The following is a 288,358-nucleotide window of genomic DNA, read 5'->3' on the forward strand; positions in this document are numbered from 1 at the left end:
GTGTAGACTATTTTCACGGCAAAAACGTCTCGGCCCGGCACTTCGGCAGGTGCCCAAGGCATAACATTGAAAGGAATAGGATGAACGTGCCCTTACAAACAGGTGCTGTGAATCTGCTAGTAGATAGGGCCAGAGACGGTAGATAAGGAGCTAACGGGAGAAACTATCAATTTCAGAAAATGTAACTTAATTGACAAGGACTACCGTTCAGCCAAGGTCATGCTAAATTCACGAACTTTGAGAAAAAGAATAAAGACTTGATAGAACTATCGTTTGCAAGAAGTGGTGGGTGTGTGTGTGTGTGTTAAGGGGGACGTGGTAGATGAATCGGCAAGTCTGCACCTTCCAAGCACCTCAGCCAATGGGGAAAGGAAGAGGGTGATGTAGCTGGGAAAATCAGGATAATACGGGGGCTGTGTCCTCCAACAATATGAGAGACCCCATGGGAAATGCCTCAGACCTCTCCCTTTGTTCATGAATAAAGTTACAGGACTCCTCTGTCTCCTTTTTGGATATAAACCTCTTGTCATGTGATTTTTTTCTACAGAACACTGTAATGGTCAACATTATTTTGCCCATTTAAAACCAATGGGGCATTTGTTTGCATATTGCTTATGAGATTGTATCAGGAAGGCAAGCTGTGTACAATTAATACATGCATTTAGCAGAGTCACAGAATCAGGTAAATAAACCAAGCTTTTCAGTTCACCTTTAAAGAGGAAGGAGGGCAAGCAGCTGCAAAATCTAACCTGATGAAAGTCTAATGGTACACTGGTAAAGGTGTTATACTTCAGCCATTGCACTTTGCTTCACACATGTCCCTTTGCATTTAGGCAGGCACACCTGTTTGCCTTTTTAGGTCTTCAGCAATCCATAAGAAGACAAAAAATTAGTCACTGTTTAGAATACATCTTCTACAACATAGTTTAGAAAGAGAACAGATACCTTATTTACCAAGGTTCCTGGAACTACTTAGAGCAACACAGCTAGTTTTATAAGAATAAATGTTCCTCCTTCTTATACCTGATTAGCAGGTATTTAGTGGCATTTGCTTTGACATGTTCTCTACCTGCTCACAAATCTACCTTTCATTCTCCACCTATGATAAAGAAAACATGATTTTGTGTTCCGTGTTGCAAACATGCAAAGGACAGCTTCAGAAACCAGCTGTCAAAAGGAATAAGCTTTTTGCTATCTAAACTGTTATCTACTCCCTTAATGTATTACTAGCACATATAATTCATTACCTTATTTACCCAGAGAATGTGGTATTTTAGATAATTTGTTTTGTAAAAATATACTTGCATTATTAATACACTATCTTTTCCTTCCTTTTCTCTATTTGCTTATTTAACAATTTACCTCATTTTGTACCAAACCCCCAAATCATTTGTGAGGGTGTGGTGCAAAGCAGTGCCAAATCCTACAACAGTTGTGTCCAGACACAGGTGTGCTGCAGTCCTAATGTCAATGCTGCCTTTATGTGCCACTCTTTATACTAACAACAGTGTAACTATGTCCTTTTTGGAAATCTTAGACCTCACAAACTATATATTACTGCTCTGGCAAGGTTAGCGTGACCTTCCTGTGTTTGAATTATGATATGGATGGGTCTACATCTCTGTTTACTAATTACTTTGAATTATAAATGTTATAATTCATTAAAAATGCAGGAGGCTGCTAGTAGTCTGTCAGTATACACGTGAACTAAAAATCTCAGTGTGCCTTCATAAATTACTGTGAAGCCTTGAGTTAGACCTCACTATTCCTGTCCTGTACTCATTTGTTATAAACTTCCCTCTACCTTCAGTTTCTGTGCCTTTGAAATTTTTTACTGAGAAATCTTCTTTAAGCAACACTTTGGATATGCATTTATAACTGGCTAATAAGATGCAATGCAATCATGACACAATCCTCTTCCCTACTGCCTTCCCATCACCATTTCCCTCTCCCAGTTAATAAACTAAAAGCTCAGGGCACTAATTTTGATGGAGTCAATGTAGATTTTGGCACATTTCCAGTCAAATAGAGATTTAGAACTAAGAGGAACAAATGAGCATTAAATATGGCTCAAGTAATGAATAAAATGTCTCTATTGGTTGGTGTTCTACTTGTGATAAAGCCAAAGCAAACATATAAATGATGTAGTCAAGCAGGAGGGCTGAAGATAAGACTAACAGAAATCTAACATACATTTAATTTTAGCTTATGTTCATAACAAGTAAGGAAAAAAAAAGACAAGACCATCACATATTTCCAGAAACTAATAACAAACTGACCCAGTGTGCAGGCACGTCCATGGGGACTGCCATTGACTGCATTAGATGTTATTTATTAAGGCAGCAGATACAGTTACTCAGCCATGCTGAGCTGTGGTGACCATTTACTTAATGCTCACTTCACAGACTAGCTCATTAACTTACAATGAGGTAGTGCATTAAGTGTTCCTAAAAAAAAAAAAAAAAAAAAAAAAAAAAAAATCTCAGGGCTGAAAAACTGTGATGAGCTTCCACTGCTCATGGACCTGCCTGCAAACAGGGTCCCTTATCTGCTTCATGCTTTTAGAGTATCTCTCTCCCAGGGCTCTCTTCATATGATATTTCACATGCTCAGGAACTGTGTACAACTGGAACAAGTTGTTCTAAGGGTTTTGGGGGGTGTTAATTGTTTCAGAGCAGTTTTACCTCCTATCAGCAGACCTTCTGTATTTTTGGCAAATGGATTATCTTTGCAAAGATTCTATAGAAGAACACAGCGCCTGAGTAACCTGTAATACTTAACACTAAGCAAGTGATTCAGTGGACTGGTTCTCCTTACCTGCAAGAGAGAGTTCCTAGGCTTGTCCTTGGCTTTGTAACTGAATGTCTCTTCTTGCTCAGATGATTGCTCCACATTTTTATACTGTTTTCTCACATCTGTGTGTAAGCAAGAGTAGAGATAAGAAACATTAGAATAAATATTTGACAAAATACAGGCTCCAGGCTGAGCCAAGCAGTGGATTATTGTGCATGTCCTCCATCTGCCAAGGTACATGAACAAAGAATACCTACCAGTAATAACATGTAATAGTTGCTGCCATGGAAAGTTTCTGACTAGAGAGAGATCCAACTGCTACTGCTGGTTGTTTGCCCTGCTGTCACCCAAGAAATGGGATTTTAAAAGGTAAACAGGTTGCAATCTTTACTTCAAGCAAAGCCTCTGTGAATGTAAGACTTGAAGGCAGAACAAGTTCCTCTACTGAACACGAGAGGAAGGTAGAATTTCTTTTCTACAGCATGGTATTTTTGACTTTCCTAATATAATTTATCAATTGACTGAACATGAGGATACAGAAGGACCTTGCAGGATTGGAGTGCTAACATTTGTACAAAACCAAACATGTTTGCTATATTTCAATTTACAAAAAGCTGTGGAAAAAATCAGTCAAAAAAGCATGCTATGATGTTTTTAAATAATTAATTTGTTACAGACTTTAAAATACAGATTTAAAGTGAAGAAAACATCATATGAGCAAAAATAAGTGTAAGATTAAACTTGCATCTTTTAAACTCACATTTCAGAAGTGCTTAACTTAAACCAAGACCTTAAAATGTGTCAAGCTTACCTCAACAAATCTAATTATATCACAGAGAAGTGTTGTGCAATGTCAACAGCAGATACTCTACACATCAGTCCTGGAGGATGGAAGCATAGAGAAGTGAGAGAACAATAATCGTGTACTGTGTGTATGTGTTGTTACAGTAAATCACAATAGGAAGTGGAACAAATTCCAGAACATGTAGTAAAAGTTACTTTGGTTCTTAACATTCCACACAGAATGTAATTTCTGTTTAAATATAAATATAATGAAAAAATATTCATATTGGTATGAAGCTATTTAATCCCTTAAAAGATGTCATGGAAAATAAAACCCTTGAAGCATCAGCAGTTGTATTTTGGTATTAAAAAAATCAACAGAAGTCTCATCAGCTAGAAATTTCCCTGTGTTATTTGTGCAGCCCCACGCTTTAAGGATGCACCTGCTGGACTTCATAAAATTCCTGTAGCTCATACTTTTAATGAACTACCTCAGTGCAATCCATGCGTGGGCATAAAGACTGTCAGGAAGAACCTGACCACCCTCACATTTCTTCACATTGTTGCAATTCTTCTGCCTTCTCAATTTGAAACTAACACCCTTCTGATGCTGGTGTAGCCAGGACTCCTCTGACAAGATTGCAGCCCAGCTATGTTTAAATATCACAGCAGCAGTACGCTGCCAAGCTGTCAGATGAGAGGTGCAGCACAATCTTTTTTTTCCCCTGAGTATTTGCTCAGAGTTGTTTCATATACAAGCTAGGTGGGAGCTGTAACTTACACCCAAGTCATCAATACAGACAAATTTCTTTCTTCCAGTTTCCTCAAGTTATTAGTTCTTAGGCACTGGATCTTTTTATTATTGTTTTGAATATATATATTTCCTGGAACAACTTTTATACAGGTAATGTGATAAAACCATCATGTCATCTTGTCATCAAGTAAGAATACTTTTAAATAGAGATAAATTTCAAGATTATTTTCACACAATGCTCCAATGCTTTGAAAGTCAGATTGCTCCCTAAGCAGCTACATTGTCCCTTAACTTGCAACATGCACCACCTCTCCACAGTTTTTCAGAGTAGGAAGTAGGAATAAGATATGCAAACAACTCAAGTTCACACATCAGTGGTTTCCCCACATGAAACTTTGCACTCCTTTGAGTGTCGGAACCTAGACAGAGGATGCCAAACAAGTTGGTCCATGCTCTGAAATCCTCTGTGGGACACAGGCCATCAGACCTGCTGTGTGGCTTTTGATTTTGTGTAAAAGTTACTTCAATTTCCACACATCAAAAAATATATCAGAATGCCGTCTAACAAGTCTGTCAGCTCCCTTTCAACACTCCAAATTTTGCATACAATGCTGTGTCCAACTGATGTTTACCGAAACAATCAATTATAATACAATGGAAGTAGTGACTGAAACTAAATGGAACACTCAGGCTGAACCTCCATTCAGCAAAGGCAAGTCAACACACTCCTTAAAATCATCTAGCTCCATTGTTGCAGGATGTGGAATATGTAAAAATTTCCTTAAGAAAGAATATCCTGTGGTGTTTCGATCTTTATCTACTTTCAAGTCTAATCAGCAAGAGAGGAGATTTAACTCATAAAGCAGAGAGCACCCAACAAGCTCTAGGTGATGTCCAGGTGTTAGGAAAACAGATTACTTCATGGTAGAATTGTCTCGTTAAGGTTGAGGCTGGACAGGCTTCAATGCTGTCAGATGCAGGGGAGGTTAAAAGCTTGGGAAGGAGGATGTACCACTGTGGGCACAGCAGCTGTGCACAGTGAACACAAAGGGTGCAGAATTTGGGGGCTGTGAAAAACGAGGTTCACTTTTTGGGAAATTTTAAGAAATATGTTTAATAAAACAATTAAGACAATTAGGAGATAAAAAAAGCCAAGTCCACACTTTGCTATCTCAGGGACGCTCGTTAAATACCCTTCCCGTTATATCAATATATGAATATTCAAAAAATTCCATAAACTAGTTTCCATATTCCAGGAACTGTTTTGCATGGCCCCTGCTTGGGTCCGCCTTTTTAGAGCATGTCTGTTTTGTGGCTGTGTTTTTTTTTATCGCTTCTAGCTTGGGCCTTGGTCTGTGCTTTCTGCAGGTGGTAGATGCTGATAGTTGGTGTATCAATAGCAGGGTCCTCTTTACATGTTCGCTGGATGTTATCCCGACCAAACAGACAGTTTAAGCACATTACATCAGTTATTACCACTATGCCTAATTTTCTAAAAGCAGAAATAAGAACTTATATTCTATATCCTCACCACAACATTATTAACCATATAGCACACATCTTGCGAAAAGCCAGCTTTATATAAAATATATATAACAGGGGCCACGAGGACAGCTGGCAGAACTCCCAGGACAAGGCAGAAATAAATGAAGATAACTCGGTAATTGTGCTGAAATCGGCTCCGGCTGGTGACAGGGAACTCGAGCAGGGCCTGGTCCCCACCGACACACAGAGCACCGACCCGAAATCCCACCGGGCCTAAAGAGAGACTGAGCACGGGATTAATTAGCATAAGGAGAGTCATTCACCAACAGAAGACAGAACACGATGAGTAAGAGAACTGTGTAACTCGCAACCAAAAATGAGCACTAATCCCTGTTTGCTAAATTATATAAAGAGGAAAAAGTTCTGGGAGCTGGGGCGCTTGATCTGGGGATTATCAGGGACCACCCAGGGTGGTGCAACCCTGAAACAGACACTGGATGAGTGTGTGTGTCACTATTGGCTTGTGGCGTGGCCCGGTTGTGTGGGCAGCGCTGCCCGGCCCGGCGGGGCAGGAGGCGGGAGAGGGAGCAGCAGAGCCCGAAGCCAAGAAGGGACACCGGGAAAGGGAAACCTCTTCCCAGGCGGCACTTCCGCCGCGTCCCGTGCCGCGATCACTTCCAGGTCGGGGCTTGTTTCCGGCGGGTGCGGGGGCGGCCCGGCCCCGCTGGGTGCCCGCCGTGCTCTGAGGGCGGCGCGGCCCGGCCCGGCCGCGAGGGGGCAGCGCCCGGGGCCGCGGGTTCGGGCCCCGCCGCCGCCCGCGGAAGATGTGGGCGCACGTCTGGGGCTTCCTGTACAGCAAATACTTTCGGTTCTGGCTGAAGTGGCTCCTTCGGCTGCTGACCGGCAAGTGCGAGCTGCAGCGCCTCCTGGGCGGCGCGGAGGCGGGGGCGCGCCGGACGCTGAGCGTAGGTAATGGAGGGGCCGGGCCGCGGGAGCGCCGTGTGGAGCTTTTCCCTTTTAACGTGGAAAAGACCTCGTGTTCCAGCCATTAACCCGGCACTGCCAAACCCACCGCTGAACCCTGTCTCCGAGTGCCACATCCACGCATTCTTGTAAATCTCTCCGGGAATGTGGTGACGAAACTGCTGCCCTGGGCCGCCTGTCCAGGGCTTGGCAACCTTTCGGTGGTGACATTTCCCCTCATGGCCAACCTAAACATCCCCTGGCACAACCTGAGGGCGTTTCCTCTCCTCCTGTCACTGGTGACCTGGGAGAAGGGATCCACTTCTAGTGGTTGTAGGGAGGGATCAATCCCCTCCAGCCTCCTGCTTCCCCCGGCTGGAAATCAGCACCGGGCCTGCACCCCCAGAATTGCATTTTTCACTCCTCCTTTCATCTCACCCATCCTGTGAGAGTTCTACATCAATACCAGAGCTGCCTTCCTTGCCTCCTTGCTAAGCACATTCCAGTGTCATCAGAAAGTGAATCAGAAATCATACCTTTTCCTCCAGAGTCTTCCCATCACTTTCTCTATATGCTTTTACCTTCTTTTACTTAAAAAAAAAATCACACTGAATAGACCTAAATGCATTTTTTTGGAGGTGAGGAAAGAGGAGTGATTTAACTTACAATTGTGCTTGATGCAGAATTTTGATCTGAAATAGCAGTTCACGAAACTACTGCACGTTTTTGTGGTTTTACAATAACTTGTGGAAGTGACTGTACTTCCTTATTCTTCAGTAATAAACGTGCAATAATGTCTGAGAGCAGGAAAATATCAATTGACGACATAGTTCTCTCCTGACACCTTTTTAAATTTCTTTGTTTTGTACATGTAATTGGTGCTTTAAAAAAATCCAGATCTATTTTCAGCATTGTACTGAAGAGTTATAAAAAATCTGTGTGAATGAAGACATTATGTTACCTGATAATATGTTGATTTTAAGATTGATTAATTTTTTTTGCATGTATAAAAGGGATGTAAAACTTTAGTATTTATATACTACAAGAACACTTATTGTCAATTATTTAAAACAGTTCATTTTAACTGTGACATCTACTTTTTTCCCATATTACAGAACATTCCCTGGAATCATCAAAAAATAAGGTAAGAGATACTGAAGATGAAACGGTAATAAAACCTTTTTTTCAGAGACAGCTCCCAGAAAAATAATACACGCATTTACTTTTTGAGAGAGGAAAACTGAAGAGGAGTAAAGGACAGAGAGAAGAAAACTTGGAACTTTGTGTTCTGTGTGCTAAGTTTATTTAAGGTTTCTCAAAAATAATCCCATGTCCCTTCAGATGTTTGTTTCATTGAAATCTCAGTTTTGTTAGCTGCCTGTCTCCTCATTCTGAAGCAGCATTTTCTTGGCTACACTTGTTTCACTTGTTGGATTAGAAAGAACAATTTCAATTCAGCAGCTGAAAGCAAGCAAGAACCTAGACCAAGCAACTGTCCAGCTTTGTATCTATTCTTTATGCAACTCCTATGTAAACATTGTTGTTTACAGCCCGACAAAATTACAAATCATGCTTTCATGATTTATTATTGCAGAGCTTTTATATGCAGTTTGCATTGTAAGCAATTGCCTTAAACTATTGCCTTAAATAATACACACAACAGATGTACAGAAGCTGAGCAATAATAATTAAGTAGATTATGTCTTCATTCCTCGTGAAGTCGTTTACTGTGTTAACTTTCTAGGTTTTAAGAAATGCTGTACATGTTGAAGAAGCTGAAGTGGAGAAGTGTGTCAGAGATGTGATGAAAGAAAAGAAGATTGAACAGAAGGATACAGGGTGTGTTTGGAAACCTCTCTCTGTTCTCACTTGTTTGCATAGTCTTCCAGTCGTTTAACCTAATGCAATATTTAGGCCATTCAACACAAGTATTCAGAATGAAATCTGAAAATAAGGTGTGGTTAGGTCCTCATCAGTTCTAGAAAACAATTTGCAAAGTTTTAATTCATGTGGATTTGGCATTACTGTATCCCTCTTTTCAAGCCCCTTCTGTTACTCCATATTTCCAACTAGTATGATCATTGCACAAGTTGATTACAAGAACTATATAATTCCTTGGATATATTTGAGAGAATATAGTGATGCCTGATTAATGTTTGCATTCATCTGCATAAGTAATTAGTGAGTGACAGGGAATGATCAAAATTTCAAAGTCTAATGAAATTCTTTGAAATTATAACTGTTTCTGACAAAGTTTGACTGTAAGACTTAGAAAAAGTTTGGGGGTAGGTGAAGGTACAGTGGTCAGGATGATACATGGAGTTTTCTTGTGTCATAACAGATTTTAGATGGGGGGTTTTTTGTTTGGTTTTTTTGGGTTTTGGGGTTTTTTTCCCCCCCATAATTTAAGGTAATAGAGTCTGACTGCAGCACTGGAATCAGCTAGAGATGTTTAAAGTATGGAAGATCCATGTAGCAGTGTACTTAACCAGTATGCTGTAGTTTGTAAAGATACACAGAAAGCTCTTCCTAATTCTGGCGTTTACATTGCATTAGCATAAGAAAGGTCTTATCTGGTAATTCAAGCTAGAATTTATGGCTATTTAAAAAACTTCTCTGTGATGTTTTGTTCTTATTTCAGGTTTAAGGCAAATTTGCATATATCCTTGCTACAGATATCAGGTTATAAAAAACTGTACTTAAATGTGGAAAACCTAAGGAAGGTCCCATACGATTCAGAAAATGAAGACCACGAGGAACGGTTAATTGAGGTGAAATAATTTTTAAAATACATTTGCTGTTTGTTTGGTTCTTTCCCCTCCCAGTCCAACACCTTGAAAGAACTTATTGGTAGCATTCTTACCAGCTGGCCTATTTAAAGCTCCTTTCTACTTACAAATTGCAAAGCCATGATAGAAATGACACATTAAAATAAAACCTTAAAGAAAAAAAAAAGTAAACTAAAAAAAAAAAAAGGTAATTATTTTGTGTGAAAGCAGACATAACAACAATATATAAATAGAAAAATAGATTTGTGATGCCTCACTGAAGAATCACTACTAAAATGATATATAATCATATACACATGTGTAACTTTGTAAACCACTAATTACTAAATTAAAAAAGACACCAAATTTTTCTTATTACTGCATCCCAGTCAACGTCGAGGAAGATAGTTTGATACTGAAAGATAAAAACTATTTTCTTAGCACTTCCTAATTATCTCAGTTTGCTATGGAAGACCCAACAGTGACATGTTAAATGAGTATTCACTGAGAATTTGTGTTTCAGTTTAGAGCTGTCCAATTACAAAATGATGCATAAATTAACTTCTGAGATGAAACAAGTCTTTGTTTCTTTGGTATTCATAAAGCATCTTTGTCTGTGAAGGGAAATTACCACATTTAATGTTAAATGTAATAACTTTCATAATTGCTGAAGGGAGGCATTGTAGCAGACTCCAGCTTGCCACTAACAGGAAAGAGCAGCATGCAGATTGCACCCTGTTCCTTGGTGAATGGATTCTGGTGTGCAGCAACCAGTGTTCTGAATGATGTGACTTGGAATACTTGAGCAGCATAACATGGGAGTGTATTTGTGCAGCTCTGGAATCTGCTGATGCCTCACGAGAACCTGAAGGCCAGAATCAGCAAGCAGTGGTGTGACATCGGCTTCCAGGGCGACGACCCTAAAACTGACTTCAGAGGAATGGGGCTGCTGGGCTTAGTCAATCTGGTGTAAGTGAAAAGAAGTACTTAAGTCCTTTTGTCACTAGTTTTCATTATCTTTATTTTCTTGTTTTTCTATTTAGTTAATGCTGTTTTTAATGAAAACTGATTAGAAGCAAATAGAAAGCTGTATGTTAAACATTTCTAGGGGCTGCACATTGTAAACATGTGATGGGGTTGGGTAAGAACAAGAAGTGAGGGAAGGAACAGAAATTTACCCAAGACACCTTATTTTTTTGTTGCCATGTGATAGAGTTGGTAGGTTGTTCCTAACTTGTCAAAAGCTTTTAAAATTCCTGAATGTAAAAAATTCTACTATGATGAAAAATAGACAAGTTTTTAGCTTTGCTAAGCTAACTTTTGGACTAGGTTGAACTTCATATTTGATGTTCAGATCACCATGGGTTTTTTAAAGTTTTTTTTTTACATGCTGAATATAATTTAATTTGCTACCTTTTCCTTGGTTTTCATTTTGTGCCATTTTTCCAGTTACAGGCTAGTTTTCACCTCTAGTTTAGAGCTACAGATTTTAATGTTGACATTAACACAGTATTTTATTTTTTTGTCAAAGAATTTAAAATAATCTATTTCACTGCCAGGTATTTCAGTAAGCATTACACCAATGAAGCTCGTCAGATCCTTTCTCGGTCAAATCACCCAAAATTGGGGTAAGTCACTCTAGAATTTTTTCTGGCTGCTTCTGTATAAGAACTTACATGAAGACTGCTAAACATGTGTCCAGAAAGCAAAAAGGAAAATATCTGTGGTTTTTTTTCCATTAAAGAATGGGAAAAAGGGTCAATATAGAAAGGTTTGAGAAACCAAACACAGAAAGCAATTTCTAGCTGGGAAGAAGTGAAGCTTTTTTTTTTTCTCCAGAATGGATTTGTTGGGGTAAAAATGTTGCAAAATATCATCTTTGTTTAACACAATAAACACCTTTAACATTTTAATTAGTTTGATTTGTAATAGACTTTGATTAGATTTAGAAATTCATACTTATTTTTCACCTTCTTACTGATTCTGTGTTGGGATAGCATAAATTACTTCTTAAGGTCCTTTTTTTCCCTCTAGGTTTCTGCTCTGTAATAAGTATTTACAAACAGGTGTTTTGTTGTTGTTCAACTTTAATTTTTTTTAACTTTGCATATTTAAACATATATCTAATTTTACAGGGAAATATACTCTCAAACCAATCAGATACAATAACCTGATCCATCTAGTCCCTAGTTAACTTGATGTCCTACCAAAAACCAGGAGCCCTTCATGACTTTGACTGTAAATAACATTATCCTGTGCAACTCTGTTATGAACAGGCTATGTGAGAGTTTTTGCTCAATTACATAATATACAATTGGCACAAATTAATTAATTTTTACTTTTCCTTCCACCACAAACACTTTAACTGTTGTTTAAGAATTTCTATTATAATGCTTTTTATACCATGCAACAGAAAACCAAGATTCTTTCAGCTTGATTAACAGGTTGAAATAGCTATTCCCTTTACACTGCAGCAATTTTTTTCACATCCAATTTTTAATATTCCAGCAGATCTAAGGATTTTAAAAGAAAGTTGAAGTCAATGTTGTTTAGCTTTGCCATCTCAATATTACAATGACTTCTACAGGGTTGGATATACACGGACCAGGGAATGGTCTGTAGATTGGAATCAGCTCATCAACAACTATTACAGGAAAAAAATTTGACTATCACAGCTATCCTAAAGCAGAGTGTGCCAGGGACGCTCCTAAATCTTTCAATCCGCAACATAAACCCATGATTTGTGTTACAGATACTCCTATGCCATAGTTGGGATCAATCTGACAGAGATGGCATACAGCTTGCTCAAGAATGGTGCTTTAAAGGCTCATCTCTACAACATGGTCCCTGGGTTGCCACAGATGGAACACTTCCATCAGTTTTACTGTAAGTATCTATTTGGGCTCTTTGGAGTGCATTTCCACTCTTTTCTCATTAGCCAGAGCAAGCTGTTTGTCTTCTGCATCAGGTATTGGAAATGCACCTGGCGCTTAAACATTGTGCTGCAGAAATGTACATTTAAGGATAATTCCTGTGGCTTTCTGTATTTCAGATACTCCAGTCTGAAAACTCAATATTTGCAGATTTATTTTTTTAAAATTCATTAATACAGCATCCAAAAACTTGCTGTAGACCAGGATGGGACAGTCCTTGTTTTAAGAGATTGAAGAGAGTCTAAAGGATCATTCTAGGACTGGCTAGATCAAGGCATGAAATTGTGGAGGCCATTTTTGCAGATCTATCTTTTATTTTCTTCACAGGTTATCTAGTTTATGAGTTCGACAAGTTCTGGTTTGAAGAGGAACCAGAAAGCATTATGCACTTCAACCAGTACAGAGAGAAATTCCATGAAAAAATAAAGGGACTTCTACTGGATTGCAATGTGGCACTGACCTTACAAGATACAAAGAAACCTTAATTTCTCTGCAGTACATGAGTTTCTGTATCAAAAATTGAATGATGCATTTGGATGGACGTTTTGTGTGTTTCACCAAAAACTGTCTACCAATAGAAATTTTTTTTTACATTAAAAAAAAAAAAAAAGAAAATTAGCAAAATTCAGTTAAGAAAGCTTGGACAATCAACCTCTGTTTACAGGTACTTTTATGCTATTCTCCAAAGGGCAGCTTTTTGAAAAGGAAGTGAAACAAAACTCAACCAACAAACCAACACAAAAAACAACCCACAAATCTCAAGAAACTCTGGATTGCTTACTTTTACCTTTTCTTTTATAGTTCTTGGTACAGGAACATGAAGCAGGTATTTATGCTGCATCATATTTTCTATGAATGGGTTTGACTGTTAATGGTCTTTTAAAAGACAGTTTAAGTTCAGCTTTTCAAATTTGAGTTTAAATTCCAACCTTTTAACGTAACGGTTGAAGTGAAGCCTTTAGTTGAAATTATTGTGGTTTTAGATTTTTGGAGTTCTTATTCCTTTATTTGCCATTGATCATTCACTCAACAATGTTCAATTTCTCTGTAATTAAGAGGTCCTCAAAGGAGACATATTATTTGTTTATAATTTTGGAGAAGAGGCTTAATCAATCAGCATATTGATGTACTTCCTAGGAATTACTTCTGTGTAAGGAAGTTTATCAATGGATTTGTACCAGCCAATTCCTATGCTTAGAAGAAGTTTAGTTTGCAAGCAAACAAAAAGAACCATGTGTCATCAGCATGAGGATAAGATCCTCAGACTAAAGCTACTCTTTCTAAAAGTATTCCTATTGTAAAAACTTTTGATTCTTTCTAATCTGACTTCAAATGCTGAGGATGATTGTCTCAGAATCTGTTGTCAGCCTTTCTTTTAGCAGCTAAGGGGGTATTCTTAGTGGGAGGTACAACAGATCTACTTTAGCCCCTTTATAAAGTTTAAAAAAAAACCAAACCTTTATTGCAGCTGCAGTCTTTATCTTGTAAGAATAAATCCACTTCTGAATATAAGTCAAAAAAAGATGTATTTTCCATGGAAGGGATGCAACTTTGATGTGTTCCTTAGTCTTGCTGTCCTCAGACAATCTAATAGATAGAACTTCTTGTCTGTATTGTGACTAATTATTGCTTAGAGCAACTTTAAATGGATTTGGTATGACCATCATTTTGTTTTCTAAGACTTTCTATTAAATAAGTGCCTTCTGCTGTTTTCAATCAGCTTTTTATTTTGATTCTTCTAACTGGATCACAGCCTTAGGAACTTGAGTAATTTGAGAAAGATTTTTTCACCATATACCTAAATAGCTCACAGTGGCACAAAATTTGTATGCTGATGCAAGCTTTCATAATTTTTTTTTAATCATCTCAGGTAAACTAGTTAATTTCTAGTCAATGACTACTCCAGAAGAGATCCCTGAAGAACATAAGCATTGAACAAAATGAATGCAAGCATGAGGGAAAAAAAGGAGGGAAAAAAAAAAAAACCCAACAAAAAAACAACCCCCTTTTCATAATGAGCATTATTACATTAGTATTACGTAAGTATGAAATATAATATGTAATACTGCATTTCTTGGAGATCATCAAAAGCCACCTGGACATGGAGATGGCCCTAAGCCCTTTGAGGGACCCTGCTTTAGGCAGGGGATTGGACTTGGTGATCCCCAGAGGTGCCTTTCCACCCCAGTAATTCTGTCAGTCTGATGGTGTAGTGACTTGTTGCACTACATCCACCCTTTGCTCTTGATCCCTGAAATGCTGGAGGTCTCTGGCTTGTGGAGAAGCTCCTGATCAGGGTACACAATACATGTGTATGGGGTAACACAGTTCTCTTTTCTTTTTATGATACCTTAGGTACAACAAGAGTCAGACAAGCTGAATGTGTTCAGAGTGGGGAAGGATTCAGTCTCACCTCTGTTGGCTTGATGCTGCTGTTCTACCAATATAAAATAAACCCCACAAAACAACAACAAAAATACCACTGTGAAGATGTGCATAGGGAGAGTATTTGTAGTTTGCCCTAAACAGCTGAACTGACCAGATTAGATGCAAAGTAACAATGGGAGGCCCAGTTCTTTTGCTATTCCCCCATACATGGATCCTGGAATAGTCATCACTGAAGAGCTGAGGTCCTGTGGGGAGCATTCGGGGATTCAGGTCTGTGGTAGGGCTCTGTTTCTCTAAGCCTTGCAGACACTGGACATGCCAAAAATCCAAGGAAGAAAGTGGAAAGTGGACTCCTTCCCAGTGGCCCAAGTGGTTACTTTCTGGCCTCATCTTCTGTCCAGTTTGTCTTCTAAACTTACTCTACTGCTTGTAGATCTCTGCAAGCAACACAAGACTGACTTTTTGAATTCCAGAAGTGACCCCAATTATGTTTGGCAGCAGCAGCAAAGGAGATCCTATTTGTTTTCCGGTACTGCCTACCAGCTAGTAACAAAATTGTTTCAGCCATGTCTAAAGGCTCCCCTGAGCTAAGTCTGCAAGCTTTTGCTTTTTTTAAATTTTTTGTTTGTTTGTTTGTTTTGTTTTGCAACAGTTGCAAAAGTAATCTACACCCTTGTCTTTCCAGCACTGAAACTGGGCTCTTTGTTCACTGGGAGACTGACATTTAACTATTACTGAGGCTTCTAAAGCCCAACCAGAGTGTCTCAGGGTTCCTGTCACACACCTGAGATGTTTTATTGTCAAATGTATTTCAAGCTTTTAATAGGATGCATCTTTGCTAGGTTTTTTTCTTCTTAAATCAGTGGTTGATCTGGAAGTAAACTGTGGCAGTGTACAAGGAAAAAAAGTAAACCCAACTGTCATCAGATGAGTGAGACACAAGGGAATACTTTAGTTTGCATGTAGTAATTAAGGTATATGTTTATGTTAGGCTCCAGTGCACCTTCCCAGGAAACAGTTAGAATTTGCATGTGGATTTTTTTTGTATGATCAACTAGCCCAGTAATTCTGTCTAGGAGTCACTCACTGTATGTAGACTAGTACTGGGTGTCCCTGTTTGCACCCCTAGTAGGTTAACTGTATTATGGTGGTAGCTAGAAAATGGTACTGAAATAGGTAAAATTGTGTTTAGAGAAGGCAAGAACAAGGCTTTACTAGTCAGAGGTATTTTATGCTAACTCTGTTGTAGGGTGACAATCCTAAGGTTATGGAACACTGGAAATGGAGGTAGGCCACTTTTCTGCAAGTTGATATAATCTTTAACATCAGAATTTGTTGCTCACATGTTATTCTAAGAGTCTTAAAAACTCAGTAAATTATTATTTATTAACCATCATGTTTTAAATACATATTATCTTACTTGAACTTGCAAGTTCTGTTAGTTCTCTAACTTCCTGCCTCTTTAAAACATTCACTATGTGAAAGCTTGTATGCAATAGTATTAAAAAATTTTAAAACTGGAGACAAGGTGGTTCTCTAAATTTGTTGTTCCTGTAGCAAAAGTTTAACAAACTACCTTCATTTTTGTTGTTTACTGTATGCTTGAAACATGGTGCCACTCTATGAACAAATTAATCTGAAGGTAAGCTGAAGTTTACTACAAGCAAATGTAAAATCTAGTCTTTCACTAAGCACATTGTTTCAGAAGTAACTAAGTTCACTGTAAAGCCATCTGAAGACAGTGCAACATAGGAAAGAAGAAACAATGTTTTTAAACTGGTTGTGCTTCTGTCACCTGATACAGCCATGTAAAGAATAGGGCAGTTTGTCCTAAAGGGCAATAGTGAAAGGGGCCAATTTAAACACCCCATGTAAAGAGTTTTGGACTTTCAGTCTTTGAAAAATGCAAACAAAAATTATACACATGCAGAGCCCCGTAAGTTTTTCAGATTTTCTGTCCTAGTTTAAATAAAATTTCACAAAAGAAATTGCTTAGCCTTGTTTTAGGAATTATGATGAAAAAGTTTGTGTTTAGTTAGGTGGGAGTTGAGCAGTCAGTATCCTTGGCAATACTGCTAGTGATGTGTGGTGAAGATGTAACCTGTGTTTCCTTCTGTCATTCTTGTTTGTGTTGCTGTAGTTCCATGGTGACCCATTGTTGGACTGATGTTTTTTGTGCCAGTCTAGATACCTTCTTTCTTTAGGGAATCAAGAACAACCCAGCCCAAGATAATTTGTGGGCAGTTTCTTCTTATGACACTGTGCTTAGATAGCTGCATACTAATAGGAATTCCTGTTTACCACAATATAAAAGCAATAATGTATACTGTGATGTCTGTGTACTAGAGATGTTTACAATGGTAGCAAATAAAGAACGGGTTATTCCAAAATATTGTCAGCACTCATGTCTTTGGCCAGCTAGAAAATGTAACAATTTTCAGTTTCATGCACTTACACTGGGATATGAGTGAAAGCTTTATCCTACTTTTTTCTTTCCCCCATCCTCCCAACTTACCTCCAGCTTGTTTAGAGGTCCTTGGTTCTTGATCCTGTACTGCACTCTGCTGCAAGTGGTAGAGGTTTATTACTGCTTCATTTCAGTTGCTTTTAAAATCCTCACTTGAAAAGAAGCTCTGTCTTAAGATTTTTAAAAAAACCAAACACGCACCAAAAAAAAAAAAAGTTATTAAAAAATTCCACAGCACAAAAAACCCCCCAACCAAACCTCCAAAAAACTCCACAGCAATGATTTTATCTGAAGGACCTGGAAATTAACTCTCAGAGGCAACTCCAAATGTGAGTGATTTTGTTCAGGAGAAACAAAATTTAAAAGCTGGAGAACAACTCTGGAGAAAAAAAAAAAAAAACCCTCATGCGTTTTTTGGGGATTTTTTCACTCTACACCTTCTGGCATGCCTTCATACAAGCTATGTTACATCATCTGCTTGGGGTTTTTTTAGTTTATTTGTAACTCTCAGGCAGCATTTGTTTCTCCTCCTGAATTCTGGAGAACAAATGCTTCTATTAATGTACCAAAGTGCCATCCATGAGAACTACAAGGCTTCACCTGTAGCAATTTTTTATTTCCACAGAAGCACAGAACAGGCCCTGCCACTACAGGAACATCCCAATCCTCCAAACTCCGAATGTCAGGTTGATCACTTATGGAAATATATTGTAGAAAACAGGACAAACAAGCAGCTACTCATGAAATTTCAACTGAGATCTTGAGCAGCACAGGAAGGAGGAGAATGAGAGCTTACTTTTCCTCTGAAGTGACACATTTTGAGATACCTACCACCATTGATCAAGAACATCTTGCCTGCTGTTAAGACTGACTAAGCTGTATTTCAAAGCTCTAAGCCACTCTTGCACAGCAATGCTGCTGCCATCAGCACGTTGCAATTTTGTGTTATTAACCGTTTTCCAGTGTAATTTTCACTGCCACATTTTTTGTTCTGTTATTATTTGCTGTCAGGCCAATTCCTGGCTTTGCTATTGAATAAATAAACATTTTAAATGTTGGTGGCAGTTTTGGCTGGAGTAGATTTAATTTTCTTCCCAGTGGCTGCTATGAGGCTGTGTTTTGTATTTGTGCTGAACACAGGGTTGACAACACAACCTTTTTTTGTTATTGCTGAGCAGGGCTTACACAGAGCCAAGGCCTTTTCTGCTTTTTGTGCTGCCACACTGGAGGAAGTTTGGGTACCTGGGATGGTGGGAGGGGACACAGCCTGGACAGGTGACCCCAACTGACCAAAGGGATAGTCCAGACCATGTGACATCATATGTAAGCCCATCCAGTCACAGCAGAAAGGCTACAGTGTTTTTTAATATGTTACCAGCAGACATATTAACATTTGTCTGTGTAATAAAGCACAACCACTTAATCTTCCCTCTAGCATGACTTTAATAGTTAAAAATCAAATCTGTGCAGAGTGTACTTTATTTGTTCACATTACCTATTTGTGGTTAAAAACCACTTCATCTGACAGTTTAAAAGCATTCTTTTAAAACAAAAGAATTAAACATAGCTTGTGCTAAAAAAATCTGCAAGTTACATGGATGCAGTATTATCCAGGAGTATAAAAAAATCAACAGTATTCTACAGAAAATATTCTCAAAACAGCAAATAAAGATTAGGCATGTAGGCATGATCCTGAAACAAACAAATATGAATTAAAAAACAGCTAACAAAACTTTAAAAAAAATCCCAAATATCTGTATAAAAAAAGCAAGGATTCAAAGTGCAGGTGCTCCAGTTTTCGTTTTAACTTTAACATATTATTCAGTAAGTCAATACAGGATACTATTCATTTCATATAAAGTGACAGTGTTCTCAGTAAGATTTAAACATTCAGTTACATTATCTTGCAGATTTTTTTTCATTACTGCTGCTTTACACTGTAGTAAATAAAGACCTATGCAATACAGGCTTTTATTTTCTTAATCTAACAAGGATATAATAGGTTGGTGGTAAAGGTTAGTTTTAAGAACTAAGCTATATTTGCTGTAGATCCAGCCTTAGATGTAGATATATAGATTTTTTTTTTTTTTGAGCTTTTAAAAACAGACTTAAAATTTTGAAAAGAGACTCTACCTTTTCTGTTCTGGGACCTGCATACACTGTCTTTGGAGAGCACTAGCAAAGCTTCCAAGTCCACTGGTTAGGAATACAGCCCTGGGCAGGGTCATGCTGGAAATCTTCCTTTGGTTTCTCTCTGCTGAACCCAGGGAAAGGCAAATGGACAGAAACTATCACATTTATCCACATTTGCCTAATGTGGCAGCTAAGTTGGGATGGACTTCTCACTTTCACTTGAGCATACCAGTCTCAGGCAGAGGAAGTTAGGAGCCAGGCAGGTGTCACTGAAGTGGTCTTTCATATATTCAGAAAAGTAAAATCAAAGCATACGTTCAAAGTCTCTTTGGAAAAAAATTATATGAAATAAAATTATGCTTCAAGGATGTTGCCTGGGACTTATTTTCACCTGAGGTCCTTTTCAGGTTGACAGTGTCCCTTTAAATTTTAGGTTCTTCCCATTTTGTGTTGTGTTTTTTTCCCCCCCAAGCATTAGATCTCTATATATGTCTATTTTAAAAATGCACATAAATATTGGCATTAAGTTTATATTTAGAAATTAAGAACTAATCTTTACCATTATACACTGACAGCAATATTAATAATACACACACTTCACTGACAAGCGTTATTTTTTTTTCTGTATTTTGAATAAAATTTGCATGTGTAACATTTCCCACAGAAAGAGTGATTATACTTGAAGATAGTTATGTTTGCACCCCAACATTTTCACATTAGTGAAAACAACTATGTTTCGAAAATACCAGGGCCTCTGCCAGGTACTAATAAATAGAGAATAAAAAGAAAAAGTGAAATAAAAAAACCCGATTGCCTTTTATCCCGACATAGTAGAGATTTCATAGTCACTGGCCGAGGTTATGGGTTTGCCCCTCATCCTGATGTTTTTAGCATTAGTAATCCGAGCCATCATGGACACGGGCTTGTCAAAGTACCTGACTAGCGCGGGCTCAGTCAACAGGGAGGCGAGAAACTGTTCAAAGGTGATGGCCCAGTCCCTGTCGATGCTGGTGCTCCTGCGGAGGGCGGGGGCGTGGCTGCTCCTCACCAGCACCGTGTCCTCCCCGATGTCCTCGCAGTGCAGCTTCTCCTCCTCGTGCGAGCCCGCGCTCAGCACCGAGTACGAGGACATGGAGCTGTCGTCCTTCGTGTCATCATCGGAGATGAGCATGGAAGAACAGGCTCCATTGTCCCTGGGAGAAGAGTCCTCCAGCTTAATGTCCTCCATCTGCATGCCCAGGGCGCTGTCGGTGCCAGCAGCCTCCTCCTCACTGCCCACCAGGCTGCCCCGGAAAGCCTTGTGCTGCTCCAGGGGGTACTGATGGTGCTCCTTCTTCTGGAACAGCTCGCTCTGAATGGCTTTGCTGCAGCTGTTGCTGCTGTCTGTGTCGTTGGGGGGCTGGATGCTGAAGAGCTTCCCGACTTCCCCGATCTCCAGGAGCAAGCTGGTCACGGCAGCCGTAGCGTGGTACAGGTCCTGCTCATTGGGGTCCTCGCTGAACATGTTGTACATCGTCTTGCACAGCTCAATGAACTGCCCCTAAACACAGCAGGAAGGAACATTAACAAGAGCAGGAAAAAATCATGTTGACACCTTCCAAATCAGTTTGAAAAGTCTGGGATTGAGGCAGGGTGCAAGAGTTTATGTGACTGAAGTGAAATTTGAAATAACCCAGGGGTATTCTAGGAAGTATTTTCTATGACAGACATGTTGTGTCTCTCAAAGGTATTTAGAATAAATTACTGGATGTTTTGTCCAACATATCACAAATATAACTCTCTGCAGCCACAGAGCAGCAGAGGGTAAGCAGTGAGACACTTTGGATTCACTTTGGTGGATTTTCTTGTAGGAATGATGCTAAGGATAATGAAGGGTGCTAAAACTGATGAAAAATAATGAAAAATGAAGACCTGCAGCACTTCTTAGCTGACAGGAGTAACTTAGTTGGATACAAGTCTTTTGAAATTCAAAACTGATGAACTAAATAGGAAGATTTGCTCAGGGCTACCTTCAGTAAGAATCAGTGCTCTATAGGAAATAAACCTTCCCTACATGCTCAGGAGGAAACAGCTATCACAGTGGGTCTCCTCCTCCTTAGCAGCTATGGATCTTAAGGGGATTAAGACTAGCAGTACAAATTACAAAACATAAAATACTACTTTCAGGTTATGTTTATTAGACATTAAGAGCTGGCTGGTGATATTCAGTGTCACATCTGTTGTCTCAACATCAAAAGAACATGTTTTACCATTGCTATATGTGTGTATCTCATTTTTGGGATGTTTTGGGAGTTGAATGCCAGTTAAAGTATTTTGTAAATAATAAACTTCTGCAATCAGCTGACTGCTACTCCAGTTAAAAAGCATCTGCTCAAAGTAAAACCTTTGTTCAATGTTTATACATTGAATATTTATAGACATATGAAGAAAGTTTAAATTTAATGAAAAATAAGTGTCAGCAGAAGTACCTGATTCAGCTTGGGCAAGTCCTTTGTGTTTTTTGCTTTGGATTTATTCTCTTGGCTCCACATTCTCAGGTAATTTCGATTCTCTTGTGAGCTCTTCTTGCCTATTGCCAACAAATTACCCAGAGATGGAGGAAAAAGTCCATGAAGAAACCTTAAATTATTACCTTTATTCCCCATTTTCAAAAGGAGCATCTTTACATGAAATGAAAGATGTAACTCACACGGAGACACCAAGCATACCTTTGTCTGTTTTCAGACTCACTGTAACAAACCCATCATCTACTCCATGTTTGTTCCTGCTGTCTAGGCCAACAACTAGGAAGTGGAGGGGCAGGGGGAGAGAGAGATCAGTGTGGATTTAGATACAGACATTGTTTTCACATGTACAGTGCAAAATAACAAAATGTTTACAAATATTTACAAACTCTGCAAAAAAAGCAGAGTAAAAATTACAGGAATAAAATATGTTTGCTTATTCTTAAACTTGCCGATAAATTCCATTTAATTTATAATATCACTACTGAGACTGGGACAATCTTAACAATTGTAGTTAATGATTAACTGTAGTGCAACGATTAACCTGTGCTAACAGAACACAGCTCCTTGCATGATATATTTGGTGATTATACTAGTGCTTCTTCTTTTGCCTCTCGGGACTTGAATTTGCCATTTCTAGATTATTGACTCTTACCTGTATTTTCAAACAACTTTCCTCCCACTTATAACTTGAAGGATGGGTTATAGTTTTCTTGAATCAGAAAGAAACTTCACATCAAGTATCACAAGAAAGAGAAAGCAATTTAAAGCAGCAGTGATGAGACTCTGTCTCTCATTAGGGCACACATGATTTCAAACCCCTGAACTACATTTTGATGTATCTTTTGCTCTCAGTTTTTTAGAATGTTTTAAGTCCTGATCCAAATATATATTGAAAGCCAATCTATTTATTGTTATTCTCCACAAAATTACTTCTGCTACAACACACTTATGGCATTATTCTGCAAGTACTTCTGCAATGCACAATTCAGGTGACACTTAGTGTACACACGTCTGCATCTCTAAAGATACCAACACATAAACAAATGCTTCGTATTTCTTTTTAAAGAGAATACTTTGCTAACAAAATTTAATCCAATTAAAAAGTAGCTCCCTAAAAAGACATGTTCATTGAAATGCATCAACTCATCTGTTCATCCCCAAGACAAAAGATGCCTACCATGTGTACAGTCTGGTGTGATGTCCTCAAAAAAGTACTGAGTAGCTTCAAAAGCAGAGTCTGGCTCTTCTTGCTCAGGGGATGGATCTATGCAACACAGTAAGATTCTTTCATTAAAAATTCCACCCTTGAATTAAAAACTGAAAGATATTTCCATTAATACATGAAAAATGTCAATTTCTAGAATTAAAAGTATGAGGGTGTGATGGGCTAGGAATCACCTCTTTTTAACTCACAGGAGATGAACAACTGGACCTGAATTGTCTCCTTCCCAACATTCAATACTGTCTCACAAGGAGCTGTTTGCTTTCAGAGGCTGCCTTACCCATCTTCCCATGCCTACTTCCATTACTTTCTTCAGTGTGTCCTAAGCAGGGTGTGATCCCTTTCCTACCTGCAAACAGTCTGTCATCATTTGGTATGAGGTTACCAGTCCCCAAATATGAGAAGCTGCACTCTTAAAAATGCGGTTTTTGTAATAGTTCAATTTCTTTTTTAATTTTAAGTATTTTTTTAAAGTATTTAAAGTTTTTTTCCCCATTAAATTACTGAATCACTCAGGCCTACCTCCAAGCAAAGCCAGCTGGGAGCAATCAGAGATGTTCAGAGCATACAAAGGTGAATGACCTCTCAAAGTTTTTAGATATGTTTACCACAGTATGTAAATGTGCACAAGAATTCAACTACCCAAGCAGTAGCAATGTTCTTAAAGTGCAGGTTCAGTGAGGACAGCAGTAGGTACTTTAGGCATGTGTGTGACAAGCCAGAGAGGACAGTTCCAGTATAGCATTTTCAGAACTGTTCTGAGGTGTTTTCATCCCCTCTCCACCCTTAACTGCTTCTCTCACTTAGCTGAGTCCAGGTTTGTACAGCCCCCTGAAAAACACATCTATGAAACCATCTGGGAGCTTCCCTCTGCAAACAGTTGTGTCAGCCCAGAGGGGAAACCAAGAAGAAAATCTGAGGACAGAAATGAGGAGCCAGGACATGTGGGAACATTTCAAACCAGCTTAATCTTGAAATCTTTAAATAGAGTGCATTATAGAAACATATGTTGAAGAACATTGGATTTATGCCTAAAGAATATCACCAACCCCAACTTAACAGGCAAGAGACATTTATATGTTCGTGGAAGGAGCAACTGAGGGCTGTGAGGGAGCTTTCAGACTTTCCAAAACTCTGTCTAGTTAGAGTAGGAGCTTCCTTATTTTACTGCTGCATAAACAGCTACAATATTGCCCACAAATTAATTTTTAATTGGGAAAGCCAGTCATAAACAACTCTGCTCCAAATTCCTCTTCTCATCAAAACAAGAGCTATTTTAATATCATTTACTTACCAGGCAAAACATGCATTTTATACAGTAGCTTGAGCTTCTCTGTAAGATCTCCATGGCACGCTGCACCTAAACAACATTACATGCAGTACATTACTAGTCAGCATTCTGTACCATTTTATTTGTTATTGCTGCAATATTTTGATTTAGAAGTTGCTACATTCACTCTGGGAAGTACTGTACCTCTTTACAGCTCAAGATCATAAGGCAGTCACTTCTAAGATTTTATAATAAAAACAACAAGAGAACACAGACAAATATACCCTGAATTTCACACTTCAATCTTGAGTCTTTTATTAAATTTCTATTTCATAACACTCCATCTATGGTTATGGCATTATCACTCAGAAAGGCCTCCAGCAGGAACTTAACAAGACCTTTCTTGTGTGGACTTCAAACTTTCTGATCTGAGGATCTAATAACATCACATGTCTTGGAGCAGTAAGATATCTACAAAAAACCCCCAAAAAACAGAGAAAAATCCAAGTAAACAGCATTTATCATAGCTTAGCCATGGGCTAAACTGATGTTCAGGCAATACTTTCTAGTGATTTTTCCACATCAACCCCTACTTGTTCCTGGACTACAGTAGAATTAGCTGTTTGAAATCCCAGAGGTCTATTGAAGCCCCTCCTTCCAATTAATTAAATGGACAGTAGTTCATTTTAAAGTAACAAAATAACTGCTAATCAGACTTTTTCATAAATCTCACTTCTTGCGACATGCCATCCATAAATAAATGAATTAACTTTCAATAACTACATTGTGCGGAGATTTATTTTACCTTATACATGACTGTCAATTTAACTCTGCTGTGCAAACTACAGAGTGTGGTGTGGCAAGTACTAACAATCACAGTCTCTTGTACAGCTTAACACTCCAATAAATACAGATGTTAAGTCAAAAAATTGAGCACATCTACATTAGCCATTTTGCTGGCAACATGGTCTTTTCCAAGTACAAAACCTCATTATGTTCCTATCTGGTGTATCACAACACGCAGAGAATGTGTTCTTTCCTGGTAAAGGCAACATGAAATAACCAAAGGACAGAATGGGCTGCACTTCTGCATCCTCCATCAACAGGGAACTGCAAAATAGGATTCAGGGCACAGGGTGACATGTGTAGGCTTGTTCCTCTCTCTGGCCTCAGATATGAAGAGAACTGAAAAAGCTCCATAGCTACTATTTGAGATAAATCTGTGTGTGCTTCTTGATGCACACTTTTCCTTCCTCCTAATGTGTCCCTTTTCCTTTTTACTCAAAATTAGCAAGAGCATTGCCAGCAGGTCAAGGAAGCTGATCCTGCCCCTGAAAGGCTTGGAGAAGTGGTGAGGTTACCACTCTGCTTTTTGAATATCCTCCTGCATTCTGTGGTTGGAAAAAACCCTGTTAGCAAAAATAAAAATTAAAAAAAACCCAAAACAACACTCAGGTACTCCTTGCAAGACACAGCTTTCACAGTGCTGACCTTGACAGGAGGATGTGACAAGTACTGCAGTCAGAGCAACCACTGGAGAAGTGGGAGAGCTGTGTGGTCTGAGAAGGGAGTATTGCAAAAACATGATGGGAGGCAGGAGGCCACTTTGAATCCATGCAGAGATCTCTGTAGCTTACTTGGATGTGCAGACAACTGTCATGCTACAATCCAGTGTGCTACAGGAGTGTAGGGGAGCTTTGTCAAGAGTGAATAACCCAAAGAGCTCCTAACCTAGGCTGAAAACCTCTTCTAAGCAGCACAACTCATGGGGCAAACCACTCCTGTATTTGGACTGTGTTATTGTAACAGGGCACACAGCAAACATAAAGAATGCACCAGGTTATTCCATCTTTGCTCAGCTGAGGCACCTGAAGCAAGATGTTCTTGAGCTATTTGTTGTAGAGACAATGAAAAAGAAATTGAATTATTGAAAGTCCTGGGGCATGGTGAAATATGCTCAATCAGGTCCATAGTTCTTTTGTTGACTGCATTGTCTTTTTCATGTGCTTCTCAACAAAAAAATGGGTCAGCAGGGTTGATTTACTTTTTAGGGGGAAAACCAGAAGTTTTTTAAATTACACCACATTGGGCTTAGCTTCTTAAAAATATGAGTTTTCAAAATGAGCATTTTTGATTGTTTTGCACATTGAAGATTTTAAGTTCACTCATGTTGGCTTATAGACACATTTGTGCATTTTACATTCATTGCTGTTCACAGTGCTCAAGACTATTACTCATTACTGGTTCCAAAACCAATGCTGTCTCAGTCAAAAGCTGGCTGGATGTTACTAACAGCATCCTGTAAACTGGAAGAGCAGTTAATTCCTGAGTCCTCAAAAGGCCATTGAGTATTACCTGGCAAACAGTACCTCAAATACAAATCACTGCATCACAGGAAGCACTGGGATTTTTTGGGTGCTGTGAAGGGGAGGTGTGCAGCCAGTTTTACTGTCACAGCTATTTTGCACTTACAAGAGAACAGGTGCTACTACTTCTGTACAGAGGTTTTAATGCTAGGCTGCATTTGGAGCCATAATGCTTAAACACACTGTTACAAAGAGTTGCTGAAAGCCAGACTGGGAAATATTTTCACTCTCAAAAAGAATCAAAATGTAGAGCTGGAGGAAATTCCAGGTTGCCACAAAATGACACATGGTAGATGCTGAGATGTTGCTCACTTACAGCAAACAACTCCTGCTATATTTAAAAAAGGAGTGGTCAGCTCCTGCCTCATCTTTGCTTCCTCATGTTAATCCTGAGGCTCATAATGTCAACTTCCATGTCCTGAAATATTGCTTCTTCAAGACTAAAAACTTACAGCCTCCCCTCTCTCACCTGCACCTTCACTTTCTCCTTTTCAGGGGATTTCCAAACTGCTTTCTGCAGCCTTGGTTACTGATTTCAGAAGCAACAGAGGTGGTACCTCACACCCTAACTATGCCTAGGGGAAATACACCATTAAGCTCTCGTGTTGCAGTAAATTTTTGTATTTAGAGTTAGCAGTCAGTGAAATCCTCAGATCCTAATGGATCTGTTCATGAGCTGTCCTTTTACACCACTGGCTAACGTAGATTCACCCACTAAGAGCAGCCTAAACCCCAGAGGGAACCACTGTCACAGGCATGATAAAATGAGCTGAACAAAAACAAACTGGTTTGTCACGTCAGTTTAAAAGCGCTGCGGATCCTCCTTACTCAGTCCAGAGACGAATTCCCGGAAATTGATGAGCAGATCTCCATTTTCATCCAGCAGCCTGAACAGGCGGGCAGCCAGGATATCTGAGTGGGTTCCACAGGCCCAGGGGAAGAGGAGGGCGAACATGCCCTTGAACTGCTCGAAGTCAATGCGATACTGCTCCAGGTAAGGCAGGCTGGGGTCGTGCCGCTCCGTGGCGTTGCTGTTTCCTCCCCAGTAGCAGCTGGTCAGGTGTTCTGCCTGAACACAAGGTCAACATGACGAGATTGTCAGCACCTCTGGGAACAATTCATCGTGCTCCGTGATTAAAAAACCTCTAAACAACTCCTCCACATGCATTCTTAAAACAGTGCAAGATAACAGATGCATTTCATTTTATTCAGCCCTTCTACTTCTGGAAGAGGTTTCTCCTCTGACTAGCATAAAAAAGCATCCCTCTATATATATATAAAAAAAAAATAAAGCAAAACTTTTTCTGCCTCCCAGGAAGATGAAACATGAAATACCTGTTTTAGCCAGAGCTGTGACTTTACAGGCTTATTGTGCTTAGTCACCCTCTGCACTCTCATCGTGCAGTCAAGTCAGAAGTTTCATAAAATTTCATTTCATCTTTAATCATATGAAAATAGCTGTTTATTCAAAATATTTTTTGTAGATTCTCAAAAATACTGAATAATGTATTATTCTTTCAGACTTACTAAAGTCAGTGGAGGTTCTGGGGCTGATTTTTACAGAATGTAATTAAAAACAATTCAGAAGCTTAGGGAAAAATATCCCAGCACTGCACAGCAATCAGTCAGGGTGGATTGTCTGACTTGGTCTCACTGATATCATGGAAGACTGAAAGAAGGCACTACAGGATCTGGACAACTTGGACTTGTCATTACAGATGGGAAATTAAAAGCAAATAAATTCTTCATAGTATTAAAAAAAAAAATCTCTTTTTATAACAAAACAGAGGAAGAAAGTAACTTCTTTTAACACATTGTGCCTGAAGGTGAAGCTAACACATTTCAATGCTCACCTTTACATTTGTGGATCTAATGCCACTGCTGTACAACCAACTTATGAAGGCACATAATGCCACTCTGTGGCATTAAATTTCCATGCAATCCATTCAAGCATTAACAATGGCAAAAATCAGCTATTGCGATAGAAAAGTATCAACTGTATGAGATAACAGAATAGCTGTGATAAATTCCAAAACTTGGGTCAGGTAGAAAGAGACATATGTTTAGTTTCTAATGATTGATCAAAAGCCTCTATCCAATTTTTCATTTTATTTTTTAATCAGTATATACTTTTTTTCCCATGGATGACTCAATTTGTGAATTAAACCCTTCCTGATGTTTAAAAAACTGCTCAAGTTTTTTTTGTGTATCAGTAATACAGCAGCTAATTCAAGTTTGTATCAAGATACCCAACAATAACTGACAGACTTGACCTGGTGCTTAGAAAAGAGAGTCTCACATCAAAAATGAACATTTACACTTCCTGGAGGCACATGAGCTTGTCTTCACTTAGCCTTACCTTGAAAAGTGCATATAGTTCCTCCAGTTCATCGATCGTAAAAGAAGTCTCTGTCACAATAGTTCGTACCTTTGGAAACACAACATTAACAGTTACAGATTTGAAATCCATGTCTCACTGAAAAGCTAAGTTAAACTTCAGAAACAGAACTTATTGTTTGCAAGGAACATGATTTCAGTACTGACCACATTGCGCTTTGTAGTGTCTTCGAGGGTTTGGATGACTTTCAGTCTTTGTTTGAATCTCATTTGTTCAATTAAATCTGCCCGGATACTTCCAAATTTCTTGAAAGAGAAAAAGTAGTACATGATTGTCTGTGTATTAATATTCAGAATATTTAGCTTGTCTTTACTGTATTAGAGAAATTAATTTAATTACATGATGCACCACAAATGAAACAGCTGTTAATGCATTTTTCTAACACATTACAAAATTACAAAGATTTATCACTAGATTTTATTTTTCCCAAGAACTTGTTTTTATTTTGAAAGGTCTTTATTCAATTTCAAACTGTAATCTCAGAAGTTAGAAACTTCTTGTTTGGAAAATCTCTGTGAATAGATTGTTTCCTAAGTCCTCCTGCAGAGTTTTATTTCAGCTTGAGCTGGAATGTCTCATAATTAGAAGAGAAAGAGGATATTAAACTAACTGGATCTCTAATGGCTGAGACAGTACAGCAGTCCTTACATTCTGAGGATCTGAAACCAAGTAGCAAGAATGCAATTTCCGCTAGGAAAATATTCTCTTTAATACCCAGGTCTTATTTTCAGAAGTTTTTTTCATAATGCACCTAACAGTGTCAGGGAGGTCCTGTACATACTACAAAAGCCTCATGGGGAAAAACATGGAATAATATTCCATGTTTCCATATGTAGACAAATGCCTAATCCCTAAGATTCATTTTTGTACAAGTATTATAAGCAGAAGTTTCTTGCCATCCAAAATCTAAACAGATGATCAGCAGGAATAACAATGCCAGACATCAGCTACACCACATGTAAAGCATAAAGGGGGGGTAGGACACACTTTCATACAAGATAGATTAATATTTCCAGTGCAAGTGCATCTAAATAAGCAGGTCATAAAAATGCTGGCACATTCTTGTAAAATGAAATTAATGCTAAAGCTGCCTTTATCTATAAAGGTGTTCACCTTTATAGATAAATGGTGTTTAAAGGTGTTTATATACCTTGGAAGTAAAAAGATGCTTCATGTACTTGTGAGCATGTTTCAAATTAAGAAGTCTTTTGACAAAAATGGAATGTAGATAAACAGTCACGAATATCAAGCATCACAGAGGTCACAAAACCTTGAGAAGGCAGATCTTTTCTGGCTCTGAGGCCACAGCTATTCCAGTAATCAGAGTTTATTCACTGATCTGGAGGCCAAATAAGGTCTGTTCACATACATAAAACTAAATCTCACGTTATCTACAAAAAATGAAGGTTTAGATGATTTCCTTCTGGGAATGGTCCTTTACCCATGCTAAGCATCAAATTGTACAAGTTGTTGGAAGGGTATCACCTGTTCAAGGTCAAAACAAATCAAATATTTCCACAGCACAGACCTTACAGTGTCAGCTCTTTAGTTAAAATGGCCAGGATCCAGATACCACTGTACACACAGCTGAAGTGTTGAAGGCCTATTTTTTTCCTAATTAGCTAACACACAAATTAAATTAGTTAAACACGTAACAGCTCTGATTATGAGTCTACACTCCAGAGAGAGCTAGTGAGTTATGCACATGCTTTTAAAAATGCAGTTATTACACATTATTTCAGTCACTTCTACTATAATTATTATGACACCAGGATCTATGGCTTCTGAATTAAATGCAAATTTGAATGAAAGAATAAGAGATTTCTTACTAAAAACTACTTTCAGTATATTAAGAAAGTACTGGCAGTGTAAAATGCACTTGTTATGTATATTCTCTTATTTGAAGATGTTTCTCCTTTGAAAGTAGAAAGTCCACTCAATATCATGGCCAAGAGGGCTGCTAATCACTTATTTACCAAGAAATTCTTCTTCATCCCTTCAACTTTCACTGGAGACTTCTCATACACATCTGACATTACCACCTAAGAGCTGGATAGTGGCAGAGCATGATGGAAAGCAGGTCTTCATAGAACAATTCAAATATTGTGCCTTTGCCAGTGCCATCAAGTTCTCAGACTCATCACATTTCCATGACAAATATTACAGGACAATCTGGAAGGGACAAGGTTTTCCCCTGTCCTTGGGGGCAATATGTGTATGCTTGAGGGAAGGCAAAGGTCTTCAAAAAAACCCCATATTTTCTTCAGCTGTAGGTCTTTCTATTATTTTTAAACTATTAATGTCTACAAGATTAGGAATACATGTTTATCTATCTGCAAGTACTCTTAGCAGTTTAAATTCTAAAAAACAACAAAAATATGCTCATTTAGTTGATATTTCATTCTTTGTAGCTGTACCAAAGCTAGAATTGAGTTCCCAGCCCTGACTGCACATAACTAATCAAGAAACATTAACAGATGCCCTAAAGCTTTTGAATCTTAATAGTTTACTAAAGAATTGTTGGGGTTTTTTTAATAAATGAATTAACAGCAACTCTCTTGAAACTAATTCTCTCTTTGCAATCAGCTCCTGCTTTCCTCATGGTTGCTCACTCTCCATGCTACTTGTTTTGCCTAATTATACTGAAGTGCAGTTGGTTATTTACTTAGAAGGAAGGACAGGGTTCTGTGCTGCAGAAGCCCCAAAAAGACAGACTAGCTCTGCACAGACTCAGGTTATTCATCCTAGAGCAGTTAAGCCAATGCAAGCAGTCTTCATGATGAGGAAAATGGAAAAATGCAAGGAAAACACATAACACCTCACATAAAAGCCTTCCTGGCCATTCTGACATCTACCAAACATCCATCTACCCTGATACACTTTTCCCTGCAGCACAGAATACATTAAGGATTGCATGCTTCCTTATTAAATGTGGTATGTTAAAGCAAGGGGAGCTCACAGGCATAAGAAGTGCCTTTGAGAAAGCTATGCTATTGTAAAGTGTAAATTGTCTTCCTGAACTAAAATTACTAATTTACTCCACATGTCAATGGAAAGGAATAATGGAAATTAAGGAGAAAAAAATCTTTACAGCTTTTCCTTTATCTTTATAAAATATGTAAATATTTATTAAAAATATAAATATTATTAAATTTTTATAATTTTAATAAATGTCAGTGTAGCCATCAGAGATATTTTACCTGATGTCTTTTTAAATTTAAGGACAATTAAACCAGTCTGCAGATTTTACTTGGTTTTGCAGGCTTTGTCCTGTACTTTAATAGATATTAGTTATTACCAGCTCCTTTCACTTGAATTTTTTTAGCTTTGGTGATAGTAGAGAATATAGTGGCCCATGGTCACAATCAGCACTTTTAAAGAAAATGAAAGGCAAAAGAAACAAAGTTTCACTGACAATAGAAACATCTTCTGAAATCATACATCATTTCACTACTATTTCAGTCTGGAAAAGCACAAAAGGCTTAAATGAGAATGAACTCATTTCAAGTTAAAAGTTCAGCCTTTTGTTTGTAAATCACTTTTGGGTTGTGGGCTGCTCTCCTTTGAGGCCTCAGACTTCTCTATGAAACAGCTCCAATTAAAAGTTCCAGTTAAAAGAAGAAGAAAGTCTAACTCCTCTTCCTTGCTCCATTTCAGCCTCCTCAGATGAGTCTGCATTTCTTTTATGTTTTTTCCATTTCAAGCAAAGCCAAACTACAGAGTATCAAATTCCTCTGTGAAGCAGAAATTGTGTGCCTTGGCAAGTTCTTATTAAGAAATCTTATCCTACCTCATAGGAAGACCTGATTAGCCTGAAGATATCCACCTCAGGATAAGGCTCTACATCATCACTGAGCAGGGAGTGAAGATGAGGAATGGGAGGAAGAGTGCTGTCCTTATTAGTTACGCTGTCCAAATATCTGGCAGGGAAAAAAAAAATAAAGAATTGAGAAACCCATAGCAAATTTGTAGGCTCTCTCTTCTGAGGGTTAACAGCATACAGGTCACATATTGATTATTATGTGTAAAAGTGATCGAGCCATTGTCTAGGAAGAGTTAAGGTCATACTACTGGAATTCATTATGAATAGATCCAAAGTTCCAGCAGCATTTTGAAAACTAAACACCACTACTAAGCACAAGAAAATCAGAGGTTACACTCAGCAGCATAAGTTCTGATTAAATGACTCAAGCCACTATCATCACCCTGTTTCACTGAAATCTATTAGTTCAAGATCCTACCTAATTCTTCTGAGTCCTACTTAGTCTATTCCCAAACCAGTTTTCCTTTACATCTAGGCTTTTTCTTAGTAACATTTAAAAGGTAGCAGGTTGAAGTAACAAAACTCATGTAATACACTAAAATAACGAATCAAGTTAAATTTTTATAGCCAGGTTTGGGAAGTTTATTTTAATGTCTTGAAAGAATTTGTATCCTGTTGGTCACTTAGCATTATTTTAAAATAAGGAGTACTTTATGTGGATGAAAGGGGACGACAAGCATGTAAAAGATTTACATAAATGGTATTGGTTTAAATTTAGTATTTCAACATAGAATACAAATCAGAAAAGCAAGCAAAAAAAAACCCCAAACACAAAGATACTTAATTTTCTGTAATAAATACCTTCCCAAGACTGTCATGGCTTCTCCATCATCTTTACAGTTAAGCAGCTTGTCTACATTAGCTTCGAGGACAGCGAGTGCTAACTGAAATATCACCTTTATTCCTTCACAGAAGAAACAATCCACAACTACCACTGCACTTTCAAAGGGCATTACACTGAGGAAAAGAGTGAGGAACCAGGATAGGGAGATGGTGGAGATCACACCCAAGTCCTGCATGCAGTCATAAAGCTGTGGAATGTAGTCACGAGCCAGCTCTTCAAAAACACCCTGATCCACCAATGCACCTGTTGAAGATAAATAAGGTTGAATTAATGCAGGAGAAACTGATGCATTGCCATTTAGGGGAGGAAAAAAAAATCTGTAAATAAATAAAAAACCCTAAGAATATTCTGCACGGTGCTTATGCATATCTTCTCACTTTCAAATGAGTAACAGATTCCATTACTGAGCTATACATACAAATTGTAATAAGTTTTGTTTTGTTTTGTTTTCTGTTTTAATTACACAATCCATAATAAATAAAAAAGGATTATTTTGGTCAAACAGGAGCAGAAGTTAAATAGCGGCTTGATATTACCATTATTAATTGGTGTTACACCTCAGCATCACCTGTTGAATAAGGACAGGGTGACTGTGAAGGTTTACATTTACTTCAAGAGAACCCCATATTATACATTCCCATACTATAACATCAGTGTTTTAACCAGGCCAGGAAGAATAATTTCTAAGGCTGAGTATCTCAAGTATTTGTGAGATATAGTAAAAACAGATTCCATGATAAACTGAAGTCACTCACTTCCACATACACAAGGAAGCTCATTTGACAACAGCTTTCTGATACTTGTGCCTTTTCACATTAGAGGTACAGGCACAAAGACTTCTGCTGCAAACTGCTAAAGCTCCTGTTTCCATTTTACCTTAATCAGCTAACTGGACAATCTAAAACTCAAATTTTAGCCTCCCATCTCTTAAAAATTTGCTTTGCTTAAGCCCACTTTAGAATGCCATCTGATCCTAAGTAAGTGATAAACTATTAACCATAACATTACCTCTTTAGGAAATTGCCTTTATTCTCCTGAGCAAGCTGTCTTATCACTAGCATGTATCTACCCATATATTTGTTTCAGTACAAATAACACCAGTTATTTGGGGTTTTTTTGGTAATATCAAAAACTTCAAAAAATGTCCCCATAGCATACCAACAACTCTCGTGTTGTAGTAGTCAGGCAGCATACGTTCACACAGAGCCACCAGCAGCCAGAAAGCTTCCTCCTCTTTTGCATAAAGGAGAAGCACTGAAGTGACAATATTCATAGCCTAAAAGAAAGGGAAATAAAATTATTCAATATCTAGCACTGTACCTGGGCAGATAAGTGGTTAGGAAATTAGCTGCATATTTCTCCTTGCAGATCCCAAACTGTTCAAGTACTTCCCTGTAAAAACAGCAGTGCTTGCCAGTGCTCAAAGAAAGGCATAAGAAAGCCTCAAATCACAAAAAAAATTTAAGGTTTTTCTTTAGCTTTGTTGTTGTTTTACTGGGGCTTTTTGGTGGGTTTTTGGGTTGGTTGGTTTTGTGTTGTAGATTTTTTTTAAGAAATCAATATTTTTCTTCCTAATCAAGGCTGACTCAGGCCAAGCACCCCTGTTACACTGATATTCTGCCATAGGTGGTCTTGGGGAATCTGGGTCTGGTGCAGCTAAAACACCTACCACAGCACTAATGATGTGCCTGAATTCTCACTTCAGCTGAACCAAATCTCAAGGTTATTAATTACTATGACAGCTTTAGGGACCAGAACTGAAATATCCTTCTACTGCTCCTCTGTTAAATAATCTTTACAAATGTTGTAGCTATTACTTAGTACTACACGTGTTATTAAATAAGTTATGATGGTATCTGTTAGAACTGCTTGCACTTACTCATGTTGCATCTAGAAGTCTTAACAGTCAGACACTATTCAGGCTTCTTAATACTGATGAATTTAAGTTTCCTCTTTGCAAAAGTATGTAGGAAGGCAAAAAAAGGCCCAAGTGATAAGCCAAAATCATATAGTAACAAAGAATGATTTAGGACCAGAAACTAAAGTGACTTGAATTATGGGCATAAGAACCTCATAACCATGCACTGGGGTCAGCATTAACTCCACAGATAGATGGTTGGGACTCACAGTGACATCTCCTAGGACATTTTATTTTTTTGCCAAGTATTTGGGGTTTTTTTGCTTGGTTTTTTGGTTGCTTTTGTTTCTTTTCATTGTTTTGAATGATGGAATGGTATCGCTGAAAGACGAAAGGAGGTTCTGGAGCGTTGTAACTAATACATTGAATAATAACTCATTATAAGATGGATAGCTAAAAATAGATAAAAATTTAAGGCTGAACACAGAGTGTTTTGGTTTTGAGGCGATTTTTTGTTAATAAGAAAATAACCTTTCTTCAAGGTCCATTGTCATTTTCTGTAGACAGATCTGTTATCACCTGTCCAGTTTTTAAATTTATGAGCAGAAAATACGCTTACAGAAAACATCTCTCAACATGTGCTGCTAATACTGCTGTTAGAGCAGGTCCTTGTGTGATGTCCCTCTGGCCTCAGCATTCCTGCCTCTCTGCAGCACTGAGGTGTGAGCTCACAGCACCATCCACACCTCATTGTGCTTCACACAGCCAAACACACACAGGACTGAAGAAACAGGACTGCAAGGAAAGAATTGGAATTCCAGCAACTGAAGGAGTCCAGGACATTTCAATTACCTGACAGTATCCTATGTTTGGATTTCTGAAAGCATAAGCTGTCAAGACTCTCCTTAAAGCAGCAATACCCATCTCATTCTGGAATGCAGGGTGCTCTGGAAGGGAGCGGTGCAGATCCCTCTCTATCTCTTCTGTAGCAAGATTGTATTTTCCCATGGATTTCTCCACTAGGTCCTCATAATAGCCAGGATGAGTGGCCATTTCATTAATGGCTCCTAGGAGCAGGAGAACAATATTAAAACCAGGAAAAACCAGAAGGTTTAGCAGGCAAAGTATTTCAAACATGATGATCTGCTCCCCTTCCATTCCAAATGACACCAACAACTTAAAAAAAAAAAAAATTATTTCTTTAAAGGTGATAAAAAAAATAAAAAGGATGTGCTTTGGTGATTATCACCCCTTCCTGTCTTCTCTACAGGCACTTTTATAATGAGGTTAAAACCTCTCTCAGGCAGAACAAAACGGGAGGCATGAAGAACAAACCAACTGTGCAGTCACATGGTATCATGAGCTCCCTCTGCAGCTGGCTGTGGGTTTGGTTATCCTAAATAACTCAAAACTTGTTTCTGAGAAAGCTACTTGCCCTGAGGACAGAGTAGATTAATGTCTGGTTGCAGAGAGTATGATATGTCAGCCAAAAGCAAGAGACAGAAACTCCTAAGTTCTATTCCTATTTCTGAAAATGACTCATCTTGGGCATGGCACTCAGCTTTAGGGATACCACTACATGCTCAGAGTTGCTATGAAATTTCACTACTGACTTTACAACTTCTCTGGAAATGAAAATCAAGTGTCAGTAGCACAAAGTACTCTATGTAGAAAATAAGTATTATAGATACACAGTGAAAATTAGTGCAAACTAGCTGTTAACAGGACACAAAACAGAGCTGTGCATTCCTGTGTGTATCTTCTGAAAACATTACCTTCAGTGCCCAGCAGCAAAGAGAAAATGTACATGACTGTATTACTAGAGAAGAAATGGAAAAAAACTTGAAAGCATCATTAGGTGATCAGATAAAGGCTTTCATATGCTCATATTGTAAGTGGTGTGGGTAACTGTCTTGGGGAGGGTAGAGCTAAAGAAGGCATATGGTGATAGCATATGAAGAAAGCCTGAAGTAGGATTGATTTCCATATAACTAGTAATAAAATTCTTCAACTTAAGTAGACACAGATCTAGAGAATCCTTTATGGCACAGAATCTCAAACAAATGTTTTCTCACCATTTTTCACATAATAGAAGCACCTAACAAACTGTTAGAGTAGCTTTTTTTTATTATCAATAAAAGAAAAGACAGTGGTTCCATGCCACACACCTAAACTTTGAAATTCTTTGCAACAATTGCTGTGAAGGCCATGAGCTTAACTGGATCCAGAAATTATTAAATAAATGGGAATTAGGTTTGCTGGTGGTTGCTGAACATCTAGAAGGTCCTTAAACTACTGGCTTCTGGTTACAGAGTGTGTGTTCTGCTTTTCATATGTTCTTCCTTAATTATGTTATGTTCCTTAATTATGTTCCTAAGCCTGCTTGAGAAAGGGTATTTGCCAGACTGAACAGAAATCTTGTCACAACTTGTCTGGTACCCACTAACAATCACAGCCTTACTCCAAATATTTTCAGACACTTATTATGTGCACCTTTAATCATCTTTGAAATCCTTTCTTCCCTCATGCTTTTGCTTATATCCCACAGACACATTCAAACAAAAAACTACCTGAAAAGAGCAGCCAGAGTTCCCCTCTCATGCTTTCTGGAATGCCCTTGAGCACAAGGTCTCTTGTCTTTTCTGTGCGATACATACAGACCCCTTGGCCATATTCAGCAAAGTGAATCTTCCAGGCCTGTTCCTTCAGGAACTCCTTGGCCTACAAGAAAAGAAAGGCAGGCATAAAGATGCAGTTTCTCTTTCTAACACTCTGACCCACTAAAATCTTGAGTGCTAAAAAGCCTGCAATACCCTAACCTTCCAAGTGAGCAATAAGTAACTTGGCTACAGTCCAGTTACCTTCTTAATGGGCTGTCTCCTCCCATTTCCTAGTTTCTATGCCAGTAGACCTTGCTGTTAAGAGCAGCAGTTATACTTAAGAGCAGGAATACAGCCTCTCCTTGAATTACATCCAACTTTGCCTTTACGTAGTGAAGTTATTTGTATTGGTAAAACAAGACCATGTTCAAGCCTTTATTGCTGTGAAAAATACCACCTCCTCTTAACTATCTAGCAGAATGAAACTCTTCTGGGTCAGAAACATGGGTTTTCAGACAAATATAATGTAACAGCCTTTTCAGCCAGGTGGGGCACTCAGAGGTGTATTTTACCAGCTTAGGGTTGAACTCCTCGGGTGACCTGCGCCGGTACATTGTCATTAAAGCTTGAGTTGCTGTTGGAATGCCGTTATCATTGAGGTTGAACTGGCGCTCTCCCTCCGACTCGGAGCTCAGGCTTTTGTGAGGGCTGGCAGAAATTAAACTACTTGACCTTGTGAACACCTGTAGAAAGCAGTCACAAGCAATATAAGCATAAAGATGAGCCAGTGTCTGGACTTCTTACTTCACTTTACTTAAAAAATTATACATGCTAACAGTTAACAAAAACTTGTGGCAGCAGAAATTAAACCAGTAGGGAATAATGAAATAGCTTCCAGTTTCTCAACAGCTCTCCTGAAACACAACCAAATTCCAGAACCAGAATTGCTAGGGTAATGCTAACCCTAAGTAGCCCAGGGCAATTTAACCAGCTCCCTCAATCTGTCAACATCATAAGACTGTTAGATTGTGATTTGGAAGAAAAGCACAATCAAAATCAAATTATTTTATTTTGATTATTTGAATCAAAATAATCTTCTGACTTCTCAAACAGCTTTGAAACTGCATCCCAGTAAAATCTCACGGAGCAGTTCACACCAAATGCCTGAAATTGCAAGTAGTAGTCATGCGTATCTAGATATGTAGTAATATTATAGATTGTAGTAAAGGCTTACAATTAATTTGTTTATAATTCAGAAGGTAGAATACTTAGATCCCTTTACAGCAAAAGTTCCAGCACCATACATGCCTATGTGCTCTGGTATACAACACCATGGTAATTATACCTCACCATCAACAAAGCAGGTAAAAAAAATTCTTTTAAGACACACATGGCAAACAGGGTAGGGCTACTCAGGACAGTACTAAGGTATGGCTTAGGACAGACTTGGAATGTGAGATCTACCTACATAATACCAAAATGATACACCACCCCTTCTACTTTGAGATCTGAATTACTATACTTTACTGGGTTTTAACAGAACTGATGAGGTTGTTATACAAAGCATCTGAATTTCATACATAAAAGCTGGAATTCAGCAGAAGGCTTGAAATCCAAAACACCTAAGAAAAGTGTATCGAATCATATCTTTTAAGAACCATTTACTTTGCACACACACGTATAAGGAGGCAGTTCAGAACAGGATCATTCAGTGCTCAGCACAGGGCTGTTGTTTTCCTGTTAAGTCAAATGTGCCAAAGCTCATGCAGTGCACAGGAAAACCTCAGCTCAGACATTGTTTTCAGAAGAATCAAAAGACAAGATTTAGCAGCTAAAGTCTTGAATAAAAGGAGTTTAATGCCAACTGATAATTTCTTCAAATTATTAAAATTCCAGAATTACATTTGAGTTGGACAAGTAAATAGATATTAAAAGCATTATTCAATTAAACAGTTAATTAACTATGACACTTTCCAATAAGATACATGGTAATTTCAGAATGTGGCAGCAAGAATTAGAGTAGCTCTTCCTCAGCAATGATGATTTCTCTCAGGTTTAACATGAAAATAGATATCCTACCTGACAAATTTTAACACTTCAGCTAAAAGGCATTAACATAAAAGAGGCCACATTTCTGTGCCTAAAGGTTTAGCTTCACAAAAACTTGAAGGTGTTTCCTCTCCCCACACCAGTTAAAATCCCCTTCTAGTAAACTATTCATGTTCCTTCACATACCTCATCATCTGAGCTGATATAGCTTCCAGAAATATTTTTATCCAAGTATATTTTTGAAGTGGTTTGTTGCAGAAAGTCTGAGATCCTCTGTACAAGGAAGTCTCTGTCTTTCAAGTTGGCAAAGAGGAACGTCATTCTGTTTTTCGTGCTGATTGACAGTGGGCTGGGCAGCACGCTGGAGCTGTCTGCCTTTTCCACTATTGTCACCTAGGAAGAAACAGTTGATAAAGCTTAAGATCTTTAGTTAATCAAGCTGCTTGGTCTAGCAAACCATCTTAATACAATAAAACACACTCTCCTTCCACCCTTATATCAAAACCCTATGGACACTCCTTTGCCAGAAAACATGGTTTGCTACAAGGGCTTACAAGCCTGGAAGATGAAGGCTGTAATCCCTCAAACAACTGGTTTCAGTACGTTTTCTATCAAAACTCCCCCGCACTACCTAGTTGATTTTTCCTCAGGCCCTATTTTAAAAGAATCAGTGAAACAAAATTTCATGTGTGGGATAAAAATCTATCAGCTTTTTTGTAGGACTTTCAAATCCCTCTCCTGCTTCCTAACATTGTCAGCACAGGCTGAATCCCCACAGAAACCTTGGTCTACCTTTTGCTGCCAATACATGTGAAGAAACCATTTTTTGAGATGATGCTCCTGTACAACTGTATTATAGTTACTGTGAAAACAGCTGCATAGTGTTATTTTAACTATGTGAAAATACTGCATATTTTCATACTACACAAGAACTTGGAACAAAGGGAAATTAGCCCCATGTCTTCCCTTACAAAGGAAAATATCTAACCCTGTGAGGTGGAGGCTTCTGTTTGGCTTTCAGTTGTTAGGGAAATGGTCACTAATCTAACTGAACTCTAATCTGTAAACAGCACTCATAACACAATCCACTGAGTACCGGGAACGAGTTCTATGAGATTTTGGTAAAGCAAATTAACACAAAGAAATCTCAGGAATAAGTCATATATACACTGCTGATGAATTCTTTAACAGCTGTGTGTCCTAAACATTACTAACTATTAGCCTTAAAAACATATCAATCCATCAAGTCTGTGCAGATCATACATTGAACAAAACACAAATCACAGTTGTAAATACTTTTAACCACTGCTTTTACGACTTCAGATGATTTCTTAGGTAATGAAAACTGACTTACTGCCTTCAGAATAGAAACTGGCACATTTAATTCTGCTAGGACTTTTACTTTTGCTCCTCTAACTCTTTTAAAAACAGAAATCAATGGTAAGACACGAGTACTATAATATTAATAGCTCTCTAGCTAAATGGATAGGGTAACAATTTTTCATGCATTCTCTTTGAAGACTTAAAGACTGCAGTGCACTGCTCAGGTGCTAAACCACTTCTCTGTTCTCTCCACTTCCTTTTATTTTGCTGTTAACTACAAATATACTAGTTATTTGTTAACTTAAAGGACTTCATTAATAGCATATTGAAGTTAGCTAGAAAGTGTTCCCTATGTTTTCTGTTCCACTTTAAAACTGCTCGAGTGCAATCAGCACAAAAGACAGACAAGTTCTAAAGGCACAGGACACACTTAATTATAGCTCTCCTGTAATGAGAGCTGATATCCACTTATTTCCTATTCAACAGAGACACACACAGATCTGAAGTGCTTTGTCTTGGAGAGGGCACCTGCTGAAGGTGCAGTGAGCACTGCAGTCAGCCACTGAAAAACATCTTTCCCCTTCATAATTTCTGAATCAATGCTTTGCTATTGTCTCATTTGTCAAAACACTTCCAGGATATTACAGAATACTGGAATTAACTTAGGGTTTAACCTAAAGCTTTAATTAAATAGAAGGCTTTCCTTGAATTACTAATGGTACTGATCAGTTGTTCTGAGGATTGGCACTACCCCCTGGTTTACTGTGCTCCTTGCTGGTGCTGAGACTTAAAGCTGTTCTCACGGAAGCAATTATTCCTTCAGCTACTTCTGTCTCTTAAAGCTTAAGAGCTGCTCTGAATCCTGTGCTGCTGTGACTGTGGATATCAAAAGCAATTGCTGAATCTGCATCCAGGAAAAGGGGCCCTGTTAAATGAAGACTTTGACTCCTCCTCCACCTCTTTACCTGCAGCACTGCCATTCCCATGGATTTTCAGACAAACAGTGCAACCATAATTGAATGTCTCATGTCCCAAATAACCAAAGTGGTTGCAACAAGCTGCTGAGAAGCTGTACTTTAAAGATTTTGAACCCATTTTACTCTAAATGATTTGGTGGGGAAAAAAGTGCCTTGAAATATTCCCTGGTTCTTCACTCAAGCCCAACTGTCCTTGGTTACACCAGCTTTGCCACTACTTCCAAAACTTACTTAACACAATCTTCTACTAACCCACAAATCAAGTCAACCACAAAAAACCTCCCCAAGATAATTATTTTTTATTGCATCAAACAAACTCCTCTAACTGATGATCTGCTTTAAGTAAGCAGCTTTAAAAAGGAAAACACAGCAATTTGAAAAATACTGGCAAAATATTTTTCACATACAAGAATAAACAATTGGAAGTCTATGTGAAGAGGCAATTCAAAACTTCAGGATTAAGAATCTTTTTACATCTGACAAAAGCCAACCTTATCTAACAGATTGCTTAACAGAATTTCCACTCATCAATCTAGGAAGTTTCACCCTCCACTCCTCCCTATGAGGCACAAAAAATGTAAAATTGGGCTGTAAATCAAACTACAAGTTACGAGAGAGGAAGAACTCACAAGGGTTATGAAAAACTGATGGAAAAAACTCCATGTGAACTTTAGTAGTAGGAACTGTGAACTAAGAGACACAGTCATTAAATATTACTTAGAACACACCAGAATGGCATGCTCACAAGAGATTAAAAGTATGAAAAGAGGCTTTTCTCCAAAATCAACCAACAAAAACAAACAATACAAACAAAAAAGTAAAAAAGCCCTACCAAAATTAAAAAAGAAAAAAAAAATCAAAGCTAGGCTGAAATATCTAATAAGACATTGCTTTATTACTTGCCCTATAAATTTAAAAAGATGAATATTTACCTCTCGAAGAGGGATAATAAGGCTGCACAAGTTCTCTTCTTTACTAGTAAAGCAAATGTAGTTTGTAGAAACAAACATCTGACCCAAAATATGCATTTTGTTGAATGGAGTCCAAAGAGTACAGTCTGTGTGCCCATCTAATTTCTCATCCTTGGGAAGCCGGAACAACGCACGGTATCTCTCGCTCTTTGCTCTGGCATCAAGATCCCTAAAAAAAAAAAACACAAAGATTTTCTTGGTTTAGGGAATATATAATATATTTTAAGATGTATTTCATATAATATATTTTAAGATGTATTTCATGCAAATCATTGCAAGTTACCTGCAATGTATAACTCAGCTAAGCAAGGACTGTACAGCAAGAAGCTGGAAATAATTTGCATATAGTAGAGATATAGTCTTCACTTTTAGAAGGTTCTAAAACTACATTGAAAGAAAAAAAGCCTGCCATGAATGACTCAGACATTCAGCCCTGCTTCTCAGAGAGGAAAGACTGAGTGAGCTTTTCATATTCAGCCCTACTTCCTGAGAATATGTACAGTGAATCCATTTTTTGCCAGTAGTAATAACAAATGCTTCTTTGAGGCTTATTTATTAACATTATGGAATCCTTAAGGTTTGAGTTTGTTAACAATTTCAAGACTTAGTCTTGATAATGCATTCAGTGCAAGCATGCAACAGTAGGGACAAACAGAAGCGATATAATGCATGTCAGATGTCACTAAGTAATGAGAAATATAAACAGGCACTGGCTATAATTCTGTATGGTACACTAACATGAACAACATACAAAGAAAAAATGAAAAAGAAACTAACAAGCTGAAGTATGATATAAAAGAGAAAGAAATATTTTCCAGATAGCTTTTCATCTCTTAGAATTTTGTCAATTTTTGTATCACTGTTACCTAAACTACATTTTAGATAGAATGAATAATCTAGACTAATTTCTCAATTCCAGTGATAAGACCAAGTATTAATGCTAGGCACAATTCTTAGTAACACATTAATCACTTTATTACCTTCCTCTACTGACATAAAATGGCCTTACAACGGATACCAAAATGCAACCAGTGTCAGAAGATACACTAAACATTTCTGAACAAATGAGCATTTGGCTCAAGTAAGTTTATTTTTGCAACATGTTTGTATTCAAGTGTTTTCCATTTCCTATTTCAACAAGATATCAAGTAATTATATTTAAATAATTATTCACATTTTGCCACTGCTGGATTCAATCATTCCTTTTGGGGTAACAGTAAATGCCTCAACATTAGAAAAGTTTTGCACAAAATCCTGCAAATAAAAGGACTAAGGAGGAACAAATGAGTAAGAGCCAGTGCTACCTACCGTTTTAGGGCAGATACTTTTTTGGGGGATTTCTTTTTCAGTTTGGGTAATGACCTGTCTTGTTCAAATCCTTCATTGTCCAAAAGCTGTCGCATAGCTATGTTGGCAAGCTGCTCCATTAGTTTAAATGTCTCACTGATATTAAGGAATACTGAGAAGAAATGTTCACTTGATCTTGTGCTCACTTTGATCATATCAGGGAAGAGCAGTGTAGCATTCTTCTCAAGCTGAGTGATATCAACCCAACGGATAACTAACTTTGCTGAACAGGAGCAAACAAAAAAAACAAGATTCAGTACAAAAATGTGCATATTCAGGAGGTTTTAGCTTCCTCTTCCTATAAAATGCATTTAGCTTTTTCTTGCACCTTGAAAAGTTGGGAGCACAGCATAAATAGACCAAGTTTGTACAAACAAACCACTATCACCTGACAAACAGCAGATGAAAGAGTTTAAATACCACTTCCTTTATTTACAGAACACCACACAAGCATTACAAAGCTAGGTGAGCTAACATGACTTATCATTGTCACTGCATTTGCTCAGACTCTGATGTCCTCTTTTCCTAAGGAAGCAAAGAAACACAGTCTAAACACATCAGACAGGCTTGTGTTATTTTCATACAGTATAAAGTTTCAAACACTACAGCCATGACAGAACCTTAGCTTTTCTCCCAACACCAATCCAGGTGATGTCCTTAAAGCACAGGGGCTAAATCCCAGGACTGATCCATTGCCCATAACCAAATACTGCTGAAGTGTTCACTTCCACCATGCTTTGAATTAACTCCCTGTGGAGCAGACTAGTTGCATCCATACTATGCAGTTCTTTATTCTGGGTCTCCTCTGAAACCTTTCTGATGTTCTGGTGTTGTACAAATGCAGATGTGTCATTTAAGGTTACAAAGTCTGCCAGAGTAGTACTTGAGGATTGTGTAAGAGCAGAAGAGAAAGCCAGAACTGGTGTAATCTTGTCCCTATTTTCCTTTTGGGCATAGCTCCTAAGGTGAACTATGTCCCTGGGCAATGCCAAGCACTGTTTTACAGAGAACTACTTTGAGAAGGACCAAACAAACGAGTGAATGAGCACACAGTTAAGCAGTGTGACAAATCAGGGAACTGCTCCCTGCTTCTCTTTTCCTCAGCAGTGTCTTTGTACCCTCAGAGATCGGCACGTGAAAAGTAAGAAGCTACAGGAGATTTCTAACCATTTTTAGATGCACAAATCTAAATCCACTGAAAACATACCTTCTCTGCCCATGAGAAAAGAGTAAAAGCAAAGGTGATTAATGCTGAGATACACCCAGCCCTGACGAGGAACCTTCCCCTTCCAGTAACTGCAGGAATAGTAGTTCACCAATTTCTCTTCTTCTGGCATCCCAAACAGCTTGTGAAATTTCACTATGGCTTCCTTGAACTTCTCTGTGTCGTCATCCTCTTTGATGCCATTGATTTTGTTGTACTCAGCAATGATGCCCTGGTAGGGAATGAAGAAAGGACATATCCTGTTAGTGGCCACAGGCTATCAGATATCCTAATTCCCATTGCTGTCCAGGCCACAGGCCACAATGGTTATTGCAATGCCAAGGAGGTCTTTCAGTGAGCACTTTTTGTTCTGCTCACTCTTTGGCTTATGGAGTTATTTACTTTATTCAAGGCTTTCCTTCTGATGGTCTCACTCCATACTGTGCCTATGTCAAAAGCAACCAAATACCAACCACTTGCCAGTACCTTGTTTTGAATTAACCAGCCTAACTCAAATACTCTTAACAGCCCTTATGATCTGTACTATTTTCCTCTTCCTTCCTGAGGAGACAGACATGGGATTTCACATGAAATTCTTCTTAAGGGAAGGGAAAAAGTAAAAAAGGAGAAAAGGAACTGTTGCTCTTTAGGGAAAATTTTAAATTACTTCTATGACCCCTCTTATTGGACCTTAAGCATAGAAGAAGAGCAACAGGTGGGGGGGGGGCGGGGAAAAAGAAAAAGAAGAAATCTTCAATTAGATTAACTAATAGGATGGAAAAAAATCCCACTTTCAGGTGCAGATGACCTTCATGAAATTTAAAGCGGTAACAAGTGAAAAGATGGGTTTTAATATTTTTAAAGACTATGGCTCCTTCTGTTCTATACTGAAGCTCTGTTTTATTCACTTATTTTCCCAATCTCCTTTACAATCATCTCTATTGTCTTTCGTATTAAAAAATTATTATAAAATTTTTGCCTCTTTTGTGACTTTTTGCCTTCAATTTGCTCCATATTTACACAAAGAGCAGAGTGTAAGACAGAGAACCATCATTCACATTTAGTATTCATCCAGCTCTAAGAAGTAACAATTTCCTGAAGGATTGTACTTCAAAACACAGATGTCTTCACATATAAGGTATTTCCATGCCCATCTATAGCCCTCATCCCTGATTCACTGGGAAAACACAAGCAACTGTGGGATTCATAAGAGAGCTGACTCATTATACGAAATGTTAAAAGAGGAATGAGACAAAGCTAACACTTTGAACACACACCAGTAAAGAGAGTAATTTTATTTACAATCTTTGAACAAAGTATTTATTTTTAGATAATTTTTAATACAAAAAAAGTACTTTTTGCCAGTATAGCTGTTATCTGTCCTATAAGGAGAAAACGAAATTCTGAGAAAACCAACACTCCCACCTCTCACCAAGCAAACAAATCAATGAACCAGCAAGACTTAACACCTATGTGAAGTGTAAATGACAATACTACAGGATTTGACTACACAAAAGAGGGGGAGGAGACATTATGAGTGCATTAAAAGAAATTAAAATTAAGCCTTGCAATGGAAAAACAGTTGCATAGACAACTGTCAAAGTTTAAGACAGTCAACAGCGCAATTAATTTTAGAACTTACAATGCCTTAAGCCCTGCCTATATATCTATATGGTTCTTTTAAAAATCACACTGCTGTTAGCTACATGCACTAACCCCCGTTTCCCTGATTTTTACACACATGTTGCTACTTAGCATCTGGTATTCCTCAAAAAGGCAGAGCAGCCTGGGGACTACCACCTCCAATTTGTTTTAAATTCACATCAGTTTTCCTTCCACAGTCATATTTATTATTAACAACATTTGTAGTAATTAATACACTACCTGGATTTTTCCTCTGACAAATGTATTTATGTCATTCTCATTTTCAAAAATTGAAAGAGTTTGCAACAAATTCTGTTCCAGCCATTCCCAGTGTTCAGTGATTTCCTTCCTTGAGCAACCTATATAAAAACAAACAAACCGAAAGTCACAAAATAAATAATTCACCGGTGTCAGTTCCCTTTAATCGTAAACAAAAAAACCTCTAAGGAAACTTGCCAGTAAATGGAGATGCAATATTTCACTAGATGCTGTCCTCCTGGAAATTCCAAAATGTTCTCCCATTGTATTTAATCTAACAACTCCAATGAAGACAACAGAATGGAACATTCTGTGCAACTTCCAAGGGACTGTCACAATTCTGACTGTAGTGCATACACATAAATCATGTTGCAGAACAGCCTACATATGTAATCAATATTTCAGAACCACAAATGATCACCACTGCTACTTCTCCTTAAAACTACTGGATGCAACCAGACCTTTCTGGAACTCAGGTGGTGGTCTGAACACTATTTTATTTCTTGTTGGCTTTAACACTGCTGTAAAAAGCAATGATGAAATGCATGAGCTATGTATATAAAACTAAACTGTCATCAGAAAAATTGCTTAGCTTGTAAGAGCAGTGACAAGCAGTGCAGACACACTATCATGATGAACTATTTCTCAAAGCTGTCTCTTTCTGGTTTGTGGTTCAGCAATTATTTTTCATCACTTCTTCTGAAACTGCTTTGGCTGATTATTCTCAATCTGTAACAGTACATCTCTTTTTGTCCCCATTATCTCACCTTAATCTCCCAGTCTCCCCTACAGCAGAGCACGCAATCAGCCCAAACCCTACACCTCAGTTCTCTACAATTCATCATCACAGCCTGGGTCCTTCTCTTTGCTTTGTTCAACCAGGATTCAAACACACATTTGCTGCAATGTTTTAAACTACAGGTGATTTTATCTCTGTTACTGGAAAGTTTTTGTCTGTCTTAGCATATTAAAAGTATTCACCATTTTGCCATCCTTGGCCTTTTAGCAATAACTGTGACTCTTGGGGAAGGGGAAGAAACTTCATTTAACAATTAAAACACTGCAGTTCAAAATACAGAGCCCTCATGACTGGTAGGAAAATGACAATAGCTACAACAGCAACTTGCATAAAAATGCATATAATTACCATTATCACAAAAACCCCACACCAGTTCTATACCTGAAAAACACACAAAGCCACTGTAAGAATGACTGATTTTACAGATGGAGAAGGATCTAAAAAAGTTGTTTATTTCCAAACAGAATTTTGATATAGCACCATTTTAGCCTTAAGTTGAGCACTAGCAACATTGCAGGGGACACTGGCATGGGACACAGCAGGGCTACTACAATAGGAAAGGCTAATTGTGTACTACATTTTGCATTCCTAAATCATCAATTGTCCCTGAAAAGTAACTAAATAACAATTCTCCTGTATAACTCAATAGACAGAACTCTAAGCTGTGACACTTCTAACCCAACACTGCACTGGAGAAAGGGCTGTTAACAAGACTTCTCTCCAGAGCTATAAGATAGCCCCAGAGATATCTTCAGATTCACCAGCCAGAATCCTCATACAGCTTAGATCAGTAGAGTTAATATCCAAGAAAATTCACATCTAAATCTGTCTAAACAGTCCTTTTAGAGCAGACAAACCCCCTGGATTACTTTCACCCTTTGAATACTCTTGCACTAAGCAAAACCAAAGGTCATAAACAAATCATGAAAAAATTGCATTTCTTTGAGTCACTCTGAACAGCTGCTTACTGAAGATGGAGATTATTTCTTTATTGAAGGCAGAGAAAAAGACAAAATTCTGTAAAAATAAGAGATTACAAGTACCAAATAACCAGCAGTCTACCCTTAGAGAACAGGGAGGGACAATGCAGGACAAATGAGAGTTGCACAGCTAAATGCAGCCAAAGGCCTTAGTAACCTGTATAATTTTAACAACCCTTGATCAGTTCAGAAGGAATTGCTTTAGTTGCAAATTCATAAAATAACCACAGTGCAGAGCCTTAGGGAACACTAGGCTGCTCAGCTTCAAGGCTGCATAGATAAATTATTTGCTCTTTGTAAAATTTTACCTCCCTGTAAGATCCACACTATTCCCCTCAAGTGACAAGAGGCTAATGCAGTCTTTTAATTTAACCAAAACAACAAAACCGTCAACCAGGTACTAGGAGGCAAAAAATTCAAGAAACACTCCACATTCCAAAATGGAATCACAGATATATACATTAACTACATCAGCAATTTCAATTAGGGCTAAGAGTCATAACTGAAGAGCATGCTTATTAATACTAGCTTAAATGTAGACAGTGTACTGTACTTCTGCATAAAATCTACAGTATCTTTCTCAGAAGAAAAACAAAATTCTCACAGTTCAGCAGCACCATAAATTTCTACATGTATGGTACATTTATTTATTCTGGGACCACAACTTGTAATTCTGCCTCCCATTTTATGTCCCTGCTTATCTTGAGGACACACTGTAGGTATAAAATTACAGTCATTATCTATAGGTGTCATGCAAAAAAATCTAAAGAGAAGTCACATGGCCTATTTCCAAAGTCTTAAAAATAATTTCTGAATCCATGCACAGCACGAGGGTCTTTGAAGATTTTGTTGGGAGCTTTGTAATACACTATTTTCTTTGAAAGGGAGTCTGCAAATAGCAAGAAAACTTGTGTCCTCAGCTGCCCCCTTTCAAGTTTATGGGATGGAGGTGGTTACTAATTGCTGTGCACTGACATCTGGATGAAAATAAATAAACATACAGGCAAGTACTTTTACCATTCTTTCTCTTGTGAGATCCGTGGAAAGCTGACCATGCATTACTCATGGTCACAGCAGAGTAGATGACAGTAAAAAGCACGCTGTTAAATGCAGATTTGGGAACAACCTTCACAATATTGACAACTTTGTAAATATCTGCTTTTAGTATAAGCTGTCGGGTAAATTATGTTATATGAATTTTAAATTAAAGGGAAATTATCTTATATGAATTGTAAAATCTTCAGGAAGTTGGTAGTGGGAGTGGGTGTAAAGGGGGAAAAGGTTGTTTGAAGTGATACCTTCTTTCAGGTCTGGTACTATCAAAAAGAGTAAGAAATACTTGTGCTAATAAGAGCTACTAGCAAAACTTCCTGTTAGATTCAGAGGTGATACAGCTTTGATATCACCTTTGCTAGACACAGAAATCATGCTGCTAAGAACAGAGCCTGGTTTGAACTAAAATTATTAGATCTATAGCAAATCTTCATCTGTTCTTCCTTCTCTTCCCTTCCCAAGAGGGTATTTGTCTGCAGAAGTCATCCGAACAATCTAAATGTCAAATTTCATTGGGAGAATGGGCACTAATGAAGTGGCACAGTTAGTGGAGAAGCCTAGAGCATCATTTCCCAGTATTTTTGAATGTCAGACAGCAGTGGGGGTGCTGGAGGTTACCAGGCCATCAAAGGGATGATAGGCATGTATGCACTTCTCATTTGTTTTCTCTTCTCAATTCTCTCTCAAATTAACAGAGTTTGGGCTGTTGCCAAAAACTTTGTTGCCGGCGAAACTTTTGAGCTGGAGGAGCTGCACTGAAAAGTTTGCATTTGCTAAGACTGAAAAGCAATACTATCAAACCAATGATCTGACCTGACAAGCTTGGCCAATCAAAGCTAAATGGCCTGGATCTTCTGCATTTAACTCTAGACACTATTTTCAGAGTCAGCAGACAAAATCAGAGACTAACTTCATTCCGTTTTATGTTACTTGTAATAGGTACTTGACCACAGAAATAAGCATTTAGTACAGGATCTGATATATGCAAAAATCCTATTTAATGTACAAAAATATCAACTCAATTGTTTTCATTACTATAATGACAAAAGGAGCAGTCTCACTGCTAGATCTCTAAGTTGGAGCATTAAAGACCAAAACTCTTAGAAGTTGTTGCATCTATGTAAGAATATACACTTCTGTAGTTAACTTTAACCTAGCTACCATCTTGCTGAATTCTATGTACATCATATTCAGAAAGACCATACAATGTCTGAAATAAGCATCCAGGAGGCAGGGCACCCCTAGGATAGATCCCAGAGTTATGTATCCTGTATCCTGGAGGAGACAGGAAATGGCTCACTATTTGCTGTTCAGCATTCATGTGACTGCTGGAGTTCCATTTTCTTCCTGGTTACCATTCCAAGGGAAGCCAGGTGCCCTGTCTGGGTAACTGGGGTGCTCCTCCCACCATCCTCTTCAGTGACACCCCATCACCCAGGAATGTTGCTCTTTAGAAGTGCTGCAGAAGTGAGCCCTGGGCATAGAGAAGTGCCTGCAAGAAGGAGGAATGGGACTGCTGCTCTGGGAACAGTTTTAGGAGAAGAAAAGTGGGAAATAACAGATACTATGTCCCTGCTCTATGGCCATTTCTGGTTTCATTCAGTCACTGTGCATAACACACCCTCCAATGCTGGCATTCAAGGTCTGACTATCAGAAACTCTTGTGCCACTGAATTTTACCACTACAGCAGGTTTTCATCCCGACCCATTTATTTGTCCTGAGATGACTGTACTCAGCAGGAAGGATGCTCCCTTATTATGTTATGTGACAGTATCCAGGGAGGATAAAAATCCACATGTCAGTGTATTCGTCCTTACCACAGGCAATGGTCCAGTAGACCAAGGAGTCTGGTGCTTGGTAGAGGATTCGATACGGTGCCACTCTGGCACTGGAGTCCAACACAACATCAAGAGTACCCACAAGGAGACCTACGGAAGAGGAAATTCTGATGAATACACAGTGGTGGAAAACTGAAGATCCCACAGGAGAGGGCTCTGCAGCCCCTCCCCATCCCATTTCACCCTCCACAGCAAAATGCAGATCTACATATTCATCCTCACACTTGTTGTCTTGCGTTGCACAGAGGAAGAGTGACTTAACAAGGAAACATATTCAGCTTAAACAAGACTTCAACTCTTTAACCTACATCAATGCTAGCATAAAGACAGGCAAATTGAAACAAAGCAGAAGGTAGTTGTGTTATGAAATCATGTCTAAAAGTTATTTAGTTATTTCCTGTGTTTCATATACTGCTGGAGCCTTGAGCAGTAAAAACCTACAAACAAAACAGCTACAAACCCTCCTCCAACAAGAAATCCCAGACAATACACCCTAAGTGGGTTCAAAACTTGAATGTCAGCTAGGTAAAACTCAAGACTTCCAGCAAAAATAATTGTGCTACTTAAGAGTCTGATTATCTAGGGTAGAAAGGATCAAAATGCCTTAAGAGTCAAGCTGTTTTTCAGGTGAAAGGATACTGAGGAAAGACAAAGCCATACTGTTTTCCAGAAGCAGCTTTAAAAATTCTCTGCTACTGAGAGAGCCACCAACAGTCACATATCAAAAACTACCAATAATTCCCAACTATATTTCCACAAATATCGGATCTTACGTTTACAATAAATTACACATAAAATAAAACTCTAACCCTCCCAAACTCTCTGCAAGAAGGACCTATTTATTTTTAAACTGTGTAAGTTTCCCCCTTGTCATCTCCACAAAGAATTTTCATCTCCCCTGCAGAGATGTCAATTTAAATTTTCATGCTGAAGTTCTCAGCAAATTGTTTCAATTGTTTAAAAAACCCCTGAAATATATAAACAACAAATGGATGAACTTTCAGAGATTTTTTTTGTGAAATATTTGTTGGGGTAGAAATTAGGGTTTTTTTTAAACTGATGGGCACCAAACTCATTTTTAAACTCTCCTGTTAAAAGTTCTCTTCTCCTTTCAAGCCTCATGTGTTTATCTTTTACTGTCAATGTTTTATTAGTTCCTCATTTTGCTCTGTCATTCCCTTGCTGTTCCTCTTTCAGATTCGTGCTGTACATCATAAAGATACAAAAGCAGTATCCCTTCTCCATCTCAGTAGAACTGAAACTGATACTTAGAAATACTCCACCTATCAGTGATTTTGTATTTCCCTCATTCTATCTCTTTTATTTGTATTTTGGTTTATACAGATCTTCTCAGGTTGGATTAACCACAATCTCTTTCTGCCCAATGAATTAACATGCACCAGTTCTTAATCTAAGAATTCTGCAACACATGAGGAACAAGTCTGGGCACGACATCAGGCCATTAGTAAGGTGTGCTACAAAGCTATCTGACAATTATAGGACACAAACACGAAATATGAATGTAAAATATCCCAATGTACATTAGTCTCACTAGCTTTAGCTGCCCCTCATTTCTCACATTTTGATTACTGGTTGTACACTGACAATTCTCCACCAGCCCTTCTGGTACACCCTGGCTCCTTTCAAACTCAGGAGAATGAAGTAGGTTAAAATGTACCTTTAATTATTTTTTTTCCTCTCCACCTGAGCTTCACAAATGCAGCAGAACAGCCCTGGCCCAGAAAGCACATGTCACTTCCACCAAGGGCAAAAGCCTCAAACACATAAAGCTGCCAGTACTGCTCAACTGGAGTGGGGACCAAGCCAGACACTACACTCTGTTCATCATCTGGGTTTCCTGCAAATACAGCAGGAATCTTTTCTCTGTGCTTTTCAGCTTCACATGACTACTGACAATAATAAATATGCAGTAGGCATGATGTAATATCTAAATAAAGTTGTATCCTGGCCAAATGCAATCTTCCCCGAGATACAGAAACACTGTTAATTCCCTGTATTCTTTAAAAGTATGCTTGTTTCTTTCCTCCTGCTGTATTTCCAAATTCACTGGCACAGGGGTGGTCCTGCCAAACAATTCTGCCCCTAGTTCTTGGAGTGCTGTAAAATCTGGGATATGCAGGTAACATCGAGAAGCCAAAACAAACCTACTGACTTGTAGGTTCAAAGGAACTTCCCATCCTACCTTCTTTTCCCCTGGATATGATAGACAGGAGAGGAACATCCCTCTGTGCCACCAAACACTTTAAGACAGAGCAATGTATTGAAGAAATGTGGAGAGCACAATGAAAAAAAAATCAACAAAAGAGAGAAGCCAGCAGTGAATGAAACAACAAATGGGAGGTAGGAAAGGAAAAGAAAACAAAGAATAATTTCCAATGGTGCAGTAAGTAGGAGTTCGTCAGGGGCTTTTCAGTAAACAGGTTGAAAAAATAACCATGTAGTGAGGTTAAAGGAGGAAAATTGACAGAATTCCAGAAGATGGCACAGAAGTTCAAATCCAAGCTTACCAAGATAATTGCAACTGACAGTTTATCAGTAACATTTTACTTGTGTCACGCAAGAGCTGTTTTGACAGACAGTATGTGTTATTAAAAAATAAAGTATGTGTTTTTTTAACATGAAAGCTCGTGCAATTGTGCAGCTGAGCCTGCTTACTCTCCTTCATGAACTGTTCCTTTTTGTGGTGTTAGGTCAGTGCTGGTTGTTTTGGGTTTGGGTATTTGTGTTTGGTTGGGGTTTTTTTTGCAAAGCACACATGTGATGCAACCAGAATGAAATCACAGCAGTTCTTACTGATAATCTGTTTGAGGATTTTCTACATGAAATAGAAATGAAAATTTAAAAAAAAAAAAAAAAATTAAGAGAATTTTAATACTGTTTATTAGTTCATTAATTCTTCATGTAGCAAGTACCTTTTCAGACAGGATTAAGTAACTGAGTTTCTATAGAAACAGAACAGGCAACAAAGAATCATATTCCTTAGATTAGACTGGCCCTTGGACAAGAGCCAGTGAATTACCCAGGCATCAAATCACATGACTATACTGATTGCAAATTTTTTCCCATTCTTTCATCAGGTTTCTGACTGCATAAGGAAATAAGGGGAGAAATTTCCACTGTAAGAATACAAAATCTGCAAGCCCTTATTGAAGCAAGAGGTTTTTATGAGAGAAGGTTTAAAGGACATGGTATAATTTGTAGGGTTAGCATCTGGCTAATTGATGGGAGCCCCAATCCTGAAGGCACTCAAGCAGGAGCAACCATTTACGTAAGAACAGTCCATCACACACACACCTAATTTCTAGAGCAACCACACCTATACATGGGGCAAGAGGGGAAAAGGGAGGGATAATGCCTTTGCTTTGCTTGATACAACTTTTTAACAAGGTCAGGTTCCTCTTTTGCAAACTTGAATTCTAAAGCAAAGGTCCAGAAGACTGATCAGTATTCTCTTTCTTTTCTGTCAAACATAGGCATTAGCAGAGGAAAAATAATGATATGTAATATCTGGAACCAGGGAATACAAAGCCACAATTGGCCGAGGGCCTGGGCAATTGCTCTTGCATCGTGTTACTGGAAGGATATACACTGCACTAGAGGGAATTACTGGAAAAGGGGCTCAGTGACCCAATGCACTTTGTGCTGAAGGAAGAAATCTCACTACATTTTACTTATCTGACCACATTCAGTAGTGGCTCACATTTACTCATAAGCTGGAGGAGGGAGTCTATAAGCCTTGCAGAAAGTACAGATTAGTAGTCATTATTCATTAATTTATTTATGCTGTCCTCTGCTTGTATCCTTACAACAGCAACCAATTTTCAACCTGTTTTTTTTGCTAGAAGGGATTATGATCACACAAAGCCTGACCTCCTCCATAACATGGACACTCTTCACAAATTATTCCTATCTCACCAAAGGGTATTTTTCAGAAAGGTAGGTCATCTTGGTTTGAAAACTAAGCCAAGAGCTTCAGCCAGCTGAGATTCTTCCAAGCACCACTGCAGTCCTTGCTCCTTGGAAACCAATATTCCAGATGGCTTACAGTCCAGCCTGATTACAAACTACCCACAAACAGTAATCAAATCCAGCAATGACCTGTAGAATCAGCCTGGTACATTTTAAGCACACACACCTCAGAGTACATAGACTCCAACACCCGTCATAACTCTGTGACTGTTTGGATATCCATGGCACAGATCTTTGCTGCAGGAATATTTCTCTTTCTTTCTTTTCTTTTATCTTTCATAATGATTTGCAAGTGTCTTTGTAAAACATCAATTACTGGTGTTTTTAAAGAAAAAACAAGTTTATGCACTGTACACATGAACAAACTCTTTATTAGCAAAGGATTTTCTTACGAGAAACACTAACCCTCTTCCACAGAAAGCCATGTTTTCATTTAAAAAACACAAAGACTGAGTAGTCCTTATCACCCTTATACAGTCCCCCTCACAGCAGTATTACATTTGAGAGCTTTTGTGTTTTACCTGTTCAAAGTAGATTGAATTACATATTCAAGAGTGAGGATCTGGATTATGTATTACCTCTAGTGCACCTTATTAAAACACTGAAGCCAATGAATTATAATAAGTAATGGCACTTCAAAGATTGAGAATTACCAGCAGCCACGGCTTTGTTGCACAGCAAGCACAAAAAAGCTTGGGCTGGTATCAGACAGTGATGCTTCCTAGTCATCTCTAACCTCAGAGCAGAGGTGCTTTCAGCACATACACACACACCAGGGACCTGTGACACATCCATTCTTCAGTGACACAGGCAACTCGTGTCACACCTTGCCTGGAGCTGAAGGATGTCTGCACCCTGCACTTGGTGCCACTGACTGCTGTGCCCTCCCTTCCCCCAGCCTGCCAGAGTACAAACATGTTATTCACATGGCTCCTGGGAGAAGAGCCCTGCCCTGTCTCACCCTCTTTCCAGGTCGACATGAATCCATACCTCAAAATATCTTCTGTTAGAAGAATTTTATCTAAAAATGTCTAAAAAAAGAGCATACATGTTTTTAGCACACAGATTAAATACAAAATATTACCCTGCAAAGGAGTTGAGATATAATACAGGTCAGACTGTGACTCCTGGAGTCAAGCTCATGAGCTGTCACTCAAACAGTCTCATGGATGTCAGCAGCCTGTTTGTGTAGGAGCTCAACACCACAACCAGGAAAACTTGGAATGTCACATGTCACAGGCAAGAACTTTTCAAAATAGGCACTGTGACACTGAATCAAAAACACACTGCTTAAAAGGCCCTCAGTATTTAAAGCACTCTGATGACTCCTCTTTCCACTGAAGTAAGACGGACACATCATGAGCACATTTCTGAGCTCTGGTCATAAACCTGAAACACCCCCGGCACCTATTTAGATTGCACATGTCAGCTGATCTTCAAGAAAGCTTCAATCAATAGGGTTGATTTAAGCCATATTTACACCCTGAGCATCCAGTTTTATATTGATTTAATGGACAACTAATAAACTCTTCCTAAAGTTTAAGTGTTGCTTCCTGAGCTGTAAAAACAATAATCCTAACAACACACAACTAAAGCATACAGCACAAGGTATTGTTTTTCATAGTAGCAATAATGAATCATCACTCTTCCATTCTTTCTCAGGGCACTTTATGTGATTAGCTCTCTCATTTGTTATTACAAGATGAGATCATCCCATTACTTGTCTGTCAAAACTCAACCCAGAGCAACAACCTGAACTCCACGGGGTAATACTACAGACAAATCCTTTTAAAAGGGAGGGCCAATTCCACTTGATTTAATTTTACAGGAAAGCCTATATAAATTTAAAAAATTATACACCACACAAAAATAACTGAGTTTAAAGCTTCCAATACTGGCATTAATACCCACAAAAGTAAGAACAAAACCTCTTCATTGTGAACCTTGCCCTTAAAACTTTATGAAGGGCTACACTTTTTAAACAGGTGTTCATTCATATACATGAAAGTAAAGTGACCTGTAAAGACTTATTTCCTGTCTTCCCATGTGGCTTATATGGGCATCTAATGTGGTATCAAGAAAACCAAATTCTTCCTCTGAACTTATGACAATAAATATTCTTTAATTAACTAAGAAATTAATAATTGTATCTTTTTCTTAAATAATTAAGAAATTAGGATTTGCTAAGTTTTCCCCAATGTCTGCCTTTTCTGCTCTCTCCTCCTACCCACACAGCTCTATAGAGCCCTGATTTGCCCAGCCACCCTTTCCCTTGCACAGGAGTTTTCAAACACGTTCAGTGAAACTGATTTTGAGAAAGAATTATCACTCTACTGACATTTGGTAAGAAAAGCAGCAAAACCAGTGTTTCCTTTCTCTGTCTCCAGGCTGATGAACACAAATGAGAGAAGACTGAAAAAGTAACCACTAATGCTTAAAGAAAAAGCCTGGGAAGGGCCAATGTGATATCTGGCTTGATTACCAAGGGATAAAGCAGCAACAACAGTAAAGCTTTCATCAGCCCTTCAAGTTTAACAATTGTGATTGAATGAGATTATCTTCCAAATATGTTAATTTAAAAGGGACCAGCTGTACTTGTTAAGGTGTCCAAACAACTCACTACCATCCCTGTAAAAAATCTGTATTTTAACTTGAACCTAAATCTGGTTGGGTTTAGACTTTCAGCTTCTATAACTTTTTGTAACTTCTGCTAAGCTGAAGCTCACAGAAAGAGATCAACACTAACAGGACATGCCACAGTTACAAGTATGAGAACACAGAGAAAACTGATATTTAGACAAAATCCCAAACAATTTATCTCACAATAGTGACTTTTTTTTTTTTTTTAACGTATCAATCACACCAGATTATGTTAAATTATGAAGAATCAGGGAAAAATATAGATGAAGTTATCAAATGCCTTCTAGGTGTGATATTACTCATAAGTTTGCAAAAAACACTTAGGAAAAGCACAATCAAGTATCCCAGACGAAAAGGGCAGAGAAGTCACTGAACTTCACTTATTTCCAAGTATCCCACTCTGTCAGAGTAACATAAGCAAATTTAACAGAGTTCATCCAACAGGAAAATTTAAAGCTGTGTCTGCACCAACATAGGATTCAGATAAACTGTTTAAGAGGAAAGAACAAATTAAGTAAGTATGAGCAAATTAAGGAAAAAAAAAACACCAACAAAACCCAACAAACCAGAAAAAAACTCCAAACATCACCACTGCTGACCTAAGAAAAATTAGTGTAAACTGAATCTAGTCAATGAAATTGTTTGAGGACTGAAGTGAGCACAGTAAACTCAGCTTGAATTCAGAAGGAACAGTCTTGAAGCGTGTTGAAATACAAGCTAAATCTGAAAAGAAGCAATAGCTTCAGAAATAGAGAATTTTAAATTCCAACAGCTCTGACTGAATACCTGCAGATAGATCAGATTTCAATAAACTATTAGAGGAGGCACTTTACCAGGGAAATGAACAATGCTGAACAGAAGATCACAATAACTCTGGCTGATGAAATACTGGAAAAAGCAGAGGGGAAGAACAAGACAATGAGGAAAGAACAGTAAAATCTGAAACATTAAAAATGCACTAGCTGAAACCAAGATCACTGCTGTGATAGAAATTCAAACACACCTATCTGGAAATTTCAGGAAAAAGAAAAAAATCACAAATCCAGCATAGAAAATACAACCTTTCCTTTGGAAAGAAAACAAATGGAAAAAATGGATTAAGTCCTCTAAAACCTAAGATCACCTAAGCACCAGATTTAAAGTCAAAATGCAAATATAATTTCTGAATATCAACATTGATCAGACAACAGAAGTCTGATTAGTGGTCAATGAGATAAAGAAAAGCAAGATTTCAGCCAAATGCCCACAGCTCTTTATAAACATTGGATCATCATAACTTAGCAAAAATCAATGGCAGAGACAACTCCTGTCTGCTAAAGGAAAAGCCACATCAAGTGTGATACTGTGAAGGATAAAAACAAGTAGATTCTGCCTATACCAAGTACTTACAAGAAGAAATACAGTACACACATGCTCAAATTCAGTTTCAAAGGCATTTAAGTATATGCTAAAATACTTTGTGGAACCTTTTTTAATTCTGCAGGAATCTAATTGAAACTCTCAAGGGCCCAAACCTCTGTGAAATATGATATATTCTTACAAGGATGAAGAAATATGGAAGCTGACGTGAAGAAGTGCTACTTTCCCTACACTTTTCAGTGTAGGAACAACAAACAATACAAACTCTGGTATAACACAGAAAATTAGTAAGTGGCCTAGACACTGACTGCATCCTATCCTGTGATCCTGTGCAACATTTCTAACAGGATTTCCTACAGACAGATCTCAGGAGAACTAGCAGGCCACCCTGGAATTCCAGGTGTCAAACAGTAACATTATTTCAAAGGCAAAAATGGCAAAGGGCAGCTCAGCTCAGCTGGATGGGCCACACTACTCACAGAGTAGGAGATAAAGTATCATTCAAGGAAAGTCTTTGACCAAGAAATATTAAGAGGAGAGAAGGCAAAGCTACACCAAGCAACATCTCAGGCACTGTGTCTCTAGAGCCAACAGTGCCCTGCTGCAAGAGCTGGAGATGGAGAGAAGCAGGAAGTGAGGAACTGGGAAAAGCATCTGGGAATTCAACAGCAAGACTGTGAGTCAGGAATCAAACACCAGTTCAGCCCCAGACATCTGCATGTTCCTTGAAGTAGAAATGCACTGGTGTGGAGAAGTAAACACACCCACAGCAGATCCGAAGGAGCAGCTCAGAGCATCAGAGGAGATTTGGTGTGCTGACAAATGAAAGCAGAGCAGAGGAGAGCAGCTTCCACTCTGTGTGCCAAAACAATCATGGAAAGCTGATGGATATCCATTATGCTAATTGCGTCCATTTTGATAAACATTGTATTTCAAGTATCAGAAAGCACATGCTTTCTACTCAAGTCTGACATGCAAAATCCCAACTACTTGAGTCAACAAGGGCAGAAAGTGTCAAGTTTGTTAAAACATGGACCATACTTTGTTCAGGCAGATGATCAACTGGCCAAAAGCTTTTCTAAATCTTAAGCATAAATAGGATTTCAAGTAATCTCTTCCTCAACTCTCTGAACTGAGAGGCTGCAAGACAGAATCTTAGCTCCAAATGTGAAATAGTAATTGTGTTGTCCAGCAAGGCTGCAGAAAAGTCTTTCAAGTTAGAACACTGTGGCAGTATTAAAAATTATAGTAGATCTGACATTGATATGTCACATCAGCCAGCTGAGCTCAGAACTTCTCCTTTTTGCCTTTCCAAGGTGGAAATTAAATGACAGCTCCTTTTGCAAAAATATCTGGGGAGAAGTAGTATTTCATCACATCCTTTTATCACCAGAAGTCAGCAAATTTCCATCTGCTGTCTTCTGCTTAAAGATTTGAATCATTCTTGGCAACATTGCATGGACTTACAACTCCTACTGCATCTCTCACACAGGCACTGTCCCAGCTGTAAGGCACATCTACCCTATTTGCAAAATAATTCACTTTTAAAAACAGTTCTTGCTAAGAACAACCTGTTTCCCTTGGGATTCAAAGATCTCACTATAACATTTTAAAAAAAGTCACTTAGAATTTCATCTCTACTTCACACATACAAATGCACACAGGCAAAAGGAGCACAGCAGCCATCAGCTATATGTTCCACAGCTTTAGTCTCTCTTCCTGAAAGCTCCAAGTGAATATATTGCTCTGCCATCCACTACCAGGCACAATAATTCCTTACTATAATGTCTTAAAGTAGAAGAGTTTGGCAAACATGATCACAATAAAGCAGAAAGTAGCTAAGAGATATTTTTAAACTATTTGTTGCATTTGAATGCAAGATACACTTAATAAGAGGAGTCTTTAGTTGTTTATAAAGTTTATGACATGTTCAAGATCTTTACATCCATAAAAGTCATACTGTCATGCAGGACACAGTGTCCAAGTGATGGTGGAGATCTGCCTTCATGTTCTGCCCAAATGCCTCTGTACAGCTGATGCAGGCTGCTGTGTAAATAAACACACCACATTCCTCTGGAGAAGGAATTATTTCATACAGGCCAAACTACCAGGCTGCCCAGGGAAGCAAGAAGAATATGAGGAAAGAAAGTACTTTTTTCCCCGTCAGTTGTAGGAGCATCCGTGGATGGCAGGGAGAGGGAACTCTGCAGACCTGAGATATTCTAGAAACACGTGGGTTTATTGCAAGGGTTGTGTGTAAAAAGGGCTTTGCCTTCAGCCACCAGCTTCAGCTGAAGGGAAGCCCCAAAGAGAGAGGGAGAGAGAGAGTATGAGGTAAGGGAGGTAAAAAAGCTAAGAGGGGTAAGAGAGAAGTAAGAGAGAGGTAAGAGCAAGAGGGAGAGGTAAGAGAGAGGGAGCGGTAAGAGAGGTAGAAGAGAGTGAGAGAGTGAGCACCTTGTTACAATACATTATATCTCCTTTTGTGTTGAATATTCTAATTTACAGTGACCAACCGGCGTGAGATACAAAACCTACACACTTTGCATGTAGCCTATGAGAACTACTATATCAACTTTTTCCCTGATGCCTTGGCAGGGTGGAGAGGGGCTGCATTCTTGAGTCCTTTTGTTTTCTGTCCTTCAACCTAACTACAACTAATCACCGTCTTCCTGCCTGCCATGCCTCCATCTCAAAGCTGCCCTTCATTTCTATTTCACTCACAGGTTTTACATCTCCAGTATTTCTTACCAGGCAATCACATCCACAAGCCCGTCCTGTCCTATCTTTCCCAACAGTCAGTGAAGAAAAGGAAGATGAAACACCTGACCAAGGGTCACACAGAAGCAAAATATGGGCATGGTATTATGTGCAAGGCATGAAACAATTTAATTACAGAGAAAGCTCATCAAACATCAAATACTTTTACAGCAGAAAAGTACATTTTTTGGTCTTGTCCTGGAAGATTAATGCAATGATGCAAGATAATGTGAGTTTGCAGAACAGCTATGAAAATCCAATTTAAAATCTAATTTACAATCCTTCCTATTTTCTTCTTGTTAAAAAGGAAAATAAAATCCAAACAACCCTTCAATTAAGGCATGCTTACAAAGAAAAGTCCCACTGATGTGACTAGTACTGACATTGACACAATAATTTAAACTAGTCCAGACCCTAATTCAGTATAAAAATGGATCCATACTACTTACTAGAAAAGCTTTAGCTCTGAAGTAAACTATTGATCTAATATACCTTCTTAGCAGAGATTACTTCTACTTGCTAAGCAGCACTGCCCTAACACATCATCAGTCTCCTAACTTGCTATAATACAACACAGTGGAAAAAAATGTCTCCAATGTCCAAACAAGTATTTAAATAAGAGTTTCTCTGTTCAGCTGCTACATAAACCAAGGTCAAGAGCAGAGAACCAGTGTAGAAAGGGCAGATTTTTCACCCCTTTCCCCAAAGTGACTGATACTCCTTTTCCTGCAAAGCACTGGGGCACTCAGAGTGGACCCAGGAGAACAGATGACTCAAGTACTGTTCTTGTGCTCCAACATAAACCCAACAAGAAGTATTTTCACCCACCCCCCAAGACTACATAAAATACTTTAGACTGAGATCTGCCAAAAGAAGTTTGCCACGATCACAGATGGAGAGAAGGGCATTACACTTCACCCTGATCAGTTTGCTGATGACAGTTTCACAGCAAACCTAGATTTGAGGGCAGTGCCAGAGAATCAATGCTTCTCATTGTCTAGCCACTGCTTAAGTTACGTGGTGAAGCCATCCAAAGTCATCTTACCCACAGCCTCATCAATCTGAAAGTCAATTCTCATTCTAGACAATTCAAGACAAATGACTTCAAGAGTCAATAATGAGGGAGTACAAGTCAGCAAAAGTTAGATCACCAAAAAAAAAAAAAAAAAAAAAAAGGGACAGCTGTATTTACATCCTCTCTTGCAAATATGAATTGAGATCATCCCTAGCACAGTTAAAAATCTTGTAAACAATATTTCTAGTCAACTTCAAGGACATATTCCCACAGAGCAACCAGGCCAAATTTTATACCATATTCATGGGTGGCTAACTTCTTAGATTATATCTGAGTAAATCTCAGTATTCTGTCACTACAGAAAGGGTAATTAAAGAGAGAAAAAAACCCAACCCAATCCACTTCACCAAAAGTTCTTTCTTTCCTTGTTTACTTTTGACCAAGTAACCTCCTCCTTTGTCACAAGATCAGTATCATCTAGAAAGTTTCCAAAGGGTCATCCTAAATGCTATAATTATTACAAATTATGTATCCTGTTTACCATTTAATCTGTCAGCAGATGTTTTTAATTTATTTTTTACCAATAAATCTGTCAGCAGATTTATTCTTTAACTCAGTATCAGCTACTTCAATACCTTGCTTTTAACCAGTCTTTCCTACCAAGAACAATCCACTGGCTTTCTCCACCTTCCCTGTCCCTCAACTGGCAGACCACAGCTGTTAAAAGAAACCGGAAGAAAATTCCAGTATTTCCATGAAAAAAAAAAACAAAAACCCAAACAAAACCAGCCTAAGTTCCACATATTACTGTGCCTGTCACACTGGGAGTGGCTTGGAGACTACATCCCTCCCTACCTCCCTTCCTCTCCCACCTTTTGGTGACCACTGTGTCATAAACCTTTGCCATTTTAGCACATGGTCTGGTAAGTTGCCATACACTCCTTTAAATACTGCCAACTCTAATAAATTAGTTAGTTACAGGGGGTTGATTAGCTATGGTTTTGGCAACATACTGAAAAAAGCTGCAACTTTTTTTACCAGCCCTTTTCTGTACAAACAAACAAAACCCCTGGAAATGGACTTGCTGCTACTACCTCAATGCCACATCAGCTGCAATTCCAGGCAAAGCAAAGGCGCTAGTAAGAGCTGCATGGAAAGCAGACTTCAAAATATGTGCAGAATTTCACCTTCTAAATAATACTCACTATACAGACTTCATTCACACACTAAAATAATGGATACAGCACACAGATATTTTCATTCCAAAAGGCAGGGGGGTAAGGCAGAAACAAAGAACTATTTCTCTGTTCCAAATGCTGCAGGTTTATCTGGCCTCCACAAAAAAAAGGAGCGCATATTTATGAATCCTACTTCCATTCAAGAACGAAATCTTCCAAAAGCATTTTCTCCATCTGTAAAGTGGTATCACCAATGAGACTTACACATACAACTGCAGGAAGACTTAGGTATGCATGCACTCTGCAAACAGAAGAACAGAACCCTAAACTCTCAACCTGTTTCCCCAATAACTGAGAAACGACTGGAAAAATGATGGCTACCTCAAACCATCTTTAATTCAAAGATAACAAAGTCAGAAAGCCAGAAGAATGCCTTGTCAGACCTTGAGAGGCCAGGGGGTAATCCATGAAAGGAGAGCCTGAGAAGGATTTTTCAGTAAGCAGAGCAGAAGTGAGCTTTTGAGGCAAAATACATTTTTTTATGGATTTGTCAATCCTGTCCACACTTCAAAAGGTTATTTTAAAAATTTTAAAATCTACAGCCAGTGTGGAGCGGCTGCTGGTCACTTCCCACACAGGAATGAGGCAGTTTATCAACACACAAGGCTGACTGAAGATCTCAGCAGTCTCCACCAAAACACACCTCACAGCAGTGCCTTAGCTTACATTATGATCTGTTTACAAGTCCACAGAGCATCGAAGGGCTGAAGAAACACTTAATCTCACAGTAAACAGGCACAGGACCTTGAACCAAACACAGATGCAGCCCGTATGTTTATTTTGCTGAGCCTGAAGGACTGATTGCCATGGAAGCGTGTACAGAAGAAAGCACAGGTTTCAGGAGAATGAGCTTGATTATTCAGGAAATACCAATGGAAACACCACAGGGCTCTGTATCCCCAATCTCATATAAATACGTTGCCCAGGAAAGGGTGGAAGACTATGATGAATGTATATGCAGGGTATTACTGAGACCCACATGAGCATGACCCAAACCTCCCCAAGAGCGTCTCCAGCTGCCAGCAGCGGCAAACAAAGCGTTCAGGGAACACACCTCGCAAGGACATCTGGAGAATACGGAGAAGCCGCACCAAACCTGTTTTCTTCGCAAATTTCTGAATTACAACACTGTGTTATTTTACGGAACGCGTGCTAAAGGCTCGGCGAGGCAATTCTCGCAGACCCCGGGGCAGGTCACACCCTGCCTGCCGCACGGAGCCATCGCTGCTCTCCCGTACCGGGCTCCGCGCGCCGATCCGCCTGGGAATGCTGGCGCATCCCGGGCAGGGGGCAGGCTCGGGGATGGCCGCAGGCTCGGGGATGGCCGCCCAGCCGCGCCCCGGCCCCGCGGGCACCCCGCACCCCGGGAACAGCCCGGCCCGGCCCCGGTGCCGCCCTTACCGGCCAGTCCCCCGCCGCCGCCATCGCCGCCGTGCCCCTTCCTCCGCTGCAGGATGAAGTAGGGGTTGGCCCGCTCGGTGACCCAGAGCGCGTTGGCCAGCAGCACCTCCTCGGGGTTCACCCACATGCTCCCGGCGCGGACAGGGGCGGGCCCGGCGGGCCGGGCCGCTCTCGCTCACAGCCGCTCGGGGCTCCGCCGTGCCCGGCCGCCGCGGCGGAGGGCGCAGCCCCGCGAGCTCCGGCGGGCAGCGGGCGGGGGCAGCAGCCGCATGGCCCCGCCGCCTACCCGCGCTCCGCCGGGCGCCCGGCGCCGGCTGCTGCGGCCCGCAGCGGTGACATCAACGCGGGCCCGGCCCGGCCCCTCCGCGCCGCCGCCCGCCCGCACAAAGCCCGCGGGACCCGCGCCGTGCGCGCCGCCGATGGCCCCGCCCGCCCCGCGGGGAGCGCGCCCCCGCACCTGTGCGCGGGCACGGCCGGGGCGGAGCCGAGCCCGGTGCCGCTCCGCACACACACCGCGGGCAGGAGCCCCGGGCACAGAGCCCCCAGCCCGGCGGGACCCGGCACACCGCAGGCTGGACCCGGGCCAAGGCGCGCTCCCACCCCGGAAAGCCAAACGTGCCCTGGGCTGCATCCACAGCACCGTGGGCAGCGGGGGAGGGAGGGGATGCTGCCCCTCTGCTCCGGCGAGAGCCCTCCTGGAGTGCTGCATTCAGCCCTGGGGCCCCAGCCTCCCCTGCAGACAGGCTGAGAGCTCTGGTTGCTCATCCTGCAGAAGAGAAGGCTCGGGGAGACCTTAGAGCACCTCTCAGTACCTGAGCGGGCTACAGCAGAGCTGGAGAGGGGCTTCTTGATAGGACAAGGAGTGATGGCTCCAAACTGCAAAAGGGCAGGCGTAGATTAGAAACCAGGAAGAAATTCTTCAGTAGGAGAACAATGGGCACAGGTTGCCCAGAGAAGCTGTAGATGCCTCATCCCTCGAAGCGTTTAAGGCCAGGGTGGGATGGGGCTGGTCTAGTGGGAGGTGTTCCTGCCCATGGCAGGAGGTTGGAATGACATGATCTTTAGGGTGCTGTCCAACCCAAACCGTTCTAAGATTCCCCTTTGAAGTGCCTGCCTTGAAACATTTGGCCTTCTCATCATGTGGCTCAGAGAATTTTGTATAACTGAGTGTTAGAAGGAAGAGCAGGCTCTGGTCTCAACCAGAAGGGAGCCATCCAGCAGAGGAGGTGGCACTGCCCTCTTGCCACAGCCCCTTTTCTCCACCTGTTCTCTGCCTCCCCCACACCGTGTTTGAAGTTCACCTCTGCTGCTGAATCCCACCTTGTGTCTACTGCTAAAGGTGGGGGTAATTTTTGAGGACCTGAAGAGCCCTAGAATAAAGCATACTCAAAGGGAACATTAGCATGTATAGATAACACATTTTCTACCCTTGGAGCTCTGAATGCTATGTGGTTTCCAAGTTGTCAGGAAAGTGGGTGCCTGGCATTTGGCCAGCGTCAAACCATGACAGGAACAAAATAATGAACTTCTGGTCAGTCCCTTGAATTATAATAGCGATTTAGAAAAAACTGAAATGGAAATAAAAGAATATTTGCCCCTGCATGTTTTATAATATTTTGTTGAAAAAACTGTACGAGAGTGGAACCTCAGTGTGGTTTTAACACTAAATGGGGCTGTTTAAAGTTCTCTGAGCCACTAGATTTAAAACTACAATGTATGTCATTCAATTTTGAAAAATAAAGAAATCAGGAACAGATATCAATACAAACTGATGAATTATTTCATATAACATATTATAAACCTCCCAGGGGAGAAAATAAATGTGATTCTAGAAGGACAACCATTCTGTGTAATATCATCATACTGATGGACATTAACATTACTTAAGCAGGAAAAAAAGATGAAATAAAGCAGACATTTTATAATTTATTCCCCAGATCTTAAAATAGCTCTCTTCGTTAGACACAGCCAACTAGCATTTGCTAGTGGTTCAAGACAGCCATTCAATTGATTAGGAGCAAGGTTAAAATATCAAAATTTTGAAAGATTATCTTTGAGAAATGCACACCTTACTTAGGTTGGAAAAACAGATGTATATATTCAGGAGAAACAAACACTGCAAGCTTTCAGTCTGGATGAGGAACCTACCTTTCCAAGAAAGGTTAAATAAAACAGTTTCATATTCTGAGATGCACTTATTTTTTAACTCTGTCTGATTATGACAGCTGTTCTTCAGTATGCCACTTACTACTTTTTCTCTCATTGTGAATGACAGCTTTCTTAGGCTTTTTTTTTTTTTTTTTTTTTTTTTTTTTTGTATGAAGTTCTGCTGTTCTTTCATGACGAATGGACAACTTGTTACTGATTGGTAAAAAGTGTCTCCTTATATTTAACTCCCTTTAGGTGTCTTATTGACCCCTTTACTCTTCCTAAAGCCCTGATGGTGTTCCAGGTTCTCCATGGGTCAGGCAGGTGCCAGCCCACACATCTTTTTGTGGACTACTCTGCTTCCTAAGATATACTGGATAAGACCCACAGTTTCCAGCTCTCCTTCATGTCTACACCATCCTGTGAACTCTTGATAATTCCTGGAGTGCAGGTGTCAGAGGTAGACTCTGTATGTTAACAGAGCTTTACCAGTTTTGGTTTTGTTTTGACAGAAGCAAAGCCTTTGCTAGTTTGGAGACATTATGGCTGAATCTTTTTTTCTTTTTTTTTTGGGACAGCGCTGCACTGGGAACACACTGAGCATTTTATCCAAAATCCTCATTCGGAAAAGTAGTGGTGCCTATTTTGGTTATAACTGACACCCTTTGCCTTATGTTTGGTTTATGGACATAAGCACTAGGCTATAGTAGAATGATCTGAGTCCTGATATAGCAGTGACCTTACATCATTATTTCTTGTCAATCCCTATGTCCTTCATAAAATTTGTCATAAAGTTTCTTTAGCACAAAATTGATCAAGTAGAATATTAAAATTATACAGGGACTCCTACCAGCTTTCCCATGCACAATTATCCCCTTATTCTCCGTTGGGGGTTAGGTCTGCTCCTTTTTTACTTTAAAGATTTTTTTCCCATGAGTTACCAAGGAGACTGAATATTGGATATTTAAGGATATTTAAGGGTACTTGACCAAAACAGAGAGCTAGCCGAAGGTTTTGTTTTTCTTATCTGTTGTAACTCCAGACGGGAGGGGGTAACTGCCTTCCCTGATAACAAGCCAGCTGTTAAAAACCGGGTGGGGTATTATCTCTTATCTCTGCTCAGTCTTTTACTATCCCCATGGGAACATCTTTTGTTAACACACCATCAAAGGTCACCAATGGCATGACACATTTCATCACCCTATTGTGAGACGCTCTACTAGAGAGCAGAAGAGCAACCATTTCCAGCTAGATAAAAAGGAGCCACAGGTATCACCAGCTCTCCGGTGTTTCCTACGGGACTCCCAAAGGAAGACTGGACCCATTTCGGGACCCCTGGCTCCACAGGGCCATCATCTCTGCTTCCAACAGGCCCACATCTGCCACTCCAGGAGGGCTGATTTTGGACTGTTTGCAACACCCTGATTAACAGGGCGTCAGGTTGTATTTTTCTGACTCTGTCAAAGGTTCTGTTTGTTTGTTTGTTTTCTGGGATTCCTTGTTTGTTTGTTTGCTTATCATTTTGTACTATAACATTTGTATTTTTAATATCTCTAGTAAAGAACTGCTATACCTATGTTATAAATGTGTATTATAAAATTGGCTTTTTGCAAGATGTGTGCTATATGATTAATAACATAGTAAGGATATAGGATATAAGTTTATTTCTGCTATTGGTAAAAGAAGATTAGATATAATGGGAGTAGTTGATGTAAGTATGCTTAAACTGTCTGTTTGGTTGGGATAACATCCAGTGAACATGTAAAGAAGACTCTGCTACTGATACACCAACTATCAGCATCTCCCACCTGCAGAAAGCACAGACCAAAGCCCAGGCTGAAAGTGATAATAAAGACACAGCCACGAAACACACATGCTCTAAAAAGGCGGACCCAAGGAGGGGCCATGCAAAACAGTCCCTGGAATATGGAAACTAGTTTATGGAATTCATAAACTACTGCAATAAGAAGGGTATTTAAAAAAATGTCTCTGAGATAGCAAAGTGTGGACTTGGCTAAATGCCAAGTCACCCGGCCAGCTGTACTTGGCTTTTTTATCTCCTAATTGTCTTAATTATTTTATTAAACATATTTCTTAAAATTTACCAAAAAGTGAACCTCGTTTTTCACACCTATTCCCAAAATCTTTGCCTGACAGCTTTTTAATTGCAAATTTATAATAATTTGGAAAGAGAAGGGGGGGGGCTTGCCAGATACCTGTCTATTCAAACCTAGACATTCTCCAATATCTCTGTGGGTTTGTTTTACACCCAGATGTTATGACCAAGTTAATTTTATATACGATCTGTCATTACAATTAAAATTTCTTCGGCAAAGTCCAGACATATGATACCAACCCTACTATTTCTATTGACCAAAGATTTCACCCTGCCAGAATAGAAACAAGCTTTGTTTGACAGGACCTACTTCCACAGGACTGTGCAAGAACAATTATATTCTCAGCCTGGAATTATTTGTTAACACCTTGGCAGATTAATTATTCTATTAATTGTAACAAAGTTCAGGGATAGACTAACCAGCCCATAGTTTGTTAAGTTTAACTAGCTAATTAATAGAGCTGCTTGCTTTTAAATGTGGAAACTGCATCACTAAACAGATAAATGTAGGAATTTCAATCATCTGCTATGTTCCAGCGGAACGAAAATAGAAAAGGTTTAAGAATGAAAACTCCAAAGAAGTTATTAAATTTTTCTATGATAACAAAGCTGACAATGATAAAGCTGAGAAGAAAAACAGCTGTTTGAATATGCCTTAGGAGACTACACACAGCTGAGCCAATATTACTAACATAAATGGAAAGCCAACAAACATTTGATGGCAGCTGATACTTTAATGTAACAATGCATGGTTACTATGTTTCAGTGTGATGCTAGGGCGGAAAACAAAAACACACACACACACACCAAAAAAAAAAAAAAACAAAAAAAAAAACAAAAAAAAAAAAAAACAAAAAAAAAAAAAAAAAAAACAAAAAAAAAAAAAACAAAAAAAAAAACCCAACCAAACAAAAAAAACCCAAACAAACAAACAAACAAACAAAAAGAAGTATACATCTTGGTAATAGCAGAATTCGCCCTTTTTCTGAAATTCAGTGATCCAAATCCATCTTGCACCTTCATTTTGGCACCTTCTGGAGCCACCAGGAACCAGGCAGATGAGAATCACCAAACCAGTTCAGCCAACAGCTTCCTTGGCACTGTTTCTTTAGCATGACATGAGTGAGAATGTTTAAAGACAAACACTGGCAAGAAATGAAGTTTCTTTCAAAGATTTTGATGGTTTCATTACATGCTCATGTAATTAACAGTTTCAACCAGTTGGAGAGGACAGATTTCTTGAGGAATAACATAAGTTATGTTGGACAACAGAGAAATGCTGGACTTAATTTGGCTTTAAGAGTGTTAACACTCAGTAATTACTTACCCTAAGACCTCTTCATGAACTAGTTATGCTAAGTACCTGAATTTAAATACTTTGATATGTGTCATAAGACTTAATTAACATTGCCCATTCATAAAGTAGTTATGTTTGTTTATCCTTAAATTCAGAATAAATTTTGTTTACCCTCTGATGATGTCCCTTGCTTTTCTATACACTGGTTCTGCTGTCTGTGTTATCCTGAAATAGAGTGCACATCTGAAGTGAAATAATTCAGAGAAGCAACACTCCATGAAAAAGGAGGAATAAACTTACCTGCTAAAACAAGTAAAAGCCAAGATACTGGTCTGTCCATTTACACATTTGTGTATTAAAGGATTTACAGAGTTAAGTCAATTTGCAGTTATTTATTGGGACAGATGGAGTCTAGTTGAATAATCATTACCTTAAGTATTTCACAAGTTATTGTGCTGTTTGTTTTTCTTTCATTTCACCCAGTTTATTTTTTCTTTCTTTTCAAGTGTCTGAGATGTTCTCTACTTGCTTCCAAAATAGATGACTATGTGCCATACGCCAAAGAATCTCATAATGCAACTTCAGTGCAATCCGTGAAGCAAGATTCCTCCTCAATGTTTCTTGCTGTGACTGAATACTTTAAAAATTATTATGTGGCAGCTGGTGTCTGAATTGACACTTAAAAACTTCTGTTACATGTTCATGAAGGAACTGGATGGTTGCTGAAATGTTGATAAATATTCTCAGTTTGACATCTAAATGATGGGTAATAAACTGTTTACCACTTACTTGCCTGCTTATTGGAAATAATATGACAGCACCAAGATTAGTTAAGATACTGAAATATGAAAAGCTGAATTCTTTTGAAAGTATTGCATCATTTGCAGTGGAATACATTAAAATCTCCCATAAATAATGTCACTGTACTTGGTCTAGTTTAGAAGAGGGTGGCATTGCAGTAGTTCCACACAGCCTTGCAAAAACTCAAGTAGATGAACTGGTTTCTGCTAATTTTCTAAACAAGCCATGTAAAACAACACTGACCTGGTTCCTCCACACCCACAAGTGTTGTTTCACTCACTCTTCTCTCTAGCTGCAATTGTGCAGTTGAGGCTTTTTCCCCCCATCTTAAACCTCTTATCCCAGAGGTGCTGCCACCATTGCTGATGTGCTTTACTTTGGCCAGCAGCACATCCATGTTAGAGGTGGCTGGCATTGCCTCCTTCAGACACAAGGAAGCTTCTGGCAGCTTCTCACTGAAGCCACTCTGCCAGACAAACCTAATACATGAGCTCTCTGAAACCCAAAAGAAGAAAGAATGCAAATTTTATTGTTGTTGTTATTGTTATTATTGGCTTAGTAGTTGAGGGGAAAATGAGTCAGAAAATGCCTGGTCTCAGGTGTATTGCTTCAAATGAGTGCTGGCTGGCTCCTGAGCTACCTAGAGTTGCAGAGGTCACTACAGGGGGACATTGCCATGACCTGGTGGATATTAAGGAGGGGACTTAGTCACAACTCACCTCTCAGCCTTTTTGTTAAATCTGATTGCTCTCATCTCTTGAATCCAAGCTGCAAAAATTTGGTATTTCTTCATTAGAATCCTCTTTACTTTCTTCCAACCCCCTCTTCTCCCCAGAAGCAGAAGAGAATGGTAGTTTATTTTGGTATTACAGTAGTGTGTCTACCCAAAAGAATGTAGAAACCAGTACTGTGGATGCAATTTCTGCAAAGCTCCTGGCTGAGTACCAGCACATATCATTGTGCAAGTTTCAGAAACATACAGAAGTTGGCTGTTTGAACATAAAAATGCAAAATTAGTGGTAAATTTCAGAGCAACTCACAGCCTCCTCTCTACTTGGAGGAAATTTCTGCTGTGGGCTCTGGGCAATTACTTCACATTTGCTTGTGATTGTGTTGTGGCTCCTGTGGAAGGAGTTGCTCTGTGCTACCTGTCCCAAGGGAAATGTATGGAAAGAAATTGGAGAGGGAATAAGGGACCAGTAGGTACTGGGAAGAATAAGGAATATTCCCCTCAGGATTATTTACAAATGATTTATCAGTCATTTGCAGTAATTTCCTTTCCATTCCACTACCTAGGAAAATCTATCTACAGTAAATCAGATTTACCAGCTGACTACATGTATAGGCAGTAGTTTTCTATGGAAAATTGTATTTTGGATCATTTCAAGTGGATATTCTAAGTGATGTAGAGCTAAAAAAACCAAGAGGAATTTTATAAAATTTCCCTCTTTCCTTAAAAACAGCCACTGAGAACAGTCATAGAAAATATCAGAAACCTGTTGAGAAAGTTACACAGCCAACAAGTCATGCACATGCAGAGCTATGGCAATGGGATTACACTATTTCAGTGGCAAATGACTACACAACTACCCAAGAGTTTCCAATACAATAAATATTTTCTTTTGCTCTTCATTTGATTGGCAATTCACATGGACTGTTACATCCAAGATGGTCTTGATAACAGCATTTCTAGGGATTTGTGTCATTTTGTTGAATGCCTTGTAGGAATTCTGACATAATTTTACTCTTCTCTGCTCACTTACCTCGATGTAGCAGAAAAGATAGGTAAACATTGACCTGTTCCAGAACAGAAACTTCTGTTAAATATGTGCTAGTTTCAGCTGGGGTGAAGTTAATTTTCTTCATATCAGACAGTATGGGGCTATGTTTTGGACAACATGTCAGACGTTTTAAAATAATTTTTGTTTTAAAAACCTGCTACATTTTTTCTCAGTTTCAAGATCAACGTATCACAGGTATGCCAGAAATCAATAGTCAGGAAGAAGTATGTCTGCATGAAGAGCTTTATTTCTAATATTAGGGGTGAAAACGTGTATTAGAGAAGGCCTTTAGAACACCATACAAATTAAATCTGCTGTATCAGAGAGGATCATAACTGTGCTTTACAGTGTATGTGCTCAGATCTGTTCCTAAACCTTCCAGAAACCTAGTATACTCGATAGATACACTCCCAGCTGAACTCCCATCCAGTTTACCACTGCACATGAAGCTATCTGTAGAACCTTATGTATTGATTTAAACTATAATTTTACACATTACACTTGAGGGGGTGTAGACACCCACAAACAACCTTTATGGTAAGGATTTTGAGCTTATGAAAATATTAATAAATCCCTTCAGTGTTACTTTTTAATTTGCATAACGTGAACTTTTGTAAATTACAGATACACATTTTATTTATCCATATGCATTTATTTATAGACAATGTAGAAGAAGCATTTGCCAGTACTGGTGTAACAGGCAGTATGCAGTGAATCATTTGCCAATTTTATTTTCAAACAAAAATGTCAGTATATGTACTGTGGTCACATTGCAGCGGCAGAATTTCCAACAGTCCTGAATTGCAACACTCTGGAGAAACTTGTAGTTTTAGAGGTTCCTGAAAACTGAGACAAACAGGGAAGTCAAGGTTCAGAGGTTCAGATGTAAGAAAAAAAGAAAGAGTTGAGAGATTTCTGAACTATGTACACTAATGCTGTAAGTGAGGTACATCTAAAGTAAATTAAAACTCTTATTTTGAGGTGAAATCCAATTAAAAGGTTAATACCTGTGTCTTGGTTTGAAAGACAGGTGTCTGCTAAGGAAGGCAGTAACCTCCCTTGGAACAGAAAATACAACCTGCTTCTCTCAAAATCATTATAACTTTGAAATTGAGGGGCTTTCAGGCAAAGATATGAGAAGAGGAATAACAGTTCTTTACTAGAATATATAAATGTATATCAAGACAAACAGCAGCAGCAGAGCCAAGCGCGCCCTTCTCCGGCTGCCAGCCCCTTTCCCCTGGGGTGCAGTTCCGGGCACGGCCGGCAGGGGCGCTGTTGGCTCCGGGCCGGGCGGGGCGGGTGCGATGATTCCCCCGCGCCTGCAGGGGGCGCTGTGGCCGAGCTCGGGCCCCTCTCCCTCACATGGACAATGGCAGCTCAGCCAGCACATAGGGGTGGAGAAGGGGTTTGCTTTACAAACTCACAGGCACAGCCAATCCCAGTGTTCCCTCTAGATAGCAAAGGGAGCTGTAGCAGGAACCTTGGAAGCAGCACGCTGGAACAGCAGGGATGAGAAAAACCCAGACAGTGTAGCAAAAGCCTGGAGCAGCAGCAAAGAAACAGTGAGAGTTGGGCACTGGTGATGGCTTGGGAAGGCTGGCCTGAAACAGAGACAGGGAAGAGCTAGTGAATAAAGTAGGTATTTGTTGAAAGGCCTCTAGGATACACCTTGGGCAGGACAGGAGCCGGACCAGGGCTACACCCAAGGTGGACTAAGAATGGTCACAAAATGGCTGAGCGGTCACAAAGTATTACATTTTTATAAGTTTTGGGCCATTTGCATATTGGAGTTTAATTGTTACAGCTTCAGCTTGTGAGGTCCCATCCTTGTTCCTCCCTTCAGTCCAGCCTTGTTTGTGCTGTTGGGCCTGAAAGTTGTCCTTGGTCCTCAGCAGGATAAGGATTTGTTCTGCCTACCTACTCTGTGAAGAGAGCCCACTGGCACTTAATGTGAGGCTCAGAATTACACCCCTAGGCAGCACAGGATCTGAAAAACAGGAAAGCTAAAGCTTAAGGCATCAGTGACAGCCCCACTCCTGATTGTGGCTGGGAGAGGCTCCCCAGTGTTTGTCGCAGGCACTGGCTGTCCCTGAGTCCGGCTGTGTGGAGGGGCTGGCCTCTGGCATGAGGGTGTTCCCTGGTGCTGGCAGGGCACGAGGGTGTTCCCTGGCGCTGGCAGGGCACGAGGGTGTTCCCTGGTGCTGGCAGGGCACGAGGGTGTTCCCTGGTGCTGGCAGGGCACGAGGGTGTTCCCTGGCGCTGGCAGGGCACGAGGGTGTTCCCTGGCGCTGGCAGGGCACGAGGGTGTTCCCTGGTGCTGGCAGGGCACGAGGGTGTTCCCTGGCGCTGGCAGGGTGTGCACTGGCTCTGGACTTCCCAACAGCAGAACACTAGAGAAACAAGCCGGCGAGCCCAGTCCCAGTGCTGAAGCAGCCACACCAGGCACAAACAAAACAATCCCCTCCCCAAATGATATGGGATAATAAACCATCCCCAAGACACATCTGTTATTTTGTTCTCCTTATAATCAGCACAGTTTTAGTCTTTGATACCTTGTTCTGCCTCCCCAGGAAAAAGCAGATCCCACTACTCTTTCTGATGATGGAGAAGTCCTGCTGATGCAACCCAGTGGTTGCACAGCCATAGCTACAGGGAGCTTGTCTTCATTTGGGTTTCTTTGTTACTTAAGCCACAGTAAATCACAATTTTAACAAGCGAACAAAACCATCTCTTTGGCAGGCTGTGAACTGCTGCTCTCTCTCCATCCCACTCCTCCTGGCTGCCCACCAAGCAGCTGCTGAGAGTCTGGGATCAGTGTTTCTGTCTCCACACAAAATGCCTACTTTTACTGGCAACTGTGGCAGTCTGGATGCTCAGACAGCTTCTCCACCAGTCTGCTTACCACCACACAGCCAGCCTCTGATAGAAGGGCTGTTTGGAGCTGGAGCTAGACCTAGCATAGGCTAAGTGGCTGTAAGCTGCACAGCTCCAGAGTAATTCAATTCAGTACTTGCCTGCTTTCCAGACATCCAAAAAAGGTCCTAATGTCTTCCCACAGCTCTGCTCTAAGGCAAAACCAGGCTGTCCCTTATTTATGGCACTGGACCAAAACATATTAGTATAAAGCCCCACCTACTCACACACATATGCAGAAATAGCAAAAGAACTTCAAAAAATGTTCCTGATGGAGGTTCATATCCTGTCTAGATATAAATATGCAAAATATTCGCTATTACTGGTGGTAAGTCATCACTTGTTAACATCAGAAGTCAGGGAAAAACATGTGCCTTGGAGCCATTCTGTAACCTGTGCCAGGAGTAAGGGAGGAAGATGAATCATTTCTTCAACCCATTCTTGGCTATTGTGAAATGAAAGTGAAAGAAAGGAATGAGAGAAGTGAAAGAAGAAGAACACAGAAAGAAACAGCTTAAGGTTGAAGGGAAAAGAAGAGAAAAGTATATGTAAATACAGAAATAGAGGCAGAAAAAGAGACAACTAATGGAAACACATGGAAGAAGGGATGGAGAAGAATAAGAGGGAAGAAATTAAAGGACTGAGACAGCACATGAAATTATCACAGCATTTTAATGTTGGCAGATTCTTTCAGTGCCTTGCTATCTGCTTTTTTTTTTGCATCACAGGAGAATTCAGTCAACAAAAACATGCTGGCAATTCATATGAAGGTATATGCAGTCAGCTCTGCCAGATCCTGGCAAGTGCAGGTGATGAGCAGATAGCAAGGCACTGGCACAAGGACACATCTCTCTCTCTCCTTTTTTAGCTCCTCTCTTCTGAAGCTATTCATGGGGGTTTTTTATGGTTTGTGTTTTGGAGTTTTTTTCTTACCTTGAAATTGCGCAGTGAAAGCAGACAACTTCATTCTGCAGTGGTGGAGCAAGCTTGACCCTGCTCACATCCCATTGTCATGGAGAAGAAGGAAAATAATGGAGTGGTAGAGAGGACAGTGGCAGTCCTTTGGTGCTGTGGGCTGATGTAATCCTAGCCAATGTACTGAGATTTGCCTCCAACTGAAGTGGAGAGAGACAGTCCTAACAAAACAACTGCATTATTTTCCTTCTTCTCCATCATGATGGGATGTGAGCAGGGTCAAGCTTGCTCCACCACTGCAGAATGAAGTTGTCTGCTTTCACTGCGCAATTTCAAGGTAAGAAAAAAACTCCAAAACACAAACCATAAAAAACCCCCATGAATAGCTTCAGAAGAGAGATCAGTTCACACAGAAAGCCTTCTCCCCACACCACACTGGATGCCTGGGGAAGTGAGGCTTTGGAAAAGCCCACTGCAGAGCCCCAAGGCTCCCCCCTCCCCTCAGACCCACCTAAAAGCTACAACAACCATCTTGGGCATAAGACAGATGATCAGGGAATAAACTAATCATCATAAAACCATCCCAAGATAGAAAGGAAAATAGATTGGGTGAGGGCTTAAGTATGACTGAACATGGTAGTGAGACACTAGAACAACAAAGAATTAAAGGAACCGTTCCAGAAAGGGTTTCATATCAGAAGGGTCAAAAATGCCTTTGGAAAGAAAAATCAGTTAACAAAGCAAAGATGGCAGAATAAATGAAAGATGACAGCAATGATAAATCAGAAAGGAAATAAAATATGCCTGTACCTATGATTGAAAGTGGAAGAATTTACTTAATAGATTCATGGAGAAAAGTCATTATCTCACAGCTAGTAAGCACACCATTACTGCCTTACTGAAATGAATTATTCTTGAAAACTCTATTTTTTCCTGAAAAGAAAAAAGTAGGATGTATTGAATGAATCTTTCAAAATAATTTGTCAAGCAACAAACATTTCAAGTAGTATTATATGCTCCACTAAAATACGAAAAAGCTGCTTTGTGGTTTGTTTTTTTTTTTTTTTTTTTTTCTGTGCAGCATCTAGAAGTAGATTTGTTAGTAGCACATAACCACAACAGGAAACCACTTTCAGCACTTTCATTAGTTTTTCTAGGTATGACTAACTATGAAATTGTTTCACAACAGGTAGGGCACCAGAGGCATTACTTAGTCTTTAGCTATGCTGGTAAGTTAAGCACACTTTTGAAAGTACAACACTATCCCATAAAATATCAGCTGTGAAGTATGCAGAAGCAGACCATAAACATAGCAACATGCAGAAAAAAAACCCCAAACTCCTTTCTAAGTAACTCATAGGGTATCTTAAACTGATTCCATGGTTGAAACAAGTTTTGGTACAAAACTCTAAAGTTTTCTATTAACAACAGCCAGTCTTTAAACAAGTGAACAATTTTACCAGTTGGAAGCTCTGAAATGATTCTCAGTACTGTTCTAAGAGTTCCCCATGGATAAACTTCATTAGTTTCTCTGTAGAATTAATTTATGATGTGTTTATATTGTATGCACATGCATTATCAACAGCTTTGTAAACCCATATTAGTGACTTTTGTTTGTCCCCTTCTAGAAGCAGTCAAATGCCAAAGAAGAACCCGATGACCCATGGGTTTTTTCTTCCCCATTCAGAAGCATTCATGGGTAACAACTGTCTCAAAAGGCCACAGCTCATAGCTCTTTACAAATCAGCAACTGCAAACAAGAGAAAATTAGGACTGAAAATAATGGCCATAAAATGTTGTACTTTGGGGTTTTTTTTTCCCTATAGAAGCACAGATGGCTTTCACATAAAGACCAAAGTCTGTGTCATTGCATATTTTGTGGTGTGGAATGGAGGCTTAAGCATTCAATCTCTAAAATTGTACAAGTAATTTGGGAGAAATAGCTATTTCGTATCTTAGAATTCAGCTTTTCTGGAGCCTATCTATGCATGGAAGTGATATTTCTGTAGCCATGAAAACGAGTTGTGGAAATTCAAGGCAGTTAATCAGGAAAGTTTAGGTTGAAAAGTTTTGAAAGTAATCTGGTACAACAACTTCAGAAAAGATTGGTGCCATTTCACATAAAATAATCACTACCCCTAACATATTTCAAAATGCATGTACATATATATATGTATGTATATAACAGAAAAACCTCAGAAATCAATTTGTTGACATCAGAGAGAAAAGCAGCCAGAAATACTTTTCATTCTCTGCACAGCTTCCTGACTTATTTCATTTGTGGCTTGCTCTGAAAAGATGAAGTGTAATTGCTCTCAAGGCAAGAAGAGACACAGAGCTTTTCAGAGATTGGAAAGTCATGTGTGTCTGGATCAGACTGATTTTTTTTTTTCTTTCCTATAAAAAGCAAGGAGGGGGAAGGAAGCAAGCTCTTGATACAGAAAGATATTGCTATAGAGATGAAGACAATCTCACACAAGCACAAACCTAGATATTAGAACTAGGTGATCCTTAAGGTCTGTTTCAACACAAACCATTCCACAATTCTATTATTTTGAGTAAGAAAAGGCCCAGCTGTTGCTTGTGTGCTTCAGCAAAGCAGTTACAGGCCTTCATGCCTATCTACATTTTTATAGCTTTTCTCTCATTGTAATTGATTTCTGGTGGCCCAATCACAGCTGGATAAGGTGCAAAAGACTTACACACCTGTTTCCACCACATTTCCCTGTTTCCACCACATTTCCCGTTAAAAACAAAATAAACCCCCAACCTAGATAATTTGTAGAGAGGCATTTACCTTCTGATCATCTTGATAATAAAGTGCTAGTACTGGTTCCAGAAAGCAAGAAAAAGCAGTGCTAAGGAAACATTGTTCTGAGCTTGTGAGGTTTCCATAGGCTGGCTGCCAGCTCTAAGTCAATCTCTCAGCATTTCCTGCCTGCTTTTTAGTAGCTGAGTATCAAAGTAATTGGAGGAGAAGGAAGAGAAAAAAGGTAAGGGGGGAAAATAAATCAGTGGAATCTGGTAATTTGTTCAAAGAATGAAACTCCAGTGTAATGGATAACCTATGTAATAATTCCAAAATAACTCCTCAAACACATTTAAGAACAATTTAAACTTCTTCAAGTTTAAGTCTGAAAGTGAATTATATTGATTTGGATTAAGTGACCACTTTTTTCCTCTCAGAATAAGATTATGCTCCAAGGAATCCTTCAGATACAAATATTGTAGTAGAAACCCACACCTCCCACAATCTACGTGTAGACCTGTGTTTTGAAGAAGGACAAATTTAAAAATTACTGCTACTAAAACGATTTTCAAATGATACTTTAGCAGCTGCATCTTAATTCATGAACATGGAAGCAGGAATAATTTCAAGTGATTTTCCTTTGATTACCAATCAGTAGACCCCAGACCAGGGTGAAAACAGAGTGACACCATGGGGAAGAAGACAGTGGCTTCCACCCGGTGCAAATCAGCAGAACAGATTTATGCTGGGGTATTTCAGATATGTCTCTAGCCTACCATGATCTGTATTTGAAATGTGGTATTTTGTGTCCACACGTGCTAATATGAACAGTTGCCCTTTCTGCTAATGGTGTTTGTAACCAGGGGTGTCCATATGTTTTTTTCCAGATGTTGACCCACATGTTCATATGGAAGATGGTCTGGTAATGGCCAGAATAGTATAAAAGATCTATTTTCATGGGGGAGATTTTCATTTGTGCCTCACTCTGCTTTATTGTCTGTGGCCCTGAAATATTTATTCAATAAAGCTGCACTGCCTGCTTAACAAATTACATCTTTCAAACTTATTTATGAGGGATGACAGATGGGGCTGCTGTGCAGAGGAACACTGATGAATGGTGGGAGCATATTATGACACCAACATGGCATGAAAAATTATTCTTTGATTATTGAGAAGGAAGAGGCCTCTCCTAGCATAGATAAACTGCTGCACTCCCCAGTCTCTGCTGCACCTCCATTGTCCTCAGTGCAAGAGGAAGGACTGACAAATCAGGGAAAGATTACTGCTAATTTACATTGAACCAGCTTATAAAAATGCATGTACTAAAGCTCAGAGGTCATGAAAGAATACTTACAAGTCACTTGGTAGAAATATTTTCTTTCTCATAGCATACATTTCAGTGGTAAGCAGCATCAGAGAAAGATTGAAACACTTCATCCCTTTGAATATTTAAACCTCTTTTTAACAACTATCTAAGTTCAAACAACAGCCAGGTCACTTCCATGGACTTTGCTGTGCTGCTTGATCCACAGTCTTGCCCTTGCTCCTTCAGATCTGGTTTTCAGAGTGAATTAAGTGATCTACCCACCCCCACCTGTATATCCTCTTTGTGAAGCACATCACTGTTCTCTCACCTCTCTTCAATCTCCAGTCACACCTAGGCCTGAGTAGGAGCTGGAAAAGGAGGCCACTCCACTTAGCATGAAAATATACCTTTCCATGGCACTGGGAACCAGGGATACCCAAAGACAGGGTCAACCAAGCTGTGCCCCCTTCCCTCACTGAGACACGTAAAGCTTTTTCCACTGCACAGTGAGGGAGGTGCATTTGGAGAGGAGTTATCCTTCCCCTGCAAGAAATGGAAACCTTTGCCTGGCCAAGGAGGGATCCAGGAGAGCACGTTGCACGTCCTGACTGTTCTGCACACCCAGGAGCTGAGTACCAACCTTGGAGGCAGCGCTCGCTCATCCGTGAGGCTCAGCAAGCTGACAAGGAGGTAGCTCCTCCATGGGTCAGTGACTTGAAATTTCAAAGGAGTGAGAAATGAGCTCAGGAGGAGCAGGAACCTGGGTGGGGGCAGAGAATGTATTCCTACAAAGACATCAGCCATCAGTCAGGACACCCCTGCAGCACCACTGTGTGACCCTTTTTCTGATGGGTGCCCCCCAGCCCTCCCACCCACTGACTCAGGCAATACCATGGGTCAAGTCTTAAAAGGATGAGCACAAGGAATGATGCCAGATATATCACAGCATCCCCATGAGCATCTACTCAGCTGGATGCACTGGCACATCCATACCATGGAGGCATCAGGACCAGGGGAACCCCACTCCAGCACTGTTTCTTTTATGTGATTTCACCTTCATGTGCCCACCAGAGCTGTGATGTGCAGGGGGAAGGTGATTACTTTTCAGATGGAAAAGCTATTTGGAGGATGTACCTGCAGAGAGCATCCTGCTGTGCTGCATCAAGCATGATGAAGTCTGTCAAAGAGTCACATTTCCTTCCTCTTCTAAAGGAAAGCACCTCAGAAATACCAGGCTAAAAACTTCCCCCTCTCTTCCTTGTCATTAATGGCAACTTTGTTTAGCTACTAGCCCTAGCAAGAGATCTTTTCATGTAACTTAACATACAAACATATATAGAAAAGCTTATTTACTTGAATGGATGAGTTAAGGACTCTGTGCTCATCCATGTTTTTGTTGTTTTGGTCCTGACTCCCAGTATTCTGGGCACTGGTGAGGAGCTCACAGAGGGTTGCAAAGGGACTGCCAAAGCTCCAGCAAAGCAACGTTCCCTGCCTGGCACACAAAGCAGACCAATTTACTGGACAGGGTGTTGGCATGCCCACCCTTGTTCTTGCTGTTTCCAACAGCTTGGCCACATCTGAGCATGCCTTTTCTTCTCCCCTTGCCCATATGGGTAGCAGCTTTTGGCTGAGTCCCATGTAAGAAATCAAAAACAAGGAGCAAAGACTTTTCCAGAATTAATTTATGGGAACAGGTAATTCTGCCAGCAAAACATTATCTGGAAGTAGCTGTCAGGCACCAGTGCCCAATCTGCTCACTGTCAATTCATTCCCTTGTTTCTCCAGATGAGGTATTTCAGGTCTGCCTCCACCACCTTTGGACCACACACCATTTGGTGTGCCTGGCCCAAGGGACACGTGGCCACCACAGGCTGCTGCCACAGTGGTTCAACACCTCTCTGGTACCACACTGGCTTTTAGAGAAACAAGAATAATTTTATTTATTTTCTAAGGCTCTTGATGGAGCTGTTGCCAGATGCTCTTTCAGGTAAACCCTCAGCATGTGCAGCAGACAGGTATTTCTGGCACCGGGGTGTTCTCCCCTGCCTTCATCAGCACCTCTGTCCCAGCTCCCCTGCTCAGAGATCAGCTGCTCATCCATTGCATTGGGTGACACTGCACAACTGGTGCTGGAGGGAGATTTTAACTGCATCAGTCCTGGTAAAGGAGATCTCTCCCTCTGGGCAAGTGAAACTCCTCCTAGCAAGGGGACTTCCACACTCCTCTGCCTGACAAGCTCCCATAGCTGGGCACAGGCACCGTGGCTGGTCCTCCACCATGTCCCTGGCTTATGGTTGTCCCCAGACCAGAATCACAGTATCACATTGCCCTCAAGGACAAAAGATTTTCTTCATCTTTAGCCCTGTCCAGTTTATAATTCCTCATTCCTCTTGCTAGAAGGGACACACTGCATTTCCAGCCAGACAGTCCCTCTAGCCCTTGGCTAATTACATACACTCCTGGGGAGGATAAAGAAATCTGTTTCTGCATTATCTCTAACAGTTAGGTTTTTTGGTTTTTCGTTGGTTTGTTTTTTTTTTTTTTTTAACTCACTACTCATAATTTATTATATATATATTTATTTTTAAAAAGCCCAGCTCCAGAGTTAAGATCAGGAGCATATCTGGAGGTAGGTAGAATCATGAAAGCTCCTCGTTAATCAGCCAATGACTTTGTCTGGGCTGACATTTTCCTGGCTATTTTTAGAGCATGACTCAGACACTGCACTATGGAGCCGGCAGAAGTCCCTGTGGGCTGATACCAGAGCCTCATTCAAAGCTGTGCTGAAGCATCACACGAGAGGGAAAGGGAGTCAAAATGGGTAAAGGATTTTGTTCCTTGGGAGAGCCTTTGGGGCTCTCTTTAGAAGAGAAAGTAAGCAGGGAAAAAAAGATATTATGGCAACATAAGGGGATATTAGGAACTGAAAGGATAATTGTCTTACCTGGCTCTGACAGGAATATTTCCTTCACACATTTTTAGGCTGCTGGATAAAACCACAGAGCCTTACGAATGCCTGCTCCTAGATGTGCAGCTGAAAACCAAGACAAATTTTAAGCCTTTTTTCCACAGGCACTCCTATGAGTACTTAACTGAAGCTCCTTTCCCTGTGAAAGAAAGTTCGTAGCACAAGTCTCAGCTCCCACCTGGCCTCCTGACCATTTGTTACTGTGAAGAGAAGACCCACAGATCTGATTAGTGACAGTTCCAAGGGTACAGATGGATATTGAGGTTGGGGGAAGAAAATGGGGATGCAGGAAGAAAGGCATCAGTCTTTTGTGGGCTGCCTTGTTGTCATTAATAAGTGTTATGCATCACTTCACAGAGGGCTGATGGAGTAACTTTGGGGGCTGGTTTTTAAATCTCTGTGTGGTTTCCAAGACCTACCTGTTGAGGCAGCATATCACTGGAGAAGAAGCTATTCCTGTGAGCCAGGTTTCTTTTATGAAAGATGATGCAACCTGAGTCCTCATCAATCAGCTTTAATGCAAGTTAAAGTAGTCAAACCTTCCCATGAAAAAAATCCCTGGTTCCTCCAGTCACTGGATTTTATTTTTAATTTTTTTTTTCTTTCTAATAGCAGAAAATATATTTGGCCTGAAGTATAACGGACACTTGGCTGCATCCTGAAAAGAAATAATCTAATTTTTTAACCTATTACTTCAAATAAGCAGCAAGACATCTCAACACTCAGTCTGGACTTGGGTATCTTGGAAGCTCTGTGAGGGTGGTGAGGCCAGGAGCCCACCCCCCCAACTACTGAAGAACTTGACCCTCTCTTTACCCTGAAAAAGGAAGCAATAAAAACAGAATGCTTAAAGTAAGCTGTTCTAGTGCACACAGCAATGGTGCTTAGGGAGAGTTGAGCCTTACTATCACCTGTCCCTCAGCTCTCACACAGAACCAATGTGTCACCTGGGTTTGCTGGGCTAGTGATTACAGCAATGTATTAACTAGGACTTGGAATTAAGGAAAATGCTTTCCACTACATCTCTGTAAAGCACCATAATTTAAATGAATAATTTCCTTATTGTCATGATGATACTGACCACACCACACCTTCCCTGTTACCTTGTGGTATCAGAATCTCAGCACCTTGTTCTCTGGCTTGCTGTGGGATGCCAGGCTGTTTATCCCCTTAGCAGAAGCTAGGAGGATAATTTCTTTCCCTCTTGGCTGGACATATTCTGATTTTATTCTATGTGTGAGCTCCCTACTGGTGCTGGGGTGGGAGGGAGCTGGCTGAGCCCCTGGCAGGGGCAGGCGGTTCCCAGAGTCAGCAGCACTACATCGATTTCTGTCAGCAAAGGACCTGGCACTCAGCCTGCTCAGGAAAATGCTACCAGTGGCTCCAGAGTGAGACACAAAACACTCACAGTACATATAACTGGGCATTGCAGTAATATACAGGAATGGCAGAAACCCCTGGACTCTATCAGCCAACAAGTGAGAAGCAGAAAGCTTTAAGCCCTAAGGAGTTTTTGTCATGCTTTGTTTCCATCCCATAATTATTTTAATTCTAGTTAGTACAACTACAAACATTACTTGTGGCGCCATCATTTTAAGCAGTAGAAAATCCCACAGATCAATAGGATATTACATTATGTTATTTCCTTTCATTGCTTTTAGGTCTCACATCTTCCATGCCTTTATCTCAGGCAGGAGTAAATAACTACATGACTGTTTTCTGCAATGGCATTTTACACATCCCTTAAGCTTTCTCTACAAAACAAACACCCATTTTCACATCCATCTTTAATGGGGGTAGAAAGTGCTTAGTATCCTACAGTATTTATGACTCTCTAGGTGCTTCTTCATGGAGATATTGGTTTTCTGAGGACTGACTAGAAGTGCTCAAAGCAGGCACAGAACACTAGCTAACATGAACCCCAGTGTGATTTCCAGCTCCATCCCAGGAGTCAGCTCCTCTGCCCAAGGCAGCTCCCAAAGACAAGTTGCAAAAAATTCCCAATCAAAAAACCCCACTGTACTTCAAATTCACTCATATATATCCTAGAGAACCATTTTTTTCTCCACCTTTTTTTTTGATAATCAAATACCAGGCCAGAGTTGCCTGAGCACAGCCAGCACAGAAAGTTGTTGCTGCAGAAAATAGCTCCTCCTGTGTGATCAGAATGTGAACAGCTGAGAACTTGCACTAAAAGGAGAGAAGAAAAAATGCTCTGCAAAATACAGCAAAGCAGCCAGGCTGCCTTTGACCAGCAATGTGCCACTGTAGTCTGAGCCATCACTGCCTGGCCTTCCTGTGCTTTTTCCTATCCAAGCCACTGCTCCTGACATTTAATTCAGCAGCCTCTTCTCCCTCCCCAGTCAGTTCTCCTGCAACAACCTCATCTCATTGCCATGTGTACATCCTGCCCCTTCTTTCCTCCCCTTTGCTTCTGCTTTGCAAGCTGAACTTCGCCATGTCAGGAATCATACATTAGATCAGGTTTTTCCAAACATCCTGCTCCATTGTAGCTATTTTTAAGGGGAAATTATTTAAAGCACATTTTGTTTGCAGCTGTTTTTGTGTGATGACTTGCCACATAACAAGCCAAAGTCAGGTAAACACAAGGAAACACAGCAGTAACGGAGAAAAGGCAGGAAAGGAGGGGAAATACTCATGAGCATCAAAGCTTCTGCAGAAATGAACAGTGAAGTAAATATAAGCATTACCCAAGGAACCGATGACCTGATTGCAACCTCTGAGTGGGAGTCAGGAATAATTCCTGTGGGGTTGGCACAGCAAACTGGGCCTGACCAAGAAGCTGGAGGCTGAAAACTCATAGAAAGGACAAGAAACTTAGAGGACACAATCTATATGTCCTACATACATGGGAAACAAAGATACCCAGCAGGTCTGCAAGCAGCTCACAGATCTGGCTCCTGCTCCTCATCCTCCACTGATCTTGAAATAACCTGTCCTGGGGGGTCTCTTCTGCTGAGATGCTGCCCCAGCCTGAGCTCCTGGTCTTCTGCTTTGACCACCAGCATTCCTCCAGCAAGAAAGTCCCAAACAGCACCTCCCACACAGCCCTGCTCAGCCTGTGCTCTCACAGCTCATAGCTGTGGTCCAGGACAATCAATTCCCAGTTTCAATGGCTTTCATTTAAAAAAAAAAAACCAAAAAAACATCAAACACCTCTTCCTTAACACACCCACTCACTGTGCTCAACACTGAATCGTCCCTTCAGCCAGCTTACCCCTGAAATCTTCATAGAAAAAGGAAGTATTTTAACATGTTGCTTTCAAAAGGTTTTTCTTTCTTCTTTTTTCTTTTCTTAGAGAGGTCAGCAGTGTCACCTCATTCTGAACAGTAAAAATGGAAGCACGGACTCTGTTTGAGCTTTACACACTAATAGAAGCTCTCCATCAGGTCCTGCAGCTCAATACATGCAGCTTCTCTACCTCCTGTTCAGTATCAGAGGGTCCTAGTTCTTTAAAAGGGGGTAACAAATGAAGTGAAAAAGCAGCAACAGGGGTGACAATATTTACAGTAAAGAATTAAAAGTAAAAATAAAAAAGGGAAAGAAAAGTTTTTGACTCTCTGGCTATCAGCAAGAACTACAAACAAAAAGGCAGAAGCAATCCCTGTTTCCATCCAAGTCTGAGGATAAACAAGACAGATGTTTCCTAACACCAGCAAGAATAGCCCTATTTGGGAATGTTTCTGGCATTACAACCAAGGGCAAACCAAAATGAGCTGACAATTCTTCTGCTAGAAAGTCAAAATCATGCTTTGCATGCAGTTTGTATTTAATGTGTCACTTGTGTGGAGTCAGACTTCACATCCCTGAGAGGGTCAAATGCATTTCTGAATTGCTCTGATTAATATCTCCAATGCCAGAGGAGCGAGACTCAGTACCATTGATCTGCCTTGCTCCTTTGCTGGTGAGGTTTCATCTCAGGGGACACAATCTCACTGCTGCACACAATTGCCATCTTTAACAGAGGAGAGGGAGAAATTCTCATGGTCAAAACAAAGCTGCTTAGCCACTGATGGAGCTTGGTGTCCAACAAAACACATATACAGCACTCAGAAAATAACCATCAGCCCCCAGCCATTCCTGTTTCCATGCCCTTGGTCGGTACATTGGACACTGTCAGTGATTTGCCCAAACTAAGCAGGACCCCAGATCAGAGTAATCCTTTCCCTTCACCTTGACAAGGAGCCAAACTCAAGAGAATCCCCCACCCCAAGTTATTTTGGGTAGAAGAAATATGGCCTTTTATTAAATAATAAGGAATGCAAACCAAACTCCAGGAAAGTGAAGGGCCCTGTGTAGCAATGCACTGATGCACTCAGGGAGCATTTCTTAGACTCTGAGCTGGTGGAATGGTTTAGCCCAGCTGTGAATTAAGTATAAGTATCACACAATTGTTTGCTCACTGCCTCTCATTGCCGGTGGGTGGGGGAACAGAATCAGGGAAAAAAACAAATTAACACCCCCGTCCTGCAAACCTTTGTGCGTTGAGATTAGAACAGTTTAATAACTGAAACTAATTAAAATAACTATGAAAATATTATGAAAAAATTAAGAAAAAGCTGATGCATAATACAATTGCTCACCACCCACTGACCAACACTTATCTAATCCCCAAAGAATGATGGGCTCATTCCTGGGTAACTCCTCACAGTTTATATTGTGGGATGATTTCCTATAGTAAGGAACACCCTTTTGACCAGTTTCGCTCTGTTTTGCTAGCCACACTCCCTTCAAGCTTTCTGTGCACCTCCTCAATGGCAGAGCATGGGGTACTGCAGAGTCCTTTATTTAGGGTAAGCACTACTTTTATCCTCATACTAAACCCGGAACACAGCACTGACCAACTAAAACAGGGACAGCTAGACTCTAGTAAGGAACAACCAGCTTCAGGGAAAAAGTACATTTTCCTACCTGTCAAAGCACAGGCAACTCCTTAACATCTTGAAGAACAGGGCCCTAGCATTGCTCTGAGTCTTTTTCTTCTGCCAAAAAGAAGCCAAAGCGCAGCAAGCAAAAGGTAAACAAGTAAGCAGTACTCCCCTTTTACAGGCTCAGTAGGTCCACACCGCCAGCCACTTCAAGCCTGGGAATTTGGGCAGCTGATTGTATTTAAGACTTTGCTAAGCTTAAGCAAAGAGAGAAATGGTTTGTGTTGCCTTTTTTTTTTTTTTTTTCTCCCTTGACAGTAATGATCCTCTTTAAAGCAGTTTTACAGCTGAAAGTCAGTCGGGTTCAATTTTCGTAGGAAAATCCCCTGCTCTATTATCCTTAAGGACAATTAATTTTAAGCCACCACCCTCACCAAAGCAACACTCTAGCCAACGCACTTTTGTGCAATTCTCCTGACCTGCTCATTGGCATTTTCTGACTCTTGCACTCAAGCCAGGCTGAAACCAAAACTCATCTCCAGCCTGCCTGGGTGTGAACAACCTCCCCTGCTCCAGGCAGCGCTGCTGGCAGGAGGGAGCTGGTGCCAAGCACCTTTCTGCTGATGAATGAATGAATGAATACACCCCAGGGCTGGGGGATGAAGTAATTCACACCCTGAAGCTGTACCAGCCTGTGTTGTTCCTCGGGGACATGAAACAGCCTGGAGAGGAGGGGGTGTTGGCTGAGCTGATGAATGGCACTGAATTAGATCTGGTGGAATTGAGTCCAGTGAAGGTGCCCACGTTCAGACAGAGGCCTCTCACGGCTGGGCAGAAATAGGATGTGGGATCCAGGACGCTTCAATGGGCATCATGCTCTAAATTGGGACTTAACCTGCCTCAAAATTCCACTCCCATCTGAGTGCAATTCCCAATGCAGGGTGACTCTGGTATTTCATGTCTGGACCTGTTCCTGCACAGTCTTATCCATAGCCCAAGACATGCAAAAATAACCTGCTTTTAAATGGTTTAAGTGCATGCAGAAACAGAAGTTAACCAATTTACTTTAACAACATATTTTAGTCAAAGTGTAGATGAAATGTGCCATTTCCTTCCAGCATGGGATCAGGCTGTGGTAGGGGGTGGAGTGGTGGTCTGCAGTCCCACTTTTGTCCCTTTTCTGCTCACCTCCTGCTGAAGGCACAGTCACCAGCTATCCCGGCTGGGTTTTGCTTCGTTTTCCCTGGCTGTGACCCGGGGTAGCAGTTCTGCTGCCCTCCAACAAATCTGCTGGGCAAGACAGCTTTCCTGGCCTTCCCTTCAAACACACCCTGGGCACCCGGGGAATCTCACCGGCTGCCTGACAAGGCCTAATTGCATCCTTTTAGTTAAATGACCTGCAGCCTATGCCGCAGGAGCCGTGCTGCCCCAAAACATGTAGCTATCCACACCCCAGGCCTGGAGGGGATGGATTGGTGGCTTCCTGTGCCTCCCCCCCCGGGGATGCGCACAAGGGGGAACGTTCCAGGGAGAGCAGAGAAACTCCCCACAGTGGGACCTTTCACTTGTTTAACACGGTAAATATTCATCGAGTTGGCTCAATAAATAAAGCCAGGCGCGGGCAGGCGGCCCCAGGCTGCGCCACGGATTAGTGAGGCGGGAGAGCCTCCTGCTGGAGAGACACGGCTGCGGGATGAGGGATGAGGGATGTAGGGAGCTGCCTCCGCCTGCTGTCCCCACGGAGCGACAAACGCCCTTCACCGCGCATTTTCGGAACGACTTTCTTAGGTCCTTGAGGCTGCGCCCCTGCCAGCCTTCCATCCCCTCCAGCCGTTATTCCTTTGCCTCCAGGAGCTGAGGCTTGGCACCCTTGGGCACCCCTGGAGGAGCCCCGGGATGTCCAGGAGGGGGGCAGTGCTGGTGCTCGGGGCTGGGGCATGCAAGTGACATCCAAACCCCATGGGAGTGGGGAGCGTTCCCTGGTGTGAGGCTGGGCAATGTGTTACAGCCACGGGGCTTGTCTCCATCCTCCTTTCCTGACATTGTGCTCTGCCTGGGACTCCATGCCATGCAGTTAAGGGAAGGGCAGTGAGGTCTGGACAACAGTAGCAAGGACATAGAATCACAGAGCTATGGAATTGTTAATTGTTAAGGCTCTTAAGGAAAAGATCATTAAGTCCAACCATTAACCAGTATTGCCAAGCCCACTTCTAAACCGGGCCCTTGAGTGCCACATCTACATCTTTCTGAACCCTTCCAGGGATGATAATTCACCATTTCCCCAGGCAGCCTATTCCAATGCCTGACCACCCCTTCCGCAAAGAAATTCCTCCTAACTTCCAATATAAATCCCTGCTGCAGCTTGAGGCCATTTCCTCTGTCCTGTCACTTGTTGCCTGGGAGAAAATATCAAATTCTACCCCAGGCTACACCCTCCTTCCAGGGAGTTGCAGTGTGTGGTAAGGTCTTCCCTGGGCCTCCTTTTACCCAGGGTAAAACCACCCACCTCCCTCAGCTGCTCCTCACAGGACTTGTGTTCCAGACCCTTCCCCAGCTTTGTTACCCTTCTCTGGTCACACTCCAGCACCTCTATGTCTTTCCTGTAGTGAGGAGCCCAGAACTTGAATCCATGCTAAGGCATGGAACAGCATCCCACAAAGATTGAGCTCATCCCCTGCAGGCAGGCAGCACTTACACCTGTTTTAGCAGGTGAAACTTGATGATCTTAGAGGTTTTTGAACCTCAAGAATTCTATTCCATTATATAGTAGACCTTTTTAAAACCAGGTGCAGCATGAAGGGAGGTGACTTGTCCTGGTGTTACACCTCTGTAGTGTCTGCTCCCAGCCCAGGCTGAGTCAGACTAACTGTGCTGCTGGTTGGAGCTAGCACAGCTGCCCCAAGCAGGGCCAGAGGAACAACTTTATTTGAGCTCTGGGCTCCAACAGATGAACACTGAGGCTCTGCCAACACATCTAAGGCATCCCCGCTCCCAGATGGCTGCTCTGTCCCTCTGCCAGGAGGGACATCTGCCTGGGCTTCAGTCACCAGGAGCTGCTGCTGGCCTCCCTGTGCAAGCTTGCCTTTGCTCTCAGGTGTGAGGATAGACTGTAAACCCAAGCCGCAGGTGCAGATGTCCAGGAGGATGTCCAGAGGAGCCATGCAGCAGCCTGCACCAAGGAGTGGCCCAGGCACGTGAGGGTGGTGACACTTTACCCACTTCCACTGCTGCCAGGACTTGCCAGCAACTTGTTTGCGCAGAGATCAAAGCTGAGGAATGAGCATTTTGCAAAATTATAGTCTCACCCATTAAGCACTGATTTCCTACAGCTGAATTCTGATACATGCACTGGCTTACTAGATTTCTTTTTGGATGTCCCCAAATCTCATCTCCCTGTGTTAGAGAATTACCTTCTCAGTGTTTTTTTCCAGAGTGGCTTCCTGAGACCCAGGACAGGTGGGTCTGGACGTGCTTCCTGAGACCCATCTCCTTTTTGAGCACCCTAAAAGTGCATTTTCTTTCTCAGCATGGTTTGGATATCCCAGGACCCTGCATTGTACATAGTGCTGTGCAGTGCAAGCCTGGATAAACTCCCTTTGAATCTCACATCCTCTCTGCGATGCATTTGAGTGTCATCTTCTTGAATCAGAGGAGCGAGTACAATTCACCTTATTGCTTCTAGAAAAAAAACCCCACAAATCAACAGAGCACAGAGCAGCACGGCTTCATTTCCACATTTTGACCAGAAATTAATTCCATACGGAGCAGAGAGCGGTGTAACGCGAGCCCCAGGTAGGCGCTCACATCCTGCAGGAATTGCCTGTTACTCAGAGCGCTGGTGGCGCTCCTGGCGCGCTGTCTCCGCCAGCTGTGCCGTGTGTGCACAGCTGCCTGCCAAGGAACAGCGGCCCCGCTCCCCCCGAGCCAGCTGGGAAACGCACACAGGGAACAAAGCAGCTGGCAACCAGGGAGATGCGTGGGGAACAGCGAGACTGGATTTCTCGGCTAGCAAGACATAAATTCTCTTTCCAAAGGCAACCCACCCAGGGTTTGTTTTGGTGTGGAGGGCTTCTGCCCGTGGAGCAGGGCTGGTGGGATGGGAGCTTCAGGCTGTGCTGCTGACGGGAATGGAGAGGAGAAAAGTAATTCCCGGTGTTGCTGATAAAACCACGTTAAATCCCACGCGGTTTTGCCCCTCTGCCGTGGGCAGAGCAAAGATGAAGGGGGTGGGTGCACAGGAGCAAGGAGGCAGCAGGGGCTGGGGAGCCGAGAGTGAACCGGCCCAGAGCTGCTGTCTTCCCGGCTCCTGGGCGGAATCCAATCCAGGGCTCCCGCCGACCTGGCACGTTGTCACCTCGATCGCGGCGCTGCGGCTGGAAAAGAGAGGAGTGTGTGCTGGCGGCAGCAGCCAGAAAGCTAAAGAGGTGGGCCAGGATGGGGGCAGGCTGGACCCGCGGCAGGGCTGTAGCTTGAGCCAGGAGTTGGCTCCTTCAGGGATTCCTCTCTGCCTTCTCTTGCATCTACTGGAAAACTTGTCTGTAAGTCTCTAAAATTACATTTAGGCAGGATTTTTACCGTGCCTCAAACCTCTTGCACGCAGCATACCAACACGCCCTGGGCTGTCCTCTCCCTGCTCCCAGGGATGCACAGTGATGTCCAGTAAGGCAAGGGAAGAGCAGCTGGCTGACTCCTCACAACAGTGGTGCAATTCCCACTGAGGCACGGCAGGACACTCATCTTCTAAAGCTGTTTGAACGCACCGTGCCAAGTGTCTGGGCTGAGGCTGCAGCTCTCCCTTGAGGTAGCAGAAGCATTTACCTCTCACACAGCTGCAGCTTTCTGTTTAGAACCAATGGAAGGGCAGAGGGGACCAGAGCAGTAGGGAGTTGGAGATGTGTCACAAAGACCAGGCTGTCACTTGGGTCCCTTTCCTCTGTACCTTCTGCCTCCTATGAACACCAAAGTTTACAGTGGCTGAGTTCAAGAAGAAATAATTCACAAGTTTCACACATCAGGAAATTCCAGGTTTACACAGGCTGTTAGAAAATACATACAACACAATAATCAGATTTGTTTTATTAAAAAACTTGCAATAAAATTCCTTGGAATTCACCATCTTAACTTTGAGAGTTGCAATATTTTACTAGTACGTAGTAACACAGTCTCACATATTTACATTATAATCCTCTATATAACAAAAATAGCCATGTTGGACTACTGAATAATGCTTCCAAGTATTAGCCACAACATTTCAGTATTTCCCCCAGCTGAGTCACTGTCTATGCTCTTTAGCATTTACAGTATCTAACAAAGCAAAAAGGACACAAAATAATAAAAAGTATGTGTCTCATGATTTCAGGCAAATCCCTTTAAGATGGTAGTTCTCCGACTCCCACATTTTTCAAGAGAGATAAAGTGCATTGGAGAGGAAGATGTATACATTATAAAATGTCAGCAAAGAGTTAAAAGTTTATTTGCAAGACATAAGGAAGGGAAAAAAGGCAAAAATAAAAAAAAATCTTCACAAACTGCTACCGCACAGTTTTGGCAGCACGTCACAGGTAGCGGGGAAAGGGAGGGAATGAAAAAAACAACTCCAAGGAAAAGGATCATGGCCCATGCCAATGCCACAGTGTGACTTTGCCATGGCCTTTTGCTAGGTGTTTCCCAAACCAAAGCTGCAGCATAGCCAGAGCCACAGTGCAGGAGTGTGACAACCCTGCATCCCCCCAGCTTGCTGAGGCTGGTGGGCGGCTCTGCCAGGCAGGGACAGAGAGCTGAAGGCTCCCAGTAAATCTGCTCCTGCTGTCCAGAGCAGGACTGATTACTTTGGAGAATTTCACTGGGACAGACCATTGTCTCCAAACTTAAAGTTATTTCGTTAAGCTGTGCACCAATCCATGTGGTATTTATTTCATTTGGGATTGTTATTCCTTTTATAACACTGGCATTTGCTGGTATGGCTCTGCTGCATGTGAGAAGAGACACGGCTAGAAAAAGCTTTGTTGCCATCACGGAAAACCAGGATACTGCTGCTCTGTTCAGGAACTGCATACAAGTGGGATGCCACTTTTTATTTTTTTTGGTTTGCTTATAAACTACTCTAAATAGAAATAATTCTCTTCTGGAAATGGATGGAATGTATATTTTGACAAGTACAAAACTGTTTTAAATGTTCACTAAATACAAGGAACATCTTGGTATAAAAATAACGGACCCTCCCACCCACTGTCCCCTCTTTACATATCTAATTATAAAATGGTACAGTCATTTCAGGTTCCTAACATGAAACAAGTATTGAGGATGGCATTACGTACATATACAAAACATTTAGATATTTGACATCTGAAATAACTGTATACATTCAGAGCAAACAAGCATCTTGATCTGGCTATTGTGTTTAATGCTACTCAGGACCGAAGAATCAAGAAATAAACAAGAAAGGGAAAACACTCTTTTTTTTTTTTTTTTTCCTCTCATTTCTTTTTCCATTCACTACAGAAAGAAGTAACTTCCACCAATTCACAATTAAAATACTTGAGAGAAACAAGATTAATTTCAGATGGAAAAATCATCCGTTGGCTTTTCATTCAAAAGCCACATCTTTCATTTATTTCTCCCTTTGAAATACAGCTTCTGCTTAGAAGGGTGCTTCCTTGAAAAAGAAGTGGGCAGATAAAGGGGCCAAGTGGATGTCCAGCTCAGTGGGGTAAGCGGTGTGGCAGAGGGGCAGCCCTCACCCTCACTCTCCGTCCCAACCCGCAGCTGCCATCTGCTTCACAAACAAACCCTCCCCAAACAGTCCAGCTAGCATTCCTCATTCTCTGAAACCATCAATTAGTTCAGGCAACAGCTTGGTAAAATGAAAGCAGTGCTTATTTTGGATCAATTTCCCCTATTTAAGGAGCCTGTGAAAGCAACACCTCCAGCCTCATTTTCCCTGAGCCCTAAAATTCCCCACACTGTGTTTCCTGCTTGTGCTAACCAAGCTGATTCACTGCCATCACGCTGCCTGCCCCAAATACACTCACACGTTTTTGCATCTACAAAACAAATGAGTCCACATGGGCTCAGTGTTCATCAGCAAAGTTCCAATCTCAGGGTCAGCACTAGGCATGACGAAGCTTGGCTGTCCCAAACCTGCTGAAAGCCCATGGCCTGCTCTTCACCAAGCCTTGGAGCTGAACTCAAGCAGCTCCTTTCCCTTCTCCAACCTGCTCCAAGAGATACTGGCAGCACAAAACACAGGAGAGGAAGCAGCACTGTGCACGTTTGATCCCATGACCTCCTTCCCCTGCAACAAAGCCTCACCCTTGGACAAGCACTTCTGAGATGGGCTGGGAAGGAGCAGGCTGGATTTCTCTGCCATTTTAGTCCTGCCAAATGCATGCACCCCAACATCAATGCCTTTCTTGCAATGACTGACTTGGGATTTGATCCAGGGGTCATTAGTGAGATCCAAGGGACCACTTACCATATGTGATTTCAATAATCTGTATTTCTAAATTGCCTTATAAAGCCTTTTTCTTTAGTGCCACAATCTCCCTCAAATAGAAGCCCTAAAAATGACATCTCCTTCTGATTTCACAACAGGACAGTTTCCATACTCACATCAATGCACTTTTATATGCATAGATGTCAATTTAATTCTATAGAGTGCTTAATGAATAAATTGCAGTGCTATGATAGTCCTGATCCTGGTTTAGAGGCTCTAAAGCAGTCAGAAAATAAAAAAAGCCAAACCCTCAGTAAGTGCCAGAACAGGTAAGCTATGGGGAGGGGATGTAGACCTGGTGCCTTGCACATCTGTGTGCACACATCAGGTCATTTGTGAGTGCCAAATTCTGCCTGTATAACTTTCTGTGTTATACTTTCTATGCTTCCTACCTATTGAACAGACCTTTGGGAAGGCAGCTTAGTGAAACCCAAGAAAGTCCAAGTGCAGTTTCTGTCTTACCAAGTTTTATCCTGCAACCCAGCCTGAATGATGATGAGCCTCACTAAGGGAAATGCTTCTCCCACCTACCACTTGCTCATGGAAAAGAAGAGAAAAGTGCTTCAGACGACAAGATAGGAATTTCTGGGAGGAGCACAGGATCAACTTAATGACAAGAGTGCCTTTTCCTAGGAGCCACATAATCCTCTGGCCACTGGCCCTGTGCAGAAGATGTCCCTGGGCCCAGCCTTCAGAATTACACTTGCTTGTTAGAGGGCTCTAGAGGATTTTGTTATTTCCTGGCTGCATGCTAAAGCCTGCTCTCCCTTCTGAACAGCCAGTGCTGCATCCCCAGCAGCTGAACCCCACCTACTTAGTGCCCAAACTTAGCGGGCAGCAGTACCATGGTGTGCATGGGCACACAGAGATACAGAATTAAGGCTTTCATACATGTTACAAACACACATCAGGGGGTCTTAACGTTTATAAAGCACCTCAAATTCCCAAGGTAGTTCACAGGTTATATATGCAAAGATTATTGTCTGTCAGGTCGAGCTTTAGCAAAACATTTCCTTTTGATATGGGGGCTTAATTATGCTCATAGAAGACCTGTTGAAAATAATACAATTTTGGTGCAAGTCCAAAATTAATCATAAGTGTTTTTTTGAAGAAGGACGGAATAAAACATTTACTTAAGTGCTTTTCTAAGTTCAAGCTTCAGTGATGTGTAACCTGGCTTTGCCCTCATCATCACTTAACAGTGCTCAGAGCTGCAGAACACCTGAGGACAGGGATGGAACAACATCTTCCCTGAGTAAACCTGCAGGTAGAACTGGGAAAACAAAAGCAGAAAGATTCCTGACCCAGATTTGCCAGGATGCCTCTTCCAAAAGGCATATCACTAACTGGTGATATGTCAAAACCACTAAGCCAGCCTGGCACCCTGCCTCTGCCAGTGGCCACCTGTGGACCCCAAGGGACCAGCTCTAATATGGGATATTTAGGGAAAGTGTGTGCACAGCATGAGACTTCTACAAAGTTCCTCATTAACTCTCAGAAATATGTGCAGGGTCTGAATTAACAAATCTGTGATACTTTTTTGAGCACAGCTCCCTTTAAGGATTTTGCTGGGCAAAGGATCCAGCTCAGTATTAGCTGAGAGTTTCCTCTCCTGCCTCACTTTTCCACAGGCTTTGCTCGTTCTGCTGTGCCATGGGTGGTTCTGCTACAGCAACAGCTAATTGGTCAATCTATCCATTGAGATCAACTTAATTCAGTTCATGAAACAAAATGAAGACTTGGTGACAGCTCCTCTGAAACCCAAACAGTTTGGCCAGGAGTTCTCTGCCTGTGTGCTGAGCTACAGTGTGCATATGTCAAAGAATCACGGACAACTTGGACATCGTGTTTGTGCTGTTCCTGTGAGATGTAGCACCCAGGCTCCAGGGGTGGAGAAGAAATTGTACTAGTGTGTGGATTTTCTATAAGGAGCCCTTACTGTATATAACCAGCCTCGCTCCTTCCCCTGCAGTCATTTGAAATGAATTTCATTCCTGGGTCAAAATTTGATGTAAGCACCACTTAAATCCCATTTCAGCATTATTTACAGAGCTTAAGTGGAGCTGATGCAGTACCTTGTGCAAACTCTTGTGTGTAGGGGTCAATTTCAACATTGATGTGTCAGGCCTTTCCTATAGCAGCAAGAAATAGAGCAGACATAAAAGAATACAGAAAACAAGATTACAAAACCACAAATATTGTCAGGACTGACATAGTGTACCCTCTGGAACAGTCTGTAACTTTCTTTTTTAACCAAGATTTCCAGCTGCCTCTATCTCTTTAATTGAAAAAAGATTTTCATTCCAACAGCTTCTAAAGAGGTAACAGCACATTTATGGGTCATTTTAACGGAATCACAGAATGGCCTGGATTGGAAGGGACCTTAAAGATCATCTAGTTCCAAACCCTCTGCCATGGCCAGGGGCATATTTCCCTACACCAGGTTGCTCAGAGCTCCCTCCAACCTGGCCTTGAACACTTTCAGGGATGAGGCATCCACAGCTGCTCTGGGCAACCTCTTCCAGTGCCTCACCACACTCACAGTAATAATTTATTTCTAATCTCTAATCTAAATCTGCCCACTTTCAGTTTAAAAGCTTTACCTCAAGATTACCCTGCAATTTAGGGACTAAGAAGAAAAAACAAAACTAAACTAAATGTTTAATTAGTTCTAAATGGAAAAAGAGAGTGGAGAATATTTTTTTTCTTCTTTCTATACTAAAGAAGCAAGTCAGACAAAATTTTAGGGATAGTTCTAAACACATTTGTTCCTGACTAAAATCTGACAAACACAAATTTTGTCTGGAAGCTGTTTTTCACATTTAACAAGTAAATCCACAAGGGATTAAATGCAGTGAGCCCCAGCAGTTGCATTTTGAGATGCTGCCATGAAACAGCCAAGTCAAAATGTTTGACCTCTGCATGAAATTTCAATGTAAGATGAATTGTTGATTCTGTGGACTGACTCAGGAGGCAGTAATGTGATTCAAATCATCTGACTCTCAACAGAAACTATGTACTCTTGTGTAACAGTAAGCTTCTTCACAGTTGAGTATTTCGACTGAAAAAACCAAATCATACACTGAAAAATTAACAATGGACTCTCACCTGGAAAACAGAGCTCAAGATGAAAAAATTATTATGTCAGGCCATTATTATTTAGGTGTTTTGATGTATGTTAGTTCTTATTTTCAAGTTCCCTCCCCAATATATTTTGGTGTATGTATCCATATACAAATTGCAAATATTCTGTTATGCTTCTGACAACATTGACAGGGACTTTTGGAGGGCAACAAACCATCTGAAGTCCAGTTAGATAACAAGCAGACAAAAACTGCTGTCAAAATATAAGGGAAAAGACCCAAAGCAAACCAGGAATCAAACATTTCAAACAGTTGCCTCTTGCTCCCTTAGCAATTTCTGATACTGATAGCAGCATCTCCAGACCCTTTGTAAGAATGCTGGCACTCACTTAATGCAGAATTGTTAATAAGCAGCTTCCTGAAACCTCTCAGATGCTCCTTTAGCCCACTGATCTGGTTTTGGTCTGTAAAATTAAGAAAAGAAATTATGTTATGCTAGATCTTTTTTCCAGCTACTGAATTGTCACTTGAAGGAAGGACATTAATGTACTGACACCTGTGAATAGCATAAAATACAGGTCAGGACTATATGGTGCTTTAAGCTTTTCTTTCTCTCCTTCACACCATACAATACTTGTCTAGAACAGAGCTCTAAGTAAAAGACAAACTAATGTCGTTTTAACCCAAATTTCTGCTAATTCAGAGCTCTCTTACAAATAAAAGCCTTCAGAATATACCATTTCCAAGCCTTCCACTTAATGAAAGCAGGCGTTACATTAATGCAGGGTGCTGGTGTATCATCCTTCTGAAGCCAGCCACATGTAATTCAAGCAGAAACAACAAGGCAATGATAAATCCTGGTCAGATCATGAAGTGACCAGTGAACAGGAATTCAGATTTCGGGACTGAACTCTTGAAAAAGCTGGGGTCAGTCAATAAAAACAGAGTGTCCATCCATAACAAACTATAAACAAACAAATAAAATAAACAAATGCCTTTTCAAAAAACCCAACAAAATTTTGATTGAACAAGTGTAGAAAACACTCAAGCTGTCATTTCAGTTGCATGTTTAGGAGCCCCTGGAGAGTTTTCCAGGATGGCTCTCAAGCACGTGGGTAAACTGGAAGCGTCCATCTCCCGTGTGAACCAAAGGAAGGTGTGCAGATGACGAAACCACGTCCAGGCAGACACAACAGTTGCTATTGCTTTTCATGACCGTCCCAGTATGGAGTGTACAGGAGTGACAGTGCTCTGGAGGCATGTGCATGACTGGTCCAAATCCTAGAAAGCTGACTCGGTCCCTACCTGTGACCCTCCCCTGGAGTTTAGTGTTGGATCTCTGTTTTTCAAGATTTCACCTCTTCGCAGTCTTGATCAGTGGAAAGCTCCACATCGGACAGTCCAACCTCCATTGCCATAATCAATGAAATATCTGAATCACTGCTGACTGCTGGCTCCTGTTCATCTGTCAAGGTAGAAAAGACAAGAAAAGGTCACGTCTTTCTGTTAATGTATTACTGAGTTTTAGTTCTGTAGGTAGAACCCAGAGGTCTCTCCATCAATGAGACTGTGATTAGATTACAAACTTCGCTCTTATTCAACATCTGTCTAAAACGCTTCAAAAATATCCCAAAATTCAAGCCATTCATAGTGGAAAACATGATGAAAGGGAGCCTGGATGGGCAACATTTTCTTCTCTTAATCCTTCTAGGGCTTTTCATCAGGTCCTTTATGAACTTCGTCCCACCACCTGAGAATTGCCCTCCCCATCTCCTTTCACTTCCCTAACCTGGCATCATCTCATCCTTTTCTAGTCTCTTTAAATTCACTTGTTCCTCTGATTTGAAGATACCTTGCAGGTTCTTGATCCAGGCCAAAGGGATCTACATTAACGCACCACAACCCCAAATATACGAAGAGCTGTATTGTTGATTTCTCCAAACTGCAAATCACATCATAGAAAGAACAACTTGTTTTTGTTTTGATCCCACAGGCACTTAACATGTGTATATTTAGCAGCAAATAAAGTCAACAGATTTTAAAGGACTAAAAGCTAATTTTCTTCCTAGAACAATCAGGGAAGCAAAGCACACTAGGGAGATTTTCAAAGGCAAAAAACCCTCATAGGTGGTTGAGTCCCTGAGAGAAAAAACTGATGGTTTGTATTTTCAAGTGGTTTAATTACAAAGATAGTATTTATACTATAACAATACAATGTATTTAAATCTGTGGCAGTTTTTCCATTACATATTTTGTTTTTTAGACAATAGAAGCAGAACCTGATTGATGCTAAAAAGTCTAGAAGTTGAATATCTAAGCATAAGTAAGAAATATGACAGAGGAGCCAGGAAAATAATAACTCCTCACAGTTTAATTATTTACTTGAAGCTAAGTGAGCACAATTAGTCACCTCTCAAGAGCAGCATGATTTTTAAATCTTTTATAGGAAAAACCCCCACATGTATTTACTTGTGCTGGGATTAGACCTCATGTTCTGCAGAGAAAGCTTGAATGGGGTCTGCATTATTCAAACTGAAAGAGTCAGTGTTTTCCTTCACAATTCTACCCACTTTTCACCATGGATTACTTTTATATTTTCTTGATTGCAAGATAAATAATTAACACACACAACATCTTTACATCTCTTTTTTTTTTGCCCTTCCAGTATGACATTAGTAAACATTTCAAGGCATTGCTTCTGACAATAAATGTTTCCAGTGGAGGTGGAGGAAGTATTTACAAGCTGAACGATACATCCTGCAGACTCCAGTGGCCTTCAATGACATTGAACCTTCAGGTGAGCTGCTAGATCCTAGAGTGCATCAGAGAATCTCATACACCTCCAACACCTAAAGCATCATCTTTAGTGGTAACAGCTCCCTGGGTCAGAACAATGTGGTTTCAGACCACTGGATTATTTATCATTCCTCTATAATTAATAAGATTCGTAAAAACAATGAAAATTATGCTTAAGAGCAAGTTTATATTTGCAAGACAGGGCTCCTGAGGCTTAGCCATGTTGAACAGCCACTTGGAGAATTCTTGAGAGCCAAGGTGTTTTCCATCAGAACTAGCTGGGCAGAAGAAAAGGACTGGCTGAATAGTGACAGCCAGATGCATGCTGAAGAGGCAGGCAGAGCTGCCAACACCAAATGTCAGAGCATCCAACGAGCAGTGTTTAATAATGCTGAAATGTTATTTCAAGAATTGTTGTTTCTTCCAGGGTTGCACAACAGAAAAAAATCTCAACTGAGTTCAAGACAGGCAGATAGAAAAGGACCAGATTTGCAGCTCACCCATCTAATATCTGATGGAGGTACACAGCACACACTCTCCAAACCAGCAAACTCGAGTTTTACTTTACAAATCCTATATAGCTATTCAAATTCTTGGATCTTAATCTTTGCAAAGTGTGGGCATTGTAGTTTGTCTTCTTTGGAACTGAAGCGCAGGTCGGCAGGAACAAGGAAGGATCCTAAAAAGGCCCATGCCTATGCTCTGCCATTGCTTTTCCAGCACTGTGATAGTGCCTAGAAACAGAAGCACTCCACCTCCTTGCTTGCTACCAGTGCAGCAGTTCAAAATCCTAAAGCTACAGCTTTGGCAGAGTGATGAGAACAACTTGGACATCACCATTCTTATACCTTCCCTTTCAGGGAAGCACTGACATTTCTTTGGAAGCTGTAGGCAATGTAAGGAAATTAATTCATCTCTCAGCATTACCTGCTGGCTCCTGTAAACAGGAGTTTTGCTCCTGACCTCACCACACACGGATGAAACTGTGGGAGGCTGCAGAGGTTACACCAGACACGGATCTGTAGGTAACTCTGGCTGCAAGGTCTACAAACTGCCTCACCGTGGCTCCCCCACACATCACAGGCTTGCCAGAGTGTGCTGGTTTGTTTTGTTGGGTTTTTTTGGCTGGCTGCTCAGTAACACAAGCCAGCACAGTTACTGTTATTTGTTAAAGGTAAGCAAACCTCAACTACACTGCAAGTGCCAGGAGCTTAGCCTGCGTTTTGCATCCCTGCATTTCAGGTCCTATTTACAATGACAAAGCTTAAACAACAATCACACAGCTTCTAGAGAAGATGCCCGACTCACTGTTAACAACCTTTATGACCCTTTTGCAAGTTTTTTGTAATTTGCTGTTTTTCTTAAAGCCCTGAAGTCAGATGAGGATCTCAACTTTCAGTGAAGATCTCAGCTTTCACTTAAAAATAAATGAAGCTTAAGAGGCAAAAAGGAAACTAAGTGTTTTAAAAATTAAATCTCTATTTTCTTGACAGATTTTATGTAGGAATATCTGACTTGCAATTTTAGATCCTTGAAATTGGCAATGCTGTCTAACCACACACACTATCATACTTCCACTGTGTTTTACAGCACTTCTTGCCAGTAGCAGAAAGCCTTTTGCTTAATGAAGCAAAAGGCACATCCCAAGCTGCTTTCCAGCCAGAGTGTTAGTGCCTACAGCAGGGAACTGTAGACCTCCCTGCCACATTCCTCTCATGTCAGTGAAACATAATACACCACAGCATGCTGCCTGTCCAGACAGACTTTTCCACTCACTTGTATTTCCTGACACACATTCTTTTGAGAGGTGAAATCAACCAAACTCCTTCTCTAGCCAATATTCTTCAAAATCAATTACACTAGCATAGGAAGAATATCACCACGCAGGTTTGGAAGTGGCCTACACAAAGGTGGTACAGCCCTTACTTCTTGAAAAGTGCCTCAAGTGATGCTTACATTTGAATATTACTGCAGTCAAACAAGGATAAAAGTAGCTAATCACTCTGGTGCTTTGACAACAGTAAGATTGCACACTAGTAATAGTTAACTACTGCTGCTGATATTCATAACCATTGGTGTAAGTCTGTAGCTGTTGTACACTAATAAATATTCCAAAAGAAGGAGGTCAGACAATGGGTTTCTAAGAATTTGATACTGCTTGCAAGAGGCTTGGGAGGGAGCTAAGCATTGAACAGTGAGTGAGAAGTGCATTTACAAATCCATTCCTCTGCCAAGCATACAGGCATGGGCACCAGCTGAGATATATTTGCAATGACCCACTCAAGGGTGAGAAACACGCTGATGAAACTCTGGTGGACTTTACACTCATGGAGGCCTCCCTCCTGCTCACCACTGTGCTCCTCCTTAGGAGGCCACATCCCACACTCTCCTTTGATGTCCTAGGACATGGACAGTGCCATGGGGCTTTCCTAAAATTGCTCTGGCTTGCCTCAGAGGCTGAGATTTCCCCCGAGCTGTAAAAGCCATAACTGGGCTCAAATGTCAATAAGCAATCTGCATCCAGGAAATCAGCAGAAAAATGAGACCACACTAAAACGTTAACAACAAAAGCTTCTCAGCATTAAATATATATCAGGTTTGTCTAAGATGGCACTTTTTTCCTTCTCTGGTTCTTTGGGTAGCTCTCTGCTATTACACCCATTTGAGGATAAGCAGAGGAGCACTACTACTCCTTTCCCATCCTCACTACAATGAAATATACTTTACTTCATAACTCTTCAGTTTGCAAAGATAGATTTAAACAAAAACATGAAATCCCTGGTGTTAGTTATGCTCCTAGATCTGGACAAGTATCTAAAATGCATGTATTACCATGAACCTTATTCCAGTCTAGGGCTCACTTCTTCTAAGAAAACATTCAGATGTGTCCAGAAGGATTTTGCTTCATAAGAAACCAGAAATGTCACCATCTCCTAGAGCTTTAAGGACCTGATCAGAAAATATATCCAGAGTCATTAGAGACATTGATATGAGATCTTTATCAAAATATTCTTGTCAGCTTGAAGCCACAGAAGAATGCCAATGCAAGCAGTGCTATTTAGATTTTGTTTCCAGTATAAGAACAATCAGGACACAATTAATCACATTTGATTTATGAGACATATTTATTTTTCTTTGTCTGCCTAAGAATGCACTTTACCATTGCAGAGTTTATTGTTACCTCCTACTGTGGCCTTGCCATTGCATCACTTTGCTGTTCATAGTCTTAGAGGAAGAACATCTTATGAAATTATTACCTCAAATGGCAACTCCTTCCACAACAGTACCAATTAAATTCATCACTAAGACCCCTTCTTTTAAAAATATTACTGATTGTTAAAATTATTCTCAAGTTAATAATCTCATACTTCTCCTTGGATCATTTTATAAGTCTCAAATTCCTTCCATATAATCTTGAGAATTGTAACAGTTTAGAATGGGCCATAACTGCAGTAACATAATATAAAATAAAAGTTAAAAATGCCTATAAAATCTCTAATGCAAAAGAAACAGTGGGGATATGTTTGAGGAGAAAGGGTTATAAAACTCCTTGTTACTAATGCAGTCCTTCTGTACACAAATGCTAATAAAACAGATGAAGAAGTTTGGCTGGCTGCAATTGAAAACAGAGCACTGGGGAAATATTTTATTGCTCTTCCCTAGAATCAGAGGGAGATTTATCTGAGCAGCAAGGGGAGCAAGTACTTGAGTGTGGGAACTGCTTTTGGAAGGAAAGGTTAGAGTGTCTTTTGTAAATAACAAGCCAGAGCTCTGTGAATGTACTAATGGCAACAGAGTTTTTTCCAGGAGGAAGTAGATGATGTCTAAAACATTTTGCAAAGAATACCCAGACAGCAGCACACAGGGAAAGAACCACATGCCATGACCTGGCAAGATTAATTCAAGAGGACCCTTAAGTGGTTGAGAGATGTGATAGATGGGTCTGGATATGATGTAAAACACTGGAGGCTCTCCCAAAGTAAACCTGTTTTTTTTTTTTTTTTTTTTTCCCTTACTACTGAATAAAAGTGCAGCAAAATTTCTTCCCTTAATCTTTTTGTAGGATATGGGGTTTGGGAGAATATACAGCATCTCTTAATGAAAAACAGCCAAACACATGGTTCCTTGTCTTTAAACATCCTGCAGCATCAAGGGCTAACATCATCATCATCATCCTCATCTGGAAATCACACCCCAGTATCTCAAGCCAAGCTTGGAGAATTTATTAGTAATATAACTAATTTTCTGAAGCCTAAATTTGGAGCATGTTGTACTTTAGCAATAAACACCAGTTACCTGAGAAGGCATTTTGTGCTTTGGCAAGACCAATAAATTCATTTTCAGAAAGAGTGCAGAAAGTATCAGGACTCAAATGCTTTCTCCAAAAGAAAAAAAAAATCCATCCAAATAAGAATATATAACACAGGGAGCAGACAGCAAAGACATTTGCAGAAAGCTGAGCAAAAATGGGCAGAACACATACCAGATGTTACTGCATGGAAGCAGTTGCATCCAACTGGCTGGAAAAGTAAAACTTGTTTCCCATTGTATACATACGCATATCTATCTTTAATGAGCACATACTAAATCCTTGGGATTTAACCCAGAAATCAGAACACAGCCTTTGAAATTCACAGCACATATTAACATTATTTTAGCAGTCAACACTTTGGAGATCAGTCTCCTCTCTGTGAGAGACTGGTTGACATTTTGGGAACTTTTGATCAGCTGTCTTAGTGGGGAGCTGCCAACCTTCTCTGTGATACAGCAAACATGCCTCTGCCATGGATGGCACAAGAAAATCTAATATTTTTGCTTTCAGTATAATTTCCTCTTTGTTCATACTCTAATGAGTCATGCTCATCATGTTCCTGCCCTCGGACCAGCAGGGAAACTCCTTCTCTGGCCTTGCAGAGTGAGAAACTTTCTCTCTGCAAAACCTTTTTCTTTTTACATGGCTAGTCTTTCCTCTTTCCTACTGGAAATTCAGTCAGAATTTGGTCACAAAGATTACCAGAACAGTCAATGGAGTCATCATGCTGTCTCTTGCACTTTATGCTCTTGGATCAGCTCACCCCCGCACTGAAGGTCCTTCACAGTTTATCTGCACATCTGGTCTTCACAGAATCATAGAGAGGCTTGGCTTGGAAGAGACCTTGAAGATCATCTAAGTCCCAACCCCATGCCATAGGCAGAGAACTCACCTATTGGATTTTATTCACTACAAAGTGTTTTATTCCATCTTTGACTCCATACCTCAGTCCCACACTCTTGTCTTGTTTCACCAACAGACAAGAACCACTCTACTTCCTTCACAACAGGGCATCCAGCCCCTTAAACCTTTGCACAGCTGTTTTTCCTTTTCTCCCTCCAGGCCTTCCCACTGTCTAGAACAAGAGAGGGACAGTGGGATGCTGCTGGACACCCTTCTTTAGAATTCATCACTGGTCATCCTCAGTGCCCAAATGCTGCATCAGATGTACCTCTAGTCAGGACATCATGTTCTTCTGATCCCATGGGAAGTTTCATAAGTAAATGTGGAGGTATTTCACTCAATGCACCAGCCAGTACAAATATTATTATTTAGAACATGCAAAATCATTCATGTCCTTGACTGAAAATCAGAAAATGACATCTCCTGTAAGAAGGGAAAAGATTAAAAAAACACTGAAGCACAGGGCTGCAAGTACATGACAGTTTTGATTTTCAAGGACCTTAGCTGCCTTTGGTAATATATTACTGCATTCAACACCTGCAAGCTGTCCCTGCAGTAACCATGCTGTTATACATCTAAAACATCAGGTGTTGTGGTATGGGGACTATTTACTCAGTTTTCTTAGCAGCTGCTGAATGATCAGTACTCCTTGGTGTTACTGCAAAACAATGAGCATGAAGTGATAAAGTTACAGAAAAAACACGCTTTGTCACGTTAATGGTGTTTAAGGGATCCTGCAAGGATTATCCCAGTAGCCAAGGTGAGACATGTGGACAGACAAACACCCTTTGAGCAGTGAGCAAACACCTTTACTCACATTGTCAGCCATTTAAAACTCTGAAGGGACAGCAGGTGTGAAACAAAAGCAGAGCTAAATGCTGTATGTACTGGTGTGTGTTATACAACACACAGCCTATTGGCAGGCTGGCAGAATTAAGAGACTTGCATCCAAGCAGTATAATCCCACTATTTAATCCTGTGCATCTCAGCTTCCATGGGCTATCCTGGGGACTACTACTGTGACTGAACATTCTTACCTATATTTTAAAAACCTGTGTCAGCAGTGTGCTCTGCTTCCAGCAAGCCTGAAAGAAGGAAATAAAAGCCTCATTCAGATACTGAACTGAATGAGCAAGAGTGTTACGGTGAGAGAAATTTCAGTTCTTGTGTTCCTAAGGAACATCAGGAAGAACATCCTTTGAAGGGGTGATTTAGACATGAACCAGCCAACACCACACAAATCCCTCAGAGCAATCCATGCCCCAGCTGGATACAATATTAAAACAGAACACTCAAGGTAAGATAGTGGTTTCCAAAACCTTTTTCTCTGGTCTGATCATGCTGCAGAGCTGTGACGTCTCCTTGGGGAACTCCATGGCAGAAAGCAGCTGGGATTGCTGCTCCTCAGGACTGCAGGGAAATGGAAGAAAGCATTTGGTGCCTGGAAGAGCAACATACCATGGGCACAGAATGACAGTAGGGCATGGAAGTGGACATGCAGCTCTTATAGGATGTTAGAAACCTCTCACTTCTTCTTCAGGTCATGTGCAAGGGGTGGCTACTAGACAGTGAAAATCCACACAGGAGAAATTAATGCTGAGAACTTGATGTATAACATAAGACTGCTGTGACAAACAACCTCCCCATATTTCTGCCTAATACTATGAACTCCTTCCTCAATTACAAATATGCACACAGCTATAACAGAGAACAACAGGTTGCCTCAAAGACAACTCCCCCTCATTTTTGAATGAGGGGGTTGGAAAAACTCACATAAGTCTGCCTGAGTTTGTCTGTCATGGCAGCCTGTGCATGATTTCCAATCTGTCTCTTTAAATACCTTCTACTTCACAAGCTCTCAAAAACTCCAGGTCACCAGCAAAGCACAGTACTGAGAAATCAGATACTGAACTTCCAAGAGCAGCTACACCAAACATCCTTGAGCAAAGATGTCACAAAATACCTGTGCATATATTAGAGGATTTAATGAGCAAATGCACAAGGAGGCTGAAGAGATCAACAGTGGTGGAATTACTTGAATGAAGAGTGTATCTTCCCTCCCTCTCTCACACATGATCATGCCTGCCTATCCAATGCTGCTAAGAACACTGGGCTCCACCTGAGATGCCAAGACCATTCCTGGGATGAAGGGGCAAGTCCTTAGCCCAGAACTTCATGGGCTTTAATTTTGTGCATGTTGGTAGGAACTCCTTTCTCATCAAGCATGTTGGAGACAGTGAACCTTGGCTGAAATTTAATTCCATTAGAAATGCCCATAATAATAAAAAAAAAAAATAAAAAAAATAAAAAAAAAAAATCACCCAGGGATGTCTTTCTCATTAGATATTAAAAAATACACAGTCATGAAGTCAGAAGAGAAAAACCCCACAGAGGTGGTGAAGGAATCTGCGTATCAGATAAGCAATTTTTACTGCCGTCACTAGCAAAATAAAACTTACAACAGTTACCAGCTTTGAAGTTTAACTTTTACTTTAGGAGAAGAACAGTCTTCCTTTTTGTTCAGTATAAGGAAACAACATGCCTGAAAATGGGCTTGACTGTTGCAGCAACAGCTCCAGAGCCTGAAGCAGGGCACAATTGTAGGATCACTGTGCCTGACAAGTCAGAGCAGATTAGGACGGCATTCCATGGTCATCCATCCACACACCCTTCAGCATCCTCCATGCTACCCAAGGGCTGCCCACAAGCAACACACATGTGCAGAGACCCTAACATGGCATGTCACATCTTTTTCTTTTTACCCTCTGACAACGCACAGTGAAATCACTGTCCCTCCCACCAGCTCACACATGTGGACTTGCAGACATTGACCATTTCTAGTCTCCTGCCACATGCTCACAGGACTGTCAGGTACCTGTCCCCAAAAACCTGGGAGATGTTGGACCAAAGTACACTGCTTAAGCTTAAGATTACTAACTCCATAAAAACAGAGAATACTTGACAGAAACAGCACAGAACTGTTAAAGAAAATATCTAACTATCTAACCTGATTTGATTTCAACAGCTCAGTTATATATTGTCACAGGACATGGTCTTATCTACTTACTGTAGCTCAAGAGATAAAGATTGAGTTAAATGCAACTCAGCTGTAGACAAATTTGTAACAAGAGGAAAAAAACCCCCAAAATCATAGAGTCCCACCAATTTCTCAACGACTGTAAAAAAATCCCAATTTAAAAGCAAAGAACATGTTTTTCAGTCTCCCAAACTCCACGGGGTTGTAGACATAGTCTTTCTTGATGGTGTGGCACCAGAAATAGTAAATATTCTGTGGACAGGGCTGATGCCCATATTGAAACAAAGTAAGAACCTGAACAGATCACTACAGATATACCCTACAGCTTTACTATTTCTTCTCTTCTGGCACGGGCACATATGCAAACAGATTATAGAATGATCATAAGAACATCCTTTTCTTTCATACAAAAGAAACAATTTCTGCTGTTTATATGTCTGTTAGCAGTGAAAGAAAATAACAGAAAAGGAAAGGAAAGCACTCTACCAATTTAAATCTCCTCCCTATGGGCTACTTACAGTATCCATACACTTCCTCTTTTGAAGTCCTTCATTAAAAATTCTGCAAGAAAGCTTTCTTTAACACTCAGTTTCACACAATCCTTACAGAAGGAAGTTTTAATCCTAACTGAAAACAGCGTACACTTAATTTTTAGTGCCTCCTGTTCAGGTACACTCTTGGTAGGTAGTTCTATCTGATCCTTTCTCATACTCACACAGAAAGGACAGTTCTGACCTTTACTGACCACTGACAGCACTTAAGATGAAATACTTCTGACTTCTGGAGCTTTCAAAATGTCTCATTTAAACTAATTAACTTCACTACTCTCAGATTTTTCTTCTCAGGAGCCTTATGTGATGATGTTTCAAAACAACAGCAGGAAAAAGGCAGACAAGTGTAGAAACCAGGCTTTGAAACAGCTTCAGTGTAACAGTACCTTTAACACAGGGAGTATTACTCTGTACTTAGAGTGGAAGCTGTAAGAGACCTGCTCTGGAAGGGATGTCCTGGGTAGCTGAGTCTACTCTCCACCATTGTAATGGCTGCACGACACAATCCCTTTCAGATTTGCTAGCAATTAGCATCATTCACAGCACCAGCTCCCCATCTACTTCATTCATCTCTGTGCCAGTGCAGAACTGCACTTGGGTGGCAGCTAAAAGCCATTATACCCAGCTCAAAAGAGCCCTTCATGCAACACCAAACCACAGAGGTTTTTTTTCCCCATCATCCTACAGTGACAGATGAGTTCAGCTCCTAACTCTCTCTTAAACATCACAAGCCTGTCAAACTTTGCAACATATTTTATATTCCAGTGTAATCATGCATCTTTTGAACAGCTTTATCCCAGATCTGATCTTCCCTGCAGCCTACTCAATAGTTTCCCCATCACTGATGTATCTACAGCTGTGGCCAGTTCTCTGACTGAGAAGCAAATCTGATTAAGACCCCTAACAGCAAAATGTGAATGTTCACACCTAAAAGTTTGTAAGTTCTCACTATTTGGATAGTCTGTGTACTGGGAAGGTCTTTGTGTGCCACTAGGTCTGTGGGTCAGCCTTCTGCAGAGGGTGCAAATTACTCAGACTGCTGCTGGCATTTATGGATTGGCAGGTAGGAGATGACATTGTCAGCTGGTAGGATCTATAAACCTCATATAACTGGGACAGATTACTAGCAAGAAAAGCAAAGTAGATTTCTGCAGTCTGAAATAATTTCTATCAGGAACATCTAGCCCATAGTTTCCATCAGGAACACCTCTACACGGACTTCCTGAAAACTTAAGCAAAACTGCCCAATTTAATTGGTACATGTATAGTGGCTTTAATGAGAAACATGTCACTTTTCATTAGTTTAGAAACAATAAAAAACCTCAAACTCAGAGATTATAGAAAAACTTTTCCTTTTGGAAAAGCAAACCTTTTTAATGTCCTTTGCATCTTCTTTAGGTTGCTTTCACGGTTTAGTTAGAAGATTAGGCAATATTTTTTATCTAATCAAAAGCATTCCACAGGAAAGAAAAATGAGCACATTTAAACTCCATCACTAGCACATGAAATGAGGATTAAAGTATGACTAAGAGGTGAACAGAACCACTGTTTGTTTGGAGCAGAGATGTCCAAAACGTTACTTGTGTCTTGTGGTGTGGCTAGACCTCCAGATAAAATTCTATCAAGCTTGTCTGAGTACATTAACGCACATTTAATGCACTCACAGAGAACACAGGAGTGCAGAACAACAATCAAGAAAAGCTCTTATAAAGGAAGAGGTCAGCTGTTTATCTTGTTCATTTTGGAAAAATTAGATCAGTTGATGACAATCTCCTTTTAACTGGAACATTCCTTTGACAATCCTGCAATAGCTCAACATTTTTTTTCTCATTAAAAATAAATCTGACGTGCCAGGCCTGGCCTGCTACACTCAAATATTGCCTGAAAAAAATTATGAAAATAGCTTTATGTAAAGAAGAAGAAAAATAAAACCAGCCTCTACAACTGAAACCAAATTGACAATTTTGATTTAAAGAGTTCAAATTAATTTACTGTGAGTCTCCTCCTGATCCTGTGTCTCCTTCCTGCCTGCCTTCCTTCCTGTCCAAAATGAGCCTGTATTAAAAAGAACATAGCACAGTTTTTCTTGACCTGAGGTCTGAAACCAAAAGTTTTGTCTCTCCAGCCTAAAGCAAGACTGCACACATGTTCCCTCCTCATTTACCTACCTCCTTTTGCTTCCTTGCTCATGGTTCCCACAAGTAACATGACAAAAAAGTGAGTTTCTTTCACTGGATTGCAAAACACTGGGTGCGAGAAAACCCAGAGAAGGGCAACCAGGACAATAAGGCAAAACTAACACTGAAGAAGGAACTCAATCTCACCTAGAGGCCACTAAAAGCTGCCTAAAGGGCATCTGAGGATAATTTCTCACTTGCAAAGTGCCCTTGGAGCCTTGGGTCTGGCTGGTAGGAAATCCTGCAGGGACATCGACAGAAATTGGTTTTAGGCTATATAAATCTAGGGCCATTTAGCATTTCCTTTAAAATAAGCCTCCAGTCACAGTGTAGTATCAACTGAACAACTTCTGGCATCAGCAAATCCCCTCCAAAGCCCATCTTTTATCAGGGATCCTTGCTGAAACACTCATGGGAACGTGAGAAAGGCCAAACAAACCCAGGACATCCATTTTCCAAGTTTCTTCTTAGAGCAGTAGATGGGAAAGGTCAATTTAAGTTTCAACAAATTGCATCTGGAATTTTAATAGAAAATACGTTGATTAGATCACTTGGCCACCATCACTAGCATCAAGACCTCCCTAACACTCTACATGTGAAACTCAAATTGAAACAGAATAACTTAAAACCATTGTTTCTCTGTGTGAAAAACCTTTGTTTCTGTTCTAATTTTTTTAAGTTAATATATAGTCCTGTTCCTCCTCCTTTTGTGTTTTGAGCATTCACACTCCTCAGAAGGAGTTTTTATCCTATATAACAATACCTCCCTAGAAAAATAAAATAACAAAACCACTCTAACCACCTGGAAACCAACCATGTAACTTCAAAAAGCATAAATGCCTTTGCACTGTTCCTTATTATTTCCCTTGGGTATGCTACTGTAAAGTTAGAGTCAAATCTCTGTGACATTAACTTCAGTTTTAACCCCTTTTGCCATTCCTTTTTTATTCAAGTTACTTCACTTTACATTCCTCTCATTGAAAAGTGGTTACATCCAGGAGACTCCCAGGCAGGTCCAGAACAAGTTGGACCCCAGGAGCCTTTAGAAAACAAAAGATTAAATTATTGGTGTATTTTATATCTAGTCTGGAAAAAGGGCTTTTAGAAGCTGAGTACCAGTTTATTTTTAAGTTTTTGCAAGGGAAGTGGTCTTGCATCTTTCAGTCACAACCAAGGAAAAACTGAATGATTCACTTAGGGAAAAAAGAAGAGACAGAAGGAATTAATATCTGCAAACACATGTTATTCTTTCTGCCCTGTGGAATATGCAGTTATAGTAGTTTAACAACTTGCTTTTGAGGGTGGAACAACTAAAACTACAACCTTTCCACCAAAGCTTTCCTCCAAAACTGTTTCCTTGGAAGTGTACTCCTAGGCTGCAGGTTTCTCCACAGCTGGAAGCATGTTCCATCTTCCAGAGCAGGTTGGCAGAGGGTCATTTTTCTGAAAGTTCCTTCTTTAAGACTATTTTGTTCTTAAAGACTGACAGCTATTCATGCGCGGAAAGACAATTTGCTGGTGGCACTACCTTTTCAAAATGCAATTACAGGGAAGTAATGAAGTTTAGCAACACCTTAGCTGAATTCAATATCCTCTGTGCACTCAGGGGCAAAATCTGAAGTCAGGTTTCTCATGCATACGTGACACACCATAGTTGGTGGCTGTCTCCCAAAGAAACCTTAGCAGCTGAAAACACTGTGGTATTTAATTACCTGTGCAAGGAACTGGCAGGTTTTTAACCCCCTTTTTGTGATTTTTTTTTCCTCACTGTGATGGTACAATTTAATAAATTTAATGAAGCTATTTGAACTAAGTGCTTTTCATGTTCTGACTTCGCTAGTGGCACCCTTTTTCTATGCATTTTCTGTGCACTTTTCCTGTAGGAGTTTTTTTTCATTGTCTTACAGCACTGTGCTACCTAGAGAGCAGAAAATAGAGCAAAAATTCACAGACATCTCCAGGTAAGTTGTTTTGCACATTGTGTATATTAATAAATACACAGCTTAATTACTGCCACCCAACAGAGCACATACTCAAGAAGCAATGCAGCCAGAACAAAATACATGCAAGCAGAATCAAGAATGATGATGCAGAAATGCCACTACTTTCTGAGTGCCTCCTGTACCTCAGCCTCTTGTTTTTACTCTCCAAGAGGCACAGCTGCCTTTTCATGGTCTTTCCTTTCCTACTAAATTTACAAGCCATTTGCTTGCTGTGATCTGCTCCTACCTGTGAGGATTCTGGAAGTGGGTTCTTATCTGTGTATGTACAGACTGATTCAGCAGAGCCTGATCCCAGTGGAGGTGTCTGAGGTCTGCACGGTGCAGATGAGCACTACTTCTACCTTGCCTATCTGAAATTACAGCAAGCAACCAGAGGCACCGACCCTGGAATCCTCTCCTTCCTCTGCCTGCCTTACTGCAGAACCACTGCTCTGCTGTACTTCTCATTTTCAGGTGCTGATGCACGCTGGATCCTTGTGTCCCATTTGGTTTTGTTTCTGAATTGATAAGAGTCAGAATCAGAGTAGCACATTGTCTCTTAAACAGCACTTCCTGATGATTTCAGTGGAGGCTTCTGCATAAAAACTGATGAGAATAAAAACTCCACAGACAATACAAATGTGAACACTAGTCCTAAATAATCAAGTCAATTGTACGCAAGATACTGAACAACTCTTGCAAGGCAAGGCTTTTGTTGTCAAGTATAAATCAAAGAGATTAGCTAGTATGAAGTTATAATTTGTATTTGCTGTGCAGAAATGCTTTGTATTTCACTTCTCAACATATGGAAAGGAGAAGCAATTTTATAACAGAAAAACTTTCCTGTCCATTCAGAGTCTGGCAGGAGTCTTGTAGGTGTACGCAATAACCCAGAGCACATTTTTAGTGCCAGCTATATTTCACTTGGCGACTCTTTCAAATGACCAGTGCTATGTTGGCACCAGTGTTACCCCCAAAACAATCCAGGAACTCAGTTCATTGGAAGTTTCAGCCCATGACAATTATTTAGTGCAATATCCACACAAGATTTTAGTAGAGCCACCAGAACTTATGTCACACACCAGGCACATGGGACCCAATCTGCTCAGTCTTTAACTAAGTCCCATCAGTACTCTCTCTCTGGGACAGTATTAGGACTTGCTAATGCAAGTGTTAAGAACTTGCTGTATTAACTAGTATCTAGGGAGTTTTCCCACCTTCTCCTCCCCCTTTACATTCTGCCTATAAAACCCCACTATTAATAGCAAGGAGGAACAGTCAAGTGGTTACAAGACAAGAGTGGATCAGATTCTCATCATGCACCTTCATCCACTTCCAAAGGCTGACTATTCTTCACAAAGACATTTTAGACATGCACATATCAAAATAATTACCTGAAAAGTTATATTAATAGATTTAATGAAGAGCTATCAGAGAGATTTGAAAGGGTCCTAACAGTCACGATGAGTTGTACGTTGGCAGGGTTTTATGGAAAGAACAAAATGAGAGGCAGAAAAGGAACTGCTGATATTGTCTAGGCTGCCCACACTGTTGTACAGTGTGCCAAACTCTGTGGACTTTGCAGGTATATGACACCTTGGGGGAAAGTTTGTGGGTTTTCACACTAAAAGTCCTGCTTATGTGTGCACTAGAATTATTTATGGTGCTTCCTCCAACTACCAAGATAGTACTAGTGGGATTGCTGAGGCCCTTGGCAGTGGGACGAGACATCCCACTGAATGGAATTTAAAAGCTTGTCTAAATTGAAAAACTGGAAGTATTTATGAAAAGAGAGCAAAGACAGTGCACATTATTTATTTCAGAAATTAGTAAGTACTTGAGGGAGACAAATGACCATGGATGCTATAAAAATTAAAACTACTTTTCACCTGCTAGTGTCACCATACCTTTAGAATATCCAGATGCTACTTTCCCAGAAAACTGCCTTTTTTAATCATACCATTCAATCCCAGCAGAGCTTGATCCAAAGAATATTGCAATGGCCTCCCCAAGTCTTAAATCCATCCTTTGAAGCTGGTGTAGCTCAGAGCTCCTTCAAGTTCAGATCTAAGCCAAGTCCAGATCACACTAATATCATACGTAGAGCAGGAAATTCTGTCTGCACTGGGATTCCAAAAAATGTTAGCATTTTGCATAACTCACTATAAAAATTAGGCACCACAGATTGTTATGATGCATTAGTGTGGGAAAAAGATCCTTAGGTTGCCTTCTCTCATATACTCCGGAGAGCTGAAAAAGTTTGAGCAGTAAACTCAGCTGAGATGAACTCTTATTTATTTCACACTATTTTTTTCTCCCATAACTGTACCCCCCCTTTTTTTTCCCCCAAAAATTCCAGTTTTCCACTTTTTCCATGAGTATCTTTTCAGTAACCTGTTACAGAAATATATTACAACATGTTATCCCAGAATCCTACACAATATGCCACCACAGAGAGCAAGCAGTCACTAATACTAAATACTGAACAGACTTTGAGCTGTGGATATGCCCGAGCGACTTGATGAAGGCTTGGATCTTGCTAAAAGGCAGCTGAGAGAAACTGATGGTCCATTTTTAAGTGTTCTAAAACTAAACAGGAGATTCTTCGTTTAGCAAGGAACCCTAGGGTTTAGTCCCATCCAGATGTTCATAGTACACTACATTTCTGAGGGTCCCACAGATATCAGAAGCATGGGGAGCAAAAGGGAGGGAGAGAAGGCGAGATGCCTGCTGAGCATACACACAAAAATAAGAAAAACACTGGCTGAGTTCCAGAAATTAAGATCGGGGCCCCACTGAAGTAGGGAGGAGCTTTGTCACCAGGGAAACAGAATTTTACCCAACGTGAACAATATTCTGGGAATACCCTCCCCTCCAGACACACTGTGGGAGGTCTTCTGGCTCTGAATAATCATTGGAAACACAGAAAGGGAAATTAAACCCAAACCAAGACAACAATACCAGAATGATTAATCAAGAGACAAAAAAGAACGTGACAACAATGAAGTGAAAAGTGTTGCAGAAGTGGGTGGAAAGAAGGTGGCAAGTCCTTTACCTCTTGGACCACTGAGCTTTGTGAGGAACAAGGGAGGATGGAAGGATTTGTGGTGCTGGGTGCAGGAGGCCACATCAAGGCTGCACTGGAGTCTTGGAGTCTGCAGAGATTCAATAACAAGGGAGAAAAAACCTCTAGTGCAGATTCAGCCTTGGAGTAGCCCATTAGTAATGCTATATAAAGAGGCCAGAACCTAGCAACTTCAGCAAAGATTCCTAGGAGCAATCAGCGTCATCACTTCCAAATTCCCAGGCAGGCTAGTTCACAGAAAGGGCACACTCAGCAAGCTCTGCAGTTCTGCAACTGAGCATTCTGGATATGAGAAATACAATAAACAGACACAATGCCTATAAAGTTCCATCTCCTCTGACAGCTATGACCCAGTTATTTAGCCTACAGTTGCCCTCTGATTTAGTTAGCATTTGGATTCATACCACAACTATATTTAAGGTCCTGGATGTTTCCCTTCTCACTGCCTTATGAGTTCAGGTTACCCACAATGGCAAGTTCTACCTTTTAGACTGCCTGAACCCTTCAAATTCACTTGAGGCAACTAGAGAGTCAAATTCCCTAAATCTCAGGGAATCTGAGATTCCTGAGAATCTGCTGAATTTCAGCCTCTAACTCCCAACCAAAGACCTCTTCTTTGCTGCAGCTCTGCTGCAAAACGGGACTAAGTGGCTTTTCTGGGAACTACTGCAAAACACAACATGCTGGATGTGGTGATGACTGCAGGGAAACTTGCACATCCATCACTGACAAGCATTCAAGTATTGCATTGCCCTTTAGATGAGAAATCCAGATGAACATGCATGTCTACACATCAATGATGAATGAATGACAGCAGCTAACTAAGCATTAAACCAAGTTTCCCTGAGTGACTGTGTGACAACCACAGCACAGGCAGGCTTTTGGAAGGTCCCAAGGTGCTTTGAGCTTTCCTCAGGTCTTCCTTCCTCTCAAAACAACTGGAATTCCTCCTTTCCCACCCACACCTCTGAAGGTGTGAGGTTCACAACCTTTACAGAGCTTGGGCTGTCTGCCAGTTTTCTCTCATATAACCAGGAAAAAACCCTCTTCACAGTCATTCTCTGGGCATGGCCAGTCTCCTCAGGTGATGAAGATCTTATGCTCCGTAGAGTTTGCTGTCTGGGTGCCTGGTCTTGGTGCAAGTTCCTTGTCTGTGGGCTCTGCTGACAGTCCTCGAGATTGTCCCATCTTCAGGTCGACTGTCAATATTACCAAAGGTAAAAGGAAAAATGGAGGGTAGGGTGGAAAACAAAGGGCACCAAAATCAAGCATCTTTGTAGGCCTTGCAGTATTTTGCTGGCTTGAGCAAGCTTTTCACTCAGTTACTTAACTTAGCTGGCAACTTGGAAAATGAATTAAAAATGTGTTTGTTCCTTCTGCCAACTCTTGAAACAAATCTGGATGGAAGAGAGTGCCTGGAGAGTTACTGAGCTCTTGGGCTCCCTGGCAGCCTCAACACCATTGTTACCCCTGGTGAGAAACCAGAAGAGCTGCTTCTCAGCCTGACAAGATCCTGGGATGAAAAGCACAGAGTGCCCCTTGTGCTGGGCTTTGGAGCAGGCTGCTGGCTTTCCCCAGCATGTGTCATGCAGCTGTGGGTGTAAGGGGCACCCTACAGCCCTCCTTCCCAGCCTTAACAGTGTGGATCTTGCAGAGAACTGCGGGGCAAGGACCATTACCTGTGAGAGGATCTACTTGCTTCTGGAGTGCTAAAGGACAGAGCAGAGACCAGCATTTAGCCCAGTCTTCATTACACTGTGGTGCCATCTTTCCTTTGTTTTTTAAATCAGCCTCAAATCCATTTAAAAACAATTACTGGAAGGAACAAAATTCTATCTTTTTCTGAACAGCCCTTGCCAGTACTCAAGGAGACTTGAGGAAACTGAATGCCTCCAGCTGGAAGACTGGCCATGGAAGATGGCTGGGATTAAAACCTTGCTGTTCACCCCTGGCAAGATTCAGAATTTAGACCATAAAAAAAACAAACCTGAAATACACAAAACAGAATGTAAAAATCCCTTTCTGAGTCACCTGTATATGAGGTTTATTCAGTATCCAGTGTTTCTATAAGTTATTTTCCCTTCCATGACACTGGCTACAACATGAGAGAAAACAGGATTATCAAGACTCTCCACAGAGTAAGAGGAGTAATGTAAAATGATTTCAGCCTAGTGCCACCATGTCTATCATACCTTTTACAGATAATATTATTACTTATCTTCTTTTTCATGCTCAGGCCCACAGCAGTACCTAGAAAATGTACATTTTTTCCAGAATCTACTCTATAGAGTGTATTCTATACACAAAACTGTATTTTATCACATTCTTCTACCTCCCTTCAAGTATATCTGATGATTTTCTACAACAGTCTTGTCAATACACCAACTGGTATCAAACAGGTACGTATTTTCTACTGATCTATTTTACCTAAAAAAGAGAATTTTAGACTAGCACTCAAAATGAGAATTTTATACTCCTCACTCAAAACAGCTGACAACATTCCTTTTAAACTGTCAGAAGCAGATTTTCAACAGAGAACATAATTTTTAAGAACAGAAAGACATGCAGACATTTTGAGAATTTCTTGTTCAAATGGTACTGCTTACACACCTTACACAAGTAAAAAACTAAAGACACTGAAAGCACATAAAATTCTCCTTTTGTTTTTGTACAAATCGTCTGCATTGTTTAATTGTACTCAGGCTTTCAAGTACAGGAACTCTGACCCTCAGTCCAGCACAGCAGAACACATGATAATTACATTTACTCACCCTGTAGATTCCTGCTGGGTTTAAAATAAGGCCATTTCTCCAGTGAAAAGCACTCAAGGGCTGCTCACTGGAGATGGGTTTGTGGTTGGGGTTTCTAGACATTTATTTCAGGGCAAATCCTGCCAGAAATTGGCACTTACTGCTTGTTGTGAAGTTACTCTCGCCAGCCTGGGGAAAGGAGTCTACATCTTGGATGACTTGCAGCACTCCCACGGTCCGGGCTGGGGGATCCAGGGCCACCGAGCTCTCGTTCACCGTTATGTCACTGGCGCCCGTGATCTGGTTGGTCGGGGGTCCTCCTATGGATGCGTCCAAGTCTGGAGGTATATCATCCATGCAATCTGCATTGGGCTAATGGGAAGAAAAAGGAGAAAATCAAGCTCCTATCTGATAAAAAAAGATTCAATTTACTTCTTACTTCTTCTTCAGATTTTATTGCTTTATTTCAGTATTGAAAATGACAACATATAATGAATAAACACATGGAGTTTGTCGTTGTGTACTTATTACAATCTGTTGGAAGAGAGACCCAAAGTATGCCATGGAAATACTGAGTATTAAACAATGTCACCTACAATTGCTAAACATTCTTATTTATACTTTCAAAAGGGTTTGGGAATGTGCATATTAAAAAAGTAACTCACTTATTGGTATGATCTGCTCAATGTAGGCAGATTGCTGAATCAAATCACAAATGTAAACAGAGACAGGAGCTGAAGGAGAATGATTATCTTTTCCTGAAATATACATTTTACATAGCCAGTATCTGAGCTTACAGGAATAAGTATTCAAGAAGAACTGCCTGTGGGTCCATCTATGTGTGTGGTGCAAAACTAGAAGCTCAAGCTGTTTATAAGACAAGTTTCCAAACATCAAAAGCTCATTTCCTTTGCTAATACTATATTTCCTACAAAATACAATTACGAGAAAACAAACAGACAATAATGGGAAACTGAAGAGCATTATTTGATTCACAGTCTTTCTTGCTGTGTGAACCAAGACCAGTGACAGAGAAACATAGCAAGACTGAGCTGCAATATGCAGAGGCCTGGTTAAATTGGGAAATGTTGATTTGTTTCCATTTATCTTTATTCTCCAGGAGCCAGACAGCTAATCTGGATCGGCCACTTAGGTTTCCTCTAACTTGAGGGGTTTGAGACATTTTTGGTGTGTGATTCACCCCCCAGCCCCAGGTATGAATTGCTCCCTCTGCCTTCCCTCTGCTCAGCACTAAGCAGAGACAGGGCTTAAGCTGCCAGGCTAGAAACCTGACATTCAGATGGCCAGTGTCGGGGGAGGTGTGGTGCATCTGAGTTTTTTTTCCTATGCTTGGTTGTCTCACATGCCAAGGCACTTAGGCAAGTAGTGAGATTTTCCAATCTCCAACAGCAGACACCACGAAACTAAGCAAAATATGAGACAGCAAAGGCTTAAAGAGAGATTTAACTTTAAGCACAAGAGAAATCCCCTTGATTCAAGCAGAGAAGGTTACCATATGTTTACTTTTTTTTTTTCCAGAATCAGGAACTTAGCATGTTTTCTCTTTTTCCACACGTTCCCTGTCTGATTGTTGTCACCTCTTAAGTATTTTTTTTCACAAGTGTTCCTAATGAAAAAGACGGGCAATTTAAGCAGTCTTGTATCCACAAACTGAAGTTTGGAATGAAAACTTGAATTGTTGCTGTCTGGCTCCAGTCTAATCCACAAGCCGCAAGAATGCCTCAGATTTGGGATAAAAAAGGCACATTCTATACCAGGTTTTAATGAAACTCATTGAATCTGTACTTTTCCAAATGAAGTACCAGTCATTTATCTGTAGGACAGGGATCCAAAATTATCCCATAGATCTATCACTCCTTCCCTCTCTCTTAGCTATTATAAAATAATATTTTCAGAATTTCATTTTTAATTAAATTTACCTTTGATGGCACTACATATTAAAAACAAGAGGCTTATTTTTCCTTTCTCCTATAGGAAAAAATATTTCAGTTTTTCAGGGGATCAGTTGTCTGTTCTTTTCTTTGATTCTAGTTATTCCTAGAATGGGGTTTTATCACAAACTTTTAAACCTTTTAAAGAGGGGGACTATAATTGAAAACATTAAAGATGTAAAAATAATATTGCTTGATACAATTAATCCCTTTGCTCCTGAATCATTTTAATTGAAAAAAATGCCCAAAACTAAGCAGCATGCTATAAAACTAATTGTGTGAAATACTGATCAGAAAAAAAACCCCCAAACCATTATGGCTTTGGCTGCCAGAGTGACCCAGATACAGTTGCTAAGTTTAATTATATTGGTTTCACTTGTGCCCTGCATGCAAGTGCTTTGAGAGCACAATTCCACTAAAGTCAAGGGAAAGCTTTGTATTGGCTTCTGAGGGCTTGGCTAAGGCTCTTAGTGAATAGCTTCAAGTCATACAATCTGCTGCCAAAAATGCAGCTGACAGCATATCCAGCAGATGTTTGCAGAAAAGGGGGAGAAGCAGAGGGAAAGTATTTTACACTATATGATTGTCTCAATAGCAACGTAGCTCTTTGAAAGTGAAAGACACTTTCATTGGTAATCCATTTCAAATATTGCAGGTGTAGCCTGAGCTGGTTTTGCCAGCAAAGAGTGGAAAAGGTCAGGCTAACCATTTGCTGGTAGAGAGTTAGTTAATAATCCTCTGGAGCTGCAGGGTGCCAGGGAGAAAAGTGGAGGTGTTGGGGCGCTCAGTGACTGTGAAAATGAGTGCAGGAGTTTTGGTGCCTCATGGCTGCCTGGGGAATCTGAGCTTAGGGTAGATAATATTTTAAGTCTCTATTACTTAAAGTAAATGCAGAGTTTAGTTGTGAATTGAATCAGAACATTTAGATATTTGGGGTTTAAGCAATCCTTTCCTGGAAAATCTGAAGTTTTCTTGCTAAATGAAGCACTGCATCAGCTCTCAATATACTGAAGGCAAACATACATGCTTAGCAGAAAAAGTAACCAAACTTTTTTGATGCATTACCCTAGCTACAATGCCCTGCTGCTTTTTCCCCTTTGCATGTTTTTCAGTTTGGATTATATTAGGTTGATTAGCATATCTGCCTGCTTCCTAGACCCCATGAAACTAAGTTCTCTGAGAATGGCTGTACCAGCTCCCCAATATGTTCACATGAGCTGTTTTAGTTCATATAGCTTTTTCAAATGTGAACGGTGCATCACTGACTGAAATTTGGGGGGCTGTTTACAGCACCTGTTAATGCATCATCTGAGGTGTTTCAGTATTGAACTTCACAGCCTTGCACAGTGGGGGAGAGTGACTCACTCCTTCCTGGTGAAGTCTCTGAACTCCGTGATAGCTCCAGTTGGGAAACTGTATGACAGACAGGGCATACACTATCTGAATGCAAACATGCTGCTTAGAAAGATCAATTACTTTGGCAGTTTCTAACCACATTTGAATGTTCCAAATAACAAAGAGCTTAACAATTTCTTGTATATCATGTGTTCCACCACATGCTTAGTAACTGGGAGAAATGGCTCTTAACTGGAATTAGGAGTACAGATCTTGCTTCAGATAGCCTTTAAGAGAAATCTGACAGAAAAAGGACTTGCTTCCCCAGAATGAGCAATTAGTTGTCTTTGATGAATATAGCAGAGAAAATTCTATTTGCAGACTTTCTGCTTTCAGATTTGAACTGAGGGCATGATTAAAAAAGTAAATCCAGTCCTGAAAGCTATGTAAAAGATTCTATAAATCCACCAAAACACCAGTGAACAATCTTCTGCTCCACCAAGCAGGCAGCCACAGACTCACAAATCCCAACACCCAACCAACTTCCATACTCACACTCTTCCTTGCTAATACAAGCGGGGTGCAGGACAGAGGTAGAGTCAGACATTTCCAACTGTACTTCCCTTAATAAATCAATTAATTATTCAATAATATGGCAAAAAGAGCAAGATGGGAACAGACAGGCAAAGGCTAGGGATGTACTCAGGTGACTGGTGTTTCTCTTCTGCCCTGATGGGCTGCTCTGCAAGGCTTACCGGAATCCCTAGAGCTTTTAGAATATTCATTTTACACATCGGGCAGGTACGATGGTCTAGCAGCCAGGGGTCTACACAGGACTTGTGGAAAAGATGCCTGCAATGAAAACCAGGATATCTTAATTCAAATGCACCACAGCACAATTTACCACTTAGTACCAGATGATTCTGAATTCCTCTAAGTGAGAGCATTTCAACTGGTGCAGTTTGTGACCTCTGCAAGGACTGCAGAACTAGGTCCTACGTACACAAGGCTAGAATGATCCCTGTAGCAACTCAAGCACACGTGCACATTTCAATGCGTTTGGAATAGAAGACATACATATTTAAAGACTTTGGGAAAATACACAAAATGCATTAGCAAACCCCAATTCTTTAAATGTTAAAGGCTGTCAGTAAACAAAAGCTGCTTGCTGGTAAAGATAAAAATCATTTTAGTTTTTCTTAATAGTTCTACAGACAAACCTGATTACATGCAATTTAAATGTGAAACCATTGAGGGTCTAGTATTTTTCAGGATAGAGGCATAAAGAAATAAATTGAATTAGAAAAATGAGTACAATGTTTTTAAAAATATTCTCTCTGACTTCCCTGGTCTTTAGAAGCTTCTCATCACAGAGAGCTCCTACACAATTCCCTGAAGAAATTGTTGCTAATCCTGTTCTGAGTCTGAAGCAACCACCAAGCTACTACCTGAGCCCTGTAGCTACTGGGCACCACTTTTCCTAGACATTAATCAGGTGGAGGAACTGAAAGTTTCTTGTTTAGCTTTGCCTTTAACAAACTGATAATGCCTGCAGAGATCTTTAATGTGTGTACCTGACTGGCAGACTGCATTCTCTCTGGAGAGCATATTCTGTTACTAGGAATACTAGGAAATATTTCTTAACCCAAAGAGTGGTCAGGCATTGGAACAGGCTGCCCAGGGAAGTGGCATCTGGAGGTATTTAAGATGTGTAGATGTGGCAGCTGGGGATATGCTTTACTGGTGGGCTTGGCAGTGCTGGTCTATTGTTAGACTTGAAACACCGCAATATCTGTATGATCCTAAGGCTTTGCTTGGAGCACAGCACATACCAGTCTCTACAAGGAAATGCAATCTCTGAGAAAGCCAGAGTCACCTAATGTACCAAAGTAACTCTAAATATTTAACTGCTACTTATTCAGCTGAATGGGTCAGCAGATGTATTGTGTTACTACACAGCAAATTATTGCATTCCTGCACTTTATCTCTTCATACAACTATGGGAAAGGGCAAACATATCCTTGGAAGTTCGATCTAGTCTAATTATATCAGATGGCTGGAGTATCAGGCCTCATTTGAGCCTGTATGTCAACATGATTAATCAAATGAAGCATTGTCATATTTGAAGTTTAAGCCACTGCTTTACTAAAGCTACTAAAGTTTGCAGCTGTTCTTCCAAACAAGACCTGACCTAATGGACAACAACAAATGAGCCAGATTTTGGTCTCTGTCCTGCTTAACATTTCCTTCCTTCTATCTTAGGAGGGGCATATTCAGCACCTCATCAGAGAAGCATTGTAAATAGGTGAAAGCATAAAGATACAGTTCTTAGGCATGTGTAATTTTACATTTTAAAGTCTAACCAACAGATTTTCTTGAGTTTGTTAATTCACAGAGGGTACTGAAAGTCTATGTCTTGCCTTTCAGCCGCATAAAATAATGATGAAATTCTTGTTAGTGATTGGTTTTCTTTAATTATATAATCAAATTCTTAAATATGCTTATTGGCAAACATCTGCAGCAGGTTTGTGCCAAAATAATCAATCTATTTACAAAACCTGAGATATTTATTAATCTTTCAGAAAACAAAATAGATTTCCAAAATCTGTTTTGAATAAAGAATATATAATTTCTACAAAGACATTTTACCATAGACCAGAAAATCCCCTTTCATTTTCAATTTCCAGCTTTGAAAGCCTCACAGTCAAACTGGGGTTCATATTAGAGAATTTAATGTTTGTTCATCATCAAAAGCTTGAAATGCTTTCATGCCTTAAAGACTTTAAAATCTGATGCTCAGTGTTCCTAAAGTTGGCTTCAAAAACAATATTCTAAAATAAATCCTAACAATGCCAAGTAATTTAAATACATGACAGATCTTGTCACTTTGCACTTCTCAATTCTAATTTAGCACAGTGTATTATGACTCCATTAATTTCAGATTTAATATGTACTAGAGAAGGAACTTGATTATTTGACTGGAATGCTACTGAAAATCAGATAAAGATTTGCCTTTTAAAATTTTTGTACTGCATTATACAATTAGAGCTCTTATAATAACAGCTTCAAACACGTAAGCATTTGTGCAGAAAAGCAAGGTGGCAGGCTTTGCAGCTTTGGATTTCAGAGTTAATTAGATATAGCACCATGTACATGCTTATGGCATTCAACAAATTGTCAATTGTTTTATGTTCCAAATTCAAGCAAAAGAAGGGTCAGCATAAAGTAAGATGAGAGCAACTGCAGTATTTCATTGTCACATGGGAAGATAAAGATGTAAAAAGATCAACTGCAACAAAAATCCCTCCCTTTGCAGTTCTGACTGATGGAAGTTTTAAATGGAAGGAGAGGATAGAGCCATCATGGATGATTTCAGAAGTAATGACCCATACAGGGAGACAGTAAGAGACGTTCCAAGCTCAGGACATGGCTTCGACAATCAAAGTCAAAACTAGGAAAAAATACAGGTTTTTTTTCCCTGTTTTGTGCAACCACATTCATTGCAAAACAATGTTGATTCAGATGGGTTGAAAAGTTTCTCCAAAGAACTGCAATTCATGAGCTGACAGAGAGGAAGGTGAGATGTTGTCACAACCTCATACAAAAAGGTTTTCATAAGGGAAAGGAAACAATCGTTCTCCACCTCTCCCAGGGACATGCAGCACACAATGATGTTGTTTAAACTGCAGCAAGTGAGATCCAGGTTACACAATAAGAAAGGCTTCACCACAGTCAAGGTAATGAAGCACTGCAATAGATTATCTGGGGAATTTGCAGTCTTCATCCCGGGAGACTGCAGAGTGTGTTGGAAAAAGCTGCCAAGAATGACACATGCATGCCAGTGCCCCTGTGCTGTTCCAAAGGTGGTGGCCTCCCAGGATCCCTCCTGCACTCTCCTGTGGCTGCATATGGCTGTGCAAAGCTCACAGAACACAAAGCAAAAGAACCTCAAAGTCCCAGAGCATTCAATTTACTATTAGCTAAAGAGCACTTCACATTTTTTTAACTAGACATTGCTTTTGTTTGAAATGTATTTACATTTTCTTTAAAGACGCAATTTTAATCATACAAGAAAAAAAAATATGTCATGCTCAGCTCCAAATTAATAATAATAATGATTTTAGTACAACTATTGTAAAGCATTCAGCTCGCCAACAATTTTGAGATGCTTTTTTTCCAGACTAAGGCAAACTCTTCTCCTCCCACCTTCTACTCCTAGTCTCACCTAGGCAGAAAGAGAAAAACATCCCTCATAATCCTAAGTAAGAGCATCAGTTGCCTGGATTAGACATAGGGGTGAAGTAAAGGACTTAGAGTTTTTGTGAGAGATTGAGTAGCACTGTAGCATCCAACAGGAATGTTTGAGATTTTGGAAAGTGCATGTACAGTATTATTTACTTCTGAGGAGGACAGAAGAAGGTAATGATGAGGGTGAGAGGAAGGAATCAAAGGGAAGAATGTGTGTGATGAAATTTTTTTCACAGGAAGCTAATAAAAAGAGAAAGCAGGAGTGAAAACTCTCTGAAATCACAGTTGTTCATGGAGTGAAGTTTCACAGGAAAACAACAATCTGGAATGAGGTCAGAGAATGTGTTTATTGGTGAAAGAAATGAAACAGCAAGAAAACCTATGAGGTACTCAGCAGAGATAAAATTGAAAGAAATATCTTGCCTCTCTACAGAAGTTTAGTAAAGTTAGTAAAAGTTCAGTAAAAGGAACACAATGGGAGCAGCAGGACAGTACCTTCTCCAAAGCTAGAGCAGAAAAGGCAATGGCATTATGAAGCTGGAGATGGAAGACAAGCAGAATGAAGTAGGGATGTGACAAGCGATGCCACTCTGGGAACAACGCACTTGTTTACCTTTGATCTTGTGTCACTGCCCTTAAAGACAACTTCAGGGATGTTTGCTACCACTAAAACAGCTGCAGGTCAATGCTTTTTACCTTTACCAAATGTCATTCCTTCTTTATTTAATACACTCTGTAGAGTGCAGTTTATTACTACAGGCAGTTGTGGGAGCTGCCTGACGAAGACAGACAGGAGCAAGCACAAGTTGACTTGGAATTCTCCTCAAGCTTTCCAGAGTGGGGTACATAAAACCAGCTATCCCAGTGCCAGCAGAAAAGAGAGGACTTTTGGGAAAACAGCCCAAGTCCTAGTAAACATGTATTTATTTGACTCCAGAGCTCATCCACTGCTATACTGGAGGTTTAATGAGATCCTCATGTTAGAAACTGCATATGGCTTAACTAAGGATGCCAGAGCAGGAAAACTACATAGTCCTAGGTCTTTATCAAGATATAACACACCTATTCACTTCACAGAAAATAATCTACTTTCTTTTTTGTTTCAGATGAGATGAGATTAAAAACAGCAGAAAGAATCATGAGTATCATTTCATGTTTCAGAAGCTCAAACCCTTGCAAGTCCATAAAACACTGCCCTCGCAGTTTGTGTAGCAGGAAAGCCAGGATTGGTGAAATAGCTGCTTGAGAAAGATCTCTGAGTTTTTATAATTCCAGACTGCTAAGGCTCAAACTATGGGTATTTTACAAGACAGATCTGCTACTGCTACCCTTTTAGCATGAGTCATTTTCTGGGCGACCTTTTAAGTCAGCCAAGAACTAAACACCACCTGTTAACTCTGTGTTTCCTATTCACTCTGCTTGATGCAATGCCGTGGGTGACAAAGGCTCATGGAATTATGAGGTGGGATACAAGTGAAAGCTAAAGCTTAGACATATATTTAAGCTGTTGTTGATCTACCTCCAAACACTGCCCGTCTCTATAATGCAAAATTTCCAAGCTTTATTCTGCTTCCCTGCTAACAGGCTTGATGCCAAACTAAGTCCACATTTTTGGTGATTTCTCATTTTTCTGTATTTCTGCTTCACGAAGTGATGTGTTTGTGTCTACTTGTAGGAAAAAAAAAAAAGAATTCACATGCAATGTGTCATTGTGGGGGATTTACAGTAGGTCAAATTTATGATTAATCCATTGCTTTGTGTTAGCCATTTAGTGATGGCAGTAAACAGATTTAATGAATCACATGAAATAACAGAAATGGACGTCTTGTAACATTCAAATATCTACTAGGATACAGCATAACAGGAAAATAAATGAGTATTTTGGTTTCTCAAGCCAGTGAACATGATGCAGGAGAAGGAGGACATTCTATTGAAAAAAATAAAATCTCTGCTCTATATGTGCAGCACTTCAGGTCTGTATTTCTAGGGAAATCGAACACTTGCTGTTACTCTTCTAGGGGCAACTGATCCTAAGAAATTTCCTGAGAAATTGATTTCCTTAGAGAAATCCTCCATTAGGTAACAGTTCACAAATGACAATACAATAGCACCAAGATGAACACAGCTGTTAGAGTGGCAGGAGGCTGCACTCCTGTGTTACACCACTGTGGCTGGATGTGCTGCATAGGGCATCTTCACATGAGGCATGTTGTACTCGGTATGTCTCTTTCTATGGCTGGGGATTTGTTTTTGACAAAAGTCATCCTTTTCTCAGGCCCAGGACAGCAAAAGAAGTAGCTCAATGAGGAGCAGAAGCCTGCTCTATCCTTGGCTGCTATGGCCAGAGATCACCTTCAGGTCAGAGACAAATTTTCTGAAGGCATTTATTCTTGTTAAAAAAACTACTGTGGAAAACAGATGAATCAAAACTTTAGTTTAAAATCCTACTGAAGATTTTGTTATAGACCCAGGTCAGACAAAAGTTCTGACTACCATACTAGACTCTCAGAGTCTCACCACCATCAACACTAGTTTCACTTCATGTTGAATAAAGAGGCATTTCAGATATCTTTACCAACAGATTTTGAATAGGCCAAAACAACAATTGTACCCTTCCCTCCCCAAGTTCTCAGGCAATCTCATCAGTGTGAAACTGAGAGCAGAGACTGTCTGGAAGTAGAGATTATTAGAGCTATAAGCACCTTCAATTTACCTGCAAGGCAATATCCTGACAACATCATTGGGTTTGTAGCCTTCGATACAAACAGCACAGTTATCAAAGTCTGGCTCAGTCTCCTACAGGAAAGAGAATATTAATCATATTTATTTTTTGTTTTGTTAGCTAATCTCTTCATTTAAGAGCCTATGTGACAAAGTAAGACAGTCACTGAGACAGACTGCAAATCCAGTAAAGCATTTCAAAACCAGCAAGTCAGATTTTCTGACATGTTTCCAGCTGGAAGCATGCAGATTTTGTTAGCACGTTTTAACTTTCAGCACTTTCCGCGTCTTTAAACGAATCACCCTCTCTCCCCACCCCATTCCATCCGTAACTCTCTTACCAGCACTCCTCCCCCACCTGAAGGACACAGTAAATAAGCAATTGGCATTTCTGTTCTGCCTCATTGTCCCAGAGGTCTGAAGGAATCCTCAGCACAGAGTTTCATTTAGGAACGAGCATTTTGAAAAATTACCTTGTCACCTTTCCTGATCGTCCTGACTTGCAGTTTGCTGATTGCTTTCTTCGCAGCATCTCCAAGCCGGCGCTGCAATACAAAATTTGCTCTTAAGCAAAGAGCATCTCCTCATGCAGAAATCAAAACCTTTTCTCCCTAGGCTTCTTAGCAATTTTAAGTACATGGAACAGGATAGAGTATAAATATAAACATAATAATTCATAATAAGGAGACAGTAGGAGTGCTACACTGCAGCAGTGCATACCAATGTAGGTAAACAAGTTCATTATTTGGGTATCCTACTTCTTTCCCTCTCTTTTTTTTAATGACACTTGTAAAAAAAAAAAATATACTGGGCAGTTAGCAGAGTGAACACTGAACTTCATTCTTACATTGTTCCATAACTCGTTTGTGATTTTCAGCAGGATACAATTTCTGAAAGTGAGCTGTTAAAGTTTTTAACCACAAAAACTGAATAATCTCTCCTGTCTTTTTTCTTGCAATACAGAGTTGTCTACTTTATCAATATTTGGTGGAAGCACCTGCAGTTTCTTACAGGTAAAGCACTATATAGTCCTGCAGTATCAATCTGTCCATACATAACCATTTGCTCATTCTTTGCCTATCATTCCCTCCAGTGGACCATAAAGTGATTACCGCGTGATGTTTCTGACTGTTCTCCTGTATTTCCAAAACACTTTTTCTGTGCTAGCAGGATCACAGTCACCAGGATTAAAGTATGTAATAACAGCCTGACACAAAACACCCTGTCCTCAGACACTGAAGATGGACATGTCTGCTCCTTGCAAGAGGCTGGGAACATTGCAGGGCAGTTCACACAATCACTGCTCAGCCCCCCGTGCTACAGAGCTTGCTCTTGTATCAGTGCTCCAAGGACTCGGCTGCTCACTGGTGCTAATCCAGCAACAAGGCAGTCTGGAGACAGACTCACAGGCTGGAAAAGTCTTTGGGAGGTCATGTACTCCCACCTCCTGCTCAAGGCTGGGTCAACTTCAAAGTCAGAGCTGCGTTAGTCAAGTTTTGAATATCTCCAGGAAAGGAGATTTCACAACCTCTGTGGATAATTTGTTCCAGTTGCTTAACCAATCTGTCTTTTTTCTTCTCTAAACATACTAATGGAATTTCCCTTGCTGGTAATTTGTGACCATTACCCTGTGCACTTCCAGGAAGAGGCTGATTCTGACTCCTCTCTGACCAGCCTTTTTGCAGCTGGAAGCAGAGCCTTTCCTCCTCCTCTGCTCCCCACCCAGCTTAGTATGTTCCCTTCACCCCTCCTCAGATGCCATGTGCTCCCATGTGCTTCTGCCCCCAGACCATTCTGCTGACTCTCCTTTGGGCACTCACCATTTTTTCTATGCCTCTCTCATGGGGTTTCATACAGCAATGCCCTCTCCAATGTCTTCTTTATGTTCCAATCTGCCACCAATAAATGGCTTGAACTCCTCCCTTCATCTCCTCTCCCCAGCCTCATTTTCAGCCATGTGTTGTTAGAGAGGGACTTAGAGCCTTCGGTGACTCAGAAGACATTCAACTTTCTGAGCTGGGAAACTCTTGTGCCAGAGTTCAGAGGGGCCTGTCAGCAGCAAGGGTTTCCAGCTGGAGGGGGTGAGGGCATGAGGCCAAAAATGGAAGGAAACTCGAGGTAGTTTATAAGTTGTGACCTAGTCACTACACAGATATGACCAGTAAATGACCACTTAGGTCTTCAGATTCAATTAAAATCCCTCGATTGAATTTAGAGAGTAAGTTTATCGGATTGGAAGGGCTGACAAAATACATGCAATATTGAAAGCAGAGAGTGATTTCAGCTCTAGCTAAAGAGGTGAAGACAATCTTGGCTATCAGGAGATTTACATATGAGCTTTCCAGCAACTTATTGCACATGAAGGAGTATCTTGTAGTTATTCAACATCTCTTTCTGTAGTCCATTTTTTCTCACAGTCTCCCTTAAATAAAAGAATCAAATTAGAGCTGGAAACATTTCTTGTCAGCTATTTGGTTCTTTAATGTAAATCAAAGACAGACTGATAACATACAGCAAAACAAGAGCCATTATGTCATGCTTCAAAAAGTGCTTGTGATTCCTTTTTATCATTATTATTACTTCAATGTCTCAGTTCTTTTTTTGCACATTCTTGAAGGGGAAAGGACAAGATTAAAAACTCATGTACATCTTTGATCTGCTTGCTTTCATGTTTGCTTTCTCTTATCTATCATAAATAGCTAAGTTCATAACTCACATGTAAATGAGAGTAATTTAGTTTTTGAAAGAACAGGAATTTCTTGGATTCTCCCATTTGAATTCAAGGCATGCTATCAATAACCAATGATTTTTCCCAAAAGATAAGAGGCATTACAGCAGTTTAAGGGTTTAAAGTGAGGCTTAGAGATTTACAGTCACAAATCTCATAATCTCATTAGCAAGGCTGCAACATTCAGTACTGGACTGGAAGGAGTTAAGAATATTAGAGGCAGTGGTCTTGAGGAGATGGCAATGCCCATTAAAAAGGAAGGACAGTCGCATGGAAAGAACCACTTCTGTGTTCCTGAGAAAATGAATCACTGTAAATTCTGTGGAAGAGAAGTTACAGTAAGTGCTTCTCCCTTAATGGCCTTCCTAAACTATCACCTTTGCAGGGAGATCACCTTGTGCCTCATGCAGAATGAGATGCATCACCAGAGCATGAGGTATCGGACACATCTATCCACAGACAAAGTCTGCAGACTCCATCATGGGAAGCATCTTCCCCAACTGCTTCAAAGATTGACATCCCTATTCAGTGGTCCAAAACTCTCATCCCCAAGCCACAGCCACCAGTCTTCCTTCTCAGATAAAGGCTCCACATGCTGACAGTCACATACTAAAGATTAACACAGGACACGCAAGATCCTCCTCAACTCCAGTGCAATCGTTACCTGCTTCGGTTTCCACTATCCTGCAAAACTTAAGGAGCCCAACCAGTTTCAAAATGACTTTGTAGAAAACTTCCTCTGAACAAGAAGTCAATGAAAAGAAGGGACATGGGAGAAATGTAGTAAACAAGGCACAGTTTCATTTTCCCATCTCACAAGCAGTATTACTGGTGAAATATGAAATCTGACACGTTGACAGGGTTGGTTTGTTGTTGTTTTTAAGTCTGCACTCTGACTGTTACACGGCTGTAACATCAGGTTGTATTTTGCTGAATTATCTCTGAAACTTAGCTTGTCATATAATTCAAAATTGCTTCTAATTAGCTCTCCAGTGTGATATTTTTTGATTTTAAACAATTTCCATAGCCTTTTACAAACTCTCTCATCTTCAGGAGCCCTCCAGGAACAAGCTGTTGAGGAAACAGATTTTCTTACACAAATTTATCTTCTTCATGTCAAAAGGATTCATCATCAGGGCAAACACCTACTTCCTGGACATCTTGTTAGGTGGGAATAAAAAGGTTCAATCATGTGAATATTACTACCTATCTTCTATTTCCATATGTAATGTACAGTTGTCTGTGCTGGAGGTACTCTTAAAAATTAAATGTATTAAAATAAAAATTGATACCTCACCATGTATGTAGCTGACACCCTGGCTGTAGGTGCACAAGCCCACAGCAAAGACAATTCATGCTCTACTGCATTAATTCCCAGCCAAGCTGGTATGAATAGGCCCTAGCAATCAGCAAGAATCTTTGAAATCCTGATTCCCCACTCATCAAAATCAGGCACCTAATTGCAGTAAGCTGTGTCTTCCTTCTGGCACATGAACTTAGATTTTGCACACGTGATGAGGAAGAGTGGTGGCTGAAGACATAGATGGACTATGTGTCCAGGTTTCACCTCATTGTGGAGTCAGAGGAAATGATTTCATGAGATTTTTTCAGTCTTTCTAGCTGCCTCTCTCAATAGCTGGACTCATTGCTTTCTTGATGGATAACCAAATCAGTTTGGTTTGGATTTACTGCTTGCTCAGAAACTTACACCCAATGAAAGAAGGAAAGTGGGCCTGGAAAGGACAGTCACTATAGAGAGAAGGACTAGACAAAAGGGTTTATGAGGCTTAACAAAATGACACTACGATTTTATTCAAAAATTTGTGATCCCATCCTTGAGCTACAAGAAAACACGTCAAAGAAAAAGAAATTCAGAACTTGATGGAAAACAGAGAGGAACACTCATGGGAAGGGCAAGGGCAAGCTGAGCTCTTCTGAACTACCTACATCATTATATTCCATAGCCAGGACTAAAAGAAACAAAACTAAAAAGCTACAGGAACCCAGTAACACAAATCATAGTGTTTTGTTTGTATATTGCTACCAATTTTCATATAAAAAGAGCTAATAAAGAGATTATATGTCAGAAAAAAACTGAAGAAAAGTGCATGAAGACTTTCTAGGTTGCCCCTTATTATTGCCCAGTTTTGCCCCTCAAAATTAATAATATGTAATTACTTAGGAAGCATGCTTTCTAATTTTTCTGAAGAACAGAACTCATATAATAAGCAAGTTATTAAAACCCCTCCATAGGACAACTGCTTGTGTACATGTTGGTCTCATTCAAACTTTGGAAAGAAAATAGTGAAAAGGAAATACATTTGAACATATAAACACATCGGTTTCAAACTATAACATATCACCTGAATGAGCTTCTTATTCTGCTGAGTTTCATGTTTATGTTCATCTATTTACACTGCCAAGCTGCCTGTATAATTACTTGATTGAAAGCACACTTACTCACACACACAAATTAGGCACGCATGTGCTTTTGCAGACAAAGCATCTAAAAATTATCACAGCCGTTGCAGTCACAGCGAATCTGCTGCCAATGATGTTCAAATTCCAGCTGGGATAGTCTCATTCTTGCTATCCAAAATTTCAGACTGTATATTTAAAAGGAAAATATATTCTTTCTGTCTGTAAATACAGAGCAGCTGCTCTCTATCTCAGAGGATGCCTGAATTTCAATGGGGGAAGGCGAGGGATTCCTACACGTCAAGTATTTGTTACAGAGTGTGCAGCAATGCTTTTCTCTACAGGATGATTATTGAAACTCTGAGTTGCACCTTTTCTGCAGAATAAGCAAGGCAACCCTCCTGTCCCTGACAGTAATTTACTGAGGGTTCAGAAACCTCTCTGAATTACAGTGCATTTTTTTTTCCTGCAGTAAAATGGTTCTCTCTTCAGATTTCATACATTGATAACATTTTGTACTGTACCATTAGAATGAAATGTAGAAGCCTCAGCTTCCCAGTTCTGCTGAGATAGTTGCATCCGGACAAGAAAATATTAAATTTACTATTATTGTTGCTATTATTATTCACTGTTGGAATACCATAAAGGTGGACAGTGCTTTATAAAACCACTGCTACTGACTTTTCTTCAGCTCTATAGGTTTTTTATCTCTTTGAAGGGGTTTGGACAAGACAGCAAAACCCAAAGAACTGGTTTAATAACATTGGTGGCTATCACTACAGTCTGTTCAGTGATCATTGTCAAATGAAGAGGGATATGTTTGTCTTTGTAGCCCAAGACCCTCCTAAGGAAGCTTTAAAGTGAGAATACTTTTTCCCCCCTTTCTTTACTTATGAGCCATTGCTTCACACACACACACACACACACACACCTCAAGGTGTTTTCATTGTGATCACACGGGTCCTTAGTTATATACTTCCTATGGTATTTGGCTATATGTACCAAAACAATCTTTTCACAAATAAACATCACTTGTCTATTTTTCTTTTGTGTTTTGCATAAGGAAAAAAACCCCCATAATATACATACACTATTAATATTCTTTTTTCTTGAATCCCATCTATATTGATAGGAGTCTTTTCCCAGCCACAGTCATTTAAAAATCCTTATTCTTTTCAATTTCTTGGGTTTTCTTTTGGTTTTCTGTTTTTACTACACATTGACAATTTTGTTAACTTTCACTTCTACAGTAAATCTCGTGGTGATTTTTTGGAAAGGCAAACAGTTACTCCAGCCCTGCTCACCTGATTTCTGTCTCTGGCATTTGCGTAGCGGAATCTCTGGATGTAGTAGAAGACCAACCATGCCAAGGAGATGATCATCAGCACAATGAAGGAGATGGAGACAAACACCACCGAGGTCCGGCTGACATACTTCTGCAGGTTGCGTGTCCCAATGGTTATGTACATCATCACAGTAATGTTCCTCTGCAGGAGGCTCACTATCTCTTTTCCTTTGGGTTCAGGAATCATTATTGCTACAACATCTTCTAAGCCTATCAGATAGAGAGAGAAAAGGAACCTTAAGTAAAACAGGTGATCACCAAAAGGCAATCATAGAATCACAGAGTATCCTGAGTTGGAGTGGACTCACAAAGATCACTGAAGTCTAACTCCTGGCACTGCACAGGACATCCCAAGAATTCTACCATGTGCCTGAGAACTTTGTCCAAATGCTTCTTGAACTCTGTCAGGTTTGGTTCTGTGACACTTCCCTAGGGAGCCTGTTCCAGGGCCCAATCACCCTTTGGGTGAAAAATCTTTTCTTAATATCCACCCTGAATCTCCCCTGACACAACTTCACACCATTCCTTCAGCTCCCATCACTGCTCAGGAGAGTGAAGAGAGCAGTGCTTTCCCCTCCGCTTCCGCTCCTGATGAAGTTATAACCACACTGAGGTCTCCCCTCAGTCTCCTCCAGGCTGGACAAACCAAGTGACCCCAGCCACTCCTCATGCAGCTTCCCCTCAGGGCCCTTTGCCATCCTCATGGCCCTTCCTTTGGACCCTCCTCTAATGGTCTTATGTCTTTTTTACATTGTGGCACAAACCTGCTCCCAGCACTGGAGGTGAGGCCGCCCCAGTGCAGAGCAGAGGGGACAATCTCCTCTCTTGCCCGGCTGTCCCTGATGTCCCCAGGACAGGGTTGGCCCTCCTGGCTGCCAGGGCACTGCTGGCTCACATTCAGCTTTCCATGGACCAGGGCCCCCAGGGCCCTTTGCACAGCGCTGCTCTCCAGCCTCTCATTCCCAGTCTGTCCATACAGCCAGGGTTGTCCCATCCCAGGTGAAGAACCTGGCACTTGCCCTTGCTGAACTTCCTCCAGCTGGTGATTGCCCAGCTCTGATTTGTCCAGCTTTGGCAAAACAATAACAAGAAAGCTGTGCTTTCTTCTGCTCTTCCCTCCTGTTTACCAAGAGGGAAGTCAGATGGATCTGGTGAAGGTTTCAACTGAAACCAGTTACACAGTGCATTTCTACGTACTAGTTTTGTTGAGATACATAAAACGTGTTCCACGGGTTGACATAAACACAGATTTCTAGCACCACTGAGGTTTATCTGGATGATGCTGCTGTAAACACTGCAAGAAAGGGAGGTACACTGCATCCAACACTCCACATACATTTATCACAGTCTTTTTGCAGGGTCATGAATCTGCCAGAGAAGCCCCTCCAAACTCAGCATTCAGATCAGGAACACTTTCAATCACAGATTCCTACATGGTTTCACAACTGGAATGTGTCAAAGCATCACTGCTGTTGTACCAGGCTGGCAACCAAAGAGCAGCTCAACATGTGGCTCCCCAAAGCCCAAGCCCATATAGAAATTTGGGACTCTTTGCTCAGAGCTTGCTCTCCAACTGATTCAAGTTAAAAATCAAGAGCACTGTGTAATTCCACAAAAAATTGCCTCTGCAGCCCAGATCAGCTCCTGACACAGTGTGCAGCATGGCCATGCAAGTCAGCACAGCTGAGGCAGCAAAATCCCACTAATGGGATGAAGCAGGGACTTCCTACAGTCCAGCCAAGCCTTCTGTCATGACCCTGTGAACTGGGCCCTCCACCAATCTAGCTATCCTTGCCTCCACACCAGTTTGCCTTTCTGTACAGCACTGTTTGATGTTACTTGCATCACACATTGCTGAAACTCTTTCCTTTTCTTTTCAACTTTATGCTCCCTGGGTACATGAAATATATGGTCTGAAATTATCTGGGACTTGCCAGGTTGTTAAATGCCTTTTATGGCCTCACAAATAAACGATCACTGCTGTACAGTTTAATATTAGTGATATTCTGTTCTTTCACTTCATGAAACAAGCACGTAGACTGTTTCTATACCTAAACTATGTTTTGCAATAGCAAATTGTTCTAAGTAGCTAAGAACAGACAGGGTGTATTGTCATGTAAAAATGTGCTAGGAACAACAGCAAATGAAATTATCACAAACTGGCATTTAGAAAGGTACAAACTGGGGGTGTCTGAACTCAGAGAGCTATGCTGGAGTGAGGCCTCAGAATTTCAGATGAAATCCCAGGAAATTGGCTGACAGGTTGTTAATCCCATGGATATCTGTATTTGACTTTGGCAGGAGGAGAAAGTACTGTGTTCATAGGGACATTTATGGAAATGGGAAGAGATCACTTGGCCACAAATGGAGGCGTAGGAGGGTGACTTTCATTTTTAGCAGCATCCTTCTCTCCAAGCTGGGATCCAGTCTGAGCTTCAGCAGTGCAGCACTGTATCCTGGTCTTCAAAGTCCAGCTCAGACATTTCTTCACTAGAAACCCCTGGGAGGTATAAACCAGGTTTTCAAATGGATTTGGATGCTGAAGGCCACAAGGTGTTTGGCAGGATTTTGGATATACACATAGGGGTGGTGTTCAGCAGAAAACACTAATTGCAGTGGAAGCTTTATAAAATTCTGCTGGGTGCTGGATCTACTGGAGGTACTGAAATAGCTGTGGCAGACTGCTGCTACTCACAGAAATCTGCTATTAAGCTGGGAACTGAACCCTCCTTTTCTCAAGTCTCAGAGCAGAAGTGCAAACACCACCCCTCTTCCTCTCATAAGGCTTTCCATCATCACACATCTCTGATTATGAACAGGTCAATCAATGAATAGAGGGGATCAACAGTTTGGCCGAGTCAGGAGTTTTCGACATCCATTACTGGAAACTTAACCTTACTGCTGATACTCTTCTATAAAGCATTATTGTTTTTCAGCTATTTCCCTTCATTTTTTTTCTACCAAGAGTCCACCATTAGCAGACAAGATAAATCTAGCCTTGCAACACTTCTGATACCTATTTATTACAAAAGGCTAATGCAAACATTACCCTAATGGCCTAGGGAGAATTTGCCAAGTCTCAAAGTGGCTGAGAAGGGCACTGGTGCCATGCCAGTAATTTTCCTGCAGTCATAAAGAAAAAATTGTCTGGAGCAGGGCTTAGCTGTCCACATGGCTTCCTTTGTTCTTTTCTCTGTCTTCAAAAGAAAAAAAAAATTAAAATTCATTCTACAGGAAAACCAAAGCACCAATCTCACATACAGCCAAAAAGAACCCACAGTGAAAAACTCCACAGCCCAAAATACTGCCCTCAAAAACCACCATTCTGTCCAACTGACTTATCCAGTACTGACTTTTAACATCATTGTTAGTACAACCTAGGACACTGCATGGATATCACCTGAAAGCCTATAAAAATGGAGATAGAGACAAACACATTTCCAGTAGAAAAATACAGGTAGTATCCTAACTGTTTAATTATCTTGAATCTTGCCTGTCTTTAAAAATTTTTAACAATGTGTTTAATTATGCTTGATTAAATTATAGCTGATTATGTTTAATATAGCTTTAATATAACTCTGGACACAGGACACTAAGCAAATTGCCATGGATCTATACTAAATAAAACTGTTTTGAAATGCAAAGTAGAAGACACTCTTATTCCAAGCGGAAAGCAGCTGCTTTTCTTTATTCAAACTCTTAATATATTAAAATTTCAGGCTACCTGGTTATTTTCTTGGAAAACATTACCACTTGTAATGAAGCACTGTTGGAAAAAATAACCAAAGCAGTGACAAATAATAATCAGGTTTTTTTTTAAAATGTGTTACTGAGTTTATGATAATTTCTCCAAGACATTATAGAGAATGCTATTTATCCATCATGTTATTAAGCTATGTTTTTAATCTCAAATATGTTCATAGTAGGAAGAAAAAGAAAGTAATTTATTTATCTTTTCTCCCTTCTTAAACAAAATATTTGTATTATCTCAGTTTCGCATTAGCTTCAACATACATAAAGATTATGCAAATTAAAGAAGAGAAATAATGTAATGAGACATCAGTGTTAGAGGTGCATTTTTATGCCCAAGTACGTATCTGTTCAACAGATCTAAAAAAGAGAAAGTATCTAGTAACATGTACTGATGCTTCCCTGGCAAGTTAAATGCTACCACTGCCTTTCATTAAACACACCCACAGTGGGAACTGCATTTTGTGACACTCTTGTTCCCTAACACATTTCTTTTCTTTTTCTGGCCAACATTAATGCAGAGTTTGACATGAATTTTTAAGTAGCTGTCAGGATGAATCAGAGATTCATAAATCAAAGGTATTCAGGCTGCACTGAATGGATTTTATTTTTTTTTTTTTTTTTTTTTTTTTTTTTTTCCCTTGGCAAAAGAAACATTTAGCATATCAGTGTTCTCTCCTAATAAGCCAATAACCAAACAAGTAAGATAGAAATTACAGGCATTTGGGATGATTTAAGTCATTTTAGCTTGCTGAAGTGTACCTGCCTTATTGAATAAAACCCTCTCTAAACCCACCTTTCTCCATGCAGTACTCAGCTATGGAAATACATTTCAGCAGGTATGCTTTAATGCAAAACTTGCAAACTTCAAGGGTAACCATCTATTCACTAGTGACAGAGGAAATAAAAGACTTTAGTGCAGGAACATTAGCTTCTGTAGAAGAAAAGAACAGGTTTTACATCCAGAAGATGTACGTAAATGCTACACCTTGGCCTGCAGGCTGTGCTTGCAAACCTGTGATATTGCTTGATTTTGCTCTGGGAGCTTCAGAGGTGACACTGAACACAGTCCTCTCTTCTCATTAGCAGTCAGGCCCAGCAGTGGCAGGGCTGCTCCTTTAATGCTTTGTCAGTTCCTGATGGAGGCTCTAAAATGTGGTCTTTCTGACATATTTTAGAATAGGTAGTTTAATTTGTCATGCTTGGCAACAGCTAGAAGTCAGTCAGAGAAGTTAACTGAACCATTTGAACAGAATTTCAGTTTGGGAGGCATACATAGTATTCTCTCCAAGATATAAATGAAGATTCGTCTTAGATTGTAGATCAAAAACAAGTAGTAAAGAGGTTACTTTTACAGATTTTGTAAGTGAAAATCTAAACACTATTTTGAGTTCAGAAATTGCCCTGACAGTGTTCAATCTGGCTCAGAGCCCAGGAACAGAAACCTGACAGAGAGGTGCAAGAACCTAAGGAATTCTTCCTTACTTCTTGAAGAAATTATCTCCTTTTTGGGAATCCATTTCAGTAACCAGCAGCTACTGTAAGGAAGCAAAACAGACACAAATCTAACCAATTCCATATTCCACCCAGGCTCAGCTCAGCCTGCACCAGCCCCAGGCAGTGTCAGGGAATTCACTGGTGGCGCTTCCTAGGAGCTCAGCAGTGCTCCCTCTGCATAAGGACTCCCTGTGCTGCCAAGCACAGAGCTCTCCTGCCACAGCTTGTGCTGCTGCCTACAGCCCTGTGAACGGATTTTACGCTATGGTCTGGATGATGAGGAACACTTGAAAGAGAATTTGGAGCAAAGAACAGACATTTGTTTAAAAAGACTACTTTTTTTTCTCTCCAGAACAGCAATTCAGCTTAAAATTTTACTGCTGAAGAGAATGAAGAGGACTCCACAGTGATGGTGCTGTGGTGACTGTCTAAGCTATAGCCAAGAATGCTCTGTTTGGTCATCAGAAGATACGACATTCTGTTGCAGATCTTGCTCTTTAAAAAGAGTATTGCTTTATATTTGTGTTTGGTTTCTTTCCAATACAGTTACATGAGAAATGGTATATATGTTAATGAAAATGCTGTGTTAGTTGCCCTAATATCACAGAATCATAGAAAAGTTTGGGTTGGAAGGGATCTTAAAGATCACAGAGCTCCAAGCTCCCTGCCATGAGTAGGGATGCCATTCATTAGATCAGGTTGCTCAGGGCCCCATCCAAGCTGGCCCTGAACTATTATGCCAGCTTCAAAATGTGCCCTTGAACTACTATCTTTAATTGCAACAAGGGATCCAAGTCTTTAAGACCATCCACTCTGACTGAGAGCTCAATCTCAATTCTTCTATTCTTTATGGTGCAACTATAAATTGAGCAGAACAACATCTGCTACCTGTTTTTCTCCTTAGAAAACCCCAAAGACTTAGCCCTATGTCATGTTTTTGTGAACTCAGAAAGTACATTTGAAAATCAAAGCAATTATTTTCAAAAACCTGGTTTCTGAGTTCCACCCAATTTGGGGAAGAAGCAGCATAATATTGTTTAAACAACGTCCTAGACACTTATGCAGGCAAATGGGGAAACATTACATTACTGGTAAGAAATCAAAGTGGGTAAAAGGACTGTTCCCTGCAGGAACCTTTCCCTACTGGGCATTCAAGCTATTAGTCTCAAATTGAAGTATTAATAAATGATAGTACAGGAAAAAAAATAGGCAGAAGACGAGCAATATACAGCAAGTGGCAATACATAGTGAACACATCATGTGTCACAGGTGAATGACTACAGACCATCATCTATAATCTCTTATATAAACTGTCTCAGTGCCAGAGGACTAGAAAGGACACTGATTTCTAATGAGGTTTCATAACAGATATGGGCAGCTACAGATCAGCTTGCCGAAAGTGATTCAGTGAGATTCTTCACCTAAGACTCTTAAGCCAAAAAGGTGGTTCTGAATAAAATAGGAAGGGCCTCACATAAGAGCATAAGGGGTTAAAACACAGGATCTAGGTGTTCAAAACACCCAAGAGCAACTAGGTACACAAAACATCTGGGGATCACAAACTGCTGAAGGCTAGGAGAACCATTCTGGAGAGGCAGGATTCAACGTTTATACCCTAAGCTTATTCTCTTCCCCAAGCAGCTGCTGTTCACCATTACGAGAAACACCAAATGAGACAGATGGACCTTTGCTCTCAAACCATAGTTTTGTTTTCACACTAACTGGGAACTGAAAGTTTTAACTCCTGTGGAGAGACCCAGTGCTTTGCTTTTCAAAGACCAGTGAGGGATTGACCCATGGCAGAAGGTGCATTTCTAATGTGGAGGCAGGAGGGTGGGCTGGTGGCCCTGAGCTCTGCACCACATCTGTGAAGACAAAATGTCCAGCTTCCCCCACAGGGGTATGAGCACAGCATAAAGCACAGGAAAGCAGCAGCAACACATGAGTTGACTGCAGCCTCTATCAACCCTCCTGCTGAACATCACACTCAGGTCCTGCAGATGGGCCCAGCCACCTCTTCTCTCAGTGCCCATCCCAGAAGGGCATTACTGTCACCAAGGGCAAGGGACTGGGGATGTTTTCATGCAGGATTTCAGCCTACAGTGTGGGAAAGCTGCAGAGCAGAATGCCAAAGTTTTTGTCCATGCACTTCTATGATCTACAGGCACTGCCACCACCTAGGTACCCCCATGCAGCAGCCTCTCTGCCCTCACACTGTTGGGTGGAGGAGGAGAGATGCCAGCACAACAGCAAAGCAGGAATGCTGCTGTTCTCTGTTCCCACTGCTAAAACTGAGACTCAACAGGCAGGAAAACGCCCTCCCAGGGTGCCCAGCCTGAGAAGAAAAAAATGCAGGGAAGGGCCAGAAGCAAAGACAGCCTAGCAGCATGTAGCCCTGCTTTTGTGGATATCAAGCTACTGCAGTTATCAGAACACAAGATTTCACCATATAATATTTTTTCTTTTTTTACTCTAGAGCCCTTGCTTTGTGATGATGTAGATGCTTTCGTCTCCTCCCACCCACATTTCCAATTTGTTTTCCCTGTCTGTTATAAAACAGAGCGATATTTCCTTCAACTTATCCTCTCACTAATTTCCCACTTCTCCTTGGCACTGCTAGCAACTGCCTTGGTCCTCCGCCCATCTTCCAAAACACTTAACTATAAATCAGGTTTCCTTTAAAAGGCAAATGCAGCAACCATGGAGAGAGCAGTGACACTTTTTTCCTACAGCACTTTTCCCATTTGCAAAAGAAGGAAATTAGGGAATTCTTTTATGCAAACTAATTTTTTCTTCCTTAGACAATCTTATTGCTATGAAACACTTGTCATTGCAGAAGTATCTACTACGATATTTAACTAACACATAGAGAAAAAAGATGTACTGATGTAAATGACTGACTACAGTATTTAAGTAAGGGATATAAAAGTTTGCTATTCTGTCCTGAATTGGACAACAACAACCTCCAGCAGAGCTATTCTTGGTTCATTTCTTTTGATGCTAAATCCAGGAGAGGCAAGATGCTTCTGACTGTGATCTTTCCTGTGAAAAGCAGCTTCAGACACTTTATTGCTGTTTAGGGACAAAGAAATTTCTGTTCATGCTTTTGTAATCAATGCTGATCTTGCCAAGGCCGTAAGCGCTCAGAATATATTGACTTTCTCTAAATTTTATGCAGCAACTGCAGAAAGGAAAAAGAAGTAAACAGCTACAAAGCTCACAAAATCAAATTCGGCGTGATAGCTGCATTTTTCCTGGGCTTCTTTCCTATAATGTCAGCTCATCAGTCTGCTGAACTAACCAATGCTAATGAACCAATGTAGTGATACTTATTCATACTTAATTACAGAAAACAGGCTGTTCTTCAAGAGGTTTTCTTAGATCCCAACCCAACCTAAGGCACAAATTGTCGAGACACTGTTATCTTAACCAGGATAGTACTTCATTATAATTGCTAAGCCTTTGTACTGAAGACCTCCCTAGAATTTTTCCTCAGCTTCTAAACCATATATATACTGCTAATGACATTTGTCTCTTGTTTTCCCTATTAGAATTTGCACTGGGATGCTTCTGGGTTTTTTTTTAATGTATCAGGGGGCCAGACAGACTCCTTCATGCAAGCTTTACAGCTCAGCTATGCTCCAACTCAGACCAAAATACGCTACAAGGATAATTTATTAGTAAAATACAACCTTTTCAGAGTTCTGGCAAAACACACCCACTGTCTAAAGCAGAAGCTGCTTTGCTATTTTCAGTGGAATTGTGCCAAAAGAAAACATGCCTTAAATAGCATCTTATGTAGTCAGGGTAGAGTACAATGCAAACACAAACCAGTTAACGTGCCTGGTGCTCTTAGAAGGGTGTAAATATATATTCTCTACACAGAAAAAATGCTGCCATTGTTATGGAGATTAATCATTGTTGCTACATGCATTATTATGAAGCTTTTAATCTAAACTTAAGACACAGAATTGGTGGGGGTTTTTTATGTACTGACCAATCCTGCCCACTTACTCATAACACAAGAGAAAGTGTGAAAAAAATATTAGCGACATATGCTAAATAAACCGCTTTTGCCCCTGGAGAGCAGAGAATCATTAAAAAAAATTCCAAGCCATTAAAACAGGAAAAAAGAAAAGAAGGCACATATGCAAAAATTTAATTTCAACAAAAATGCCCGAGTTCAAATCACTGGTTCTCATCAGTGGTTCCCAGTGCAAGCCCAACCAGTTTCAAAGGTGCTGTGGCACCAGCAGGCTGGTGAGGGCTCTCCCTGCACCTCCCAGGCACAGCAGGTCACCCCACCAGAGCCACCTCAGCACTCCAATCATTGTGCAGGAACAGCTCAAGTCTACCCCGGCTTCCCTGTGATCCCCACTTCCACAGTGACTTAAGGATGGGACACCATAGGCTGCAGATTGGAGATAAGGGAATAAAGGATACTGTCTCCTCTCAGAGGGGCAGGACTATGCACATCTTCCTCCTGCATTATCAAACCTGCTGCAAGAGCAGCCTCACAGAGGCTTTCTCTTCGAGAGAGGAAGAATGAGAAACCCCAGACCAAGAGATTCAGATGACTCTGGTTTGAAGCCACACACAGCTCTGATGGCTCTGTGTGGGCTGGAGTGGTTTGTGGTTCAAAAAGCACAGACTGAAAGAGCAGAGCTAGAAAAGTGCATGGCACATCTGCTGTGGGTTTAGGCAATACTGTTGGGCATACTCCAGTTCAAGTGACCCTGAATTAGCTGGACAAGAAACAGACTCAAAACAACAATCCGGAAATTTCATAAAATTACTTCAGGGAATTTCCTCTTTCCTCACTCAGGGAAAACTTCCCTAGAAATGCAAAAACTGCTCTTACCAGTCTGTGACAAGAACAATGAATTAAAATGGAGCAAAAAGAGAGGAAAGAGGGAAAATAAGCAGTAAAAAGTAAAACAAAAGGATAAATAAGTCACATCTCAGATAGAAGGCAAGGAACACAGCAGCAGAGTGAAATAAGCCAAAACTGAGGCAGCATATCACCAGCACACTTCCAAATCCTCCAACATTGCTGAACATCTCTCTGTGTCATTAGATTTGTTTCCTAGACCTCTACAATATGCACTATTAGCATTCTCCTTTCCAAATTGAGTGATCCCTGCCTTAACCAGTCATTCCACACACTCCTGTGGGCCCAGCAACACAGTCCCTGCCTTAGCTCATTTTACCTCAGACATAACCATGAATAACAAAGTCTCTCTTGGGTTTTGTTGGAGAAACCTTGTTTGTTCAAGAACCTTGTTAGGAAAACTTTCCATTTTGAGGATGGGGCAGGGCTGCTCAATCTTTGGCCTTCATTTCCAGGCATTATGGTTAAAGCTGATTAAAAACTGCTCCATACACTGAAATAAAAAAGTAGAATCAGTATAAATCAGAAAAAAACCCCCAAAAAACAGGGAAAAAGTATATTGTGAAGGTAACAAAATTCATCTCCTTTGTCAAGAAATCAAGTTTTATTTTATTAGTCTCTAACACTATCAGTTTCAAGCTCTCCCTATCATCCCTTTGAGTAAGCAAAACTTATAATGTCTAATAAAAAAAGAAAGAAAATGAGGCAGAAGATAAATATTAGGTCTTTCCTATATGATGAACACTTGACATAGTTAATTATCTACACCAATGACAACAGATCAGAATAATTTTTAAGAACTATGAGAGCTTTTAGAGTAAAATACAACTCTCAGTACATTACAGTCCTCTCTGTACATTATGGGAAAAGGCCTGGGGGACAATAAATTCCTTTTAAACTGTGGTGTCAGGGTTATCTACATACAGAATTTAGCAACTGGTTGGTTCACGTGATAAAAAACAACACAGAATAACATCAACAGAGACATAATTAAGAACAACTGGGACAAAATTGAGAACCAGCCACCTAAAAACACTAGTTTGTAGTGGCAAAGGGTTTTCTTTATTAGATTTTTGGTTTGTTTGGGGTTTCTTTTACCCAAATGAGCTATTGTGGTGTTAGAGAATATTCCGCTGACTGACCAATTCAACTATCAATTCTGTAGTAAGTACAATTAGATTTAATGTTGTCTGCTGCTTTTCAGTCTAACTAAATAACCAGGCTGAGTCCTGGCTCCTACAGAAAAAGCATGGTGGAAGCAGCTACAATTCTCTCTTCACAGCCCCTGAGCTCTCTCTGTGCCAGCCTTCAGCAGCACCAGCAAGCAGAACTAACCTGGCTGGCACCATGGATTGTGCTGAGCCAGCACACGCTGCCCAGGGAAGCTGTGGATGCCCCATCCCTGGGAATTTTCATGGCCAATCCCACCAAAATACTCTGCTGCTGCAACACCATCATCATCTATGGAGCGAATGTAATGGTGGGTAAATATTACCAGCTGAGAGTGAGGCAAAGTGTCCAAGTCACAGAGAAAAAGCAAGGAGAACACAGCCCTGGTTTTCGCAACTCATCCATGTCTACAAGTCCCGCTTTCTGGCTCCACTAAAGCACAGGAGAGAATAATCCAACTCTCTGAGGACTCAACAGAGTGGAGGAATATAAGGAATATTTTCTGATACTTTAGTTCTTACATTTGCTTTTTGTAACTCCCAACACATACCTATTAATGTTCCTGAGGAAAACCCAGCCCAACCATTTCCCACAATGGAGTCTGCTTCTTACAAAAATAGCTCAATAAAGCAGAACGAGTGGTAGGGGAGGGATGCCAGGGGTCATCTGTGGCTCTGCACATTTCTGAATGTGCTCCTACAAGCCAGGTGGTATTTCTAGGAGCAAGGAAGTCAGAATGGGCAACAAATCAGGATATAAAAAGAAAAAAACAAAAAAACTTAAACCAAAAAAAACCCCCAACAAAACCAAAAAACCAAAACAGGGGAAAAAAAGAAAAAAAAAAAAAAAAAAGAGACTCAAAACTGCAAAGTCTGGCAGAATAGCCAAACAAAATAAAATCTGCCACATCAGGGTAGAGTTCAGAGGTAACCTAGTGGCAAAGAAAAGTACAATCCTGGGATTTATAAACAGGAAACAATGAGCAGAAGCAAAGAAGAACTGAGAGAAACAGAATAATGGAAATGCTCATGGCTGTTGAGAAGGTCTTTTGGAGAGACCTGAAGGATTTGGGGAGCTTTACTGAAAGCAGAACCAGAAGATGACTTGATTATATGTGTACACATATAATGTGTATATAGATATATATCTATCTCTACATACATGTATATGTACATTTAATCTGAATAAGAGGGTCTTTGTCTACATTGGAAAATGCATAGCTAAAGTGTTAAGATAGTATTTTCAAATCAAAACTAAATCACAAATAAATTATGGACTTTTAAACTGTGAGAGTGATCAGACAGGGAAAGATTATTTTTTTGGGAGGAGCATGCTGACTGAAACTTGGATTATCCTTAGGAAGCAGATCAGATTAGAAAAATGCAAAAATCCCTGTGATTTTTTAGATGTGCACCCTGGCTCCTCAGAAGCTTTGAAACAGAGATGGTAAACTTCCCTGGTCTTATGTCAAGCACATTCAGCTGAGAAGAAAATTTTACAAAATACTAACTTTCCTGTGTCTTTCCACACAGACAGAAGTCCAAACAAGGGTTCAGCAAGGATGCATACGTGTATGAAAGTGTGTGTATGTCTGTGTGTGTGTTTATTTCAGTCTTGGCAACTGTAACTCCCACTTCCATTTTGGGCTTAAAGGAACACGAGTGATGAAATGAGATTATTTGACGGGAAGTTCACCAGAGGCTGCTGCTCACACACAGCTCTCACTAATGAATTCCTTCATGTTTATTATTGAGCTGGTCATCCTTGGCTCCAGGAGGGAGAGTAGAGAGGCTCCACAAGCTGCACATTACCAAACACACATGATCTTTCATAAGGTGATGCTCCCACTTCAGCTCAAGAGCAGAAAGCCTAATTCAAAACAAGAAACAGAACAAACAAAAACATACTGGAGGAAAAAAAAAAAAGAAAACTCCACAACTGAAACACAAGAGAAGTGTTTTTTCAGGCTTCAACGAGACTGAACCATGTGAACCCAGAAATAGCTGGCAGTGTTCAACAAACCTCAAGCTCTGCAAGATACGCCCACTCTAAGTTAAAACTACACATCAAGCCTGAAAATGTTTTTAATATGCAGGCCTTCTTACAGATGAAAAAAAAAAAAAAAAAGAAAAACAATCTTCGCCACCATGTGAAAGTCTAAATGTCTTGGAGAAAAATATTTATATTTCTATAGAGGCACACTGTTTATCTTTCCTGACTTCACAAGGAGAAAGTCACTGAAATGCTTTCTAATGTAATACAGAGAAACAACTGTGCTCTGGAACCTCACAGTTATGCAATCCATGTGGAGCTTGGATACACAGCTTCTCTGAAAAAAATCTTTTTAATGCACACCTTGCTATGACAGTAATATAAACACCTCAAAAATGCATTTACATTCTATGAAAAGCAAATGCCATATAAACCTTATTTTCCCAGCTTAAGCAGGAAGGAAATGTCTATGGTTCCAGTCAGAAATCACACACCTTTTCTCCTGAAAGCTGGTTTTCCCCACAATGAAAGGAAAGTGAAATCGCCCCACTGGCTAAAACAATGCAGAACCGGACATTTTGGATGTAAAGTCAGCTGTGGAAGGTTTACTGAAGGGAAAGGAGAACAGCTACCACTACTGAAAAAGCTGTCTGTTTTTATTTATACACTGCTCTTTAGACAACAGGTTTTAAATGACTGGCTCACAGGCCTTATTTTCCCAGCATAGGATATGAGCAATGCTTACTGATTATGTATGGAAGTTACAGACGTTCTAGAGAAAGGAAACAGGGCCTCAAATATCCTGGCAGGTATAAGAGTGAAATGTTTTCTTAAAATCCTGCAGTACGTTCCAGCATTGTACAGGTTGTTATTTTCAGCAAAATACAAAGGCAGACTTCATGAAACACCACTTTACACAGCATCTGAATGAATCAATGCCAGATATAGGCTTTGGCTAAAGCAATTCCACAATTTCATTTTGGAGATGCCATTTCCAAATAATTAAAACCAGGTATAATTATTGAAGGACTTTGCCCTGCAGATCAAAAAAAACCCTCTTCATCTGCTCAGCAAACCCTTTTCCCACTGTCAAAAGCACGTGGGCATGATAAGCAGAGCAGGGTTGTAGCTCTGATGTGCTTCTCAGATCTAAGGTCTGTATTTCTTTAAATATGCCATTTTTTTACATCACTATTATCAAATTCCACAGACCTGTATGCTTCATACTTGAGTGGTACAGGGAAATAAATCTCCTTTATTCTTCCATTTACCACTTCTCAGCCTTCCAAGTATTTTCACGGGAAATGACTTAAGAACAGACACAATTCAAATAAAGTTGAAATATCCCTGACCACATTAGGAAATAAGGGTATGCAGGATATACACACCACTCCATATTTCTGTTGATACATTCTACACTGGGCAAAGCAAATCTAGTGTTTCTTAAAACCACTCTTTGGAACACCAGGGCAGGTAAGACTGATCTCCTTTGGTGAAAACATCAGCTAAAATTTTTATTTCAAGCATTTTTCTTCGCTATCACTTCCAGGTCATTTCTCCTGAAATTACCTTTATTCCAAGGCTCTTGAGACATTTACTAAGCAAAGACTGGAAATGAAATCAAGGACTAAGACAGTGTTACCTGCTCTGTGGGAGGTTCTCTGCTCAAATGAGCAATTACTGCATCACTCCTATTTATTACCCAGGGATCAGCCTGGTTTCCTGGGAACAGTCGCTACCACACAGAGCCCTCCAGCACAACTTGAAGTGATACCAGATCCTCCAAGACCACAGCTGTTTCGCCTATACTTCAGCTGGAAACGTAAAACAAAGTTTGCAATCATGTGCTGCAAAAAAATTCTGACATTATTCCAGCAGTAAATGCAAAAGGCTCAAAAATATGGTTTTGTGGCTTTTTTGGCATCATTCTGCACCTGTAGAAGGCATGGGAGCACAGTTCTGCCAAGAAGCTGGACTCAGCAGGTACTTGAGCAGTGGCTCAAGGCAAGGGCAGCAGCAGCCCTGGAGCACGCGGTCACTTTCCATCAAAGCTGTGCCAGTGCCAAGAGGTAAACTCATGGATTTCCCAAAAGCACATATTTCCAAAAGATGGCAAACCTGAGAATACAAGGACTGTTGGAGGTTAGGATTTTTCCTTTTTTTCTCTTTGTCTCAGGGAATTTTCTTCCATTTGTTGCCTAAGAGATGGCAATGAAGATACTTAAGAGCCTCTGTTCCTAAGAACAGCTGTTGAACTGAGATGTTTCCAACACCTGGCCTCACTGGGAAGGGGACCCCGACCCTTTCTTGGAAGGAGCATCTCTCAAATGCTTGTGGAAATTGCCTATGGCAGCCTCTCTCTGCTGTTGTCCAGCCCTGCTGTTCTCTGCAGCTGCTTCGGGCTTTTTGTGAAACTTTAACCCAATATCCAGGGTCTGCTTGACCCCCACAGCTCCTGATACGGCTTTGGAGATTTTTGTACACTTTATCTGCCACCCCAGGAGTGGTTGCCTCTGCTGTTCCAGCCTGCTGCTCCGAGGTTCCTGCTGGAGCCCATGATGCAACCCTGAGGGCGGCTCCTTCCTGTGGGTTGGCAAAGCCAAGCCCCTTCTCTCCTCTCCCTGTCCCGGCTGAGCCGCCATGACCGTGTGGAGAGGGGCCCGCGCTCGGCCACAGCGCCCCCTGCAGGCGCGGGGGAATCATCGCACCCGCCCCGCCCGGCCGGGAGCCAACAGCGCCCCTGCCGGCCGTGCCCGGAACTGCACCCCAGGGGAAAGGGGCTGGCAGCCAAAGAAGGGCGCGCTCGGCTCTGCTGCTGCTGTTTGTCTTGTTATACATTTATATATTCTAGTAAAGAACTGTTATTCGTCTTCTCATATCTTTGCCTGAAAGCCCCTTCATTTCCAAGTTATAATAACTTGGAGGGAAGGGAGTCATATTTTCCATTTCAAGGAAAGTTCCCGCCTTCCTTGACAGGCACCTCTCTTTCAAATCACGACAAGGATATGGATTTTAACACAAAGTTACTGCATTACGTACACATTTAACAATGATAATGCTGCTGTCTGTGTGCTTGGGTGTTTAAATCTCTTGTGTCAAGACCTTTGATCTTCCCCCCTAATTTTACTGATTCTGGCTTTAAAGCAGTTAAACATCAGCTTCCTGATTCTTGTAGATGTTTTGGGGTTCTTATTATTAAGAGCAAAGCCTCCAAATGCCAATTGCTTGCATTAATGTCAAGTTTGAATAAATCTTTCACCGCCCTTTGTGTTTGTGGTCACCCAGTCCCAAAGCAATTCATAAGCAAGGGTTCAGCAAGGTCAGTGTTATTTATGACATGAAATGAAGGAACTTCAGAAATAAAAGAGGGAAATACCAAAGACTTTAAAGGAATTTAGTCAAAAAGCAACACACTGTATGTGACACTTCAATTATGTAACATTTCCCCGGAAGGTGAGCCTGGCAGTTTTAAAGATTAGTACATTAAAAGTCAACACATAGACGACTTCTATGCCAAAAATATTCTGACACTTAAACCCGGACAGTTATGTCCAGAAGGCAAATGAGAAAGAACAAAAGAAAGGACCCAAAACTGAATGAGAATTTTCTCTTACCCAGGATTGTGGTGGTGATTTTTTAACGCTCTTTGTACAAAGATGCAGATAAAGTATACATCAAGAAAGAGTTCAGGTTTATTAGTGCATTCCTGTGGATATTTTTTTCCCCTCCTGCAGAAGACAAGCCCTTCGGTCTACAAAGTGCTATCTACTTACTAACAATGCAAGACTCAGTACCATACATATGGCACAGCCATTTACGACAGTATTTATCCCATCTACAAACAAAACACACCTAGCTTAATTAAAGGTGGGCCTTTCAAAGATTCCTGGAGCATCGTGGAAAACATTTAATTCAGTACAGAAAGAGCAGAGTGAGTAAGAGCACTCAAGTTAATAAAGATGCAAACCAAAACTTTGTGCCCAGTAGCAACAGTTGCTTTTACTGTGAAGAGTAGAGCACTGGCCTAAATGACTTTTTAAGGTCCTTTCTAATGCTATTTTGACATGATTCTCTCAGTTACTAGCTTGTAGCACTTACAATGCCACATCATGGTGGTTCCTAAAAATGTTTAGTAGAAATTTACATGGAAAAAAAAAAAAAAAAAGGAAGAAAAAGGAAGTTAAGAAAAGCCTCATTTAAACAATGCTTGAGACATTGCTGTGGATTAGTTGTTTATGAGCTTCACCTCAAAATATGTCAATCCAAATGTTATAAGAAAGACAAGAAAAAAACACAGAAAAAATAAAACTATCACTTTGACCATGGGATGCCTAAGGCTCTTTCTACAGTCAAAAGAGATGAGATATTCACCCTCTGCAGATGCATTGCTCTTTACAACAACAAATGGACCTTACCTGCCTCATTCAGACCGGTGCTCTCACTTTAGGATAACTTTGGTTAAAAAAAGCCAGGATGAACGTCTTCCAAAGCAATCTACCCACTGTCATTGGACAAAATCTGTGGGATGCCAAAGAACTCTGTTCCACACTCTGAAGGCTGCCCCAAACCACAAAGCTGTTCATCTCAGTTTAATCTCAGTTGAAAATTGGTTGGAGAAAGCCCACAGGGAATAATGGCCACACAAACCAATACCTATTTGTTTACAAGAAGTGAGAGGAAAGTCAAGGAGTACTTTTTTTTAATATCCATAACCAGAGGTCATAGCAGAAGCACATATTGTTAAAAAGACAGGCTTTGCCAAGGATCCAAAAGGGAGGTCACTAGGCAATTAGTACAGCAGGCTGCACTGATCTAGAGGTTTGAAATCTGTCACTCCATGATTTTCTTATTTCCCCATGTGTGCGGGATGAGCCATCCAGAAACACACACAAAAAAATACCATGCAAAAATAAAAGGTTCTCTTCAGCCTGATTTCTTCAGACTTCATTTTAGTAGGAAATGCTGTTTGCAGCTTTCAAATCAGTTCTCCCATGTAAGGCAGATTAGACAGTACAAAACTGAGCACACAAAGACAAACAAAGCTGAATTTTATCTAGCCTCAGAGAAACTGCAGTCATTCCAAGACAGGCAGTCCTGCTGCTGACTGGAACATGCAGCCTAGCTGGTGCTAGTTTGAGCATGAGTGCCACTCAAAATGCTAAAGGGCAGTAGGACCCTTCAAGGGAAGGGAGCAGTTCAACTATCCCACTGAAGACAGATATCAGTGGTTTTTGCTGGGATGGCAATTCCCATTTCAGATTTAGCTGTGAAAAAACAAAAGCAGCATCCGGGCTAAATGATGCAAAGTGATTTTCATGGATCAATGGCAACACTCTTTTCAACTTTGAGAAAAAGATTGGTTCACCCAAGCTTTCTTTACAATGTCAAGATTTTAGAAATCACCACAGTGTCAAGTTCTCATGAAAAAGGTTCCAGAGAAGGAACTGAAGATCTCACATCACTGACTTATCTACAACGCTGGTTGAAAATGAGGCAGATGCTGCCAGGTTGTATATTGGTAATGGCTTCAGTAGTTACCAACCCATAATACTGCTAGAGTGTAGTAAACACAGATGTCCAGTTTAGAAATTCCTGTATCACCACCCTGACTGGAAAAGCAAATCCCCAAAAGTTTCAAGAGTTTGATAAAATTTTCTTGCATTTTAAGAGAAGACAACAGCTGTATTGTGCTAATCTGCTTAACCACAGTGGTATTATCAATTTCTCTCACTAAGAAACACTTTAGTGTTAAAACTCATGTTTTTTACTTGGTTGCAAATACCTGTATCCATTAAATAGATGTCTGGATTACAGCAAATGCTGCCCTTTTCGGTTTCCTTGTTTATTAAACCACTCAGCAGTTCATGTACATTATATGAACTCTTCCTGGGGGACTTAGGTTTGAATTATACATGACACTTCACATTTCTAGTCAATAATACAACGTTTTTTGTCTTTCAGTAGTTGCTTCATTAACTCCCCACAACCAAGTTGTTTACATTAAAAAGTATAATTTCTTCTCTTGCTGTCCTATATTTTCACAAAATCCATTTTTGCTCTTGCTGTTCTATATTGTTATAGAATCACAGAATTATCATGCTTGGAGAAAACCTCTCAGATCATCAAATAGAATTGTTTCCTTATTTTTAGAAAGAAAGAGTAGGTAAAATTAAACTGTAGCTGTCAAAAGGCACCACATAAACCTGTTACATAAACAAACAGTACATACTCATGACAGGCATGCAGTTAATCTTCAAAATGTTTTTGTTTGTCATACAATATTAATCAAATGCTCTGATGGCAAAATCTTGCTGGTTTTACTGGAGTTTTACAAGTCTACTTAGAAGGTACTGCAGAAACTGACCCCAAAGAAGCAGAAACCTGGAACTGTAAAGAAAGACTTTTGTATCATGTCTTGGGCCAAGGCAGATTGACCCCAGGCTACAAAACTAAATAAAATTGGTGTCTGAATTACATGGGGCCAAAGGGGTGCTTTCTTTTGGTCGTGTTTCAGAACTGCTTGCTGAATAGGAGGGTTGGGACTGAACACCCTTTGGCACTGGACAAGGCGTCTTTTCATATCAAATCCCCCAGAATGGGATGCAGACTTAAAAACAGACTGATTGACCATGATAATAAAAGAGTAAAAAGGTTACACTTACAACAGGACTAAGGGACAGGAGCCTAGAGCCATAAATAGGGCAGACCCAAAAAATAATATGGGAAAAGAGCAAACAGATGAACACATGACTCAAGAACCTGGGCTGTCCCAACCATGGCTGCTTGCCAACCTTTGGAAATGGCATGGAGAGGACCACCACCTACGATGACACTCTTGAGGTTTATCCACAACCCTTCTAGCTATTTGTCTAGGAGCTAAAAATCTGCTTTTATTTTAAATCTGCTCCAGTAGCCCAAGGAAACCCTCTCCTGACTATGGCACTTTCCAGATTACACACAGCCCTGCCATGCCATTTATACACTCCCCATGGTCAGAAATATCCAGGTAGCAATAACATGGGTATATAAAGAGACAGGATGCTTCCCTGCAGTTGTTAGTTCAAGTTCAGCAAGTCCAGCTAAGCAAACACAACATTTCCAAAAGATATACACAGACTATTACCCTGTGACTCCACACTGAGGTTTCCTGTGAAATTTCCATAGAATTGTTTAGGTTGGAAAAGGCTTTTGAGTCCAACCATTTAACCAGCATCACCAAATCCAAGACTAAAACATGGCTGTGCGTGCCACATCTAAATGCCTACAGGGAAAATACAGACTTTTAAAATCTATTATTCCTACCCTTATTGCATGACAGCCAGGCACACACCAGACATACACACATCTAAGCTCACAGAAAAAGGTAAAAAATACATATTACATTAAGACAGAATTGAAAAGTGAGTTTTCCTACATCATTCAATCTGTTTGGAAGCAAGCTGTGGAGGATGAGGCTTTGAGCTGACGGCACAGGGTTGTCTACTTGTTTCCCTGTCCCCTACAGTATTATTAGTTCAGCCCTGTCTGTACCGGTTGAAATCTCATCTCTGTGATATCAAGATATGTTCTTACATCATTTTCAGAGAGAAAAGCAAAATGCAGTCCTGAAAAGGCAAGGTTATCTGCAGTTTTAGTGCCTATTACCAGGCTTTGACTATTTCTCAGCATCCCCACTGCTCTCACTGCAACCTGTGAGAACTGCACATTTTCTTGATTTCATTAAGCTTTCACTTCCTAGCAAAAGCTGTGTGCTAGCCATCATAATTTGTTTTCCCCTGCGAAGAGGCTTTGTGAAAGCTGGAGCTGCAGAGTCTGGATCCACCCTGCACGAGCACACTGCAGTAATCCATACAGATAAAGCACTCACTCGGGGTCTGCACCACGGTGCCCTTGGGGTGTGCTCTTTGGCTGCAGCACTAATGTGGATAAGAGACAGCAAAGCCTCTGAGCAGCACGTACAAGACACAGATTCGTTCACTCTAATTAGCCTTATGTTCTCCCTGCCCTCCTGTATGGCAGGAAAAGTGAGGGAGAGAGCACAACAGGCTTCACCACTCAGACCCACCAACTACCAAGCACTGCATAAACTGGAACTCAGCAGCCATAGCAAGATCTACTGGACTTAATCAAAACAAGAAAAAGATAGCGTAATAAATGTATTCCAACCCCCATCTGTCCTCTAGGTGAAAAGGAAATAGTCATCCTACATATGGATAGTTTCCACACATATGCTGAGAAATAATAATAGTCTTTCTATAAAGGGAGGAGACTAACAGTAGCATAGCTTGATTTCAGCTCATTTCAGGACTATTCTGTATGTGCTGAAAAGAAAAAAGATGATGGAACTGTGAATTTAGCCACCCAGGGTCTGGTCAGTATTAAAAAGTGATGAAAAACGTAATCACAGCCTTAGAAGCTGGTCAAGGGAGACTGATGGTGAAACTATGGCTCTATTTTTTTCTCCATAAGGAAAATTGAAGAGAAAAGCCAATGTGATGAATGTGTTGGCTGTTAATGTCAGGTTCCATAGGCAACAGCCTGAAATTTAATCCTATGAATCACTAAAAGGAAAATATGTTTGGTTGAAACAGCTTGCTCTCAGAAGAGCTCCCCCCCTCCTGCCCTGAGTCTGTTCCTGAATGAGCTGCTGTTGTTCAGCACATCAACAAAACAGATTAACTGTTAGATAATCGGATTTCAGGGGGGAAGTTCCCCACTAGCCATGCCACACTCTGCTAAAAGCACAGGACATAAAGAGTCACAAATATTAAGCAGCACAGTCTGGTGTTTCTCTTGTCTTTGCACGGAGTTTGGAAGCATTTCTTCTCCAGTCAAAAAAGGCAAGAGGATTTCATGTTGCAACAGCCTACTCTTAGTTTAAAATGCCCACATAGAATACGGAAGCTGCTCTCTGAGTTAAGATATTATACTAGAACTATAAGCAATGCATATTATGAAAACTTGCCTTTAAAATGACAAATAGACCTCATCTAACAACACTTTACTTCTAAATGCATAAAATTGCATGTATGTTTTTATGTTCCTAAGTAGAGAGCTGAACTCCAGTAGTACGTCTTCTTTTTCTTTTGCTTCCAGCAGCTTTCCATTAGTCAGGCCTATTCTCCTCTATCCTTGTAGTGATCCTTTTCAAATGGTTTTATTTCTTGCTGTCAAGTCAGTGTAAACGGCTGTTGTTGAATTAGAGAGATCTGCTTTTCTCCACCCAAAGAAGTGATTTAAATCATAAAGCACCTACCAGGAAAGAAGCACAGTGAGGCACAGCAGCTGCCAACATCACAGCAATATTGGGGATTTTTCAAAATTAGGACCTGTGTATCCTCTGCACAATTTTTTCACTTTTACACAGGTTCTAAGAATTTATTTTGTCCAGGCTTCAAAATTGAACCATTATTCTGCGTGACTTTAAGTATTGTGCAAGTATTATACACTACAGTAAGATAAGTATAATAAATTGCTTTCTGCAAAGAGGAAAGGAGATGTGCACATAGGTACTATGAGGTACCTGGTTCTGAAAGTCACAACCTTTGACTTTCAAAGGTTCAAACAGCCTTGATACTTGCTGGAACTTTCCTAAACATCCGGGATAGTCCTTAGGGACTGTGCAGACAAGGGATTTTCACTCTGTAAGCCTGTTTAGTACCTGAAGGGCAAAGGCTTGGCTTAGCACAGGTACCTCAGAAATCACTGCACCATGGCAGATTAGAGGAGCAAGACCTGCGATGGCTGGGCTAGAAAGGGGTATCTGAGGCCCATCTTCTGCAAATTTCTTTGCCAGACACAGACTGTGATTTGTAGAGCACCTCCTCCTTGAGCTCACTTCTCTGCAGAGGCATTAAATCCATCCAAAGCTTTAGAAGTACTAATCCAGACACTACATTGCCAGTGCAAACTCTTCTGCCTTTGTTTAGGCTGCAGTGTTACGTGCTGGAGGGCATGGAAGGCATCTCAGAATTTCTGAAATTCTGAAGAAGTGACAAATCCTGACAAAAGAATTGACTATGTCATTTAATCCAGAGCAGTAAGTACAAGAAGACTTTTTAAGTGCAGCCTAAGGGATTGATTTAGTGCATACATGTAGGGCCACTGGATCACAGCTGAGTAACAGCACTGACATCCTGTTGTGTGCATGATGTGCCCAGATGTGTGAAATAAAACAGAGCTGCAGGAAGAGCGATCTTCAAGTTCAGACAGCCATCACAACGTCATCCATGCAACACAATTGTGGAGAGGGGAGAACAGGTGCACATTTGGCACTCGTTAAGAGTTAGTGCCTGCAATGAAAATCCTTGACCATTAATCCCAGAAATTTCCGTTTTCAAAAGATGTTCAGTCATTTGGCCAGATGTTTCTTACGAGCCTTTAAAAGAAACTGGCCTATGTCTGTATCATAAATATTTGACTGACTTAGTCACTTAACAATGGAAATTTATTTAGCCAACAGCTTATTAATAAAAAGACAAACATACAGCTTCCTCTGGGTTTTGGTTCTTTGCCACACACCAACTACAGGCAAAATACAATGAAACAGTACAGATTTATTTTAGTAGGAAAGTCATGAAGTCTTTACTGCCACAAAACCAACTCTGAAATCACAAAAATATTCTCGAGTTCTATCTTAAGTTGGGTAAATAATTTTCTGTGCAATGCCTTTAGTGATACAGAAATGTACTCTTGCCATGTCAGGCTACTAAATAACTCTTTAAAAATTAACCACCACCCTGCTCAGAGTAGCACTCGTATTTTTTCTAACGATGCCAATAACAATTTTGGCCAACTAAACAAAAAGATTCTGGAAGTGGAAGCAGCAATTATACTAAGTGGAAAAAAATCTCTAATAATGGTTCTCAGAAAAATCTGAGAGACTCATTTCCAGTGTCAAAAGAAAAACAAACCAGATCCTATTCTTCTTGGAACGAAAATGCCTTAATTTCAATGGAAACAGTCAAGTTCCGTGTGTGAACTTTTCTTCCACTGCTGTTTAACTAGCGGGAACCTGGCTGAATTCTTCATAAGCTTAGAGTTTAGTTCATGGCTGCAAAGAACTTGCATAGCTCCTGCACTTTTGCAGGACCTCCAACACGGGTTCTGAGCCAAATCCTTGAGTCTGAACATAATCAGCCTCTGAGGATTATGTCTTTATCTAAGCAGAAAGGGGAGATGCCTACAAAGACAAATTTCCAGAGGTCTCCCTAAACTGATTTTGAAAGCTAGTCCAAAAGAGTCATTCTTAAGATTAAATGTCTTCTGTGGTCAAGATGTTCTCCCATAATTTCAGACAAATCTGTAGACCTTCAAAGTTCTAGCTAGGGCTGTAGTTTCACCTCTTCTCACCCAAGAAACATTTTTATGCTGATTTCAGTCTAAACTGGGAGAAATCCTGGGCAAACTGGTCCATGTATCATGCCTCAGGCACAAGCCCTCAGACATTTAGCATTCGAGGATCCATTGCCATTGCCAAAAAGCTCAAGTTGTCAACTTGTCTGTGTGTGTGGCCATCACATTCTAGAATAGTTATTCTTCAAAACATTAGCACACACCTTCTCAGACACCTCAAATCTGGTTAAACTACGTATAAACTAGTTCTAAAGTGATTAACCAGCCAAAGCACCCACAATGAAATCAGGACCACCATAGGTAGAAAACCTGCCATCCTTCTCTCTTCTAAACTAAAGAGATTAATGAGGGTGGTGAGGCACAGTAAGAGGTCGCCCAGAGCAGCTGTGGACACCCCATCCCTTGGAAGTGTTCAAGGCCAGGTTTGGTGGAGCTTTGAGCACCCTGGGATAGGGGAAGGTTCCAACTCCCACAGCAGGGGAGTTGGAACTCAATCATCTTTGAAGGTCCCTTCCAATCCAAACTGTTCTATGATTCTATATAAAAGTTAAAGCTTCCCAAAGGAGCATTGACACTCCTTGTACATGGTAACAGAAAAAGGGGAGATTTAAAACCTAGTATCAAAGAAGCATTTCCCAATTAATGAGTGTTTAGTGAAAGTGTTTAAGTTCCTTGCTCTCAGGGCCTTGGTTTGACAGAACAGAAAATAGGGGGGCTACCTATTCAGCTTCTCAACTTAATCCTTCAGTTTGCTTCTCCTGCCTGAATACTCTAATAGGACAAATGAAGTAATTAGACTGCAAGCAGCTGGACTGACAAAGGACTGGGACCACATCTTGTACAAAATTGCTTTGGGTTTTTGTCTTTTGTGGATGCCCTTTGCAATGCACTTCAAGAAAGCAAATGCATGAAGCAGGACAAAGAAACTCCAGAGGTTGTTGCTTCTGTGCACATTACTGGCACACAGCAGAATGACATCAATAAAGGAAGTTATGTTAAAGTTGGGAAACAGAAGGCTATCAGTAGACCTATTTTCCATAACTACATCAGCATTTGGTGAAATTTTTAATTTGAATACCCTGTGCTAAACTAGATAATCTAATTATTCTTTCTCATAACAAACAGTTTTCAAGAAAGAGCTTCCGAGGTAGGATGAAAGTACCAGATGGATCATCGATTTAAACCATAATGTTGCAGCTAAAGAAAGCATAAGGGTGTCATTCAGATTTTGTGCCTAATCTTCCCCCTATTCTATGCTCCAGGAGGAACCCGACTAAATGAATAACTATTGAGCATGAGGCAGTAAAATATGATTTTTCTATGACTAACAAGAATGAATTTATCCTACTTTTGTGTTGCTCTGCTATGCTATGACTGAGTATAGGAAGATAGTTCAGTACATATTCATCATCCTAGATTCACTAAACAACAGAAATCAGCTTTCCAATGTCCAGTAAAAAAGGAACAAAGAAAACTTTTAATTCTCATTTTTCTGCCTACTCTCATCCCACCATCCTGTTATTAGTAAAACGGACTTAAAAAGCCAGTTTTCCCTCCCGGGACAAAGCACAAAGTAAACATTTCTGTGCCATCCAGGATTTTTTTTCTGTAGTCCATTTATAAACCAAGGCTTACTGCATCCATAAAGGAGTAAGGAAGAAAGAAAAGCATCATTTTGTGGGCATTATTACAGCAACAAAATGACAAGAAGCAACCTCTAATCTATCACCTACTGGTACACATGCAGAAAATTACCTTAGATCAGCTTAAATTATATTAGAATCCCATTCTCTAGTAATGTAAAATATAGGTAGATTTTAGTAAAAGCAACATTTTTTCTCCTACGCAGGTTTCAAGTACTACTATATTTACTTCTCTTTGATGTCTAATCTCATTCTGCATTTAGATATGAATAACTGTTACAGCTAATCTCATATAATTATTTAGAATTTTTATCATCATCATTGTAGTGTTTTTGCTTAGAACAGTATTCTTCTTTTTTCTCTAACTAAAAAGTGGCTAAAATACAGGAGCAGAAACAACTCGTGTGAGGATTCACAGGCCTGATGACAGATCAGACAACTAAAAAATTACTCCCTGTAGAATGAGTCATCCATGTGAGTATAGAATGAAAAAAATGTCAGCATTTCATTTCCATTAAAAACATTGGTGGAGAGTGTAAAAATAAACTTTCTGCAAATTTTTTCATTAAATGTTTTGCCATTTCCATACATCTTCCTATCTAAATTCAATGTATACAGCTTTTTTTTTATTCATAAAAAAGAGCTAGAAATCAATTTTTTTCTGTGTTTTAAATTAAAAGAACATTTGTTTACCTCTTCTAAACCATTCAGCCTTCAATATAAGATGCAGCAGAACGTGGTCTTTAAACACCATCTTAGATGGGGCTTTTCAGAGTGCAGGACACACAAACAGGGAGTGCATCCAAAGAAAACCATTATGGAAACTGTACTATGATTCTAATGACAAAGATCACTGGTCACAATGGACACATATTACAAACACTATTGAATATACAAAGTAATATTCTAATGCTTCGTCACATTATGCTCTAATGACAGAAGATCTCTTCTGAATCTTGAGTGACCTGAAATACTCAGAAAAGATGGAGCCAACAGAATTCATGAGATGAGAAAGAGAAGGTCTTTATTGTAAAATTACACTATGAAAGAAATAACTTTCTGCACTGTCTAGAACCAATTCCTATACCAATAATTTTACACCTACTGCAGTGTACTTTTTGCACCAGGAAAAAAGAAAGAAGCCAGACATGGTCATTTGCAGTGGGATTCAAAACGGGACACCCCCTGAGATACCAGAAATTTTCTTCATGATCACCTTGAATAATAGTTAAGGGCCATAAAATTGAAGAAGCCAAATGTATCATTTATGACCTGAGAGGATTTCAAATCTTTTGTATATTATATATAAATTTCTCCATGCCTTTATTTTAGTTTCTGAAGCACATTAAAGAAAAAAGAAAAAGCAGGGTAGTTCAAGTGCTGACAATTGCCTAAACATCACATTTGAATCTTTCTCAAGACAAAAACTTCATGATTTCTTTTACTTTTATTTAGGACTTTTCTACCACAATAGCTCTATAGACTTAGAGAAGTCATGCTACCATCAGACATTTTTAAAACATAGAGGAAAAAAAATCTTTAAATTACTTTATATTTTTTTTCTCTAGATTTCCCTGTTTTAACAGGGTCTTAGAAGCGGTAGTATAATCTCTGACACAATCCAGCATGAAGTCTGTAAAAACTTCTCCATCATCAAGCAAGCTCTTCTGAAATTGATGCTGTATGAGAAATGTTTGTACCAGCAGGACCATAGAGATTTTAGGTATTTTAGAGATTTTTGTCTTTCTCTCTGTTACTCCCTATCCATTACATCATTACCTATTACAGGTTTCTACAAGCAAGCACCACACAGCAAGGAATATTTTTTTTAAAAAAAACTAAACAAGAAGGGAATAAATCAAGGGAAAAGAAACTGTAAGTTGGCAAAGGTGAAGAACCCAGCTTCTTCTCACAGATTCGTCTCTTTTGCATTCAAAACATAAGGCTTCAGCCAGAATGCTTATTACGAGTAGCTGTGTTTTTGAAGTCAGAGGCTTCTGCACTTAAAACACATCTGGCTCTTCCCAGGATCACATATTTTATATTCCACAGGGCCTTTCACAAACTCAGATGTAGGTATCACTTCAGCACTTCTTTACTGAAAAGCAGCACACAATGAAAATCTCAGGGAATTCAGGTACTCTACTTTTTCATGCTTTGTCTGCTGAGACCTTTGTATGAATAATTCATTAACAGGCAAGTGAAAAAAAAGAAAGGGAAAAGGTATAAGAGCTTTCTCCTATCATGTACAAAGTGTAAAAGAGTGAGTTTTCAGAACAAAACCAGCTCCTCTTTCTAAGTACATGCATATTCATAACAGCACAGAGGGAAAAGACAAGGAACAGAAAAGTTGGTATCTTACATTGCTGTGGGGATTCTGTAACACACATAGCTCATCTTTAGACCTGAAATCATATTGTGGAAATGTAATGAAAATCTTAAACATATCCAGAAATTAATGTATTGGGCTTGATTAACATCTCATAGACATAACTGGAAAGCTTTACTATGATGGGGGCTCTGATTTGGGCTGGAAAATTCATGGAAGCACTTAGAAAGGTGGTGGTTGTGCTTATTCCCTAGGGACTTTGCTATGTGCTTGCCCCTCCCACCTGCAAACGTCACTTGAAAGCACACTGGAGAACATACAGCTCTCCTGTTTTTCCTGAAATAAACCCTGTCCCCCGTTTAGGATCCTGCTGCAGAAGCTGCACATCCTCACACCTTGCTGAAGCTGTGAGTAGCCACAAAGCACTCAACAACTATGGGATGTTCCAGAAACTTCTTAAAAGATTGTGGGTGCTGGGCTTGTCCAAAGACACTGATGAGATTGAGGGGAAGCTATCCCTCTTTTTTTCCAGAAACAAGTCCTCAGATAAAAATGATCTGAACGTCAAGCAGAAGTGCTGCTATAAGAGGACTTTTTCAGACAAGTCTAGTTGTCTAAACACTACTACTAATGAAAAAAGGCTTCTGTAAAGCACTGAAATGGAAAGTTCAAAACAATAAGAAAATAGCATATTTTCATACCAAACAAAACCTCTCACATATTAACTAGGGAAAAAACCCCCAACAAAACCAAAATGTATGCAATTTCCAGTGGAAATAGAGAGCTCAACATTTAATTAGCCCAGTTTCATACCTGCCTACCATTTGTTTTCATTGTTTGGTTTTTTTTCTTCCCTAGATTTAATTACAACATGAACTAGGCATGGCTTTTTTCTGGCAGATGGATCTCTTCCTCTTTGCTCAGAATAACATTGGTAAAGATTCACACATAAAACCTCTTAGTGTATAGGATATATTGATAAATCAAAGAATAACATTATAAAAAAATTAAGGAAATAGTTTCCTTTTTCAAAAGTTATTATGTAAAGCAGATCTAGCTTTTATATCACATATGCCACCTGTTTCAGCAGCCCTCTTGTTAGAGGGTAGAAATGAGCCAAGGCACAAACTTGTTGTTTACCACAGCATGAAAAGGGTTCTGGTTTATTCCTCTCTACAGCTCAGCCATCCTGACTCCAACCATTCACTGACTCTGCCTGCAGCAGCTCCTGCTGTAGGTTTCCCTTGCAGCCTCTGACTGCAGGGATCAGTGTGCAGACTCTGACTGCAGCTTTTACCTGGCTGGACTGTGACTGCAGGTTCCATCACCAGGCCCTGACTGCAGACCCAGACTGACCTCACAGCAGGGATTCTCTCTCCCCAGGATCCTTCTTCTTCATGATCCCCTCATTCGCTCTTCCTCAAAAGTTCCTCCTCCTTCATGATTTCCCCTCACCAGCAAACCCACTCCCTTTTATCAACTTACCTTTATTGGACACAGCTGTGACCCATCGGGAGCCAGGCTGTACTGGGTAATTAACACAGCTGTTAGTTAGCAGGGATGAGGTCACCTGTATTCCCTCTCCTACAGGCACCGACATACAAATATTAGACACCATCTAATACACCTTTTTGTCAAGAAATAACAAGACTAACAATATCAAAGCTATCCTTGAAAGGAAGATATAAAAGACGTAAAACTCAGTCATAGCACCTTTATATTCCCAGGCAGTATTCCCAATATTATTTTTTCCTGTGATCTCAGTAAGCTTTGTGATTTAGCTATTTATGGTCCATGACTGGATGCATATTTAATATGTTAAGCAATCCATTTTATTAGTTGCAGAAGCTTTAATCTACCTTTCTTATGACAAAATCTTAATTATCCTTCAGCCATGGTACTTTGCTAATACCAGCCTTTGTCACTCCTGTTCCATGTATGTAATTGTGTCCCATCTACTTTGCCATTCAGAGCTCGGAAAAGGAAGAAAACTACCCCAGAACCTTGTACAAGCATATACTGCACTGTCAGCTAAAATGTCTGATATTTTTCACTTGAAGACATTATTTTGTAGTTCATACTGCAACTAAAAACTATGAAAGAGGTAAAGGAGACGCTAAGGGATATGGCAGTGCTAAAAAGGAAGTTCCTGTTTAGAAGAAACACAGCTTAAACAATGTAATCAACTGTTTTCTTTCTTTACAAAGTTAAAAATAACAATCCAAATGTACTGACCACATGTTGCTGGCTAAGATCTGAGCTCTTGATAACTCATTAAGAATAATAATGAGTACTTCACCGGGTAGCTTGGAGCCAGCTCCAGGCTTAGACAGATCAGGCAGATGCCCGAGACAGCTTTAGGTCAGGGCAGGACAGAGCCTGGCCAGCTGCCGTGCCAGGACTCAGAGCACGTGGCTCCGCAGCCACTGAGGAGGCACAGTCCTGCAAACCATTCTCTCCAGGCTCCCCACCTCTTGGTTTTCCCCTGCTCCCTCCTCGCCTCTTCCTTTGGAGGACCTGTGCCCAGGCTGGGCTGCCACAGAGAGCAGGTTTGCCCAGCAGTGGTGGCTTGGCTCAGCTCCATCCTGAGCAGCATTCCCAACCAGCTCCTGGCCACCAGGCTGACTCACTCCCAAGTTAGTCTGTCTAAAGCCAGATTTTTAAATGCATGAGCTTTTTGTTTAAATTCATAAAACTCACACTCCTCTGTGGCTTATTCAGATACTGCTTCCTGCTGCAGCACACATAATCCACATTTCTTCCCATTTGGATTTTAAGTCTGGCCTAGTTAGTGATATCATTGCTAATGACTCTCCAGTCATGGTTCTGCTGCATATATTTTCTTTACCCCTATTTTTGGGCTTCCTACTTTCTTGAAAATATCTCCTCATGCCAAGACCAATCTACTTCCAAACAATTGTGGATCATTAATTTGATTCATGTTAGTCACCTACAGTATTGACAAATAAGTGAATTTGCAGACTGTGAACCCTTTGGAGAGGAATTTTGTCAAGTCTAACCTACAGAACATCGACATATTTTATACATTAAAAGATCTATGGAAAGACAAATCCACCCCTGAACTACTTTTCTGCTACAGCAGGAGGAAGTCACTAATGTGATTTTCTGTCAAGAAGCACATGCCAGTGTTTAAAACCAGGCTCCTATATTTTAAGTTTCTTTAATTATCTGCCTGCCACAAAGAACCTACACTCTTTATATGCCTCATTCATGTGCTCTGGCTGTTCTTCCCCTGCTGTCCAATGCTCCTGGCATTTTTTCCAGTAGCCCCCCAGACACTTCCTCCTGCCACCAAATTCAATGGCCTTAAGAGAGGTGTGCTGTGCTGCTTTCTGCTCCTTAGGGTATGTGAGGAAGCTGCCCAGGGCTGGCAGTTAAATGCAGGACCTCTGGGAGTCCAGGATATGCTACAATGCCTACAACGGTACTGGAAATCTCTGTTTAAGTGACTCAATCCCACTCCCAAAAGCAGGGTTTTTTGCTCTGGACAGCAGACACATGTGACATCCTGGTGGCATGCTTCCCATTTGAGGCTCTGTGCATAAATCCCATGTTTTCTGGCAATATGATGTCCTTTAAATTGTTTGTCACCTGTTTTTTCAAGATCTGAGCCTTTTCAAAGCTGAGGAATCATACCTCCAGTAAAGGTTTAAATGCCAACTTTGATGCATAAACAGCAAAGCCAAGCTGGGCAGAGCAGAAAAGCAGGTGCTTTTGGATCAGTGAAGAGATGCTGTCCCATCTCACTGGGATCTCTTTTCTGGGTACATATTGCACAACCATGTGTGACTCTGGGATATACATCTAGAACTTCTGGTCTGTATCTTTAGTCTCCTTCATGCTTTTATCTAGAGCATACCAATAGCAAAACACTTTTAATTATTCCAAACTTACGTATTAAACTGCAGTGTTTCCAGATTTGAAGCCTCCTCATTTTCACTTGAGAACATATTACCACACAAATATACAGGGACTGAAGAGACAGAATGCTAGGAAACAGGAGCACATTGCAGTCTTGCTATTAATTATTACTCCCTTAAGGAGTACAGAAAAAACCTCATCAAAATGTGTCCATCTGCATTAAGCCCTGGGACTGTGGTGGAGACACATGGAATAGGGGTCAGAGACAGAGACTCATCAGCAGGCTCCTGCAGCTCCAATGTCGTCAGCAAAAGTAGCAACACCAAGAAAAGACACACTGGTCTGTGGGATTCTTTTTAGGGGACAAGAAATGGAAAGATGGAAATCGAGTTAAAGGAGGAGACAGAAAGCCTGAGGATCTCTCATCTTTATGCCCCTCTGAAAGAAAACAGTGGATCTCAGAAACTTCTCAACATGTGTGTGCATGCATGAGGAGGGAGCAAAGTTACAAGGAGAGCCCAAAGAAAAGAGAATTCAGACAGAAAACTAAAAGAGAGCAAGAGAAAAAATAAGTCTGATAATCTTTAAATTAAATACAAATAAACAAACAAATAAATAAATAAATATTTTTTTTTCTCCCAGAATCATCTCCCTGGTCCCGGGTAATGCAATATTCAGCTTAGACTCAGTTATTTTTCAAAACACTAGTACTTTGGTGTGAAACAACAGCAAGACAACCTGATTCTTCCAGTTACACACCCATCAGCCTCATCCTTTTTCTTGACCTTCATGGAACTTATCAGCACACCAACCTGCCCACTAGATCAGTTTCTGCTGAAGTACAAGAATATGATTAATTAGCAAAGGAAGGGTCAAGGAGAACTCAGTCACAAAAGCAATCAGGAAAATACATCTAAATAAATGTGACTGCCGTGGGAAAGGAGAGGTGAATCGCTGTGTGCACTACATGATTCTAATTTTCTGTTTGCACCAACTCCCACCACCGTCTTCCCCTAGATGAGAAGAGGCAAAAAGTGTGACCCAGAAACCAGTCAGACACAATGAGTGTTACCAGAAGGGCTGTGTTTCATTTCCAAAAGGCTGCAGGCATATTCCTCATCGAGCTGTACATGTGAAGAATATTACACAAGGAACAGAGACCAAATTTTGGGACTAAGACCCACCTCATTAGTGGAGCTATATATCAAAGCACAGAAAAAGCAGTTTCATAGACAAGCACATCAATTATATAATTATCCTGCTGGCAGCAGTTCAGCCTCTTCTGCTTCCACTGCATTTATATTCAGTTTATGTAAAAACTTTCTGTACACATATGCATATTTCTCCATGCATTTCTTATTCATAATTGCTGTTTATTTTATGTTGTTTGCTTTTGCACTCACTTGCCTGTGACCTTTTTTTTAATTTAAAAAAACAACAAGCAACAAATCCCACAAAAAGAAACACTCACAGAGTGTTTAAAGGAGAAATATCTATTCAAGGAAGAGAGAACACTACCACGTATGCAAAGCAGTGTGGTGACAAAGTCATGAAATGATTAGGTATTCATATTCTGTCCTGTAACTCCCTTTGCATTTAGCTTTTGAAGAAGGGAAGCAAAATAGAAAGGTGATCATTCTAAAGATCACTCCCAACAAAGAATAAAAATGAAACAAATCCAGCCTTTGCAGCCAGATTTTTCTCATCAAATCCTTTTTTTCCACTAGCTTTGACACATCAATCCCAAATGCATACATCTCCGAGACTCCAGGTAGAGGACACGAAGCCTCTCCCTGGTGTTCAGGTTTAGGGAACAGTGAAGAACTGGCACCTCTCCTCTCTGCCCCTTCATTCCTACTACACTGCATCTGAGCAGATCATTCTTTCAGCTGCTGTTTTCCAGGCAGTCTTTCCCCACAACGCTGTTTTCTGGCAGAGGCACCAGTCGGTTCATCCAAGCGCCAGGAAAACGAACCAGCAGTTAAGGCAAAAATGTGAGCACAGCTGGCAGGAAAACCAGGCTCATGGCATGCTGCTTGGAAGGCAGTTCTCACAGCTTATGCTACTGTCATATTTAGATTAATGATGCATTTTATTTTCTAAACAAGCTAAAATCCCTCCCTTCTTCCCCTCTTGCTCATACACATTCAGATGCTCCCATCACACGAATCTCTCTCATTATGTATAACGCAGCTACAGCTTGCTACAAGCTGATCAAGTTATCTTTGACACTGAGATAGGAATTCGATCTGAAACAGGCCTTCAGAGAAAGGAAGAGTATTGTTATACCTAACCAATCAATCTTTGCTTGTTAAGCAGGACCAAATAATCTCTCTCTAATTCCATCAACTCAGATTAAACCCTCACCCAATGTGAATGCCTTTCCAAGGAATACGTGACATCTTTTTTGACCAAAAGCATCTTCATGAGAATTTAGAATTCAGACTTGGTCAGAAATACTTTTCCTACTTTCAGAACAGAAGACAAAAAAAAAAAAAAAAAGAAAAAAAAAAAAAAAAAAAAAAAAAAAAAAAGTTGTAAAAGGATGCCTAATGAAACATTCCAGCAACCCTACTTTTGAACTGCTGAATAGACAATGAAATTCAAACATTTCCCAACAGGAAAAACACAGAGACAAACTACAGCCAGTATCTATTGTCACAGTTGTGCATCACAATCTGCCTGATTGCACCAGGAGCTCTGTGGAAGTCTGTGAGCTGTGACATGAAAACAGAGGTCCAGGGTGAGACACCGCTTTACCAACATCATCTAAATTGGATTTTTTGACTGAAAATCTGTGTAGCCACCAGCCTGAAATGTCTTGTTCTGTGTGCACTCTCCTGAAGTACTTAGTTCCCATGATCTATGCAGCACTCAGGACTTCCAACTGATCCACATGCAGTACATTTCCTCATATTAGAGATGATAACAGTGACTTTTTTTTTTTACTTGAATGTTAATAACTGAAAGTACATATCTGATTTTCCAACCAGTCATCACCACTGGCAACTGTACACTCCCCACTGGCAACTGGGGAGCGTATGGAGTACAACTCCAAGTGGGGAATGCTGGCTATCCTGAGAACACATCTTGATTTTTGTTGCTCTGTGAGCTTCTTGTTACACATTGCTGCTGCACTGCCCAAACTCTTTACAGAAATTACTGAAGGGCAAAATTAACCTGTTGAGCATATGAGGATCCAACCCTACCATCAGACAAATTACCCACCTGACAGCAAGTCTTCCACATTTACAGAGTGCTTGAGCAGGCTAGATCATTTACTTCTATGTATCCAGTTTAATAATTTTAAAAGGGTGTTACAAAACCAGATTATTAATATGGCAAAAAACTATTCCTGACCATCAATGTATTGTACTTCTCTTGTCCAAGTTCTTATCTCATGTCCTGTCCTGTTGATAATCTTTTCAATATTCATCCTTAATATATCTGACGAGGAAGCTTAGTTCTAATTTCATCCCTCTGGAGGCTTGCAATCACTCAGGCACCCTACATGTTACTCAAATCCTCAGTATGCAACAGAAAGTATTCTGAAAATGGAACAAAGTTATTCCACTGGAAACTCTCCAAAAAGACATCAGCAAGTATTGGGAAGCTCTCGGTATTTACTCCACTGGGAAGGGAATGCAGGTCAATTCATTACAACTGCTATGATCTGACAAGTGTTCTTGGTACCCAGGCCTCCATACAAACGAGCCTTGCTGCATCTTAAATAACAGCTCTCGCAGACAGAATAGGCACTGCATATTCTGTGGACCTGATGAAGCATATTTGGTCAATATTAAAGAGAAAGAGACAACCCAAGGACTCCAAGAATCTATGACTTGATGATTACAGAAATTTTTCCAATAATGACATGCACCTAGTCAAGTCCATTTTCCAACTTTTTAATCCCAAATCAGGTCTACTGTTAACAGCACTCACTTTTTTCTTTTTTTTTTTTTTTTTTAATTTAAGTAAACATAACCATCTTGTATGTGCTATCATCAAGTCTTGTTGGTATTTTTTTTAGACACTTCTGCAACGAGAGAGGAAGAAAGTGAGTTTTGCTTATTTATAGGTATCTGCATTCACCTCTGAGTAGGTGTTAGAGGTTAGGATTTGTTCCTTTTTTAATTTTCTCTTTTTAGGGAATTTTTCTTCCGTTTGTTGCCTGAGACTGGAACAATGGATGCTTAAGAGAGGGGAAAGGGGCTGGCAGCAAGAAAAGGGCGTGCTTGGGCCTCTGCTGCTGCTCCCTTGGCTCTGCTGCTGCTGCTTGTTTGACATGCTATAGCATATTTCAGGGTCAAAATAATTCTGACTGTTGAAACACTCGAAACTACACCCTTCATTATACACATAATTAGCCCAGAAATAAACACCTTTGTTAATAGTGTTGAAATAGCAAGAAATGGGCTTCAGAGAATCAGGGCTATTCTCAAATAAATAGATTTGTGATGTGCCTTTTAAAGGTCCTGCACACTCATTGTTTCCACTAATAGAAGAGTTGCGGGTGCTTAGCATCCCTCAAAAAGACTGAAGTTAAATTCCTGAAGGCCATAGCCATTAACTATTTGCAACTTTTCATATTGAATTAGAGTTTGCATAATAAAGTAAATATCACTAAAATGGACATAACCTGGAGCAGTGATATGCAACAAAACAAATATACAACATGATTAACCTAAACAAATGAAAATTCCCACCTACACAAAAGGATGTGTGCTTAAAATGTAAAGTTTATTGCATTTATGTTTTTCTTTTAAACCAGCATTGAACAAATAGAGAAAACTACCAAACTTTTAGCTGAACTTGGCCACAGCAAAACCAAAGTAATTCAGACACCTCATTACTTGATTCCAGTTCCACAGGACAGAGCAGCTCAGCAAAAGAGAGTGTTCTTGATGATTCAGTTTAGCACTGACCAAAAATAACATTATTAGCATAAACAGGTTCAGCCCCCAAAATGTGTCATTTCATCACCTGTGGTGATAATACGTGCTGCATGCATCTTACTTCCCCTTCCAAGGGATCACCAAGGAGCACTGCAGTGTCCATTGTGAACAGCATGTCCTGTCCAAGTATCCCTATTCTCTCTAGGAGATTCAAGAATAAATTCTTGGGTTTTGGTGAGGAACAGCATGTACAAGAATCCACGATGTAACCAGAAAACACACATTTATGTCATGAAGTATATGATATGGTTTGGGAGGTTTTTTTGCTCCTGCAGCTCTCTGTGCTGACATAACTCACTGTTATTTTAGCTGTTCCTAAAAGACATCATTAATCATTTTCTGTGACACATTCTGAATCTGACTGGCTCTTTCTTTAATATTTTTTGTTCAAATTCTTTAAGTATATTCATTTCTTGAGAGCCCCAGTTGGGGGTGAGAGAAGGATGGTAAATCTGCAGCAGGTTCTGCCCTCAACTTCACTTGTATTTTTCCCAGTAATTTTAGAGTGGGTGCCAGGGAGACAACACAGTCAAGTCAGGCACAGATTACTATGGGACATGTCAAGCACTCATTTTGTGAAAAACATATCCTGCTCTCAATTTGATTTCTCTATCAATAAAATACTATTTGTCATTAAGTAAACAAAATGAAAAAACAGTTTCTTGGCCCCAAGCCCTGTTTTAAACGCCTGAAAGGACCTTTTCTCAGAGACAGAAGTCAACATACACTCCAAATTGTGACTCTACTAATCTGAAGCACTTAATTTTGTATCTCACTCCATCAGTGAGCATTTTCTCTACATTCTAGCAATCAACTAAAGTGAAGAGATAGACAGGATCTTTTTATGGCAAGGGAGCGAGTGCACTGGCATTCAGACAGCCAAGCTTAATCTGGAATTAAACTCTGCGAGCATGCCTTAAATGCCACTTCCACTGCTCATTCACATTATTTTCTCTAAAGGTTTTTCCTCTGAAGCAAATATAATATGATTTTGAAGCATCTACCAGCATGTCAGAGCTAGAGTTAAATGCACTTGTTTTGCATTGGTTTTTTTGCTGCTGTTAAGATGTGTTCCGATCATTCCAGAGCTAACTAGTGAAACCGTCCCAAAATAGCACTATCAAGAGCTTACAAGGGCAGACGGTCATCTCGGCAATAAAAAAAGACTTGTTGAAGAGCATTTTGTGTTCAAAGAGAATTCTCAATTTGCGCTACCCAAAGCACTTAGTTTGGTTTGGAACCACAGGTGCTCAGCACCTGAAAAAAACTGTTCCAGTTAAAAATACGGGGGAGGGAGATAGTGCGTCTTTCATTACCAGATTAAATGGCACACAGGAAAAGATCAACAGTGCTGCGAGACAGCTGAATTTCATTTTAGTTCATGATCAAAATATATCCGACTGTTATTTTTATCACAGAGCCCAGATATGGATTATTTTTTCAGGTCTGGATTTGACGAAATGTCTGATAAATAATACTCTTACACACTTTAATCTATTAGAGCTATGTATTATTTTGTAGCTGTTACATCTCATGTATTTTTCAAAAACACATAGATCAAAAGATGGAGATACATGGAATAAACTGTGTTGATTTAATCGATACATATTTTAAATTTTTTAAAAATAGAAAATGCTCAACAAACCATATACTTGCATGAACACAACAAAGCTGCAAGGGAATAAAAATGTATATGCCATAGTAGGCAGATGAGATTTCAAAACAAATTGCTTTTTTTTGCCTATTGCAATAGAAATATATCCTAATGCTAATACTAAAATTTCCAGCTGCAGTGAGAGACTCTTTTTACAGACAGCTTTATTCTGCAAGGAATTTCAGAGAAGAGAGACAGATGAAGCTTCAACTAGTTCTTTTCAATAACTTGCATATGAAATTTTCTTAATCTGTAAGCAAAATTCTGTGAAGTCACATTTAGCAAACAAGCAAACGAACGAGGCGAGCTCTGCTCTAGCTGTAAAGTCTGGGTGCACCTTCAGTATTCTCTCATCTTCACACAAGGCTTCAAAGGACAACAGTTCACTGCCACAATAACAGACATGGGCTCAAACACACAGGCAGCCACAAGTGAACTTACTACTGAGAGACAATTAATATCTCTGGGTCAGCTTTTCAGATTCTTGCAGAAAACCACAGCAGGCATGACTTAGTTTGACTGTATACAGGGAAGATGTAATTAGTAGAAAATATTGCAGCGAAGCAGCTTCACACAAGAGAGACTTCCTCTGAAAAGCAAATGAAAAACTTCCTCTGCCTATCTCTGACAGCAAACCACAAACTCCAGGCACCAGTGTGTTTCTGGACTGAGCCACAGTTTGTAAAACTCAGGACTATGATTAAATGAAGATAGAAATTTAGTATATTTAAATGCACAGCTTTCAAGATAAGAACCTTGTATCTTAAAATGGCATAGATTTGAGTGTAACAAATTAGCCCATCTGGCTAAAAAAGCAAAGTTTTTGCACAAGTAATACAGGAAGTTGCATGAGGTCATAAATATAAAAATATAATGGAACTCAATTGTGATTCCAAACTATTACAACAGGGAATTATAATGGAAACACTTTCCTTTTAGAAACTATATTGTTTAAAATATTTTAGCTGTGTTTTCATCTCAATATTAAAACAGATACATATGACCTGGCAGCATTTTTTTTAACTCCAATGCATGAACATTCTCTTGTGAGGACCTATTTGCAAAACAGATTTTTTCAGGGTCACATACACAATGTAGAAAAGTTTACTGACTTTGCCACCAGTTACATTATTTTTTTAGCAAAGTAATTGCCTTCAGAAATACAAGAAAAATGCCAGCTGAAATTTTATTCCTACACTTAGGGCTACCTTCCACGATACTCAGTACTCTGGTCTCATCTATTTCAGAAATGTTCATACATGGAACAAGAATATTTTTCTTCAGCTAATCATAAACCATCATTTCTAAACAACCACAGAGCTCTCAATTAGCCAGGTGGGACTTTCACCTATTATCAAGAGAAATGAAGTCCTCGACTGACAGTAAGAGTGACAACTTGAAGCTTAAAAGACACATTAAAGAAGTTACAAAAAACCAGGTACAAGGAGATTAAGGGAATTTCCTTGTCCACCCTATTGTACAGATAGAACAGTGTTGCAACTAGCTCTGTAGTTCCAGGCAACATGCAAAGGACTTTTGTGCCACAGGCTGAATTGATGTTAAACACATTCACCCAGAGTACAGTAATTGGAATTCTAAGAGGTTATAATTGGAGTTCTTGTTCATCTAAAATGAAAACCTATTTCACTCTATTGAATTCTGACAGCATGACATCTGCATGTACAGGGAGGCTGACAGCTGTAATGTCAGAACACATCCCAGAGCCTTCCACCTCTGCACTATTGTGTCATTGCCATCTTTTTATATTTCACAGGGAAATTCAATCTCATTTTCCCCTTGCTAACAAATGTGTGATGTTGTATTTACAAGCACCGCAGAAAATGAGGTGTTTGAGATTGCCCTACTCTGATATTTTACACAGAGGAGCTGCTATTTAGGATTCCGCTTTCTCTCCATGGAACTGCAACTTGCAGCATTTTCTCCCTTGCCTGCCTTCTAAATGTTTCATTGTGAGCACCTGACTGCACCACAGCTCTCAGTGAAGACTTCAGTGAGAACTAGACAAAATTCTCTTGAGGCATGAGTTGCATTACTTGTGTTACACCTCTGTTTTCTAGGTGAGTATTCCTCAAACTGGCTTGTGGGAGGAAGCTTGGCCCTGATTTGTCACTGTGTATTGATCCTACCAAAGTTAACACCTGCACACACAGAGCAGAACTTCATTCCACAGGTCTACGTCTAGGGAATGAACAGGTACTTTGCAAAATACTGATAAAAATAGCACTTCAAAATAGCAAATGCTTATCACAAATTATATTTCAGCTACTCTAGACCATCAGATTTCCTTTTCTATGGAGCATTATCAAACATTACAATGAGATAGTCCTATATGAGGCCATAAACCTATGATAATTTTGCTAGATTGCAAGCATTCAGCTGGGAAAATGGGAATGAACAGAAGTAAAATCACCTCATCAAATAAAATCTAATCATCAAACTGTGTGAAACAGAAAGGACCTTAGGAAATACCATAATCTGCTCATGGTCTGGTGATGATTCTTGTCTTGACAAACATTTTAAGTTTTGCCTTCATGAGGTTTTCTACCACATCTCACATTCCTGTATTTCTCATCCACTTCTTTTTCCTGTTATGTGTTCTTTCTTTGGCAGCTCCTGCACTAGTCTTCTGGCTCTCCAAACATCTGTAGGTTTTTGTCATTTCTATTTCTATTTCCTCTTTTGCAGCACTCATCCTGTTTGGAGCTCTGAATAGCTCCAGAACATGCCCGCCTGCCTTTCCACAAGATTGTTCTCCTGGCATTAACAGATGAAGCAACCAGCCTCTGATGAGTCAATGAAACTGTGTGAAATGATGGCACAGCACATAGAATTCTGAGACAATGTGCTATACAATGAGGAAACCTGGAAACTTGTGATTAGCCTCCTTCAGAAGGCTTCTTGTCAAAGGCCCCCACACAGCAGCGCACTTGCATCAGTGGTCAGTTGGACTTGTGTTATGCCCAGCCTTAAAAACAAGTTGTCGTTGACTTGAGGCAGGACCACTTCAATCCCGTGCCAGAGAAACACATCCCAAGCCAAGGTATGTGTACTGGACAGTGAACTGCACTCCTCATTAAGTTTAAACAAATAAAATAAACAACTGCCTTGAGCCATAAACTGTTCTCTGACAAATATATACCAGAGCTGTAAATGATTCCTTTTGATACATATGGCATTCAGAAAACGAATGCTGAAAGCAGAATAAGATCACAGAAAGCCATTTAATTATGTTTGTCTCTTTGATATTAATGTGGTAACTAATTGTTTTCCTTCTAGAGACACAAAGAATACATTTTTCTTGCATTAAGATAAAATAATTGCAGACCAACTATGCGCTTCATAACAAGATTCTCTGATAATAAGTTCTTTTATTAACACTGCTTTCCAGATAGTGATGGAGAGCCTCACAATAAGCCTATACTGATGCTAGACTCCAGTACCAGCTTTTTAACTCCTCATCCATCTTCACTGCCCTAAGAGGCATCTATCTGATCCCACTCTGTAACATCTGATGTATTAAAAGCAATATTTAATAAAGGTGACTGCTATTCTCCATTGTCCATCACAGACCTTTGTCCAAGTTTTTCTAATATAAAAAGGCCCCTTCTTAAATGCAAAGTGAGTACATATTTTAAATGTGAAGTATGTACTGGACTCTGGGAGACCCAAACATCCAAAGAAATAACAATCCATGTTTATGCAATACTAAGACCAAGTACTCTGATGCCACTCAGATCTTCTGCTTTGCTTGATGACTATTCAAATAAGATTTGAAGTATATTAAGTTCTATTTTTAGCATATTCCATCTCCCATCTACAAAATAGAATAAAACCCTTTTCATTTGCTGATAAAAATGCTTTCCCATTCTTACTGCACTCAGTGAATACCTTCATGTTTTATCTCTCAAATGCTACAATCTCTACCTTTGCAAAGTCTGCTACAAATAATTAACTATTAATGATTTACAATACATCTGTGATAGAGAGATAGCACAGGATTTAAAATGGCCAGAATCCTAACCCCAGACAGGTTCATTCACCAAGTCATATTCAGAGAAGTCACATTCAAAACTGCGTAACTACTTTAGGTTTGAATTCCTATTTGCAATGATTTAATTTCAGTTCTGTTAAGTCACAAGAAAGCACACAGATGTGGAAAATTATGAGAAGATGCTGTCCACAGCCTAGACAGTGTGATACAGATAAAAACTTAATTAGCTAATTGTCATCGAGAGATGGGTACTCATGAACTAGACTGATCAGATACAACTCCATAAAACAAGATCTACCTTCGTTTTAAAGACTCAAGTATACCTGTTAGGGTCTTGGCAGAAGAGAAAGCCAACAACTCCAGGTTACAACTAACCTGGACTTTGAGTTTCAGGCTCTTCACAATCTTGACATGATTTGCAATATTCAGTTTCTGCTATTAGGTCTGAAGAGCATCTGATGATCTGAGAGGCTTGTGACTATAGGAAGGGACAGAGCAGAAAAGCAAAATGGTTCTTTGAAGCTACAGTGGCCAAGTAGGTCATTATGTACACAAAAAAATGTTCAGTGCAAAAAAAAAAAAAAGTTGAAAATGTCTGTTTCTAATTTTTCACTGGAGTCATAAAGGGCAGAAGGGAGATGCATAGAGAGAAAGATGCATAGAGAGAAAGATGCAGCTCTTAGCCTTGATGAGAAAAACTTCCTTGAGAAGATTTGCACTTCTAGCACCTTCACACCTGACATGAGATAACCAGTCATGCAGCAATCGCATGAAGAACCAGCATGAACTTTGTACGTGCTCCTGGGAATTATGAACATCCTCATCACCACAAGGAAGCCACAGGGAGATTTACTCAACATGCGTTAACAGATTTTCCAGTGTAAGTAATTGCTCCTCCCTGACCTCAGCTGTCATTCTTTGAGAATCTTCCCCTGCCCCTTAAAACATTTTGGATAGAAAGATGGACATTCTACATTTAGTTACACTACATGTCAGAATACGACAAGAAGATGCAGCTGTTGAAACTGTGTAAGAAGACCAGAGACCACCCTTAGGAAAACCACTAATTAAACATGACCAGGCAAGCACATGGCTAAGAAAGAGAAAATCCATGCCTGCCCCAGAACAGTGTGGCTGTGACATGACTTGAAATCACAGTCAAAAGAAAGGAGAAAGTGAGGGTGAACTGCTAACAGGACAGGAGGTCATCAAGGATACGATAGCTATTCTACAGGAAGAGATGGCTCTGAGGCAACAGGGAATATCATTGAGGCAGCCAACCCACTGGGCATGCCAAGACCTGGAGAGTGGGAAGCTGCAGCTGATGTGACAGAAATGCTGTCAAAACCCAGTATGAACAGCCTCAGGATGTATGGCAGGAAAGGACCGTGTCAACAGTCTGAGGCTGGAAAGCTGGGGTACACTACACACATTACACTGACAGTCCCACTTCCACATAGAAGTTATTTACACTAATTCCAGGCCCAGGTCCTCTAACAAAGACATCAGATGGTTTTCTGTAGCTCAAACCATTTCAAGCAACATTTCAGTGCACACAGAATTTAGGAACAGGCCATCCTCTAAACTGGAAGTTGAATCCAGGAATGGGAATCCTTTCTCAACTGACCTCAGATTAGGAAGCTGCTAAGGGGTTTTTGAGCTTTATCTGCACACTACTTGCTCTGTTTTGCAGACAGTGTAATAAAAACAGCTGCATTTGATGCTCAACATAAGACTTAATCCATATGCAGTTCCACTCTCTGCTTATTTTTGGGAACCAGGCCATTTGACAGAGTGATGGCCCTCCTCACCACGGGCTGCCATTCCTGCCACTCACCAAGCCTTCAGCTAGGCCAGCAGGGCACTAAGGGACTGCAGGGTGAATCAGGTCTGATAGGGTCCAGAAAAAAAAAAAACAAGAATAGTTTCATTTTTAATTTTCAAGGAGTCTTTTTGAAGCCCAACTCATTTTGGAAGAGCTAAAAGGGAAGCAAACAGCAGTATGGGAGTGGGAAACAAGTAGCTTGAAGAAAGACAAGGGAGGAAGAGAACGAGAGAGGATGGGGTGCAATTCCCATCTTCACTGCTTTTCTGTAGAGCCTCCAAACTTAGAACCATTAGCTTAAAATTGACAATCAGCACCTCACAGCACTTGACTCCTTACAGAGGGAAGTTTTATGGAATGCACATGCATGCTGTTTCAGAACCTGAGGTGGTTTCATTCACATTACAGAAATACATTAATCTCCCCTCCTTAAACTCGATGTGCTGAGTAGTTCTGATCAGGAAGCAGATTTGTAATGCTAATAATCCTGCAGTTCCTTTGATGTGATCCCAATCTAGTAATTGAACCTGTTAAAAGTCACAGAAAACACTTGGCAATCATTGAGCTCAATTAAATCATTGCATTCGTATTTTCAAATGCTTTTAAAGTAACAAACTGCAGAAGGGAAGCCGGCTTCCTGACACATGCTGCAGAGGAAAACAAAACCAAACCAAACAAAAAAACTCCTGTACTTTTAACCTGGACCCATTGAGCTTTCATTTGTAACTCTATCAAAGAGAGCTGTAGGCATCCTCACACCCAGCCATGACCTCTGTCCCAGCAAGCCTTAAAATTGGCAATCCTGGGTGAGCTCATGTGTACCACATACATTGCACAGGTATCAGGGTATCAGCAGATGAAACACCATTCAGTGGCTGGGGATGTAAAAAAGAAAAACTAAAAGAGGTGTTTTATTCAAATACTGCATTTAACATGAAATCTATTATTTCAGTAGGATGGAAGGGGCATGGGGAAAGACATTTGGTCCAACTACTGCTTGATGTAAGCATGTTTAGTATAATTGCCTGGATTATTTTCCCCCTTTACAGGCATGTTTTTCTTTTTTGCTTTTTGAATTTATAAAACTTTGAATTGATAGATTAAAGCAGAATTTCAGAATGTAATTAAATTACAAGAATAACTTATGAAAGAAGTGAATACAAATAGACTTCAGTTGAAAATGGAGGAAAAATTTCAGTCTTACTATAAAAGAAAAGCAAACCACTCCTGGTAGGCGCTCGAGCATATGAAAAGAGTAAACATATGGAACCAAAACTAGCAAATAGGAAGCTTGGAGGAGCAAGGTGCTGTAGGGATGGGAATTATCTATTACTAGACTGAAGAAGATGCTGGAAGGTTGAAATCCACTCCTGGCACACTGTAAGGTTTGGCTACTCCACCCTTTTTGCATGTTTCTCCATTCTCAAAATTGAATGTTATTTATTTATCCTTGCAAAGAAAATTATCCAAACCAAAAACAAAATAGTAATTACTAGCAATTTTGAAAGTTACAAATCCTTCTTGCAGAGAGACAGCATAAAAAGGTCATAAGTATTGTATTAATTAATTGGGAATGTCTACTTAATTAAGTACATTTGTTTGCTACCTGGACTCTTGTTCTGCACTGTGATCTTTAGTGTGAACTGCTGCTCATAAACACAGCCCAGTGAAATTTAAGGAGCACCATCTGGGTAAAAACATACACAGAGTAAAGCTATAAATAGACCAAGCAAGTTCATTACATCCATGCTACATGCCCGCATGAGTATTTTCAGCATGAGGGCCTACACTGTAAAACTAATCTCTCATTTTCCTACAAGGAACCTTGTCATTTTAGTTAAGGATTTTACCTAAGGATCTAAATACTTATAACAGGACTTCTAAATTTCATATCTGAGCTTACCAGGGAGTACACATGTCCAGACAGAGAAGAACACAGAGATGACTCTCTGACTCATTTCTAATCAAGCACTTGGAACAATATGGGAACAACATTTATTTCCTTTTTGTTCTCAGAAACCTAGAAACTCTTCTCCAGATGGTATCTCTTGCTTTTAGTATTCTGAAAAGCTAACAAATAGAAAATTCCTGTTCCCACTCTGTTACACCTCTGCATATACAAGCTGCAGGATTGCATTATGAGCTGTCTGTATCAAACATTTTATTTATATTTCAAGACAACACATCCTATTTGCATTATAATACCTGAAAGGTTAAGGACCCGGGTTGGCTGAGACAATTTTTTTTCCTCCCTCTCTCCTGAATCCCCCCAAATCAGAAAAGCAGACAGAAGAGGGGTTTCTTAGAACTGTCTAAACATTTTTAAAAGCTCTATTTTTTCTTCTTTTCTCATGTCCTACAGAACTGCAATTGAAATGAACCCCAAAGCAAACCAGCAAAAATACTCCCACCATACCATGTGTGTCAACAATAGGGCTGTTTATGTCTACATAGATCATTTATTGGCCAAATAATGATATGGGATCTCTACATCCTTGGCTCTTCTGTGGGTTCAGTACCAGGTGTGAGTTACCTGCTGGAGCTGATCTCCCTGGAGAAAGTTACCATTTTTTTAGATACATGTATGTGAATAAGAACAAGCAGGCATACACACATCTGTACCCCCAGGCAAAGGATTCAGGCCATCTACCTCTGAATAAAAATATTTAATGCCTACATGGGAGTGATATGCATAAAAGGACCCAAATCTGCTTTAAACAGGCAGAGTCCTTCCTCTGTACTTTTACAAGAACGTGGCAATGCAGAAATAAATTCAGAACTAAACTCCTCTTCAGTCAGAGATACATTCCTCTTAGCACACGCTTCTCAGGCAAATTCATGATGCTCTGCTGTTGCTCAGTGTGTGCTGCACAGACTCACATTTCGGCAACAAAGCTTTTGTCAGAGCTACCTGTCAATATTTTCAGGCTTCACCAAAGAGTACATTTTTGTCCACACTACATTTTGTACAGCTGTGGCTGATTTTGTATGGTTGATTATATGGTTTTCCTCATTTCTCTCTGAGATTTAGGCACGCTTTGAGGATGATGAAAAAAAAGCACTTAAAATAATGCTGATACCACTGTACATTGCTAATTAGATTCTTGCTTTTTAATGCTCAAATGAATATCCATGCAGATCTTTTTACAGTATCTGCTGATTATAGGAGTTTTCCATGCTGGATGTATCTGCAATAGATAAGACAAAGGCTATACTTCCCTACTGAAATCTCATTATCTGAACATGTACTGCAGCTAGAAGATTCAGAGTTTGAATGTGAATTTCACAACTCTTTAAATTACTTGAAACAAGAATTTTATATGAAACATTGAGATTTAAGATGTTCAGAAACTAAATCTTGCCCCAAATTTAGCAAGTTTTAGTACACAAGAAAGAGCTGAAGATGTCAAGGGATGAACTTAAGTTGCACAGTTGATTCCAAAGCAAGGTTTGTTTTAAGCCAATCTTCAATGGTAGCTTCTAGTTACTCCCTGAATATGCCACTCAGATCTTGTATCATGCAGTTTCAGCTACTTACATGCTATTCACATACTGCTTCCTCTCCCTTAAAAAACAACCAACCCAAACCAACCAAAAAACCAAAAACAACAAATCAAACCAACCCGACAAACACATAAAAAACGAAAACCCCCAAACAAACAAACAAACAAACCCACAAAAGCAACAACAAAAAACCAACCAACCAAAAAAAAAAAACCAAAACAAAATTGTCCCAAAAGCCCCCAAAGGAAAACTAACAAAACTCAACAACAAAAAAACACACACTGCCTCCCAGAGAGGAATGCTAGTCATAACTATTGAAAATTTTCCTCTGCTGGTAATATTAATGTATAGTCTCATGTATTTCTGTGTTTGGATTGCACCAGAGACTAATTCAGCCCATACAGAGACAACATGAAAGGCAGGTAATTCTATTTACCTTGGTTCTTGTATGAACTTTTGTATGAACTTATGTTCTCTCTCCTCATTTTTCTGCTTTGGATGACTCAATGTCTATGTATGAGCAAATCAGAACTACAAGCTGAAATCATGAACTTCAGCTACCCTGTTATTTCCACGCTCAATCACCTGAATCCCTCCTTTGATTTCTCATACTTTTATGTAATTGTAACATTTCTGTTATGCATTGCTGTGCATTTGATATTTCTGTCTGAATTTAGCCTCCTCGATTAATCTGGATCAAGGAGAAGGGCGAGATGTCTTTAGAATACAGCAGTGCCTATACTGAGTGAGAGACAGATTCTCTCATTAGCAACCACCTCGATTAGCAGAGAATTTCACTGTCATATGACACGCTGAAGACTCACAGAGAGGTTAAACAGTTACAGATATCCAAAATGAAGGTGTAGCGAAAACTGAAAACAGCCCATTTGCAGTACAAAACATCATTCAGTATCTTGTAATCAGACTCTGAAAAAGAGAGAATGTTAGAGAACTCAAATGAGATTAACGTAGCAGTGGTTTTGAAATCCCACAAGCTCTCAAAACAGATCGGCATCACTCAAAACACAATATGCACGTCAGGAGGAAGGCACTGAAATCACCATGTGGTGTTGCCTACACTGTGGTCTCTTCAGCTGAATGGTATTTCTAGAAAATTTATGGAAAAAAAGAAAAGGAAAAATCACCAAGCAGCCATGTATTTCAAGATCTAATAACTAATCCTCTGTCTGGAATGGATTCAGCCCATATTAAATGCCATCTTAGCTTGGTCAGACAGGAAGCAGTTTAGAAATTACCTCTGCTAGGCTTAACATGGATAGACCTTGTCTCTGTAACTATTTCTATGACAACTGTCCACGTTTATTTGGTATATAGATGGATGGCATAAAACACAGATTCCACTCCTTCACTGGAGACTGAGAATGCTAATTTTGAGCATTCTCTTAACAACCACCATGGAAGCACTCCCCTCGTGATGAGGCTGTCATCATTGCCATTCCTTCTTAGTACACCAGTTAGTGAAGAAAGGTGTGAAAACCATATTGCTCTTGCTCTCCAAATTTAGAGCAGGTATTTTTGCAGTGCATCCAGCCCGTACCTGCTTGAGATGCTGGAGATTTTATCTCAACTGTGACTTTTGTCAGGCAGCACCCTCTCTCCCTGCCCTTGGAGACAAGCTAGCAGGGATGTGCACCTTGCACACCAAGCTTCTCAGCCCCTTCCTAACACAGCTCTAACTCTACCACACCACCCAACTCCTTTCACTTCACACAAAAGCCATGAGCCTTGCAGGAACCAAATGTTACCCATCAGGAGATTTCAGAAAAACTTTTGAAGCCCACAGTCAGAAATACACATAAAACATGACCTACTGTTCTCAAGCTGTTCAAAAAGTAGAAAATTAACTTCTATCTATATCATGAATATAACAATGACTACATATTTTATACATCCACTTGAGGCCAGGTGGACCCTTTGTTAAATGTGCTGGAGAACTCACGTCAGTTAATATTTACAGGTTCAAGGCACTCACAGGCTGACCCATCATTTTATGCAATTACAGAATTATCTTAATGAAGCTCTGGTGTTGTCTGATGTTTTGCTTGAATCCAACAGATGTGTACATTTCATATGAAATGCTGACTGTTGATACTTCATTGGCAATGCTGGTCAAAGCCTGGTATTAAGTTTCTTGGTGGCTCTTCTGTACTTGACGAAGTGTTAAAAACTATGATGACAGCAGAAGACATAATGAGTTCAGGTATTTATTTTCCTGATTTTACTATTTGTCAATGAAATCCTTAGGAAGGTTTGCCATTGACTTCAGCATGGTCAGGATTTCAGAAGTGAGGTTACAAATTAGTGCCACAGGTAAGTGTATTTTTGGAAACCAGCAATCTCAGAATGCTTTCTCTAAAGGAAAGATTTGGGAGTTGTAATTTGCAGGATAGTTGTTGGAATCCTTTTCATAACACGCAAAAATGTAATTAAAATAAATGGGAACTTTGCAGACCCTTAAATAGTGACCTGAAAGTTCAGAAATCAGCACCTGAGCTGGTCTGAAAACAGTGTGCATGTGGAAAGTATGGCCTGTGAAAAGTCAGTTTAGAGCCCAGTCTAATCCCAATACTCCATGTACGAACAACTGGGATCAGAATACTGCTGCTGGAGAAATTTTTCTTTCCTATAACCTTCTTGTGACTTTTCCAGTCATTTGTGTGCTTCTTCAGAGTAGCTAGAAAAGCGGACTTAAAATTCACCCACCTATTTAAAACTTCATACATTCTTTCAGTTTCCATGCTACCAAACCTGCCCAGAGTAGCACCCTTTCCCAAAAATGGCACAACCTCTTCACTGCTAGAGCCTGGAGGTCCCTATATGCTGTGAATATTATCCATTTCAGTGACAGGGACATTGCCATTATTAAAGATAGAAACCAAAATGAAATTGTAATTACTTTTTTTTAAGTTGACTTAATATTGTGTACTTTATGAATAAAGACTTAATGCATTCTCAGATCCTGAAACTCTTGCCAACAAGTGGAGACAACTGCTGGATAACAGCATGAACATCAGGTTTATTTAGAAATTAATCAAACCTGCAGTAATTCACTGATGGATGGATTCCAATTCTGTTTTATTAAACAAGGAGATAAAAGAGAAGGCAAACTAGGGCCCAGGCCTGTGAAGAGCACAGCACCCACAGATACTCATCAACTCCACTCACACAGGCCATTCACATTGCAGATTATGGAACATCTTTGAGGCTTCTAGTGATAAATACAGATTTGCAAAGCACTCAAGATACTGCAGAGTCACCTCAGGTATTCATTAGTACTTGTGTGTCCTACATTAATATTTGCCTGGTCTAGCAAGTCTTTCTGTGAAGTTAACACAGTTGTTGTGGGACTCCCATATGTACTTAAAAGCTATTAGAAGTAATAGGTGCATTATTTCCAGGCAGAACCCTTTAACTATGTATGGCAGTTAGCATTTTAGGAATGTCTAAAAGAGGAACATCTGTTAATTTTACACTTCCCTCCTCCTTGGTTACAGTTTCCCATCATCTCAACATAACCCAAACAACTATTTAAATGGCTAAAGGTTCTATCCAAAACTGATATATACCACTGGGAACATAAAGGAAACCTGTCCTGAACTTCTCAAAGGAAAATGAAGCTGACAGACTGATAAGACCACAAGGGAGGATGCAAAATTTTATCTACTGGAACCAAAACTGCAAAACATTACAATACTTGCTCCCAAACTGGAATGGCTGTAAGGCAAGGAGCTGCTAGGTATCAGATTGGCCTTAGATATAAATGTATTTCTAAATTAGGCAACTCCCTGATTAGCAAAGAGATGCTGTGTGGCTATTCTAAATTACATGAACTCCTCTAGCTCACCTAGCAAGTACAAATGACTGGTTGATACACATCTTTAAGCCATCTGCAAATAACTAAACAGCTGTCCACACTTCCCACAGCTGTGATTGTTCCTCTGCATGCAATAGTGAAAAGCATCAAATAAAAGACAGTGGAGAACAGACAGCAGCTGGCTTTGAAAGGGTTTTGGGTGGCCAGCTTTTCCATAGATGGAAGGGGCACAGTGTTCACTAGAAGTTGAGGCACCTTTGCTTCTTACTGTGATGCAGATATGGCTGATAACTCAGAAAGCAGAAGCCAAACTATGTGGAGAAAGGAAAAAAAAAATAAATAATATCTTTTAATCAATATTTATTAAGCACCTCTTTAGTGACATATAAAGTATATGTATCTCATTTTTAGAATTTCAAATAAAAGTTCTTATTGTAAGGATCTTGAGTATTCACAGTGCTATAGGAGGGAACAAGCTTCACCTGAGATGACCACACTAACATTCCTAGTAATAAGCCTCTGGGCTATGTCAGACACTTCTACATCTTTCATAGATGACATTTCCTCACAGAACCACTTTTAGTGACATTTAGTCAGGGTGCTCAACTTCTAGTCCATTCTCAGCAAGAACTAAATGTGAGCTTACCTATAACCATTTGTGCAAATATTTTCCTCAACTGGGCCATGAAGTGTTCCCCAAGTTAATTTAATGTAATGTAGACATTACAAATAATTTTAAAATATCTACTACTGAGTTTTATGATAGCCAAATCACTAGCTTAGTAAAGTGAGGAGTGGTTTTTAAGTATTGGTCTCGTTTGCAAGGAAGAGATTTTATTAGACCAAGTGAGACCTCATTAAAATTGCCTCCCTGCTATCATTACTACCAAGGAGACTACTGCTTTACATATGCACAGTAGCTCCTGATTTGTGGCCTACTCCACAACACATTTGACTAGTGAGAGCCAAAGATAACAGCTTTGCGATAGCATCTGCAGAGTTGCTTTTGCATTGGCAAAAAATATTCCTGGTTAGTGGCCAGAAAATGAAAAGACAACAGTAATCATTGTGCTAATTCAACACAGCATTGGTTAAGAACTAAGAACAGATTCTACACTTCAAATGTACATGGTGCTCAACAGGAGAGATTTTCTACTAAAGATTCAGTGCTTGCTTTGTTATTTTCTGTAAGTCAAACAGCAGAAAGATGTTACATAAATTAGTTAATGGGAATAAAGCTTTTAATTATTGCAGAAAGAAGTGATGTCATGCATATTTAGAAACGAGATAACATCAATTCTCTGGCACCAAAAATTTCTTTGTACTAACAACCATTAGAGGCCATAATTTTGGACATAAGTAGTTATGCAGTCATATTTTTGTTTTAAAAATTGTCTGTGGACTCTCATAACTTGCATCTCAATAAGTTCTGGTTATTAGACTAGAATTGGAAAAAAAAAAAAAAGAGAGAGAAAAAAGGCTGTCTGGGTATTCAATAAAGAAAAGAGAATGTTTCTAGATGGAAAAAACCCCACCAAATCCCCACTAACACTGAAAAAAGGAACTTTCCTGTGTATCTTCTTAAGCAGAGGTCAGTAGGTCAGTAAAGTGAAGATGACAGATGAGCTCCCTGAAGAATCCATGTGCCCTAGAGGATCTGAACTGCCTTAGACAGAGCTCATGGCTTTCACAGGCAGCCAAGCTGTTTGGTGGCATTCCCTATCTAATTCACCCGTGGATCCAGCTAGGCAGCACTCTGGGAGCAATGCAACCCACCATTCCCAAAAAGTGCAAAGCTGCTAAATGCAACGAGAGAAAAACGTATGAGCTCAAACTGGAGCTGACCAAGAACCTCGTCATCTCAAGGAATGATCCCATCACCTGCAAAGACAGCAAGGAAGGGCTGGGACAAACAGCAGTGAGGCAGCAAACAAGGAAATGTCAAAGATCATGACAGTGGGTGCCAGTGAGAAATGGGAGTCAGTGCAGAACTGAAATGAGGTTTAAGATATACAGATTAGTCAAAGACATTTCACAGACTCTGAGAGGAAGACTTCCCACATGATGGGGAGAGCACACAGGTCACCACCTACTTTGATGGCTTTTATTTCCCCATCAACATAAATTCACCTCTCCAGGATTCAGGTTCATCCACACAACTTTCATCTAATGGCTATTTCAGCTGTTCCTCTGGCAAAGTAAATGATGGCACCATCATGTTTTGAACTATTTCATCCTCACCCATAATAACTTTGCTGCTCTAGGTTGTGTTCCGCCACAGTATTCCCTTGCGCTGGCATTCAACAGTTAAATAAAAGTTTTAGAAGAAAAAGGCTTTTACATCTCTCACGCTGCAAGACAAGCTTCAGCAAATGGTTGGTTGGTGGAGGCTTATAGACACCTCTCTGCATTTGCTAGCTATCTTCAGACACAAAAAAATAGAAGTAGCTCTGACTGTTTTATTGCAAGTGCCTTTTCTTGCAGTTTCCTTCCTATGAGCAACAGTCACAAAGAAATATCAAGATGACATTGGTTCATCACTGTCACACAGCTAAGGGCTTGCAGAGATCCTGTGGTGAAAAGCTGGTGCTTCACTCCATAGGGTATATCTCTGCCCATTGTGCAGAGCTTCTGCAAGAGCAGTTTTGAGTCTCCAAGTGTTGAAAAGAGATGGGTGGTAGTTCCAGGGAAGTACCTTAAAACCATCCTTGTACAAATACCACCACAATTTCCCCAGAGAACGGACCAGGATTTGACATTTAGAGAACTATCCAGTTCCATGCAAATAACATTAAGGTAAGGGCAACCGTTTAGGAAATTGCATCATACTACAAGCCTGAAATTATTTAATTTGCATTGGCAGCTACTGATCCCTGTTACACCTTTGTCTGTGAGAGCAACATTTACCACACAGTGAGCATCATTCCTGTGTGTATCTAGACACAGTACTAAGATCTTTTAGTAAAGACACACAGCAAGGGCTAAAGACCCTCCACAGTTTAGGGACAGAAAGCTGCTGCCACATAGTCACAGGGAAAAGAAATTCAGCACTGCAAACCTGAGCTCAGTATCTTTAATAATACTGATGATGACCAGAGGCATGCACTGATTCCCAGAGAAAAATGAGTTGGGAAAAAGTCAGGTCTGTGCTCTAGTATCTAAAGCTGGTAGAAGCTGATTAAAATGTAATATATAATCTAAAAAAGGAAAAGGGAAACCAAACTGCTTCTGAAACTGAAATTCAGAAACATAAAATATTTACTAAAATAAAATTTTATTCAAACCAGACCTGTAGGATCTTTTCCAGAGAGCAAAAACTTTCAAAAAACAGTTTTCTGTTGAAAATCTATTTTAGTACCTAAGAAAAACAGTTCTGATTGAAAAAATTGCCATCAGTTTTTTCTAGCATCCAGTGTGGGGGGAAACTTAATCTTCTTCCATAAAAGAATGAAAGAGAGGAGACCATAATTTAGTCTTTTAAGAATTCATGAAAAAGACTTAATGGTGTTCAGCACAAAGCCCTTCCATGCACAGCAAACATCCTGTGCCTGTCACTCTTCTGATGCCTTCCCAACTGCTGGTGCCCCACTCCCCTGAGCCCACCCTGAGCAGCAGACAGCAGATGCTCTTTAAACCCAGAGTCAGCTGCAAAGGAAAAGCCACTGAAAGAGCATAATCCTGCTCTGCTTCCTCTTACAGTCAATGCTTATGCAAAGCAAATAGCCTTTGGCTCCTTTTATCAACCTGGTAAGGAGTGGGCAGAAAGGAAAAAAAAAATCAAAATAGTGGAGATGAAAAACAGGTGCAGAACACATAAAGGGAAAGGGAAGAAGATGAGGGGGGAAAAAAGGGTGAGAAGTCCAAGGAAAAGATTTACTGAAAACAGGGATAATAAAGAAAAAACCGCCAACAAACCAAAGGAGAGAAAAAAAAAAAAATCAGGTAGAAAATGAAGAGGGTATAGGATTAAAGGAAAGATAAGGCAAGGCAAATACATCAAAGACAGAATTATACAAGACATAATGTACTTTACTCAGACAGCTCTTCATTTTCCAGCATGAGAAATTTTGATAAAGTGTTTAGTAAAGGTATGTATTTGATGGACAACCAGATGGTACTTCAAACACGTGGCCACATAAAGAGCAGTAAGAGACCAGGGACAGAGATTACACAATCTTGCAAAAGCTGCCTCTGTCAAGGAACATGACGGTGGCAGGTAAAACTAGGAGACAATAAGCATATAATAAAAGCTTAAAAAGGCACAAGAGGGGAAGGCATACTCTGTGCAAATATAAGAAGCAATCATGAATGTGACTGCAGCATCAGACTGTCCTGTTTTAAAGACTGATTTGTTTTTGAGTACAAACACAGACATGTACTAGAAATATGGCCAAAGATTTAAGATTCTCTAACACAGAGATTTTTGAAAGGGCAAAGGAAAAGCAGAACTAATTTCTGTCTTCTAACAGGAACTACTGAAATGGAAAAGGAAGAATAGGAACATTTTAGCTAGCATCACACGATGTAAAACCAGAGAGATCTTTATCAGATACTGATAGAGAATCCTTGCATAATTGGAAAATGCAAGAAATCTTTTATAGTGACACTTGTTAGACACTCAGAGCTTTGATCCTGAGGATCTGGAAATGCTCTGCTACTATGAGAATAACAATTAGGTGCAAAAGCTTCTCAAGTGCTCCACAAATCAATTTAACCAAAACAATAAAACGATAGAGCTCATTGTGCTGGGTCTGAACCCAGGCAACCCACAACACTAATACTTACACATTTTACAGCAATCTCAACATTAGGCATAAATGTTAATTAAAGATGAAACTACCCACTAGGCTCTGGAGCTCATTCTGAACATGGCTGTGTAATGTCAGGCACATTCAATGTAACATAACAGTGACCATGCTAAAAAAAAAACCAAAAGATTTTTTTTGACAAGGACTGCAAAATGAAGTGACAAATAGAGGAGCACAATTTAATGATGTGTGATTTATAAAGCTGGAAGCCAGAGATTAATGTGATTTATAATTCCCTAAATAATATGATAAATATCTGGTGAGATATTCTTACAATGACTTGCAAAAAAAAGATGGCTTGTAAGGAGAGACTTGAACAATAAGAAGCAAACCAAAGAGCATATAAGAAGGGAGGAAGGCTAAGATATGAAACAAATTACAAGAAAGAATAAAATCCTATGTCATTAAGCCTATTTCAGTTACAAATGATGATGGTTCATAGACAAATATGTCAGTAGTAAGGGGCTGTCTTGGCAGAAAACCATACAAAAAGAACTGCTTTGTTATGGAGCACCCCACTGCTGAGGTCCTCTTTCATGGTAAAGACTCACAACACTATGGAATACAAATTAATTTTAAAAAGCTATGTCTCATTAAGAATGTAGTACAAGGGAGTACTTGCCAACCCACCCTCTTCCATGTATCCCTGGAGGAACTGCATTCCTGGGCAGATGTAATGTTGCTATCTATGTTTAAGAAGTATACAAGATAAACTCAAGCCAGGACTCTATGGAGTTACATGGCTGCAATTTTTGTTTCTGGGATTTGAGAACTAAAAAGATAAACACTTTTTTCTTTCTAATTTTATCTCAAACTGAAAATACCTTTCCAATTTACAGAAGGACTATCCTGTACATAAACACAGTTAAACACATGAAATTCAAGACCAAAACTCTGACAGACCCTTAGGTCTAGCAGTATAATTGAATATCACTACGATTATGCTGTCAGAGGCAAATGAACAGACACTTCACTTTATTGACCTTATTTATTGGCCACTCTTGAGAGGGAAAAGAAACGAACAATTATTTTAAAAACCTATTATCTTTTAGTAGCACAGAATAAAGTAAGCTAGCTTTTTATATTTCAGTGTGGAATAGCAATAAAACAAACAGTTTAGTTTTTTCATTGTCTCCTTCATTTCTCCTCAGTTGAGTTTTCTAAGGTTTATTTCAAATAATTTATTGAAGAGGAGACAGAAGGTAGAGAATGTCCTTGTTAGGCCTCTGCTGTAAAACACAGGATTGTATAGTATTGATGTTTCATGAGCAAACAATATTTACAACCTATCTATTAGAACTGATGAAAGAAAAAGTGTTTCCCCCCATCTGTTTCTGAACTAAAGCCCATTGTTTCCAGCAGTTGGTAAGAACTTAACTCAGTAATTTTCAGCTGGCTGAAGAGCTACTTCTATTTATACTAATGTGGCCAGTGCATCACATAGTAGATATACAGCTGGTAGATTTAATACGGTGAATTTTTAAAGTTAAGATTTCATAAGTTTTTTCTCCAGGTAACAGAAATTGTAGTTCTCAAGAGAATTACATTCTGAAATACTACATCCAAATGCAGTCATGAAAAGCAGGATACTCTGAGATGTCCCTGACCCCTGCTCATCCACATTCAGGACCTGGTCAAACTGTGCACTGCCTGACCTGAGGCTGAACCATCCAGATTTCTTTTCCAGAGAAACCAAAACACTCTAAGGAGTGAAATGAGGAGAGCACTGGTCATAAACAAAGTCTGGGATCACATCCCAGTGTGGAATAAAGACCCAGGACAGTAAAGCCTGTTTGAATACAACCAGTTGCAAGATATTTTGCCGCTTCCTTCTTCTCACAGTTGCCATATAACTCCCCTAGCCTGTGACATACAATGGATACAGTTGGCTTTTAACCTTATCCTTTAACTGTGCCTTTGTGGAAGTTATGTGAATTTAATATTACTGCAAGGTATAGCATTACTAATTAACACCTTCCTACATTTTGTATCTCTTGTCTCAGAACCATACTCCTTACACAGACTGCATTTGTTTCTGAAGCACCCTGAAATTCTTTCCTTTGCAAGATGCTAAGCAAAAAGCAGTGATGGTAGTGGCTGGTAACACTGTAGGCAGCAGCCCTGCATTAAATGAGGTGGCAGATTACATGGACTACTCAATCTTTTCCCTATCTGATTTCTATGAGTCAATGATTGTATTGTTCACCCCCTTCTGCACCAAAGGAGTCATCAAGTGACTGTTACTCAAGTGTAGCTGAAAGGGCAGAAGCGGGGCTTGTCTTGAAATGAATGCTGTTTCTGTGCAGGTTAGCTATGCAGAAATTATTGGGAAGTGGAGAAGTTGCTGGGCTATCCCTTCATAAAGACCTAACTCTTCATCAGCCTGTCTTGTGGTGTAGAGAGGCAGAAGTCACTTGAAACTCAGTCATCTCACATGACAAAGCACCATGAGCTCCATCAAACAAGTGCTGCACAATAATGGGTTCTTTTAGACCTTTGCTTACATGAGAAAAGTAGAAAGCGTCCTCTTCTCTCACCAGGAAAAGACTCTTAAGAATGCCAACATTGAACTGGTTAGTTTTCTCTCCCTCTTTGCTGAAAATGTTCCTGTCCTCTATGATGTGAAGGGAGGTAGCACAGAAATTAGCATCAGATGCAGCTAATAGAAAATAAAAAATAGCTGCATCAATTAGTGAGCTACACTAAGGCACAGACTGCCACAATATTCTAATAACCCAAGCTAAGATATACCATTTTAAAGACAAAATATCAATGGGACCAGGACAAACCATTGCTTTACAAACCATTGCTTTCTCAAAAGCAAGCCATTCTCCTAAGGACTATATACCAAAAGGAGGTGCTCCAGATCACCAGTCAGCAGCTAGTGTGGACGTAGATACAGCTTTGTTCCTGAGGAAGACTTTCTTCTTGCTGTGTCCCTTCCTACTGCAGAGATCTGAAGACAGCACTCGTATGAATGTCACTGTATACAAATGTTGCAGATAACCAAAGCAGAAATCTAACTGCTTTTGCAATCAATAAGCTTGGAGGATCAATGAAATCTTCAATGAATCAATACTTCACCACTTTGTAGGGAAAGCTGTAGCTTATTGATCCAAAGTCAATGGACTCAGTGTCCTTCCACTGCCTTTCTTCCCTCTGTCTGCAGTGGGCTCTGAAGGACACACATGACCCAGCTGTCAGGCTGAGAGATGCAAGACTCAACAAGGTAAAAATGTCTCATCTCATGACAAAAATCAGTGCCCCAGCTGAAGTGGCTGTCCCAAGTAGTGCCAAGGACTAGTATTATTTTGTTGTTCTAGTCCTTGAAGGTCAGATTAATTCCTTTCAGTTCAGTTTGACCTGAACTAGTTACCTAACAGCACCAAGTGCCCTCTCCACCTGGCACAGCTGAACAGATGGGCACTAAAGCATTCGAGAACCTCTTCAGAGCAGAACTAGCAGCAGAAGCCAGGCTCACCAGGGAATGAATGCAGTGGGACAGCTTGTCAGCTAGAAACCCTGAATTTTGATAAACACAGAGAACTAGATTTTCAAACACTGCAGAAAGCCAGGCATACATGATGGATCCAGGAGCTCTTCTGAGTTCTTAAGGATGGCAGGACATCCCAGCAATGCCTCAGTGGATAGGGCTCAGAGATGCACTAATCTCCATCTCGCTCCCTCACTGAGTGAGTTTCTATTAGGAATCAATCTTGGGTGACTGGGAAAGAAAAAAATTATGGCAGACTCTGGAAGGCTGAAATCTCCAGCCTTCCGGTAATTCACACTTATCCATATGTAAATTCAGTGGGAATGCTCTCAGCACATTTTCCTCATTAGAATTCCACAATAGTTCAGGGAAATGATTGTTTTAATAAGGAAACAAATGTAGCCACAGTACTGAATAAGTCTGTAAAGAGAGACATCTTCAACTTTGGTGTTTAATTTGCACATCAGTACAAATCTACGGGGCAGCTCAAAGCCCGAACTATTACCAACACATCTTAAAATATGAAAAAGGCAAGACTAGTTACTGATCAAGGAACAAAAATCTGAGTACAAAAGAGAAGACTGTTACTGAGCTGAACACTCCCAAGTTGAGTCTGGCTCCCTTCACAGCAAGTGCAGAGGACACTTCTGAATTTGCAATGGGATGGCCATGTCCTCCTCATGCAGTCTGGCACATACACCCACTGCACTTGAGGGCCAGAGAGGGAGGGGAGAAGTCAGAATCGTCTTAGACCACTTATGAGATTCATGTCTCAGAGATACAGCTGCTACTTGCTGCTGTGTGTACAAGCCACTACAAAAAAAACCCCAAGGCATTTGCCCTTTACTGCAAAGGGGCTATCATAGGTGAAGCATGTGACTTAAAGTGTGTGATGGGATGCACTAGAAAAGCAGAATATAGAGAATGCAAAACTGCCTGAATAACATATGTTCCTGGTGCAAAATACGTAGGATGCAATTTACTTCACATATTAACAATATCTGTTCTGTGAGATAATCTGATGCACCCTAAAATTCCAACTGAATCTTAGAAACTATGTAGACTATTATAGATTTGATTTTTACCCACATATGCATCATGTACAGTCACAGTTAACAATCCTCCCTTGCCTCAAGCACCAGAGAGGTTCCCAAGTTAGAAATGGTCCATGTAGGTTCCCTCAAATATGAACTGTAGAGAAGGAAGTTCTCACCTCAAATCACATTCTGGAAGGTTCTCTTACTGTCTCTATTCAGAGCTCAAAGAATATGTTAGGATATGTGCTACAACAGTTAGTAAGACTACTGCAAATTAATACTAAGTTATGTAGACACAGTTGGCTGGGGCCTTTCCTAGATAATGGCTATTTTGGTCTGAGTAAGAAAAAACTTCAATGAGAAACACCAGCCAACCCCATGGATTATTCTTCTGGAGCAAAAAGAGCATCCTCCATATTATTAGAGTACTTTTCTGCTAGGAAAGTTGATCTAGGAGAAACGCAAAGCACCTGAAATAAAAATTCTAGGTGATTTTTTTTCCTTCTCTGGTTGGAACCTACTTAGTCAAAAAGCAAACAAAGTCATACTCACAGCTGCTATGCCATACTTCAAGCCAATAAAAATAAAGATGCCAGTTTGCACAGCCTGTAGCAGATGATCTACAAGCTAAGGACATCCTAGCAGGAGAACCCCAGCGCTCCACATTCCCTGTGAATGCAGATGTCATAACTCCACCTCATCCTTCTGGGTGTGCAAGCAGTGACCTCAGTACAAGCTCCCTGAAAGCAAAGGCTTTCCACGGGGTGATGGAACTGGTTCAAATTGCACACTTTGTGCTCTATAAATAAATCCTGGGGAGTCACATTTTAAGATTTCCACAACAAGCTTTGATATAATGCTACCCTGGTTTTGATTTGGGGGTGGTGGGAGGGAGATCTATGAGCCCTCCTTCAACTTCACACACAGTATCTTGTTACAGTTGCCTATAGATTTCAAAATCAGGAGGCACCACATGAGCAAAGGGTCATTGGCATGCACTGTAGCAGAAAACAGGAAATATAATTAAACACAGAGCCATGAGGTAAGTTCTTTGGCAAGAGAAAGAGTGCCTTGGGAAGAAAGTGGCAAGGGCAAAGCACTGTCAAATGGCAAAGTAATATGGTTAAAGCAGGGAATGAAGCATGTGGGTAGAGAGGAAGAAACAAGGGTGAGAGGAGTAGAAAAGGCAGCACGAAGAGGTAAAGTGACAGTTAGAGAGAAGGCAAAGCATACAGAAGAGAAGAATGTATGTAAGGGAAAAAGCTCCTAGGAGTAGTATTGCTCTTAGGAGTAAAAGTTATGTAGTAAGGGCAGAAGCCACATCATTATGCAACAGGATACACTTTCTTGTATAGGAAGAGTTTGTTCAAGCTTCTATGAAACCTCAAAAAAATCTGTGGGAGGAAAATAGAAAATAAAAAGGGAGTAACATCATATTTCTTTTGACTTTTAAATTGCTTTTTAGGTCATATTTCACCCTTCCCTCCCAACCTCCAACTATTTTCCAGGATGGAATTTTTTTCTTCCCACTCCAGGATTTTGTGTGGGCAGAACACTGCAGATGCTGCTGAACTCAGAAACCAAGAAACTGATTCATTTTTCCCTTGAATCTTGTGCTATCATTTAGACTGGGAACAAGCAAACGTCAAAGGCTGCAAGGCAGAAACTTGCAGCCACAATTTTACACAGCCTGACCATTCGCTGTGTCCCAGAGTAACAGCAGTACCAGAGGGAGAGTAAAGTTCTGAATCTCTGCTAGATTGCTAAATGTCTAAGAATAATTATTTTTTTCTTCTGTTCCATCAGACTCATGTTCTAAAACTCCTTTCAGTTTTGACCATGTGCAGAGGATAGGTTTTCTCTAAGGTAAGCCCAACAACCATTATTCAACTTCACTGAACAAACATCCTTAGAATGAAGACAGCCTCATCAAATCAATGAGCAAAGTCCTTCAATCTCACTGACCATGTTCCACAAGTCCAAATTAATTTCTGAAAGTTTCCTCTCATTTCAGCCTCTGGGGCTGTACAAACCCACTGCTGGGTATCAATTCAGTACTCAGAAAGGATTCTCAGAACAAATCCTATGGAATCATACGACATAAAAGAAGCTGCTCCCTGGATAATTGATACTATGTTCATATTTTTTTAAATCTGAGGCCACTTTCAGTAAGAAAGTTTCCTTCCCTACTTCATCTTAGACTTTAAAACAAACCAAAGCTCTAACATTTTAAAAGGTTAGACGCATTTTTTACTCCCACCGTTTCTTAATAAAACACCATTTGTGTGGGAAAACAGCTTACTGCATACTTTAAAAACAGGCAAACCATTAATTAATCCAACATGTTGGCAGTTTTAGACAAACTTACTAGAGAAGGACAAACTATGCTGCATTTTAAGTTTTAAAAGCCTGAGTTTTACTTTGAGGGTGCTTAAGTATGCCAAGCTCTTACTGCTTTATTTGACTTAGTATATAATCTGCAATACTTAAAGTAGCAAGAAGTATAATCTGAACAGCTGCTAAACCATGGGTGGGTTATAAAACATAGTTTTAGGAAGCTCAGGAGGTTATGAGTTGCTTGTCTCACAAAACCAAAGGAAAACGCTAAAAAAGGCCCCATCTTACACCAGCCCCACCAAAGAAACACTAATTTGCCCAATACAAAAGGTTAATCTCTGAAACAGGCTGGACACAAGAGGTTCTAAAGTCGCTGCTTTTGCATCAGCAGTATTTTAACACCATGGTTAGGCAACAAATTGCTTCTCAGCACATCCAAGCTAGCTAGTTTACTGTGGAAATTTAACATGTCATTAGAATAACATCCTGTTTTGCAGCATTTCTGTGTTTCTATTTACCCCAACTCTACTTAGATTCATCTGGCATGAAACAGCTGGGCATGATTAGTTACTGGATGGAAACCAAACTGAGATTTCACAATAGGTGGCATTTTATCTCCATGGCATAGGCAGCTGGTATAAAAGACAAGTGACCCCTGGCAGAAAACAGTGTCCCTCAATATAAATCTGGTGAACTGTTTTTAAGACATTATTTCAGATCAAGCACTGGTACAGAAACAGCGGGGGATTTTGTTGTGGGCATAAGCCGGGGTTTAGGTTATTTTGAATCACTGGATTTTGACTGGGCTCCAGTTGACGAGCACATGTTGGGAGCCGACCACCCATGTGCTGACACTGCAAGCACAAACTCCACCAGAACATTCACCTGGGAGAGTGAAACACTCCCCCCATCCCAGTCCTGGACAACACGTCTCGTGTTCTCACCAAATCAGATACTCCACATTCCTACCCGATCTCACAGCTTTTACACTCTCGCGGCCAGGACTGTGGACACCGTGTTCTCTACTTTATTGCACCTCCTGATAAGCCTGCACCACAACCTACAACTTCTCTTCCGAAGCTCCCGATCGCACTCCACCTCACCTGCCTCAGGACACAAGGAAACACCGGTGCCCCACAGTGGGATCTGCGTCCCATTCCCCTGACTGGACCCAAACTTTACACGTCCCAAACTTTTCATCCCCGGAGCACCGGGGCGCGCCGCTATGGATCTGCCAGCAGCACATCCATCCTTTGCCATGGCAGCACGGAGAGGAGCTCCACGGCCCCACGACGGGCACCCACAGCCCATCCCGCTCCCTGTCAGGAGGTGCGAGGACACCTCCCCGCAGCAGTTCCCGCAGTTCCCGAGGATGCGGGACGGCGGAGCGGGCTGGGGAAGGAGCTCCATCCGTCTGCCCCCTCAGCACAGCCCCGGCTCACCTGCGTGGGGCATGGTGATGGTCTCGTTGGCGTTGCTGGAGCCCACGTTATAGATGACGACGGCGGAGGCGTTCTGGGCGGCGGCGTGGCGGATCTTGTCCTTGTAGGTGCAGTTTCCCCGCGGGATCAGGGCCACCCAGCTCTTGCCGGGCTCCGGGGCGTTGAAGCGGGTGCCGGGGTCGCAGGCGTACACGTCGGCGGGCGAGGCGGACACGGCCACCTGCCCGCGGGCGTCCTGCTTGGGCGACTGCTCTCCGTAGCGCCCGCACTCGCTCTTCTCGCTGCGGAGCTCGGCGCCGCCGCCCGCCGGGTCGGCGTAGGTGATGTTGACGAAGGCCGTGTACCACTCCTCCTTCTCGGCCACGGTGAAGTCCAGGCACAGCAGATGCACGAAACAAAAGGACAGCAGCCATGTTGAGAGCGCCAGGCTGCGGCACGCTTGGATCACAGACATTGCCATCTTCATCTGCCGGCCCCCCTCCCTGCCGGCGGTCGGTGTGTGCGTGCGCGCCCCGGGCCGCGCTCCGAGCGGGGCGGCGCTGCTCCTGCTCCTGCTCCCGCTCCTGCTCCCGCCGCCGTGCGGGACCTGCCAGCCAGCCACAGAGCGGGGGAGGGGGCCCTCCCCTCCGCAGCCCTGCCTAATTCATCTCGGGGCCGTTTGATTTCCTCGCGCTGGCCCCGTCTCCGCCTTCCCCTCTCCCTCCTCCCCTCCCGGGCCCTGCCCGCACAGCTGCCTCCCCCGCTCTGCTGCTGCTGCTGCTGCCGGCGCGGCCGGGGAACAGCGCGCAGGGGGCGGCGCGGAGCGGAGCAGAGCAGAGCGGCGCGGGGGGAGCTCCAGGCGCGCACACGGCGGCGCAGTGCCCGCTGCCGGCTCGGGATCGGGCTCGGGCTCGGCCCCACGGACGCGCCGCCGGCCCAGGGGGTTCCCGGTGGAGGGGCCGCCGGCCGAGGGAGCTCCTGGTGGAGAGGTCCCTGGCAGAGGGGCTCCTGGCAGAGGGGCTCCCTGGCAGAGGATGTTCCTGGCCAAGGGTTTCCTGGCCCAGGGGCTCCCGGCGGCGCGGCGGCGCCACCTGGCGGCAATGCGGGGGCGGTGCCGGTGCCGGTGCCGCCCGTGGGGGATCCCGCATCTCCCGGGAGCGCCGCCCGGCACCTCCGAGCGCCCGCTCCAGCTTCAGTTTTGCTCTGGTTTTCCCGCTTTTCCTGACTGCTGCAGGAGATGCTAGGAAATTTGTAAATGACAGTGTTACGGTGTAACGGTGGCGCGCAGCTCAGAGGAGTGGTCGCTTGTTTTTCAATACACACCAAATGTGTTTCCGGCTCTACTTTCCAGAATGGGAAGGGAAGCCGCGTTTACTAAAATCAGGTGTGACTGACAGGAGCACAGAAAGCCTCAAAGAATGATGCAGCTGCTCTCTAGAGGCAGTTAAACGATGTGTTTCATTTTGGTTCAGTGAAAGCCCAGACCTGGGGATTCTTAGTGTACCAAACACCCCAAAAGAATTTTGGCCATGACTGCCACCTTTCAAAAGGATCAAAACACAGCTGAACTCTATGCACATACTAGTGCAAATGATGGCCAAAATTCCACTTTCCTATCACTGTGTTCAGTAACAAAAGAATACATTACAAGATTTACCGGTAGTGCCCATTGTAGCCCCTGTCAGCAAAATCTGCTGCTGGAAATACCATTCACGTTCATTCAATGACTGCCTGAGTATCTCACTCGTGTCAATATTTACCTCTTTCCAGAATGTATTCATAGCTGCCCATGACCCAAGCAAATAAGCCTTAACCACGTTTTACACACACACATGCTGCTTCAAAAAAGTTTATTCCCTGAAGCTGAAAAAAAGTGCTTTTGGGAGAAAAATGTGAATGGGGAATAAACCAGAGAAGTTTGCAGGGAAATATGGTGATTTACTGCCATTAAGAAAGAGGAAAACTTTCCTTGAAAAAGCAAAGTCAGCAAATGAGAAGAAAAAATTACCATGTAGAACTAACATTGAAATGCAAAAGTAGATGGCCATCAACATTAATTAAAAAGTGTTGAGATTTCATCAGGGAAGCAACAGCCCTAAGGGGAAAATCCATGCCTGGAACGGCTATGGGCAATAAAGCATTTGTATGTTTATAAGTAAGGGGTATTATTAGAAGGCTAAAAAATGTATCTATTATTAATAAATAATTCAGGCTTGTATTTGGAAAGAAAGGGAGGACATGTTTGCTAGATTATAGACTGAAAAGAAAAGAAGCATCTCCTAGGAACATATGAAAAATGGCACACATGCACCAATAAATACCAAAAGAATGGACAAGAGGAGAGAGTAACTTTCTGACACTACTTCAAGTGAATATTATCATAACAGGAAAATCTTGAAAGATTTAGTGTTCAGTTTCCTGGTAAGGTCCAGAAAAACTAATTATGTTTTTATATAACCAGTTCGCTTCTGGCTGATTAGGCTGACATTAACCAACTCGAAGAAAAACAAGAGAGAAACAAATCCCATGTATGGACAAAGTGTTTTTATGGGAAGTGGCCTGCCAAGCAAATATGATTCATGTTTTTGTGAGGAAGTTATCAGTGTGGTTAGTTACACAGCCACGTCCATAACAGGTTTTTGACAAGTGTGCTATTCAATGATACATGACATTCTCATTACACTGTAACCTATTAGAGACCAGATAAGATGAACTTCGTTGAAACAGAATGTGCTTTAATAGAGCTTAATGTAAAAACACATCTCCAGGTGACAAAGTGCCAGCCACTCTGGAGCAGTGTGTGGTTTACTCTGCACACAGGGACAGGTGTGGGGATCAGAGTGGGAAAGAATTGTCCTATATTCCTAGGGAAAAGGGGCCTAAAAAGGATACAGCTATCCCTGGATGTTTCAGAGGAGTGACAAGTAAGAAACAGTAGATTATTTTTTCTCTGCCTGAAACACCAGTGAGACAAATGTTAAAAGATGTCCAATTTTGGTATCTGCATTAAAGAAAAAGAAAAAAAAATAAATAAATAATAATAAAAAAAAATATATATATATAGAGAGAGAGAGAGAGATATTGAGAAAATAATTTGAAGTCGTTCCTCTCCAGGGAGAACCTTCAGGTGCCCAATCTATTCAGCTTTTCAAGAAAAGAGGTGATGTGATTACATTGTGTAAGTACCATCCCAGGGATATAAGAGCAGGTACTAAAAGACCTTTTAAGCTAGAGGATAAAACATAACAGGAACCAAAGTTTAAACTAGACAATGAAGCTCAGAGCAAAAGTAGTTGATTAAACAGTACTTGTCTGCTGGAGAAAATTCAGAAGTGAGACAATCCTGGGAAGTGAAGGACAATCTCCTCTTATATTCAAATTAAACATTTTGAATTAAAGTTGAACTACAATTAACTAGGTCAATGCTTTGACCTAAATTCACCCAGTGTGGTGTCACAGTTGATGGTGGTTCTTCCTGTGTTGTTTCTGTTGACAGAAATATCTTCCCCAGAGCTCTGTTCTGGTCCTGGCACAAGAACACCATGTTTTCAAGAACAGCTGTAAATGTTTCTTCTCAGGCCAGCAAGACATTTGCCACCACCCTACCCTACCCTACCCTACCCTACCCTACCCTACCCTACCCTACCCTACCCTACCCTACCCTACCCATGTTCTCTCCTTCAAAAAACCCCAAACCTATAGAAGCATACAAGGCATTGTCATAAACCTCATTGCCCGAATTAAAGTGAAAAGCACAATCTCTACTTTTATATGCTACTGAAAACAGTTTTTCAGTATCAGTAGCATTGGGATGAGGGGTGTATCTCTGGATTTTGAATGCTATGTATAGCATTCACTTTAACAACATATTACAAATTCTCCTCCCCATTCTCCATGTTTCTGAACTGACAAGAATAATTCCATCTGAACTATACCTTGCAGAAAGCTACAAGACTATCATATTCAAACTTGAGTGTGTGAAATAAGGTTAATAAGTAGAAGAGAAGTAGCACGTGGGGAACTCCAGCTCCAGATTCTTGATATCAAAACTCAGAAGCTGGATTTAGGCAACAGCTGCTAATGAGCAAAGGACACATTGAAATTCACTACATGAATTCCTCTGGCACATGCCACAACTCTTTGCCCTTTCATGAGGTAAAATTTGTTACTCTTTTTTGTTTAAAAGGTAATTGCTATGCTTGCATTGTGCTGGATTGTGTGTCTGTACCAAAACCCAAATGATCTCAAAGGAAATAGCAGAAGTTTCTTCAGTAAAAGGTGAGGAATCTTCACCAGGTTACTGAAGCCCTTTGTTACAGGATCCCATAGTGTTTTGTGGACTTCTGTCTGAACTTCTTGACACACTCATTGCCAAGAGGTAAAATGGCAAAAGGTTGAAAAATTAGACTTTACAATACTAGGCTGCCTAGATTCTGCTGAAGTGAGGATTTACCTGGAATTTAGGAACCTTTATCCAGAAGAATACTGAAGGTGGCATTGCAGGATATTGAAAAAGCCTCTATTAGATGCACTGGCTCCCTTTATCACTAGAGGGAAGATCATTCAGGAAGCAATACAGAGTGTGCAAACTTGATGTTTTATTATATGTAGGACCTAGATAGCCCCAAAGGTCAGTCACTCTGTGTTGAACTGGGCACAGGCAAAAGCAAACTTAGGGAAAATACACACCACAGGTAGGTGTGAAGTCCCTCCTCTCTCTCCTCTCAGGAGATTCTGGTCAGTTCCCTCTGCCTTGGGTGTGACTGTCCCCATGGGGTTAGGGGACAGTCATGTGTGACCAGGAGACACTTGGGGTTAGTGCTAACTTCAGTGCAGCCTGAAGGTTTCTTGATGCTGATGGACAGCAGGAAAGCTGACTGAAATATGATCTCTCTGCGGGAGCTCAGGAAAAGAAGTTCTTTTGCCTTCCTTGGCTATTAAACTGAAATTGATCCTTTTCTACAGCTGGAGAAGAGCAGAAGAGATATTAACACTGGGAGACCATGCAAAGGATAAAGCAATACCATCCCCTCACCCATTTGCTGTCAATACTGTGCTTTGAGTTACAAACCCCACTGTGTCAGTTCATTTGGAGAGTTAATTCAGCAATACATCTTTTCTTGTCCTAACTGATGTTGATAATACTTCATCCATCTTTCCATTCATATGGTAATAGCTACATTACCTGTCACTTTATTCCAGAATCCTGCCTTAGATTGGGATACTGCTTCATTCTACTGCAACGTGTGCTGAATTACTACAGTTGCCACTGTAGTTTTGGTTTCATTTACTGAGGTAAATTTGAAATGTTCTTGAGACTACTTTGACCTCTAAAGAAAGTTTCTGAGTAAAGTCCCAGACAAAAAAGAATCTGTCTTACAGCCAAAATAAATTGCTCACTGGAGCTATAGGAAAAGTTCAATAGAATTTATAGGGAAAGTGTTATTTTCACTTAAAAACTATGAAAATAGTTCAAAGGAGCCTTACCTCCTTTGATCTCTATTAAGTTTTCATAGTGAGATAGTGCTCCCTGTGTTCCAAAGGCAAAACCTACCGTGTTTCATCATATTTGTTTAGTGTCTGCTTTCGTTAGAGATTTTTTTTTGGTAAAGTACAACACCCCAGGAGATGGCTACTGATGAACCTCCTTCTGTCTGTTCCTTATACTATTATAGCTTCCTAAAAATATGTTGAAAGAAACAGTCACCTTTCTGCAATTTCTTTCTGTTCCTAATAGCTCATTCAGCTCTCTTAAACTTTCAGCATTTTCCACATTTCTCATTAATCTCATATAGAGGCTTATTCAGCCCTTAGTCAAAATATTTGCTTTTCCTTTGTGATGTAAAAATATCAAAATGTTAGTTTTCTCCTGTTATTAGGCTATTTCCTTGCTCTCCTATAAAGGGAGGTATTTAAATGTCTCACAGAAAAAGTGAACAGGCAAAACCCAGCCCCAGGTCTGCAGGGCAGCCAAGGTGGCACTTGCTGCCATCCCATCCAGGGGGTTTCTCCTACAGGACGCCAGGAACTTGATTATAACTTCTCACCTTATGTACTGCTCCTTTCCTACTTGTCTTCCTCTAAGGCAGAGCTTGTGCAATCAAAAATATCAAAGGTTGACCAGGACCCCCCAAGCTTCTGTTATTAAGCTTAACATCTTCGAGGATCCACAACATGAAGGAAAATGAGGGAACTACTGTGGTGAGCATCTCCCTTAAAGGGTCACCCTGAGCAACTGGAAACAGCACTTAGCTTAACTATGGAATGGTGCTCAAATTTATATTTCTGCTCTGGTGCTCGCTGCTCTGGTGCTGACAGACACACAGAGAGTGAAGCACAGTCCTGCTGAGACAGAATATCTTAACACACAGCTCCAAAATGGTGTCAGTTTTTAGTGTTTTAAACATCTTCCAGGGGAAATGTGAAGAACCTAAACCAAACTGTAACCAATAAAAGAGATTCTTTCTTAAAAAACAGACAAATTGGAAATGTATTAATCAAGACTGTGTAATGAGTAGAACCTGCTGCAGAAGCTGCAGAGAAGTGTGTGATTAGAGATGAGCATGCTGGTAGTTCATATGATTTGGAGCAAAGGGAGTCATGCTAAGTGCTTGTTAGGTGGCTCATAACTTCTGTGGTACATCTTGGAAGCAGAGGTTGCCAGGTTCATGCCATTCTCTAATGCCTAAAAGAAACACAGAGTTGAGTGTCTGTGCAGAAAAACCCCTCTGTCTGTTGTGGACAATATATAATAAGCCTTACCACATTTTCAAATTAGTGGCAGAATGCTGCTTTGCACTGTTTTAGTTGAGGAATACCTGTGAATAGGCTGTAGAACAGATAGTAGTATCATAGACAAAGTTATTTGCTCAACAGACATCCTGCATCTTGCTCCTTGGGTAGTCACCAACAATCCTCTGAATGCATTAATGAAAAATAGATGTGTCCAAGACAATGGTGGGAACGATTTTTTTGGGGCAGTTCAAACATATGCAGAGATTCCTGGTCTTGCTTGAGAGACAGGAAGCATATACCTGAATTAATTGGGCATTCTGTACTAGGACACCTTGCTAATGACCTTAACCAGAGGATTTAAACAGTGTCACAGATGCTTGACCAAATGGAAGACAGTAATATGGTCTCCTAAAAACAGATGGGTGAGGTTACTAAAAGAGATTTCCCAAGAGAGATTTGTGGGATTGATCACTGTTAACAGGATCATAAATGACCACTCTGCATACAAACAAAATGGGAAATTAATTGACAACATAAAATAAGGTGCCATTGGCAATAGAGAAAAAAGCATGTATGGAATACAGGACAACCTTATTGATTCAGCCGAGAGAGATGTGATGAAATTCAATAGTGCACAATGCCAGGTCATGAATTTACAGACTGAAAACACATATTTCTGCACTTAACTGGAAGCTTCTTGGCTTGGATGCTGGTTCAGGAAGGCTACAGTGTCCCAAAGATCCCATTAAAACACCTCCCCTTTAAATGTGGCCTTGAAATGCATTAGCAGACAGGATCAGCAATGATGGGGGGGGCACACAAACCTTTTCATGTGAGGCCTCAAGAAAACCCACCTGGAGCTGCTCTTGTAGAAGATGCAGAAAAGGGCATCTAGGAGACTGAGAAAGTAAAGAATTATTTATGAGAAAGTTAAAAGCTTGACAGCAAGGGGAAAACCAAACAGAATTTGATGGTCTCTGTCGGTATATCAGGAAAGCTAAATGCAGTGGAAAGAAAGCAGCAATTCAGGATTCAGCCCTCAAGAAAAAGACTGCAGGTTGGTCATATATAAATGAATACAAAAGAAAATAAAAAGAGGAAAGCTTTTAATTTAAAGAACTGTGAAATTTTCTCATTACCTAACTGGAATTAAAGCAGACATGATAAACTGTTATGAAGGAATTATTAAATGATGGCATGCAATAGCAAGGTTTGGACTAGATGATCCAAGAAATCCCCTTTGTCTATATCCAAATTTACCTTTAAAGGTTGTCAGGATATTTCTTTCTTTCCTTTCCCTTCCCTTCCCTTCCCTTCCCCTAAAAATAGCATAAATAGCATTATTGGAAGGCACCAGACGGTGCTGTCACAGAGAGTTTTACAAGCTCTGTACTTCCAGACTCTCATATCTGTAGGTTATGGCCAAAATGCTGTGGCACATTAAGCACAGTTTATAGTGTTCCCACATATGCTACTTAAGATTGCTTGCTGCTCAAAGCTGTGACTGAACAGGTTTTTAGAAGCAGTGCTGCTGCTCAAGGGAAGCACTTTCATATGTAGATATTAAAATTCCTCTTCAAATGGTATTTTTACCACCAGTTTGAATGAAAATTGCACTGAATCTTCAGGATGCCAAACCCATGAAAAAAATGAGAGCCTAGGATTTTGCTGTCTCATTTTCTTATTTCCTTCCTTGGATCTTTCTTAAATTAAGTAAAGCGTATTTGTTACCTAGACTGCAGCTGAAACTACAGCCTATGGAGACTTTGAACTGAGTTAAAGGAAAAAGTATGCAGTGTTTACTTAAAAACTGATAGAGCTCAGATTTTTAATTTTGGGCTATTACCACTTCTCATCCTCTTTGTGCTTTAGATTTCTGTCCTCCTATAAGGCTAGTTTTCAAAAGTGAGTGCTCTGAACTCATCACTCAAATACTTCAGACATTGCATTTAGGGTTTAGATAATAGCCCTGTCCTTTGTATTCTGTCCTCTTACCTCACACATTTATAAACCGTTTATCACTACAATTACAGTGACAGAGAAATGGCCCATGCAGGGGGAGAACTGATGAATGATTTATAAGAAGACTTTTAGCAAAAAAGTCATTTGAGGAAGTTTGTTCATCAAGGTCTAGTTCTAATCTCTGATGTGGACCTTTTTTTTTTTAAATAAAGGATCGAGCACAGCAGTTTGCAGTAATATTGCTGTTTGTCTGACAGAGTTAATTGCTGAAATCCTTTTATTGCATTACACCTTTATTTGGCCTTAGTCAATATCTTGTTTAAAAGCTGCTTTTTGTGAAGAGACTAGAAGTTGTGTTGTCATACGAGTCAATGTAATGGTTCATTATAACATTGTCTTGGGAGAAGAAAAGGCTTTTCTGGAGTCAGTAAGGGTTTGTTTGTTTTTGCTACAGATAACAAAGACTAATTAGGGTTCCTGTAAGAGAGTCCATTATCACCTACTCTGATTTCCTACAACGCTAATGATGTTATTAACATTTAAATTGTTAACGTTGTTTTTAAGATCAGGTGCCATTCCTAGCTCCATGTTTTATGAGACATTAGGAAAAAAAAAGGTAACTTTTCAACTTGTTTGCATTTCAAGAATGCATATAGAGGTTTATATTTCATTTTGCTTCTCAAACTTTACGAACTAATTTTTGATCTTCAAAGTAAGTTTCTAGAAATTCACTAGTTGACTTCTAAGCTACCCATGAACATAGAAAAACTTAGTTCCACTATAAATCATTTTCTTCCTGCTATCCACATCACCAATAAAAACTAGCAAAATATTTTAGTAGGTAGCAAAGCTGGCCTGCCTGTATTGTGATGACAAGAAGTACACATGCACGCAAAACATGCATTTATTAAAAAACTAATGTTCTTTTCTCTAGGCACAGCACAGCCTCGTTCTGGTGTCTTTACTTTGAATATTTCAATTCTAAACAGTGCTTGGTTTAGTACTAGTGGCAGCTACCTGTCCTGCTACATGAAAGCCAACAAGAAGTTTTCTCCCCAAATGCCTTCTTGCTTCCAAGTATTCCAGAGCAGCCTAAGAGAAATATTTTGCCATATTTATCAAATGTCAAGCCTAAGGTACTTTGCTGTATACCAGTACAGTGCCACAGCTTCTGGGTTGTACCCATTTAGAATGATAGGAACATTTATCTGGAAGGCTTTAATTACACAAAGTTTATTTGATTTTATTTGTTGCACTTTTAAGGATTATTAAAAAAAAAAATAGAAAGCCATTTCAGCTTGGAACATTAACCTCAACATGAGTGAAGTCCCAGCAAAGAGGCAAAATCACCCTCTTTGACAGTATGTTCACACTCCCTACTTAAATAAAGGATTGCTACAGGAATAATTAGTGTATGCTGTGACTCTCCCTCATTTAATAAATATCCAAACTCTTCTAGACATGGGCCAAGCCTGAACCTCTACCAGAAAACAAACCACAAGAGGTCATCCTTGCTCCATGAGAACCCTTTCTCTGCAGTCGAGGAGGAAAACTGTCTTCACAAGTGTACTGGATTTACCCAGTATTTTCAGGAGTTACAGAACTGAACATAAAGCTGACACAACTGAGATTGTTTTGCTTTCTTAATTAAAAAAAAAAAAGTTTCTGTAATAAATTCAAAGCGATTTTTAAAAACATGTACCTTTAATACATCTTTTCTCACTTTCCTTAAATTTCTCTCTTGAAGCTTTCCACATGCTCATAGTTCAACTTTAAAACAAGGATCAAGGAAGGGATATTATTTGGGACATTTTTCTTGCTATGAGAAACAGCTACTTATCAGTCCAAAAGAGGAGATAGTAAAAATCACAGCTCACATCCTTCCTTAAGAGACCTTTTGACCTTCAACAATCAATCTTGTCCCTCGTCCTGTTCTCAACTTAAAAAACCAGTTGAGATATTCCAGAAATGCTTTTTTTTTCTATTGCTTATCTGATCCAAGACTGTCTCACTGGAATAAGGAGGTAGAAAACTTTCAAAACTGTTTTATACTCCAAAGATTGTCTTACACTGATTACTTCTAAAACTTGGTATTTCTTTTCACATAATCTCTTGAAAATGATAGACTTTCTTAACCACACTTGCACATTAGAAGTCTTATCTAGGAACCCATCTCATGTTGTAACAGAAACTTCACCCATCTCATATAGCTTCCTTCACCCATCTCATCAGCTTCCTTTTATCTTGTCCTGGCACTTACCATTTTTAGGGCAATTCAGAGTACTGTTAAAATGAGATCACCCTCTTATTTTGGCCCTTTCCCTTCCTTTTTTTTATATTCATCCACCAGCTCTTCCTTATTGTTCATGCCATACTTCTGCCTCCAACTTTCCCTTAAAATGGGCACTGCAATCCCTCTCAAGTTTGCCATTGCTGCATCCCTGCCCACAGTGCCACCCTCTGCCCACTCAATTCCCAAAAAGTACTGCCACACTTTCTTCCACCTGCTTCACACAGAAGAGCAAATCCTTTTGTCTTCCTTCAAAAGCCTCCTTAAAACCAGTGTCAATTATTCAGCTGGCAACATATCAATCTCAATGTAGTCAGGAAACTGATTTGCTTTCATCACTGCCAATTCTCCTTTCCTTCTTCCTTCCCAGTCTTTCTCAGAAGCCCATCCATTTCCAGATGGAAGCTCTTAAAAAGAGAACCATCCTCTCTACTTTCATGACCTCTTATACCATATCATCCTGCTTCGTTCTAAGGGCTCCCACGCAATGGAATCAAATTATCCCAGAGGGCTTAAGTTGTGAGGAAAATGGCTTGTATCACTTATTTAATGTGGAGGCATGGTCGGTCTGGGAGTGGGTTTGAACAAATTCCACTTGGTTTCAAGCAACACAGTGAACGATTTAAACCAAAAGTATTATCTTGACTACAGACTGCCTTCACACGGGACCTGTATGATTCCAGAGCAGTTCCCAGACCCAGTCACAACAGAGACAACACCAAATTCACTGAAGTCAACAGCAAACTCTTACCTATTTTCAGCTGAGCTGGGATTTCACCCTCAGCTAGATAGGCACTTGACACTCACATCAGCACAAAGAAATTGTTGTAGTGGCCATAGTATCATCTGTGGTTATCACCATGGAAACCTCATCACACATCAAACTCAACAATCCAGGAATATTCAATTAGCACCAGTGGAAGGCTATCCTCATAAGCAGCTAGGATTTATTGAAATACTAAAAGCTTCCAGAACAAATGCTGCGAAAGGAAAGAAACCCAATTCCATGATTTCATGGATATATTACATGCCAATTTTCTAGCTATAGAGTATATTTGTCACTGTACTTCAAATTAATTTTTAAATAAAGTATCGCACAATTAATATTTATTACACATTTTATCCATGACTGTCCTCATCTCCCTTTTTCTTATCAGCATTGCTGTTAATTAACATTAGAGAAACAGACAGTCAAACTGAAAAAAGAACTATGTTTGGGGAATAAAGACAAAATACATGGAATACTCTTAATAATTGGATACACATACTGTATAAGGAAATCACTGTACTGTGGCTTATACTTGGACACTACAATATATTGAGTAGCTCTACTAAATAGATGACTTTCTGCTCATGTAGAAAGTTATTTTTTATACTGCACGAATCATAGTCCAATGTTCAAGTACTCTGAATATTCAAACTATATTACTAAGCCTGACAAAATCCATTTTTATGTTGTATCTAAAGGGATAAAAATATACCATCTAAATTTTTTGAACTTATTATGGCTACTTTCTATAGAGTAAAAGCACCAACTCTGATTGTTTTACATCTCTGTTGGATTTCCCACAAAAATTGAACATGCCTTCTATAACAGGATGAAAGTGGAAAGGCTGTGTCAGCAAAATTCCCCAAAGGAAAGGCAATAAGATCTGTATAGCAACCCATTTCCAAGCTGGATAATTGTATTTCATGTTTGCTTTCATTTATCTCTGCATCCTTCTTTCCCAAGCATTTCTGTAGTACTCCCACTTCCTATTTATGAGCTGCAACTGCTCCACAAGAGATGTAGCTGCACAACAGAGATAGGGAAACAAACTCTCTGAGGATAATACTTGACTAGTTTCAATAAGTGCTTTTATTTTAGCACCTCAGTTCCAGCTCTGTACTTAGATGGGCTGTGTCACATTGCATTTGTTGTATGCCTCGGTAGGCATTGCTACATAGCAAGGAAAAAATATCAGCAATTAAAAAATCACTCCAAACTTTACGTCCACTTCCCCTCAGATGCAAACAACGTGATCTGCTGGACACCCACCCATTTGGATGAGACCACCACCAGTCTGAAGAGCAATTGTCGAAGCTGAATCCAAGGGAGTCTGATGTAATGGCAGATTGGGTTAATCAGAAGGAAGAATGTGCAATTTCTCTAGCTTGCTTTCAGAACACCTTTCCAGGACTTCCACTGGACTTTAAGAGATGCAGGACACAGATATTTCCTGAGACTCATGTTTGTGACTGTCCAGCTGTGAAATGAAGAAATTGTACCACCCTCTAACAAGGACCATTGCCCCATTCTCTTCAAAACTCTCTTAAAGTCAAATTCAGACTCAGTCATCGATTTTGTGGTGAGAAACAATAGCCCTTTAGAAAAGCTCTGGTAACTCCATAGCATTCCTGGAATGTCTTTATATTTATTCATTCACAGAACGGGCCACTCACCTCATTTGTGCCTTACTCTGGTGGTGGGGCAGGGATGCATCTGAGAGATTGAGATGAAAGGACAGACCTGCAAGTGGGGGAGGCTGTGACACAAATGTTCCCTCGGGTGCCAGCATGGGGCAGAGGTAGGCCAAGGTGACACTGGGGACAGTGGGACACAGGGGCAGCCCAGCTGAGGGTCTTGCTCAAAGTGCCAGACTCAGCAGGTCTATGCAAAAACCTGTCACTTTACCTTATGTCAGTGAGGGAGCTCTGAAATTCTCTCCCTTGCCTTCTCCCAGAACCTTCAGCAATTACTTTCAGGCTGTCTTTCCCGTTTTACACACTCTCTCCTCATTGCCAAGTACCTTCAATCCCCAACTCACCGATGGATCAATGCTGCAGTCAACACCCGACGCTGTCCAAAACTCGACAGATGCCTCAGTGACTGCAGAGGCACTTGCTGAGCCATCATATCCACTTTTCACACAAGTGATCCCATTTGGGCTTCACATTTTCAAACATCTTAATTAGAGGTCTTCCTCTGATCTTTCTGGGAACTTTAAATGACCCAGGAGAAGCTGCTGGGATGCTGAATTTACTTTAGTCCCTGAAAGCTCGTAAATAAATTCATCAAGGAATGTTTTTTGACAATCCAGTTATTTGATAGCCTTGATTAAACTTTTTTTAGAATGACTGGAGACTCTGAATGTTATTTATTCATATTTGCTCAGAGGAACAGTCACTCACTCATAGAAATCCTCAGTGGCTTATGGAATGACGTGCTTCCTTCTGCAGAGCAACCATCAACCAGTCACACAGTGACGCCCTCCTGCCCAGAGACACTTGGCAACATGCACAGTGACAGCCTGGCCCAGAGCACTGGTTTTAGAAATCCTCACAGGCTCCCACAAGGGCCTCCTCTCCCTTGAAGCTGAAAACAAAACTCTCCAGTGACTCCAGCCCATGGTGCCAAAAGAGGCTCATCCACCTTCTCCTCTGAGCTGTGGCATTTCCCTGGTGAGGGTCCCCCTAAGGTCACTAATGCACTTATGAAAGGAAATCTCATTTTCACTACTTTCACATTTTAATATCTGAACGGCAAAGAGCTGCTGTTCTGCATTTTGGGTTTTATTTTGTTTGGCTTTATACGGAAATTTTACATTAAACAAACATTACATGACAGTAAAGGGGATGAGATGGCTCAGGAGATCAGTAATGGGCTGTGAAGCCTTTCCTTTCTAGGCCAGTGCCTCAGATCATTCTAGGCTGTTTTAGCTGGATTTAACACAGGAAAACAGTAAGCTCATTTAAAAGGTCTGAGCTCTCTGAAACGAATTAGATTTAAAATTAACTGACCAGTGACAAAAATACCACTATGCAAACAAACTCCACCAAGCAGCCACTTAAAAAAAAAAAAAAAAAAAAGCAAGTGACATCTTACTTCAGCTGGGTAGTGATACAAATGAAAATGCTCTGGAAACATACTGGCTGCCAGGGGCATCCCATCCATCTTCAAGCCCAAATCTGTTACACAATTAGCTTTTGTAGGATGCCTGGAAGGTCTTCAAGCTCAGAGTGGGTCAGACCAAGAGAAGCAGGCAGTGACCAAAAGTTATTCCTTTCTAACTTCACTCATCATCATGCAAATTGCAAATTCATAGCCTCAAGGCCCTTGCAGACAAATATTTAACTTCATATAAAATACACAGCCACGTCCTAGCTGCAGTTGGCAAGTCAGCCCAGAGACATGACACCAACAAGAAACACAGTAAAACAAACAAACAAAAACTCCTCAAACACCTTGATACATCCAGTGACCCTTCAGACTCACACTCAGCGCAGAGACTGCAGAACTCTGTCTTGTCAAAAAGAGATATAACCTAGTAAAAGTGGACAAAGAAACCAGCTCACAGCCCAGAATGCTGTTTTTAGAAACTGCTTGTTTTTATCTTGTCTTTAGGTCCAATAGCGTTGCAGTTTTCACTGGTGTTTTAAACAATATGTAAATACAATTAAATAATTGGAGCAAACTCTTCAATTCCCCCTCATACTCCATCAAAAAGGTTTTTGCTCAGCTCTTTAACGGCACTATGCTTCAAACACCTATTATAAAAATGGAAATGTATTTCACAATACATCACCAGTGGATAAGCTTCAGCTCAGAGTAGGAGTACAGATTCATTACTCCACAATAAATATAAATAAGGAGTTCAGTGAACATGGTGAGCACATGACTATTTATAGTGACATTTCAGTAAGTCTAAATGTACAGGTACTTGAGAAGCAATAGAACTGTTATTACAGCTTTGCACTATAAATGAAATCTAATAAAACACAAATGAGAATGAATAGAAACTATTTTCAGAATATCAACTAACAGTAGTGCAACATAAACAAATGGGCTTTCTAAATCAATCAGGATATGGAGGACTGATATCCATGCTTAGAAATGGTTCCAAGTGTCATTTTTCATAGTGCCATAAGCATCTGATTTGACACTCGATTACCTGCACTCTAACATCTTATTTATAATACAGGTATTACATCACCTCCACTCTGAAATTCAATATATGATGAATTGCTGTACGCTGCTATGCTATACTGGGTGCATAGTTCTTTATCCACAGTGCTTTTCAAAAACACGGTGAGGGCAAATAAGATGGGAGCTTTTTAATTTTGTGAAAGAGATGAGAAGAGAGAGCTCCTTACAGTATCAGAGATGTGAACACTTGATGCAAAAATTCTCTTTCAGTCCTCTGAATCAACAGCTAAGGCACCCATGTTGTATGCCCAAAAACAAATGATCTGTCCTTCAGCTTTCATTAGCTGAATAAATTCAGTATTTAATTCAGCCAGTGCTCAGTGCCACTGATATTAATGTCATCTAAATGGAGCTGTAATTAGACAGGAAAACCATTCAGTTCATATTTGCATAAGATTTCTACAAACGAATTCTACTGAACAAGGAAAAGCCATAATTAGAGGAGAAAAATTGCCATCTAGATAAGAAGTGACACCAAAGAGGAACGTGTCACACAGCTCACTAACAGAAGAAAACCATGGAACAGCTGAAATGCTGAATTGGTTAGAACAGATATTTCAGAAAAATATGGCAAACAAATATTCTACCTCATCTAGGACACAGTCCAACTGCCTTGGAAATCAGTAGGAGCCTCTTATTCAGGATCTTTGTTAAGGCTGTTAATCCTGGGAAAAGGGTGTCCAGAGCAGTTGTCCAATCCCCATCTATGGCAACATTTAAGATTCAGCTAGTCGAGGCCTTGACCAGCCTTATTTGATGTAGAAACTATCATCAGGAGACTTGGATAGGTGACCTCTAGAGGTCCCCCCTATCTAATTCATCATGTTATTTTAATAATATCTATTCTAAATACAAGAAAGTTTCTTGACCTCAGTGCTTGGGGCTCCAGCAGAGATTTTTCATTGCTTAACCACTCTTGCTTCATAGAATTTTTTTCTGTATATCAGTTGTAATTCCTCTTGCTGCAGCTTGTGACTGTTGCTTGTCGTGTTGTCATTTGGTACCCTTGAGAAGAGCCTGGTTCTGTCTTCTCTATAAATTTCCTTTAGGTCCTCAAAGACACCAATTAGATCTTCTCAACCTTCCCTTCTCCAGATTAAACTGTGTCAGCTCTCTTCATACATCACACAAAACTATGTCCCCTGAAACTTGACACTCTCCCACTGTTGTTCCCTCTCTCTCCCCACAGTGGCCCAGGCTGTAAAGTTTTTACCCATTTGCTCTTGTGCTAGACCAGGCATTTTGCTCACTTCTCTAACTCAGCTCACAGAGAGAAACCCCACTCTCCCATTCTAACCTTTCATTTTGCCAGATACAGCACATCCTTTTGGCCTCCTCCTATGGGAGTGGTTTCTCAGTTTCCTGATCACCTTTGGCAGTCTCCTGATCACCTGCGAGAATTACTCTCATATGCTGTGACCAATTAAACATTCACATTTTTCATTCTCCTCTGCCACATTCACCTGACAAGCCTCCAGCACTGAGAGAGAAATTCTTGTCATCAGTCATCCTCTGTCTGACCTTGATTTTTTTTCTTTTTACCTTTTTCATTTCTGTCACAAGGTGCTGCCATTTATCAGGCATCTCCCTCCTCTTCTTCACAAACAAAAGCCTCCCAGTGTCATCTATGCAGCAAATATATCACTATGTGCCAGCCTTTTGATGGGATCAGAGGGAAGAGAAACAAGGTGATTTATGATATTGCAATCTCATCATGGAAAAATAATACTAATAACTTGCCACCAGATAAGTTCTTTCTCCGTAACAAAAAATTATAGCTCCCCCTTATGTTACAAAATCAGTAACTGATTAGTCTTGCACTATCCCCTCACCTCAGCAATCATAATTAATATATGGTAATTAACATATGATGGCACATTAATTGTGCACATAAATCCCAGTATTAGCTTTACTGCATATCTTTAACCTCAAAAAAAAAACAAAATAAAAGAGCCCCAGTAAGATACCACGATAAAAATGCTGCTCAGGATTTTGTTGAAGTCATGGAAGAAATGTGAAAAAATGCAACTTGAATATCACAGAAAAGATTAATAGATTTTAATAAAGAAGTTGACAACTGAGTGAGCTCCCTGAATCAAGACTCTAATCACTTAACAGCAAATTTTCTCTTTTTGTTTTATCTCTTATCTTTCTTCTTTTCCCCCTTGATACATTCCACAAACATTGACCAGACAAAATAACCATCTAGAAATTTCTTGGGGAATGACTTTCCAGGGCTAAGATTAATGACTGCAAGAATGAGGTATAATAGCAGGGGGGAAAAAAATCGCACACAAATCTTTACAACATCTAATTCTAGGATGCCTATTTTAAAATATTATATTTGAACTTGCCAATTCACTAGACGTCAGTAAAGATTTTCGCCTCAAGTTATTTTCTTTGTTTCCCATTTCTTTATGTAGTTAAATCAGCAAGTATAAATGTCTTCAGACAAAATTATCTTACATCAAACAAATATTGACATGACTTTTAAGGTCAGTTGCTGCAAGGCCAGGATTTAAAAACAAATTAAATTTGATGTATGCCATTTCAAAGGTCATTTAGAAAGGTATATGCTGCACCTATTTTACAATGCAATCCCCAGGGAGGCAAACATATTGAATGCTGCAAGGAGACATTGCAATAATGAAGATAATTATGGTAATAGGCAGGTAGGTAATAGAGGCTTGATTAGTTCAGAACAAGCATATTATTTAGAGAAAAAGAAATTTCAGTTTATTCAATATAAAAGTAAATGACAACAACTCAGGTCAGTATTTATTTCAAGATGAGAGATACCATCCTTCCTTGTATCTTTAAAGGGTCTGAGATATCACAGAAAAAGGCAGTAAAAATATTTCATTGTCATCCAGCACAGTCCAGTGTCATTGCCTGTGAAGGTCTCATCTACCCCAGAATATTGCCATTCTGACAGAGGCTGTGCACACACCTAATTTCCTGATTTTCCTTTCTGATCTCCATGAGAAGGCATGAATCCTTTATTACCACATGATTAACTTAAGGAATAAATAAATGTCCATTCCTGAAATGTGCTCTCACAGCAAAGGAAGAATTTTTATGAGATGAGCAGAGGAAGAAATAAGCAGAACAACTCTGGAGATGGCCAGTGTCCATGTGAGCTGGTACGTGGTGCTGCAGTGGCACCACTCAGCTTTGCCACTGGAAAAAGGAAGCCCACCTTCCCTCAGACAGCTGTTCACAACACTCTTTTGCTGAATTATTCCCATTTGAAATGTGAATTTACTGCCTTAAAAATATGCATGAGTATGTAATCCAGAGTGCCACTGTTTTGCCTTGCCACATGATTCTGAAAGGTGAACAAAAAAAAGAGTGAGGGTGGAAAGATATTGCTCAAAAAGTCATTGTTCTGTATCGTGAACAGCCATTTATTTTTGAGAGATTTTGATTTATTAGCATCCTCTGGCCCTTTGTATGGGTAAAGCTAACTTTATGAGATGCATGATGACATGGCAGAGTGGGACAGAAGAGAAAAGCAGAGCATGCTGCTGCAGGGCTATGCCTTTGGCATGGGCAGACCTACAGCTCTGCTGTCACTGCATCATTTAGCATACAGAACTGACTTTCACTTTTCTCTCTAGTGTCCTCTACAGGTAGCTCAGCTTAGGGTTAAGACTGTCACTAATACATGTGATGTCTGGAAAGCTCTTGACTAGACAAATACCTTTTTCAGGCAGTGTAGGGTGGCCCTCACCTGTTATCTTGGCCAGCCAGGCAGTAGGAGTTAAGCAAAGACGTGACAGCTCTGATCCTCTGTAAGGCAATACGGTATGATCAGCGTTCAGAGAGACACTCACTGTCCTTCCTGAACAAAGGGAACTGAAAACACCTCTAAAAATGAGGCTGGCTCTCATCACTTTCTGCATTTTCTTCAAAACAAGTCTGCAATAACCCCCCAGAGACTAGTCCAGTACTGCTAATGGAAATTCTGTAAGCTCTAAATTGGCTATTCTCATCTATTTTTTTTTTTTTTAATTTCACTTGTATTACAGCCCTAGGCCATTCTATTGGTTCTGAAAATAAGATGTTTCACTGTTTTACTCCTCATGAGTGAAGTGACAAACTCCTGCCATCTAGAGGGTGGTTTCTGGAACATATTAGAGGCAGATACTGTTTCACAGGGTAAAATAAAACTAAGATAAAAATTTTAGCGTCTACATATCTCCTTTTTTTTTTTTTCCCTAGATTTCTACTTCTTTTTCATTAATGAGTTTATGTAAAAATGCCCAGTCACATCTGTGCATGTATAATAGTCCTTTCTTCAACAGCTCCATTCATTCATGAGAGCAAATTAGCTGACTAGGATAATGATTATAAAGCAGATTAAAACTTTCTGTGGTGGTTTTTTTTTTATTATTATTATTTTTTCCCAATGCTATAACATTTATCCTCATTCTGTTCTTGCATTCATGGCTGCCTAAATCAGACTACAATGGTCACAAGCAGAATACAAGAATATTAGTGATTAATGATATTCATTAAGATAAGCGAGACTTACATAAAAATGCCTCTAACATGTCAGAAAAGATGGTATTTTCTACTTAGATTTTAGTTAAACAGCATGTGGCCAGGGCTACTGACAATAATTAAGAATTACTTCTCCACACACTTTCTCACTAAGAAGAAGCATCCAGTTTAGTGACCACCACCATTGTTTTGTTGCTAAACAATAATGCCGTTCTCTGTGCATCCCACTAACCTGCTGTGGAGATCATGTCTTGAAGGAAAAGCATGACAAGCAAATAAATTGTTGTGGGAGAATCATCGGTGGCCTTACAAAAGTTAGGAGTGTCTTCCTGGAAAGGCAACAATGAACAATGGCCCATGAAAACCTGTGTCTCTCATTAGGTGAAAATCACATTCCATAACCAGCAGCCAACTTTCAGGAAGAATTATGACCAAGTTGTCATGGATGGGTGGTGTGGTGATTAGCTCTCGCAAAAGAGGAACGGTTATTATGTGTGATAAAATAGATTTTGTTAAGGTTCAAAGTTCTTTTTGATATGACGCTGTGTTGTTGTGGTTTGGTTTGGGCCCCTTTTTTTCTCCCTTTAATCCTCTTTTCTCCCACCTGTATTGCTGCCAGCAGACAACTCTGGAGGCAGGGGCTGCCAGAGAGGTGTGGGGAGGGTGTGTAATGTGCCCCTTGCAGGAGGCAGCCGGGAATGGGGAATGCTTGTCGCTGGAAGCCTTGGCCTGGCAACCTCCCATCGAGATGTAAGAAGACCTCCACCGATGGGGGATGAAGGAGGGTCAACTGGCAGACTTTGGGAGGGGCCAGGCAGGTGTATGGAAAATATTGAAATATGTGTGACTGTTCATAAATATGTACGTGGCTGATGCAACATGGACACAAGGCACAGCCACCATTGTGTGGCCGAGTCCCTGGAGTTCAGCCTCGCTCCCAGCTCTGCCCCCTTCTGCTCTGGGTGATTTTGGTTAGTTCTCAATAAAACTTTTATAACTCATTCCCACTTGAGGTGCAAGTCCTTTATAACAAAGTACAGTGTGAAACAACACAACCACCTCACTGGAGTGAATCGATGATCAAAGCACACAAGGCAATGCCCTGGGTCTGATTTATATGAAATATGCATCAAACCTTTTCTGGGTGAAAGACCACGAAATACACCTGAGTGAGATCCATGCACTCGTCTGCCATTAATTACCTGTACAATACATTAGATTATTCAACACTTCATTTTAAAAACAGCTCAAGCCACCACAGATGAAAGATTCAGAGGTAACTTCGCAGGTGCCCATTGCAGCCACAAGTAACCATTGCAATCACTACGCCCAAAGTTTGGTCTCTTGGCAAGTGAGAGCTGAGGTGGAATTGACAAAGTGCCCAAGATTCGAGGCTGGGCCGTGCCCCCAGCAAACAGATGGAAAATCCCATCCCAGGGCCGCACTCGGTGAGGGGAAAGGGGCACACTCGTGCTCGGAACGTTCCCGCCGGGCGGCGCGGGCCGGGCGGGCAGAGCACCCGGCGCACCGCCGCTTCCGGCTTCCGCACGGCCGCCCGAGCCAGGTGGGAGCGGGAATGGGAACGGGAACGGGAATGGGGGGCGGGCCAGGGGCGCTGAAGGGGTGGCAGTGCCTCAGGGGGGCCGGGTTAGAGGCGCTGAAGGTCCCGGTTCCGGGCTCTTGCAAGCGAAGCGGTGTCCGGCTCCGCCGTAGCCCGGTGCCGGGAAAGGCGGAGCGCGGCGTTACGGGTTGGCAGCGGGACGGGCCCGCTCTGGGGGCCAAGTGCGGAAGATGTGGGAAAGCGCTGAAAGGCGAGCACGGCAGTGTGTGCCTGCACACGGCAGGAGCAGCCCCGCTGTCTGCCGGCGCCTCGCCACACGGGCTGGGAGCGGGTCTCGGCCGGCTCCCGGCGGGACGGGGCGCCGGTGCTGGGCGGGGAATGGGGCAGGGAATGGGGCACCTGAGGAAAGCCCCGCACACCTGGGCGCTGACAGCACAGCAGCCCCCGGCGCTGCGGGCCCGCAGGGCAGTTTTTAGCCACCTTGCTTCCAAAAGATGGAGTAAGTCATAGGCATCACAGTGCCTGGAAAATGATTTTTGCGTTATTAGGGCGTTCGGTTCATGATCTTTTTAAGTATGAACTACTGTCAATGCAGCTTTTTAAATTTTTGATTGTAATTTTTGTACGAGTGGCGAAACAGATTTTGAACACGCGTGGAGTGGAAGCTGCTTGATGGTCAAGCACAAGAAACCTTGAAATCCAAAAGCCTCCTGTGGGTGTTGGTATCTGTGGCCTGACAGGGGTAGCCCCAGAGCTCCCGCCCACAGTGGGACAGCTCCTTCCAGCTGTTCCTGTCTGTGACACAGGATGGGCAGTGCGCACCAGGTAATGAGGCCCTGTCCTGCTCAGCACAGAAGATCCAGGAACCTGCTGGTGCAGTCAGGAGTGGCTTTGGGACCTCACCAAGGACAAGAAGCAGTGACTTCAGCAGAACTCAGATACTGGGCATTGTTAATGCACCTCACATAGCACAACCACCAGTTAAAGTCCACCAGCTGGACTTTGGAGCTGTGGTGGGAAATCTGCCCATGGTTGCCTTAGCAAATAATGCAACAGGAGGTGAAAATCTACAGAATGGAAGCTGGGGACCCAGTACTCACATACCATGTTTTAGGGGCTTTCCTTTGAACTGTTCACCTCATTCCTGCACAGCCTCCTGATATCTGAGCTCTGCCTCCTTGTGCCACAGCATCAGCCCTGGAGCTGCAGAGCCACATTCACATCCACAGCTGCTGCTGTGACCCAGGCACAGCATTTCAGTCCTGAGCAGGAAACTTCAAATGGAGAAACAACCCTTGTGCAGAATGCTCCTCCCTATGCAGGAGCTCTTGTGCTCTCTAGGGCAGCACAGCTGTACCCTCTGGGGCTGAGGGGGGAGCCAGGCATGGACCTACAACCTCTTATTTTAGGTCCTCCAGGTGCACTGTTCTCTCCCACACATCCCTCAGGGGTGTGGACTGCAGACAGAACCCACTGGAGCTTTCCTGCCCGAGCATTTGGTAACAGTGTACCAAATGTGGAGGTAGAACTCTCTGCATAGGTATTTGAATACTAATTAGTGGTTTCAAAAGAGGTGATAGATATTCTGATTTGAAAGGAATTGAAGGTAGACAGGGTTTATGCTGTCATAATTTCTGGAATCATGACATTATTAAGCTCTAATCCTTAAAAATTACAAAGACAATGAATTTCTTTAAAAATCTGAGCCCAGGATGAAGACAACAAACAACTTAAATGAAAGTTCAGAGGGAAGGAGTGATATGACTATTGATCTATAGGATGGTGTTTAAAAGCATGGATTCACTGCACAGCTTTACTAAAGGGACCTGACATTGCAGTTCTGTTGTTACTTAGCTCAGTGCAACTTTCTGAAAACTGCCATCTAAAATTTCTCGTAATCTGTGTCCTCATGAGGCACTGGGGCAGTGCTTCTCATGAAAACAGTTTGTCATTTTTCTACTTTCCATTATGAGGGAATGTGAGGAAGTCAAGGTATAAATACTAACCATTAGATTCTATTGTTAAATCAGCATTTGAGTGGTTTGAAAATTAGTGTGGAGCCTGATATTGGACTCCCAGTGTCAGAAATGCCACACTCTAGAATAATGACAGTTGCTAGCAGGCAGCACAGCAATATAATTTTGACTACAAAATATGACACTAATACAATTTAAACATGGTGCAAAATGCTACAGGGTAAGAAAACTGATTTATGTGTGCTATCAAAAGCAAATTTTAGTATCTGGTCAGGACAATATATTCCTGTGTTCAGGAAAGTTAGGATTCTTTGGTTTATAAGACCTTTTGAATGAAGATACTGATTTTTCTTCCAAGTTGAAGCTGCTAGAATTTACTGCCTGTTGATGCTGCAACTGTCCTTACAGATGCTTATTAAACAGGCAAGGCAAACCAAAACCAGAGGTCCATCAGAAAGAAACCTACAGATAGCAATGGTTTCATTTTTTTTTAAGGCAAAACACTCCAAAGATAGTTAAACACAAAGTTCAAGACAGCAAAGTTTTCCAGATCACAAGATTCTTTATGGTTCATCACATGGCTCTTCCTCATGGATTGTCCCCTTAATCTATATTTCAAAAGAAACTTTCAGACAAGGAAATGAATGAAGCACAGTTAATGCAGGAACCATAAGATCCAGGTTTAGTGCTGGATGTGTCATGTATGTCCCTGTACTTACATACGTGGTTTTGTGTGCATTCATTCCATTCCTGTTTTTCCCCCCACAGACAGTGAAAGATGCCTAAGAAAAAGACTGGCGCTCGTAAGAAAGCCGAGAACCGTCGGGAGCGGGAGAAGCAGATAAGGGCTTCCCGAGCCAACATAGACTTGGCCAAACATCCTTGTAATGCTTCAATGGTAAATTAACCTCAAGAATTCTGTGCTAAAATACCTAATGTTCGATTATGTAAATGAATACCTTGACTGCATTAATTCCACTACAATGCCATTCTTCCTTTTGCCCTTCCTTTATATTTAAGATTATCTTTGCACAAAACAGAATATTGATTAAAAGGTTTGGTGCCTAATTGAACTCCCTGTGGAGATCTGTAAGTTTTATATGTTTTACCTAGAATGAAAATAATTACCAGTGTTTTATTTCTTCTCTTTAGGAATGTGATAAGTGCCAAAGGTAAGAATTTTTACCCTTTTATAACCAGTAGTTTAATATTTGTTTCAGACATTTTACAGGTATTTTTTTAATGCTTTCTTTTAAAGCTTAACACTTTCTTTTTGTTTTTTTCTCCTCCATGTGCCTAGACGACAGAAGAATAGAGCTTTTTGCTACTTCTGTAACTCTGTTCAGAAATTGCCCATTTGTGCACAATGTGGTGAGTAGAAATAATGAATGAAAACAAGCAGTCCTCAGTCCTGTTTCTGGTATTAAACTCTCAGTACCTCTGTTACAGTAGCTTTATCCTAAAGTCCCTCTGTGATGTGGAGCAGGTTCTTTTGAATCTGCTGTGAATATCCTCCTTGAGAAGTGATCTTCTTTGATCAGTATGTATGCCTCTAGCCCCCAAAGTTTTGCAAGCCTGGATCATGGCTTGTCTTCTTTGGAAAAATTTGTCTCTCTTTCTTTTAGGTTTGAGAAGTCTGACTGTTTCTGTAGATTGACCATGTGGAGTGTTGTTTCCTAACAACAGCAAAACTAAAAATGCCCTGACTGCTAGCAAGGCACCAATAAATACTGCTTTTTTAGGGATTATATAATTTCTGATCAATCCAATATCAATTAAAGCAACAATATATCATTCACCTTGCATGGGGTTGTAATCTAACATGCAGCTCTTGTTATTTATGTGGACTTGAGGGCTGATGCTTTGAAATTAGTGAGAGAACTGCTCTGAATCAGGCTAAAATGCCCTTTGGTTTTAAACAGCTGCTTGCTTGCAGGAGATGTTGATACTCATTTCATACTGAGGTGGATTTTGTTGTTCCACTGTTTCAACACTTCATTGCAGATTTCCAATTTGTCATTAAGCAATTTGGCTGTTTTGGAGTTTGACTCTCAGAGCTGCTGACATGCAGCTTTCAGTGCCTTTGTTGTGACCCACAGATACTGAGCATTTCTGGAAGCCAGGCTGCTAGTGTGCAGTGGCAGTGTGTCACCCTTCATAAGTCTCCTTTCTGTCACCATGCAGGGAAGTACTAAAAACGTGCTCTCTATCTTATGGCTCATATCTGTGTGTTGCATTTATCTTAATCTGGAGTATGTTCCTAGAGGAAGAACATTCCTATCAACAACCATACTACACTGAGACCCAGGGTTTTCCAAAAAAAGACCATTAGAGCTGTTTGATACATATTCAAGCATTGAGGGCTATAAACCAGCAGCATCTTAGAGGAGGCAGGGAGGGATAGGAGCAGGGTAGCTCTGTTCCAGAGCTCCCCACCCAGTAATGCCCCCACCCCCTCTCACCGCCCAGCCCAGCTTTACTTTTATGGTGGGACAGAACTAGCAGTGGTTTCAAATAGAACTCTTTAAGGTTTCATTGCTGGACTTTGGCCTTAGTTGTGTTCTTTGTTTTGACATTTAAAGTTTTTGCCAGTGCCTCAAAACACAGAGCAAGACCAACACATTGTCCTGTTACCTCAGTGCAGAGGCAAGAGATTTGACTGAAAACAGACAATAATTAATTTAACCTAAGAGACCTGTGAAGGTGGGTTGCAGAATGCAGCAATAATGCAAACATCTTTGCATTATTTTTACGTAGATTTATGGCTAAGCACAGGCATTTAGTTGGAGTACTGTTCTTACATAAACATGCATTCTACTCTTTTTAAAATTTTATTTTTACATAGGTTTCTTATGGTTCCTTGTGTTTTTATTTTGAACAGGAAAAACAAAATGCATGATGAAGTCTTCAGACTGTGTTATAAAACATGCTGGCGTGTACAGTACTGGACTAGCTATGGTGGTATGTGTACAAAATTACAGCCTTTTTTTGCACTATGAGGATATTCTGTGCAAAACTTCCTGGAAAGATGATGAAACAGATTTATGGAATGATGGCATCTATCATGCCAAGTTTGGTTTTTCCTTGCTTTTCTGTAACAAACTGATTTTTCCCTTATACTGAAACCTACAAATTTTTCATTTTTAGTTTCAGCTCCTGCAAACTCCAGCACATATCCTGCATGCTAATGGATCTGTGCTGGTGGCAGGCCCCAAGCACATGCATGAAGAGCACTGGACCCTTGCATGTCCCATAGATAATTCCCAGCCTTCATTAAAATGTAGCATTAAAATGTCTGCAAACCTGCAGACTTTTGTCGCTGTTGTCTTAGTACTGCAGAGATCATCAGGATCACAGAGAGGAACCTGTTCCATTAGAGAGGAATATTAATGAACAAACCCCCTCTTTTGGGCTCTTAATTAGAAATAATCATAGCTTCAGGCCTTCGAAGTTTTGTTCTTAGAAGGACAAGTTAGTGTCTGCGTTCTGGAAGCAAGGTGAGACCCGTCACAGCCTCTGGAGTAAATGAGTCCATTTAAACCTCTGTCCTGTTGCTGCCTGTAGCTGGCTGTCAGCTGTTCTCAGAAACACAGCCAGCCTTTACATGCTAGCTTTCCTGAACTCATCCCATGCATTCACTGATGCAAGGGTGAATGCATCAACAGCTAAATTTGGATTCATCATTGTTTTCTTAGCTTTGTGTGCATGTAATGCACACAATAATTAGTTACCTATGGGCTGAAAAGGCTTCTTAAATGCTACAGTTATGGATAGCTGATGTGGAGATCTTATAATTTAATCAAAATAAGAGTTAAAGAGTCAAACTTACTTCAAATGAGTTACTGGATCTTTGCTCTCTGCAGAGCTTGTGCTCTAATATAGCAGAGTTTAAAATCCAAATTAATGATTTCAGCTGTAAGAGTCCAGAGGCATTTTTCAGGTCTTCTTTGAGATTTCATTTTTGTCAGAACATTGTTATAGTTTATGGATCCCAGGTTTCAACTGGAGGACACAATTTACCATGTGCAAAAGGTGTGATAAGAAATATAAAAACCAGAATTGAGATAGATAACCAATTATTTTGCATCATGCTTAATCCTGCAGAAATGAAAAACAGACATGAACTGTGGAGCAGTTTGGTCAGAACACGGGTTTGGTTCAATACCCTCACTCATCCAAAGGGAGCCCATGGAGAGAATGGATACTAGGATACATTGAGGGAGATGGGATAGGCCTCTCTGTTGGTATTGCAGAAGTGCTGAGTGATCTCTTGCTGTGGTTGCAGGGTGCAATCTGTGATTTCTGTGAGGCCTGGGTGTGTCACGGGAGGAAGTGTCTCAGCACCCACGCGTGTATGTGCCCGCTGGCAGATGCAGAATGTGTCGAGTGTGAAAGAAGTGTCTGGGACCACGGTAAGTTGTTCACATTTAAAAATAAGAAAATATAAATTACATTTCTTTCCTTGCACTGCTTAAGTTAGTGCACTTATATTCTCAACATAGCCTTTTTAGTCTTTGCCGATTAATCCTTGCAGTATGTTTGTTCAAAGCAAAGATCATCCCAGTTTTAAAAATAGTCATTATACAGAGGGGAAAGTAAATGACCTGCTCAAGAACATAAAATGCTCAATTCAAGGATGATTATGTAATCTAAATTATAATGGTTCTATTAGCATAATTAAGCACTGCATCAAATTGCCAACACAGTTTTCTGCCATTCTTACTCCATTCTTCTGCCCTAGCACAGGTATTTGGATTCCCAGTTGCTTAGGAAACCATACTGGTCTCCATTTGATTAATCCTTTGAAGTGTTTATTTCAAGTGTGTATCACAACTGAGCAGAGAAGACTGGATGAAAGTGTGATCTGATTTAAGAAAAATAGTTAATGCTACAGTGAAAATGAAGAAAAGTACTAGAATTAATACTTGCTTTATAGTTATGTTGTCTTATACTGTAGGATAGGAGGTACTTTTCATTGTAAAAATGGATGGCAGTGTCTAATTTAGGACCTTGAAGCATTTGTGACACTAGGGACAACTAGTCTTCATTCAAAACTACTGCCTAAATTGTTTGCAGAGCAAGACTTGATGCCTGTGCCCATTGTTGATTATTTTGCCTTGATAAATCTTTCAGGAGGCAGAATATTTGCCTGCTCTTTTTGCCATGATTTCCTCTGTGAGGATGATCAGTTTGAACATCAAGCCAGCTGCCAAGTTCTGGAAGCAGAGACATTTAAATGTAAGTTAGTTATTCATAGTCCCTTTCACCACAGCCAAGCAACTCTCTACTTGCTTCCTGTGTGCTCCAGAATACTCTCCATCACCTTTCCCGAGTAGATTTTTTTTAGAAACTAAAACTGGTATTTGTAAGAGGACGCGATGGCCATGCCTGACTTTGCTCACACATTACTCATCTCTGGCTGAAACAGGAAATCTTCAAAGGAAGTTGAAAAAAAAAAAAACCCAAAAAACAATAAAACAAAACAAGCCAAGACTATACGTACTTGAAATAACTAAATTTTTCTAGCAGTATTTCTTGCCTAGCCACCATTAAATAAGATTTGGTTCATCATAGGACAAGCATTTGTTTGTCCTTCCCAAAACTTCTATGCATTTATTTTGACTATTACAACATTTTCAATTCTTATTATAGAAATTCAAGGTGCTCTTTATCATAAGGCTCTTTTCCTTTGAACTGACTAATCTCTTGTCCTAATTGATTTCTCCTGGTCCAGAATATTTGTGATTTCAATGTTTTTAGACATCTCTTATCTCCTTTTCATCTCCCATACTTTTGTTTCCAGGCAGCTATTTTTTAAGCCTTGCTTAGCTTCCCTTGATGCATTCTGTCAGAATTTCTTCCTGTGTAGCAATATTGAGGCAGCAACAGCTGTTCCACAAGAATGTTTTTTCAATGATTGTTAGAAGCTCTCAATTCATGGATGTGGTATCACACCCTGAATAGAGAGAGAGTTTTTTTGAGGGCTTTCACTGTGTTTGGTGTTTTGTGGCGCAGAGCAGACTTGGTAGAGACAAGATTTTTGTCAGTGAGGTAGCAAGATTATAAAACTTGTACTTTTGCAGAATACATGAACTTCAAATGTGGTCATGTAATTGTAGTGTAAATCCATTTTAGTTGTGAAAAAGGTACTGTTACTTTCCATTACTATCTGAGAGAGGTTTTTTGAAGTGCAAATACTCAAAAAATGATGAATATATATGCATCAGCATTTCCAGTTCCATCTTTAAACACATGTCAGAGCTCTAAATCCAACATCTGTCCTGCTCATGTGGAGAACTCGTGATATTTATTACTTCAGATTCAAAAGTTGCTGTCACAGGGGTTAGACAAGGAGGAAAGAAATGAGTACTTGCACAGAAGCTGGTAGAGTATGTGTTACTGCTTCACCAAACTTCGTGTTGCTGCCAATTCCTGAATGTTTGCCTTTACTGTACTCCCTCTAGTGGAATAATAACAATTGGAAGCTCAAGACAAGTTATATTTTGGGCACTGATTCTGCTCTTTACAGTTTGTGTGCCAGCTCCAGTTCTTTAACACAGAGAGACTCTCTCATGAAGTTCTGTGCAGTCAAGTACGTTTGCAGAGGATATGATAGAAAATAGAGAATGTAGCAACTTTTCTAGGTCTGGAAATTTGCAAGCTTTTAAGTGTTCTTATATCTCTAGCACTCCTTCTTTTGAATGTTGTGAGAATAAGAAAAGCAAGATGAAACCTTAACACCAAATTGGTTCTGAAACTTCAGGTTTTAAAAGTTTGGAAGCTCAAGAAATAGTTAAGCATTTTTCCTCTTGAATTTTTTTGTCATTTTTTGTGTCAAAATGAGGTTTAGAGTTAAAAAAAATTAGTAAAATGGTACTGTGGGGTGAAATGACTGATTCATGTTGCTAGAGTTCAGTTGTGTCAGGGAATTAAAAATAAATGCCTCAGTTATGTTATTGCATACTTTTACAAGGTTTTAAAAACATGACAGGTCTGCAGTTTCCGAGCACTGAATTTGTCATACTGCTTTCCTCCAACAGGTGTCTCGTGTAACAGGCTGGGCCAGCATTCCTGCCTACGTTGTAAGGTAAGGAATAAAAGCAGTTGGGAGGGGCTGATTTTAGGCTCCTTCTCCTTGGCCTCCAAGGCTGGTATCAGGCCTTGCCATGTCTTACTCTCCATGACTAAAAGGAAATTCATACTTTCGTATTAGTTTCTGTAGCCTGGGGTCAGACCTGCAGGGGACTAAAGGTGGTTTATCTGTGCTTGCCTGTTAAACACAAGACAGTGTGAGGTGATCTTTGCCCAGCCCTCTTAGTTTAAGTTGGGCCTGCAGCATGTTGGGGCTTAAAAAAACACCAAGACAACAAAACAAATCCTTGGTTGTGAACAGAATGCAAGGCTTTGCAAAATGCTTTGATCCAGCATGGAATTACAATTTAAAAAGTTGTTCTTCTAAACAGCCAGGTGATTATCTGACCAGATATCACTGCATCCAAAGGAATAATCTCCACAGCTAATCCAGTTTTCCATGTGAACAGGCTGATTTGTTGACATTGGGCTTATGGTTTTACACGCTCAGAAGTAATTCTGTGTAAAAATTCCACCTGCTTCATCATCAGCATTGCCCAGATTTCTGCAGGTGCTGGTTCATTGCCTGCTCTTTCTCTTCTTACCCTCCATATGGTTTCCCTGCACTTTCCCATGGCATTGATGACCTATTCCAAATAGTTCCTTTTTCCAGGCATTTTCACTGCACCCTGCTGCTCAGTGTGTGAACTTCCCATCTCTAATTCTTGCTTTCAGGCCCCTGCATTGTTTTGTTCTGGCATACATCTCATGATGTTTATTTAAGCTTGTCAACACAAACCCAAGTTTGCCAGGCTCCTTGTGGGCAGCACTGCAATCCAGCCCTGGAGTATGTTACTTTCTTGCTTGTTTATTGGCACTTTTATCCAGCCTCTTCCCCAGAACTCATGGAACCACATTGATCAGACGTGATGTCCACTGCAAGAGAGACCTCATTAAATTTGAATCCCAGCCCAGAAAACCCTGCTGCTGTTAGACACATTTGTGCTTGCTTCTTGCTGAAGAATGTGCTTCTATGATTCAAACATTTGGCTTTTGTATTCTCCCTTCAATACACAGGCTTGTTTTTGTGACGATCATGTGCGGAGTAAGGTTTTCAAGCAGGAAAAAGGGAAAAAGCCTCCTTGCCCTAAATGTGGCCATGAAACTCAGCAGACAAAGGATCTGAGCATGTCAAGTAAGCCAGTTTCTCTAGCTAACAAGCCATACAAGTGCCATTAATAACTAATTTCTGCCTAGGAGCACTTAGTAAAGTCTGGTTACTTTCAATTGTTTTTGCACAGTTTTGCTTCATTTTTTTTTTGAGAAAAACTTTGTGTTTCTGAGTTCTGGAATCAAGCAGTCTTATTCTTAACCACTAATTGATTCCAAAAAAGTGAAATCTTTAGTTTGAGATTTTAGTTGTGTAAAAAAAGAAAAATAATTGCCATTTGAACTACTCTTCAAGTAACGAAAAAAAAAGAGAGAAATGAAATATTGGATTGGTGGGAATATGATGATTTTCCTTTGCCTGCAGCACGCTCTTTGAAGTTTGGCCGACAGACTGGAGGGGAAGATGCAGATGGAGCTTCTGGTTATGATGCCTACTGGAAAAACCTTTCCTCCAGCAAGTCTGGGGATGCAGGGGACCGTGAGGATGAATATGACGAGTATGAAGCAGAAGATGATGATGAAGATGACAATGATGAGCGAGGGAAGGATTCAGATTCTGAGGCCACAGATGTATTCAGCAATTTGAATTTAGGAAGGACCTATGCTAGTGGGTATGCACATTATGAGGAATCAGAAGATTAAGCTTAGTATGCTGGCAAGCTAAAAACATTTGGAAGGAGCCAAGCAATGCTTCATTGAGTTGTGTACATGCCAGTAGGATAGCTCTAGCAGGTACTTACATATCAGAGTTAGAGTAAAGAACATGGGACTTCTGCAGTAACTCCAAGGGACGTTTTTCCTGTAGGTGAACTGATGTTGGGTTTGGGACTGGGGGAGAAAATCAGGATATTTTTATTCTCCTAAAAAACAGAATGGTTTTGTCCTTGAGTTACTGAGTACAATGGTTCAATGCCATTTTCTCCTATCAACACCGGAATGTGGGAGAGGTAGAACTTGCTTCCATTTGCCCATCAGAAATTAAGTTATTTTTTACAATAATTTTGTTAACTGATTTCGTACATTATAGCAGCGGTGGGTTGGTGACTGCATTTTTTTTTGGTCTGCACAATAAAAGTCAACTGCATTCTCTAATGAACTGTCATAAATATTGATCTCCCTTGAATAGCTGAAAAGCAGGTTGTATACAAAGTGTAAATTGACACTGAAATTGCTTCCTTGTTTATGTCAGTATGGCAGATCAATGTAGTTCTCTGTGTATTTGCACATCACCTTCTCAGTATTTTTATCATTAGATATTAATTGGTAGGGCTATATATAGTCACTATAAGAACACCTCAGATAAAACTTTTCTGGAAATAAAATGTTGGTATCCTCTCTGCCTCAAAAATCTGTCAGGCAGTTTCCCATTAGATGAAAAGGAAACTGGTTTCTTCTGTACCTGGCCTTCAAATCTTTCACTTGCATATGATTAAAAAAAATAAAAAATCAGATGGGCAACAACACCGTGTATGAACTGAGAAGGTGAGAAAACATGGGAGGTTCAAAATGCTGGGTCCAAATACTGTTCTGTGCAAACCTGCCAATACAAGGCAAATGAGCAGCACTTCTGAGCTGAGAAGGTGACACCTGCAGAACTGTTTGCAGTGGTTCTGATTTTAAAGTGAACATGTTAATTACCCAGCTACAGATCTAAGTGATGGCATTTATTTTCCCTCTGTAGGGGAATGTTTTACAGCAGACAGATCATGATACAAGGGCAGCCACCTCAAGTGTTGCTCTGGCTTTCTAAATGCCAAGCTTTAATGCAAGAGAGCCCTTTTTATTATCTGTCAAATACCTGAACTGATTATATCATTACCTGCTTTTGTGGTGTTTCTCTACTCCTTCTTAACAGCTAAAGGGCATGTGTTGGCAGAGCATACCCTATTGAGAATCATTTTATAATGATGTTAGGATTGCCAAATGAACATTTCCTAGTAAAACAGGACTGGAAAACCTGGTCATGATACTTCCCTCCTAAACACATCTACCAAATGCATCAAAGACAAGAGCTGGGATCCATCCAGGACAAAAACAAACTGCCAAAGAGCACAACTGGGTTATGGCAGCAGAGGGAGAAACTCTGTAGGAGAAAGGGGCACAATTGGCCAGTGCGTGCCTTTAGAACTGGAGAGGAAATAAGTTAATGCACTGTCCGAAAGCCAAATCCCCTTCAAGCATTGAGGCATCCAATATCATGTGCAAAGGTCTGTCTTAAATTATGTACCTGAGAGATGCCTTGATTAGTCTTTTGCATAACCAAACTTGAATTGGTGGGAGCAGGACACCTGCCAGTTCAACACTGGTAATTTTTTTGTGAAATTGGCACGTGTGAGAGAATTTCTGCTCAGCTTCATGTGGTCCAAAAGCTTCCACATTGGGTCCATCTGTGGCTGGTCAATTCCAGCAACAGTGCCAATTTTTAAATCTTGGCTGATGTTTCAAATGCAAAACACTTATATATCAGTACCATTCCTATACAGAACTGAAGAAAGTATGTGTTTCTGCATATATGTAAAATTATGGCTGCTTGTGTGTCATTTATTAGTACTACTTAACCACACAAAACCCCTCTTTAAAGTTCTTGGCTCTTGAACTAGGTGTTTCCCCTCTGAAATATGCTGCTGTCAGTGGCTGTGCCAAAGGCTGCTGACATAACAGAATTAATCATCATAATCAGGGTAAAGAATTATTCATTTTCTCATTGAAGTGCCCTTGCACTGATCCTTGCTAGATCAATACTCCAGAGCTAATGTCTGCTCCTATGGCACATTGGAAGTGAGGGTCACAGCAGTGTCTGCAGCAGATGCTCGAGGTACCTGCTGTAATTTAGCAAGGTCATTACTCAGTGGGCATTTATTTGCTTTTCTTTTGTGCTGCTGTTCAGACCACTGAAAATGCCTGTACTGTGAGCCTGCCTGAAAATTGGGATCAGGAATTAGCCCTGCAGTGCCTGGCCTTCCAGGGGTCAAAACAGGCAAGTTTAAGCTGCTTTAAAGTAATCTGGTGGATTCAGGCTGGAACAGACAAACGTCAATCTGTGGCAGCACCGGCTGGATAGGATGTGATGTGCTTTCCCTGCTTATTCAGTACAGCTAAAATCAGGTGCTTTGTTTGGGATAAGCCCCCAGAGCTTGCGTTCAGAGAAAAAAATCATAATTTTGGTTATCTCAAGGTAAATGGCAGGAATAAGATGAAACAGAAAATGAATATGTTTTCTGACTTAACTGATAAACAGGTCAGGGACAAAATCTTATTGGTACCTATTTTTCTTCATTGCTGTACATTTCATTTGAAAATGCTGTCTCCGATTAAAGGAAGTTCTGATTTGAGAGAGGGACAGTTCTAACATGTAACTAGTAAAACCCATGAGTTTTGTGTTGCACTCCAGGAAACTAAGACCTTGATAAAATCTTACACTTCAGGTTTTTTAACCTCTGTGATGACCATTTAAACAAAGCTTAAGTAGGACTTGAATTAAAATGACAGCAACATTTATTATGCCTGTAGAACCTAAAAAACCCAGAAAGCTCTGGTCACCTCTGTAAGCTCTTTTCTTGCATTTGTTTATTTTGGTGACAGCACCAGCTCATTATGAATTCATTGGGTGCTCCTGTAGGTTTAATGCATTTTCCTTTATACTCAGGAGTAATTTAACACCTGTTACTAGGAGTCTTTTGATCAATCCAGTAGAAAACTAAATTTCCAGAAAAATGAATGGGAAGATCATTATAATGTACTAGTCAACTGAAAAAGTAGTCACAGAGAGCTGGAGGACAAACTTATAAGTGCTCAGAGTCCTATTTTCAGGCATTATTAGGTATTATTAGTGTGTCTTGCAAGACATTACATGCATCTGTCCAGGTCCTGATCCTATTTACAGAGGAGCCAATGGCAAAGTTCCCATTTATCCAGGTGGAAACAATTTAATAATCTTCAGTATCTACAGTTCATCTTAAATGTCAGGAGACATTATGGAACAGAACATGAGCATAAGCAGAAGTGGAGAAGATGAAGCAAAGCTTTTAACATGAGGTTAATATGTTAATCATTAGCATGAAAATATTTGTTCTAAATTTCAACAGTTCCACTTGAAAGTGCTCTCAAGACTGAAAGATGAAGCTACTTAAAGCAGGAAAAGATCAAATTCTACAAGATGCAGAAATGTAATTACTCATCTCCCAAAAGTCTTCATGTAATTAATAAATATGTGCTGAAAGCTCAAAGCACTTAGGACATAGACAAATTTTATAATCTCTTTTTTGTAGGTATGTAAATAGTTGACAATAGTTGACAAAATCACAGCCTGAATAGTCCAGTTGGCAGCAGCCCTCTGCAGCTTGGACTCTCCATCTCCTACCCATGAAGATCCAGACTAAGCATCTTTTATGACACAACTTTGTTAAGATTATGTGTGCTGTAATTGGCTACTACACATGGGAAATTTGAAGCAGGGCTTGGTTTTTAGCTTCCGTAAGCAGGATAGACAAAAATCAGCACAACAGTGTCACAGATGTGAAGAATAATCCATAGAAAAGCCACTAGTTTCCCTTTGCTAAACAAACAAATGGGTTCACAAGCCTGTACTTCAATATGGAAGGGGGGAAATAAACCGCATTTCTCTCTCACAAAATTAAGCAACTACAGATAAATAGGTTTGCTGAGAAACAACTGCAAAGCATGAGAAAGCCTGTTGTAGCTATCCCAATTCTTACTATTTTCTAACACTAAAGTATGCTAAAGTGTTTGCTGCATTCTTTTAAACCGCACTTCTGCAGCCTCTGATTCGCCCAAAGTGTTTCTCAAACTTAATTGTAAGCTGAAATTCACTTTGGCTTTTTTTCTGAAATGAGAAATACTGAGTGCCTCAGTGCCCAACTAATGTTTTCACTTCATTTTGATGTTTTGTCACATCTATTGTAGATTTTCACATTATAAAACCACTAATTAAAAAAAAGAAAAATTACTAGAGTGTAAAAATGCCAACCCTTCACGATTTCTTTAACAGATAATACAAGTGTTTTACTGCTGTAGTTGCTGTCCCTACTGTTTTATTTTTGGCATAGAGAAAGAGGTTGATTAATTTGAAAGTGAATCCCTGCTAGTCAGGCACATAAACCCTTGGGGTGCCTCCAGTCTGATTTAAATTCAGCACCTTATTTTGATGGCAGAGACAAGGATGAGACCCTCTGAGATTTTCTCACCATCAGGAGAAGTGTGCAAAGACTTCACCCTGGATGTCAACACCAATTCACAGGGTTTGCCAGCTCAAGGTGGTAACAACTGAAATGTGACCTTTCACTAGACTACTTTGGAAGCCTGCAGAAACCCAAATGCATCCTGCCTGGAAAAACAACTACTTCAAAGCTGCATCCCATGAGAAGGTATTTGGACTCTGCTTTCTTCCTCAGAAATTAACAGAATATGTCCACAAGCTTGCACAGATCTCATTATTACCATTTTTGCCTTATTAAAAAAATAATAACCTATTGAACACAGATTGAAGCAAGAAAATTATGTAGAAAGTTTAATAAAAATGTTTCCCTAGCTACAGCTGAACAACAAAGCTGCACCAAGCACTTTGAAGGAAGGGTATGCAGAGGACAACACCATATGCTCACAGCTGGCTTTTTCTGCACCCTCCTCTTAAGTCTGGCATTTCAGGCCAAGAAAGCATTATACAGAGCTTAACCTTGGGGCTTTTGTTTGCCAAAGCATTCATAGTTCCTGTGGAGCACTGTGCAATTCCTTACTGGGTATTTAGCATGTACAACCACTGCTGCCAGATTAGGAACATTAAGAATAATTCAGAAGTTAGATAATAAATTGCATTCCTTCCATATTCTCCCCACTTTCTTGATGTTACATTCATTTCAAAGATCCCCTCCTGACATTTACCTGCTAGCACCGCACAAGAACACTGCTGTGATCTACTGTCAAAAGCATTTCTGAGCAGACAGGGCCACCATAAACCATAGTGTGTTCCATCTAAGCATATCACACATTCAGAAAAACATTGCTTTTTTGTTCAACAGTTCATAAAGTCATCAGCAAATTAACAGCTTAAGAAGCCTTTCCTGCAAGCAACATTTCTGACCTTGGTTTAAGTCAGTAGCTTTTAGTCAACTGAGAGCAGACCTGTGCCCAACATCCCGCTCATGCTGGAGCATGGATTCCCTCCGTTCCCTGAGCTCTGCCACAATCACTGCACTCTGTGCAGCCACCCCTGCAAGCACCAGAGCTCACTCCCAAAGAAAAGCCCTCGCTGCCACCAGCTGCACCTGACCATCACATTTCCCTTGCAGAGAAACCCAAGCTGTCACTCACCCACAAGTCACACAACTCCAGGCCCACCAAAACTCAACACCTTCCAGCTTACTCACTGGCTGCTGCCCTTAACCTCTCTCCCACCTGCAGCCCTTCAGCAGGGCCCGTCTTCCCTTATGTGGGGCAGGTGTGTGTGGCTTCTCTCCTCAGCTGGCCTCCAGCATTCCCCACACATGGCAATCCCCACAGCCCTGGGCTGTTGCTGTTTTCTCAGCTGCTGTGGCTGCTCTGCACCTTTGCAGATGCTACATGATCAAATACTGAATCCTGCTGTACCTTCCTGCTTCTTCAGAAGATAAAATGTTGCAGCATAAAGTATAAATAACATTTATCCTATTTAAGATGTGACAGATCTCCTATGCTATGCTATTTTATTATATCTAAAATGAATTTGCACATGATGATATATGTTTTCTGCTGACCCTGAAAGTTTTATCATTAAAATCCTAGCACTCTTGCTACAATGCCTTCATAATATATTAATATGACTATCTCAGCTTCTAGAAAACTAAAATATAACCTCATGGTCTTTTATGTGCTGTAATTTTTTCTTGGGTATTAAAAAAAATATATTAGAGCTATATCAGATTATTAACATTGAAAATGAGCCAGAGTCCCTAAAGTACCATTTAAAAATATCTGAAAGTCTTTGTCCTCTTGGAGATGTTTGGTTCTCAGATAATAACTTGCTTCCAGGTTTATAGAGAAAGTTAAGAGGTCTTCCCACTTGCTCCATAGCTGCTCTCATAAGCTGCAACCCAGCAGGGGAGTGTGCCCTGGGGTGACAGCCATTGCTGCAGCTGACAGAGAATTAGCATCAGCCCAAGCAGTGATCTGACCCGTGAAGTTGCAGGACACGGTGTTTTGTTTCCAACTAAGCTCAGGTCCTTTGGTGAAATACCCTCAGGTGAGAACAAAAGCCAGATGATCTGTCGTGTTCTTTACTGGACTAAGTCTAGCATCTGCATTTTGTTCTAATACATGGAATATTGCCAAAAGACATTGCTAATAAACCTGAGGGTTGTTTTTCCTCTACTTGTCTCTTGTAGTCCTTCAGCTCCCCAGGTGCTGAACAGTGTTCTGTGGGTTGTGGTCCTTTGCTCAGCATAATTTCAGCCCTTTTCCCTCCTGCCAAAGTCCCACTGTTGTCCACTCACCTTTAGGTTCAACTGAACTGCAGGGGTTGATGTCTAGTCCAGTAAGGCATGACTGTGTTAGGATGGGCTGGCTGCCAGCGAAACGCAGCCTATGGACTGTGGACTGTCCTTGGCTAACCTCCCACTTGTTCTGAATCTGCAGGACCTAAGAGGGAACTGCCTGGGTCCTTTCAGACACACTTGCAACTGTGGCAGGGTCTGCACCATTGTGTTGTCCTTTTCCCAAGATTAGTGTTCCTTCTGTCACTAATATTGACCATTTGGTTTGTGAGATCAAACCTATGAAGCCTTGGAAGTTGCTTTTGCAGTACGGTAAGTGATGGAGAGCCCAAGTACAACTCACTTCTATTTACCCAGAAGTGGCAGTTGGGAACAGCAGGAGGCAATTCTTGTCTCAGGAATCTCAGCCCAGCACCACTTGCTGGTTTCCAGGGAGCCATTTCTGTCTAAAGAATCAAGTCTAATCAAGGACCAAGGCAAAGAGCACAAGCTCCAGCTGCTTGCAGAGTTCGTGCTCCCTCGAGTAATGCCTCTGCTCAGAGACTTGCAAACCCAAGCTATCATTTAGTTTCATTCTGAAGCTGAACAAAAAGACCAGCACAGAAAGCTGTTTGTGTGCTTGGCTTGCTGCAGATGACAGGACTCTCTAGATTTTGAGATTCAAAATTAATGAATACAAAATTAATGAATAGAATTAGTGGCTGTAGTTTAAAAAACACTTATTGAAGACTCAGGTCAAATTGTCTGTGTCAAGTGCAGGAAATCAACAAACAATAATTTCCTGTCATTTAAATTACAAGAGTTGTGCAACTGATCTTGGGAAAGTTAGAAATGTGCTGAGATAACAAGTATCCACTCACAATCACAGAATTAATTAGGTTGGAAAAGATCTTTGGGATCATTGAGTCCAACCTTTGACCTTGTCAACCAGACCATGGCGCTGAGTGAGCTGTTCCATGAACACCTCCAGGGATGGTGATTGTACCACCTCCCTAGGCAGCCTGTTCCAATGTTTAACAACACTTTCTGTGAAGAAATTCTTCCTGATGTCCAGCTTGAACCCTTCCTGGTGCAACTTGAGGCCCTTTCCTCTTGTCCTGTTGCTTCTTGACTAGGAGAAGAGTCTGATCCCCATCTGGCCACAGCCTTCTGTCAGAGTTCTAGAGTGATAAGGTCCCCCCTGAATCCCCTTTTCTCCAAGAGAAACACCCCCAGCTCCCTCAGCTGCCTCTCACAGGACTTGTGCTCCCTCAGACCCTTCCCAGCTCCATTGTCCTTCTCTGCACACACTCCATCACTTCAATATCTTTCTTGTAGTCAGGGGCCCAGAACTGGACACAGCACTCGAGGTGTGTCCTCAGCAGTGCTGAGTGCAGGGGGACAATCCCTGCCCTGCTCCTGCTGGCCACATCATTGCTGATCCAGGCCAGGATGTCACTGGCCTTCCTGGCCATCTGGGCACAGCTGGGCTCATGTTTAGCTGGCTGTAGACCAACTGTTACTATAAGAACAATCAAACACTTTACCTTGCTTCTAAGAGCCCAGTCTGAAAACTGTTTTTCCAAACTCAGCTTTCACAAATACTGAGACCTCTGTTGCCATCTTAATTGGAAATTTATGGCACACTGGATCAACTGTTTGCTGCTACAGCCACGCTCTGCAGGGAAGAGGAAACCAATATCATGCTTGACTGACAAAAGGAATACCTTTTAAAGGTGTGGAAGATGAAGTAGAAGTGCAGGAGATGTAATTCCCAGGTCTACTGTATGCTGCAGTATACTCTGAGGTGATGGAATTGCATACTATCAGTCACTCCAGACTGATCCTGAGATTTGGTTGGACCAGACATCTGTGGTCATCATTCTTATTTCTGCCATGGAAAGAGAAGTCTTTAACTTCATTCTTGCATTTTGTTAGCCACCATGAAATATTCCATCATGGCTGAAATGGTGAAAGCTGTTTCTCCATCTGTGCCTGTAAGCCACAAAAGCACTAATTTTTCATATGAATAAACCCAAGTTCTATAACACTTTGAAGATCCAGCAAGTTTGTAAAAATCTCTTTTACTAATGCCACTTCTCCAAACATTTGGATTCTAGGTTTATCCCATTGTGCTTTTATCAGTAGAAGAGTAGCTTCTGACCAGATGGTCTTAAATTTGTGCTTCTAAATATTACAGAACTTGCACTGTCAGGAAAAGAGGTCCTTCTGTCACTTGTCCATTTTACACAGAGAACAGTCATAATATGACTGAGAACATGATACATAAACTATGTCACTGCCCAGTTGAAAGAACTAGCACAGTATTAGTCTGGTTTCGGATCCATCCAGCTGATGATATGATAGCTCAGGTATTAAACTGCCTTTGTGATTTCAATTACCTACTTTTTATATGCCTGGAAAGTGAAGTTATCAGCATAAAACTAATAAAGCAGAGGGTTCTATAAAAGTGGCAAGTGAGTTATTGCAATTGCTTTAGGCAGTGTAACCTACTTCTGCATAGCCACAGATGGTGAAGGTTTACTTGTTGCCTAAAATTTATATGTGCAGAAAGAAAAGCAAGACATGAAAGCAATCCTGTTTCCTCTACAAACTCAGCTTTTCCTTCTCCTTGCTGCTGTCCTGTCCCCTATCCCCTGCCTCCTCAGCAGCCAGAAAATCAAATCAATTGCTTTTAAAGGCAAGGGATGAAATGGGACTATACTGTAAAGTGAGAAGGTAAGGTGAAGGAGGAGGTTATTAACTAAAATTATATCGCAGCTTAGGGGATAAGAGTAACAGTCTAAAGATGTAATGAATTTCAGAAACCCAAAATGCAGCTGCTTTAAATGGTATTTTTTTATATTTGATTGATCAGGCAAATGTGTTACTTTAGAGATAAGGCAAAAGCTATCACACTGAGAGATGGTTTCTGGTGACACTGTCATCTGGTTAAAAAGATGCAGCACCCAAAGGCTTTGCTTGTTTATTAAAAACATCTGTTTTATTCCCAGAAGAAAAATGAAAAATCATTGCTTGAAAAAGGGTGTGACAGAGCTGGAAAGACAGAGTTAGTTTAAGTCTCTGACATTACAAGGACCCTGACCCTTCTCCTTCTTGCATATGATTGTCAGTCACACCAGAGTCCTGCTAATTTCAGCTTGAGTCCTGTACTGCCCAAGAGGTACTAACTGGAGTATGTCAGTGAGTGGTTCACATGTGTGGGTTTAATTTCTGCTGAGGAGCCTGATGTCACTGTGAAAGTGGTAAAAACCAGCCCAAAGCAGTAGAGGAGCTCCAGCTTCCTGGGCCAAGGTGCCTCAGCAGGATGCAGCACCTGAGCCAGGTGGGCTGAAGCTCCTCTGAGTGTGTCTGAGATGGGCCTGCTGCCCCAAAGCAAGGTTGTGTGCAGTGGGGATGACACCATCTCTAACATCTGGCCTGATGTTGCAAGTCTGATGCTGTGTCTTCCTGATCCATTTACATCAGAGGCAGAAGCCCCCCCTAGAGCAGTCTGAGCAAGATGGCACTCATACACTCGCTGCTTGGGAGAGTGTTTGCTGCACCCTGGGAACTCCAGTCACACTGTGCAGGACACACATGCATGTGCTCCAACAGGGCATTGCACAGCACAGGGATGGGAAGCAGCAGAGTTGCTGCAGCTCTAGTACAGGGGTCACCTGGGAAATGCCAGACTGAGGCACACTAACCTGCACAAACTGCACCCTGGTCTTGGACAAGGCCCCTCACCAAGGAAAAGCCCCTGCTCAGGCCTTATCTCCGTGGTACCGAATAATAAGAGGCAATGGGGAGAAACTGATGCACAGGAAGTTCTACCTGAACACTGGAAAAAACTTCTTTACTGAGCTCTGGAACAGGCTGCTCAGAGAGGGTGTGGAGTCTCCCTCACTGGAGATATTTAAGAGAACACAATCCTGTGCCACGTTCTCTGAGACCCGGCTTGAACAAGGAGGTAGGACCAGATGACCCACTGTGGCCCCTTCCTGACCCATTCTGTGATTCTGTGATTCTGTCTTTGCTTGAACTGACAGTGGGGAGAGGCAGTTGCAGCTTCATAATTCTGCTGGATTTTGATCCTGGTATGCCAAATGCAAAGGGAAGGATGGAGAAGCACCTGTCTTCAGATGTGTTTAATTTCACCTGCCACTCACAGAACCTGAAGACAGAATATGGTGAAAAGAGAAAGAATTCACTTTCTTTTCAGCAGCATGCTGACTGCTTTTAATGTTTTCAAAGCTTTTGGCTATAAAAGATATGTATGGCAGAGAGGTTTCTCTTGGTCTGTAGTCACTGCCACAAAGGAATTCCTCCAGACTCCTTTTCCTTCCTTAGCTCCTCAGAGACCTCTGCTGCTCTCCCTGGCAGCAGACCAAGAGGAAACAGCTTCAGTTGAAGCTCTTGTAGCAACAAAACACCACTGATCAGCCACGTCTGTCTGCCAACAAATTTTTCAAGCTGGCAGTCTTTTAATGCCTGGCTTCTCTGTATTTAAGGTTCAGGTATGCAATGTAAAGAACTCCCCTGGAGAGTAATTTTTTAAATTTTATTCTACTGAAAAGAAAACCTCCTACAGCTGACCACCCGGAAAACATCAGTCCTGATCCATCTCAGGCCAGGCCTGGGGGGCCCTGATGTCCTCTTCCTACTCTCCAGTTAGCTGCCACTGGCAGGTGCAGAGCATTGGGAACACCAGCTTGAAGAAATCCAGACTGGGATTAGACAACCTGGGTTGTCCTCAGCTTCACTGGTACTTAGTCAGGGCAGTTCCTTTAAGTAAATCAGAAGTATCTTGTATTTATACTTAGGTACTTACTGGGCTGTTGCATTAAAAGATCCTAATCTTGCTTTCACCCCTGTGGGATATTGATTTTAAGAAAATACTCTATGCTTTATTTCTCAGGGTTTCAACCCAACTTAATGTATCATATACTTAGGGATCCACTCCCATTAATTTCTAGCTTATATTATCACTCTTTCACAACACCAAAATGTCAGTGGCTTTAGCCTTTTCTATACAATTTCCTCTGAGAGCACACAAGGAAAAAAGAAGGCAAAAAATAAGCTTTTATCTAAATTACACCATCCACATATTACTTTTGTGCATGGTAGAAGAGACATAAAGGCCCTTCCACTTACCTTTACTTTGAGCAGGCTAAAATTCCTACTTATTCCTTGATGATTGACTTTTGTTTGTTTAGTGTGGTCCTTATTCCCTTCTTGTTCACAAATTTAGCAACCATGAAGGTTTGCTATAGTTGACATCAGTGGAATTTTATCAGCAGAAAAGCAGATAGAAATGTAAGTACTACTGACAGAAGAGGCAGTGTCTGAAAGAAAAAAATATGCATTTGCTGTTACCAAAATAAAGGAAATTAAACTTATACTTGTCTATTTGCAGCTATATTCCTTTGAAGCATTACAAAACCCCATGAAAATCTAGATGTTAGAGACTGTATAATCACTTAGAAAGTTAATGTGCATAAACATACATAAAATGATTGTTTGCTTTTTTTCTGCACAGCCCTTTTACTGTATTACTGTATAAATCAGACCTACTTTATTTTCCCTTGCTAAGCTTTGTACTCTTTTTAAAGCATCCTAGTGAATGAATACATATTTCTAGATCCTTACAGCCTTAAACCCCAAATTTATTACTGTATTTTCACAGCAAAAAAGGCCTTCCAGACATTTTCATATAAAACATATCACTGGAGATAGGAATGGGGAATTTAATGGCTCAAAAATATGATTCCCAACCAGGGAGGTGCATGACAAAGGGCAAAATGTCATGTCACAGAAGAGTAGAGAGTCTCAACATGAGAACTAGAAACTCCCCAGCCCTGTCCTGTTGTGGTGGCAGCTGGGATAATGATGGACACAGTTCCCTGGAGATTGTAATATTTTCTTTCTTGCTCCTGCTGGTACCCAAGAGCATATGGCCATGGTTGTATGGATGAGATAGGTACAAGTCATAGCCATGCAGAAACCAGGGGAAAATCACCCTGATCATTGGAAGCATATGGATCCAGCGAGGCTTGAGAGCTGGGCCATAGCATGCTCTGCTGGCAGCACATCCCTCTGTGCCTCAGAAAGGGTGATCCTGCAACACAGGGATGGAAAATGATGTCTCTCTCACGCCAAATGCAGTGCTGGTTTAGAGAGAGCAGGACAAACCAGAAAGGGTGGTGTGGGAGGTCCTGCCTCAGGGTGGTGCTCTGAATTTAGCAACCTCACAGGAGAAAAAGCACAGGCAGGTGAGGGAGATGTTGCAGGGCAGAGAACAGTTATGTGCTTACCAATTTTTTCTTCAAATTGATCAGAGATCTGTTAGATAGCAAAGCCCTGGGTGCCTGTGCTGCATGTCATACACTCAGAGAGATGCCTTGCAGGCACACTTTGTCTCTTGTTGCAGCAATGCCTTTGGGACTGGTTCTGGGTGTTCAGAAGGGGAAGAAGTATCATCTCCCTCTACGTAAGACAGACAACCTGATAGGTTTTTCTTGCTGCTCTTACATCACTCACAGCTTTCTCTGTTGGCCCCTATTTGTATTTTATTTCTTACCCAAAAGCCGTGCATGTGCACATTCTACCCTCAGGGACCATGGAGGTTATGAGCATGAGTGGTGCTGGGGAGAAGAGACCCCAAAGTGTCCAAAAGTGGTCAGTCCTGCTTCCAAAAGGGGACTTCAGTAAGAATATATGTCACAGTGCTCCTTGCCAATGGCATCATGGCTCTGCCTGTAATGTAGATGTCTGTCTCACGGGCACTGAGCTAAGACCAACAAAATACAAGTCATACAGGCCACTGAACAGCTTCTGATGTTAATGACTTTTGATTACCCCTGGCCTGAGCTGCAGCTGTATTTTATTAACACTGTGTACAGAGTAAGTGGAATTCCAGATGGAGCACAAAGTACCTTTTCTCTTGTTTTGCCTGTAATTGCAAAAGCTTAAATTGTACTTGTAGCTGTTTTATGATTGACCTTAAACACCGCATTTGCTATAGTGGAACATTGCAATTCGGAATGGAAACCTCACATGGAACTGGTCGATGATGTCTATGATGCAAATAAAAATAGTGCCATGAGTGTTCTAATAAATACTTCTTTCCATTTGATCTTTTTGTTTTTATTGAAAAGACAAAACGGTCATTTCCCCAGGTCACTTGAAATGAAATTGTCCTTCACAGGTCAAGCTGTGGCTGCTTTGCAGACAGCCAAAAAGACTGTGCTTTAGATCATTAGAGCCCTGGAGATGTTACAGCAATCCAAATGATTTGCATTTCTGAAGGAAAGGCTTTTATTTCTGAACTGTTCACCTCTTATTGATCTAAAAATGTACTTTTTTTCTCCTTGTGAAAATGCCTGTCCTCAGAACTGAAAAAATAAGACATATTCATAGCCTTGATGTGCCACCTTTCCATCAGCTCCCTGAGGAGCTGCCCAGTACACTCTCAGTGCAAGTGATGGCGATGGAGGAAATGAGTGCTTTGGGCAGTGGAGCTGCACTAGGACTCAGTGGGTAAAGGGGAGGGAAGGGAGGTGGAAGACTCAGTCCTGTCTCAGAGACCTGCCACAGGAAGGGGGCTGCTCCTGCTCTGTCAGCCCCAGAGCCCAGGAGCTTTTTATGAACTGGCTGCTGGCAGGCAAAGCTGTGCTGCCTTTGCAGAGTTTGAGTTTGAAGTGGATGTTTAGATGAGGCTCTCTCACATCCCCATGAGACAGGAGACACAATGCCCCACACCTTGGTCCCTCCTGTGCCATCCTTCAGTAGGGCTGGCACAGGGCCATTTTGTGATGTGATGGGGACAGAGCAGATGCTGAGCCTGTGGACAAGGACTGCAGCTATGGGACTGGTGGCAACCGTAGGGGCTACGCCTCCACTGCATTTTCTTGCCTGAGTCATCTGTGCACCAGGTTTTGCTTTCCTGCTAGGTTCCCTTTTGTCCAAGAGGGAGGCATCCTTGCTTCTGGGAAGAGAGTGGCTGTGGCTGGGTGTTACCTTTGAGAGGGCTTCCCTTTCCTGGGGTGTCTTTATATGGCTTTTCTTTTCAGCCCTTGTGGTGGCTGACACTGGTGCTGCCAAGGGAGGTGAGGGCCATGCTCTGGGCAATGCCAGCCTGTGGAGTTGAAGCCAGGCTCAGGAGACAAATGAGGATTCATGAAAAAGGTATATGGCAAAAGTTAATGGAAAATAATGCCTCATTGCTCACAGAGAGGTTATTACATTTCTAAGACATTTATGAACAAATAAAATGCATCTACAGCTGGAGAAAGAGCTTACCCCACACCTGCCATGTTTCCCTCCCCACCTTCCAGCAATCCTCTCACTCATTAGCATTTCAACACTGCTTTTCTTTGAAGTACAAACTGCATTTTACTAATATTATTTCCATTCATGCTGTGGAAATGAAACTTATGACAGTGTTGATTTCTCAGATCTCCTCAGAGTCTTTGAAATTTGCATTAGATTATTCTAATCACTTAGCCTCGTTGTATATATTTACACAAGTACTTTTGATGTTTAAAAAGATCAGGCTGTGATGAGATGTGCAGGGGGAAATATATACCCCTAAGGAAGGGAATGCTCTTTTTTCTCAGACCACATCTTCAACTAGAAGTTTTCAGATAAAACAGTGGGTCAGTGCCTTTGGGACCTGAGGGAATAACTGTTAGACTGGGAAGATGGAGGGATTGGCTGGGAGATGGCAGAGATGGAGTGGGGCTGGGTCCCTGCAAGTATGAAGAAGGTGGTGAGGACTCATTCTCTTACACCCTTTATCACCAGTGTAACCTGTGCTGTGGGCCATCTGACAGAAGAGATTGTCCAGCCTGAATCCATGATGAATTAACCCATACCTACAGACACAAGGTTCTGCCAAATCTGAGCAGCTGCCAAATCCCAGCTCCACTGAATTCAGTGGGAACAGTTAAATGTCCTTCTTTGGGGACAGCAAAAGGCCTGGGACTGTGCTGCAGTTATAGCTCTGACCATGGCATCCAGGCAAGTCCTGCAGGACCCTGTGGGCAGAAGGCAGGGTATCTGGGAAGCATTGCAGTCATATATTCAATAATTAATTTGTTTTCAGGGCTGGCTCTGTGAGATCCAGAATGAGAGGCAACAGGAACAGCCTTTACACAGGAAATGTGACCAGGAAAAAGTAGGGGAGCAGGCCAGACAAAGGAGAAACTGATCTCTTGAGGGCTGAAGGAGATAATTTTTCTGGAAGAGGCAAGATATTGCCAGCTATCTCATGTGAAGTTTAGCTTCACAAAGACTGGGGATCGTATGTTCTATTTGCAATTCTTGAGGTATTGTAAAGGAAGAATATTCTGGATTATGATGTTAACTTTATTTTCAATGGAATCTGGAGAGAGTCATCCATTAAAATCCCTGTATGGCATTCACTGAAGAGTTCGACTTGATGATCCTTATGGGTTCCTTCCAACTGAGCATATTCTGTGATTAGCCAACATATTACCCTTAAAGACTGTAAAACCCATGACAAATTGTTTCAACACAGTTTTGATTCTGTAACTTGAGATGGTGAAGTTTGTGGGTATGCACCTTAAAAAAAAAGAGGATCCTGGTCCAAGAATATGCACTTCCATAAACTTAATGACACATGAGAGCAGACTGTCTCACACACACCCTGAAACTGATCTATCCACTTAGACATGAAAGTAACATGTTTTGAGTAAGTCTAGCATTTTAAATTGCCACCAGCGAGGACAGCTTTCTCCAAAGGCTGAAAAGATCTTTTAGCTCTCCTAAGCTTGGAAACTGTGTAGAGTCAAGTAAAAAGGTACAGAACAAAATTAAAATGCTCTGCTTTATGAGGATTCAGAGATCTAAAGAGGTTTTAAAGATATCGTTTTCAACCTTATAACCTTTTCACAAGCAAAAAATTTCTAGGAGCAATGCTCTCTCCCTTCCTAGGGCTACCTAAAACAGGGCAGCCAAGCCTGAGCTGGAAGAGGAGTGACCTCATTGCCAGTTCTGGATGGGCAGTCATAAAACTCCTACTGTCCTCTGAGGATGCAGCAGAAGGAACACCTCAGGGCTCTCATTCTGGCTGATTTATATCATCCTTATTCCTAACCTGCAGGTTACATGCCTAGCTGCACTGGTGAAGAGATACTGTGACCCATGTGAGACAGCCAGGAGAGGGAGAGAGGCTAATGGTCATTTCTCACCTTAAAGGTCAGGAATTTGTGAAGCAATCAGAAACATCATGAGATTCATAACTTTTCTCCCCCAGAAAATTGTGTTAGCACACACAGCAGGACTCACATGGGGGCTTTTATTCCCAGAGGAAACCAATTTCAATAGGGCCATTTTGATTTATACCCCAGGTATCACTTCAGCTCCACATCTGTAGAGGGAGAAATGCATTTTAGTACCTATCCAACATTAGTAGAACCTCCCAAGATGGACAGATTCATTACATATTAAGTTTTGAGATCTAGTTCAATTTTTAGAAGCAAATTCTTTAAACAAATATTCATGACTAGAAATGAAAGATTTAATGAATGGACAAGTGCTATGAAACAATTCTGAAGTTAGTTTTGCCCAAGTTGTTTATTCCTAATGAGGGCACAGATTGTGCCTATGCTAAGGAAGAGTGAATGGAATTGTTTGCTTGTGAAGTTTCCAAAAGCAGTTGTACTTTTTCCTAGAATAACCTAAAATTATAGAAAAAACCCTCCTCTCTTATCTTAAAAAGAAACATATCCAAAGTGCATATTTCAGAATGCTTCCTCCCTGAGGATTTCTCATTCTAAAATAAAAAGGATGTTTTATCCAATGGCTTTCAACATGTTTGCATGTCTGCCAAGTGTTTTGCATCTGCCAGTCAATACTGCTGGTGAGAACCATCAGTTCCTTCAAGGACTTGACACTGCAGCCGATTTGTATCCCAAGTGACTATAAAAGGAGGTGACTGGAGCCATTATTTTGTTAGATTTAGTCAAAACATTCCCAGAAGTGGCAGGAGGGCATGCTGGGAATTGTCTGATGAGCCTGGTGGGAGAATAATTATGTGGCTGGCAGTTTGTTTGCATCATCTTTTGTAGCACTTTCTTAGTGGGTTTTGTGTCATTTGAACACTCAGCTTCTTGAATTGAAGAATCTTTACTGCCATTGTCTCTTTAGCTAATTCCCAGATTATGCAGTCTTGAATGTGCATTCCAAGGCTGCTTCTCTTGTACAGGAGATACTAGAAAACTAAACCACATTTTTCAATATTCCCATTCTTACTTGTGATGAAATTTTCTGCACTGCAGTTGTGATTGAATTACAAAGAATTCTCTGTTCTGGTTGCAATGCTTACACAAACATTAGGCCCATTTTTGTTTTAATCATGCTTCTTTGAGCAGGATGAATATCAAAATATTCAATACCTTTTTTTTGCTAAAATTGAACATATAAACTTTAGTGGATTTTTTTTTTGTTTGTTTGTTTGAGTGTTTTGTTTTTTTTTTTTTTTTTTTTTTTTTTTTTTTTTGTAATGTAACAAATTAATTACAGCTTGAAAAGCTTTTCAAGAGCAACTTAGGTATCTGGGAAACAAAGTTCTATTAGAATTTTAATACGACTCAGCATGTTTTGAAAACTAAATGGGTATGAGCCCCTGGAAGAGAGTATATGAAAGCATTAGCAAAAGATCAATTCGGAGCTGACAGGAAAATTGGAAGCTGTGAAAGAAACCACATTAGAACCTGCACTTACTCACCTGACTACAAGGGGTCCATCATAGCTCTGAGTGCCTTTTATAGAGCAGGTAGGCAATTAAAAACAGCAAACCCAACTCAGCAAAACATCCTGCCAGGAGCAGCCTGTCTGGTGCTCTCTGGACCGGTTCCCATCCCAGCTGCTGTTCCTGATAAAACAGACCAGCCTCAGAGTATCCCAAGCTAGAATATCCCTAGAGTCTGGTTTTCTCTGGTGGCTGCAGCACAGGGCCTTCCAGCTCTGGGTTATGAATGCAGATACACAGCCACGTGTGTCTCTAGATTTAAATGCATGGAGGTGAACACAAAGGAAGGTGGAGAAAAGGAAGTAAAGGAGGTGAAAATTACCACATCAGAGCCTTTTGCTGCTGTATAGGGATAAAAATGTATTGCTTGTGACTCCACTCAAATGAGAATCTGCTGTTAGAGAGTGTACTACAATCTATCTTGTTTGTGCACTTGGAGACTTCAGAAGACTTTGTTGGAATGGAGCTGGAAAGAAATTGGAACATTGGCCAAAGCTTAAAAAGACCCCATTTTCTTGCTATGGAAAGATTATTAGCATTCCCACAAAGATGACTGAATTGAAACAAGAAGCTCATCTTAAAAGCAAAACTACCTTTGATGAGAATTCTGCACAAAACACAATAAAACATAAAAGGGCCTGTGGGATCCTATTTTCTTCTGTATGTGCTTCCCAATTTCTCTCTTTGCTAATGGGTCACCTGGGATGTGCCTTCTTTCCAGTAGCTGAACTAGGGCATCTTAGGAGAAAAGCAGGGATCCAAAGATTTCCTAAAAGTCATGCTGGTGCTGTAACCAGTTTCTTGAAGGGGGAAATCACTCCATATCTACTTAACCTTGTGGTCACTTGCACTGCAGAAATATAACTTGACCCACCAGCCAGAATCAGCCTCAGCAACCTGCTCCTGACTGAAGTTAGCACTGAAGAAAAATCCTAAAATATTACCTTATGGACAATGAAGAAATGATAGCTTTATATGCAGAAACTTTGTTCCATTCATTTGAAATTTGACTTAACTCTGCAAGGTGAGGATTTATGTCGCTGTTAAGTGTTTAGTAAATTAAGTTAATCCATATCTTTCTGAATGCTGAATGTCTGTCAGAGGTCAATCGCATGAAATAAAAGATTATTGTAGGAAAATAATCTTGTATGATTATATTTTCTTATATTTTTAACTCCTGACCTTTTGACCTTCCTTTTATTTTATTTTCCATTAACAAACCTATTCTAGCTCAGACCTACATTAATTAAAAGTAAATTTCATAATCATTTTATCTAACTTCTTTTATATTGAAGCAAGGCTTACTGTTCTTCAATTTACAGTGATTTTAATTTAAAAATCCCTCCCAAAGTACAATAAAAAGAATCTTTAAAATCCTCTTGTAAATAATAGCTAGCCATAGCAGATTGCAAAGGAAGGTTTGGTGGTTGAATCAAGGATAAATTGCCTGGGAGGAATACAGAGAGATTATCTGAGCAGTCCAGTGACATTCCATTTCAGAGGTGGCCAAAGGTGCCTTCCTACAGTTCAGTCTTTCCATGTGCTGTGTAGACTCAGTAAGCTACAAAAAGGACACCAATGAGACATATTTCTTTCAGAAGACACCATAAAAACTTGAAGGAGTGAGTTTATAAATTTTACTGTCCTGGGGCCAACTTTTCTCTTTCTAAATTCAAAACTTTTCAATAAAAGAAGAAAAAAATCACAACAGGATAACTTATATCAATTTTTACTGGATATTTTTCCTAATATTGCCTGACTTATACTGCAAATAGCCTTTCTTGGGCTCCAGGCAGAAGAGCTCGTGAACTCCTAACATATCCCAGATCCAGTGGGCTTCACAAATTACTCATACCTACACACCTCCTGCTCTGAACAAACTAAGCATCACAAAAGAGACGCTAAAGAAAGTGAATTAAAGTGAAAAAGTTTAACTGTGGCACACGAAGTCCAGGCTCACTGATACTCTGTTGTTCTGCAGCTGCTTTCTTTCACTGCTGGTTCCTTTGCATTATCTTTGCCTTGATCTACACAAGAGACAAAAGACCCTTCATAATCAGTTATTCTGAAGTGAATCCATGAAAACCTATGCGGCCATAGCACCTCCTGATCTGCAATTAGACATGGGCACAAAGTCTGGATTTATAAATCTGGTGGTTAAATTTATGGCAGCACTTAAAAATGACAGTATTTTAATAAAACGAGAGATGCCAGGCTGGATTTCCTCCCCCTTGCCCCATGCTTTTTTTATAGTTTTGTGGACAGACTTATGTGGTAATTGAGGACTCATTATAATGATCTTCATCAATTTCTTTCTTTTTAATTGTTCAAACAGAGGGGTTTTTTTTTTCCAGCTTCCATTTCATTTTACAGATCTTGATCTTCTTAGCAGGCTGGAAAGCTTTGTTTAGTTCTGCTATGTGTTAGGACTAAAGAAGAGAACTAACTCAAGAAAAAAATGGGAAGGACAAAGAAGATCTATTGTGGGGAAGTTGGGAAAGGGGAGAATCAACACATCAACAATAATTGCCGATAAATGCAATGCATTATAAATGCCAATAAATAAATGCTGATGCAACCTCATCAGCCACCAGAGTCATTAAATATTATTCAAAGCAGGATTCTCTTACCCCAGTAGGCCCACCTTTCCTTACTTGGGTTTGGAAAAGAGTTTCTACCTGTATTCTCATGAGGCCCTGACACATCTAAATTTCCTGTCTGGTAACTTTAGGTCATATTGTGCCTGAAAGGAATCCTCACATTTTGAATTTGTCCAAACACAGGAATGATTTATGTCACAGTTTCCTCTCTTTACCCCTTTTTCACTGAAACTTTTCACCCAGCTTTACAGTGTCTTGCAAGATGAAATCCTTATCATTTAAGGCACTGCTGGAAACTAAGTGATGCATTAGCAGCTCACATCCCATTCACTTCTTTGCATTCATCTTGTACTAACAGGAAAAACTATGTTGTATCCAGAGGAGCAATAGATTTGCTGGTTTTATTTCAGTATAAAACAATTCATTTTAAAACAGGAATAAATTTCCACATTATTTCTCTGAAATTAAATGGAGTTATTTGTTTTGGCTGCACAAAGGCACAAATGATCATGTTGGTTGTGCACTCAAACCCCTCTGTGGCAGGCAGTTGTTCTTGGCCAGTACTTAACTATTGTAGAGGTATAAGGTGACTTATGTCCTTTTTCCTGTACCATAGCTTTTGCATTTTTATCAGCTGTAGCAGCTGTCACTTTATAAGACAGATTTGATACAACATTGAACCAGAGGTGGCCATTTAAACCACTTCTCACTAAGATGTTTTTCTATCTGTTTACTTACACTCACCTTAGCAAAAGATACAGAACAATTTAAAGAGTTTTATAGTCCCTCTTTCTGAACTGAAAACCAACATGAAAACATTGGTTTCCAGTATGAATTGGTTTTCAGTATTCAGTTTTCAATATGAAAATCTACTTATTACAGAAATTATGAGTAGCCTGAGTCATCTGAAATAGCACAATCTCTCAGAAATCATGTGCTGCTCAAGGAGAGTGAAGGTAGCAAAAGCAGAAACCTAAGGCTTCTTTCAAGCAAAGTAAAACTTTGTTGCACTAAAACATGCCCCAGACTGATTAAAAAGAGTGAGCACATGACACCCTCTTCGTTGAGTTAGAACTTTCAAGCTCCACCCTTGATTGTTTTCTTCTGTACTGTCACATCTACACTGGACCTAGATACATTCACAGTCCTCTAGATACTGCCAAGAAGTTTCAGGACATTTGATGACCTGCAGTAATAGGGAAAGAAATTGGTAACAAAGTCTAACTGCAAAAATTAACTTTCTTGAGATTAAACACCCCATTTATCATTGTGGTCTGACTGATTTCCCAGTAGATGAGAAAACCAGACTGTGTAAATTGTCAGCTGCATGGTGCTTGATGAGACCAGAAGGACAGGGAAGCAAAGAGAAATTGAGGGAGACTCTCGTTTAATACTCCCTTCTCTGCTACAAAGGGACTTGAGCCCACATATTCTGTTATCACTGACAGGCAAGTTTTTCCACTGAAAAACAATAAAAATTAAATAGAGTGAGAGAGAGGAGAAATCAAGAAAAGGAAAATTACTTTATTGCCTAGGGTCAGGGAGTTACTATACTAAGACTGTTTTTACTAATATAAAACTAATTGCAAAAATGAAACAGGGAGAAGTGAAGGAGCATCTGCCAACAGCAGGGAGAGGTTCTCTGGAGACCTGAGACACTCTTGGAACACATGGTTTATTGCAAGGGTCGTGGGTAAAAGGGCCTTGCCTTCAGCCACCAGCCTTGGCTGAAGGGATGCCCCAAAGAGAGGGGGAGAGAGAGAGAGGGCAAGGGCAAGAGGGAGGGGGCAGGAGCAAGAGGACAAGGGGTAAGAGCAAGAGAGATAGGTCCTTGTTACCATACATTATATCTCTTTTTGTGTTGAATATTCTAATTTACAGTGACCAACCAGCACAAGATACAAACCCTACAGACTTTGCATGCAGCCTATGAGAACTGCTATATTACCACTCTGTCTTCTGAACTCTAAAAGCTACTTTCTTATCTACCTTTTTCCTGATACCTTGTCGGGGCTACTCCCTTGGGTCCCTTGGTGTCCCTTTGTTTGCTATTACTCAACCCGTCTCCAGCTAATCACTGTCTTCCTGCTTGCCATGCCTACATCTCAAAGTTTTCATTTCTATTTCACTCACAGGCTTTATATTTTTAGAATCTCTTGCCAAGCAATCATATCTGTAAGCTTTTCCTGTCTCATCTTTCCCAACAGAGAAGGAACAAGAGGTTCCCAGAAATTTACCTTTGGCAGAACGAGGAAAAACATTTCCCTTGTTTTTCCTTCTGACCAAATCCAGACGGCCAATGTTGTGAGGAGGGTGTGAGTAAGCCTGTGCTGCTGGTTCCCATGCAACATTTTTAGCACATCTTGGTCAATAGGGTGCCCATGTTCACAAGGATTCAAATGACCTAAAAATAAAAGAAGGGAAAAAATCTTTAAGAAAATTCCAGTTACCCCCAAACATTGTCTGGATTCCAGTAGATCAAGCCCATGCCACACTGTAACTAGGCCATATTTTACTTTGACAGGCAGCTTTTTTATGTTTCACTTTGGGAGTTCGTTGGAATTTTTTTTTCTTTTTTTTTTATGATCTTGAATGTTTTTTTACTATTAACTAAGGAAAAACTTCTGATAAAAGCATTATTCCTCTTCCTTTCATTATGAATTAACTTCTGATTCTTTGTGAAATCTCCCAAGAGCTCTCTCTTACGTAGTAGGTTACACCAGAAAGTTCTGATTTAGATACTTATGTGATTAAATGCTACATTATATAAACAGAGCAACACGACTTCATTTAAAATATTAATAATGAAATTTCATTATGGAAATTAATTCTCATAGGCATAAAATCAGATTTTATTGCCATCTAATAAGTATTTTTGCAGACAAAAATTTGTCATCATTCAGCAGCATAAAAGATCACATTTTCTTCCTTGCAAACACAGTTTTGAAAACAATGCTGTAGAAATCACTATCTCATCCAGGATAAAGCAACACACTGCATTCAGGGGAAAAATACCATCCATGTAGCAAAGAGAAATATGTTTAGCCAAAGGTCACATCATAAGGAATAAGGTGGAAATATTCCCTGCTTACCAGCAGAAAGTAAGTTTAATTATTCCATACCACTGTTCATCTGACTGGAGGTAATGAGCCCAATCACAATTCAGTGGCAGTAAGTGGAAGTGCTTTCTTCCAAATAGAAAATTCAGAACAGATAAAAAAGAAATTGCATATATTTAAGAAAAAAAAAAGAAAAAAAGGGAAAAAAATGCAGGGAAATATAACCATTAATATTAAATCTTCACATTTAATAATAAGATAGTAACTATTTCCTTGTGAAGTTACAAATGCAGATAAAGTTATTTCAGACTGAATGTATTAGCAGATTTATTCTCAAATCATAACCTTGCCACAAATCCTGCAGCAGGAACTAAACTGTAACTCCATATATTCTATGTTGATACAAGGTGGGATGGAGCTGGATGTACACACATCCTGTGGGTACAGGACTAGGGCCAAGTGCTGCCATTCAGGTACAGCCTTGTTCTGTAACAGCCATGCAGGAGATAAGAAAAAGGAGATTTCAGCTGAAGTGAACTGTGAAACAAGCTTTACAAAAAGCAATGTCTGCTTCAGGGGTGTTTGTTTTCAGAGTTTGTTTCAACATGCACACTGTTCATTATTGCCAATCACCCTGTACCAATTACTGCCTAGCACAATACCTTACATATTTCTATATATGCAGACACTATATATGTATCTATAACAGAGCTTGAAAAGAAGATATGCAGCAAGAGAGTTCTGTTCTGTGATTGCAGCTGAAAACATAATCATCAAATATGCTCTCTATTCTTCACTTCTGCTGTTGTTCTCCACAGGACTTCCTAAATACTTGGGACTGCATTACCTTCTTACCTTGACATTAAATAGGAACATGCCCAGATATCACTCTGCAGACAATACCATTTCTATGGCTTTGATTGCTGATAGAATCTACTTTTTATTTTTTGTGGAGTCTTTCCTGAATAATTTAGAAACATGACCTCCATGAAATATTTAGAAAGGAGCAAAAGAAACTGTGTTTTCAAATGGAGCAGGTTCTTTTGAAATGGAAACTAACCTGGAACAGGTTGCTCAGAAGAATTACAGGCAGCAGAACAATGCCCTACACCCAGAAGATTGGAAGTATTTGTAGCATCAGAAAAGTTTTAAAAGCTCCTATGGAATTGGACCACTAAGAAGATGAAAAACCCAGATTTTCTTTTTTCCTGATGGGAAAATAATAAAAAGAAAAGGTCAGGTATCAGAATGCAGTATAAAAGCACTGGAAACAAATTTTAGGACCTTTAAATGGACAGCACATTTTTTTCCAACCTTCCTAAAAGAGAGTGCCGTAAAGAACACATTCTAAATTCTCCCCCAAATTAATTTCAACATGTCTTTGATATATGAGACAAGTCAAGATAGCATCATAATTGTGAGGCAGACAAACATTCTGATCTTATAATGGAAAATTCCAATAGCCTGAAACTTTTTAATTAGATCACTGAATCTCTGCTGCTGTACCAAGTTCCTTCTACCAGTGCACAGCTGATTTAGTGACAACCCAGGCCTTTCCTGCATTTGTTAAATCAAAGGTAAAGGAATTTTTAGGATTATCACTGAAATTTGATCTATTTAAGGAAAGTAATGGCATTTTCTTCCTCCTCTTTTATAGAATATGGTTTTATAGGTAATCAAAGTGAAGCATGATTTTGGACACATTTATGTTACAGTGCTGCTGGCTGCTGTTGTTGCACACAATGCAATTGCTGTAGAGGGGCAAGAGATGCAGCTGCTCAATCCATGGAAGTGCTGCAGTGGTGATGACAAATGGGGAATTTTCTCTGGCCCGTGGGACAGGATGTGTACATCAGTGGCTGTCACACACTCAAGGAAAGGGTATGCTCATATTTCCAGTGTAGTCCCTACCAATCCCAAATCTGTCTAAGAAAGATAAAAGATTCTCTTATTATTTACTTGATTGATTTTTCCCTTGGCAGTTAAACAGCCAGAAAAAAACCCCGGCCTATCTCCCCAGTATTTGCTAGATTATCATTGCAGACTGTGGGCCAGAATGACCTCTTCCTCCCATTTCTGCATGTGAAACCTGAAGCGCATTCTCATGGAGAAAACCAAATCCTTCAGCCTCCTCTAAATGTAGGTTTTAAATTGCTGCAATGATTGCCTTCTAATGGAACTATTTCTGAGAAGCTGGGGGAAAAGTGGAGTCAGCAAGATCCCATTTTACTTCCTCTAGATTTTTCTTCCAAGAAAGCTCAGGAGGAGGAGAGTGACTTATTATAGACTGAAGAAGGTTTTCATGAGGGTGGTTATTTGGGGTATCCTCATCACAGTCTTGGCTATAGATACTTTCAGATTTTATATGAAGCATTGTAGTTCTAGAAACACAGATCTGACTTAACATGAAGAAGCAAAGTAAAAATATCTTTAATTCACACTTAAGGAAGAGGAGGCTTTGTACACACATTTACTTTTCTACATTGCCTTCTGTTAGCAGAATGATATATTACTGTCTATAGCCTAGAAAGGCAGCCTTACTTTTGCTCTGTGGCCTGTTTTACACTTTGCACACCACTTGCAATGGCATCATCCTAGTTTTGTTTTTCCTTAACTGGAAATAAATCCCATTTTTAGCTTAGAAGATCTGGAAGTAAAACATAAGTCATGCCTCTGGTATTTCTCAGTTCCTGCCTTCATTATTCTGGACTGCTGAGCAGCTGCAATTCACACGAAAGGTCTCTTGTATGTTATTTTTCTGCATATTTCATGGAAGTAGGTAAGCAGAAAGAAGAGAGGAACGCTATCTGTACACCAAGTGAATATCATTTTTCTTCAAACACTGGAGAAATTGCATGCTAATTCTCCCTGTGGACAGTATTGAACAAAAAACTGTGCTCCAGGAACTCCATGTTATTATTGATGAGTTTGATAATAAGAGTTGGTCAGAGATCAAAGCTGTACTCTGCTGGGTTCTGCACACATTTAATCTCTGCTTCACATTTTTTATAAAACACAGATCAACAGAAGGTGAGAACAAGAGGCAGCAGAGATCAGTGAGGTGGGCAGTGCCATGGGACATGGCCTGCTCTCAGTGCTCCCTCAGGCATCATCACTAAAGAAAATGTTTAAAGGGTGTCAAAACAATTTTATTCTGCTTTATAGATGGAAAAATTTTGGATAGTTAGCAATTGTGTGCACACATACATCTGTCCTTTGCAGGCTCCGCATGTTTTGTATTTTGAGAGTCTGTTTCCAAAAACGCATATAAGCTGGAGACATCACTTCAGGCATTGCCTGAAGAAGCTGGTCAAGTGACTACCATCAAGGGTCTCTGGACATCAACATGCAAAGTGAAAAGGCATATGTGGGGTGTGTAGATTATTAGAAGGAAACCAGTTGTCTAAAACTCTCTAAAAGTGACTGTGTTCCAAGAAAGAAAAGGAACTGCGAGCAGGGATCAGAAGAACAAATACTTTCCTCAGTTTGATTTAAATTTACTGAATTACCTACAAGTGAAGAAAAAATTCATGCAAGGTAGTACATAAAAGCAATATGGAATGATTTTGGATGGTTTCTCTGGCTTTGTACTTCTCTGCTAATTATAGAATAATTAGTTTCTGTACCTCTCCTGAAGTCTGTGCATCTGTCTGAACTGGTGGTGTCATGCTCATAAAGATCTGACCTTTGAAGTTAGAGCAGTGACAGGAAGATTTGGAAGCATCAGCAGTGATCAGAGCTGAAGTTCTTCATCCCTATTTCCTGCAGGCAGAGCATTCATATTAAGAAAGGGAGAAAGGCTGGAATTTGTCACTTGACTGGGTCCCACTGCCAGAGCACAGCAGGAATGGAGGCACATGGTACCTCCACCATGTCCAGAGACTTCCTGTTCTCCAAAACACCCTCTCTGGTGTTGCGACGGCTGATGTTCATAATCAAATTTATGCAAAAATTGGGTACAGCAGGTAACGTAAGATTGCCTCAAACACCTTAGTGCTTTTAAAAAAATTAAACCTAGAAGAGAAATTTAACTTATATACTGAGGGAGTTATGTGCTATCTTTGTGGTTTTTGCTGCTTTTTATATGCAAGCCAGAGTAACATCCCATTTCCTATCACCAAGTAAGTTTGAACTAAAAGAATTAACTCTGGGGGAGGTGGGAGACCTCATTGCAGTCTGCAACTTCCTTGTGATGGGAAGAGGAGCAGCAGAGATTGACCTCTTCTCTGTGGTAACAGTGACAGGGCCTGAGGGAATGCTCTGAAGCTGCGTCTGGGGAGGTTTAGTTCAGATATCAAATCACCCTGGGGCACTGGAACAGGATTCCCAGGGAAGTGGTCACAGCATCAACCTGACAGAGTTCAAGGAGCGTTTGGACAACATTCTCAGGCACAGGGTGGAATTCTCGGGGTGTCCTGTGCAGGGCCAGGAGATGGACTTTGATGATCATTGTGGGTCCCTTCCAACTCAGGGTATTGTGTAATTCCACAAGTCTAAATATAAGGGCAGCCTGTTGTCAAAATGTGCCTCTCTGTGTCTTTGGCAGCAGCCTGTGCTTCTGTCAGTGCAGAGAGACTTCAGAATCACAGCCTCATCTTTACTCACTTTCCCCATTGTATTGTTGGTGAAGAAAAATGAGAACTTCAGCCCATGGCTCAAAGGCACATCCTCCTACATCACCTCTATCTCTGTAGCCCCATGTGTCAGATTGATGGAAAATATAAAATATTTTTATAAATACTGTCATAACATCATAATTTGAATCCTCAATCTCAAGAGCCTATAACAATAAGAGCAGCAAGGTTGTCTTACACTATTTTGCCCCTTCCCTAGGTTAGGCTGGTAGCCACTGGGTTTCCACACCTGTTCTTTCCACTAACAAAAACACCAGTAGAATCTGAACAATTTCCTTTCTGCCTGAAAGTGAAAAACAATACAAAATATTTCCTTTTTTTTTTTTTTTTTTTTTTTTTTTTTTTATTCAGGGCTCAGAGTTGACGTCTCTTCTCCTCTTGTTAAGGAAACAAACCACTAAACAAACAAAAGCCAAAAGCATCTTACCTTTCTTCCCTAGGACAGCTTTACTCCTCTTGGCCACTGGCTCCTCCAGAAGAGACAAATGGCTCCAGGTGCTTAAAATTCCTGTGGCTAATCATCTCCCTCTGACATGGCATTTGCTATCACCTCCTCTGTTTTTCAAATCAGAGAGGTTGTTTCTTTCATCGTAGGTTACATATCACAAGAATCAATCTAACACATCTACAGTTTATGCTAAATAGAGATTGGAAAACTATGCTTGGAAAACCTTCAGTAATGTCTGCTGTACAGGAAACATTACTTCTGTGCAGTATATTGAAATAAGCATTCACAGAATGGGTAGGTTTGGAAGGAATGCCTGGAGATCATTGAGTCCAACTCCCTGCCAAGGCAAAGGCACCTACAGGAGGTGAAATGGGAAACACATCCAGGTGGGTTTGGAATGTCTCCAGAGAGGGAGACTCCACAACCTCCTTGGGAAGCCTGTTGCAGTGCCCTGACACCCTCAGTGTAAAGTTCTTCATGTTGAGGTGAAACTTCTTGTGGTTTAGTTTATGGCCTTTGCTCCTTGCCCTGCTGCTGAGGAGCAATGGAATGAATCTGGCAGTCTTCTTGGCACTAGTTTTGAGATATTTTTGTGCATTAATGAGCTCTCTTCTCAGTCTTCTCCAGACTAACCATGCCCAGCTTCCACAGTCTCCCCTCATAAAAAAGATGCTCCAGACTCCTCATCATATTTGTGTTCCTTCACTGGAACTTCTTCAGTAGCTCCTCATCATTTTTGTCCTAAGGAGCCCAGAACTGAACACAGCACTGCAGGTGGGGCCTCGCCAAGGCTGAGTAGAGGGGCAGGCCACACTCTTCCTGATGCACCATGGGGTACCATTGGCCTTCCTGGCCACAAGGACTCCACAAGGACACACTGCTGGCTCATGGTCAACTTGCCACCTACCAGGACTCCCAGGTGCTTCTCTGCAGAGCTGCTCTCCATAGGGTCACCCCTCAAATGGTGCTGGGACTTGGGGTTATTCCTTCCCACATGAAGGACCCTGCATTTGCCTTTGTTAAACCTCATTAGGTCTCTCCCCATGCAACACTCTGGCTTCTCAAGGTCCAATGGAATGGCAGCAGAGCTTTCAGGTGTATGAGCGACTCCCCCCAGTTTTGCATCACCAGGAAACTTTCTGAGTCTTTGCTCATTAATCTTTGTTCATATTACAACAATTCTTACTATTCCTGAAGTAAGATTGGTATTATCAAGGCTTTAACTTTACTCAGATCAGGTTCACTGACATGAAAGGAAGTATTTCTGTGAACATGAGTGGGAGTTAGATGAGGGTTAATTAAAGAATGCCCTAGAGTTGTGGGAGCTTTTGCTTTTAGTAGTGACATAAAAAAGAAGATAAAAATTCAGAAACACAGTTTGGATAGCCTTAAAGTTTTAGGTTCCTGAACAAAAATCTTCTCACAGGATTTCAGAACTATAGAAAAGCATTGTGCAAGCTGGGAGGATTTTTATGCTGACATAATGATTACGTTGGGAATAACGAGGAAAACAGAAGTTGCAAAAGCTTGCAGATTCTAGCAGAGGAACTAATTTCAACAAGAGGAACCAAAACAGAGAGGACTTAAATAATTGGATTACCTTAATTGCAACTGTTTCTAAATAATGACAGGCATGGAAATTTTCAGTAATTTTGTAAGAGGAGTAACCTGTGAATGGCAAAAGCAGTCTTCTCTTTAATGCATACAGCTGGCAAGAGAAGAAGCAACCTGTTCAACACAAATCATGTTCATTCTACCTGCAAACTGCCTTAAAAATCCAGCCCCTTTTCCTTTGGTAAAGCTCTAGTTCAGGTTTTCATTGTCTCACCTCTACACCTGAAGCTTCATCTTCCTGATTTCAACCCATCTACTTTCCCTCCCTAGAAAACTGTTGAACACATTGCAGAAAAATGTATCTTGCTGACTTATGACCTCTACAGTATTTTCATACTCTGCATCCCTCATCTAACTCTACTGGATCAAATCTTTTCCATGCTATTATCCCCTTCTATCAAAGCACACACAGCTCACTGCTTGCTTGCAGCTGACCAAGAAGATAAGAGGTGACTCCCCAGCTGCTGGTGCTCTCCAATACCGCACTACTGCTTCCTCCTCTTTTATCACATTTCTTTTGGAAATGAGAAGCTTCCTGTAAAGAGAATCTACAGTCACTTCAAATTTCTGCTTAAGACTTGGTGATGTCTTCTGATAAACCTAACAACTGACAGTGACTCATTGCACGTATGTTGTAGTTACTCCCTTTACACTTATTTCAAACTCTCAAGCTCAGCTGGATGCTACCATTAGTTTTATGTCTGCTCATTTTCTTATCACCTACTGAGGTTACAAGATCTGTAAGGTGAGGGCCGGGCTTTGTTTCCTACAGTTTCAGAAACTCCATTAAACTGCTCCAGATGAGCGGTTTAAGCCTTTCAGAGGTGTGTGCACAAGATCTCAGCTTATGTAAAGCCTGGGACATACACAGCTGAAATCCAGTTCCTCATGTGTCCCAGTGACTGCTGAGCTGATATTTAGTTTTAAAAAAATCCATGGTTTTCTCCTTGGGATAAAGTGCTATCTTCCTGGACAGCTTCCTGGGGGAGGTGGGAATGGATCCCTGAGATGCCTTCTGCACAAAGTCAGTCTTTGATACCCTTTGGCTCATTCTATGAGAAAAAAAAATAAAGTACTTAAAAGGACCAGAGACAAAAAGTGACAGTACTGCATTACAATCCACTTGATTGGGCTGGGATGTCTAAGGTTTGGTTCCCTTCTGTCTTCTGTCATCAGCTGCAGCACTGCAGGGCTCATCACAGTGAGAATCTCTTCACTGCACCTTTTTATTAATGAAGAATCATCACAAGGCAACCACGTGGAAAATAAATAGCTGCATAGCTGTTCACAGAATACAGATGTGTGCACCTGGTTTTCTTCCCAAAACCAAACTGCAGTCCTCAATCTTGTCACCAAGGAAGAAAGCTGTGATGAGGAGTGTGACAGCAGGAACAAAGAAATTACTTTTGTGGGATACAGAGGACTAGATTTCTGGGTAGCTTCACCTTCTCCCTTTGCGATGTTTTAAATCTTTTGGGGTGCATATTAAAGGCTGCCAGTAGATAGATAGATTTAAAAATATTGAATTTGTCACCAGGTGAAAGTTCTCGTGTGACTAAGGCAAATTTCCTAATAAAAGTGAAGATTTTTAATTTAAGTATTCTCACTGTTATTTGTGGAAGACTCAGTGCACAGCAGACCACTGCTCCTACATTATCCCCTGACATCAACAGTTTTCAGAGAAACAGTCCCTTGGAAGGTGCTCTCATTTGGCTTAGAAAGGGAATAACAAATACATACAACTAAATAAAAAGTAATTGGATGAGCACCAATGCTGCTTTGGTGTCATGATAATTTTAATTAGTCAGGGACCAAGAGCAGACCATACAACATTGTGAAATCATACAGAAAAAAGTAAGTCTGTAGGTGTCTATTGGAAGTAAATTTTTCTATTTACTTAAATTTTGTGTGTGTGTGTGCATGCACAGACATGTAAAGCCATAATCTGTAAAGAAGGAAGGAGTTAAGCAGAGAACAGAAAACAGCAGAAAAAGGCAGTAGGGATGCAGCAAAGCATCACTTCAGAAATTAAAAAGAGGTTCAAAAGCAAGAGAAGAAAGGCCAGCAAGAAAGGACTTGGCCATCAAGCAGCAAAGGCCACTTCTCAACAAGCAGTGACAAATTGCTCAATCTCCTTCTTTTCAGACTGAAAGGAACTGATGGCAGGGGGCATTGAGGAGCAGGAAATACACCCTGTACAGACGTGACAAGGGCCACAAGATCTTAGTCCAGGGCACTTGCACATGCAGGTCACTGCACAGTGACACACCACTGACAGTCAACAAAAAGACAACTATTTACTTTAGAGATTAGCCCTGGAAAATGGGAACGGCCATCCAGGGACCCAATGGGCTACAACAAAAGCAATGTCATTTCTCATTACTTGACTCTTTCACAAAGTAATTAATCTTTTCAGAAAGCTTCTAGGCAGGAAACTCTTAGATTCATCTCCCCTTGTCCTCACTGGAGAGATTTTCACTGGGCAAGGAGCCCAAGGGATCTGAAAGAGTGTGGCCCCTCAGAAATTACAGGCTGTTCAAGGTGACTGAAGGTGGCAGAAGCAAGCTCTTGCTATGCTGAATTCTGCCTGACCTCAGAGGAGCCTCTTCCTTTACAGCAGCCTCCTCTTCCTTTTCTGAGGCTTAAATTATCACAGTGTATTTCTTTCTTAGAAGCATTTTAACACTGACATTATATGGCAATGTTAAAATTGGAATGTCATTTCAGGAAAACCTATAGCCAGCCATGAAAGAAAAATATAAACTACTACAAATAAAGAAGTCAACATGAAAAATTCCTTGGGAATAACACAGAGGTGCCTGTAAATAATACAAATAAAGGTTTAATAGAAAATAGTCATAGAGAAAGTAACTATGAGAAAGCTGATAAGGAAAAAAATTGCAAGGCTATATGTGTAAATACTGAGGAAGCACAAGGACCTTATGATGTGACATGGTTAGAAAATATGGATTCCAAGCATACCTCTACAGCAGTATATTTGGTAACATCTATATTAAACCACTAAGGAATTTCCCTCTTTACCAACATCTACCTAGTAGCTGCTATTTCACACGGATCAGTTACTTTCAGTGATCTAAATATTAATCAAAACAGTATTATGTTATTTCCTGGAATTGGTGCAAATACCACAAATACACAGTATTTGGAAAAAGGTTTTGTTATGAAAGTCTCTTTTCCTCCATTGTCTTTTTCCAATCAGTTTTATCTTTCATGTTTAGTTAGAACTTCTGAACATCCCTTGTTTCTCTTGCTGTCAAAAGACCAAGGAAATACTGCATGTAATTTTTCAGAAGACTTTATCAAAGGATATTTAATGTAATTTCTTAGGGAAAAGTGCAGTCTTCTCTTTATGGCTGTAAACACTGGGCACCTGGCAAGACGTGGATGAACCTGGGCTGCAGTCAGTGCAGCCATTTTTCAGAAGCAGGTTCCCAGGGCAGGTTGAGGGGCAGGGCTTGGGTGCACCCCTTGGTTTCCAGGCAGGCTTTGTATGTTGGGCTCCACTGAGCAGGTACATTTACTCCTCTGTGTCGCACTAGAGCAGTCTGTAGCTGCTGCTTCAGTGTTCCACATAAAATCAGGCAGCACACACAGGACAGAATTCAGGAGCCACTGACATTAAGACCACCTTTTGTTATCTTTTCAAGTCACCTAGAAAAGACCTCCAGAATTCCCTCTGCTGCATGATGCAGACTGAGGACTTCAGCAAGAGTAACAATTAATCCCACTTTTATCTGTTTCCTTTAAAGACTGCATCAACTAACATGCCTTTGCATTTCTTTCTTACAGTTAGCATTCTTGTCTTTCTTTTTCTTCTTACATTTCTTTTATTGCTTATAGTTTTGGGGTTTGTTTTGTTTTGTTTTGTTTTGTTTTTTTAACCAGACGAGCTGGAGACAGGGTTACATTTTAAAACACAGCTACCATTGGGGCAATGTTTCAGTGTAGGAGGATATAACACACCTCTGCACTGTACTCCTGTGTATGATTTAATTCTTCAAAAGGCAGACAGCAGTAAATGAAGATCAGCTGCACAAACTCAATAGTGACACAAGTTGCTTATGTAGAGCCCTTCTGACTAATATTTTTTATGCTCTCTGATTTTGCCTGTTGCCCAGGACAGGCATCTTAATAGCACAGACCTAAGTACTTTAATATGATATCATCCATGTCCTCCAAATTGTCCCCTGGAGCTATCCAGGAGGCTAATAAGTGATATGATCATTAAAAGTGCATGATAGCCTTGTACTGGGGGAGTATCAAGACTTGGGGAGTGTCTGAACATCCTCCCTGAATCAAAAAGCACAAAGCAGGTGGGTGGAGAAGGGAAACTCCCAGACTCTCCCAGATAAACTCCTCAGTTATTTTGGTCTTTTTAGTTGTATCAATTCTACCCATTTTTCACCACCTTAGCTGCTGACCAGGTCTGGTAAACAAACCAGGTGACTCCTTTATACATATAAGTAGAAATTAGATGGCTGAAGAAAAATTTGAAAAAAAAAAAAAATGAATTAATTGATCTGGCTTCTGGCTTCTGCCAGAAGAAACCTGGGTGCTCCAGGCTTGCCCTGCTCTCAGCAGCATAGAACGTAGCAAGGATGAAGCACCAGCAAGTAGGCTGGGGAGAATTAAACAGCTTCTTCACTGTGCTTGGGATTTAGGTTTTACCTGTCTTACAGAGATGTTTTCTGCCAGACAAGGCACTGGTGTCCCAGACTGGTTCTTCGTAGCAGTTTCTGTTGGTAGATCCAACAAAGAAACATCCTATGCTTCACAGTGGGCACAGCTGTTATGGATTCAAAGCAACAAAAAGCTGGAGGAAAGTGAAACAAGTTCACCCTAAATGAGATTAATCACATCCATGGTTGATACAATTGGTTTTTTACTGTAAACACAGCTTTCAAACTTAAAGGCCATCCTTTCTAAACCCTGAGCCATGTATGCTGAAAGCCACTGGACAGGCTCCTTGGAGTGCCTACAGAAAAAGAAGGACATGGCTCTGTTGGACAGATCTCAGATGCATATGAAGCTAGGATCTAAGGCAGCTTTCCATTACTGACCTACTGTTTCTCCCTTTCCCCTGCAGACAGTGGTACCCACCCAGCAGACCCCTCTGACACTGCCTCACTGCATTTGAGCTGCACGAGACATCACCAAAAGCTCTCTCAGCTTAGGAAAGCGCCCAAATCAGCTTAAATACCCCAGAAAATTAGCAGTAGGTGTGCAAAGAGATAATACTTTATAATGCATAGCCAAAACTATGGGGTTTGTAGGATTGACCAAACAGGGTGACTACATCCTGTGGATTCAAACATCTTTTCTCAACGCGTGAAACAGAGGAGCAGCCAAAGTAAGGACACTGCTTGCATTTTCACTCTGCAGTGGCACTCAAATTACAGCTGTCACTAACATTTGATAATGACTAAATTGTGAAAACTGAAATTTTGAACATGTAATAGGTTGTAGACTTTTGTTTTGTCCTCATGCCTTTTTTTTTTTTTTTGGCTAAAATTTGCTCAGAGTACTGAGCTACTCTGAGGTTTGGCCCTAGTAAAAACAATCTCTTTTCCTCAAAGGATATAGTCAGGGGATTTTTACTGTGGGAAAGTATAGTTTGGAGGGTTTGGTTTGGTGTTTTTTTGGGAACAGATTCAACATCACACAGTGAGTCAAAGTGGAACTCTGTGATGTGAGGATGAGAAACTAGGGATGCCTAGGCAATGTTACCTCCTGTGTCTTGTCTTGAGCTTCTCTTCACCGTACACAGTGCCTGTGGATGATGTAAGAATCTCATCTTTAGTCTGCTCCTCACATGTTCCATCACATGTTCACAAGTGGTGCCTGGGAAAAGGTCAGCAACAGGAGCCATTCTTGGAGTGAATTGGTCTTCAAGTGCTGGAAACAGTTAAAGCTACAGAAACAGGAAGGAGCAAATGAGACCCTCCCACAGAGACTAGAACCAAACAGTCTGCTGGTAAATCCTGAAGAATAAAGATATTAGTTCTTAAAGATTTTTGCAGATTTCCAGCTTCCCTTCCTGGCATTAGCCGTGGCTCAGGCAGACTGAATAGTAACACCTAGAGCCTGAGCTCTGCCAAGAGCTCTAGACTTATCATTGTGTGCTTGCTACTGCAGATCTCCAGCAAAGAATGCCAGGGCTGCACATGATCACCCAGAAGTACTGTTTTGATCTGATAAGGCCATGGTGGTTTTGGCAGATTAGCCAGAGTAAGCAATCCAGGGTGGTTTTTATGCTGGTTTTGGGTGAATAAACAGCGCTTGATGTGACAGTATGCTAAAATAACACTATTACAATACAAGTTAAATGTACTGCTTTTGAATAAATCTGAATCTTCAGGGTGAGTTTATGCTGGATCAGTGCTGTGTTTCATGCAATCAGGAGTTCTCCAATCCCAATTTAGAAGTTTGAAAGTTGGATTTACTATATAATCAATAGATGGCCTCAGCTGAACTCTTGAAAATGAATGTGCTCAATGTACTGCACACCACCTGGTACACTTCTATTAACTACACCAGTAGAGAAGTATGTTTCAATGACAGCTGGAATTTCTCTAGCCTCTCTCCCTCTTACTTCAGCAGTGGACAGAATCCCAGTAGGGTGAAAAAAGATGAGCATATGACTAAATCCATTACTGTTGTTCTTATAGTATTAACTTCTGTCCCTTAAATGCAATTTGTGATGCACCTTCTCTTTTTTTCCAGCAAGGACCACTGATACGGAACATGTACAGAGGCTAAAGCTAAAAGAGATCCAGTGGAAAAGAGGAACTCAAAATGAGGATGCATGTGCCAAGGGCCAGGAAATATTCTATGGAAACATCATGCCTCATAGGAAGATAAATATGCAGCTGAGGGGCAATTTTGTAAGAGTTACGGAAAACAGCAGTTCTGGGGCCCATTAACACAACTACCCCAAGAAAAGAAAAGAGTGCTCCATGTTATGAAGCAATAATAGGAAAGGGAGTTTGCTCCTGGTCCTGGTGAGTAATGCTTGCAGAGAGAGTTGGCTCACAAGCAGCCAGGATGCAGAAGTTGTCTGCTGTTCCTGCAGCCCGGGTGGATAAACAATGAGCAGCTGATTGCAACTCAGTCTCAGGAGACTGGGAAATTCACTGCAAAAGCAGCAGGATTAGGCTTGATAAGTACATGGAAAAATTAGCCTCATTTTGAGGTTAAACAGCAAGTGTGGTTGCTAATAAAAGAACTAAGAAAAACAAGTCATGTATCACTGAGAACATATTATGGCTGATGTACAGAATGTCCATCGAGGCTGACAGGCAGGGCAGGACAAGCCACAGGCTTGAATAATGAATTAAGTACCAGATTTCATTTGAAATACAGGGAGGAAGAGAATAGTTATCAAGAAGTCTCCATTTTCTCCCAAAAAGGATTGCTCTAAAGAGCCTCTGTAATTTTAAGGAGAGAGTTTCCAGGACATTACACTGAATTTAGAAGCAGTCCCCTCTGTGCTTGTCAACGAGTCCATCCCAGCTTGCCCAAGCACAGGATTCATGGCATGGAAGCTGGCCGAGGCCAGGCAGGGCTGCAAAGAAAGTGCACCAAACTTCTTCTCCAAATCTGGTGTCAACCCAGAGCCACTGAGCTGTGTACTATAAATAACTGAGGTCACTCAACCTGGCCAAATAAGCCCTCCTGCTTTAAAAACTTGCAGCTTCTCTGATGTCAGGCAGAGTTTCTACTGTGACAGAAGATACAAATCAGACATCCAAACCTTTGCTACATTGCCAGGTACAATTATTAATGGAAGACAGAATCTCAGCTGCCTGCCAAGGGACCCCGTGTCAACTGAACCAGATGCAGAGAGACTCATTGTCTCAAACATCATGACATTCCCAGCTTAAAAGAAAAGAGGTAGAAAAAAATGATGTTAAAGTGTGGCGACTATTAAATGTGCTGGGAATGAAATATTAGACTGGATGATTACAGGCTGCATCCAAGAAGTAGTTAAATCCCCTGAACACTAGATAGCCATTGAAGAAATAAGAACCATTATTTATATACCCAGAAGACCAGCTACTGCATAAGGCTCTCACAACTTGTAAAGCTTTTAAAACAATTGGTTCACAATGGATGCTGTAAAGTGAGGATAGACTCAAGAACTGGAATTTGTAAAACAAAGTACAAAACCCATGCTACTAGCAAGACACTGATTTTGAAACATTACACACTTTGCAACATGAGCAGCACCAGTTCTGTGTCCCAACAGGAGTCTGAGGAACAGCAGCACTGTTTTAAAACTAATGGTGTATATCATACACAAATGGCCAGACACACACATGGGTAGAAGTGCAGATATAATCTATGCTCTTAGGCATACAGCAACTCTTCTGTAGCCTAAAATGGATACACAGCCTGCTCAAGAAAAGCATCAGAAGTGCACCAGATAGAGACTGTGCATGTCAGAGCACTGGATAGAGAACAGTGGCAGCTGGGCAGATCTCTGACTGCAGCACACACACATGACAAGCACATTTCCAGGGACAAGCACTGCATTCAGGTGCACTGCTGGAGGCCCTGCAGCAATATTTCTTCACTGGACTTTCACTGAGCTAAAAACACTACCAGGAATCATAGTTTAAGGTTGGAAGTGACCACAGTGGGTTGAATTTCAGACAATTCCTCTCTGCCCATCTCTCCAAACTGCCAAGGCCCTTCTGAAGGGCTGCACAGCCCTCTGAGGTATCAGTCGCTCCTCCCAGCTTTGTGTCATCAGTGAACTTGCTGAGGAGGCCTCTGCCCCTTCATCCAAGTCATTGGTGACCAGGTGAAACAATACTGGCCCCAGTATTGAATCTTTGAGGACACCACTATGGACTCTGATCTAGGACACAGGACTAGACTCTGATCATGTCCCTCTGAGGTCTGTCATTCAGCCAGCTCTCAATCCACTGACCACTCATATCTAACCCACACTCCTTGATTTTGCCAATGTGGATGTGTGAGAGACAGTACTGAAAGCCTTGCCAAAGCTGAGGCAGACAATCACACCCCAGGGCTGGCCATGTGGTCAGGAGTAACTGCCACACAGACTGCTCTCTAGGGTCTAAGTAGCTGTCTCAGCAAGGTCAAATTTCCATTGAAGGGATAAAGTATAATCCAGAAAATTACAGGTTGGCTACTTCCCCCTTGGCACATCAGCGATTTCTAGGCACGCCACCAACAATACTGGATTCAAGACCAACTACTGATTCTTCTCAAAGAAGCAAGATATTTACTTAAAAAGTATATACTTGAAGAACTACTGCCAGTTCTTCAGTATTGTTGCGTTGAAGTTCATATTATCCCAAATGCAATTTATCTGAAGAGGCAATCCATTTCCCTCCTGTATTTCTCATGAAGAATCATCAAAAGTTTAACACAAAATATCTCAATTTTAGCAGCTGTTGGCATGTGTGCAATCCGAAAGAGGACTAAATCCCAGAAAAACTTTCCTCTTTTCTTTCACGTTCCTTACATGATTTTTGAAGTACATTTTTCCCACTGGATCTCAGCAAGACATGACACTGATGTTTTTAAGAAGCTTTCCCAATAACATTTAATGGCAGAGCTGTCCAAGACAAGAAACTACACATTAGTGATACAAGCAGTTTCTAAATCAGTGAAGTGCTGTTCTACCAAAAATTCCTTTTGTTGCCCCTTCAGAAAATAGTCTCTGTATCTTTTCTGACTTTTTAACAGTCTTCACTGTTTCCAAGTCCATTTATGCAAGGTGTTTGTCAAAGCTTGCTTACCTGCCTGCAATCCATGGAAATATTACGTGTTATTAAAATCAGGTCAACACTGACTTAATAGTCTCTCAGGGAAGTTTTATGTTTGATATTAATCTCCACCACTGTCTGGCAAGAGTAGCCTTATTTCAGATCAGTGCCTGAGGCCAGAAAGGAAGGGAAAGCTCTTTACTCTGGAGACATCTGGAGTGGAGCCTCCCCCATCCTCTACAGAGAGCTTTGCGGTGATGTTGAAGAGAGATGAATGAAAGGGCCTAATGAAATGTTAAGGAGAGACAATTTTTTTGCTTATATGGTTTTGGCAGTCCTTCAGTTTTAATCAGAGCAAACCACCTATGGCCAAACTGGAGACTTATCTTCTAAGAGCCCCTGGGACAACGTGCTGCAATATTAGTATCTCTTCAAAAAGCTGAAAGTTGCTGAATTGGTGCTTAAAGTATTTCAAATGGGAAAGACATTACAGTCTGCATACTCCAGTGATTAAATACACATTGACTACATGTACAATAGATTTGGAGAGGGGTGTATGGATAGTAAAGCTGCCTTTGTGGGTTTCTCCAAAACAGGGAAAAGTAATTACATTTCATAAATTAAGCATTTATCCCAGTCATCTTTGTTGTTGTTTTTCTGGATTTGCTTAGCAAGATGTTATTGAGCCAACTGACTCCTGTTTGCATGTTGGAAACATTAATCTATTGCACACTAGGAAATTTGGTTTAATATTACAAAGCTTATGGTTGGAGAGGTTTCAACTAATTTTTCTTTCTCTCTTTTATATGGTATGACCTGCTATTACCAACTGATCTGTTGCTTAAAAAAAAAAACAAAACAAAAAAACACGAACCAGATCATTATGACCAGGAAGCTTAGACTGATTTTCTGCATGTCTCAAATTGTCTTTCAGTAATGGCTCATTTAAATTTGCCACTGGTCCCTGTTATTGCCAGTCTAATCACGGAAGAACAGTTTTTCTTAACTATATCATTGGCAGCAAGACTAGACTTGTTTCCCAGTGTAACAATGATTCTATGTAGGCTTCGATGGTCTGGCAACAAAAGTCAGGCTCCTGTAGAGAGGTAAACTTCTCAACATAGAGGCTCTAGGCGCTAAAGACAGAGGAAATAGAGAAAGAAAAGGGAAGGGATCAGAAAAAAATCCCAAGAAACTATACACTACTCAGTTATGTCTAAAAAATTGTGTCTGAAGTACCTTTGTAAATAGGCCTGTAGTATACCATGACTTCACACCCGCAGTCAGCTCATCTGTAGATATGATGGAGACCATCAGATGGGAAGCTTGGCCTGTGTAAAACATACACACATGGGCTTCAATTTGCATCAAGTGTACACAATTTCAATTTTTATTATACATGGTCCTGCCTATCAATTCTAGTCCGTCAGAGCCATTGACTTCCCCCTTCCTTCTGTTCTCCCCATTTGCTTTTTAGCTTTAGTTGAGTGTAGGAAATAGTAACAAAGCAGTCGAAACTGACTGCTTCAGCAGCTGAACTGCGGCTTGTTGAACTCTTGCTGAATTTCATGCAAGGGAATGCTAGAAGCATGTTTCCTTGCCAACGAAGGCATATTTTACATGAACCAGATTAAGTGCTTATGATGCAAAGCAACCATTGTCACACTTGGAAGCATCTTGCTTCTAATGCATCTTGAAGGAAAATTGTTTGAGCTGCAGAGAACTCTATAAGCAAAGCTTTTACCCATGCTTTATCTCAGTTACAGCTTCAGGAATGCAGCTAAACATGGAAATCTATTTTAAAACAAAAAAAAATAATCTGCATCTGTAATAGGATTCTTCAGTGGCTCTGACCATTTGTCTCTGATGAAGCAACATTTGGAAAACATTAAGGAAATGCCTCAGGGAAAAAGCTCCCTCTCTGGCAACCTTAATTTTCAAAGGGCAAAAAAGAGACTCAGGGACTGCCAGAATTTGTAATCTTCAGTGTCTCTGTTCCCCTTATACATCTTAGACTGCTCTTGGTTTTTGAAGGTTATCTTAAAATGAAGATTCCTTTTTGGGGGAAAGCCTTCCAATACTTCAGAGCTTTAAGCAAATACATGGCAGGGCCTCCCTTAGAGTGGACAGCACTACCTGAAAGTAGAGATGCCACTGTAAAGGAGCTCATTAAAACATTTCAATATGCAACACAATAGACTGAGGATGGCCCAGTTCTGGAAAATTATACAGCATTCAGTTCATTGCCCTTTTTCCCACCGAGTAGCAACATAAATCCTGTCCTAATGTATAAGACTTTTAACACTCATTTTGAAAGCCAGGTCCCATACCAATTTTTGCCTGGAATAATATTAAGATTCATAGGGTGCAAAGGCTGTTGTTATAAGTCAATGAATGCTGCAACTGGTTTTTCTCTATTGTTTTTTCATTTGACAGTTTTCCTTTTTAGGGATGACTTTTCAGTGAGACATCATACATTATTATCAAATTGTAAAATGATTGAAGGCATAGTAGACCAACTAGGAAAGTGAAAGAGCTATTCTGCTAAGCAGGAAAAAAAGTGTAAAAAATCTTCTCGGACTGTTTCCATGGTCTTTGAGATTGCATTAGTGGTTACTTCACTCATCTTTGTAAAACCTTAAATAAATTAACATCTTTAGAATGCAGTAAATTTCTTCTAGAAATGAACATTTTCTCCCAAAATATAATTTTTCTTCTCTAGCTTTTTCTTCAGACACCAAGCAAACAAGCTACACTGCAGAAATTGGAAAAGAAGAAATCCAAATATGCTATTTTTGCACCCTGAAGAAATGGAAGCCAAAAGAGCATGCTGTTACTTTACTTAATTCCTCAAACTTCATTTTGTGGCAGAGTTTGCCAAGAAATTGCAACACAGTAAAGGTTGGTAACCCATAGTTCAGGAAAAATCAGAAAAGTACATTCATTTCCTTCAGACTACCAAAAAGTTGTTGAGGTTGTTTTTGGTTCGTTTGTTGTTTGTTTCGGGTTTTTTTTTTTTTTTTAAGAGCCTGGTAGTAATAAACTCCATTATATATTTGATTTGCAAGAGTAAAATCTCTCATGCTGTGATAATAAATTCCTCATTACTAAAATGAATTTCCCTCAAACCCATTAAAACAAGAAAGAAAGGATGGGAGTGACAGGAAGCAGGCATTTGATCAATCAGGCAGAGTGAAGGCATCTAACTATTAACCAGTAGTCAAACAGTTTTGCTACTTTTACTAATTTCAGGGGCATATTGTTGCAACTAGTCTCAGCTTTTACCATCTCCAAGGTAGGCTGGACACTTAATCTCCATCCTGGCTTGTACAGAATAACTAACAGACTACACATCAAATTGCATAATTATGAGCCAAGAACATTGTGAAAACCTGCTGTAATGTCTGTTTCCTGGAGGAAGTTAGAGAATAGTGTTTGATTTTGCAGAAGCATTGGAATCAGCTGGGCTGATAACACCAGCCAAGGGTCTGGCTGTATGTATGAAGAATAGCTCTGACTTTGACTTCACTGAGGGCAGATGTCTCCTTGTTCATTCTCACAAGGACTAAAGTTTGTATTACAGCTCTAATAACAGAAGTAACAGGAAAGATATCACCAGTACTCTTGGTAATAACTGTTCTGTTCACATATTGGGTCAAGTTAATTTCTGAGATAATTCTGGCTAAAGCTGTTCAGCCTACAATAGGCATTAATTTAATCCATTAAATTTGTCCATTGTCTGCTATCTTGGGACATTCTTATTATATTCAGACTGACCAGCATGAGATGTAACACACACTGTTAGGAAAATAGCTGCTTTCAACAATGACTTCAGTGAAGTGAAAACACATGCTAACTGAATTCCAATGCATACAGGAAAATATGTTGGCAATTGCAGCAAGTAAAACACCACAGTAACTGTGCTACTGGCATCCTGCCATGGCTGGGAATATAAAGAAAAATTATAGATGCCCCCCCTGAAGAGGAAATCTATAGAAAAATCCACCTAGCTCCGCAATATCATTTTACATCAAAAGCACACAACAATATCAGGAAGTAGCACCAGTCACCTTTTTTTTTTTTTTTTCTCACAGGCATTGAGAAAAATACTCATCAAGCTCCGGTCATCCATCTGAGGAAAGCTCAGAGAGAACTCTGCTCTGAAGGATGGGTGAGCCTTCGAACAAGTCACATTTGTACTATAGGGAAACTATGAGGCAAAGGGATAAACTGGCACTAAATTATTGCATCTCTGATTGTCATATTCTACCCTAAATTGAAACGTTAATAAACAATTCTTAAAGAACTTCAATCTATGCTAGAAAAAGCAGCACATGGTAAAAGAAGTTTGTCCATAAATATCTCTCCTAGCCTTTATTTAAAGCTCAGAAACTTGGCTGAGCTGGTCACCAGTAGCAAATTTGCTTTAGGTCTGTTGCTGGTGATTGCATCAGCCAAGTTTCCAAGCTTTATTTATTGATTTAATTCAGGTCATCCCTGTTGAAACTTCCAAATTATTGGTGCCAGTTTTTAACATTTTTGTCAAGCTTTATAGAAGCAACTACAAACTACTGGTTTATTCTCACAAATGCTATCAGAACAGGAACAGTAATTGCCAGTACTGATTACCAGAAATAGTAGAAAAAGAGAACTCTAGACTCAGAGTACAACACTGGAAAAGCATTAAAAAAAAAAAAAAAAAAAGTTATCTGCTTTGAGATTTTAAGCAGTTGGAGATGTAATATGTGTTCTCTCATCCTTGATATCTGAAAATTGAATTAGCTTTTCCATTACAAACATGGAAAAACCCAGCATATTATATTTCAGCCCTGTTTTGAAAGCACAGAATTTAACCTGCGCTGATTTACTCTGGTAGCCCTTTCCTAATGGGCATTTGCTCAGCAGTTGCACTCAAGTACAAAAGTGCTTATCATATTTCTAGTACTTGTATTAAAGTGCTTTTTTTTTTTTTTTTTTTTTTTTTTTTTTTTTTTTTTTTTTTTTTTTTTTTTTCCAAATACAGCAGCATCTATTGTCCTTTTAATCAGAGACATTTGCATGGCATGACCCACTTGGGCCTGCAGCTAATACTGTAAAGTATTTAATTTTTCCAGTTCTCTAGGGTAAGCAGTTACAGAAGGACAGAGCCACCTATACCCTGAAAGACTTGCCGTGATACTGCAGAATCACCATCTTTCAAGACACTGGGCTGAAGAAAGCAGTAGTAAATATGCAGCATAAAACTGCTCAAAATTGACTGAAGAACAGTTAATAAAACATTTCTATCTGTCCTCTCCCTGACACCTGGATTACTGCTAAAGCTTAGAATTCTGAGACTCAGACTTTGCAATCAGCAGCACTACGCAGGCTGCACCAGCTCAGCATTTTAACACATCTTCAGTCTTATGAACAGTGAGAGAGTGAAAGAGTGAAATAACATCCAAAAAGTATTCCATTTAATTTCATTTCCATTTCATTGAGACCAACATAAAAGAGCCAGAGTCATATCTTGTCACTTTGGTAATTCCAAAGTCTATTCCCAGAAACATTGTCACTCAATTGCAAGACACTGCTCAGCTTTGTCAGATCTTGGTCACTTAATGCAATAATGAAAATTTATCAGCAGGACAAAGTAAACATAGCACCAGTACTCTAATGTGTCCTCACAGAGCTGCCTGGCCATTCACTGTTGTGCTGTCTTAGTTTCAGATACTTTGGTGACACCAAATCCTGCTGAAAAGCTGCTTCTGGCCAACACAAAGAACCAAGATGATACAGTGGATGGTGTCTTGGTGCACAATGGAAACCTGATGATAAGAGCAGCATTTTGGTGTTATTTTTAATGCAGTAATTCCTCTGTTTTGGTGTGCTGGCTCTCATTGCTTCTGAGAAAGTAGTGGAAGGGCTTTAGGATCAACTCTATTCAAAAGAAGCAGCAAGAGTAGAGTTGCTTAAGCCAAGGTGGCCTAATACTGTCTTCCTTTTCTCCTTCTTATTATTTCACTCTTCTCTGCAAGTGCAAAGTTCTCTTTTCTCATCAATCACTTCCTCTGCCAGCCCAGTTGAGCTGTTTGACTCCCAGGACTTGTTCTTGGTCTCTTCTAGATTGTGTTTGCTGCCTCTGCTTCAAAGTTCCTGGAAGCTTGCCCCACCCTTTCACCAGCTGATCCGAGAGATCTCTGTGCAAACCTTCCCTCTCTTACTCTGGGATAAAGAGTTTCAAATAGGAACTCCTAGTGAAACATTGTCCCCAGCAAATTACTATAGAATGCCTATTTAACATTAATGTTAATAGGTACAAATTTAGATAGAGACTACTTAAAGAGGTCTCTTGGTATAAGTTATGCAATAAAATCAAAGACTGCTATTACTCAATTAAGAAAGCAAACCCATTACATAGTTTCTAATTATATTCTACTTAGATCATGATGACAAAATCAGAGGGACAGTTTCTATCTAATCAAGTAAATAAAAAAAATCCCCCTCCTAAATGCAGGAAAACAGTATTTTGTCTAGACAAGTATGTCAAAAATAGATCAAAACTTTAGGCCATATAGACTAATATCCAGGTTTGTATATCCATTTTTCTGTAGTGATTTCAGAAAGTATTTCCAAGACTAGTGAAATTGTTAAATATATTTTCACTTTGTATCTGTATCTTTATTTTCTTTTTAAGATGAAAAACAGGAGTAATATTTTCAAGTGGCTAAATATTTCCTGTGAAACAGCATAAATTGCAAAAATCTTCCAGAGTTTTCCAAGAGAAGAACTAACTGGGTCAGTATTCATACTTTTCTGAAAATCTGATTTTCTGAAAACCTGTAGAACAATTGCTCTGTATAAAGGGGACAGCAAAAGGCAGGCTGGAATCGCATAGAAATCATGAAAGAGAAAAATATTGTCAAGATTTTGGTGAGTGTCTGACAGCTATCATTCAAAACCATTAAATGAGCATTCACTTTGAGAAAGCAGGAGGAACATTTCCTATAGGAAGCTTGTTCTGAAGCAGCAATATTCTTTGTTTGCATTGTTAAAACCCCATCCAGGGACTCCTGGTTGAAGGCAGCATTGCAAAGGAGAGCTTGGGGATTTCACTTGCAACACTAGCAGTTCTATACTTGCTAAAGAGTATAAATATCTGAAAGCACAGAAGTTATTAAGCTAGATATGGATGACAGCAGGAAAGGAAGTCAAAATTTGTGGAGAAATATGTGCTACCTGTATCCTCTCTCAAACCAGTGGTCTAGCAGCTGATCATGGAATTTCATTGCATAGAAATTTAAAACTAGTCATCTGGAAAGACTAGGGAGAAAAAAAAAATTAAGGCACTATTTCTTTTAGGTAGAAGATAATAAGAAATTTTTCAGTGATGGACAGTTTCTGTGTCAGCATTTAGACAGAAGAGTTCTTCCAATTTTACATGTTATCAAAAAGTGCATGAAGATACTGCTACAATCCTAAAAAAAGGATTTATAAGCAATAAAAAGCTAATTTATCTTTAAAGAAAAATCCAAACCAACCTACACCTTTTATTGCTGCATTGAGTAAATATTGTGCAAGTTCTGAGCTGCGATTCACAGAGAGTGATCAGATCCCTGCCCGAGGCAAGAGGGCTGGATTACATGACCTTTAAAGGTCCCTTCCAACACAAACCATTCTCTCATTGTATGATAAGCAACAATTTGATTTTTTTCTATACAGAGATGCTTTAAAAGCCTTTTTTTTTTTTTTTCACCATTTTGGGGTTTTTTCTTTCTTTTTCAAGTATGACAATATATTTCCTAAAATCTTTTCAGCCAGCTGTCTGTACATTGCCCAAAGTTATCTCCATATATCTTATTGCTCTGGCTTTGTAGCATATGGCTTTACAGCAGTTTCAAAGGTAGCAGAAATAGGTGTTGTGAACAACCTCAGGTAATTAATGGAATAGAAAAGGAAGTTAATTTTTAAAAGTCCCCTTGCAAACAACAACAGCAGTAAATGCAGTGATAAAAGCTTTTGAAATTGTTACAGGACAATTTCTCCTGCTGAATCTGAAAATTATGTTACTATTTCTGCACTGGAAAATCCCAAAATTATTGGATTTGAGCTGTCCTTTTTTTTTTTTTTTTTTTTTTTTTTTTTTTTTTTTTTTTTTTTAAGTTTAGACAAGCCAACCTGTATTTTAAAAGATCTTACAAATCTTGGCATTTCTTTGTACCCAAACTCTTGTCTCTTAAGTTTTTCCTTTGACCTATGAATTGTCAGCATCTTTCATTGAGCTTAGCTGTCAGTGCAATAATGTCCTAAACAATCTGACTAAATTTTCTCCCTTCTGCTCCTGTATTTATGAAGCTGGATTCAAGAAAAGACCAGCATGAACAAGAATGATACTGCAGTGTAAGTGTTTATGCCAAAACTGTAGTTAATACTTCCCTTCCCCTCGTCTTCCCCCACCCCGCCCACAGGCATGCTGCTGCTAACCAGTATGTTAAACACTAAACTTCATACCTCCTTCTTTTCTCGACTAGACTTTACATTTCTCCAGGCATCTGCAAGTAGATTTCCAGACATATACCAAATTGCCATTCTTAATTCACTCTCTCAGTCAGGCAGGATTTCAAAAGCAAGACAAAGTCTCCGTCCAGTAGGTGTTCTCCCAGAACATTCCTACACCAAAAACTCAGGCTTCTATAAGATGCTAAGTTAATTTAATATCATTCTTTTGAAATTGTACATTTGAGCCTCCCAGCTCAGTTTTTTTTTTTTTGCTGTGCTTCCCCTGGCCAGTAGCAGAGAGGTTATTGAAGCAAACACTCTTCCCTGAGTCTGTGCCAAGAGCTGTAGGCACCAACGGCATGGGATCAGAAGCAGCCAGTTGTATTCCAGACAGATTTTATTCTCCTCCTTCAGGCAAGAGTCACAAACAATGCTGGACCTCGTTTACTCATAAAAGTACTCCAGTAAGGCTACTATGCTTGTTTCTGGTTATCCATACTGCCTTCTAGGAAGGATACAATCAAGTGGCAACAGTCTTAAAAGGAAAAGGGTCACCTTGATCCCAAGGTAGAACAAAGCGCAAGCATTAGGAACAATAACTCAGATGCCCAGAAATTCAGCCAAGGGCTCACACTGTACTCTGCATCCTGAATTACAGTATTAACAGGAATGACAAACAACTGACTTTTAATAGGAAGGTGGTTTTTATTGGACACTGTGTTTTTTATTGAAAAGAAAGATATAATTAAACTTTGGAGGGTTCTAGGCTGTGCACTTGAACAGAGAGAGATGTTGAGAAGGACAGAATCTTAAAATTCCCAGTTAGTACATCATATGTTCATGCCCAAGAAACCAAAACCAGGAAAAGACAAAAATACCCCTCTGATT

General features: G+C 40.5%; 4 protein-coding genes across 5 annotated transcripts; 2 read left to right on the forward strand and 2 right to left on the reverse strand.

Annotated features, from left to right (window-relative positions):
• The first annotated feature begins 6,610 nt into the window (after nt 1–6,610).
• Nucleotides 6,611–16,771, forward strand: ELMOD2 (ELMO domain containing 2). The gene is made up of 8 exons (XM_083862089.1): nt 6,611–6,784; nt 7,894–7,922; nt 8,523–8,617; nt 9,420–9,549; nt 10,382–10,515; nt 11,106–11,174; nt 12,299–12,432; nt 12,807–16,771. The coding sequence occupies exons 1-8, from the start codon at nt 6,640–6,642 to the stop codon at nt 12,962–12,964; spliced, it is 894 nt and encodes a 297-aa protein (XP_083718215.1). The 5' UTR covers nt 6,611–6,639; the 3' UTR covers nt 12,965–16,771.
• A 1,661-nt stretch (nt 16,772–18,432) lies between these two features.
• TBC1D9 (TBC1 domain family member 9) lies at nt 18,433–67,329 on the reverse strand. 2 transcript variants are annotated; one of them, XM_083860901.1, is made up of 21 exons: nt 67,200–67,329; nt 52,779–52,889; nt 48,111–48,229; nt 46,230–46,458; nt 44,984–45,245; nt 43,637–43,844; nt 40,591–40,797; nt 38,928–39,098; nt 38,326–38,476; nt 36,608–36,822; nt 35,056–35,173; nt 33,855–34,140; nt 33,021–33,150; nt 29,377–29,475; nt 29,192–29,260; nt 27,661–27,901; nt 24,491–24,556; nt 23,152–23,238; nt 22,176–22,250; nt 21,936–22,036; nt 18,434–21,007 (listed from the first exon to the last, which is right to left on the reverse strand). In XM_083860901.1, the coding sequence occupies exons 1-21, from the start codon at nt 67,324–67,326 to the stop codon at nt 20,285–20,287; spliced, it is 3,795 nt and encodes a 1,264-aa protein (XP_083717027.1). In that variant the 5' UTR covers nt 67,327–67,329; the 3' UTR covers nt 18,434–20,284. The 2 variants fall into 2 exon arrangements, with proteins under 2 accessions (XP_083717028.1, XP_083717027.1); XM_083860902.1 differs by lacking the exon at nt 22,176–22,250 and having other exon boundaries at nt 18,433–21,007.
• A 28,829-nt stretch (nt 67,330–96,158) lies between these two features.
• Nucleotides 96,159–205,884, reverse strand: RNF150 (ring finger protein 150; the record flags this gene model as incomplete). Its single annotated transcript, XM_083861003.1, has 7 exons — nt 96,159–103,132; nt 123,422–123,632; nt 127,303–127,399; nt 133,509–133,591; nt 133,990–134,061; nt 139,967–140,217; nt 205,419–205,884. 7 exons carry the CDS (start codon nt 205,882–205,884, stop codon nt 103,014–103,016), a joined length of 1,299 nt encoding a protein of 432 aa, XP_083717129.1. The 3' UTR covers nt 96,159–103,013.
• A 21,475-nt stretch (nt 205,885–227,359) lies between these two features.
• ZNF330 (zinc finger protein 330) lies at nt 227,360–238,730 on the forward strand. The gene is made up of 10 exons (XM_083862326.1): nt 227,360–227,420; nt 230,162–230,291; nt 230,546–230,565; nt 230,694–230,764; nt 232,275–232,354; nt 233,679–233,805; nt 234,527–234,631; nt 236,434–236,480; nt 237,542–237,659; nt 237,999–238,730. Exons 2-10 carry the CDS (start codon nt 230,172–230,174, stop codon nt 238,274–238,276), a joined length of 966 nt encoding a protein of 321 aa, XP_083718452.1. The 5' UTR covers nt 227,360–227,420; nt 230,162–230,171; the 3' UTR covers nt 238,277–238,730.
• Nucleotides 238,731–288,358: the final 49,628 nt, after the last annotated feature.

Source organism: Zosterops lateralis (genome assembly GCF_965231275.1).
Source record: "Zosterops lateralis genome assembly, chromosome: 5".
Classification (NCBI taxonomy): domain Eukaryota; kingdom Metazoa; phylum Chordata; class Aves; order Passeriformes; family Zosteropidae; genus Zosterops; species Zosterops lateralis.

What these genes read in the sequence shown, in the direction of transcription:
- ZNF330 (XM_083862326.1), top strand. Translation starts at nt 230,172, where the DNA reads ATGCCTAAGAAAAAGACTGGCGCTCGTAAGAAAGCCGAGAACCGTCGG. An exon ending in ATCCTTGTAATGCTTCAATG is followed by an intron (nt 230,292 to 230,545) that starts GTAAATTAACCT and finishes TCTTCTCTTTAG; the next exon opens with GAATGTGATAAGTGCCAAAG. An exon ending in GCCCATTTGTGCACAATGTG is followed by an intron (nt 230,765 to 232,274) that starts GTGAGTAGAAAT and finishes TATTTTGAACAG; the next exon opens with GAAAAACAAAATGCATGATG.
- TBC1D9 (XM_083860901.1), bottom strand. Translation starts at nt 67,326, where the DNA reads ATGTGGGTGAACCCCGAGGAGGTGCTGCTGGCCAACGCGCTCTGGGTC. An exon ending in TTGTCAGAGGAAAAATCCAG is followed by an intron (nt 46,459 to 48,110) that starts GTAGTGTATTAA and finishes ATTCCCTACCAG; the next exon opens with GGCATCATTGCTGAGTACAA. An exon ending in AGGAGTTCAACCCTAAGCTG is followed by an intron (nt 38,477 to 38,927) that starts GTAAAATACACC and finishes CTTTTCTTGTAG; the next exon opens with GCCAAGGAGTTCCTGAAGGA.
- ELMOD2 (XM_083862089.1), top strand. Translation starts at nt 6,640, where the DNA reads ATGTGGGCGCACGTCTGGGGCTTCCTGTACAGCAAATACTTTCGGTTC. An exon ending in GCGCCGGACGCTGAGCGTAG is followed by an intron (nt 6,785 to 7,893) that starts GTAATGGAGGGG and finishes CCCATATTACAG; the next exon opens with AACATTCCCTGGAATCATCA. An exon ending in CTGGGCTTAGTCAATCTGGT is followed by an intron (nt 10,516 to 11,105) that starts GTAAGTGAAAAG and finishes TTTCACTGCCAG; the next exon opens with GTATTTCAGTAAGCATTACA.